Raw genomic sequence first — 288,358 nt, 5'->3', positions numbered from 1 at the left:
TGGGTTCGATCCTCAGCACCACATACAAACAAAGATGTTGTGTCTGCTGAGAACTAAAAAATAAATATTAAAATTTCTCTCTCTCTTTCTCTCTCCTCTATCTCTCTCTCTCTCTTTAAAAAAAAGAAAGAAAAGAAAAGACAGCAGTTTTTAAAATGATTATTGAATATAGGCTTGAGACAAGAAACACTCTGCATTGATAGAAGGAAGAAATCCTTGAGGTTCAGGAAATGCTTCATGAATCTAAGGCTTAAATTACTTCTTGAAAGATGAATAGATTCTGAAAAGTCACAATTGCAGAAAGAGTCTAGACAAGACTTGCACTTTTTCTGTCTTACATATTCCCTGACATGATGCACTTAGAAGAGCACCAGGAACAGGTTGTAGTAAGAAAGTTAGCCCTACTCTCTTGGGCAATGATGCATTATATTCATAACAGTAGAGACCCTTCCTCAGTCTTTACTCTCCTCACCCCAAAAGCATCTTAAGAATTTCCAGTTACCCCATTCACCAATTCAGCTAATGAGCCTGTCCGCAGATCTGTCCTCCACAAACGTCTCTTATTCCCCCACCCCATTTTTTGACATGTGTAAGGGTACCGGGGATTGAACTCAGGGGCAATTGACCACTGAGCCTCATCCCCAGCCCTATTTTGTATTTTTTATTTCTAGACAGGGTCTCACTGAGTTGCTTAGCACTTTGCTGAGGCTGGCTTTAAACTCCTAATCCTCCTACTTCAGCCTCCCAAGCCGCTGGGATCACAGGTATGTGCCATTGCACCTGGTTTTCCCAGCCTTTTATTTTGAAAGATGGTTTTGTTAAATTTCTCAAGCTGGCCTCCAATTTTCTAGCCTCCTGCATCAGCCTCCAAATAGCTGGGATTATAGATGTTGTGATTATAGTTGTATGTGACCATTCTTGAATTCTTAGTGAAAAAAGAGAGAAAGAGAGTACTGAGGCTTGTACCCAGGGATGTGCTATCATAAACTTCATCCCCAGCCCTTTATATTATATTATAAAAATAATATTCAAAACTACTTACATTATTTTCCATAAGAGATGATATATGAAAGAATATAGTATACATATAAAAAGACTAACATGATTTCACACCGATAAATTAACAGAGATTATATCTAGAATGGCCTTATTAGATGTTTCCTTTTTTTTTCTTTTGTATAATGAACTATTTCTTCTGCATTAAAGAAAAACAGTGTCTTTTTGAGCTTGTATAAAATGTTACATTAAGGGAAATAATGTAAAAAATTACGGGAGGATGCAACGGATGATGGCTGGAGTTGCCATATCTATTTTTCTGTAACATCTCTTAATATAAGAAAATAGTGAAAGATTAGTTCCCTTTTCTAACAAAGTTATGCATTCTCACCTTGTTTATTTTTATATTCATAAGTGCTCAATCAATATTTAGGAGGGAAAATACTTTAAAGTACTTTAGGAGGGAAAATAAAACACACGCAGACCCTATGGAACAGAGGCAGAATTGGGCCTGTTTTCAACTGGATTACAAAGGGACTGATATTGAAGAAATTTCAAAGACTCTGTCTTTGAAAACCATGTTTCTGCTGAGAATGGTGGCACACATCTGTAATCCCAGCAATTTGGGAAGCTGAGGCAGGAGGATCACAAGTTCAAGGCCAGCCTCAGCAATTTAGCAAGACCCTAAGCCACTTAATGAGACCCTATCTCAAAATAAATAATAATAATAATAATAATAATAATAATAATAATAATAATAACAACAACAACAACAGAGGCTGGGGGTGTCTCTCAGTGGTTAAGTACCCCTGGGTTCAATCCTGGTACTTTAAAAAAAAAGGAAAAGAAAGACTAGAAATCCATATTTCTTCAATCTGGGCAAAGGTAGACACAAATACAAGGAAATCTTTTTTCTTTCCAGGTCTCAGAGTAGTTATTTTAATAACTAATAAATATGTTGAATTTAAAAACTCATAGTAAAAACTTAGAACCAAAAAACATAAAGGAAAAGTTAAAACAAAGCAAAACAAAACAAAACTCTATCTCTCTCTGGTAGGTCACTCAGTCATTTCCCAAAGGCAACTTTATGTTCTTTCTCCTTTCTCCCTCTCTTCTTTTTATTTGTTCTTCTTAGTTTTACGTAACATTAGGATTCATTCTAACATGATTATAAAAGCATGGAATATGATTTGTTCTAATCCAGTCCCCTATTCCCTTCCTCTACTCATCTTTCTGCTACTATAGTTTTTTGTGTTTGTTTTTGATTTTGTTTAGTGTCTTGTGGATGGACATGAGGATGAGAGTCACTGTGATATATTCATATATGTACATAGGACAGTTAGGTCAGATTCATTCCACTGTCTCTCTCTATCCCACCTTCCTCCCTCCCCTTCAATCCCCTTTGTCTACTCTAAAATCTTAGAACCAGAAAGTTGATATTTCCACTGATATTTCTTTTGGTTTTTAACTGTATGTTTTTGTTTTGTTTTGGTTTGTTTTTCGGTACTGAATTGAACCCAGGGCCGCTTAACCACTGAGCCACATCCCTTTTTTATATTTTATTTAGAGACAAGGTCTTGCTTAGTTACTTATGGCTTCAATAAGTCGCTATGGCTGGCTTTGAACTCTTGATCCTCCTGCCTCAGCATCCCGAGCCAAAAACAGGTGCGCCACTGTGCCTGGCTAACTTTATGTTTCTTTAAAATAAACTTTTTTTCAACTCAACTTATGTCACATGATCTAGTCAACTCTATTATTTACCGTCTTGGTATATTTAAATATCACTATATATGAAGTTTACTCACTTTTTAGTTTCATATATACATACATAATTTTATGGGCATTTTAATACTTGAGAAGTCAATATTCCATCCAATTAAACAACAAAATCAACCCTAACGTTACAATTTGGTGAATATCATTCTTCGCTCTATGCCTATCATCCCAGCTGAAGGAAAACAATCACTTCTTCCGACTGAACACTACATATGCACTATTCTGGTTTAGATCTGGAATATCCTCCAAAGGCTTCTGTATGAAGGCTCACTCATCAGCGCAGCCATGTACAGAGGTGGCACTCTGAGGGAGTCATCAGGGCTCTGACCTTATGAATGGATTAACTCATCAATGGATTGAAAACTTGATGACATCATTGGGAGATGGTAGAAACTGCACACAGTGAGGCCTACCTGGAGGAAGCTGGTCACTGGGGTGTGCTCTGAAAGGATATATCTTGCCTCTTGCCCCTTCATCCCTCTCTTTCTCACTCCCCTCTCTCTCTTCCCTACCCAACTGCCATAACATTCACCACAGGCCCAGAAACAACAGGACCAGTGACCAGGGACTGAAACCAAGAGCCAAAATAAATCTTTCCTTCCCTAAGTTGACCCTCTCAGGTATTTTGCACCAGTGACAAAAAACTGGCTGACACATGCCCTAAATATTCTGCAAACATTACTTAACATCTCAGGACTAAGATGTAAATACTATCATCCAATTTTAGTATTTGGGAAACCAAAGTTCAGAGAGACAAGAGACTTGTCCAGAGATGACACAAGGCTCACAGACAATGTGTTATTTTTTTCTTAAAAATTACAGTCTTTTTTTTTTTTTTTTGGTACCAAGGATTGAACCCAGAGGCCTTAACCACTGAGTCACATCTCCAACCCTTTTTATTTTGAGACAGGATCTTGCTAAGTTACTGAGGGTCTTGCTAAGTTTCTTCTCCTGTCAGCCTCCTGAGCTGCTGGGATTACAGCGTATGTGCCATCAAGCACACATGTGACTATATAAATTTTAATCAAATAAAATTAAAAACTGAGTTCTTCAGTTGTACTAGTCACATTTTAAATACTAAATTGCCACATAGGGCTGGTGGTGATCCTATTGGATAGTGCAAATAAAAACATTTTCATCATCACAGAATGCTCTATTGGATAGTGCTGACATGGAGTACTCACAATATAAAATATTATATTGTTTTGAGGGGATCTGAAATATCTTTATATATTGAAATGGAAGGCTACAAGTTCCTTTGTGCAGATTTTTTTATTTGTTTTGGTTTTGGTTTGTTTGGATCTTTTCTTTCTTTCTTTCTTTCTTTCTTTCTTTCTTTTTTTTTAAGAGAGAGAGAGAGAGAGAATTTTTTTTTAATATTCATTTCTTAGTTTTTGGCGGACGCAACATCTCTGTTTGTATGTGGTGCTGAGGATCGAACCCTGGCCGCACACATGCCAGGCAAGCACGCTACCGCTTGAGCCACATCCCCAGCCCCATTTTTTCTTTTTTTGTACAAGAGATTGAACACAGGGGCACATAACCACTGAGCCACATCCCCAGCCCTTTTTCTTTTTTCTTTTTTTTTTTAACTTTGAGACAAGTTCTCACTAAGTTATTTAGAACCTTGCTAAATTGCTGAGGATGGCCTCAAACTTGTGATCCTCCTTCTTTAGCCTCCCAAGTCACTGGGATTACAGGTATGCACCATGATGCCCAGGGAAGGTACAAGTTTTTAAACCTTTTTCTAACTTTTTAGTTTGGAGTATTTATTGACTCATAAGGCTAAACTATTTTTAAATAATTTGATAAGAGTTTGCTATGTGAATTTTTACATAGAGCAAGATTTTGTTTCCAGTGAAAATTTTATTTATAGAGTAGTGATGAGGTCACCTAATTTGTTGGAAAAGGCTTTATGGAAGAGGTGACTTTCAGCTAATTCTCTAAAGATAAGCAAGTAAAGGGATTAAAGAAAGAAGTAAAAGGAAACTTATAAGAGTGGAAGGAAGGGTAGAGCCACAGATGAGACTTTCAAAGCCTGGAGTACTTTGACCAGTTTCACGTTTGAGGAGTATTATGAAAATTAAGCAACATCAGATACCTGAAAGCACTTCATAAACTATAAAATACTGTTCTGTACAATTAAAAGGAATGTTGTGGGAATCAAGCAGCAGATTGTATATGCCTTAAAAATTTATATACTTTGGAAACAAAATTTGTGTAAGAGTATTCTTTTATATTAAAAAAAACTAAATCATTGATAAATGCGATTATATGAATAACAAATGCATATATAGCATTACATATGCCTCAGGACTGAATTAATAGCACATTGACTTGTTTCGTACCTCTGAGGAGCCACTATTATAAACTGTATTCTCGTATTGTGTTCAAGAAAAAGGAGAGCACAGAAAAGCTAGTCAGAAATATCATTCTACCTCACGATGATTTTCGTTTTTCTTTTGCATAAGCCTGTGTCTTTCAAATAATCCACAAGCAAATAGCTCTATTCTGTAGATGAGAAATTATAAAAGACCATGTAATCAGCTGACAAAGGAACTGAAAACAAGCCCAGAGGAAATGCATGGCTGTTCTTACAAAGTCACAATGTACTGTTCTGTTTGCCTCCCACTCTCAAAGTGTATATTCCTGACATTTCTTGTCTTATAATTGGACTTTGTGAATGAGAGCTGTAGGCTGCTGTCTGGTGAATGATCTGAAAAGGATCTGCTCAAACAGTGGAGGTGCTGCAAACGCTGAATCCCAGGCTTTGTGTGGGAACTCAAATCAGAGGCATAAATTAGAAATTCAGAACCTCAAATTTTATTCTATATAAAATAAGAACTTTTTTTTTTAAGTCCCTCATGGAGACTCTGCATAGAATTTGATAACATATAGTGCAGAAACCAAGTGCCTAAGCTTCGATTTTAGAAGTTTGGGGTCCTGTGGCTTCCCAGAGTTTATCTGTTACAAGTGTTTGAGCCAGAAAGAGAAGTGCTACCAGTAACTTTCACCTCCTTGGCTTCCTCATCCCAGCTGTTCAACAACTGTGAAAAGCTGTACTTATTAGCATTTCCTTATCATGGTGGACTTTCTGCAGTGTGTTTAATTCCATATCTCATTTGATCTAGCTGAGGAATGGCGCCAGTTAGGCAAGAACGAGATCACAGAATCCCTGGAAATTATCAGCCGTATTTAGTAAATAAATCTTCTTGTGTGCCTACTATGTGTCACATGAGAACCAACATCTGGACAGTTTTATTCACATTCAAATGGGGCCACAACAAGGATTCTCTTTTGTTGGCAAAAGTACTAAAGGAAAAAAGAAAAAAAAGAAAGAAAGAAAAAGCATTTCCTAAGCAGAATTTATTAAAAAATAGGCTTGGAAAAAAATCCATCATGTTAATGGTGTCTGTATGTCTCTGGGTGTTAACATTGTGGGGTTTTCCTCTTCATTCTAACTTTTTTTTTTTAACAGCAGGTTTATTTAACTTTGGTGAACAGAAAATGAAAAAGTAAAAAATCTTAAAGAAAAAAGATTCTCCACAGTTTGTACAAAATACTAAAGAGATTCAAATATAAACAAGTCTATTGATTGGTAGAGTTGACTGCCAATCATATTGATAGACAGCATGACTCCAACTATTTGTTTTGTTTTATTAATCAGAGGTTTTAACTTAGTTTAGTAAGAAGAAAATATACCTTGCATCTTGTGAAGGCATTAACTCTTCCTAGACTCTAGGACTTTATTGAAAGAATTAATAAAATCTTACTCTCCAACCCCAAAAACTCTAAAATAATTTGAATTATTTTTCATGGTGCTGGGGATCAAAACCAGGGCCTCACACATGCTAAGCGAGTGTTCTACCACTGAGCCACAACCCCAGTCCTAATTTGAATTTTTAATCTGCGATTTTCAAAGGTAATCTTCAAATCCTGAAAGAGAGGAATATTATGTTTTCCATTAATATATGACATTTAAGGATTAAAAACCGCCACCACCATCACCACCACAAAAACAACACAGAAAATTCACCCAGGTCCTTCTGTTATAGTTGTGCGACCTTTGTGCTGTCACAGACTCCTGTTCCCAACTAAGGTCAGTTAGTCAGAAAGTCAGAGAGAGCCACAGTATCTGAAAGGGTCATTCATGGAGGCTGAGCGTGAAGGTCCTCTGTCCACAGTGAGTTACCCTGTGCACATATCCTCAAAGCACAGATGGTTCCTCGGGGCAGGAATTAAAGATGAAGGGAGAACTGATTCTCAAACAAAATACAGTACATTAATTCACTTGGAAGGCACCAGGGTGTGTCTGCTGTACTGACTTTTCTGAAGACACAGAATCTGGCCCTATGTCTAGTTGTCGTAAATATGTTTACTCCTTATAACATGCCCATAAATTTCCCCTAAAGAGGACTAGGGCTTATCACCAAATTCTAAATGAACTGTTTGCTGGTTTGAAAACTCTGGAGGTTATTTGAATCTCAGAGGCCCTATAGGTCCCTATGTTACCTTAGTCTTCAACCTCCTCCAGAAGGTCCCAAGAGTAGGCAAAACCTTTCATTCCCTAGTTCTGGCAGTCACTAAGGTGTCCCCAAGGAGAAAAGAAAAGGGAGGACTGTGCTGGGTGAGGCTGGCCTCTCCTAGCTCTTATTAATAGAGAACATGTGGGCTGAGGCGAGGGCGGGGGCTGGGCTTGCTAAGTAAACAGGATGGATGAGAAAGAGAATAATGCTTTTATATTCTTGTCTATTATGGATCCTGGGAGGCTTTTTAATGGAGATGAAAGGCAGAGACAGATTTCAAGGAAGTCGTTTCCAAAGCTAAATGTGCAGGTCACTGATATCTATTTCTCCTTTTCCCATGGAAGTGGGCTATGTGGTCAACTGCCATTGCCAACCAGATTTCACCAATGTCTTCTGAATCTACGGCTCAGCTACGACTCTGTCTTCTGGGAATTCTTTTTTTTTAGACCTTTCATTTATTCATTCATTCCACTAATATTAACAGGGTGTCACTATTAGCCAGGCACTTTGGGAGCACTAGGAATATAGCATATATATAATGACTTCATCAACCTGAGTCGTTCATTCCCAAAGGCAGATGCAGACCAGGATCCACTGCACCCAGGTGCTAAGGAGCCTGGAGACAGGACTAATTCAGACTCTGCCTTGGGAAGTGTGGTCAGGGAAGGCTCCCCTGAAAAGGGGTCCAGGACACCTAAATTGAGCCTGGAATGAGTCAGCAAGAAAAGGAGGGGGAGAGATTTCTAGGGAGCTGATTCCATACCTGCAAAAGCTATGAGTCTTGAGAATGTTGCTAAATGGGGGCAAACGGCATCCTTCCTTAGAAAATGCACACTCCTCGCAGGGAGGAGAAAGAAGACAAAGGTATTCTCACAGATATTTAAGGAAAGATGCCGTAGAAACTACACAAAAATTATGCAGTTGTTTCAGAAACTATACAGATGTGATTTGTCACCTGGAGCAGGAATGAGAAGGAGTGCTATTTGCATGTGAAACTTTCTTCCACATGCTGAACCATTTTCAGCACAAGCTGCAATGTTGGTTTTTTTCTTTTTCTTTTCTTTTTTTTTTTTTCCTGTGTATTTGCTTGCTTGCTTTTTTTTCTATTTGGTACCAGGAATTGAACCCAGGGACGCTTTACCACCAAGTCCCATCCCCAGTCCATTTCTACTTTTTGTTGTGATACAGGGTCTTGCTGAGTTGCTTAGGGCTTGATAAATTGCTGAGACTGGCTTTAAACTTTCGATCCTCCCACTTCAGCCTCCCAAGTCACTGGGATTACAGTCATGTCATATGGCACCAGTCTCCAAAATAGCTTTTTAAGAAAAAAAACTGTGAGGCAGTTTTCCCTTTCTTTATTAAATGGGAAAGAAGTTTCCTCTTTCCTTATTAAAAATGTTAATATTCTTACATATATACATGTGTACTTATATATGGGGACTTTTTTGAGGGGAGGGGTGCTAAGGATTGAACCTCAACTTTATACACACTCTACCACTGAGCCACCGGCCCCCACCACCAGCCCTTAAGAGACTTCTTAAGACTTTGCTTCCAGAGCCTTAGAAGAAGCATGGCTAAGACAAACTACGATGTTTCTTACATTTTAAATTTTGTATTGACATCAGCATGTTAGAAAATTTTCTTATCAATGAAATTTTAATACAATATTTACATATATCACAAATATTGAGTATTTGGAAGATTGCTATAAATATCTTATATCTACCTATAAATATAAAAACATATGTATGAACATATCTATGACAGGTTTTTTGTTTGTTTGTTTGTTTGTTTTGTTTTGTGGTGCTGGGGATCAAATCCAGGGCCTTGTGCATGTGAGGCAAGCACTCTACCCACTGAGCTCCATCCCCAGTGCTATGACAAGGTTTTAATGACATAAATAACTTGGATAGTATTGGAGAAACAAACTGTTACAGATTTTTTTTCATTTATCAATTTTATATAAAAATAAATGAGAAGTTTGTCAGCGTTAAAAAAAAAAGTACTTTATTTCATGCCATTATTTCTTTTCAATCTGCTAGCTAAAAACATGTCCATATCAAGCTTTTGTTTCCTGATCCTTATTATAGTCTCCATAAAAATCATTAGAAATATACTGTCTCAAAAAGAGAAGCTGATTCCTCTTCTGTCCAAATTGTTAGTTTTCTGATTGACTTTGAAAACCAAAACTTTACAGTCTTTGAGGGAAAATAATCTATTTTTCCAGAGAATTTCAATCTGTCAGTCACTCTGATAGACGCACAGCTCCTACTGTATTATTTTTTTTGCTTCAGCTAACATATGTTAAAACAAAATCATTTTTAAAGCTCAAGACAATTCAACATTCTGATTAGTTCCAAAAGTTCTCTTTCAGTCAACAGTGTCTGCCAAGTTTCCCAATGTAAGACATTTTCTTCAATTATCAAACAAGTGTGGGATCAGCCCCAGAAATAAGAACTGCATCCAAACATTATGTCTTAGCTGAGGAGAGGTTACAGCGGCTAAATTTGTAGCTCATATATTTTTAGTTTTAAATCTCACAGAAAGGAATTGTAGCTCCGAGACATGAAATGATTAAAAGAGGGGGAAAAAAAGTTTAGGAAGTCTTCACTGTTCATCATTTTAATCAATGATCCATTTGTATGTTGGCCAAAAGTATTGTTACAATGAATTACTGTAAGTAGACAGAGGCTACAATTTTCACTGATATTTTCTCTTGGGGTCTAGAGAATTCTGTGTCTTTGGTTCAAAATACAGATTGAGTATGAATTATTGGGGGGTATTTTTTAACAATGCTTTTTCAAAGAAATACTTCGATGAAAAATTGTTTTAGTTGATGCTGAAGTAACAAGTTACTGTGCACACTAACTGCAAGTTTTATTCAAGTCTGTCATCCAGAAGAGTCTAGACATCTGGAAATGAAGCCATATTTGCTCAATTGCTATTCTGAAGAAAGCAAAGTATTACACAAACCAGTGGGCTAAGTCCAGGGAGCTGATTGTCTGCCTTCTTTCTTTCCTTCTTTCTCTTCTTCTCTTCCTTCCTCCTCCCTCCTGCCTGCCCTCTGGCTCTGTCTGGCTCTGATTCTTGCTCTCCTTCTCTCTTGGCCCTTCTCTCTCTCTCTCTCTCCCCTAATCTAGAGATCCTTAGCCTGAAGCCTGTTTGCCACATGTTTTTACAACTCGTCTTCATTAAACCACATTTCTGTCAGCCAGAATTGTCACAGCCGTTCCAATTCTTTAATCGTCACAACCCCTCAGGTGAAAATGTTTCAGGTGCCAAAGAACAGTGAGTCTCACAACTGGGCTTCCCTCTGAACTGCAGGGACAGACATGTGGATTTCAAGTTGGAATCTTTTTCTGTGCTCTAGAAAGAGACATTCTGAAGGATGGAACTGCCATCAGCTTCAAGTCCCTGGAGAGGAGCCAGTGTTGCAAGGAGGCCGAGGAGAAGATAGACAGGTCAGATCTCTGGTCCTCAGAATGGGCTGTTCCTTGGGGTCACCTGGGGGCTTTAATTTGAAAAATTGTCCAGATACCTGGCTCCCACCTGCAGAGATTCTCATATTGGCCTGCAATAGGAAGCGAGTCTCAGTATTTTAAAAAAGTAACAAAACTTGAGAACCATTGTTTTAAACTATGCTGTTTTCCCATTTAGGCCTTAGTTAAATTATGGTCAAAGAAACTCTTTCGTTCAATCTGGAAAATTATTCCAAAAGGAGGAAAAACTTCTTTCTCTCTGTGTTCCTCATAATTATTTTTTTGTCACTTACTACAGTCAACTTGCCATCTACTAATCTATGATGATTTTTAATCAATTTATGTGGCCTATCTTTAGATGCTTGATGTTGGAAACATTACAGCCAAGCAAGTCCAAACAGCTGTAGGTACAAACACCAGTTTGTTTCTTTGCTCCTTAGGCCCCCTTCAAAATATTGGTGAAAAACTCAGTTGCCTGCTGAGTTGAGAGGCTAAGACGGGAGGATTGCAAGCTCCAGGTCAGCCTCAGCAACTTAATAAGACCCTGTCTCAAAATAAAATAAAAAAGACTGGGAATGTATATCAGGGTAGAGTGCCCCTTAGTTTCAATCCCTATCGCTAGGGGGGAAAAACAAAACAACAAAACAAAAAACTTTAGGTGTCTAGTGTGATACTAGTAAGCTATTCTATTCAAAGGGGGCAACCCGTATAGGCTCAGGGTCTAGGCAAGTGCTCTACCACTGAACTACATCCCCAACCTTTTTATTTTGAGACAGGGTCACACTATGTTGCACAGGCTGGCTTCAAACTTGTGATCCTCCTGCCTCAGTCTCCCAAGTAGATGGTATGAAAGGCGTGTGCCACTATGTCTAACAGATCCTTCAATATTTCAACAGAAGCCAAAAACGATCCAATTCATATGAGACCTCCCAATTTGTACATGTTGGCAAGTAATTAAACTGTGAATAATCAAAATATATCTGATGCTGAGTGAGGAGTTACACACTTATAATCCCAGCAACTGGGGTGACTGAAAGCTAAGGCCAGCCTGGGCGATTTAGCAAAACCATGTCTCAAAATAAAATAACAAGTGCTGGGATTTAGCTCAGAGGTAGAGCACTTGCCTAGAGTGTGGGAGGCCCTGAGTTCAATCTCCAGCACCAAAAGAAAAAGAAAAACAAACAACAAGAACAAAAAGAATGTATCTGCAGACCAAAAGCAAGCTGCTAGCACGCAACATCTGGCCTGGAAGGCTCTTCCTCTGGTTTTTGCTCTAACTCCCTCTCAACTTTTAGTACTCAGCTCTGCAGACAGATACTTTGAGGAGGCTCCCCCAGCTACTCCTCCCCCCATCCCGGGGCTTCACATGGCACTCGGGCCCGTCTCCCTTGCAGACTGCCCACTACTGCAGGGCTGGCATGGGGACTTAGGGCCCTTATTTTGGGAATGTATGTTAATCTCAAATTGGATACTCAGAAAACAAGTATTTATCAAGTATATATGTGTGTACACACACACACACACACACATGCACAAATTCAACAAATTCAAATTATGACCACCCAGAAATACAAATTAAGACAATAGACACTAGGAAAAAAAACTCTCTCTCCAAATAGATCCATTTACCTTTACTCCTCCCAGGATAATTCACTTTGTGAGAACCCTCAGAACACCTCCATGGGAGCACTTTCATCCTTAGAGGCTCTGCTATGTGGTGGTTAGAAGCCTGGCCTTTGCAGACAGCTTGGGTTCAAGTTTGCTCTTGGGTTCACCTGTGTGAACTGGGGCAAATTGCTTGACCTTCTTATCCTTGGTTTTCTTTCTTTTTTTTTAAATAATTTTTATTGTTGGTTGTTCAAAACATTACATAGTTCTTTTTTTTTCCCCCTAGGGAGAGAGAGAGAGAGAGAGAGAGAGAGAGAGAGAAAATTTATTTATTTAGTTTTCGGCAGACACAACATCTTTGTTTGTATATGGTGCTGAGGATCGAACCCGGGCCACAGGCATACCAGGCGAGCGCGCTACCGCTTGAGCCACATCCCCAGCCCCCATTACATAGTTCTTGATATATCATATTTCACATTTTGATTCAAGTGGGTCTTGGTTTTCTTATAAACTGGGGATAATGATAGAACCTTCCTTAAAAGGGTGTTAGGATTCATGATGCCAAGGATCATATACTGTGCTAGGCTGTTATTGTTAACCATGATTTAACACAGTGCCTCTCAAGAAAGCTATGAGTTCCCATCTTTCAGATGAAGCTCCAAGGTCACTCTGATGTTGCGTTATAGAGCTAGTGTTTAAATGAAGATCTGCTAAGTACATCACTTTCCAATCAAAACAGAGAAGAATCAGCCCAGTCCTTCCAAATGTTTGCCAGACTGCCAATGCTTAAAACCTACTCCCATGTATTAAGCTGTCCCTAGTTTCAGATGAGGCCCCAGGACACGAAAGTAGCATTTAAGCCTCAACTCTGACTTTAAAGCCAATAAAGGTTGCTTTTCTTTGGGGGTGGCAGGAGTTGTTTGTTTTGTTTTGGTTTGGTTTGTGGGGGATTGAACCCAGAGGTGCTTTACCACTGACCGACATCCCCAGCCCTTTTTTATTTTTTATTTTAAGACGGGGTCTCACTGCTAAGCATGGCTTTGAACTTGTGATTCTCCTGCCTCAGCCTCCTGAGCCACTGGGATTACAGGCATGTACTATGATGCCCAGCTTCCTGAGACACTTTTTTGCTAAATTGCTGAGGCTGGCCTTGGTCTTGCAATCCTCCTGCCTCAGCCTCCCAAATTGCTGTGATTACAAGCGTGCACCACTGCTGCTGGGCTCCAGTAAGAGTTCTTAACCTCTCTACCAGAAGCTGGGATTTCCCAGACCTATTAAAAATAATGATAATAAACTTACAAACCAACTTACCCACTCTTTATTTCATTTCCATCAGCTCATAAAAGAAAGAACATGCTAACACAAGTGCTTTTGAGAGGACACAATCTCAGAAAAACATAATTAAACGCTTTTAACTTTCTGACAAGCTCCAGACATGGCTTTTTTAACTTTCCTTGTGACCTGGTGGAAGCGCTTTCTTCACCACCGCCTGTCTGCTACTGGTCTTTCCTTGTCCCTCCCTATTTGGTCCCCTTTGTTGTCTTTCTTTTCTTTGACTGTTCCTCCTGTTTAGTCTTTCCTTGAGAGCTGAGATAATTGCCCACAGTTTGCACTGGAATCATGCAAACCAGAGGAGGAAAGCCGCTGGATCCACCCCAGGCACCAGGGAAACGCTGTAGCCACAGCCCGGAACTGGGTGGCTGTCCAGGTGGGAGTGGGAGTAGTCACTAGGGGAGGTGCCAGGGCACAGGATGCAGAGTTCAGGAAAATAAAGAGGAAAAAGGACAGGAAGAGCATCAGAGCTTTTAACTCTACCTTCTTAACACCCAAAGAGAGAGAGCTGACCAGTGGCAAGAAGTTATGTTGACAAAGCAGGGAAATGTCACCTTTTGTACTGACAACTGCCCACGTGTACCGCTTTTTAAATTTTGATGGATTGATCGATGCAGTGCTGGGGATGGAACCCAGGGCCTTGTGTGTGCCAGGCAAGCCCTCTAACCCCAGAACTGCACCCAGCCCTGTGGTACCACCTTACAAGCGAGTCCCTTCAACAGCTTTCCTTTGGGGTTAACATTGAATTTGGTTCTCCTAGACTTAATCTAAAAAATGGAAGTCATATTCAATTTCATTCATTCATTTGGCATTTTTGGTCTTGTCTTGTGTTTATTTTTCTGTAGTGGTAGAGATTGAACCCAGACCCTTGCACACCAGGGCTCCAGCTCTGAGCTGTACTCTCAGCACTTCATCTAACATTTATTTGGACCCTGCTTGGTGGTCTGCACTAGGGAAATAGTAGATTAATAAAATTTATCCCAGCCAGCCTTTCAGAGCCAACAGGGGTAGGAAAGACAGCTCAGATAATTTAAGAAATTTGTTCATTTTCTGTCTAGATTTGTATTGATAATTACAGTACAAGCAGTTTCTCTCTGATAGCACTGTTTGCTAATGGGGACTGGGCACTTCTGAAACTCCAGGCACTAAACATTGTATGTGAATTATCATTGTATGTATCATTGTATCATTGTATGTGCTAAACATTGTATGTGAATTATCTCATGGAATAAAAAAAAGACTGGAAAGTATTACATGCTCAATAATTGATGGATGGATGGACAAATGATCTGTCACTACTGTCCTATAAAGCAGTTTCTATGATGACCCCAATATTATAGATGAAGAAACTTAGACATAGAAGAGTTAAGTAACTGGCTTAACATTGCACAGATTCTGACTTCATGACTTGGTGACAGAAAAGTGACAAAGAATAAGAAGTCCTCTCCAACTAATGGAGACATCCCAGGATGTTTTGGCACTGACAAAAATTACAAAGCAGGCAAATCTGAAACATATTTCCTTGTCATCTTGGAGACCATAGGCAGGGAGTTAGACCCCTGAATCAGAAAGATTCAGTGGGGGAAGGCAATTCTGAACTCTAAGAGAAGGACCACGGGATGGGAGTGACATGGCTCACTTGGCCTGGGAGAAACACATCCTAGAAGTGCTAAGTCCAGGTGTGGTCTAACAAATTCAATTATCTGTAAGAAGAATGCGGAACACAATTACTTAAAGAATAAATAACTCTTTAGGAGAAAGCAGAAGCAAAGCAGGAGGAGAAACAGGTCCTGGTCACCCAGGATTAGAAGGCACAGTTTTCCAAAATCCCTGAAGTGGATAGCCATGCTTCCTGCAACCAATGCACACAGGGCTCCTTCACCTGAAATGCCTGTTTCATTGATTTTTTTCTCCTGGCACATTAGTAAGATAGGTGTTTAGGGTTTATTTGGAGATGGTGGGTGAATGTAGGCAGAAGAATTCTCCAAGACAAAAGAAAGAAGTCAAACTCTGCCTCCCATCCCAAGAAATGTGCCTGTCTTCCATGCCAATTTTTGCAGACCCTGCAGGGCTCTCTGTCCATGGAAATGGCATCTGAGCCAGGCACAGGGGTACAAGCCTGTATTCCCAGTGGCTTGGAAGGTTCAGGCAGGAAGATCTCAAGTTCAAAGCCAGCCTCAGAGAAAGCAAGCCACTCAGTGCATACAAATAAAATACAAAATAGGGCTGGGAATGTGGCTCAGTGGTCAAGTGCCCCTGAGTTCAATCCCTGGTACAAAAAAAAAAAAAAAAAAAAAAAAGGCATCTGACCAACTATGCAGTTGGTTTAGCAAGGTCTCCACCTACTACCTTTGATAGAAAATTAATTATTTCTCTCTTTTGCAGTGAGTCTGCAACACTTTCAACTACCAGTATTGCTAGTGAAAAAGAATAGATTAAAAATGTGACCAAGTGCATTTCCTGAAACTCTTTGGTGGGGTTAAGGGCATTTTCTTTTTACCAAACATTTCCTTTTCCCTACTAACTTAAAAGGACACAATATGATGTGGGGACATGGGTAGGATTTGACCTCTAAATTCAAGGCCTTGGTTTGCTAATTCAGTCAGGCTTGTTATTAGATTTCAAGAGACATTTACCAACAAAAAGCTGAGAACAGTCATAAAAACCTTTCGTGAAAAATCTCCTATATTGGTCAGTAGAAAATAATTAAGAAACAAAAAATAATAAATAAAAGAAAGAAAGAAAGAAAATAATTAAGAAACAGTATTCATTGTATCACCATAATTTTGTTTGCAGAAATAAAACATACACAAACACATAAACATACACGCAGGTAAAAAGATTAGAAGAAATAACAAAAAATTACAGATAGCTCTCCCTGGATAGTGAGAATATGAGTAGTTCTTATTTTCTTCTTTTTACTCTTTAATTATTTTATTTATTTATTTATTCATTCATTCATTCATTCATTTTGAGATGGGGATCTTGCTACATTGCCCAGGTTGGTCTTGAATTCCTGAAACTCAGACCCTGGAATAGCTAGGATTATAGATGTATGCCACAGCTCCTGGCATTCAGACTTTTTTGGTGTGTGTGTGTGTGTGTATGTGTGTGTGTGTGATGCTGGGGATTGAACCCAGGGATGCTGTTCCACTGAGTTATATGCCCAACTCCAGCTCCATCTCTACCCCTTTTTAAAAAAATTTTCTTTTGAAATAGGGTCTCACTAAGTTGTTCAGGTTGGCCTCAAACTTGCCCGACTCAGACTTCTTAATCATAATACTGGAAGCTAGAAACCAATGGAATAATACCCTCAAAATTCTAAAGAAAAATAATTACTAGTGTGGAACTGTATACCTAACCAAAGTTACATCATGTATTATGGTCAAAGGGGGAAAAAAGACATTCTCACAATTACCAGTTTTCAAAGCATTTACTCCTCCTCCAAACATAGTCAGTAAATCAGATAGAAGCAGCCATGGACATAGGAAGCAGATTTTCACATGGGGGGTGGTGATGGGAGCCCCCAGGGGGATGACAACGGGAATCTGAGAACAGCCGGTCTAAGGTGGTACAAGCCACAAGCCCCGGAGGGGAGCTTCAAGGAGATAAAATTGGGGGAACTTATGATGTGTCTGAACATCTTAAGAGAGGACAAAATACCACAGAGTACAGACTGAACGGATGAGTGCAAGAAAATGAAACAAAATACATACAGAAAGAAAAAACAAAGCGCATGGGGAAAATAAGATAATTATCAGGGAAAACAAAAAAGTTGGGTGGGGGAAGGGAAAGCAATGTCATGTTCTGCAATATGACTCATCTGTGAAGAGCCACTGTAAACCCTGCTGCTGACCAAACAAAAATTATGAGGTCATTATATTGGGAGGAGAGAGGATGGGCAGGGTGGCATGTGGAGAGGGGTGTGGCAGGGGCCAAACTTGCTGATCTGCAGTGGGAAGTCATGTAGGAGCACTTAAAGCTGGAACATCCAGAGGTGAGCAATCCAAGCATGTTCTCTAGAAACACGGAGGCCCTAGAAAAGGCAGTATCTGATAAAAGAAGGTGATTGCCTCTGGGGAGGGGGACATGGGGATAGGAAGGAGGAGGACCACTGCCTTTCCTTACAAACCGCACAAAACCATTTTATGCTTTAAACTCCAGTCATATATATTTTTGATATAAGAATAAAGCAAAAAACTAAAAATTAAAAAAAGGCATGGGGGAGCTGGCTGTGCATGTTTGGGTTAGAATCCCCTTGTAGCACTAACCTACATCTGACCTTGCCGGCTTCCTTAACCTCTCAGAGCCTGTTCATTTCCGTCTGTTAAATTGGGACAATGGTGGCTGTGAGGATTAAATGAGGTTTAATGTGCAAGGCCTTTTGCTCATATTGGACAATTAATGTCAGCTTTCATTTCAAATGGCCAAGGCATCCACCCTCTCAATTGGCCTGGGGAAGGAGACTGGCAGCCAATGTTTTTCTGCCATTGGAGCAGAGTTGTACTTGCACCCAACACTCAACTGTTAGAGGAGGGAGAGTTAGGATCAGTGTTTCTCAATCCTGAACAAGGTACAGACTCCTTTCAAAGGAGAAACAAAACAAAACAGCAGACTCTCACAGGTGACTTTCTCGATTATAATGTTATTTAAATGTGTTAACTTCTTATATACACAGAGCTTATATACACAGGCAAAGTTTGAATAAATTTAATAAATAAAAGTGAAAGTAAATTTAAATGCAAGCCAAATCACAAAACCAGTGGAATTCAAATGAGCATTAATTGAATGTGACAGATGGTGACATTCTGCTGACATGAAATCATGACTCCTCAAGGATACATGTACAGCAGGTTCTAATAGGTTCTCCATGTCCAGTCCAATGACCCCAATTTCTCATTGCTTTTCTGTGAATCTTCCTTCCACAAGGGTAACATGATAATTCTTGGGTTTTTGCATGGTGCTAGCCTGCTCTCTTCTGTAAGTTTTATTTTATTTTATTGGACAATTGAAAATTGTACACATTTCTGGGATACAATATAACAGCAAAGATAAACATAGGGAGTTAAATACAGCATGATCTTGCTTATAGGTGGAATCTAAAACAGACTCATGCTGTAGCATACACCTGTAATATCAGGGGCTCAGGAGGTTGAGGCAGGAAGATCGGGAGTTCAAAGCCAGCCTCAGCAAAAGCGAGGCACTAAGCAACCCAGTGAGACCCTGTCTCTAAATAAAATACAGAATAGGGCTGGGGATGTGGCTCAGTGGTTGAGCCCCCGCTGAATTTGATCCCTGGTACCAAAAAGGAGGAGGAGGAGGAGGAGGAGGAGGAGGAGGAGGAGGAGGAGGAGGAGAAGGATAGTAGTAGTAGTAGAATGTCAGTTGAAGAGGCTGAAGAGGGTGGTGGTGGAAGGAATGGGGGGACACCAACGGGTACCCAGTTGCAGTTAGCAGGAGGAACGAGTTTTCACGTTCTGTTGCATAGCACAGTGACTATAGTTAATAATGTACTGTATATTTCAAAACAGCAAAAAGAGAGGATTTAAAATATTCTCACCACAGAGAAATGAAAACTATTTGAAGTGATTAATATGCTAATTGGCTAGCATGTCTCTTTCCTGTCAGGTCTACCGATGATCTTTTCTTATTTGCCCAGTAACACAACTTGGCACCAACTCATAAACAGAAACAGAAATTCAGGCTCAAGAGTTGAGAAAAGCCTCAAATTAAAAATCAACGTGGAAAACCAGAGAATTCCTGAACAGAACTCCTTGGAGGTTAATGAAGCCCTCCTGGGGAGCCTAACCCAGTCAAGAATGAGGCCTCTGCAGCCAGCAGGCGCCAGCCCTCCTCTGCCCTTCCTCCCCATCTCCTCCCCAGAAGTGTGTCCAGTCAAAACTGCTGGTTCCATTCTGCCTTTGACCATACCCATGGGGCATCTATTAGGCTCCAGTGAAGAGTTCTACTTTCTTTACCCAATTGTTCCTCATTCTATTGTACTGGTTGAGATGGGTCCTTGGATTGCTTTCTTTTTAAAAAAAAAACAAGTCTTCTTTTTTAAAACACATATGAAGATATTTATCTCATACAAGGACAAAAACTAAGTTCTCTGACTTTTCAAAGCATACTATTTCTCCTTATCATAGAAAATGTTTGCTGACTTCTTTGATGCTCAAAATCGATGTATTTTAATATTTTGGGTTTGGTTTTTTTTTTTTTTTTTTGGTATTGGGGATTGAAGCCAGAGTGCTTTAACACTTCGCTACAGCCCCAGCCCCTTTTTAAATTTTGACAGAGTCTCACTAAGTTGCCAAGGCTGGCCTTGCACTTGCAATCCTCCTGCCTGAGCCTCCCAAGTTGCTGGTGCTATAGGCATACGTCATCATGACCGGCAATTTGTATTCTTTTTTTTTTTGTGTGTGTGTGTGTGTGTGGTACCAGAGATTGAACCCAGGAGCACCTAACCACTGAGCCACATCCCAGCCCTGTTTTGTATTGTATTTAGAGACAAGATCTCACTGAGTTGCTTAGGGCCGTGCTAAGTTACTGAAGCTGCTTTGAACTTGTGGTACTCCTGCCTCAGCCTTCTAAGCCGCTGGGATTACAAGTGTGTGCCACCACACCTGGCTTGTATATGTTCTTGATGTATTAAAAATAAATTAGGTCTAGGGATGTAGAACAGTGGTAAGCACTTGCCCATTGTGCACAAGGTCCTGGGTTCACTCCCCACGACTGCAAAAAAAAAAAAAACAGGAGACAGAGAAAGACACATAAATGTCCTTTTGTGGCATGACTTGTTTTCCAAGGGTTTTGAGTCTTTCTTAGAAAGAGGCAATGTTGTTAAAAGATATACTGAAACTAGGGATCGAACCCAGAGCTTTGTTCATGGCCGGCAAAGGCTCTACTGTCCTAGCCCATGGTTCCACACACATTCTTTTCTTTTCTTTTTTTTTTTTTTTGATACCAGGGATTGAATCCCAAGGTGCTTAACTACTGAGCCCCATCCCCAGCCCTTTTTACTTTTGTTTTGAGACAGAGTCTTGCTAAGTTGCTTGAGGCCTCACTAAGTTGCTGAGGCTGGCTTTGAACTTGCAATCCTCCTGCCTCAGCCTCCAGGCCCACTGGGATTACAGGCATGTGTCACTGCACTCAGCTAGGTTTCACATTTTCTATTAGGTGATTTTCTATTTGTAGAAGGAAGAAGACATATGCCCTGCATTAGAGAAGTGCTTCATTCATGCAGGGAAGTCAGTAGGTCTGGGTCTACCTGATGTATAGCAGATAAAAATAAACTAGAAAAGTCATGTTGGGTAGATGGTTAGGTTTGAATTTTCCCCTACAGTTTCAATGTGATGTATGTGTGAGTAGCTATCTATACATATATATGATAATACTTATGTAAGGAAAGCACTGTCCTAGATATGGGGAATCTAGAGATATTTTTTACAGTGCTTCTCAGAAGGAAGACTTGGACATGACACACAAATCAAATAATAACTATGGAAAGCAATTTTATAGAGAGTCACAATAATAGTGACCAAGTATTTCTTGTAGATTTTTTAATGAGTTAAATCTAGATTAACTAGAAAACTGGATGGTCTGTATGTCCTTCAAACAATTTTTGGTAGATAGCATTTCTATCAAACAGGGCTTGGGTGAACTGGGCAAAAGGGGGTTGGGTTTACTTTCTTTGCAAATACTTGCCTAAATTTGATTCTTATAATAATTGGTAGGCACTGAAAGTTGAAATCAATGAGCTGATATCATTATATATAATTGATATGTGTAAATTTTAGGGGGCAGTGACAGGAAGAGCAGAGAGATCCAGAAGGAGTTTATTACATTGTATAAGATGAAAAAAAAAAAAGAATTGAATTAGATGGTAGTGGGAGACATGTAGGAGTATTTAGATACTAAAGTGGTGACATTGCTAAATCTTGTGATCAAATACTGCAGGGGAGTGAGAAGTGAAAGAAATCTTAGAAGCCTCTCAGATTCTAGTCTTGAGTTTCTGGGTAAGCTTTAGTTCCCTTAAATAGATTAGCAAAGAACATATCAGGAAAGACAGGCATGGTGGTGCAAGCCTATAATACCAGTGACTCGGGAGACTGAGGCAGGAGAATCACAAGTTCCAGGCCACCACGTATCCAGGCCCTAAGCAACTTTGTGAGACTCTATCTCAAAGTAAAAAATTTTTAAAATGGCTGGAAATGTGGCTTAGGGGTCAAGCACCCCTGAGTTTACTCCCCAGTACCAACAACAACAACAACAAAAAACATAGAAGAGGTAGAATGTAGGATGGTATTAAAATTTCTGGTAAAATATGATGATAGAATGAGGTAATGGTTGGATGAAACTTCTCTCTTTAATATAGAAAGTATAAATATTGATGGGACTTTACATTGCTTTGGTTACCTTAGGAGGCAGTTTGGTAATATCTAATATAACACTAAAATACACACACCACATGACCCATCAATTACATTTCTCAGTATCAATCTCAGAAAAAATATATATGTGCACGGAGAAAGATATACTAAGGTGTGCCCTGCAGCATTTGTGATTAAAAGAAAAAATACTGTTGAAATGACCTTTGATATGGAAATGATTAAGTAAACTTTGATAGTGTTTTCACACTTTGCTGAATTATAAAAATCCCCTGAGACATTGGTTGAAAATAACTTCTCCAATCCCCTCTTCAGTCCTATAGAATCAGATTCTCATGGGGGCTGGGAATGAATGTTTCTAGTTGATTCTTGTCATTAGGAAAGTTCCAGAAAGAGCTATGAAAAATGTTTCTAAAACTATCTCTACAAACAAATAGGAGGCAGAAATTAAAAAGAATGAGGATAGATCTGCATGGAGCAACTCCAATGAGATCCTAGATATATTGAGCCACTAACACAGACTATAAAATGAACACACAATATGATATTACATAACCACAGACCCACACAGAGAACAATGTATTTCTAGAACAAATAGGGACTTAGGGGTGGTGATCTCAAAGGGAACTTCTGTTGTAGCTATAATGCTTGATTTTTTTTTTTTTTTTTGGCAGTACTGGGGATAAAACCCAAGGCCTCACACATTCCAAGCTAGCATACTGCCACCGAGCCACATTCTCCCCTTGAATTTTTTTTTCTTACAACCAAAGTAAATTCTGTAATTAGAAGAAAATATTTGTTTATAGCCAGTTTAGCTGAAGTGTTGAAGATAATCAATGCAAAATATGCAATTACTTCCAGACACCATTCACCCTAAGACCTGCCCTGGTTAAATTTTATCTGTGTGATACTCATTCATCAAATATTTGACACTGTTTTCCATGTACAATGAAGCAGATTCATAGCTTTTGGAAAGCCAGGAAAAGTAGGTGGTAGGGATGGGAAACAGGTGCCATGAAAACCTCATCAGAGTGATGGAATTCATGTCTACCCATGTTTATTTATTTATTTTTCCTTTGTACAAGGGATTGAACCCATGGGCACTTAACCAGTGAGCCATATTCCAGCCCTGTTTAATTTTTTTTTTTTTGACAGGGTCTTACTAAGTTGCTTAGGGTCTCACTAAGTTGCTGAGGCTGGTTTTGAACTCACAATCTTCCTGCGTCAGCCTCCTGAGCTGCTAGGATTACATGTATGCTCCATGTGGCCAGCATGTCTACCCATCTCTTTTTCTTTTTTTCTTTTTTTTTTTTTTTTGGTATCAGGGATTGAACTCAGGGAGACTCAACCACTGAGCCACATCCTCAGCCCTATTTTATATTTTGTTTACAAACAGGGTCTCACTTGCCATTGCTGAGGTTGACTATGAACTCAAGATTCTCCTGCCTCAGCCTCCCAAACCATTGGGATTACAGGCATGCCTCACCACATCGGGCTCCCAACTCTAAGACAATCCAAATACTGTTTCAAAGGCCCAGTTCTTGCAACATTATCTCATCTCTCTGTCTTGTAAACTGCCATATCACTTCCTTCATCTACTAACATATTTCAAGTCACACCTCTGCCCACACTGTCTGCCTCCACAACACTTTGTAGAGGCTAAAGCCCAGCAGTGCCCTGCATACCCAGCTCTCAATGCTAAATGATTATTGAAGGAGATGCTTCTGGCTCTGCCTGCAATGTCTGAGAATGCTCATCTACTCTCCAGTGTAATTACTGCTCTGTACAAGTCACTTAGTCCTCTCTCCCTCACATCCTCACCCCATCTCTCCCTCCTCCTCACTGTTGTTTAAAACTCCTGAAACAGGAAACATGTTTTTATTACATAATTAAAGCTAAGTTTCAAAATTCAACCTCCCTGGAGAAAGCTAGGCTTCCCAGACCACAGAATGATCAGAAGTGAGAAGAGGAGAGAGAGAGAATATCCAGTTCCATTGTACCTGGGGTAAGGTAAAGGGTAGAGATGGAGAATAGAAACTTGGTTGGTTCCTGGAAAAGCAAAAACAGACATGGAAAAAGAAAATTTTCTTTGTATATACACTGCAGCTGTCACCCACAGCCATATTGAGCTCTTTTCTATTCTCTACAACCATCTGAACAGGAACTATCCTGAGGTGAGGGCAGTAGCTCAGTGGTACAGTGCTTGAGTGTCATGCATGAGACCTTGGGTTCAAATTCCAGCACTGTTAAAAAAGAAAAAGAAAAAAAGAAAGAATGATCCTATTGTGATAGAGCTTATTGCAAGGCCTTCCTCTTGAGTTCAATCTACCCAGAGATGAGGGGCAATGTTTTCTGGGAATGCTCTTCAATCATGAGCGACTATGCTCAGAGACGAAGCTGAGAAGCATGCGGTGTCTCCAGCTGATTCCAGACTAGCAGCACTAGGGACTGGACAAACCATTGTTCTTTATATAGACCATAAGTCCTGGAACTTCATATCTTATAGTGTTAGTGCCTATTCTTTCCCCTAGCCCTCCACCAAAATCACATTGCTTTTATTATTTATTGAAGTTAAATATTGGTAGCTTGCAGAAAACATTTGGTCCCCCCCACAGGATCACTGGAGATGGCTTCTAAAAGAACCTCATTGGTGTTAGTATCAATAAGGCTCACTTATCACCTCTCTTTTGGAAGCCTCAAGGAGAGGGAGTGCTCCCCTGTCCCAAGGATTCAGAGCTGTGATTCAGAAGAACTGCCGTAATCTTCTGCAGAGTTAATAAATGCCCTGATCTCAGTGTTCTTCCTTTTGATGTCTTCCCTGTGTCCCCATGGGCAGCTGAAGGCAAGGAAGCTCACTGATGTTGTCTGAGACAGGTCAGTCCCTGGGTCCACATTGGTGGGGGCCAGTGAAGGATGCACAGGAATTCGTTGTGGTCTCTTGCTCAGGAAACCAAGACTGTGCTGGGGATGTAGCTCAGTGCTGAGCATCTGCTTAGTATATGTGAAGCCCTGAGTTCCATTCCCAGCGTACACACACACACACACACACACACACACACACACCAGTGGTAGCCAGATCCAGTGGCAGAAGGATTGCCAAGTTTGAGGCCAGTCTCAGCAACTTCATGAAACCCTATTTCAAAATGTCTCAAAATAAAAATTGAAAAAGACTGGGGACATAGGTTGATGGTAAAGAGCCCCTGGGTTCAATCCCCAGTGCAATTGGAAGGAAGGAAGAGAACAGTCGAATTTGGGTGCACAAAGCCATTCAGTCCTATCACCTCATCTCCTCCCATTCCCCCCATACCAGCTGACAGTGCCATGCTCAAGACAGGACAAGTCCCTGCCCAGGCTGCACCCTTTCATAACTAAATGTCTGACTCATGCTTCCTCCTGTGCTGAACCTCATTCTCACCATCCCTCTAGGATAATTTTCAGTCATTTTTCAAGGTGAGCCTGAAACATTTTTTATTTGGAGTCTCTCCTGGTCTCACTCGCTTCATGTTGGCTTTGTCAACTCTTCCTATGTGACACCAAAGCCCACTGAGGACTTTATTCCTGTACATTTTCCTCTGCTGCTATGCTGAGCACTCTTAGAAGATGAAGACGTCATCTCATCCTTACTAGTAAGAGACCCAATTACCATCTTCTGAGCACTATTGTATTCTAGACTCAGGCCCTTCAGTTCATTTTCTCAGTTCTTCTATCAAGCACTTGGTTTACACCAATCACAAATGTGAAAATTGATCATCAGGGAGGTATAGCAGCTTGCTATAGGTCACTCAGCCAGTGAACAGTGTCACTAGGGTTCCAATTTATATACCACTATCCTTTAGCTTCTTGTGACTTCAGGACTGGGCAATGCATAATTAGTGACCAACTTCTGGTTGCTAAGAAAAACAACCAGAAGTATAATATGCTGACAGAAATCTTTTGACTGTGTGCATATTTCCTCTGGTCGGGTTTGGCACACAGCCTTTATTTTCCGCAGCCTTATCACCAGGCTGACAGTTTATAGAAGTCCCACTTTACTGGTAAAACTCAATTTTATCTTGACTTGTGTTTGTTAAGTACCTTTTCAAAACGAATCATCAGCTAACAGAATCTCTTAGAAGACAATGGTATTGGCCTTGTTCCTAGAGTACAAAATGAGAAAGTTTTACCAAGGACCGGAAGAACAGTGTGTAGGAGCTTCCAGGCAACATGTCCTTGAAGTTTTAAAATTGCTTTAGGTTTTAATTTTGGAGATAGGGTCTTCTATGTGTCCCAGGCTGGCCTCAAACTCATGGCCTCAAGTGATCCTCCTTCCTCAGCCTCCTGAGTATTTGGGACTGTAGACTCATGCCACTGTGTCCAGCTTCCTTGTATTTTATATACATGAACTGGGGAACTGAGCAAAAACAGAAAAGATTTGATTTTTAAACTTGATGATGTTTAACAATAACAGCCTCCTTAAGACTGAGTGCTAGCTGGGCTTGGTGATGCATGCCTATAATCCCAGTGGCTCAGGAGGCTGAGGTAGGAGGATCGAGAGTTCAAACCCAGCCTCAGCAAAAAGCTAGGCACTAAGTAACTCAGTGAGACCCTATCTCTAAATAAAATACAAAATAGGGCTGGGGATGTGGCTTAGTGGTTGAGTGTCCCTGAGTTCAATCCCTGGTATCCTACACACACACACACACACACACAAAAAAAAAAAGACTGAGTGCTTATTTTGTGGCTAACTCTGTGCTTGGTGATTTATAGACATTATTCCTAATTGTTATGTCTTATCATCACCAATTTACAGAACAGGAAATTGAGGCTTCTTAAGCCTAATTGTCCACATCCTCTCAGATACTCTAATATCTGCCTCAAAAGTTTGTGCCCAAATTTCCATGGCTTGAACCTGACTCTCTGAAAGCAACTTAAGTACTATCAACTATAACAGAACCAACTTTACCTTGAGCAAATCCCCTAAACACCTTTTCAAGTTCTATAGTTAATCAAGGTGATTCTGATTGTTAAACAGTTGTGAAACACAAATTCTTAGAATCCCCAAATAGCGTTGTCTGCATAATTGCCTCACTTGACACTTCCTTTTACATCCATAAAATTAATTAGGTAAGAGCAGTATTTTTTTTTTTTTAGCACCGGGGATTGAATTCAGGGGCACTTGACCATTGAGTCACATCCCCAGTCCTATTTTGTATTATTATTTAAAGACAGGGTCTCACTGAGTTGCTTAGCACCTCACCATTACTGAGGCTGGCTTTGAACCCTCGACCCTCACACCTCAGCCTCCCTAGCCACTGGGATTATAGGCATGCGCCACGGGGCCCAGCTGTAAGGGCAGTATTATGATCCCATTTAGATGAGGAGACTGGGGCTCAGGAAAACAAAGACACAGGAAATAATGGGATTGGAACCCAGGTCTTTCCCGGAATCCAGAAAACTTCAATGCAAAAGCATATTGTTCTGAGGTTTTTGTGGTGGAGGTGTTTAGTGGTGCTGTAGATCAAAAGCAGGACCTCCTTTATGCTATGTAAAGCTCCCTACCACTGAGATACACCCCCAGATCCTGTGGTGAGTATTTTGAACTTAAGAAGCTGGAAGCCTATCATACACAGAACTGCTTGTTCTTAAATCGTTGGCACGTGCCCATTCCTTCCTCATCCACCCCTCCCACTGATACCTTTTTTCCTTACTATTTTCATTTATTGCAGTATATTATAGCAAGAATAAAGGAAATAATTATAAGAAATTTCATTCATCGTTTGAGCAATCCAAATTAAAATTTTAGGTTTCCATTATTCCTCTCTAGCTCTTAGCCATATACCAGGAAAAAGAGACATTTGCACAGATGCACACACAAATAAACATTTAAACTGCTCTAGGAAATCATCTGAAACTTGGTATAGATGAACAGCTCTGGTCACAGGCACCCGATTCACAGAATCCAAAGAGACCCTTGTAGGTGGTTTTCTCTGTGACAGTACAAATTTAATACCATGAAGCAGGAAAAGAATGAGAAGGAATGGCATCAAGGGAGACCCACACAAATCTATAAATATTTTTAAAAGTTTCGTCCCCATTACCACATCCCAAATTCTGAAAGTGATAATTATTCCTTAATAGGAAGCAATTGCCTGTTTCTCTAAGGCAAAACGTTACTGATCCTTTGAATGTTATCTTAATAAGAGGGACGTTAGCCAAAATATTTACTGTAGTTATCTCTGGGTAGAGAGATTCCAAGTGGTACTTAAGTTACTCTTGATTTTCTTTGCACTTGCTGAGTTTTCTATAATGAACGTGTAATATGTTTGTAATAAGTTTAAACTTATGAGTGATAGTGGTGTCAAATACAATGTGAAGTTGATCTAAAGAAAAGAATCTACAAAAATTAGACCACAGAGGCAGATCACATGGTCCCTACCTTACAAGGATAATCAGGCTGTCCCTTAGACCATCGAGCCTAGAACCTGGGAGATGCAAGTTCTAGCCCAATTCTCCTTCTCATATAATATCTGCTGAAAGCCTTCTGCTTTTTTTTTTTTTAACTTGGAAAGATCATTCCTAAACCATTTGTCAACAGAGAAGATGTGATTCTAAGAACATGTTATGGATTTCCTGCAGAAAGGGTCCAATATCATTTAGTAGAGAATAACACCCATAGAAATGTGTGGGAGCATTGCTGTCAAGTCCTGTAGTGCTTTAATAAAGGAACGTGTCATTTTTCTTCAGCTCAATTTCAGCTAAAAATATTAGACTAGTTTTCGTTGCCGTTCATTCCATAGTTTTTCTGCAATTTGGACACCTTAATGATTTCATGCAAAATTCACTGCCTAAAGAATCTTGGTGGCTTCTGTCTGATCTTGGTTTCTCCCTTTGATGTGGATTACTTATGTGCATCCATCATGGTAAAAAACAGCAGAGTTTGGGCAAACACTGCTCTCTCAGACCCCCGCTCCCTTTCAGGCCTGGAGATCCTTCATCTAACCCAGTTCCATTCTTGTGCCTCTTCCCGCTGGCTTTCCCAGTGCCATTTTTATTAAAGCCCCGGCTCATCCCACATTCAGCTGCATGACTTCTTACAGGCTTCAGAATAAATCACCACATTGCTCCGATCTTGGCTTCTCTGCCCTCGGCTTTCAATTAAATTTAGAATTGACTTTAAAGGTACAACCTCAATGTACATGGTTGAAAATGACCTTGTTTCCCCTTTCCCACCACCTGCGACTTCCTGCGCGGGGCTCTTATACTCCAGCTCCTGGTTCAAAAAGTAGAAACAGGAATTTGCTACATGCTCCTGTGGCAAACTATAAGTCTCAAGCTGTTTAAAGTCTTTAAAGTCCCATCCAAAAGGTAAAGTACACTCTGCAGAGAGAAATCTAGGGGCCTGAATCTCTCTGGCTGCCTGTGTTCAGGAAGAGACACAGAAGGAGAGGAAGAAGAAGAAGAAGAGAAGGGAGAAGGGAAAAAAAAAAAAACCTTTGAGTGAAGCACTTTTAATTTGTTTAATTTCTACAATTTGCACTCAGGTGATTAGTCCGTTTATAATTTGCATCCCCTATTAAGGTAATTGTATCGAATTAATTTAAATGATTGGTGACAAGATTAAGAGGACATCAAGGCAGATTTTAACATCAAAACGGACTTTTATCTTTTGTCTTGTCATTTGGCTTTTCACTCTTAGCAAGGAATATGGCATAGTAAGAAGCGGCATTGGGTGATTTAGAATTGGGCCTGCTCCTGCCAATTTCTCCCTCCTGCCTTTGGAAGGCTTTAGCAGTCATGAGCTGGTAAACACTTCTTCCCCTGTTCGCAAACCATTAATATTTTAAGGCACGTAGTTCTATCTAACTAAGGGCAATAAGGTCCCTTCCAGTTTGGAAGAGAAGATGGAAAGAATGATTTGCTTGTCTGAAGGAAGGATCAAACAAGATGCGGTCTGTGAAAAGATGTGCAAATTGAAAGTGATTTACAAATGCAGCAGACCGATTCATTCATTCAGTCCTCAATCAGGTATTGAGTATTTACCATGCGTCAGGCTCCAAGGAGGCTGCACAGTGTTGAAGAGCTCGAGCCTTAGCTTTCTCCCCTCTAAAATGGGAATAGAGGTCCTTCCCTTTAGGCTGTTTGAGAACTAAGTCAAAGTATCAATGTGAGTCATTTAAAACTAGTTGTTGGCACATTATTATGTGCCAAATGAATAGTTTTATATAAGTACTTGAAAGAAGTATTCCCAAATGTAAGGGGTTTATAAGCTAATGAACATTCGTTCTGAAACTTCTACCTTTGGCCTTTGATCCTGAAATGGGAGAAGTTTCAAAGATTTAGCTCTGCAAACCTGAAATGAAAATGCTTTCCTATTGGTTGCTCTTTAGAAAAATTGACTAAAAGCATGTGGAGGCTGTAGTAAATAAGGAGTGAAAGAAAAGGCATTAACAATGATTAACTCACTAAATGTGTTCTCTCCATGATCTTGCATCTTTGATTCCCATTGGAATCTCACTCAGTCCCAATTAATAGGCATTAATATTCTTACATCCTACATAGAGATACTGAGGCTCAAGGAGAATCAGTAACTTCCCCAGCGCCAGAGAGCCAGGAAGTAGAAGGGATGGAATTGGAGCCAGGGCAGGTGATTTCAGAGCCAAGCCGCTCCCTGCATCACCAGCTGCCCATTCAGCCTGTCAGATCTCACAGGAGGGAGCTTGAATCTTCATTGGAAACCATGAGAGATTTGGGGGTCTTCTTAAAAATAGAGAGGGATGTTTTTAAGAAGACAAATGTTCAATAATTATTTTCTCACTTGGTCTTGTGAATAGTCATAATACTACTTATTATGCATAGTGAGTCTCCGTCCTTTCTATTTAAACTTTTCTAAGGTGGAGTCTTCCTTTTTTAGTTCTAAAAGATGACTGTTAACCGGGACATTTCAGATGATTTTGATTCTTTTTTTTCCTTTCTTTCCATAACGCTTATGCTTTTCTTGGGAAGGAAACCATGCCAGAGTTTAAAACTGTGAATTGAAGACTTAGGTTGGAAGGTGACACTGACCCTGTTTGGAAGGCTACAGCCTCCCACTAGGTTAAATGATCTTTTACCACTAATCCTACATTTCACAGCCTCCTCCAAAGGCAACTCTTTTTAAGTAGACTTTTCCTGCTCTCAGTTTAGCCTCCCTCCCATGGCAGGAAAAATGATGACCAGGAGCCCAGATGCCTCCAGAAGGTCAAGATCTCTTTAATGGACAGACCTAAAAAGACAGCTCCTGAGCTGGGGAGGAACCACTCTGGTAGAGTGCTTGCAGAGGTTGCAAGAGCCCTGGGTTCAATCCCCAGTACCTGAGGGGGGAGAAAAAGGCAGTTCCTCAGAATTTATAGGATGTTAAAGAGAGCCAGGGGCTGTGGCTCATGCCTGTAATATCAGTGGCTTGGGAGGCTGAGGCAAGAGGATCGCAAGTTCAAAGCCAGCCTCAGCAAAAGTGAGGCACTAAGCAACTCAGTGAGACCCTGTCTCTAAATAAAATACAAAATAGGACTGGGGATGTGGCTCAGAGGGCAAGTGCCCCTGAGTTCAAGCCATGGTACCCAAACAAACAAAAAGGATGTTAGTAGGATCCCACTACCCCCAAAATGTCCTCCCAGAGATTCTGCCACTCAGAATCTAGTTGACTTCTCTTATATAACGCCTTGCCCCAACACTATAGTTTAGTTAGACCACAAATGAGCTAAACTAACTAATTGAAACTACACCACTCCAAAGGAGGCATCCGTAAAAACAAAGTTTCTCCTTATCTTTTTCTCTATTCCTCCTCCTTCCTTTCCTTCTGTCTCTTTTTATAATTTCCAGAAATAAGTGTTTTGTTTGTTTGTTTGTTTTTGGTGATTAAAAAGAAGGTACTATAGTAGTTCGTCTTAGTTGACAGTAGCTAGACAGTTCCTCATTGTCTCATGATAGGCTTTAAAGTTCAAGGATGAAAAAGATTGAAGAGTGAAAATATCTTTTTTAACAGAAGTTTACGGTTATTTATCACTACAATAGTTGTTTGTGTTTTAAGATTCCAAGCCTCAGAAATGGAGCCCATCATGGATCAGGGCATTTTATCACTGGCCATATATATTTATAAAAAAGTTCTGGGAAATAAATATTTTTTCTCATGTGTATATTATCTTTATATATATATATATATATATATATATATACACACACACACACACACACATATAGTTTGCACTGCTGGTAATTGAACCCAGGGCTTCCTGTATATTATTTTACATTTTTTTCTTTTTTTGTTGGGGGAAGGGGTGCCAGTATTGAACCTAGGGGGCAGTTAACCACTGTGCCACATTCTCAGCCTTTTATTTTTTATTTTGAGACAGGACCTCACTAAGTTGCATAGGGCCTGGCCAATTTGCTAAGATTGGCTTTGAACCTGTGACCCTCAGCCTCCTGAGTCACTGGGATTACAAGCATGTGCCACCATGCCCAGCTATCTGGCATTTTTCAAAGCACTTTCACCTATATGTGATGAACCCTACATGATAACGCTGCAAATAAAGCAACTCATCCAGTGGTCATGAGACTATTTAGAACCCATGATTAGGCAGAACATACTGCAAACATACCCTACTTAATGTGACATAAGGCAATAAAGACATTTTGTGATGAAAAAACACCTGAACTGTGCAGGGTGGCCAGTATTCCTAGTGCCTTGGGAGACTGAGGCAGCAGGATCATAAGTTCAAAGCCAGCCTCAGCAACTGAACAAGGCACTTTGCAACTCAGTGAGACCCTGTCTCCAAACAAAACATAAAATATGGCTGGGGATGTAGCTCATTGGCCAAGTGCTCCTGAGTTCAATCCCTGGTACCAAAAACAAAACAAAAAAATTCTCTACCTTCCTTGAATCTGTTTCCTCACCTGAAAAATGGTGACAATATTACCAATCTCATGGGAATAATATAAGACAATAACTATTTGGAAGGCACTCTACCAACAGGTTGTGCGTGCTCAATAAAGAATGAATTGTTATGTAAATGAAATGATGTCATTCCAGAACTAGTTATTAGCACTGGTAATAAAAAAGAAGGTAACTAAAAAGAAGGTACTAGAGTTTGTCTTAGCTGACAGTAGCTAAACAGTTCCTCATGATAGGCTTTAAAGTTCATTGATGAAAAAGATTGAAAAGTGAAAATACCTTGTTTAACAGGAGTTTATGGTTATTTATCACCACAATAGTTGTTTGTATTTTAGTATTCCTCAGACCGCTGCCTTTACTTCTGTCTGATTTTAATTGCTAAGAGTATTTTCAGCATTGCATTTAGGATCCTTAATAAGATTAAAGCTAAATGACATATTCAAAGAAGTTATAGAAAAATGAACCATTCTGTAAAACTGGCACATCTCAACTGGAAAGAATAGTGTTCTAGAGTCAAGAATAACAGGAAGAACTTTAAGACACAGATCAGATCCTATCACCCATCTGCCCCAGGGACACTCCTCAAATCTCACCCTCCTGAAGGACCCTCAGGATCTCCAAGGGTGCTCACAGGCCACTCCCTTCCCTGTTCTTAACAAACACTCTCTTTCCCTCTCAAAAGTGTCCTGTTGGGGAAATGAAGCTGTGGTCACCTACCTGCACACCTACCTATCCCTTCCCTCGGCCTTCATCTGTGCAGACTGTGTCTCCTGACAGGAGCAACTCTCCCTTCCCTGTCACAGAGCAGTTTCCCCTCAGCCTGAGGTACCCTTCATTCATTCAACTCTAACATCAACTCTTCTGCAGTCTTTCCCAGAACTTTCCTCTGGTTTGATTTGATTGAACAAACGCCTTAAGCCTAGGTGTAGATTGAAGAGTGTCTTTTTTCTTTTTTTGAGGAGTTTTTTGAAAAATAGATCCCCAGTGATTGGGAGGCCGGAAATCAAAGTCCATGGAGTCTGTCTGTCCCTTCTAATTGATCCAGCATTATCTTTTGCATACTCCTTTTACAGACATATGTATCTCTATTAGGACCAATTTACCTATGGGTTTCCTTTAGGTGACAACAAACTCCTTAAGGATAGGACCCATAATCCTCACCTTCAGTGTGCTTCCAGTGATAAGAATGGTGCTCTATAAGATACAAAATCAAATGAATAATAGTCTCTCCGCATCCACAGGAGACTTGTTCCAGGATTCCCTCCGATAACAGAATCTACAGATGCTCAAAACCCTTATATAAAATGGCATAGTATTTGTGTTATGGTTTGGATATGAGATGTCCCTCAAAAGCTTATGTGTGAGACATTACAAGAATATTCAGAGGTGAAGCCAGGCACAATGGCGCCTGCCTGTAATCCCAGTGGCGTGGTGTTAAGCAACTCAGTGAGATCCTGTCTCTAAATAAAATATAAAATAGGGCTGGGGATGTGGGCCAGTGGTTGAATGCCCCTGAGTTCAATCCCTGGTAATGCCCCCCCACACTAAAAAAAAAGAATGTTCAGAGGTGAAATGATTGAGTAAGAAAGCCTTAAGCCAATCAGTGCATTGAGCCTGATTTGGATTAACTGGGTGGTACCTGAAGGTAGGTAGGGTGTGACTAGGAGGCATTGGGTGACTGGGAGCCTGCCTTTGGGGACTTCTATATTTTGTCCCTGGTAAACAGACCACAGACCACACTCTTCCTCACTGTCATGTCCTGAGTCCCTTTCCTCCTCCATACTCTTCCACCTTAAGGCTAGAGCAATGAAACTGGCCATCTATGGACGGAGATCTCTGAAACCATAAGCCCCAATAAACTTTTCCTCCTCTATATTGTTCTTGTCAGGTCTTTTAGTCACAGGAAAAAAAAAAAAAAAAGCTGACTAAAACAATTTGCTACTCACATTCTCCCATGTACTTTCAGTCGTCTCTAGATTACTTCTAATACTTAAATGCAGTGTACATGCCATGTAAACATTGGTTGCGCTGTACTGTTAAGGGTATATAATAATCAAGGGGAAATGGCTGTATGTTTTTGATATAGGCCCAATTGCTCTGGGTGCTTTACCACAGAACTACACCCTCAGCCTCAGCCCCAACCTGTTCCCCGCTTCCCCCCATTTTAAGGAGGATCTGGTAAAATTTGCTGAGGGTCTTACTAAGTTGTTGAGGCTGGACTGGAACTTGCATCCTCCTGCCTCAGCCTCCCAAGTATCTGGGTGTTTGCTACTGTGCCTGGCTCCACAGTTGATCCACAGTTGGTGAAGTCTGCAGATGCAGAACCCACAGGTAAGGCTAACTGTAAATGTAGATGTTTGCAGAGCACATATTATGTGCCAGATAATGCTTTATTCTGTACACTTTTGGTGTGTAAACCCCTTATTTTAGAAAAGTTTGTAACCCCCAGGAGTATAAAAGCCTGAAAAGATAAAGGATATCAGGGACATTAAGGTACTAATAATTAGCTCTGAAAAGTACAAAGTGTGACAGTGAAGTTTACTTTTAACAAACAAACATTCATCTGAAGAAAGGATGCCTCTTAAAACTCTTCTACAGTTCTCAGCACACTGGGTATCATGGAGTTGTTTCATGGCTAGGCACCCAGTGAGTCTCACGAGGGAACTTTGTAAGGGTGACTGGCAACCCTTAGGGTTCCACTCCTACTTCCCACCCTTCCTGGCTGCCTTGTGCTCCATTATCATATTGTACCCTTCAAATGTTTTATTTTCCATCTCAGACCTCTTTAACAACACAGCTCCTGCAATGCCTCGGAAAGAGAACAAGAGCAGATCCTCGGCAGGGTGCAGCAGCACACATGTATAATCCCAGTAACTCAGGAGACTGAGGCAGGAGGATTGCAAGTTCAAGGCCAGCCTCAGCAATTTATCGGGGATTGGGGGTGTAGCTCAGTGGTAAAGCAGCCCTAGGTTCAATCTCCAGTACAAAAAAAAAAAAAAAAAAAGAAAGAGAGTTGGGTTGGAGCTGGGAATGTAGCTCAGTGGTAAGCTCCCCTGGGTTACATTCTCAGTAACTAACACACACACACACACACACACACACACACACACACACACACACGGCGGCGGGGGGGGGGGGGGTCCTCTTTACTCCTTTAACCCTTCAAGTCCAAAATTTAGTGCTCTCTGCAGACATCCTAGGATATTAAGGAGAAATTATGTAAGGTCTTGTGACCTACACAGAAGTTAATGCATTTTAAATGTACAATTCTGGTAACAGTGTCAAGTTATGGATTTCTAAAAGGCAGCCGCAATCATGATTTAAAACAGATGGTCAAACCGTAGGCAACAGAGTCAACAGAATTTTCTGCCATCCCAAGAGGCTAACAGAATCCAAGAGAAGTATCTGACATCACCTAAATTGGTAAACAGCTCAAAACAATCTTAATTAACAGTTTGCTGGAGCACTTAATGACAGAAAGCATGCCTCTGTGGAACCTGGTATTCTCTGGCAGCTCTTATATTACTATCCGGATGAGAAGATGGTTTAATGCCCTGGTAAAGGAGTTCAAAATTAAAAATTAGGAAATCTTGTGTTTTGTCCAAAATCTGATGACCTTGGGCAATCATTTGAACTCTGGGTCTGTTTCCTAGTCTCTAAAATGAAGTCTAAATTTCTTCTTTTATCTTTCAATATACAGCAAAGGCAATGAGGGGTGAGTGGGGGACCTTAGTCAGATGAGCAGAGGTTTTTTTACACTGAAGTAAAATTAATCTACCAATATATGACAAGAAGCTCGGTAGGTGAAAGTTAACTACTTTTATTTCTTTTGTTACCAGAGTTACTATGACAGGTAATTTTTTTTTTAAAACTGGAAATATTGATGCTTATAACACAGTAAACCACAACATCTACAGGGAAGAGATCGTTCTTAAATTAACGAGAACATGTAACATTGTGAATTAAGAAATGTTGAATGATTTTTTTTTTTACAAGGCCATCTTTAGTCCCCAGTGTTGTCATTCTTCTGGAACCGCCTTTGAAAAGAATGGATAATCTTTTCAACATTTCTTGTCACCCAGTACAAGAATCTCCAATAAGGAAAGACTCCACAACAGAGCCTCAGAAAGCAAAGCTAAATTGCAGTCCCCAAAGTTTCAACCTGAAATAACCCAGAACTATTTAGGTCTAGATGCCAACAGGCAAGTAAGTCTATTCTGTGTTTCTTTTTCTTTTTCTTTCTTTCCTTCTTCTTTTTTTTTTTTTTTCAGGCTCCCCATGTTTCTTTTATAAAGAATTCCTCAAGGACTATGTTCAACTTTCTAAGAGAAGCAAGCGAGCATGTGTGCGTGCTTGTGAGATGGGGAGGCCCTGGAAGAAGAGATGGGAGAAGTGGAAGAGGAGACAGGGTGCAGGAGAAGGGGTCCAGAATTAAGCTCCCGGGAAGGAGGCCCACTGCTTCTCAAGTTACCATTTGTAAACCCTTTACCCGGTTCTGTTTGGCCTATTGTCCTGAGTAAATCATCCATTGAAAATCAAGCTCTTCAGCTCATTATATATTCTTCATTTGAGGTGACCAGAACTATTTCCTGAAACCTGGTTTGGGTGCTAATTACCTACTCAAATACCTAGTAAATACCTCCATGGATTTGTCATAGGAAAAAATTCACTTTCTTTTTATTTTTCTTAAATTGAGCACACTTATTGCAAGTTCCTCTTTCCGCTTTCTAGTCATGACAAGAAAAAAGCCAGAGAAGTAGAAGAGTCCTCGGCTGTGAAGTGACTTTTACTTCCCCTCAGCTACCAGAACACCATCAAATCTTTCCTACCTCTGGTTCAGTTGCCCAGAAATGATTGCCAAAGCAAGCCTCATATTTTTATACAGAGAAGTAAGCTAAGTAAGCTGCTCCTCTCCCCCTTCCTCCCCCTCCCTCCCCACCCCCTGCAGACAAGCACCTCTTTTTACAAATACCCTAAGAAACTTTTCTAAGGAGAACCTGCCCTCATAAGCATTTCTCTCTGTTAGATTTTTAAATAACTTTTTGTTAGCTTCCCTTCTTAATCCTCTCATGAAAAAAAAAACCCTCAAACTCATAACACATATCTTGCCGTAGTGATATGATATTTCTATCAGTTTTGTAACTGAAAAAAAAATCTTTTAACTGTAGAAGAATGCTCATGCATTTATGCATCCGAAATTGATTCAAATACAACTTTTGTTGCTTTTTCTTTCCATCTCACATCTACATAATATAAGTCCAAAAGGATGAGTGTAGGTGTCATCTTTAAAGGAAAAAAAAATCAAATGAAGCTAGAGAAACAGAACAAAACCACATGGATAGAACTAATGGGAGTCATTACTTAAAATGCACCAGACTTCAATCTTGTATCCCTGGAAAAGAAACTGGAAGACTGGAAATGCATCGATTTCATTCTCTGCCTATTGCATCTTGACCAGGCAGGATTTTCCCTCCTTTCCTTAAGAAAGCTGAAGGTGAAGACTGTCTCTATGTGGCACTGTGGTATAAGTGACCACTGTTGTGGAGGAGAAAAGCCCATGAAGCTTAAAAATTTTGCAAAGAGAAAACAATCCTCCTGCAGACCACAGTAAATAAAATAACAGCAGTGGGGTGATTTGCAACCATGTAACGGGGCTTTTGTCTGGGTCCATTTCTCTGTGCCTTGAGGGTTTCTGTGTTCCTTCTCCGCAGGATCTCAGTGTTTCTCCCCTCCATTACAAAAGCCCAGGGCTTGAGCCCCTCCTCCAGCTGTTCACCCCCAATCTTGCCCATGCTGAGGCTTACTTACAGCAGACTGAAGAGTTTCAGTGGGGTGCAGGGCAGTGCAATTTAGGATTTCTGCAGTTCAGGGTGAATTTTCAAGAGTGTATCAGAGAGGGGAGCCAGACTTAAAAATAGCCTTTACTCATCCTATTAACCATTTCCTTGCTGAATTGGTTTGTAAGGCAGGGCCAGCAAGCGGTTTTTTGCTCCAGCAGACTCCAAATCTGCTACAGCTGCCTCTGAACAGCATGTAGAAGATGCACACTTCACCGGGTCTTGGATAAGAGCTTGAATAAATGTTATGATTCACTACTAAAAGAAGTATTTAAGGAATTGTCATATTCCTTCATAAGCCAGGTTCATGGGTGGAAAGAAGGGGAGGGATTAGAGAAGCAGAGAGACAGAGGGAGGAAAAGAGAGAAGGAAAAAGCAATCTTGGCGAATAGAGGAGTGAAGACACCTCTTGTTCTGGTTTGTATTGATCTTATTTAAGCATGGGGAGAACTGATGAGTCTGTGATTATTTTAATGACCATGAAACCTATGCATTCAGAGAAATAAATGAAGCTATGTAATCACCTTGGAAGTCAAATCAAAGGATGATGAAAGGGACTAGGGGGAGGCGCGTCATTATATAATAGCATTTACATCACATAGGGCTCCACAGGCGAAGGTAAACCAGGGTTGAAGCATTTGGAGGGGGAGAAGAGCCTAAAATTCAGCACTTTATGTGCTGTGACCTAGTTAAGGCAATGAAGGGTAAGGTATCGGAGCAGTAATTGTCTCTATTTAGGCATTTGGGTAAGGGATCCACTGATGTTTCAGATTTGAGTTGTTTAGATAGCAAGTTAAATTTTAGAAGTGCAGCAACATGAAAAAGAGAGTGAGCAATACATTCAGAGATTGTGTGTGTATATAGATACGTATGTAAATGTATTTATTTTGTTGGGGAGGATACTGGGGATTGAATCCAGGGGTGCTCTACCACGGAGCTACATCCTCAGCCCTTCTAATTTTGAGATAGGGTCTTGCCAAGTTGCTGAGGCTGGCCTAGGACTTGCAATCTTCCTGCCTCATCCTCCTGAGTTGCTGGATTTACAGGCATGTTCCACCCCGCCCAGCTTGATTTTTAAGTAATAATGAAAACACCCTTTTTTCAAGTGGCAAATTTCTGATTATCTTAGGGTGACTTTATTTTAAATTTTTCTTCTTTTCTTTTTTTCTTCTTGTTAATGTAACATTGTAAAATAACGTGACTATTTGCCTAAGGGGGAGATACTAAGAAAACATGAGGAACTGAAGCTTCCTTTGAGACTAGCAAGAAAGAGAGGACAGGTAGAGATGGAGATGACTGGCAGATTGATGCTTCGAAAGATGAGCTCTAATCAACTTATTACAAACATTTGTGATTTTAACAAACTCTCAGGTTTAATAGCCTATTTGTTACTGAGCAGAAAGAGCCCAGCTCTGGAATCTGACAGAGCTGGTTTCCAATCCTAGTTCTACTTGTTAGTTGTCTGACTCAATGTAAAGCATTTAATGCGTTTGTGTCTCAGTTTTCTCATCTGTAAAATGGGGGTAAATCATTTGCCTCCTTGGAGGATTAAATAAGGTAATAAGTGGAAAACACCTGGGTATATGTGGCTAAGTACTCCATCACAATGGCTTTTATCATTAATCCTATTACTTTAATTAGGTAGCAGAAATTCTTAATGAAAACCCTTAAGAGTCCCAGAAATATAAAACCTAATAAAAAATATAAATCCATCAAACATTAAGGCTTCTGATGATGAGTTTGTTATTTTTCAAACTCTGCTACAAATAAGGTTGTCAAATAAAAAAACAGAACACCCTGATGAATTTGAATTTCACATGAAGAAAAATTATTTTCCAATATAAAAATGTCCCATGCACCACTATATTAAAAAAAAAAAGTTGTTTATCCAAAATTCAAATTTCACTTGTCAGCCTATTTTCTGTTTGTCACCTGGCAACCTAACTACCAGCAGTGAAGACCTAAATGAATTTAATAACTACTTCTTTACCTCAAGTCTTTACTGAGGGACCAGGAAAGAAATCCTTATTTCAGAGAATTTTTAAAAGAATACATAAAATTAAAAAATTTCACATATCCAGAAATAATCCATCAAGAGGGGGAAACAACTACCATTTTTTTTCATCCTACAATTTAAAAGATGATTTTTTTTTTTTAATAATCTCTCACCCAAACCACAGCAATTTGCTGTTTTTAGGTTCACTCGGCCAGTTCTGAATCTGAAATGAGTTTTGTTTTGTTTTCTCTTCCCTTACTCTAGCTCAGGGTTCCATGGAAACTTGATTGCACATAGACTTATGGTGCGATGGCACACCAACAAGACAGACTGAAATTCTTTGTCCAGAGGAAGGATCCTTTCCAGAAAAGTGGTATCATGTAGGTAAAGGGAAATGTGTACCCAGGAAATGTTTAGGTCGATGGAATAAATGCACTAAGACAGGATTAGGAACATGCCTATGACATTTTGTATTTGCTGAACTCTTGGTTTCCCTCTGTCATTCTGTTTTCCAGATAGGGCCATAGGGTGAGGAATTCAATACCAAGAGTGGAGAAAATGCACTTGGGCAAAATTCAAACATTTACATCCACTATAAGGTTAATACTTGAAGCATGAGCTCTGAATCTTTAATTCCATGAGCTACTGCCTAAGTAAGGGGAATGTTAATAAGGATTTCTGACTTAACTTTATCAACAAAAGACACTGTACTAAAGTTTGCTTTCACACATATTTACTGAGCTTTGTGGTAACATGGTTGATAATACACATGCTTATATATAAATTCATTAATATCATTAACTGACAAGAAAAAGGAAATGGACTTCAGAATGGAAATTTTAGTTTAGTTTCTTTAATCTTAAAAAGTTCTAACGTTGTAATTTTTTTTTGCCCCTGCTAAGTTCCCTTATTCATCACTGTCACAGATGTGTTCTCTTAATTTTTAAATTGTATCAGGTCCTAATAATTGCTTAAATGCCACAAATCTATTTAAGCATTTCTCAATAAATTTAAAGGACTGGTTGGTTTTGAAAACTTCTTTTAGATAGCATTATCTTATTGTCTTTGTTGCATCTTAACTTAGAATTTAAAACAACATAACACACACACACACACACACAAATGAAAGTAAACAAAAAGCCGGAAGAACATAAGAACAATGCATTTGCCTTTGAAGGGCAGAGAAAAAATCATGGGTAATTCAGGCCAGTTGATTTCTAGAGAACTCCAGCTATCAGAATGACTTTGTTGGGAGCAGCCGCTCAACGGTCCTGGCCATTACATGTCAATCTGTCAAACCCACAAACAAAAACACCGCAGGCCTTAGCACACATGGCATATGACAAATGCAGATGTGGCTCTGAAAGAATCCTTTGCTTTTTAAACACCTGCAAGAATTCCAAAACAACTGGCATGCCTTCCACCCGGCCATAGCCACTCTTCTGACCCTGAGTTTGGAGTAGTAAAGGAAAAAATGCCTAGAATGTACAGTATTCCATTCCCATTTGGAAAAGCGGTATGGGACTGATGAGGAACAACTCCCGTGTTGATATCGCAATTCCATGCACCTGCTTTGGATGGAAAAAGAAAGAGTTTATTATAGGAACAGCAGCATTTTTCAGTTTCTCAATAAGAAATTGTGAGCAAATTCAAGGGTGTTTTTATTTATTTATTTTTTAAGATGGTAACCCATCCCAAATTAAAAGGCCCATGGAAAGGTTTATGCCAACACCACCTCCCCTGCATCCTGCCCCAAACAGGTACATTGTCTTCCTTTTACAATTAAATTGCCTCCCACATTTTAATTTAGGCAGGTGAGAAATTTGCAGTACCTTTGCAGAGTTGTATTTGCTAGATACTGAATAACGAAAAAAATAAAATAAAATAAAATTTAGTTTAAACTTTTATAGACTTTTTTTCTTTTATAAAAGGTAAGCAAGGGGCTGGGGATACAACGCAGTTGGTAGAGTGCCTGCCTTGCATGCACAAGGCCCTGGGATCAATCTTCAGCATCACACACACACACACACAAAAGGTAAACAATCCCAAAATAACTTTCTCCTTCATGAACACTTTCTGTCTAAAAAATGTACTACCAAATAAAATGTAATTCATTTCTGGGGGCTGTTTACCCACTGGGTGCATCTTAGCTGGTATCTTTTGAAGAGTCTGGCTCATAAAATCAGTATTGTGAAACAATGGTTCACATAAGTTTTTCTTTTTTTTAAGGCTATCAGTTGGTGAAGGACAATGCCCCTTTAACCCAGTAATTTTGGTCGCCAGGGTAAGTTATTTGATAGTATTTTTCATGTCATCCATAATAGCATTCTATCACAATATATATACATAGTAACAAAATAGAATCTCTTGGGTTACTAGTTAAACTGTAAATATAGATAGGACCCTAATATGTTATCAGACAGAATGTCAGAGAGAGCAGGCTGCTCAGGAGCAAATTACAAAGTTTTGGCTCCCAAGAATGAGATGTGTTGTTTATTCTCGCACACTGCAGCTGCCTCCCCGCCCCCCCCCCCCTTTTTGGTGGTTTATTACACACAAGCTACTAATGAATGGGAGCCGCTGTTTTACAGTACACCACACTTACAGGACTTATCTCTAGGCCTACCACAGATTTGACTGATCAACAGCAGGGCACCGCCATCATAATTCTTCCTAGAAACAGGAGTATAAAAAGGGGTTTGTTGGAGGTTGGCTGGGTCTGCAGAGAATCCTGCCCGCAGGGCTTGCCGATGCCATCACTAGCTGTTATGGTCTTTGGCCTAATAAGGTACAGAAACAAAGATTGTTCACTTATTCAAGAAGACTAAAGCACCAGAATGATGGAAAGTAGAGGCAGTAGGGCACACATCCAAGCAGGATTAAGGCCACAAGTGCAACTTTATAGGGCTGTCTGGGTGGCAGAAGAAGGATCTGCAGCTGAAAATGCAGTTCAAACATAATTTATTATATGTCATTCATAGTAAGAGGTGGCTGTCATGAGGAGTTAAATTGTTGCATTGTGTCCCAACTGATTTTGATAAGCATTTTCACAAGCTTCTTACATAATATCATAACTCAAAAGCAGAAACAGAAGAAACAAAGGTGATCAGTTAAATGATTCAATAATAGCTTGGAAATATCTTTTTTTTTTTTTGGTGGTAGTGGTCCTGGAGATTAGAACCCAGGGCCTTGTACATGCCAGGCAATCACTCTACCAGCTGAGCTATATCCCCAGCCCAAGAAATATCTTTTTAAAACACTGTGATGCTTCATTTTTTCCATCCTTCACTTTAAAGCTACAATATATTCTTCACATTTCTAAGTGTTAGCATTTCCCTCATTGCAGTAAAAAATTACAACTTGCATCTTCTAGGCATTTTCAATTTTTCAGGTAAACATCAACCGGCAGGCGGACGAGCATCATTTATTTCCCAACTGAACGCTAACATTTTATTCAAGAGGAAATTTCAACCTGGAGAAGTCATTTAGCTCAGTCCTAAAGTTAGTGAATAGGATTGGGGATGTAACACAGTGGTGGAGAGCTTATCTAGCATTCATGAGGCCCTGAGGTCAATCCTCAGGAGCCTGGAAGGAAAAAAAGTCCCTAAGGACATTGAGTGATCTAGCTGAGAATAAAATCTAAAGTTCAGCTTTCTAGTTTTTTCATTATACTTTCCCCATGATGAAAGTATAGCAAGACCAGCAATATAAATATTGGTATGCACATATTATGGAACATAATATGCATATAATAAATATATCATATACAGAATATATATATATATTTTTAATATAATGGATTTTTAAAGGAATATTCCCACAGTGAATCCTGTGCATTTTGAAGTCATTTTCTCAAGATCATATTTGACTAAGGTTTTATTATATTATAAATGGATAATATGGCCAGAGAAGGTGGCTCACCCCTGTAATCCCAGTGAATCCGGAGGCTGAGGCAGGAAAGTTGCAAGTTTGAGGCCAGCCTCAGCAACTTAACAAGACCTTCAGCAACTTAGCATGTCTCAAAATAAAAATAAAGGGGCTGGGGATGTGGCTCAAGCGGTAGCGCGCTCGCCTGGCATGTGTGCGGCTCGGGTTCGATCCTCAGCACCACATACAAACAAAGATGTTGTGTCCGACGAGAACCAAAAAATAAATATTAAAAATTCTCTCTTTCTCTCTCTCTCACTCTCTCATTAAAAAAAAATAAAAAAAAAATAATAAAAAGGCCTGGGGAACTGAGTGTGATGGTGCATGCCTGTAATCCCAGAGGCTCAGGAGGCTGAGGCAGGAGGATTGTGAGTTCAAAGCCAGCCTCAGCAATTTAGTAAGGTCCTAAGCGACTCAGCAAGACATAAAATATTTTTAAAAAGGGTTGGGGATGTGGCTCAGTAGTTGAGTGCCCCTAGGTTCAATCCCCAGTACTAAAAACAAATCCAACATATATGAACTTATGTTCTATGAGTACAATACCTTAAAGCCAATATTATTGACTTCTATGTACATTCTTAGTTCATGAAAATCTTATTATCTTAACATTATTGAATAGAGTGTGATAGAGATACAAAGTCTGGGTATAAGGTATAGATTATTAGACTTGTTTTGTTCTGTTTTTAGAGATGAGGTCTTTCTATGTTACCCATACTGGCCTCAAACTTCTGAGCTTAAGTGATCCTCTTGACTCAGTCCCCAAGAAGCTGGGACCGCAGGTACCTGTCACCCAACTTGGCTGAGGTCAGTCATAATGGTTCTCATTATTGAGGATGTAGCACAGTGATAGAGAGCTTGTCTAGCATGCACGAGACCCTGGGGTCAACCCTCAGGAGTTTATCACCTGTAATGACCCAACATCAATGTGGCCGTTTTTCAAATAACATTCTCCCCCAAAATAATCAAACAGCAAGTTTTTTTCTTCTCTCTGATACCATCATATTTTATTTATCCTGATTGCAAACCATGTAAGCTCTTCATATGGTGTCTTCATTTTATCGTTAGCAACTTAGGACACTGCCAGGCATGCTGTTTCAGTCCATCTTTGAACATGTCCCTTCCTATCTCCACTCACGCCTCGTTTGCCAGCAATCAACTTGGAGTTGCTTGGTGCCTATTTCAGGATGCAGAAGAATGTCTTTTTTGTAACATAAGGACCACTGTATTTGTGAAGCTATTCTGCACCAAAGGGAAAATCTGAGGTGAGAAACTGTGGCACTGTGTTAAACTAATTCTCTTCGGAACGCTGATACTATGTGATCTCAGGCAATTTACTAAACTTTCCTGAGCCTCAGTTTATAAAATGGGGATATATTACAACCTGCCCTTTCTGCATCCTTTATTTTACATTCAAGGATAAGATATTAGCAGTTGGGCTAGGGTTGTGGCTCAGTGATATAGTGCTTGCCTAGCATGTATGAAGGACCAGGTTTGATCCTCAGCACCATATTAAAAAAACCCTAAATAAACAAAATAAAGGTATTGACATGCACAAAGCCCTGGGTTCAATACCCAGCACACACACAAAAAAAATATTGTGTCCATCTACATATAAAAATATGTTTTAAAAAAGTTATTAGCAGTTATTTTGAAATGGAAACATTTAGAAACAACCTAAGTGACCATTAACAGGAGAATGGTGAAATGAATTGATTCAATCCTACTGAGATATTATGTAGCAGTTAAAAATGAATGAAACAGATCTCTCTGTATTATCACTACATTCTCCCTGAAATGCTGTGAAGTGAGAAAGTACATATAGTAAAATACTATTTGTCTTAAAAAAAAAAAGTTCCTGCATGTATTTATATAACAATTAATAATTCTTAGCCATGGTCAAAAGTAGTTCACTTATAAACTCACTTAATCCTTAGAATAGCCCAACAGAGTCATACTGTCGTCAGCCCCACTTCCAGATATGAGAAAACTGAGCTTATACAAAAAGTCACTGAGTTGGAACTCAAGTGGTCTAGATCCAGAGTCTATGCCCTTTACTGCGTATCTATAATCTATCCATTTATCCACCTGTCAATCTTTCCATTCATATATTCATCTTATCTGAGATCTGGAAAGATACCCACTTTGAGGCAGTGACAACAGACACTCTTATTTTGTGCATTGCTTTCGCTTCTGTTTCTATAAACCTCTGTATTGTTGGACATGCCACAGTGGAATTTAGAATTACGGTACTGGGACAGATGATGTACAACTGTAGTAATGACAAAGGAAAAGCTTTACAAACACATTGTCCTTAAGTGGGTACTGAGGCCTATGTCAATAATCTGCTTTGGGTGGAGCCTTAAATGTTTCAATTATTGCCAGTGCAACGGTGCCCACCTGCGATCCCAGCTCTTCAGAAGGCTAAGGCACAGGGATTGCCAAATTCCTGGAAAACCTGAGCAATTTAGCCAGACCTTGTCTCAAAATAAATTTATAAAGAAAGGACTGGGATGTAGCTGAGAGGTAGAAGATTTAATCCCCTATACTGGGGGTGGTGGGGGGATTTGTCATTGTTAGCATCTTTGAGGACAGGAGGTGCGGCCCATTTTCCTTCTCATCAATACACTCTCCGCGTAGAACCCAGATAACATCTTGCTCCCTGAGAGTACTCAAAAATTTTGTCTTCTGATTGAAAGGAGCCTCTATGTGAGACTTCTGATAGGACAGAGCTATAATTTGGTGCTAGGCAGTCCAACTGAGCTCAATTGAAATTAGGTATATGATTCTGGACAATTAGCAGGCTTTTCCCAACTTGATTAAACAACCACAGACAAAAATGGGTGTTATTTTACCATTCCAAGCCCTTGGATCCTTCCTCATTATTTACCTCATATTTCACTCCAATTTGGTGTTCAGTTACCTCTTTCAACCCATTTTCCCTGTAAGTATATGTGGGGCAGAATCTCCAATCTTTAGGCCTGGGATTTAGTTGGCATTTGACTTAAAATTTCATTTTACGATTTCTTTTCTCTTGGTGGTGCTGGGGATTGAACTCAGGGCCTCCTACATGCTAGGCAAGTGCTCTACCACTGAGCTACACCCCTATTCCTTTGAGTGGGAGTCTCCCTAAGGTGCACAGGCAAGCCTCTAATTTGTGATTCTTCTACCTCAGCATCCTAAGTAGCTGGAATTACAGGCCACTCCTCCCAGTTTCATATTAAGAAGATTGACACTTATAAAAATACATTCGTTTCCTGAACATCACCAAAAACATTTGTATTCATTTACTAAGTTGATTATTGCAGGATGATTCTGATATTGCCAGAATGTGTTGTATGTACTTTTATTCCCTGTTTTTTTTTTTTGTTTTTGCCTTCCAGTATATTTTTATCAAAGATCCTAAGCGTGGCTGAGCATGGTGGCACGTGCCTATGATCCCAGCAACTCAGAAGGCTGAGTCAAGTTTGAGATCAGCCTCAGCAACTTGGTGAGGCCTTAAGTAACTCAGCAAGAGCCTGTATCAAAAAAAAAAAAAGAAAAGAAAGAAATTAAAAGGGCTGGGGATGTGGCTCAGTGGTTAAGCAACCATGGGTTCAATCCCTTGTACAAAAAAAAAAAAAAAATTTCTGCCCGTGTTTGTACAATTGGCTGTTAGTTTCTAATTGCAAGATGTCTCTGTGGTCTTTAAACATATATAAATGTATTTCTGAACTTTTCATTCATGTATATAAATATGAATGTAGGGCTTCAGAATAAATGACAATAAAAAAAAGATTTTTTCTGTCTTTGGTCTGAAGATTTATTCTCATATCTTTATATCCTTTGCCTGTAAGGGACAAAAAGTATATTTGTAAGTCAAAGTGCTTATCTGTGACTCTTTAAGGAGACTCTGGGAACCTACAGCAGAAAAGAAGTGACTCATGACAACTTTGAAAAAGAATGATTGCTTTTCCATGAGTCTTCATTTTCATATTTAAAATGTTATTTCTCAAATAAGAGAAATCAATATACAAATGAGGATATGGGGGCACACAGAGGCACTTAGATCCCGGAATAAAATACTGATAGTCTAACATGCCTTACCACTGAATTTTAACTCTTGAAAATAAATGTTTTTATTACTTTCATGACACTTATGGTGATATATCCTAAATGAGTAAAGATATAAAATGACCTATAAAAATAGATAATATTCAAACTCATTTTGTGCTATCCTAGAACTTTATTTTAAATCCATTAAATAATTTTCTGTGGGACACCATGCAATCCAATCCCTTCTTCCTCCTAGAACAGAGTACAAAATTCCACATGGCAGGGGCTTGATCTCATCATCTTTGAATAATGAGGAATTCCCTATATGTTTTATGGAAGGCATCAATTATGCTTATTCAATGAATAGTAGACAACAATACTTATAAACAGCACAAGTCCAGGTTTTGCTGGTAAATTAAATCCCATAACCACAAATGTTATCTATCAGCAATCATGTGCTCCTTACTTACCATCCGGTTGTGTCCCAGTAAAATCAATCAATTGAACCCAGGGGTGCTTAACCACTGAGCCATATCCCCAGCCCTTTTTACTTTTGATTTTTGGGACAGGGTCTTGGTAAGTTGCTTAGGACCTCATAAAGTTGCTGAGCTGACTTTGAACTTAAGACCTTCCTGCTCAGCCTCTTGAGCTGCTAGGAATACAGCAATAAAATCTTTAACTGAAAAATATCATGAAGTAAAAAATGCATTTAACATACCTAACTAACTGAATATCATGGCTTAGCCCAGCCTGCCTTAAACATGCTTAGAACACTCAACTGGGCCTGTAGTCGAGCAAAATCAACTAACAGAAAATCTGTTTCATAATAGGGTGTTGAATATCTCATATAACTTTTTTTCTTTTTTTGTACCAGGAATTGAACTCAGGGGTACTTAAACACCGAGCCACATCCGTAGCCCCTTTCTATTTTTTGAGATAAGGTCTCCCTAAATTGCTTAGGGCCTCACTAAGTTCCCAAGACTGGTCTTGAACTTATAATCTTCCTGCCTCAGTCTCCCAAACTGCTGGGATTACGGGTATAAGCCGCTGTCCCCATCTATCTCATGAAATTTATCAAACACTGTAATTAAAGTGAAAAACAGAATGGCTGTATGAATATACCTTCCCACAAGTATAAAGTTGAAAAAAAAAACATTGTCAAACTATCACAAAATGGGGAACTGTAGGTACTAAAATATTCACGATATCACCAGGAATGTGGCTCAGTGGTACAGCACTTGCCTGGCATGTGTGAGGCCCTGGGCTCAACCCCCAGCACGAGGAGGGGAAAAACACAATACCAAGAGGTAGAGAAAAAGGTATAACAGAAACTAAAACCCAAATAATTGGCTTTTTTTTTTTTTAACCTTTTGCCTTGATTTTCCAAGTAGACGTGGAAATATACTTTTCCTTTCAGAAGAATATGGAACATTTTTATGCCTGAATGACTTGCTTAAAACTTTACTAGCAGCCAGGTGCAATGGTGCACATCTGTAATTCAGTGACTCAGGAGACTGAAACAGGAGGATCACAATTTAGAGGCCAGACTAAGCAACTTAGAGAGACTCTAAGCAACTTAGTGAGCCCCTATCTGAAAATAAAATTAAAAGGGGATGTAACTCAGTGGTCAAGGGCTTCTAGGTTCAATCTCTAGTACCAAAGGGGCAGGATGAACTTCACTTAGAAAAATTTGCCATTATTAAATAAATTCTAGCTGAGTGTGGTGGTGCACACCTATAATTCCAGTGGCTGGAGAGGCTGAGGCAGGAGAATCACAAGTTCAAAGGCAGTCTCAGCAACTAAGCAATTTAGTTGCTAATTTAACAATTTAGTGAGACATTGTCTCGGACAAAAAATAAAAAGGGCTAGGGCTGTAACTCAGTGGTAAAGCGCCCTGGGTTTAATCACAGGTACCAAATAAATAAATAAATAAATTCTAATTTGCCCAAGTTTTATTAATCTGTGCAGATTGACAACAGCCTCAGGAGGAATGGAGGAGGAGATAGGGAAGTGGGGAGGAAGAGGAGGAGATGAAGAAGAGAAGGAAAGAGGAGGAGGAGGAAGAGAGAGAACAGATCTTTGAAACCACAGTATACTGAACAAGGGTAACAAAAGAAAAGTGAGAAATCTCTGCTATTTATTTAACTTTCCAGTGCCAGCTAGCATGACACTTGGATGTACTTATTTGCAAATTATATGTAGCAATTTGACAAACTTCTTTTCAGATGAAATCCTAAAAGTGCTCTTCTTCTTCCTCCTCCTCTCCCTCTTTGCCCTTTCTCTTTTCCAACATGAAAGGCTAACCAATGGCTTAGCTGGTTAGACTTTAAAGATATCAAAAAGGAGGGCTGGGGATGTGGCTCAAGCAGTACCGTGCTCGCCTGGCATGTGTTCGGCCCAGGTTCGATCCTCAGCACCACATACAAACAAAGATGTTGTGTCTGCCGAAAACTAAAAACTAAATATTAAAAATTCTCTCTCTCTCTTAAAAGAAAAAAAAGATATCAAAAAGGAAATTGCCAGAATCTATGACATTGAAAACTGATCCCTCTGCCAGGCGATATGGTACATTCCTGTAATTCCAGTGGTTTGGGAGACTGAGGCAGGAGATTGAGGCAGGAGGATCACAAGTTCAAAGTCAGCCTCAGCAATGGTGAGGCACTAAGCAACTCAGTAAGACCCTGTCTCTAAATAAAATACAAATAGGGCTGGGGATGTGGCTCAGCGGCCGAGTGTCCCTGAGTTCAATCCCCAGTACCAAAAAAAAAAAAAAAAAAAAAGAAAAGAAAAAGAAAATTGATCCCTCAGGATCAGATTTTGGGAAGAAGAAGAAAAAGGAGAAGGCGGCTGAGGGGAGTCTTTTTGAGGATTCTCCAACTTATTACATAAGTTTAAACTGAAAGGAGGGTTTTGTTGTGCAGTATATCAGTACAGCATAATATATTGAATTAATTAAACCCTGTAACCCTAACTGCCCTATATTTAATTAATTAATTTACTTTGTCTTTTTCTTTTTTGTGGTGCTATGGATGAACCCAGAGGCTTTTGCATGCTAGGCAAGCATTCTACCCCTGAGCTACATCCCTGCCCTGTGATTTAAAACAAGAATATCTAACAACTCCCCCCGCCCCGTCCCTGGGGGGAACTGGGTGCTTTACTACTGAGCTACTCTCTAGTTCCTTTTGATTTTTTTCTTTTGAGAATGAGTCTTGAACTTGTGATCCTCCTGCCTCAGCCTCCTGAGTCGCTAGATTGCAGGCGTGTGCCATCATGCCTGGCTCTAAAATCTTTTGAGTAACACAGGAAGGAGAAAAGGAGGACAAGAGGAGGAACAAAGGAGAGGTAATGAGAGAGTGAAAAAAAAGGAGAAGAAAGAGGGAAAGTAGGGCAGAGAGAATTGGAAAGATGCAGTGAGAAAGGGGATGGAAAGAGAGAAGGAAGGAAGGATAGAGAATGGACAGACGGACGGACAGGAAAGAAGACCTTGTTTAGGTCAGGGGCAGCTGTTAAAGACACATGAAACAAATGAAATGAGATTAATAATAAAATAAGAAACTTAAAATTTTCAAAGAGCATCTATACAAACTTTTCTGTTAATGTGAGAATCTTTTTGCAACATTGAGGATAGAATCCTGTCTTTCTCTATTCCCTCTTCCACTGAGCTACACTCAGTAGCTGAGAATTCTTACTTGTGCATTTCCTAGTTCCATATAGTGGAGACACCAGAAGTTTGGATTTGGGGGGTTGATCACCTACCTTCATATCAAAAATGAATGCTCTCAGTGATGTCATATTTTTATAGAAAAACCTTAGTTTATGTTATTACTGATACAGTCTCTTGATTGCAACATCCAAACAGTGTAGTTGCTTTTATTTTCTTTTTCTATATACGTTTTTATTTTGCCTAAAGATAGAAAGCTTGACTGAATTTTCTGGTTCCCAGCACACATCGGGGGAAAAAGCCTTAATTTAAGTACATATGAAATAACTAACTCAATTGTATGTAATTTAAGAAATAAAAATAAGAATTTTCATATTAACATGCATACTGCCCACATTACACGTTTTAAACAAATGTAATTAAAAACCTAAGAGCCTAGTGTGGTGGTGCACTCCTATAATCCCAGGAACTCCTGGGGGATAAGGCAGGAAGATCACAAGTTCAAGGCCAGCTTCAACAACTTAATGAGACCCTGTTTCAAAATAAAAAAGGCTGGATAGTGGCTCAGTGGTTGAATGCCACTGGGTTCAAGCCCCAGTAGAGTACCAAAAACAAAACAAACAAACAGAACTAAGGAGAATCAAACGATGATGTCATCCTTTTGTAATTCTCAATTTCTGTATGTTCAGAAAGGTTACATTGATATAAATGAACTAAACCTTTTATTTGTTATTCTTACAGCATTTTGTGAACTTTATATATATATGAGTAAAAACCCAAGAGAGGTCTAGGGATGTAATTCAGTTGGTAGAGTGCCTGCTTCACATGTATAAGGCCCTGAGTCAAATCCCCAGCACCACAAACAAACAAACAACACACACACACACAAAAAAAAGGAAGAAAGAAAGAAAGAAAAAAGAAAAAAAGAAAGAAAACAAGATAAAGAAAAGCAGTTTTATACAACTCTGTTTATCCATACTTGCTAAGATGTTGAAAGATACCAGTTCATGAAAATCAAAGGGATCAGTGGTATATGCACTTGGCAAGCATGTGAAAGGCCCTGGGTTCAGTCCCTAGCACAGAAAGAATTGGGGGAGGGGGGGAAGGAGGATGGCAAGGGGACAAGGGAAACCTCAATTTTAATACTTAAGTTAGAGCTTTCTCAACGGTATACTCTCAAATAATTACTTACCATAGTTAGTATGCACAAGCTGCTTTTAAAGGCTAATTCTTTGTTGTTTTTTATTTTGAGACATGAAGATTGAACTCAAAAGTGCTCCACCTCTGAGCTACAGCCTCAGCTCTTTATTTTTTATTTTAAGACAGGGTCTCACTAAGTTGTCCAGCCTGGCCCCAAACTTGCGGTCTTCCAGCCTTAGCTTCATAAGTAGCTGGGATTACAGATGTGTATTACCTCTCCTGACAAAACTTGGCTCTTTAATATAAAATGTAAAATAATTAAAAGCCTATTTCTGTGGGTTAATCACTTGAAACAGAAACTGTGAAGTCTAAGTTGGCACCCCAGCTGTTGCATTGATTAGGTCAATCACAGTGTGCAAGAAAAGGCATCAATATTAGTTATTTTATAAGATCCTTCTAAAAATCAAACAAAATCTATGAAGTAAAAGTATTTTGTAAGCTATAGGGCACTATTATTTATTTATTTATTTTTGGTGCTGGGGATTGAACCCAGGACCTAGTTCATGTGAGGCAAGCACCTACCAACTGAGCTATATCTCCAGCCTTAGATTAAAATTTTAAAATAACAATTTATCTAAACTATAGTTTATGCAAGATATCATTCCTATCACTTCACATCCAAGCAAAGGTATCACTTTGGAGCCATAGTTTTAACTGAAAGGAAGTAGAGTGGTCACCTCTGACAGATTAACAACCGGGAAGAAAATAATCTACAGTTAGCCATGCTGCATTAGGGGGACAGTGTAATCGCTAGGACAATCCTTAATACAAAGAAATAGAAGTCTGAAGAGGGGCAATATCAAAGGTACTCTTTATTAAGGGTGAAACTTTGAAATCCATCTATTTAAGATTAATCACTATTCTTTTAGTTAAGCTGTTGTCATCTCTAACTTTCTTTGAGTAGAAAATAATCTACACTTCCAACTAAGTTATTCATGGTCCAATTTGTTCTCAGAATACTATAATAGGCTTTGTGAAGATAAATTTTATAATAGGGATTTAACGTAGTGAGAAGCCAGGACACAGAGGCCTTCCAACACAAAGAGTGTATATGTGTGTCAACTGCTCAATCCCCTCCCCCTCTCCTGCCACCCTCCCTGTTCCCTCTCCCAAAAGGATATTCACCCCTACTTAAAATCTAATTTTCACAAAGGATCCAGATGAAATGGCATCTCCACAGTTTCAGAGCACGATTGGTTTAGCCACTGCAGTGTTTTTGGGGAGATTTTCAACGGAGCTGGGAAAAGGGTGAAACTTGGAGTAAATTCCACTGGAAGAAGGAATGCTGGGGAGAAAGGGAAATATTCACAATCTATCCTGGTGGCAGTTTTGTCTTGCTGGATGTTCACATGTGCGCATTGAGTTTGCCGGCTAGAACTCTCAAAGAGAACTCTGCTTTCCTTGGGGGGAAAAAAGAAAACTTGCAGGATGGAATCCTGGGGAAAAAGAAAAGGAAAAGGAATCATTGACTATTTATATGCATAAGTTTTATTTTAATAGCGTTTGATATCTCAAGTACATAGTTGAAAATAATAGTTATTCAAAGACACTATTGATTTTTTTCTTGCTCTTTAGCTGTAGATGATGTCAATTTCCATATTTATAATTTCTCTGTTATTTGTATCCAAATGAAGTATATTGGTTATTTGTTTTACAAAGTAGCAAAGTACTGAGAGTACAACTTTATCTCATTCCAGATTCTTTTTTTTTTTAAGGGGGGGGGATGTAAGAGTTCCTTATTTTCCTATTTTGATCATTTCAAGACATGCAAAATATTAGTATTTAAAATACTAGAGGGGCTGGGGTTGTGGCTCAGAGGTAGAGTGCTCACCAAGCATGCGTGAGGCACTGGGTTCGATCCTCAGCCCCACAAGAAAAGTAAAGTAAAGACATTGTGTCCACCTGTAACTAAAAAATAAATATTTTTTTAAAAAATAAAATACTAGAAACACTTCACCTATCAATGTATTTTAATAGCTTCTCTTTTCTGTACTATTACACCCTGCTGAACCTATTTTGTTGCAAATCTGCCCATCTTATTTGCATATTTGTGACAAAGTATAAAAGGATACAGACTCATTCTTCCTATAAAAACTTTGGTTTAATAATTCTATAAATCACATGGGAATTCTCAAGTGGATACACATTTTGAACTATTTTTTTTTTTAAGATTTCTTGAATTGTTTTTTAATGTGCTTTTAATGATGTCTAGCACTCACACCTCCTCACTTGCTTTCCAAACTGTTTATACTGTCCCCAATAACACTCAGTGGAAAGCTGTCATTCCTGGCTAAATCCTTACTTAGGGTGGATGCTATGCCTCCGTCAGACAGGGTCAGGGGGTCAAAATCGATTTTGGAGGCCACCTGGAGAGTCCAGGCCATGAACTGACTCAAAAAATTTATATCAGAGCTGGAATGGTCCACCTCCCAGGGTCAGATCTAGCCTGACACTCCAACCACAGGATGGGGCATGCTAGGCCAGCTCAGAGAGAGGGCAGAGTTGTTGACCCTGCTAGCTGACCTCTTCAAACTTCAGGAGAATTTTTTTGGCAGTTACCACGGTGACTGGGTACTCTAAAAGCTTATCCTGCTTACTGAATGGAAGGAAAAAAATTAGGAAACTATATGTTAAAACCTACCTTGCAGAGATGCCTACTATGGTGAAAGTTTAAAACAAAAAACAAACAAAGGAAAAGCAGGAAAGGGGGATGGATTTAAATTGCCTATGCCTTTTATATAAATTTCCACTACAATCCTTAAAAAATGGAATGTGCAAGGTTTTTCAAACTACAAAATTCAAAATTTGGAGCTGATACTACTGTTTTTACTGCTTCTCTCTCTCCTCCTCCCCCCTTCTTTTTTTTTTTGGCTCACTACTGACAACCATATGAATAATGCATTAACATACTTTTTAAACAATGTATTTTATTTGGAAATTCTAATATCTCTTTGCTTTTCTTTGAGAATAATCAGCTTTGAAATAAGATCCATCATATATGCTATTCTATCAGGGAAAAAAACACTGTAAATAATCATTTCTGCTTCAAAACTATGCTCACTTTTTTTTTCTTTTTATCTTGAGAGAAAGGTGTCAGTTTTGCTTGACTTTAAATAATAAAATTAGGAGAAAAGCAAGAGGCTATTATTGTTATGTAATTTATCTTGTACCAAATGGCTTAATAAAAATAGTGTCTGTACTAAAAACAACAACCTAAAAATGTTCTCTATATAACAAAACACCCAAAGGAAAAAGATACAACATATTCCCTTTATTTTAGAGCAATGAACATTAAAACTAAAAAAAAAAAACCCCAAAACAGAATGTTCTTCCTTTTTAGTACCAAATGCTAAAATCGTAAAAATCCCACAACAACAGAAACACTTACAAATTAAAACTTAATTCACAGGGAGTAAGTGTATTCACAATATAAAATCCTACTAGTTGATTTTTGGTGACAGGTTGTAACACAAAATTCTTTAAAATGCTTTTTATGGATTGCTGGAAATTGGGTAAGAATCATAATAATTTAGGAGTCTAACACTCTAATCATAATAATAGTTCCTCTAAAAATACCAATGTACTGTACAATGACTTTTGTAAAATGAAATCATTGACTTTATTGGTGTTATTTCTCTGGACTTCCCTTAATTTTCCCAACTACTTTTAACAAGATTCAGGTCCTAGATGGCCCAGAGTGTACAAGGAGCTCCAATAACATTCTGTTTGTGTGTGTGTGTGTGTGTGCACGTGCCCACACAAATGATCAAGTATTTGTAATGGTGAAGGGATGGTTTGTTTGCATCTTAAAAAGCAACAGGGGTCTTATTTTAAAAGATGAATTATAGAAGTGTAGAAACTGTCACTCCAAAAAAGAATGTAGGAAATTATAGACATTTTTAAACTAATCTTGAATGTCCATTTTGCTGTGACATATTTTTATTGTTTTGTTATCACCAATCAGTTCCTGAAATGGGATAGACATAAAATTTAAGTATTTATTAATCTTAATTTTTAAATAAACCAAAATACAATTCAGGAATAATTATTTTTTCCCCTTGTCTTCAGCTTAATACAACCACTGACGAGAGAGGTTGGAGAAATAATTTGAGACGATCTCACCATATCATTCAATTATACATAGGTCTTTCAATTAGTGTGTTCTTCGTGTTTCAAAGTGGGCATCCAGTTCTGTGAGTCCCTGAGACTGTGGTGCTGACTCATTGTGATGATAGGACTGTCCTTCCCAGGCACTGAGCTCTTGACAAGTTTCCTTAAGGACCAGGGGCTGGCAAAGTGTGAGGAACTACCAAAGGACAAAGAAGTCCTCTTTGGGTTTTGAAAACAGATGACAGAAGTCTGAGAATGAGGCAAGTTGGGCCAGAATCTCCTAAACCACGAGCCTTATCTTGAGTGAAACGATATTTCTAAGTTGGATCTGAAAGGAAAAAAAAAAATTAAAGAATAAGGTCATGGTTCATTTGTACACAAGAAAGCAGTGCCAAATTTCTTAGCTTGGTTTCCTCTACTCAAATTCAGATCTACCACACTCCAAAAAAACAGCAAAAGTCATTTTTCAGTTTTCCATATAAATGCTTACTAAAAGGACTAGGAAATAAATAGGTGTTTTATTCAGCAAGTCAGACTTGGATCTCCCCTTATATTAAATAGTCACAACTATATTACAGAACCACAGAGTTTAGGAGTTAAAGGGACCTAGAGATTATCTAATACAAAAATTTTACTTTACATATGCAAAGTCTGAAGCCCAGAGGCAGGAACTGCCTTACACACACATTACTTAGAAGCCTCAGCTAGAACCTAGATCCTACTTGGCATTTCTTGCCTATGGAGCCTCTTCACTAGGGTAGAGAATATTAAAAACCCACTCCAATAGACATATTCAAAGCCTTGAAAACAAAGTCAGAATAACCCTGACCATAATTCAAATTGATTTAAAAATTCATTCAATTTCTCCAGGATACAACTTGAGATGCCACGCAAGCAGAAACACCATAAAACCAGGTAGTAAAATGATAATATCATAGCTGCAATCAGAAGCTTCCAAATGAAGAGGAACTTATTTATTTTTAATTGTTTTTATTAGTCATTATAGTTAGACATGATAGTGTGGTTCATTTTGACATGTTCATATATGTGCAGAATATAATGTTTCAGGAACTTATATCTTATGCTAACAAAGAAATGTTGTTAATATTATTTCTTCAGCTAATTGTTTTTATTTATTTGTTACGGCTACTAAATATTGATTGATTGATTGATTTTCTTTTAGCAGACAGAGTGTCTCTGTTGTGCCAGGTTGGTAATTTAATACCAAGAAACATGTATCTTCATGTTACTTTATCTCTGCTACTAGTGCTATGGAAGAGTCTGTCCAAATAACCATGACCTACATAAGATCACCAGTCGTAATCTTAATGCTTAACATTGTCTAATTTACTCCTATTTAACTTGTTTCTTCAGGATTAGTGGATCCTGAAAATAAAGTAAAAAAGAAGGCTATAGAGCCAGGCATGGTAGCACATGCCTATAATCCCAGTGACCCAGAGGCTGAGGCAAGAGGATTGCAAGTTCTAGGCCATCCCTGGTAATTTAGTGAGGCCCTGAGCAACTGAGGGAGACCCTGTCTCAAAATAAAAAAATTAAAAAAGACAGGGGCCTGGCATGGTGGCACACACCAGTAATCCCAGCAGCTCTGGGAGCTGAAGCAGGAGGATTTGGAGTTCAAAGCCAGCCTCAGCAATGGCAAGGCACTCAACAACTCAGTGAGACCCTGTCTCTAAATAAAATACAAAATAGGGCTGGGGGTGTGGCTCAGTAGTTGAGTGCCCCTGAGTTCAATCCTTGGTACAAAAAAATAGAAAAAGGAAAAAAAAACAAAACAAAAAACTGGAGATATAGCTCAGTGGTACAGTGCCCTGGGTTCAGTCCCCAGTAGAATGGGGGAAGTAGCCTGTAGAAAATGTGCAACTAATTGCTGATACCCACTTGTCAATCACATTCAGAAGTAATATTTACTGTCTGTATAGTGTATTTTTAATGCTGTTCTAAATTTCCCCTTCTAACTTGTTATGGCAAATTGGAAAAGAGCACGATTTAATTCTACAAATTTGCCTCTGGACCCCAGGGGAGAAGTAGGTCATGGATAAGAATTTAAAAGGAGGAAAGAACAGATAAGTATGCTGAGGGGCCAATGGCTTTCTAGGGAAGGAGACTAGTATTTAAAAAGGCAGTTATATATGATTAAGAGGTGAAGGCAATAATAAGTTATCCTTAACTCCCATCTAAATTTCAAAGCAATGCTACCTCCCTTGCATAGATTCAAGTGGGTATTAGTTGACAAAGGCATTTAAGGGCTTTAACCACATGTTAAATTTTCAGAGCAGGGAATGAAACACCACTCCGAGGTCAGGTCTGAAGAACATTGCTGGGCAGCATTCAGTCAGGGCTTAGCGACCTATGTGGCACATGTATGTGGGTTTTCCATTTCTCAAAGCACTCTGATAGTTTCTGGACCAATGGCAGACTTCACCCACAGGAAAAAGATGTTCAGGGAAGTTTCTTGGTACAGGCGAACTCTCAGATATACACACACTTTTTTTTTTTTTTTTTTTAGAATCAAGGATAAAAAAAAAACAGTGAGCTGAACGGAGAGGAGGAAGTGTATGAGGAACTGTGAGATTAAAGAATGAGAATTTTAGACAGGCACAGTGGCACATGCCTGTAATCCCAGAGACTCAGAGGGCCAGCCTCAGCAACAGCAAGTGCTAAGCAACTCAGTGAGACCCTGTCTCTAAATAAAATACAACATAGGGCTGGGGATGTGGCTCAGTGGCTAAGTGCCCCTGAGTTCAATCCCTGGTACCAAAAAAAAAAAAAAAATAGAATGATAATTTTCTCCTTGGAAGTGCCCTTGAGCTCTACCCTAGGATTCAGCCAGGCTGTGCTCCAGGAAGAGTGCCAACGAAGGAAGAGCTGGGGGCCTTGCCCACTTCTTGGCCTTTTTCTTTTTCTTTCTTTCTTTTTTTTTTCCCCAAGACTTTTTTCAGAGCTGTTTTCTCAATCTGGTGGATACAGAACTCCATTCTAGGTACCATCCACAGGACTCCTGTTTGAAGGGTCCAGCCTGGGGCCACCTGACTGGTGTTTGCCTGCTGCCACTTGAAAAGAGGCCCACCTTTTGAGCATCCTCCACAGGCTCTTAGAAAACTATTCAAGCCTGAAATTTTGATATTGAATTTTAACGATTATCAGAAAAGAAGGGCAAGGCACAGCAGCTGCCCCAGCTGCCCAATCTAAGGGACAGCCCTGACTCTTGACCACCACAACCTACCCAACAAGAAGAGGGAAAGAGGAAGTACAAAAAGGCAAAGGTATTATTCTGAGGGCTCTGGCCCTGGGCCTTTGAGAGTCATTCCTGTCTACATCCACAAATAGGAAACAGAAAGCAAACCAAACCTAACACTTACTTAATGGCTTTAGAGCCTCAGGGTCCACCTGGCCTGTGTATTGGGGTGGCTGAAGTGGGATTAAAGGGTCTTTTCCTTCTTCTGCCTGCTTGGGTCATTCCTAAATAAAAAGCAGGTCACAGGACCATGCTGTCCCAACTACCAGTTTCCTAATCCCCCAACTCTAGCACCTGAGAGTGAAACTTCATGAAAAGTTATTGCCAGTGATAAACGCATGCTGACAAAATTGTCAATATTCATGCCTTCGACATGCTGGATGGCTTTCAGGCAAAAAAATAAGAAATTCAAGAACTGCCATGGGGTGAGCAGGGTGCAGGCCACAGCCCAGGCTGCAGTTATCCTGTGTTGCCCCACCCCTCTGACTAGGGAGTGTGTTCTACACAGGACTGCAGGCACTGTTTGACCTCTCTGGTCCTTGCTCTGGCTCTCTTTTTCCCTGTTCCTCACAAAACCTGCAGGGAAACTTCTGTCCCTGGTCTCAAACACTCTGGATTTACAGTGATATTACATAGGTTTTCTTTTTCTTTTTTTTTTTTGGTCTGAAACTCTGGGTCCTTAGAATATGTTGGACTTCTGATTACTTCTGCATGACTGACTGTATCCTATGATAGAGAAAATTACTAGGAATTAATATACAAGATAAAAATGATGTTTTTATCTATAGATACATTGGAAGAATGTATGAATATTACATTAAGAACTTTTAAAGTATTTTGGAGTTAGTGCTTCTATAAATAGTCCCCTCTAACAAACAATCCCCCTCCCCTTCACCCCCCAGGACAGTGCCCCTTGATTTGTCTTTCATGTTTTCGATTCAGTCTGTGTTCTAAATTTAGGAGTAATTTTAAACACATACATTGACCTCAATAGGCATTTATCATATAAGGTATGATTTCTAACAACAAATCCAGTTACCAATCAAAAGGCTTGAAATTAAATGACCTGTGACAGTCCTCCTGGGATTTTGATTTTACTACAAATGTTTGGGTTCAGATTTTAATTCATCTCCCTTCTCTCCAGCTTGAATGTTGATTCCTGCATTTAAATACAACACGGCACTTGAAATAAGGATCTTGTTAAACTGGAGGCTTTTCTCATTTCTCAGAACTCTATAAATGAACTGCATTGTCACATAATCGATAGGAAAAACTCAGCTGTCACAGATCCTAAGCAACCCCTGGCCACAGAAATAACACGATCTGGCATTTCTGAGTTTGAAAATGTGCTGTTTGTATGACATGAGACTAAAACAACTCAGACAGCCTCAAATTTTGCAGCCTCTATGAATCGCTGAGACTATCCTGCTGAGGACAGGGATAGGGAATCAGCTTTTCTCTGTTAGAGGTCAGGTGTTCCCTTTCTTCTTTCATATACAAGTGCAAGAGCCAACGTGTTGGGATCTGAGATCCAAAGCTATTTGTAAGCTCATCTAACTTTGTTTGCTGTCATAGAGTTTTTATAACAGAATTTCAAATTGGTGTTTTCTTCCCCAAACCAATGAGCAATTCAGGTCTGGATTTTGAAGTCCCAACTTGAAGTCCCAACAATTTCAAAGCCTGTCCTTAGAAGCTCTAGATCATCTCCATTATCATGATCAGAATAGCTGTGGTATATAAATCCTTCAGTTCAAAAAATACTCAAACATATCTAATAATAAATAATACAACTCAGCCAGGCCTGGTGGCACACATCTGTAATCCCAGTGGCTCAGGAGGCTGAGAGGAGGATCATGAGTTCAAAGTCAGCCTCAGCAATGGTGAGGTGCTTAGCAACTCAGTGAGACCCTGTCTCTAAATAAAATACAAAATAGGGCCGGGGATGTGGCTCAGAGGTTGAGTGCCCCTGAGGTTCAATCCCTGGTACCAAATAAAGAAATAAATGACACAACCCATAAAACTACAGCAAGTCATTTCTCTGCCTCAATGTCCCTGTTTTGGGTTATTCTCTCAGCCTTGTCTTTATAGTCTGCTATGCACAAATGCTACCATATCATGCAGGAGCAAGAAAATATCAGTGTCCCCATCCTTTCCATTTTATTTATGACACATTATTCTCTACTCAACTCAATAACTTGTTTACTAAAGAGATTTATTTATTTATTTATTTATTTATTTATTTATTTATTTATTTATATTTGGGCTGGGGATTGAACCCAGGGGTACCTAACTACTAAGCCACATCCCCAACACTTTTCATTATTTATTTTGAGACAGGGTCTCACTAAGTTGCTTCGGGCTTCGCTGAGTTGCTGAGGCTGGCCCTGAACTTGGAATTTTCCTGCCTTAGTCTCTGGAGCTGCTGGGATTACAGGTGTTTGCCCCCATGCCCTACAATAGAGGGCATTAAAAAAAAAAAAAAAGTGTTACCAGTTAGAACTACTCTGGAATCTATGGCACTTGACAGACTGGATTATGTAATAAACATGTTAATTTGTCTTAGAAGAACCTTGCTGAGAAAGCCCCTAGCCTTGGCATTTACATACCAAGGGTAAAACATTCTGTTTCAAGATTTTACCCTGACAGAGTCAGTGTAGCAAATGTTAGTTACCCTGAACCTACATGGATCTATGTGAAGAAAATACATTAGGTGGGGAATCATATAGGGTGCCATACCGTTTATAACTTCAAAGCATGGATGTGTGAAAGGTGTCTTTTCTAAAAACTAAGGCTGTTGGAGCCTGTATCTTCCACATCTCCATCACTAAGATCCTTGGACTAACAGTCTCCTATAATTAATTTAGTTGTCCTTACTGAACCATTGTATCTTTAAGCCAGGTATTTTGCTCTTATTTAACTCTGGAAGAAAATGGGACAATTTTAGCTGTTATTAAAATCCAACATTCCAAGTCAGCATCATTTCATAAGATCTTAGAAGCCCCCAACTCATTTAGGCTATTTTGTGGCAATTTTGCTTTAGCCGTAAACAGGACTGTTTGCACAGCAGAGTTTATCCTTTATCATAGTTCACAGGCTTCTCCACAGCTGCAAGTTGACATTTAGAACCTGTATCATACAGGAGGGGCCAAGGCCCATACAGGAACCCAGTCACTTGTTTCAGAAACAACTATCATTCGTGGAGGGAGCTGGGGAGAGGAAAGAAATAGGCACACAATATCCAGGCTGGGAGTAATTGAGCACTGATGTTCATCAAGGACAGACAACTGATGAAAGGAGTTTTCTTGGATATTTGATCGGTGTATGAATTTGCCTTGCTTACAATTATGAGAAATAACTGAATCCCATCTCAGTCTAAGAAAAGGTAGAAGTTGCAAGAGCATCTTAACCCTTGCAACATTTACCTTCTCACCCAGTCCCCTGAGCTCATTTTCAGCTTAATTTTTTCAAACACATCTAGGTCTCCATTTATGGGTTTCAATGGCCCACAGTGTTTACCAGGAGTGTTGTACCACCAATCCCGGAGCATTTATCTCTTCTATAATGTCTGTCATTACCCAAGACACTATAAAAAGCTCATTTCCAACCCTGAAAATATGCCCTTACTTACAGAAGTCATTAGCATAACAAGCACAAAGTTCCAAGGTGGTAATTTGGTTATAGATCTGAAATCCTTCTGGTTCCATCAGATCAGTGTGGTGCTGCCCTGCTGCAACCAGGATCTGGGTCAGTGGATCCCCTACAGGAAGGAAGTTGTACTGGGGTAAATAGTTAGTCTTTGAGGACTCAAGACAGGCAAAAGTTTCAAGTTTCACTTGCCTGAGTTAGGACATTTCTTAAAAAAATAAAGATCCATCTTTTTTCTTCCTTCTCTCCTTAGCCAACAAGAAAATACTTCTTAAAAGGAATTCTTCCACAGGTGTCTCTTTAGACATGGACATGTGTCAGGACTTTTCTCAGAGGCAACACAAGCCTTTTTACTAGCTGGTGAGGCTTGGGAAATTCGACCTCTGTCTGCCCTGCCAGTTCTTGGAGGGGCAGATTAGCTTCAACTGGGCTGAGGCAGGGGTGGTGGTGATGGTAGGGGTCAGTAAGGTTGAGATGTATTCAGATGGTAATTTACACCTGAAAAGACAGAATGTAGTCACTCTTGGGGGTGGGGGGAGGTGACTTGAGTTTCTTATGAATACCAGCCAGGAGTATTTCCTTGAGAAAGATAAATTGAAATGGAGGGGGGACTAGAGTATAAAAGTTTGAGAAACAGAAAGAAAAGAGGGAGCAGAGACAGCTTTGATGAGTAAAAAGAAATGAATTTTTAGCCAACAGTTGTGAATCTATTTTCAACTTTTCCTTTTCAGTCCAGTTTTCAGATGTAATAGAGAGGTGGTAATTTCTACTTTACTAAACATTTGGAGATTGTGTATGGAAGTTTGAAAAAATGGATGTAGAAATAAGGATAAAGAAGTAGCCTAATTTTTCTGCCATTTGGAACGATCTCCTTGTTTCACATAGTCTTTCTGCTTAATGATTGCTATCTACCTTGCTTAGTAGAATACCAAAGTACCCTATGAGTAACTAACTAAAAAAAAAAAAAAAGAAAGAAACTATACATTCCAACACTGCCTTTAACCTCAAATGACAGTAAAAGGTTCATTCAGACCCTAGGACCACACTGAGGCATTAATTAGGCTGATGAAATCCATCGAAATGTATGGATTCAGCATAATCAAGTTTCTACCGCAGACTATCGTTAAGGAATACGTGAGCAGCTGGGAGAATAGAAAGTACTGTTAGAGTTAAGTCATGCATGTAATTGAGTATATTTAACATAACCATTTTAATGATCAGTGATTAAAAGTGCATCTTACTTAAATGGTATATCCTCTGCAATTTGTTCATATCAACTCGATAATGTTCTCAAAAGGAAAAAGTAGGGATACAAATTTCTAAACAAGATCTTTTTTGAATTTGGAGGGGAAAAAAGGCAGAAATGTGAACTGGAAAGAAAAATACGGCTTTTGCAGGCAAACAGCTACACAAGTATGATGTGAATTAATGACTGTTTGGGGTACCGTCTGTGTTCACCTCATATACAGTATTAGGAATATATAAGTGATTTTTTTTCATCCCTCAGGACAAAATGCATTTTTCCTTCAAGATGCTTTCTCTCACAAGATTTTTTTTTTTAAAGGTGAGGTGGGGATGGGGTGGGGGGGGCGCTGTCCCAATGTTGCTCATTTTAAGAGCTTCACTTAAGAACCTGGCAAGTATACATTTCCGGTTTTTCCAACCTGTTGGACTGACTTTATCTTAGTAGAACTCACCTCCATGAAGATAACACGGGGAAGAAAGGAGGGAATCTCAAAGGGAGACATGTACCCAGATCTGATGGTCCAGAAGCACAAACAGTTCAGAAACCTGCAAAGGGGAAATTAGCTGTTCAAATCAGTGAGGGCCTGAACCAAAAGCCCACGCGCTTGGAGGGAGACTCTGCTCCGCTCTATTCACTCCGACCTGGCCAGATAAATGGAGTCATTGTGGAGCCATGCACAAGCCAACCCCACTGCTTTTGTTGTGTTTTCTCAGCTTTTGTGCTCAAAACACGCAAATCACCAATTACTTTGCCCAGGAAAGAATGGAGAAAAGAGAGGTGGATCTAGATCTACAGCTAGAAGTGTAGAAATCGTAGGATATCCGCCCATCTATGCAAGCACTATTAAAAACTAGAGTTCCGAAGGGATGCCCAGCTCCCCAAAGTTACTTCACAGATCTCTTTTTATTTGTTCACCCCTGCCCCCATCCCCATAGAGAGACAAATCTATTCTCCCACTGAAAATAGGGTTGAGCAGTGGAACATATTGAATGTCTGGGAGTTGCACTGAGAATTTTACAAACTTAAGAGGATGGCACAAGCATGGAAAGGTCTGTTGGCACATATGTTCTGCCTGCTGCAAATAAAACAAAAATGTTTTCAGGGGAAATTCATTTGAAGGCTTTCTTCCACCTAGTGACATGCCTTCTTTGGCTTGGAGGGACAGATCTTGGGAAATCAGGTCTTTCAAGGAGCACTCCCACCCCCAATGTATAATCTATAAATATAGTGGAAAAGCCATGCCAGGGGTAGTCAGTGCAAGAGAATCTGGAGCCTTGAAAGCATCTTTTTCTTCTGGCTATGGTGGCACTTAAATGATAATGCAGGCAATGGAGCTGGGAGATTTATATCTTTTGGAAAGTAGGGCGAGCCAGATGGTAATAGCGTCATTAACACACAAACTTGGGATGTGCAAGTGAAGCTTGAAATTGGGAAAGAGATCAGGAGAACAAAGGGGGCTGCTGTTGAAAGGCTACCCCTCTTCTGCTGGCCAAAGCTAAGAGCCCCTTGGTACTGAGGTCTGCTCCTGCCCAGAGCTGGATAATAAACGACAGCTTTCCCCCTCCCCTGTTGTGACTTAGAAAGCACGGAAGAAAACTTTTGCAATAGGCAAATTCGGCACTTATTTATGTGTAACCCTTTGTAGTCTGAAGTGGCAGGAATGGGCCTTAATTCAAATGCATTCCACCCCCACCCCCACCCTAGTTTGATAAGCCCTTGCAATTGTTGACATTTATTTTATGCAATCAAAGTGCCGCTTGTTTTACGTTTCAGACAAAAGTTCATTTTCCTCCCCTTGTATAAATACTCTAAGTAAATATTAAAGGTTGAACAGCACTACCTTTTTCATTTTGGTGATGGAGGTTGGTGTAAGGGTGTTGAGGTGTAAAACTCCAGGGTTTTACTTTGGAAAACTTTAACATTTAAGTTAAATTCTCACTGAATGTATAGAAAACAGTATTACAACAAGATTAAGGACAGTATTAATAATAATAATAATAATAATGTGTGTTTATACTAAACTCCCATCCAATCATGCATAAATGAAATAGTTTGGAACAAAAAAACCAAGGATATTATAACTTTTGTTCTTTGTTCTTTTTATTAATGCAATGCACATATATACATTACAATATTAAAAAGAATAAAGTTATTAACACACGTAGATATCTGGGGTGTGTGTGTGTGTGTGTGTGCGCGCGCGAGCATATTTGGCTTCTGAGACGACCGTAAAGGCAAAGGTAAGTCATTAAGTATTGACTGGCTTGAGTGAAGCCTGTTAGCGACTAAAAGTTGACGAGGTCTAAACTAAAATCGAACGTTTTTCTTTTTCTTCTGGAAAAAAAAAAAAAAAACTGGAGCTCTTTAAAAGCCCAGAGGACTTACCCTCAAGGCATTATTCAGAGAAAAACTGAGACTGGCCGTTCGTCACAGGCAATTGTAAAGGGTTTCAAAGGGCCGATCAAACGATCGCCAGAGTAATCTACATTCAAGTCCGGATGATGGTGTTACGGCACACACCTGCGGGGTGTTTGCTGTCCGTGCCCCTCGCCGAGCTACAAATCATCATTAAAGCGAGCTGCTTAAGCTTCTTCCCAGCTTCTAGACAAGAGTTACTTGGGACAGTTCACTTTGATATTGCTTCAGCTCGCAATTGACAAGCAAGCTATTTTGGAGCTCAAACTGGAGCCCACATCCTAATATGCGCCGCGAGGTAACCTGGGTGGCGAGCGCAGGGGACGGTGAGCAATTGTGAAGGTCTGTTTCTTTCGCCAATTTCCTGAGCAGAATCGCCACACACACACACACACACACACACACACACACACAAACAAAGGTGTGGGAAACCTGGTTAGAAGCAGCTGAAACCCGCCTTTAGTTTCCTACTGAGGGCTCGCCCAAAACTTCTTTACTGTCTTTGACAATTTTGACGCGCCCAGTCTTTAGACGCAACCTCACAACCTCAATTCACCTCCTTCACTCTCCTATGTGCCCACGGTCGGGCCAGTACCCACCTTTGGGCCAGCACCCTCCCTCCAGTTCAAGACTGCACTCGTCTCCAGGGCCGGTATCAAGTTTGAAACTTTCACTTTTGATTCTTTCGTTTGAGATCATTCCTCCCCTAGAAAGAGGTTGACCCTGCCCTCACTGCTTTCACCTTGGGGGTGGGGTAAGGGGTCCAGAATTAGGTAGTAAGAAAGCAAAGTGAGGGGTCGGACAGCTGGAAGCGAGGAAGGGCGCGGGTGTGTGTGTGGGGGGGGGGGGGCAACGTCAGTTGCTGTCTGCTGTCTGCCTTGAGTGTCGGCAAACCCTCCGCAATCCGTGTGCGACCCATTTTGGGGGGTGGGGATTAACCGGCTGCCGGTGATGCCAAGATCAACCCTGGGAGCGAATGTATCAATAGACCAATTTTCTGCTCTTACCGCGAGGTTTTTTGTTTCAATCCAAAGTAGAGGTGTCTGCGCTGCGCAAGACGCAGCAGTACGGTAGCTTCTGGAAAAAGGGGGGCGCTAGATGCCGGATACGCAAGTATGGAAATTAACTCATTAGGAAGGGGTGTGGTTACTGCGAAGCCCCCTCCTCCATCTCTTCCTTTCTCCCTAGCTGCCACGGTCCTGGCTTGCTAAATATGAGATTACAAACAAACAAATAAAGCAGAAGCTGACTACGCAGCCCCCAGATCAAACACGCTCCAGATAATTCGCTTCACTCAGCGCTGTGGCCAGATCTGCTCAGCGCCGGCTCCTATCGCCCGCCGGTGGTTTCAGCGCCCCCTCCACGCCAGCCCTGGCTGCCGCAGCTCTGAAAGCCAGGGCCCGCGGCGGCTTTTCGAAGGCACAGCACGTGGCCCCAACACCCGGTTTGGTATACGTTTTTAAACCTCAGACAAATGCTTCCACCACTGTGGTAACTATCTGAGGGGTTCCGCTGACCTCAGAGTGCTCTCCTAGACGGTGAGGGTGCTGATGCTCTCTTGGGGAGAAAAACACTCCCAACAAGAAAGTGACGTCCTAGGGGTGTAGGGCTGGAGGTGTAGCTCTGTGGAAAGGGCTTGTCTAGCAAGCGTAAGGACTTAGGTTCGATCCCCACCACTGTAAGGAAAAGAAAAGTGATGCTTTAAGAGCAGTTTTCTCCCCCTGTGGGGCCACACCCGGAGCGGGAGTGGGAAAAGGCGGGGGTCGGTTTGAGCATTATTTTATTAACCAAAGACCAGGTCCTCAAGAGTGAGGGCAGGGGTTTGGAAAACCTAGGGTGTATAATTCTGTGCCGAAAAAAAAAAAATGGGGGGGGGGGGTGATGGTGTGTGAAAAGGAACAAAACGCACACCCTCTCACCGCCCCCTTGTCCCCTTACCCCCTCCCCAGCAGCCGTGCCCTTAGGTCCTCAAAGCCTGCCTCTGTGCAGGACTTGGGGGAAAATGGTACTTTTATGGCTTTCCTTCCTGCGTGGCCCGCCTCCCCGCCCCTGCTCCCTGCCTGGCGCTTCCCCAGCTGCGGGCCCCTAGGAGGAAGGCTGCCCAGTCCCCTCGTCTCCCGCTGCCTGCAGGCCACCGAGCCTCAAAGCCTGCATTGTCCAGCGGGGGCGGGGAGGCCACCAGACCCATGCAGAAGAATAACACTGCGCCCAACTCTTGTTAGGGAAAGTTTTCCAAATGCACTCCTTGTGGTAAAATACTTTCAAAAGGGGTGCGGTGTATGGGGGGTACATTTTGAAAACCCACTGCCTTCTCCCAATTCCTCAACCTTTCACTTTTGAGGCTCTCAGTAAGGCGGGGGGAGCAGACCGGGAACAAATTGGCTAGTGGCAAAGAGGGCTGAAAATGTGAACATGGCTGTAGAATAGTCAATGTGGTGGTTTTGAAATGCGGGTGGGAAGAGAGAAGGGGTATGTTCCACCAGGTCTGGTTCGGGGACAGCTGCACGGTTGGGGGGGGGGGCAGTGTGTGAAGGGAGAGGAGGCCCCTAGGGCGCGTGTGCAGGCAAAGCATTTCTCACCTCCTGTTTATCTTAGAAGCGGGGCGGAGGGGGGTGGGTGGGGAGCGAATTGTTCTGCTTCCCGACAGGCAAGAGAAGTTGAATAAAATGGAGAGGCGGGCACACGCAAAAACAAAAACTGCTGTAGGTTCTGAGTCTCTCTCCTTGACCCAAATTCTCAATGGTGGGGGCTTTCCATTTGCAAAAAAAGACTACAAAGTCTGAAGACCCCGAGACAGCGGTCCTCCGACCGCAAAAGCCCGGATGGATACCGTTAGAAATGGGGGCTTTGGGGACAAATCTGATTATTTTTTCTTTCAAACAGTGAGACCCTTCCTTCCAAGTATTGTCGTTTTCATTTGAGGGGTCTTTGGGTTTCTTCTGCTCTTCCATGCACTTGCAAAATTATGGCTTGTATCCCTTGCAAAACTCTCCCTGAAAAAAAAAAGTATATTCCAAGTGATTCTATCCAAAAAAGCCAAATCAAAACCAAGCAAGACTAAATAAATAAATAGATAGATAAAATAAAACAAAGCAAAATACAGGACCTTGTCCTTGGCGTCCAACAACAACAACAAAAAAAAAACAACAAAAAAAAAAAAAAAAAAAAAACTGACCTAAAGGGCGCATAAGTGGTTGTGGCTATTTGGAAGTCACTCTAATTTGGTGTGTGGACTTAATGCCTTAATGCTAAATCGGCAATATAAAGGGCTGAAGAGCAAGCCCGATAAAAGCTCTAATTACTACTGGAAACTTTAGGTGGTTGCTAGGATCTGAGGACCACCACTACCACCACACACACACACACACACACAAAAAAAAAAAAAAAAAAAAAAAAAAAAAAAAACCTCCAATAGAATGTTTGGACTGTGTATGTTGGGGGTGGGGATAGAGTTTCTACAGCAAATAGTGCCCACATCTGCTGGAACTTCCATATCTAAGCTGTTCATTTACGGGAGCCAACTTATGAAATCTCCACAATTAGATCTTCATTGTTCTTCCTCCACAACACTGTCTAGAAAGAAAAGGTCTTCTCGGTCGGGGCCAATCCAACGAAGCGTTTGACGTTATTAAATAATAAAGCGATTGTGATTTACATTGTTGTTCAGAAAAAAGGCCAATTATCCACTGTTATGTTGCCATAAAGATCATATTAACTCGAATTAGTAATCAAACAATATGCGAGCGTTTAAAAAAGTACAGCCGAACTGGGTGACAGCTACCGCGACGTCTTCACTTTCACCAGCAAACCCACCCGCGTCGGCAGCGGGAGCGAAAGAGGCAGACGCCGCAGACCCGAAAGGAGGCAGAGAGCAGCAGCAAAGTGGTGATTAACGGTCTCCAGTGTTAATTATTCTCAATTAATCCCAAACAGTGCAAACCTTCCTTGGTTCTCTACGAGGTCCCTGATTTGGGATACTCTAAGAATCCCGCGTTTCTGAGGGGCTTTTGGGAGATCCGAAGAGGCATCTTCATGGAAACTACCTGTGAGCGAAAAGGGTCGGGTGTAGGTGTGTGTACAGATGTGTGTGAGTTGTGCCCGTGAGGTTCGCTGCCTTTCCCAGAGCCTGCTGTGCACCTTGAGGTAGATGCACCGGGTGGGCAAGGCCCACAGCATCCTTACACCCCTAGCGAATCCTTCGTCTTCTCTACTCAAATCTCAATCTCTCTCGCGCGCCCTCTGTTATTAGGTTTATAACTCTTTGCCCACTTAAATTTGTGCAGCCAACCAAGGAAATCTAAATAGGTTTGAGTCGCCCCTTGGGTACAGAATGGAGGCTTTAATAAGAAAGATTAATTGTGGGTGTGTACCGGCCGGAAGACACGTTAGCTATCAAGTAGCTGCGGGCTGTGGGTCTAGGGGCAGGAAGCGTCTCTCGCCCTAGGCCTAGACTTTAGTAGGCGCCATAGGCATACCTACAATGGGCCACCCGGGGACCCGTAGTAGTCACAGTAAGGGGCTTCTCAGCACTCTTACCCATCTCTTCCGGTGCTATTTGAGGTTTAAAAGAATTTGACCTTAACTCTCCCTGTGCATCAAATTCCCCTGCCCCACCCTGCCAGACCCCGGGCTCCTTGTCTCCACGCAGAGGGATAGGTGGAGGGTCTTGTGACCGCTGCCCTGAGATGTCTGCCTATTCCTGCTCCCACCCACTGAACAATGTTTAGGAGAAAGATAAACACGTTTTGCTCAGGGGGAGTGGAAAGTTGATGTTTTTGTTGCGGCATGAAAAATGTATAGGGCTACGTGGTTTTTTTAAAAATAAGTAAGCAAGGAGCAATTTTCCACAGCGCGATGCTATAGCAAGTCACCACACAGTGAGAAATCAGATAGTGGCAGGGCCACGGGGATCTTGCAGCGCGACGGTGGTGCTGAGGGAACTGTCCTGGCCTGCAGTCCTTTATTTCCCCCTCCCTCATTCTGCTAAAGGGTTCAGATCCCGGACTAAAGTGCAAAGGGGTGGGGGTAAAGGGGAGTAGGGACTGGGTGAGGGAGGGGGCAAGAAGAAGGGATTGATAGTTTCTCCAATAATGAGCGTCCCCTTCTTGAATAATTCCGTTTAAAACTTGAGGCCCCAAGGCCTGGGCGTGTAAAAGTGTGAAATGAAATCTTGCAAGGTACAGTCCTTTTAACAGTGGGGCAGTCTAGTGGTGGTCACATCTTTGTCCAGAGTTTTAAAATAGTTACTGCCTTTCCTAACCCCTATCTTTTCCTCCCCAGTATAAGTGATTCAAAAGGGGACAGGACTCCACTCCACAAGATTAATGTCTGTTCATTTGCAGGATTAGCTCTCTCACATAGTATAATAAAATACTAGAAGTCCTTTTACATTTAAATAAATACATGAAATTCATGCCTTCTCTCTTTTCCTGTTTGATCTCTCAGGACATGGAAGACAGGGTGTTGGAACCTAAGTAGCCTTAGAGAAACTTTTAACTTGGAGTTTTTGGATTATAGCTCATCTGGGACTGTCATGAACATTGATATTGGGAGAGAGTGGAGAGACCAGCTGATTTTTAATATCTATAGCTATACATTTTGGTTTGGAACTCACGATTAAAAATCTATTTGTTCCTCTGAGGGCTCAGCACATTTCAATGTTGGCCACAGGAGCCACAAAATGTTCATTAAAGGAACCTAACTAAGGCTAGTGTATGGCCACTTTGTGAACTCAGAACTATGGATAGGGGAAAAAGTATGAAAGTGTGAGTTGATGTCACGCTGGCTGTCAGTGTGTGGTCTATTGTGGAGAATGGTGCTTTTTGACTGAACAGAGGGAGCCCCCCTCCCCCCTTCCCCAGCTCTACTGCACCTGCACTGGATGAGGGAGTCCCTGCCATTCAGCCCATCGCAGATTGTTCAAACAGAAGACATCTCTGACAGCACTCAATTCATTACATTTCTTCCTGCTTTTCAAACCAACACACACACACAAAATGAGTATTGCCAGCCAGTGACAGCCAAAAAAAAAAACCTTAAAATACTTTATATGCAGCTAATTTGGAAGCTCATACAACTAACCATGAAATATTTTGTATCCTTAACTTGTAAGGCTTCCTGGGGGAAAAATTACCTGATTTTTTCCTACTGAGAACATACCACTATAGTTTATATGGGGAGAGTAAGTTTGTAGAAAGACACTGCTTGTGGGGTAGGGAGAAGTTTCCATGGGAATAAAAGCAGAAATGTGCAAAAGAGAATAGCCTCTGATTTATCTTATCAGAAGGGCCTGCTTGATATGCATTCATAATTTATGCTGGGGGAACCAGCTTGCTAATAGAGGTAGGGTACCCAAGAACTGGGAGCAGGCAGTGAGGGAAGAAAGAACAGTTAGTAAGGGAAGCATTGAGGCTGAAGTGTGAGTTAAACATTTAAATCAATTTCCTAACAATGAAGTCTTCCCCATATGCCCAGGTTTATTTTGCCATCTTGGATTCCAAGATGTTTTTACACCATTTCACAAAGCTGATGAGAGAGTGTTTAGAAAGCTGATGAGAGAGTGTTGGTCTAGTTTAACAGAAGTTGGGGGTAAATAAACCTTCATGGGAAACTTGATTTTGAGATATTTTCCTTGGAGATGGAGGGAAGGGGAAGTAGAAAGGGAGGAGGACTTTGAGGAGAACACAGGTTTGCCAGTTAGTATTTCATTCTGATTGAATTGTAATGTTATTTAATAACCTAGATTTGAGCTGTTAAGTGTGATAGTCAAATCAGCCAGGATGTGAGTTGAGAGTAAACTAGCTGCATGCAAAATATTGGCTAATTCTTGTAAAGGTATTCTCTGTGAGGTTCTGGTCCAATACGAGAACATAAGGCCCAATTTCCAGAATGCTTCTCATTGGAGGGGCACTAATTTAATGATTTAAGTGGATTTGAAAGTTGGAAAGAAAACTTTAGAAGTTCATCTTCCCAAAATGCTAAGGTACAAGGTGCTTTTCCACCAACAAATAGTTTTATAAATCTTATATGAATTCCACCCCACCCCCCAAATGGTTTTTATCTACAATTTAAGAAATGGTTCCTAGAAGTTCTCTTATCAATACTTGATTCTAAAAAGATTATTAAAAGCTATACAAATTACTAGGAGCGAAAAAGAGAAAATCGATAGGGCACAGTAATTATAATACCATTGCAATAGCAATGGTATGTCAGACAACTGTCCTAATCATGGTGATATCAGAAGCAAAAAACTCTTCCAAGTCCAAATCTTAAATCACTGCTTAAACTTGGGTGGGCTTAAATAAAATAAAGCTATGGTGCAAAGTGTAAAGAGTTTTTTTTTTTTTTCCCTGTAATTTTGTCTAGCATCTGACAACAAAACAAACATAAGCACGACAAAACCACAACAGATCCCACAACAAATTCTAGCTAGCAAATCAGATAACTTTGAACGTTTACATGTAAGAGAAAAGGGTGCTCCTCTGGCTGATGAGTGTAATGTATGTGAGGCTCTGGCTACTTGTGTATTTGGTTATGCTCTAGAGGGCGAGGACTCTCCGGAGCCTCCAGAGCTGAGCTGGGTAGTGGTGATGGAGACCGGCTCCACTGACCTGGTCCTGCCAGCGTTTGGATTACCCTTTCTGGAACCCTCAACGGAATCATTTCATCCTTGAGGCCCTGAAGGCCCTGACGTCACTGGGTGGGGGTGGAGGTGGGGGTGGGGGTGGGGGCGCAGTCCGGCTTCTGGCCTGGCCGCCAGCGATAAGAACCCTCGGGAAGAATTCACTGCTCCTTTTAATACAGTAATTATTTTTCTGCCTTCTGCGGGTGGGGGCGGCTGCTAACCGAAATGCCAGGATCCTGCCCTTCAGGAAGATACCTAGGGATGGCAAGTTTGCAAGATAACTTCTTAGACCAACCCTAAGTCAAAAAGAGCACTTGGAAAAGTAAGAAGGGTAGTCTGACAAGTCTTATTTCACTACCCAGGACCAACAAGGAGAGACAGGATCACAATTTCTGTATCTATCTCTGGAGTCTAACACAAGAATTGCTTCCCTTCCCCATCATCTAATTCTGCAGGACAGTAAGAAAATCGTAGCTATGAATTAAGCTTATTTTTTGTCAGGTTCTTTACATTCATCTTCTGTAAAATAAATATGTAGTAGCTATTTTATAAATGAGAAAGTGAAGGTTCTGTGTCTTCCCATTCCTACCTGCTCTGACCCTAGAAGGGCATAATATTCTGGAGAGCCCAGAATGCTTCCATCCCTTCTCACACCCCTGCCAATCCACCACCTCTGATCTGGCAGGAAAGAGATTACTAATTCTGAGATATGGTCACAAACAGGGGCAAACAACCCTTCAAGAAAAGGGTTGTGGTAAGCGGCAAGAAGGCAGGATTTGATTTGGAAAGCTTGGGGCCTAAACCATCTCAGGGGTCAGGAGGTCTCAGAAGGCAGAAGGCTCTGGAGCGGTGAGAATCCCAACAGCTCCGGAGATTTTCTACATTTGCCAGACCTGGGACCATACAGGGTTATGGGAGAGGAGATGCAACCGTTTTGGCAAAGCCTCGGCAGAGAGAACTCGAGCCCCATACAGCACCTTCCTGGGGAGACCCTGGGGGCAGTGGTGACGTCAAGTCCCAAGTCCCGACCGGTGCTAGTCGGCCTAGGCCCGCATCTTCCCGCGCGCCTCAGCTGGGCACTGAGCGCTCCCCTAGGCAGCCAGCGGGAGGCCCGCGCAGTCACAGGCCAGAGCCGCACCCGCACCAAAGCCGAGAGAGAAGGAAGCAAATGATACTTCAAAGAGCCGAAATCTTTGTAAAGCAGTGCACACTTTATCCTGAACACGCAGGCAGACGATGGTAATGAAACGATGGGCTTCTCTGAGCTATTAAAACACCTGGTGCTTCTTTGCAAAGTCGAAAAACCATCTCTAGTCCAAATGCCTAGAAGCAGCAACTATTTTTACTCTCAAATAAAGGGATGTTCTTTTTGTTTTGCGAGAAAAACTGAGGACAGCGCTCCAGGAATCAGAAACATCACATTAAACAAAAATATAATATAAAATCCATCTGCACACAGAGAGCTCTCTGTCATGAGAAATCTTAGACTTATCTTAATAATCCACCTTTCCAAAGAGAGGTCTCCTTAGTCAAAACAAAAAACTCAAGTCCATTCTTTTCTAAAGGCCACAGAAGAAAAATATACGAACTGAAAACAAGAATCGTAAAACTGGACAGCATCATCAGAAGAAAGAGAGGAGGTACCAAGCCTCCCGTGATGGGTATTACACATTAGGCTTCCAGGAAAGTTTTTAATAGAAGATAACTATGAAAAACACAAAATCAATTTCTCTGGTTTGGGCAATTTCCCTGTCTTTGGAAAGCTCCTTCCACAGCTTTTTACTCCAGACCCTCGGAGGTGATGTCCCTTTGGACTTTATCCAGATTTTCATAGTAAGGATCACAGTATTTCCCCCTTCTCCCTTCTTTAAGGTATTCACCTCACAGACAAAGTCCCTAGGGAGATCCACCCAGATAGCTTCTAACTTGGGTCAAAAGAGAAAGCAAAGAATATTAAGTCATACTCCATCCTCAACCACTGTTGCAGCCTGAAAAGCTTGAGCTCTGAGAGCAAGGAAATGCAGCAGAAAAAAAGAAAAAGAAGGAGGAGGAGGAGAAGGAGGAAAGAAAGAAGAAAGAAAAAAATAGAGATGCAAATTATTTTAAAGCAATTATGGGGGGGGGGAATGTGAGCTCAAGTCTTCACAAAATGAGCTCATGACAAAGGAAACTCCTTCCACAAGGAAAAATATGAGGACCTGTTTTTTAAAATTCTCCAAGAAATGAAAGGGGGCGGGGGTCGTAGTGGGTAGAAAGCTCTTTCAGTTACAACAGATAAATAAATAAATAAGCAGTGCCAACTCACAGGCGATCAAACCATAGTCAAACTTCAATCTCAGAGCAGTTAGCTATAAACTGTTAGCAGTTGAAAAGTAAACCTCGTGCACACAAAGGCACTGTTTAATTTTCTTCTTGTAATGGTGCTAAATGAAGACCCCATCACTATGCAGTTAAGCGGTATTCCTTGTCCCCCTGAGGCGCTGATCAGTTCCTTTTAATGTGAGAAAACTGGCAGCTCAAAACCCGTCAATGGAACTCCCATAACAAAAGTTCTGAAAAGCTGAATGAATTGGGTTTGTAATTACTGCTTCCACCGCCCCCCCACCAGCTTATCTCTTATTCATTCAATTTATATTATTGTCAAGGAATCTTACTCCCAAAATCATTCCCCTACCAGCTTACCTAGGGCCATGGAAGAACTTATGACATGGCAAAAATGCAACCCTGCCCCTCCTCATGCACCTTGCAGTGTTCTGACCAATAGGTGGGAGGGAAGGAAGAACTACACCTTGCACCCCAATTTACTCTGCCACTATTAGAACTCAGGGCACTCAGTCTATGGAGCTTTCCATTTAAAACCTCAGATTTTTCCTGGCAAACAGGAATGTGGATCCTGTCTAAATTCAGGGCCTGCCTGGGTCTCTGAAATCCTGTGACACTGCTACTTAGAAAAGGCAAAGGTTATAAATAAACACCCTCTCTTCTCTCCTCACATCGCAAATCCCTAAAAGACCTTGCCAGACATGATGTGGAAATTAAGATAAATGGTTATGTCCTCCCCCCTCCCGTTTTAAACTCAAAATAGTCTATGATGTAGAAAAAGAGACCATAATTCCTTCCCCCAGCCCAGGATAAGGTTTAATAAAAAAGTCAGTTTTTAGAATGCCAGGGGTCCATGTGTTTTTCAATCTAAGGGGTTGCTGATGGAGAAGATTCTCCAGAGATTTTTCCTACTGTAAGAATGTGTCGGTTTCTAGAAATAAGTACAGCTATTACAACCAAATCTACTAGCAGTCTAAATAATTAATTGAAGCGTTGCTCTTTGACCCCTGAAAAGTCCAGTAGGGACACGTTTATAGTAATAATACCTCCGAATGAGCCCTTGTCAAATATTCATTTAGTGGTTAATGTGAGCCATTTTCCCCTGGGACAGTCTGTAATACCAGCTTTCCAGCATTGGCAAAGAAACCTTGCTAATCTACTACAGCTCAGCAAAAATATTTTAACGTTCTTTATTTAAAGTATGGGGGTGGGGGTCAGGGCAGGAAGAGAAAAAAAAACGCAGAGAACTGACTATAATCTCATCCTTTTGCACATTTCTAGTCTGTTTATAAGGTTAACAAAACATTTAAATTCACCCCCTTTGACTGAAAAGTGGTTTCCTTGAGCTGAATAATATCCCAAGGAAAGAACTAAATACTCAGTAGCTATCTTCAGAATATTTTTTGTTAAAATCACATTTGTTGTTAAAATACTGTATTGTTAATATTAATCTAACTATGAAATGATATAACTTGGAGAACTATTTTACTCGATCAAATGAATGATGCAATGAAATTTGTATGGTTTTCTTCAGATGCAGTTTATCAAATGAATTTATATTTGTAAACAAAATATTTTGGCTTCTATTTTTCAAGTACTTGGTTTGCAGATATGGTTGGATGGGAGGGGAAATGGCAAGTTATCCTGTCTAATACAAATACAGTGACAACCACTGCAAAAACTATATCAACTTCTAAAATATTGTGCTCCCTTTCTGCTTGCAAAATATTTGAACGTGAACATTTTGCCAAAACTTTGCTTTTCAGTCTGATCCTGCAGGTCTTTTTTTTTTTTTCTTTCCTAGCATATATTTATTTTTCAAATATATACATTCTATATCAAATTGATTGGCTAAAATTCCGGGGATATCCACCCCACACCCCCAGCACGTTCATTTGGATCTTTATTCAAAGTTTCTTTTATTCCTATGTGTGAGCAAGAACTGGCGAATGTGCTCATTACCACGTGAATAATCCGTATATGCATTACAATGGCTGGCCAGGCCGGGGGAAATTCTTTTAGAGTCTCTGCATTAATTAGGGGGGAAAATGCCTCGCTTAGAATTGGGAACTGGAATAACTGTCCCTTCCCAGTACAACATTACCCTTAAAATGAGGATAAAGTAAATAAAACCCCCAAATCACAAAATAAAGCAATTCCGAATAAGCTAAAATACAGAAAATGAGACATTCCTAGTTCAACCTAGACCCAACATTTAGCAACACCTCAAGAAATACTTTCTTGGAAATGAGAAGATGCAAACCAATAGGATGAGCTAACTTAGTGGCTGCTGCGGGTACTTTACTCAAGGGTGGAAAGCGCTGCCGGATTCCAACTTCTCCAAAGTTGCAGCAAGTTGACACGACAAGCTCTTGAAATTGTGGAAAGCAATCCTGCACTCTTAAGAATGCCCGGCTCTTGGTTCCTGGTCCCCTTGGGTGGGGGAAGATGAGCGAAGCAAGTAGTAAATAAAAAAGTCCCTGACTAGGTCATAGTTTCTCCGGCGGCGCCAAAGCGCGAATTGGTTGTGATACTGGAGCATCGCTAATTCAAAGACCATGTCGATTTTCCCAACTTTTCCGCTCCCACTGAGGACAACTAAAGCCTTTCTTTACCTTTCCTAGGGCAAAAGAAAACAACAAATCCAATCTTGTTTCTCCACCCTTTCCCCTCCCCCCACTTCTCTACTACTGTAGTAAAACAGTTAACAGATCAAAAGCATAATCATTTCCAAATGTGATTAGACCGGACAAAGTAAAATATCTACCTCGGAGTTGATTGTTTTCTTCTGTAATATGGCTGTTGCCTGGCTTCTCTTTTGCTTGTTATCAGCTGCAGAGATTATCCGATTTGGGGCTACAGGCTTGGACCCACGCTGCCAATTTAAGAAATGGAATTCGGGGAGGGAGAGAAAGGAAAAAAAAAAAAAAGAAAATAAATAATAAAAAAAACTACATCCATGGCAAGTCGGGGAATTTTGCAAGACGTTCTTTGCTTTCCCTTGCTCTAAACAGGAAAATGTAGAGGAGAAAGTTTATGAAGTCAAGGAACAAAGAAAGCAAACCACTTGTTTCCTCTCAGACAATAGCAGGGCCAGAGTAATCCAAACACCCACCCAGCAGATGAACACTTTGCATGTCTAGTTTGCAATTATTCCGATACAAGAAGCATCATTTCCCCCTATAACCAGGTTTCAAAGGGCCATTGTGCTGTGAAGAAAATGAAGACAAAACCAGCCAACCTGGTTCTGATTTGGCTCAATACCCCATCTGCTAAGCTACATGAAAAATTTCAGAATTGACTCCTTTCTGGCAACAAGTGGCACAAATCAGTTTAAGTGTAAGTCCCCATCATGCTTATTCATGCTGCTTAGAAAAGGAGGGGGTGGATTTACAATATATGTCTCTAGTTTCTATTTTAGAAATGACATAAGCATTTCAATTTTTCCAGGGTACTTATTAATCAACCAGCCATCTCTCTCTCTCTCTTTTCAGTTAACATTAGCACATGTTGCTGGACTATTAATACCAAGGTTTTTGGCATTTTGCTTTCGTGGCTGAATATAGTATTACAATTCCCGAGAAGTTATGTATAATCAGTGTTATCCAAATAAATGAAAGACTCAAACATAATTTCAGTGTCCATATTTCAAAAATTTATTTATCTCAAACTGTGCATAATGGAGTAAAAACTTAAGTTGAAAATGTACCTGTTATAAGGATGGTATTAGTTCAAATATATACATGGATTCTCGGCAGACTGATTCAAATAATACAGAGCCGAATCTTTTAAAATACAACTACGGAAAATAAAGAGGGGAGGAACCTTAAAATATCACAATAAATTTACAGAAATATTACAAACCATAAGAAAATATTTCAAACACAGTAATTTCATTTTTTTATCTGAACAAAATGGAAAGGTGGGATTGAACAAAAGCTATTATAAATTACCAACGATGTCAACCTGCATGGCCATTTTTTTTTTTTTTTTTTTGCTTTTAACAGTAAGTTAAAAAATTTAGTACAATCTAAAACTTTTGCCCTTTCAACAAGACCACAGGGATGGTTTTGCCAGTACTTGTTCTATTTTTTTCCTTTTGTACAATTTTAAACTATTAAAATGTCCAAATCTGAATAATTTTCTTCATTCCACGTTTGCAACTGTCCTAAATTTCAGCTGCAGAATCAAAATTCACCAAGAAGCCTCTCCTTGAAAAATATTGGCAAATTCTCAGCTTATAAACAATGGACATTTTGATTGCCATGTTTATCTCGATAAATACTGTACAAAAGTTGCTTGCAAATATTAAAACTTTTTTTTCGTCGCTTGGAGACTAGCTCTAAATATTATTGGTAAAGACTTTTGCAAACTTCCTGCAAAGCTCCTACCGTACCACTAGAACTTTTAAAAAGTTTTGCGTAGTTTTCTTTCCTCCAGATCTATACAAGGTCCAATCCCCCACCCTCCCCACCCACCCCCCCGGTTTTCTCTGTACAAAAATAGTCCCCCAAAAAGAAGTCCAGGATCTCTCATAAAAGTTTTCTTGTCGGCATCGCGGTTTTTGCGTGAGTTTGGATGGGATTGGTGTTCTCTTTTGCAGCTGTCATTTGCTGTGGGTGAAGAGATTTTTTTTCTTTTGAGCGTACCAGGTTATTCTCCATACTGTTTCTAACTCTCCTTTTTTGCACCCCTCCCATTTCCCTTGTTTTTCTTTGAAAGTTTCTCCCCTTTCCAGTTTGCTGTCCAGCCCTCACATGTGCGAGAGGGGCAGTGTGCCGTTAATGGCTGTGCCGGGCACCGGGCCGCTCTGGTAGTGCTGGGACATGTGAAGTCTGCTGGGGGCGGCGGGCTCCGGCACCTCGGCGCCGGGGAGGTACATGCTGATCATGTCCCGGAGGTCCCCGGCCTGGCAGGGCGCCCTGGAGTGGGAGGAAGAGGTAACCACAGGGGGGCTAGAACTGGCCTCGGACTTGACCACCGAGCCCATGGAGCCAAGCGCCATGCCAGGGGTGCCCTGCTGCGAGTAGGACATACTGTAGGTGGGCGAGCCGTTCATGTAGGTCTGCGAGCTGGTCATGGAGTTGTACTGCAGAGCGCTCACGTCGTAGCGGTGCATGGGCTGCATCTGCGCGGCGCCGTGCGCGTTGAGGCCCGGGTGCTGCGGATAGCCCAGCTGGTCCTGCATCATGCTGTAGCTGCCGTTGCTCCAGCCGTTCATGTGCGCGTAACTGTCCATGCGCTGATTCACGCCCGCGCCCAGGCCGGCGCCCACCCCAACCCCGCTCGCCATGCTGTTGCCGCCGGGGGCCAACAGCCCGCCAGGCAGCGTGTACTTATCCTTCTTCATGAGCGTCTTGGTTTTCCGCCGGGGCCGGTATTTATAATCCGGGTGCTCCTTCATGTGCAGCGCTCGCAGTCGCTTGGCCTCGTCGATGAACGGCCGCTTCTCCGTCTCCGACAAAAGTTTCCACTCCGCGCCCAGGCGCTTGCTGATCTCCGAGTTGTGCATCTTGGGGTTCTCCTGGGCCATCTTGCGCCGCTGCCCGCGGGACCACACCATGAAGGCGTTCATGGGCCGCTTAACGCGGTCCGGGCTGTTCTTCTGGTTGCCGCCCGCCGCCGCCGCGGTGGAGTTGCCGCCGCCGCCGCCGCCCCCCGAAGTTTGCTGCGGGCCCGGCGGCTTCAGCTCCGTCTCCATCATGTTGTACATGCGGGCGCTGTGCGCGGGCCCGGCCCGCCGGCGGCCGCCGACCCTCGGCCCGGCCGGGACTTTGGGGGGCCCGCGGGCGGGGGGAGAGGAGGAGGGGAGGCGGGCGGGGGTGTCGGGAGCGCAGGGCTCCGCGAGAAAATCAGACGAAGAATAATTTGGGGGAAAAAAAGAGAGAGAAGCAAACTGGAATCACGATTTAAAAAAAAAAAAAGAAATCGCTTCCCTCCTCCTCTGGCCGATCTTGCCGCTGCCGATGATTGTTATTATTATTTTTTGGAAAGGCTTAAGCCTGGGGCTCAAACTTCTCTCCCTTTCTTTCTCTCTCCTCTTCTTTCTCTCAGTCCTAGTCTTAAAGAGGCAGCAAACTACTTTCCCCCTTTTGCAAACACTCTCTTCTCTGCCTTGACAACTCCTGATACTTTTTTGAACAAGTTAATAGACAACCATCCATGTGACGGGGGCTGTCAGGGAATAAATGGGTTTCTAGCGACCAATCAGCGCGCGGCGGCTCCTCCACTCGAGCCCAGCCTCGCCGCTGGGTTTTGCATGAAAGGGGGCGGGGCCTGCCGCGCCGCCGGCCGCGCGGGGGAGGCGGGGGGAGGGGGGGAGGAGAGGAGGGGGAGGCGGCTCCCACAGCCAGCCTGCCAGCCACTGAGAAACCTTTGTATCCCCTCTCGCAGCAACAGGTCACACCACACGCCTTTTCGAAGGAAGTGGGTAAACAGCACTAAGACTATGTGGGTTTTTTTTTTTTTTTCCCCATCTTCAAACTTAATATAGATTTACTTTTTAGTGCAAGATCCTGAAATGAGGAAGGGGCACGGGAAGCAGCTAAGGTGTGGGGGTGGGGCAGGGCAGAGTGGGTGGCTCAGGGCGACTGTTGAACTAGTATTCCAGGAAACAGGCCTTGCAGGAGTTGGTGTGTCCTGGTTCTCCCGCTCATCCCACAGCAGTGCTCCTGACTCCAGCCCCCTAAGGTTTCTCACTAACCAGGCTCTTCCCTGGTCCCTCTTCCTTTGCTGGTGCCAGCACCCAGTCACCCACTTCTTACACTGTCCTGACAAGAAGTTAGGAGGTCAAAACCTCTGTCCTCAAAACCCTTCTTGCTTCCACATTACTTGTTCTGTTTTTTAAAATGAATCTTGCTCGCTCTGACCACATACTCGACTCTGGAGTTAAGGGCAGGCAGGGCCTTGGTAAGCAGTTGTTTCCCTGCCCAGTCCAGCTCTTTGGCCCAGGAAACTACAACCTGTTCTGTTATTCCCAGCCACATCTCCCACCAGTCTGTCACCGTTCACTTCCTGCAAAGGCGATGAGGGTACTCTTCCCTTCTCCCTACTTTTCTAAAGTCTCTCCCAGATAAGGATTTTGGGGGATGCTGCTTACAAATGCGGGCTGGGGGAAGACAAGAGAAGGACATTCAAAAGTGCAGGCAGTGGGGGAGGGTCATTTCAACTTCCTGGCATCCCACGACATTGTACAGAGGTGGCTTTTGGGCCGCACTCACAAACTCCCTCCCACGCAGAGTTCCCAGGACTCCAGCAGAACCAGCCCTGGCATTTCCCCGGCTGACTTCTACGGTGTTGGCAGCAAAGAGCTGGCCGCTAGGGTCAGGGGCTGCGCCACCAAGGGGCTCCAGGCCTGGGAGGCGGGGGGCGGTGCTCAGCAGGCACAGGTGCTGGTAGCACACGCAGGGGAAGGAGGCCCAGACTGAGGAAGCTGCAAGCCCAGCTAGGCTCAAGCTGGAGGAGGATGGGATGGGGGCGGGGGTACAGGCTCAGGAATCTTGCCCGCCCAGGACCCAAGAGGGTAATTTTAGCCGCTCTCCCATTGTCCCGACGTAAAGATTTCAATAGGTAGGCGCTCAAAGCGGAGAGCAATGGCACCACGTCCGTTACAAATAGGTAGTTTTGTTTCTCTTGTTGTCGCTACACGGAGTCAAACAAAGCCCCGTCTAAGTTTCCTTCCACTCTCTTGTTGGGATCTTTGTGGCTAAAATGCACTTGACTACAAAGGGGGGGGGGGGGAGGAAAAAAAAAAACCTGATGCCATTTCTTTTTTTATAAAGAGCTTAAACCATCGGGGTTACTTATTTTCTTTCTTCTCTTACACTCTCTCCGCCCCCTCCTCCCCTGATCTACCCTTACTCACCCAAAGAAAATGTAGTGAATAGTATATACCAGCCACGTTCCATTTATTATCTTTACAAACTGTGCATTGTTTTGTTCCTTACTAACCTTCTTCCCATAATTACCCTCCAACTTCTCCAATTCTGCCCTCCCAGGGTTATCTATTACTGTCAAATTCAAGCTAAGTATACCCACTGGAGACCCAGAAAAGTTGTGAAAAAGAATTTTGCAGACTTTTCTTAAATTATTTCCAACCAACCTTCCTTCTCCCCCCCACCCCACCCCAGGCTCTCCTTTTTTCTCCTTAAATTATGGGATTTTTTTTTTAGTTCTTGGGAGTCCAAAAAGGATGAGACTGGTGTTCTCAAAATGCGTCAGGATTCTCTAGTCTTCAAAATAAAGCAATGTTTTCGATTTAGTCGAGGTGTAATATTAAGCTAAACACGGATCTTTGGAGATTAGAAAAGAAAAAAGGTTGACAGAGAATCTGAAGACAGCCACCGATTTTTCAGCGCAGTTGGTTTCAGGGATGTGGCTGGTGCGCCCCCTGCTGGTATGTTCGCTTTTCCGAGACTATCACTTTTACCTTTAAAAGAAGGTGTTTGGAAATAATTAAAGTAAAAAAAAAAAAAAAATGAGGGGGATGGAAGATCAAACTAATTACACATAATCCAAACAAAAGAAAAGTTAACATATCATATAAACTGTGGCTCCAAATCATAAGAATCAAATTTAATTTGCTTAACTTAGAAATGTACATACAACCTCAAGATAAGTGGGAGGTTAAACCACTGAAAAAAATAGGTACAAATTATGAGATTCAACATATGAATGAATTATGATTGTCCAGGCGCCACGAAGGGCATAACAAGCTCCACTTTATGATTGTGTATGTATTGGTCTGCGCTTAATAGCATTATTCAGAAAACTTAAAAAAAGCTTATGGATAATTAAGTTTGAAGGAAAAAACCCTATGAGGTTGGTGTGAATAATGGTGGTGTATATTTATTAAAATAAATATTAATAACAAATGGTTATAAAAGCAAATATTTTAAATCTCTCTTTCTCTCGAGGGGCAATAGTAAAAGGCACAAAATTTTTCTTGGGATGATATATAAAAGCATTTACATGTTCTGAGATGTATGTGCCTGTGTCTGAACTCTATAATAATGCATTTAAAAGGTTAAAGGGGCTGTCTAAGTTTTTGTTAATTGCTTTTATCATTAAATAAGCTGTGGAAATACATTACAATTGTGTTATCATTGGTTGCATTTATTTACAGCTTTATTTTAATTAAGCTTGCTGTACTTATTGAGGCAATAAACTAACTGTGGCTGGCATTTATGCACAATAATGTGCTATGAAAATAAGATTAAAGAAGATGGTGATAGCAGAAACAATTTTCTCTTTAGAATTTTTTCTAAGACATATGCATTCAAAAAAATCAGATCACCGGACATTCGATTTCAATCTAGCACCATCACTGCCCCTAAATATACTAATAACTCTAACAATCCCAATAGATAACAGAAGTAACCCTGTTTTAGGTTTATAAAAGGTCAGCTAACAGTACTGACAATAATACACCACTGACTACTAGACAATCCCAGAAAGACTTGGAACAGGGTACTTCAACCTCAGATAACTTAAAATATTGCATTGGCAGGATATGAAAATTGAAAGTGCTTAATCTAAAGACAATGTAACACTTTCCTTCCATGGGCAGCGAAAAGCTACATACTTCTAGGGCAATATTGTTAATTAGGAACACAAATGCAGAATTCTTGGAATATTCTGATTTGATTCTGTTCTACTCCCAGTCTTAGCCAAAAAGCCTTAACTGCTAAGTGTGTCTCAATTTTACTGGAGAATCTTTTACATTGACTTTTCTCTCCTAACCTCTCCCTCTACGTCCTCAAGTGTTATATCTGAAGCCAGCTAACAATTTTGTGGAGATAGGGGACTGTAGACTTATTTTTTCTTCTTAGTGGCAAATAGAGGTTTAACTTGCAGTAATTAGGTGAGAACTAGCCAAGCATCTTACTATTATGATGCTTGTTAAAAAACGCTTCTTTTCTGCATCTGCATTTGAGTGTGTTCCCCTCCTCTCTTAATCTTCTTATGGAAATGAAGGCAAACGGCAGGGAACCTGCAGAGTCTTGGAGAATGTCCTTGTTAACTGGAATTTCTCAGCATTGCTAATTAGCCGAGTTTGACGACCACCAGTATTGGGGGAAAGCTCTGTTTAACCACTCACAAACGATTCCGAGGAAGAGCAGACTAATTTTATTTTGTAATTAAAATCTGAAAAGGGCCCTATTTGACAGTTAGGGCTATGAGAGTTTTATCTCCCCGTGAAATAATTACTGCCTTGATAACTCAATTTTCTGAAAAATGTCAACTGTGGGCTCCAAAAGTTTTAATTTCATTACGTAAGGAAAAAAAGCTGGAAAAATAGGAGAAAATGTACAGAAAGGCTTTCTAATTCTGGAACTGGTTAAATATATTAGGAGCCAGATTTGGCCAAATGAAGGTTTTTTTTCCTTCCTTCCTTTTTTTTTTTTTTTTTTTGTTTCCTGTGAATCCTGACCTTCCAACCATATTCTATGAAACTGACCATAGCAGTAATCATACTACAGTGAAGCAGTGATACCAGTTGTCTGGTATGGAAGAGGCACATACAATTAAAAAGTGAAGTAGGGCAACTACGGAAAAGTTCTTGATTTTAAAAGCCAAAGATAAAGGGAAAATAAAATGGATAGCACAACACTGGAAAATTTGATGATTTGAATTTTATTTAGATCTATCCCCAAATACAAGCAAACTGAGAGTTACAGAGTAAGGACACAGGCATAAGTCAATTTTTCCAATGTTCCCTTCTCCCCTCTAAGTTACAAAAATCCTCAGTCACTCCAAATTGAAGCAAGCCACAAGACTTCCAGAACGACCAAAACTTGATCCTTCAGGATTTAAGAAACAAACACAAACAAATGAAGGTAAAGAAGTACATTAGGGGATTTCTTTTCTCTAAAAATGTATCGCATACTTTCCAAAAACAAACAACAAGAAATAAGCTGGGGAAAGTTAGGATATATATAGAAAATAAAAGCACGAATTAGAAACTGATTATTGTACCATTGTCAAACTTCCTTTCCTTGAGACTGAAGGATCCCTTACCAGAAATCTTACAGGAGACACCTTTATTTTTATAGCACAATTTTCAAAATGATAGAAATTCTTTCATCTACATTTCTCCCCATTCTCTTTCTATACCAAATATGTCAGGTTTTGGAAGTGTGAAGGATTATTGACAGGAACCATAATAAATGTTTCTTGATAACACAAAGAACAAACATATACTTCTATCCCTTTCTGTTTACTGACATTAGTTATGCATATGGATTCATGGTAGATTGGCAATTTAAAATTGCTTAATCATATTTTTTTCTTTTTTGTGAGTCTCTTCAGCACCTTGCCTATAGTTCTCAGAAGTGGCATTACACATAACAAATGAACAAGGGATAACAAATGCTGTTTCAGTCCAGACCCAATTTCACCAAATAATTTCACTGAAGAGCTGTAAGGACCCTTGAAACCTAAGGAATGCAGAGCTGCTTTGAATTCAATTCCCTTTTTTACTCATTCTCTTTCATCTAATTCACATTGATGAAATAAATGCATTTTTTAAAAGAATTCAGTAGTTAGAAAACTAAATTTCTCCCTTACTTCAAATTATAGCAACAAAAATAATATATAATCACTTGTATATGCCTTCTGGACTATATATAATAATCATCACATTACTTACAGTATCATATATTTGCACATATATTTCATATATTCCAGCTCACATATTTTTGGGAAATATTTTCATATTTTACAATTTCATTTCTATTTCTGAATTATCAAGTAATTTTAACGTAAGATTCTGTCCCTGCACTGCAGCTGTTGTCCAGGGGAAAATGCAATTTGCCCATTAAAATGATCTAATTTTCTTTAAAATAGAAATTCCCTTTTAAAAAGACAAGCTAAAAACTTAAAGAGCTTCCACCAGTGGTTTTCAGTTGCGTGGAATCTATGGTTTTGTTTTTAAAAATTAGAAGAGAATTAAAAAAATAAAAAGAGGCTACCAGGAATTCAAGGTGACTCCCCAAATCCCTGAATCTTTTTGTATCTCTAAATCATAGCTTGGAAGCCTAAGTACATATCTCTCTGATTGAACACACCATCTTGGTACAGTTAATCATATCAAAGGAATAGGAATGGGGCTTCCTTAGAATCCTAATTTTTCTGTAGCTAGGATTGTTACTCTAATTTCACGAAAGACTATTACTTTAAATTTTCCAACTATGATTACTACATTTAGTTGTGACCACAACTTTTGTGGGAAAAACAAACCTACACCTTCCTCAAAGTTTATCTGGCCCGCATTAAGTGACATACCAGTGCGGACTGGGCTACATGTGCACTGCATGAAGGAAGAACTTCTTTGCGTCAGTCTAGGCCATTCCAAGATTCTTGCTACTGGTGATCTCATGGTATACACTACTCCTGTGTCACTCATAAGCTCCCTTCCGGAAGTATGATCAGGTGTAATCAAAACTGCAAAAGTGACAAAATCTCAGAGGGCCTAGGTGTTTGGCATCCCAAAAAGCAAGTTGGGGAAAAAAAATGAGATCTGTTTAACATGTGAGGCACAGGATTATCAAAAGAAAAGGAGGGAAACCTTTTACCTGTGGCATGAAAAGAAGTTAAAGCAAGCCACTGGAAAAAAACAAAACAAAACAAAACAAATCACCCTACAATCACCATCTGCCCTAAATGAAACTATTACCACTTTTTTCACAAAGATCTGCAGCTGTGGCTCGCCCTGGAAAGTGCTCTAAATCAAAGTGTACACCCATCCTGGGCGGGCTGGCATCCTCCAGGCCTCCCATTGACATCTGGAGCCCTCTTCCAAAAGCTCTTCTAGCCTCAAAAGAAATGGCTGAGAAGTCATCCTTCCCAGAGGCCTACTTCTGCTTGCCCCCTAGCGCCCCCCTTCCAATCCCAGCTCAGATGGAGTTGGGCTTCCAAGCTCATCCCAATGGAATTCTCAGATCGCTGGCCTGATAATCTTTAAAGGCTCCTTCGGAGCTGGGGCTCTGACTTTTATCTCCCCTCCCACTCTTCTTCCCTTTTTGTTGGCTCTCCCCACTCCTTTTCCCTCTTACCCCACACCCCCCTCCTTAATTTGGAGATCATTGACACGATAGGCTGTAATGAGTCCTTCAGAAACTGTTATGATCTACAGTGACAATCTCTGCACCTAATTCACAGATTATTGACAAGCACTGTGGGCTCAATGGTGTCAAGTTGTACTTGTGGTTTCAACACCCTTCAGCAACCCACGTAGCTGCTGGGCCCTGGATTAGGACTCACAGTCTGGCAGGGTTTGTCTGCCTGGCTGAGTGGTGGAGAGATGACTATCTGTCTCTACCTCAGCTCCTCCAAATCAATCAGGGCTTTCTCTCTGTCGCCTTTGTCTCGTGGTTGGATCAAGGAATCTAAAGGTTCTTGATTTTAAAAACAAAGCAAAAGAGTAAATTTAATACACGAGTGCTCCTTCTTGAATCTTGGTCTTAATAATGTCAATTTTCTCCACTTCCCTATAGCCCTATCAAGCTCCAAAACACATCTGCTGGTTTTCAGAATGCGGTTTTTTTTTTTTCTTTCCCCCTGGGTTCATCAGGAAAGGTGTGAGGGATCAAAGTAAGAACGGGCTGAGGAGTTGGCACGGGCTCAGTGGGTTTAAGCTAGGGTGGCCTATTCTTCTGCATCGCCCACAGAATCAGGCAAGCCTGGCTACTTACAGAGCAGGGCGCCCAGCCAACCCCGCTGGGGCTCAGGCCTGGACGCTGGGACGTGAGACCCAAGGCGACCGCCCCGCCCCTAAAGGGCGCTTTGCCGCTGCGGAAAAACACGGCCGGTTGCCAGCCGCTGCTGCTAAGGAGTCAGTCCCTCGCCGCCCGCCTCTGCAGCCCCCAAAGGTGGAAGGGCTGCCTTCCTGCTGGCCGCCTTGGGGCGTAGGATTCCGGCAGGGGCAGAGTTACCTGGGACCACAGAAATAACACTCCTGCACCAGGAGTGTTAGATGACTTGCTCAGGCCTGGGCCACCCACTTGTTTAGCTGTTTTTGCTCAACTAGGGGCTAAGCTTTCTCCTTGGACGCTTGGAAAGTTGGGGACTTGCATGCAGCCTGCACACCCGTCCGCAGCCAGGTGCGGCTCCTCCCTCTTGTCGTCGCCCAAGTGTTCACCGCACAAATGGGAGAGCTGAACCGGGTCGCAATCCCCGGGGCTTTGCTACTGCAGATTCTAAATCAATTCCAAATAGCAGGCATATACCCTTTTTCTGAGGTCGCCACCACGATTTTACAGGCTTTGGCCTCCCTATCATGCTGCGTTGCGGGAGCCACCGTGTAGCCTTCGAACCTCCGCTGTCAGTGCACGGTTTCTTAACCTACGCGGTTGCGGTTGGCGCGGGTTCACAAAGCTAATCCTGACTTCATATTTCCGTAATGGGGGCTTTTCGCAGAGCACAGGGTTGGGGGTGCTATGGCAGGGAATCCTGCTTGCCTGTCATTTCGATCGAATTCCGGGCGGAGATTTATCAAAAGCTTGATTCTTTTCTTACCACTGCCTCTGAACCTATTTAGTGAAAAACCTAAGCCGAGATCCGATTCTGGAATCAGAGGGAGTAAGTATCTCATCGCACCGAACAGCAATTCCCCTTGAAACACAATCTCGGATCCGCTAATTTGGGGAGGTGAGAGTAATAAACATAAGGGCAACATAAAGCTTGCGCAGCCACAGTATTAACTATGTTTTAAAACCCATTCTGTTATGAAAATTAAGCTAGTTTCCGCCACTAGGCAAATTTAAGAGAGAAAAGCAAGCCCTAAAGTTCTTAAGGTTGAAAGCTAAAATTTTAAGTGCATCACTGAAGACGGAGATCATTAAGCACAAAAATTGTTTAATTTTAAGCAACTAAACAAACCCAGATTTCCCCATTGTTTCAAATTCAGAGAATGTGTCATTTTTATAGTTTATCTTTCTGAAATGATTCAAAGGCTACTTTTGTCCTCCCTTGCTAACCAAAGAAAGTTAAAGCTCTTTCTTATGTAGACAGATAGTTTTTGGAAGTGCAAAAATACTCCTTTCTCTAGGATAATTTGGATTCCTGGTCAATTACATGCTGAATTTCAAAGAAAATACGCTTTACCACTGACACACCTTCCCTGAAATCCCATGGCTAAGATAAAAGACAAAGATGCCAGGCACCTGTCTCAGACACAGTATCTAGAATCTAACTGCTTGCCAGGAAAGGAAAAGTTTGGCCAAGATTGATTTGGGGGATGGGAAACACTCCAAGAAGAAGCTGGACTTTTAATTACACTCGGGAAATAAATAAGTAGGAATAAGTTATTTCGTTTACTCAGAGACTCTGTTAACAGTACTTTTAGAGCCTGTGAGGGCTGCTGACAACGTCAAAACAGCAAGCAGCTTATCTCCCGTTTAATTGTTTGAAATGCGGACAAAACGGGAGAAGGAGCCTTTGCTTAACTCTTCATAGCTACAGAAAAAAATTCTTTGTTTTTCATCCTGTTTCTCTAACTCTTTTACTATGGAATAGTCTTTAAAAGGAGTCCCCAAACCAAACCCGGGTGGGAGATGGCTGGGATGTGAGGAGGAGGAAAGTTAGTCTTTGTATTTTTTTTTTTTATTGAATTAAGACTGTATCATCTCCTCTTTAGTTTTTATTGAATTAAAATATTATCACTTAAGAATATAAAAACTTGTTTCTGCATTCCATTTCCTTTTTGGAGGGTAATAAAGAGTTTTCTCTAACCCCAGAGCAAGGTTCTAGCGATTTCCAGGACTGGCGCTGCGCAGCTCCTACTGTGTCCAACAGGGGGCGCTGGGCACGAACCTGCGCGGCGGCTCAGCGCCGCTTCACATCTGAGCCGGGTTCCAGCCCCGGAAGGCGAGAGCCGCTAGCGGGGTCGAGTACAGAGCTTTAGTCTTCGTGGATAAAAAGAGATTAAAGGCTAAATTCTTTTTTTTTTCTTTTTTCTTTTTTTTTTTTTTGTGTGTGTGTATACACACGCGTACGCGCGCACGCGCGCGTGCACAGGGGGTTATCAATTTTAACCAACTACGAAAATGTAGAGCTTTTTATCCTTTGATGTTCTCATAAAGAAACTCCTATCGGTTGAGAAATTACAAGGTTTTTGAGCCAATACTGCAGCTACAGTGTGGGGGAAATTATTTAATTAAAAATATATTTTTCCATCTGTTCACATGATCTTTTTAGAAGTACTTAAAAGCTGACACTGATCCATTTGGCCTGCTAACCTTGCCCCAAGTTTCAAATACTTTCAGCTCTATCGAAGCCCCTACTATTAATATGAAGGGGGGGGAGACCCTAATATTTAAATCCCCCTAAATAGTTCCTCCTCTGCATCATTTTCCTCTACTTTCTTTAGAGGGCTTTTATGTGATTGACTCATTTCATACTGTCGATTCTGCAAAGCCAGGTATAAATGACAAGAAGCAGCTCTAAATAATAACAACATTAAAATCTGATGTTGGACTACATAACACCCAAGTTAGTATATGAAAAAATCTAAATAAAATTGTAATCCACCCGCCCCCACCCCAACTTAAAAAAAAAAAAAAAAAAAAAAAAAAAAAACCCTTCACCTGTATTTAAATAGCGTGTCTTTAATTACAGCAGTTGGGGATGCATGAGGCTGAAATGAAATTAGCAGTCATTACCAGTCCTTTAACTCTGTGGTGCTTTTGATCAGCACTAAATTAGCTTTCCAGTCCTAACAAAGACTCTACAGCAAGCAGTGGGCTGTAAATAAGACAGCGCGACCTGCCCTCAACACCTTTTCTCTTGTCAATCATAGCTCTATCATTCAGCCCAAGATTAACCTTTATCTACCAAAAATTAAAAAAAAAAAAGGAAAAAAAAAGAAGAATGAAAAAATGAAGAGAAAGAAAAAAGAAAAAGGAGGCAGGAAGGAAAGCCCCCTGACCACCACATGTCGCAGTAACAGAGGTTCCTAAGAGCCCCCTTTAAATTGTATTATAATGAGCCAGTGTCAGAATCTGCAATTTCCAAATCATCCCTTCCCACTCCACCTCCTTACACCTCTCGAGTATATTAGAAGAGTCAGAATGCTGTTCAGGTAGGAAATGAATATCTTTCCCCGAATTACTAATTGGGAGTGGGCCACCCTCCATAAATCAATTTGCCTTTAGTCTCTCCTCCTCTATTAGTCTAACAAGATTTCGGGAGAGGAGGGGATGATCGAGGATAAAACATGGATGACTTTAAGGCATACGTAAGTTTCTGGGCTGAAAACAATCAATTTCTTTTACTAATAATCTCTAGTTTTTAAGTCTTCTGAGGAAAAAAAAAAAAAACCCAAAAACAAAACCCAGTATTGACAACAAAAACCCAGCTGCTTTTCCCAGTACTGAATTACAAAAGTAAAACATTGTTCTAGTTGCCATTAGAGGGCACCAGAGAGCAAGCCCCATCACCCCTCGCACAACTTCCAGCAGAAAGCCCTCCCAGCTTCCAGCTTCGCCATGCTCTGTAATTCCTTCTCTCAGGTAATATTTCCTGCTTATCCTGCCCCCTTGCGTTTCTATCTCCCTCTGTGTCAGTCTCTCAAAGAACGAGGTCTCGCCTTGTCCCCATCCTCTCTTTTTGCAAGCTCCCTCCCATCCTCAATCACCACCAAAACAGTAAGACGCTGGTTGAAGTAGTAGCAACCTTTTAATGATATGTACCTTTTGAATCAAATCAGTCTTTCCATTCTAAGTAACACTGGTCTGGAGAAGGTTCTTTGTAGGAATGAAATGCCAGAGTTTAACATTTTAAAGATGGAAGCCTGAATTTTTCACTACTGGGGTTATTTTTGGAGGCTCACGAATCTATTTCTTCATTTTCATAGAAAAAGAAACACACACACCCTTGCAAGGAACTTATTATGTTCAGTACTAAAACTGTTCAGAAGAGAATAAATAATGTCATTTCAATTCTGCATTTGTTAAGGAAATCTCAATTAGCATTTAATTCCAAAAGTTAACGCTTTCGGACTTAAAATCTGCCTGTGTTAAATGACTGCCACATAGGGTGTATTTCCAGATCTAGTAAAGGTCAAAAGGGGGAAAAAAACCAGAATGAGAGAGGAAGAAAGTGTGTGTGTGTGTATGTGTGTGTGTGTGTGTGGGGGGGGAGGAGTGAGCTAGCAGTGAATGTCAAAGTTGGGTTGCAAGCTACTTACATGTCCATGCCAGATCAGGGTGTTGTCTTGTAGCAGTTTGATTGGCAGGTAAAAAAGCAAAGAACGTGAGGGCTCCCTGAGCCTCTTGTCAGCCCAAGCTTGATCACTTCTCACCGGACAGAACGAGTTGAAGGAGCTTGCAGTTCCCCTCTCATCCTCCATCCAAGGCACCGTGAATCCATTTCGGCTTTTCTTCCCCCCAGTCTCTCCATCAGCCTCCTGCCTTCCCGCATCGCCTTACACCAGCCTCCAAGACCTAGCCTAGCTTTGCCACTGCAATCCCCTGCAACAAGAAAAATCGTTTATGGCTTAAAACCCCAAATGGCTGATTTTTTAAAAGAGAGAGAGAGGGAGAGGGAGAGAGAGAGAGAGGAGAGAGGGTGAGGGGGAGAGAGGGGGAGCGAGAAGAATGCACCCAGAGAACAACAAAAAAGTCAGTTATCCTAACACTGCTCTGTCCCCCCACCGTACAGAAGAAGAATAAAAAAAAAAGCTTTATGTTTTTTCAGTGGGTATTCAAAGATAATTTGATGCCATTGTTTCTGCTACAGATGGTTCTTTTAAATACAATAACACGGCTCTTTGTGCAGGCTACCCACAATAAAAATCGAAAGCGTTCCCCTGAATAACCATTTTGTTCTCTCTTGTATGGGGCCAACAAAAGATGCCGTGAGGTAATGGGTTCTGTTTATTGAAGCCATAGAATAGGGGTTTGATAAAGATTTTTTTTTTTTTAAAGCAGAAGACCTTGCAAGGTCGGGCTGATCTCTTCATATTTTTTATTAAAATATTTGCCCAATAGATTATTCCTTGGTGTAGCTGCAGGTCTCCTCCTCAATTCTTAATCAGCCCAAACATCTGTCTCTTGGAGGAGGCTTTAAAAATCAGCAATTGTATCAGTGGTGCAGTAACCTTATCAAATCCTTAGTTTTGAGGCTCAGTACAGGCAAAGGCAATGGAGTTTCGATTCTATTTGGTCCTGATGGGGTGAGACAGAGGGTTGAGGGAGAGGAGACAGGCAACCCCAGCTAGAGCAACTGAAGAAAAGGGGGCTTTTTTCCCCTCCTCTGCTCCCTGGTTGGCCATGCACACAACTGGAAGAGCCAGACAAACAGATCACTGAAGACTTCTTTCATCCCGAGGCGTGTCTCCTCATCTCTACAAGCTCCCACCAGTGTGTGCATGCTGGACAGGGGAAGGGCATGTATTCTTGCCAAGTTTACCCTCCCCTCTTCTGAGGTCTCCAATTCTGGAAAACCTAGGATGGGAACCCAAGAGGAGTGGAGCAAGTTAAAGATCAGTCTCTAGCACCAAAGGGTCCTACTCTTGTCGCTCTTTGATTTGATCCTAGCTAGCTTTGATGCATTGATTGCACCTGTGCAGGGAGTGGGGGTACACTGGTGACTACAGACCCCCTGTTACAGCATCCCTTCCACTCAGGCTTGCTCTTAGAGCCACTGAACTTCCTCCCTGACAGTTCCACATAGAGCATCTGCTTCCCCCCACCCCCTCCGGGAAGCCCTACCACCTAGACCTAGCTGAGGTCTATATCAACTTTGAGCAAGCCCCCAACACCTAGGCAATGGGGGGACACTGCAGGAGGAAGTCCTTAGTTTCTGATTAGGTCTGTCTACCTTTCTAAAGGAATTAGTGCCAGGCCTCCAATAGCCCAGAGTGACAGTAATCCACTTTCGTGACTTCTGCTCTCTGTGTTGTTATTTGTGGCTAGACAATAGTCTGGAAAAATGCCTTTCATCTTAAAAATAAGTTTTCAGTGGGTTCTCTATCTCTGTCCCCCCACCCCACTGCTCAAATGATCCCTCCCTTTCTTCCCACAAACTGTTCAAAATAAAAGAAAGATAAATGCTCAAATGATTTAATCACTTAACAAAACTGATCTCAACTTTTACTTTCCCTTTTGGAAACAATTATGTTATTACTTTACAACTGGTCATCTAATAAGGGATTTGGGGAGACTATGACCTAAATATCAATTAAAGCCTTTTCCATGAAACTTGAAAAACAAAAACAACAAAATAGAAAATTAAACATTTTTTCACAATAATCCATTTATATTTCAAGATAAACAGCCTAATATCAGTGTGAAAAGAATAAAAGTCAGAGCAATACTAAAAAAAAGTTACACACTTCTAAACACTCTGGATCAAGAAAAATGCCCCTGTATAAGTGTGTTGGAGGTGAGAGGGAATAGTCTAAATCAAGAGTGACCTTTAAGAGAACAGGAGGAGGAGTTCACATTTGTTACTTATCCTTGCCATCCTGAAAGGGGGTGGAGGCATTATGTAAAATTAAGAGTCAATTGTGGAAACATTTTCCCTAACTAAAGATGGAACAGGGCAAAGTGAATGTAAAATGTGTTCTCTATGTTTTCATTTAAAAAGTAACCATCTAACCAACAGAATGATTCTTTCTTGCTTCCCTTGTCCAATTATTTCATGAATATCAAGAATTAGAAAGGATTCCCCAACATGATTAAAAGCTGTTTTCCATTTTACAATGTACTGAAAAAACAATCTGAACTACTCTCTCCCCACTGAGGGGTTTGGGGCTGGACCTCCTCAGACTGAAAGACAGGAAGGCCTCAGGGAGTAGCCTAAGGTGACTCAAGGTGAGCAAGGTGATAATCTTATCAATTGAATCTCCTTCATTCCATCCATAAGGCCAGGGTCTTCTGAGACAGGACAAGAAGATAGGTTTTTGTTAGTTTGTTTTTTAATGTGAGTCACTCAAGTTGCTATCAAAAGCTGTAATGCAATGACATTCCACCTGACATGGCAGAAGACTTCAGCATTTAACTAAAAAATGTAAATTGTGTCCTGCCAGGTGAAGGGTCAAAGTGACAAACTACTTTGGTAGATAGGAGAATGGAGAACCATTTATTCACAACTGGGAAGCTACCTACCTACACACATACACACACACACACACACACACACTCACACACTTTCTGTATCCAGGGGGGAGAAACTGTATCCAGAGAACACGACTTGGAGCAAACACAGTACCAAAACCGTGCTAGGTTATAGAAAGGGATTTCTGAAGGGATTGGGAAAACCGTGAGAGCCGATTTATGGACATTTATAGGTGGCTCTGAATTGGAAACTTCACTAATTCAAAAGCGCTTTGGGCAAAGCTGAACTCCCCAGTTCTGCAAACGCAAGCCTTCTGGGGAGAGAGGAGGAGTTTCTCCCTCACCCTCGGAATGGGACGGCGGTGAGTGACTGATTTGCAGCGTGAACGACCCAGATTAAGGAAGGAAAGGGGAACAGGAAAGATAGAAGGAAGGGAGGGAGGGAAAAAAGATAGGTAGAGAGGGGATTTTTCAAAAACAGGATTCAAGACGAAGGGATTAGCAAGAGGGGCACTAAGGACCTAGTTTTAAATTGACAATGCTGCAAGCAAACACGATACGCACGATCAGGGTCTGGATGTTCCAGCAAATCAAATACCATACAAACCACGAGTTGCACAGAGATGGCATCGTGTCATGCTAAAGCCATCGGCTACTGTGAAAGCTGTAACTTCTCTCTTCTTGAGTAATCAATCATTCACTAACTGGCCACCTTCTACCCTCTCCACGTGGAGATAATTGGGGCTCGGCTGACTGGGGCCGGGGACCCTCGGCCTCCAGGTGCGGGCTCTCGGGGTCCTCGGACCTGCGGCGGACTCGCGCGCTTCTCACCCTCCGCAGCCGCCCGGCTCCCACTGGAGCATCCGCACTAGGTCGGGGTGGGGAGGCGACTGCTTCCCCTGGTCTGCGGGAGGATTCCAGATGCAGGTGTTTTTATATACGCCACGGGATGATGAACATGTAACTGGCTCAACACGGTCCAGTTACTCACTTAGACCAAAACAAAACCACGCAACACCCCCCTTGACGCGCACTTGGAAATCACTGGGAAGCGCGATCCGGCCGACGCCCCCGCGAGGCAAGACCCGAATAAGGACTTGGTTTAACCCAAACTCTATAGATTCTAACTCAAGATCACGCGCGCGTGCGTGTGAAGAAACCTGGAAACCTCATTTTTCAAACCCTTTTAGAATAAACTTCGAGGCAGAGCCTTAGCTTCCTCTCTGGAGCCTCGATCCTTTCCGTGATCGGTGCAAACCCGAGGGCAAGTGGGCGGAGGCCGGGCCTCCTAGGGGAGGTCCGCTCTATCCTCGTGGAGGCTCGGGCTGGCAGGACTGGGTTCCCTCTGGCCCCCGACCAGCTGCGCCCTCACCCGGCCGCGCCCTCCGACCCTCTTTCCCACGCTCGGGGCCGGCAAGTCCCAGCACGGCTTGGCCCGGGCCCACGAGGCCTGCTCCTCCCAGCGCTGCCGGCCTCGGAGAGGGAGGCCCCTCCACTGAGTGACCAGACCGCCCGAGAGACTGGAAGCCTGAGTTCTCCAGCGGCCTGCAGGCCCGGGCTTCCCAGGTCACCCTTACCCACGCGCCTTCGCAGATCCTAGGGCTGCTTTAAGGCACAGGCTGGAGGGTAAGAGTTCCCAGACTCGAGGCTCAGATGTCCAAGTAACCTTGGAACCGTTTATTCCTTTGAGCACACAGTGTGGCCAGTGTGGTTTGTTCTCCCATATCCGATGTGTGGAAACTGGAGCCGGAGCCCGGGAGATCCTTCCAGGAGGCCTGGGTCCTGGTCACCTGGGGTGGGGGCTGGGGGACCTGGGGATAGAAAGTGAGGAAGAAGGTCCAGCTAACTAGGGACAGAGGACCTCCCTGAGGAAGGCAGTTCTTGGGACAGGAGCTGAGCCACTGATGTGGAAACCCTCAGGTGTCCGAGGCTGAGTTCAGGCTGCTGGAGACCTGCCTAAGTGGCCACAGACTCATCATGGTCTCCCTTCCCACTCATGCTCATATTTCTAGAACTCTCTGGCACTCCCTCAGTCTATTTTATTCTAAAACTGACAGTAAGAATTTACAGAAACGTGTACTTTATAGCTAATTGAAATTTGGAGGCAAAAGCGAGGGCGATGGGGAGCATTCATCAAGGACTTCTTTAAACTTCCTTTTAAAAAGTTATATTACAACCAGGTTTTATCTTAATGAATAAAAATATTAATTTTAAAGTTATTGAATATTTAAAATATGCCACAAATTTTGGGATCCTGTTTTTCAGTTTCTTCATTTATTAATATAGTCAGATTTCCATAAATAGAAATGTCTCCTGTCTTTTAATCTCTGAGCAACAGGGTACTGAATGGAGGGAAAGTGACCACGGGATATTTGTCTTCTGTCTTTCTTGTATATTCTTACTAGCACCACACTTTGGAAAATGCTTCTTGCATCCATCTAAGATTAAACTTTTTTAGTGCGAGTGAAACATTAATGTCATCTGTTGAACTTCAAGAATGATCTAAACCGAGAACATCTGCCAACTCAACATCTTTTGTGCTTTTGTAATTTACCAGAACATAGTTGGATCTGCTGTGTTGTAATTCTGTGAACCAAAATTCACCATATGTAACCCCACAAACACAGTTGCAGTCTCAGTGCAATATCTGTATTAAAAACTTTGAAATGACATCCCAAAGTGTGGTGATTATTTTTGATTTCTCTTTCCTAGGCCTAAGGATACTCAATTGGTTTGAGTGGCTTACAGATACATTCTTAAAGAGCAGGTATTATGATAAATTTTGAAGAAAATGGGATTTGTCTAGAAAGGAGTTAATGACCCAGTAAAAGTGATTCCAGGGAGAATTTCTATTTAAATCTCTCCTTCCCCATCCTTCCTTCATTCTTCTTTATCCTTGAAGAAAGACCAACATTTATTTGCTTGAGAGTGAAAGAGAAAGGAACTAACCTTTAATGAGTATCTATTATGTACCAGATACTTTGTCTTATTTACTTCTCATAATAATCCTATAGAATTGGAATTATAACACTCCCCCTCTCCCCTTAAACAGAATAAAGGGAGATGCAGCTGGATTAAATGTCAATGGTTTTTCACACCTGGAAAATAGTAGATTTGGGTTTTAAATCTAGCCAATTCTACAACCCAGTCAGGTCTTTAGAATCTGACAAACTAAGTCCAACAGGACCAAGCAAGCCTTCTTGGTTCCTGACTGCTGTGGGTACAGGAAGAAGCTGGTCACATATAATGTAAACGGTCTTGTCTTTTTCTTTTTTCTGGAAGACAGCCTCTTAATTCTTATTCTGCTTAGGATCTTTTGGCTACAGAAAGATTGACTGGAAGCAGGGATATCATAGTCATGTCTTTTTCCAAACCAAAATTGGGCCTAGAGTTTAAATTCAATTTTCCAAATATAGAACTCAATCGGCCTCAGGTCTAAGGCTGCCCATACAGCGGGCTGACCCAGGTTATAATTTCATGAGTTCAGGCTCCCATAGGTCAAACTAAGTATCATTCTTAAAACCCCAGCTTCAGAAATGAAAAGGGTAGGAGGGAAATATAGTAATAACAGAACACATGATGCTAATTAACCTTATTAACAACCACAAACCAGTGAGTATTTATATTTTTATTTTCTCAGAAAAGCAATTAAATTTTTTTTGCTTTCTATTAACTATCTCCCCCCCACCACCAGATAATCACCTGTATCAAAACCGCCCTTTAAAAGGTCAGTAGAAATTATTTTAAGACATTTAAATATAAAAAAAACCATTGTTATTTTAATAGACACTATGGATAGTTTAATTTGTATCTTGTATTAAATTAAACATATGGTGAACAGGGTATAATAGATTTTCTATAATTTAGCTGCCAATGTGGCAACAGCAGCCAGTTACTCTCACCAGCAGACTTGTCAGTGGTTTGTTTACTAGCTTATTTGAATTAAAATAAAGCTTCGCTTCTGCTGACTGCACATCATTATCTATGAGACCATAATCCTGCTAGCAAATCCTATATCTTCCAGAACTGGCTCTTTTGTTTGGGATTACTGAGAGCTTAGCCTATAACAAAGAGGAATAAGGCATCCCTCTCATCCTCATAATTAAGTGTGGGGACTAATTTAGAAACAAACCTAAAAAGATGTACTATTTGGAGTTATATTTCTATACAGAATGGAGAAGAAACAGGATAGGCCAAACACCTGATTGTTAACAGAATGTTTAAACTATTAAGCAAGTGTACTACAGGAATCCAGCTTGTTAAAATTAAGAGCAACAGCAAATAAGGCATTGATGGCCTTTGCACGGGGCAGTAATTCTGTATGAAGGATCTGAAGGTATGTTTGGAAAGAGGAAGTATTAGGGTGTCAAGCTGGAGAAGATGGGCTGTATACTTTCTGAATGCCATTTCCACTTCCAAAATTATTATTCTAATGGGCTACCCAATTAATTGTGATTGTTATGAGAAGAGTTATTAAAATGCTGAATAAAAATAACAAAACATTTTATTTACTAGAAAAAAAAATACAACTTTTGAAAATGATCAATGGAGATTGTTAACATCTTACGTTCAAGGTGTACAAAATTGAATAAAAAGAATGGGTGATTTTCTGGCCTTTTCCTTGGCTCAAACCAAGGAAATGTATACTGATCACCCAAATTTATTTGTGTTTAAGGAAAGAATTTTACAAATGGGATGTATATAAACAGCTGTCACAATCCACAATTCGTGTATAAACTGATGTCTATTTGTTAAAGAAATAGAAAAATACAAGGGTTGATTTATCAATGTCTTCACCATTAATTGTCACAGATGGGAATTCTGAGGACCTCTGTGAAACCAAACCAGACCCTGGTGAATTATAAAGCAGGTCCTTAGACTTTAAAAACATTTAGGCAAAGTGACAGTTCAGAACATCTGTTAGCCTTCTGTCTGAGTATAAACTAGATGTCATGGAGTGCACAGCTGTAGGCATTTTAGGCTTTTTTGCCAACATCTGTCACAGCAGTACAATAATATAGGTAATTATCAACACCTTATATAAACTGTTTGCTATTTTAATTTTTAGAAAGAGTAAAATTAGTGTTATAATCCTTGGCAAAAAATAATTGAGATGAATATAATCATTTTTATCTAAAAGATGAATAAATGATGGGATTGTTCTTTGAAAAGTGTACATTTTAAATATTTTCTGCAGCCAATTTGGGTATATTTCATTTTTAAAAGCAGAAATTGTAAGTAGTCTTGTTTTTGAAAAACAAAGACAAGCCACAAGCAAAAGCAAAATATAGGAAAAAGAAGAAAGAACCCAGTAATTTGTGATTGAGAGCAACTAAAGGTGATATGATTTGGGATTAAACAACAACAACAACAAAAACCAGCATTTCATAACACTGCACAATTGTGGCATTAATTGATTTTATTTTTATAAAAATTAAAAATTTATTTTATAATGTCACTATAGAACAATCTGTGTGGTGAATTCTTAAGATTGTCTCTCTCCTGTGTCTTCTTGGCCCCAGGATTTTGCTGAGAAATGGCAAATAAAACTATAATTCATATCCTGCCACCTTAGCAGCTAAAGTTAATTTGAAAGTGGCTCAGACCTCATGTAAATCCAAGGACCTTTCATTCTTTTAGTGCCATCTGCATATGGATCATCTAAAATGCTCATCCTAAGATACTGGGCATTGTTGTCTCATATCTGATTCTCTTGACCTGTACTATAGTTGTTTTTCAGCCTAAAGAACTCAAAGCAGCAAGACTATATTCCAAAGTACTTGTTCTGGGAAAGATGCCAGTCAATAATGTCTTATTGAAAGACCAGGTCCAGCTAGAGAAAATAAAGGAATTGAGCTGCAGCTGGATTTCATCATCTAAACATGCAATGTAATCTTAACCAATTCATTACACACTCCTTTGTTTCCACCACAAAAGGGATGTTACCTTTGTCAGAGGTTGTAATTCTAGTATGTTCAAGCAAAGACAAGGGAGAAATTGAAAATGTGCTATCAATTCTACCCACAGCCAGGAAGAACTGTAGGGTCAGAAGGTTATTATCTCTGTCCCATGTGCAGTTCAGCCTAGACCATAGATAAACAAAGTTTCCATGTCCTATCAGAAAGGTGTAATAAAGAAGAGTCACAGAAAATACTGAATGAGAGTAGGAAATGGTGCTATTGGACACATTTGATTGAACACATGTGCTTTCTTAGGACGATCTCGTGGAGGAGGGAAATTTTATGAATGGGGGGGTCACTATGGTAAAAGAAATGAGTCATAAATGTTGGCATCTGTAATCTAAAGATCTAGAAATGGTTAAATGAGAAAGAGAAGGAGAAAGTTAATATGGATGTAAGAGGCAGGCAGCTTGGCCCAAAAGGAAGCATTAAGAATGAAGAAGGTAATGAAAGCAAATGAAAATTGAGATGGACACTGATGGAGAAAAAGGAGGTAGGGAGGAGGAAAACAGGATATTGATTACCAAATGGAATATTAGGGACCAAATGCAAATTTGGGGCCTGTGAGTATTGGCGTTTTCTAAAGAGAGTGATCAGTTAGTTATAGGAAATGACTCTTGGAAAGATAAATACTTTAAGTGGACACAATATATTTATTTTATTTTTATGTGGTGCTGAGGATCCAACCCAGTGCCTCATGTATGCTAGGCATGAGCCACAACTCCAGCTCCTGGAAAGATACATATTTTAAAATAACAGGCTCATGGTTTGAGTTTGAAATCTGCTGAAGTGGGTTCATTTGATACTTCTCCGTGTCATTTCATTCACTTTTTATATTATATCTTGCGACAGGGTTTTGCTAAATTGTACAGGCTGACCTTTAACTCCTTTTGCCCTAGTCACCCAAGTCACTGGTATGATAGGTGTGTGCCACTGTACCTGGCTCAATGTCATCTTTCCTTACTGGTGAGGAAAAACATTCATGTATTTTGAGGTTTGGAAAAAGAGAAAGAAGAGAAAACAAACCACTTCCCAAACAACTTGGGAAATATTTTTGGCGGGCATTACTTTTTCCATCAGGTTTTAAATGTTTGAAACAGAATAATGGAATAAAGATATCTGTGACCTCCAATATTAGAGTGAACCCCCAAAATGATCGGATTGAAACCACCTTTCTAAAGTGGGGCTTGCAAGGAGATGCGTGTCTTGTCAGGGTTTACATTGTGAATACGAGGACACATTTGTCTACCAATATCCCTCTTGATATTTGTAAAAATCCTTCCTTGAGTTATAAGAATAATACTTTGTTATGGCCCACTTGATATTTTGAAAATTATTTGCTAGAAGATAGAGCTAGCTCAGATCAAGTCTCTGAAATGCAGTTTGCTGCTCTCATCTTCCTCCCTCCTTTGTGTTATCGCCTGTCCCTGCTTGTGCCCACTGCCCTCATCTCCCTTCATTAAGTGTCTTAATCCAGACTGATCTTTCCTAGGTAGTGTCCTGGGCTTCCCCCGTCCTTCTGCTTTTCAAAATCTGAAACAAATGGCTAATAAATAGATTCACTGAAATGTACTGATGACTGATAATGACAACCTGCTCTTGCTTCAAAGTCACTAGCTTTCTGCCATGTGCTCTTTGAAGAAGGGGCACAGATCTTGGTCATTTTTGTGTCTTCTGTGTCACCCTACAAAGTGCCTTCCCCTTAATACTCATTAACTTGTGAGCAAATTGTTTTCTGAGTTGTATGGCTTTCTCCCTAAATCTAGTTATAAAATATCGAGGATTCTTTTATTTTTAATGTTTTGTTCATTTATTTTTAGGTTCGACTAGGTGGAGAGATACAGTGGTCAAGTACAATTGGAATCTTTAGAAGTGATCTTAATTTTTTCCCAACTGATATTTATTACAAGCACATAAAGGAAAATTTTAAAGAAAAATGTAATCTGTCATTTAAGATCTACCACCTTAAACCATAAATAACTTATATTCTCTGTATTCCCTTCTGATCTTTGGCCCACAAGTACTTGAAAATTTATTTATGGTTTACATATATCTTTACATTTTCCTGTTTATTTAATTTTAAAGTGTTTTGAAATGGAGTTTGTCAGTAAGAAACAGAGCTATTCTAAACATTATTATTATTATTATTATTATTGTTAATATCATTTGCTTTGTTTTGTTTTGAGACAGGGGTCTTGCCATGCTGCCCAGGCTGACCTTGAACTCCCTCCTCAGCTTCCTGAATAGCTGGGATTACTGGCATGTACCACTGTTCCCAGCTTCAAATATGAAAATTCCCATTGATGGAATTTCAGGTCCCTACGGAAAACATGAGGGTAGGCATTTTTTTTTTTTTTTTTTTAAATTGGGAGGTCTTTTCAGAGCTCTCTAAAACAAACTAATCTAAGGCCAGTGTTTCTGAAAGTATCTAGTCTTTTATAGTAGAAATCACAGGCTCTTCAGTTTTTAGATGGGGGAATTAGAAGCATAGAATTTTAGGGATTTAAGGTAGTCCTGAAAGAAAGAGAAGATTTTTAAGTAGGATTTAATAGTAGGTACTAGCTCCTACTTTAACCATTGCTAACTGAAGATGTTTATCTGTCCTTCCCAGAATTTATCTAGGGGGAAAAAAAAAACAAAACTTCATACTCTCCTAGTTTTTCTACCTTTATTATAAATATGTACTTCCAGACAGAATTTGGTCAAAAGGCTTTGGATGCACAGTTCAATTCACCTGTGTAAAATAAATCAATTTCCCTACTAGCAATCCAGTCAGCCACGCTCACTATCTTACTTGCGGGCAACCTTTACAGAAGAAACAGAAGAAACACTGGAATGTTTTGTTAACCAGGGATTGATCATATCAAACATTTTCAAGTGTTATATGATTAATATTTTTGCTACTATAGAGACAAAAAGATTTGGAAGAAGTGCCACAGTGGGAAGGGTGGACCTGAATGTCCATCACCAGCAAATCGGCTGATTAGAAGAATTCCACAAACTAGTTGGTAAGAAATATGCACTTGAGCGAGGCCCATCTCTCTCCTCTCCCGATTGTGTTATGACCTTGCTATTTGCCACAGTACTTATATTTTCAAAACAAGTCGTGGTCCCTTTTCTCTCACATTTATACACAGACACATATGCACACATGCCTGAATACCCAGTTACCGGATGCTGATTTATTATACTGTGAAGTTTAATACACCATTTCTTATTTATATATCTGGAGTATTTTTCTTTCCTAACATGAAACCAAAATCTTACAAGGCCACCACTGATATGTGATGATTATCAGTCTCAATATAGAAGGGGATTGCATCCTTTTGTAAGGTGACAGTTCCTAAGATTATAGAAGGAGACCTCTGGAATTCTCTCTGACAGAACTCAGTTTATCCTCAAGGGGCCAGGAAATCAGGCCACAGGCCAGACAGAGAGAACTGTGCTACCCAGAAAATACAGAGCTGATTCCCATCTTGCACCTGCACAATCTGCTGTCAGCTGTTCAATTCTAAGTTCTGTAGCTTTTCTCGATTCCTGCCTGTTGGCTGGCTAATTTATTAACTCCTTAATATCTGCAGCAAAGATGGCACAGGCAAATATTTACGGGATGGTGAAAAACACAAGAATGAAAGGGTGATTGAGCAGCCTGGCTGAATTTTGTGTTTACTTCACTAAAATCATTGCTGAGAGTTGTCTCAACAGCTGCATATGGTCCAGAGTGGCATCTCAAAATTCAGCCTTGACTTCCTCACCCAGCTCCCATTCATTCCATCTTCTTCTACAGCCAGCTAGCCATTCAATACACCATCCTCATTTTATGTTGCAGGCAAAAAGCCAACAAAAATATGGTCACATTTAAAAGCCTTTTAAACAGTGAGCACCTCCTTCCTTTCCCGATTGTTCCCTGCTTTTTCACATTCCTAGTTAATAGGTTTTTAAAGCAGTTTCCCCAACTCTTTTCCTGCCACATACTGTCATGTCTGGCATCTATGCAGCAAAAGGCTGTTCTTCAAGAGGCTTTTATAATCCATTGTGCTTCTTATGCCTTTCAACTGCTAACTCTTCAGGTACGGGCTGTGTTTCTTGTTTAGCATATTTTGCATGTTCCAAGCCATTTACAGCAACTACAGCAAAAGTGAGGATAAACTAAATAAATACAATCATTTGAAATGAAGTTTAGGACCATTTATGCATTTTTTTTTATTTGCTAAGGCATCTCACAGATACACAACACGAGGAACATTTTCAAGAAGTGTCCAATTTGGAGTTTAAATGTGAAGAGGTTTCTTTTTCCTTTTTTTGAGAATTGAAGTTCCCTGATGAGTCTTGGGGCTTTTATTTGTTGAAACCCCGATACACTATTTATGAGGCTATTCAGAAATCCTTCTCCCCCATTTGTTCTTACCAAGAGAAGGAGAGCAAGAAAAAGAGGCAAATGATGGACATTAAAATAATCAAATATCGAAGAGCTGGCAAGGATGTAAAGATCTGTATTTACATTTTTCTTTGAGCAGGTATTTATTGTCTGCTGTGTGCCAGGAATTGTGCTCAGGCATTAGATATAAAAGTGAATAAGAAATAGTCTCTGTCCTAGGAGAAGCAGCCAGTCTTGTGAGGAGAAGGCCCAGTAAATAAGCAACTGATTAAATATGACTTTTGAGAAATAATACTCTGTAGGTGTGCTTGAAATGAAAATGGCTTGTTTAGCTCAGAGAAAAGAAATATAAGGTAGATAAATATGTTATTGGAATCTGAAATAAACAAGTATTTTCCTCCTGACCACGGAAACCAATAATTATTACACTTTTTATTTGGTGGTTCTGGGGTTCAAGCCCAGGGCCCCATGCATGCTAGGCAAGCATTCCCCAAGCATGCCCCGCCCCCACCCTGTGCCTTGGAACTCCCTTTTAAATAATTGTAATTGTATGTCATCTTTTAGGCTCTGCAATGTCATATGTTCCATCTTCAGCTCTAAGACCAGTGATCATATCGTGTTGCCAAAATGAATTGAAGTTTTCTAAGCAATGAAATAATTATCAAGTATCCAAATATTAAAGTCTTATGATATGTTCTTTTTTTTCTTCTTTCTGGTTTTGTCCAGTAGGTAATATTTTAGACTAAGTAACAGAAAGGCAGATTAGCAAGGCTCTAAGGGTGAAACTGTAACAATCATTTTTTTCCCCTTCTTCTGTGATACTGCTGCACCTGGCACAAACTTTACATTTAAATTATTTCCCCACCATTTAAAAAAATATTTCTCTCTCTCCTTTAAAGAAAAATTACGTTTCCATCCTTTATATCTCTAGTGCCTGACATAGTTTTTTGGAACATAGTATAGGTTTTTGAATAAAAGAATACAAGAAGGAATAAATATAGTTAATCTTTGCTTCATTGAGGTAGTAAACAGATCTCCTCAGCCACCTCTGTCACTCCATTGTTGAAACACAGTTGCTTTTTTATTTTACACTAATGCTTCATAATTTAGCATCTAAGATTAGCTCGTCACTCAACAATTAAACTTCTAAAAGCCAAAAGCACCATGTTTGTTTGTTTGTGTGTGTGTGTGTGTTTGTTTATACTGGGAATTGCACCCAGAGGTACTTTACCACTGAGCTACATTTCCAGCCCTTTTTAATTTATTTTGAGACAAGGTCTTGCTAAATTGCTGAAAGTTTTGCTAAATTGACAAGGTTGGCCTTGAACTTTCGAACCTCTTGCCTCAGCTTCCCAAATTCCTGGGATTACAGGTATGTGTCTCTGTGCCTGGATCCATGTTTGGTTTTTATTTGCACTAACTGTCTATAAAAATACAGTGAGGACAATTCCATTAAATTAGATTTGCATAGCAGTATCTCTAAAGAGAAAGTAACCACAAAGAGTGTTTCATTAAACGACCCAACAGAGTAAGAATTTTTATTCTACTGTTTCTTTTGCTTGTGCCAAAGTCACACTTACTCTCAATTAACACAACAATTATGCGTCATATTGTGATCAATCTCATACTTCATATTGGACTGCATCCCTGTATACAATTTGAGGAATCTATAACTTTTTTCCCCCTAGTACTATAAGGGACTGAACACAGGGACATATGCATGCTAGGCAGCATTCTACCCCTGAACTATACCCACAACCCCTATAACCTTTTAAAAGTTTAAAATAAACAGCTGCTATGTGTGAATGTAAAAAGAAACGAGCTGTTTGGAGTAAAAAGGAAATTGTTTCCAAGTCTTTATTAAAGAAAATTTAGTTTTTCCTGATGATTTGTTTTTTCCTAATTAATAAATTAATTCAATGCAAATTTACTGACTCCTGGATATGTGAAAAGGGTTGTGGAGGTGTTATAAGAAAAACAGAAAGAAATATGAAGCAGTCCCTGCCCTCTAGGAACTTTGAATCTCGTGAAGTTGACAGCACACAAATAATATAATATAAAGCAGAGTGTGAGAATGTCTCAAGAAAGGCTCAGTAGGGAGGTAAGACCTGAGCTGCACCTAGAAGAAATCAAGTTGGCAGAGGTGTTTGGAAGATTTGATAAGAAGAGAAGATGGCATGTGTTCAGGCTGTGTGATAAAAGCATGGTGGAAATATTGGGATAATATAAGGGCTTGTGTAGGTTAAAGTCATATAGTAGAGACATTTGGTTATGAACCACGAAGTTTAGACTAAAATTTAGGGGACACTGGGTGGTTTGTTCCTTCCTCCCTTCCTTCCTTCCTTCCTTCCTTCCTTCCTTCCTTCCTTCCTTCCTTCCTTCCTTCCCTCCTTCCTTCCTTCCTTCCACCCAGGGGCCCTTAACCACTAAGTCGCATTCCCAGCCCTTTTTATTTTTTTTTACTTTGAGATAGGGTTTTGCTAAGTTACTGAGGATATCCTCAAACTTGAGATCCTCCTGTCTCAGCCTCCCAAGTCACTGGGATTACAGGTGTGTGCCACTGTGTCCAGTTGGGTAAATTGTTTCTTAAATCAGATAATAGGATTTTTTTGTGTGGAGGTGTGCTGGAGATTTAACCCAGCCCCCCCCCCCACCCCCTACACACACACACACACACACACACACACCACACATTGCAAGTGCTCTACTACTGTATTCCCAGTCCTAAGATACTGTGTTTTTAAGGAATATTAGGCTATCATTCTGTCGGATGGCTAGGAATGAGGGGAGGAGAAATAGTTGTGGGAAGATGAGTTGGGAGGGTGCTATGAGGTGCCAGAACAGGAATATCATGTTGAATGTTGGTTGTAGTGACTGAAAGGAGATGAATACTGAATGAATATGTAGCTGTAGGGGCTGCTAAAGTGTGTCCTAAATAGGAGTGATGGAAAACAACAGAAGGGGGTCAAGTCTGGCACCAACATTTTGAACAGGGGAATAAGATTGGTGGAGTTAAGAATAGAAAGAAAATCAAATGGAAGACTGGTTTAGTGAGAAAAGATTTTTTGTTTTTCTTTTTTGTGGCAAGTGCTCTACCACTGAACTAGATCCCCAGCCCTGTTTTATTTTACTTTACAGAGTCTTCATAAGTTGTCCATGTTGGCCTCCAACTTGTGATCCTCCTGCCTGAGCCTCCCAAATAGCTAGGATTACAGACATGTGCCATGGAACCCAGTATGAGTTTGGTTGGGATCCTGTTGTATTTGAATTGCTGTTAGTATGTTCAGGTTGGACCTAGTCACCAGAAAGTAATAAAAATGGATGAACATGGGATAGAAGCCAAGGCTGGAGACAAGGATTTTCGAATCATTTGTAAAATAATGATAATTGAAGCTATGCAAAGAGAGAGAGAGAGAGAGAGAGAGAGAGAGAGAGAGAGAGAAAGAGCGCCTGAATAGCAGTCAGAACCTGGACATCTACATTTAAGAAAATAAGTCCATGTGAAGAGGTACAGGTCCTCAAAAAGATTAAGTGAGTACAGAATTATAAAGAGTTTTAAGGATCAAAAAAAAATTTGAAAAATGAGGCATGGTTAGTAACAACTAGAAATCTCTAAAAAATTGTTTTAAAAGGTCTCATTTTAAAATTATTGTTTGGGTTTCAAATACACCACACAGCTTTTATGTTATATATCACACAAGTCTGTGTTTGCAAAAATGTACACCAAAACTATTTGTAATGGCTAACCCGAGTGAGTGTGTGTATGTGTGTGTGCAGTGGGTGGTGGTGGCAGATTGTTTCTATAAATAAATTAAGGTGTAGTAGTCAGGGTCCCAGGAGGAAAGATGGCATTCAAATTAGGATAATTTAAAAGGCTTAGTAAAGGAACTGTTTACAAACACGTGGATGTGAAGTAGGGAAATTACAAAAAATAGGGTAGCATGCAGCACAGGTGACAGTGGGGGTTGTGAACATCCCAGGGTCCAAGAAGATGAGCAGAGGGAACAGTTTCTGGGACTCAGAGAGAAAGAGTAGTGGAGGAAAGACCAGCTGTAGAAGGCTTGCCACTTTGGTAGAGGAAATAAGCCAGAGAGAACCTTCTTGGGGGCCGGGGTTGTGGCTCAGTGGTAGAGCGCTTGCCTAGCATGCGTGAAGCACTGGGTTGGATCCCTGGCACCACGTAAAAATAAACAAATAAAATAAATAAAATAATTGTGTCCATTTAAAAAAGGAAACAAACTTCAAGAAGGCAAGTACAGGGATAAATACCCTAATCATAGTCCCTTCCCTCCAGGATTTCTTGTTGGGCAAGAAGCTAGATCTCAGGGGAACTTGTATATACAGGGCAGCCTCCTGAGGCACAGCGGGGCAGGCAAGGGTCTGAGCTGGCAAATGGAAGACAACTTGGATTGTACTAACCTAAAAATAATTGTGCATTATATCTCTGTTTTTTTTTTTTTTAATATTTTTAGTTATAGATAGACACAGTACCTAAATGTGATGCTAAGAATTGAACCCAGTACCTCACAAGTGCTAGGCAAGTGCTTAACCATGGAGCCACAACCCCAGCCACATCTCTGGTTTTTTTAAAGAAGTGTGTGTATATGCATGTGCGTGTGTGTGTTTGTGCATAATTTTATGCATATCTTAGATATTCACATAATACAATGTATAAAATAATGATTAAAGAAAAAACAAGCAAAAACTTACTACCAGAAAAAAAAAAAAACCTCCCAGCTTAGACAGTTTTCTTTTTTTTTTAAAAAAATATTTATTTTTTAGTTTTTTAGGTGGACACAATATCTTTATTTTATTTTTATATGGTGCTGAGAATTGATCCCAGGACCTCACGCTTGCTAGGCGAGCGTGCTACCACTTGAGCCACATCCCCAGCCCCGCTTAGACAGTTTTCTAGTGAGATTTTATAAAACTTTCAAGGGCTAAAATATCTTTTATTTTTTCTTTGATTTTTAGTTGAAAAATAAAAAAATCATATATTTATCCTGAACAACACGTTGTTCTGAAATATGTACACACTGTGGAATGGTTAAAATGAGCTAATGAATATGCATTTATGTACTTATCATTATTTTGTGGGATGATACCTATTTTATATAAGTTACTCCAGAAAATGGAAAAAGCAAAAAAAACATACAAAGTAAAGCTGCCCAGTTGCCCAGCTAATTTTATGAAGTTTGTATAGTTTTGTTCTGGTTTGGATCCTCAATGTCACCCAAAAGCTTATGTGGAGAATGTTTGATCCCAATGCAGTAGTGTTCAGAGGTGGGGGCATTGACATGTGATTGGACCTCAAGAGTTCTGATCTTGTGACTGGATTAAAACATTTATGGATTCATAGCTTAATGGCTATTGGAAAGTGGTGGAAATTTAGAAGGCAGGGCCTCATGGAAAGAAGTAGGTCACGGGGGTGTGCACTTGAAGCATATGTTTTTGTTTTCAGCCCTTTATTTTCTTTCTTTCTGCTTTTGGTGACCAGGTGGTGAGCATCTTTGCTTTACCACGTTACCATGATGTTCTGCCTCACCACAAGCCCAGGGACAATGAAGTCAGGTGACCCTGGACTGAAACCTCTGAAGATGAGCCCAATAGATCTTTCCTCCTTTTAATTTTTTTTTTTCAGGCATCTTATCACAGTGACTGAAATCTAATACAGTTTTGAATTTCAGAGTAGATAAGGGAGATTCAAGACAAGAAAAGCATAAATGCATTTCACTTATGGGTGTAAGTATAAGAGCCTTTGGGCTGGGGGCATGGCTCAGTGGAAGAGAGCTTACCTAGCAGGCAGGAGGCCCTGGGTTCCATCCCCAGCAACTGTCCCCCCTAAAATATTAGCTATTCAAGTTCAATAGTTTACGCAGTATAAACTATTATACGAGTAGTATTTATTCCAAGAGTAAAAGGTTAATAAAACATAAAAAAGTATCAATGCATTTCATTTTAATACTAGACCATAAGATTTCATAAGACATGGAAAAAATACCTTATTTATAATAAGAGTTTCAGAATAAACACCTCTGGGTCCATGGGTTCTATATCCAGCATCAAAAGCAAAAAATTAATCCTTTTTTAGGATAAAATTTGCAGAGTACTAAGAGTATTAAAAGCTTTTTGAGCCAGATATAATAGTTTGCATCTGTAATCCTGGCTACTTGGGAGGCTGAGGCAGGAGGATCATAAATCAAGGCCCACCTGGTCAACTTAGCAAGACCCACTCTCCAAAAATTAAATAAATAAATAGAGTTGGGATGTAGCTCAGAGGTAGCAATTTCCTGGATTCAATACTCAGTACTTCCAAAAATCCCCAAACCAAAACCTAAAAAAAAAAAAAAAAAAAAAAGCCACTCAACCCTAAAACAACAAAAACACCTAATGAGAAAATAAACTTACTACAATAACTTTAGTAGAATTTCCATTGAAAGAGAAGGAAATTTCCACTACCATCTAAGCAAATATTGGATGTCTTACGTGACTTTTAAGATAAGATAATGTCATAAATAATGTTAGGGTTAGATATAAAGAAATAAAAGTTATTATTGGCAGATAATATGATATCTATATATATTAAGAAATCTGATACAATCAGCATACTATGAATTCTAACAAAAGTTCAAGGTTGATAGAAATATGCAAGTTGCTAAAAAAACCACTTTTTTTTTGCAACAAACCAATTTTGTTATATAATAGAAATAAGATATTATTTTAAGAACCATAAATCCATGTTTGAAGCAGTCTTCAGATTCAATAGAACCACTATCAAAATCTGAAAGTAATGGGCTGGGATTGTAGCTCAGTGGCAGAGTTCTTGCCTACCATGTGTGAGTCACTGGGTTCGATTCTCAGCACCACATATAAACCAATAAAATAAAGGTCCATCAACAACTAAAACTATATTTGAAAAAAATCTGAAAGTGAAATTTTACAGAAATAGAAAAAAATTGTAAAATTTATACAAGACTGCAAAAGACTAGGAATAACTAAATCAGTTTTAGAAAGAAGAACAAAGCAGGAGGCATCACACTTTCTGATTTCAAAATACACTGCAGAACTATAATAATCAAAACAGTAGGGCATTGGTATAAAGATAGACACATAGAGAAATGGAATAGAACAGAAAGCCCAGAAACAAATCCATGCATGTACATTCAACTGATCTTTGATGAGTGTGCCCCAAGAATACACCATGGGGAAAGAGCTGTTTCTTTAATAAATGGTGCTAGAAAACTGGACATCTGTGTCTAAAAGAATAAAATTGGACCCTTATCCAAAAAAGAAAAAAAAAACCTAAAAATGAATAAGCACTTAAATGTTAGATCCTGAACCATGAAAATCCTAAAAACAAACAAACAAACAAACAAACAAAAACCTTAAAAGAAATGTTTCAAGCCAGGTGCCATGGCATACACCTGTAATCCCAGCAGCAGTTCAGGAGGCTGAGGCAGAAGGATCATGAGTTTAAAGCCAGCCTCCGTGACTTAGGCCATAAGCAACTTAGAGAGAACCTAAATTTTTTAAAAAGGGCTGGGGATGTGGCTGAGGTTAAGCACCTCTGGGTTCTATGGGTTCCATCCCCAGCACAAAAAGTTAAAAATAAAAAAAAAAAAAGAAAAGAAAAGAAAAAAAAAAAAAAGAAATGTTTCTTGACATTGATTTTGGCAATGAATGCTTTTATGGATGCTCACTAATGCACAGGCAACAAGGACAAAAAAATCCAACCAACTCATCAAACAAATAAACAAAACAAATGGGGCTACATTAAATCAATAAATGAAAAAGTTTCTACACAGCACAGGAAACTATCAAGAGAGTGAAAACACAACCTGAGAAATGAGAGAAAATATTTGCAAGCCATTCATCTGACAAGAGGTTAATGTTAATTTCCAAGACTTGTAATTCCTACAACTAAATAGTAGAACCTCCTAAAACCCTGTAAATGGGCAAAGAGCTTGAATAGACATTTCTTCAAAGAAAACATACAGATGGGCAACTGGTATATGAAAAAAAAATTTGCTCAATTTTACTAAATATTAGGAAAATGCAAATTAAAACCATGATGAGACATCACTTCGAACCTGTTAGGATGACTATTACCAAGAAAACAAAGGACAATAAGTGTTGGTAAAGATGTAAAGAAATTGGAGCCCTTTGTACTTTTGGGGAATGCATATGGTATAGCTACTATGGAGAACAGCAGTGAGGTTCCTCAAAATGTAAAAATAGACCTAACATATAACCTAGCAATCCCACTGCCTGATGAAAGAATTGAAATCAGGATCTTGAAGAGATATTAGCACTCCTGTGACCATTGCAATTCTACTCATAAATACCAAGATGTGAAAACAATCTAAGTGTCCATCAACAGATAGATGGGTAGAGACTCTTTGGTATCCTGCATATACTACAATGAAATACTATTGTACACATATATGTTCAGTCTTAAAAAAAGAAAAAAAAGAAGGAAATTTTGCAATATGTAGCAACACAGATGAACCTTGAGGGCATTGTACTCAGTGAAATAATCTAGTCATGGAAAGACAAATACTGCTTGAATCCATTTACATGGTCTCTCTGTTATGGTCTGGATATGCAGTGTCCCTCCAAAGCTCCTGCTAATGCAGCAATATTCAGAGGTGAAATGATTAGATTGTGAGAGTTGTACCTATTCAGACCATGCTTGTTTGAATGGACTGCTGGGGTGGTAACTGTAGGCAGGTGGGGCATGGCTAGAAGAGGTAGGTCACTGGGGGTGTGCCCTGGAAGGGTGCATCTTTTGTGTGGCTCCTTTCCCCCTCCCTCTGTCTCTGCTTTCTGACCCCACCACGAGCTGAGCACCTTTCCTCTGCTGGGTCCTTCCTCCACAGTGTGCTGCCTCACTTTGAGCTCACAGCAAGGGAGTTGGCCATCTATGGACTGAGACTGCTGAAACCATAGGCTGCAAATAAACTTTTCCTCCTGTAAGCTTTTTTTTTTTTTTAATTTTTTGTCACAGAGACAAAAAAAATAAAAAAAACTAAATAAAATAATATCTAAAATAGTGAAATTCATAGAATCCAGGAATGGGTAGAATGGTGGTTTCCAAGGACTAAGGATAGGGGAAAATGGGGAATTAGTAATTGATGGGCATAAAAATTCAGCTAGGCAAGATGGATATATTCTAGTGTCTACTATAAAATATTATATTATAGTCAATAATTATGTATGATACATTTAAAATTTATTAATATTAAACTTCATGTTCAATATTTGTACCACACACACACACACACATATTTAAAAAAAAACATGTGTAAGTACCTTTCAGGGCAAATCAAGAAGGACCAGTTGTCATTTCTTTATATTTCTTTCTTTATCCACACAATGACCACTAAATGCCTCCCACTGGCTTACCAGCTGATTTTTGTGTTCTTTCTGTGGCTTCTTCTGAGAGACATCTTTTCTTACATACATAAAACATAGGAGCTCAGAAGGCAAAACCATAAGTAAACCACACTGCCAGAGCAAGTGCTGGGGATGCTTGTTCTCTTCCTGTATGTTAATTGGCTCCTTCCTGTGGTTTAACAATGTAATAGATATGTTTCCCCATCTCTTTTTTAAGTGCCTGTTATGGTTTGGATGTGAGGTTGTCCCCCAAAAGTTCACATGTGAGACAATGCAAGAAGGTTCAGAGGAGAAATGATTGGGTTGTGAGAATCTTAACTCAATCAGTGATTGAATCCTGGGATAGGGATTAACTGAGTGGTAACTGAAGTGGTAGGGTGTGGCTGGAGGAGGTGGGAATTGGGGGCGTGGTTATGGAGTATATTTTGTATCCTGAGAGTGGTGTTTCTCTCCCTGATTTCTGATCATCACGTGAGTTGCTTCCCTCTGCCACACTCTTCCACCATCATGTCCTGCCTCACCTTGAGCCCCATGGAATGGAGCTGGAATTCTATGGACCAAGACCTCTGAAACTGTGCCCCCCCCCCCCCCCCAATAAACCTTTTTTCCCCATACAATGTGCTGGTTGGGTCCTTTAGTAACAGCAGGGAAAAAAATTGACTAACACAGTGTCCAAATGCCCCATTCATATGATAATCTGTATTGGGGAATATGTTATGAATTTTATGGAAAGAAAAAAGCACTGCTTGAAGGTGAAATTGGTGTAACTAGATTTGCTGTCTATTGAGCCTCTTTTATTATTTATTCATTTGTTTATTTTGCAGATTGAACCCAGGGACTCTCACATACTTGGTAAGTACCCTACCAGTGAAGTACATCCCAAGTCTTTTTATTTTATTTGGAATAGAGTCTGAGTTGCCCAGGCTGGCTTTGAATTTGCAGTCCTCTTGCCTCAGCCTCCCGAGAAGCTGAGCCTACAAGATGTGGCCACTGTACCCAGCTAGAGCCTCTTTTAAATAAAAATGGCATTAAATTTATAAGAAGGAAATGTAAGTCCTTTTTCTTTTGTTTCTATTGGTATAAGAATAGAAATTACATAACTAAGATTTGAATAAATGGAGAGAAATACCAAATCTGTGGTTGGTATGGCTTAACTTCATGAATTCTTTCCAAGTACACATTTGATGTGCACAAAATTCCAATACAGATTCTAACTAGATTTTTGAGGAATACAATTGTAAAATATATATGGATGGATGAAAGCTCAAAATATCATAAGTATAGGAAAAGATGTGGCAAAAGATGTGATTATCACTTACATATCAGATATTGACATACTATAAATGGCAATGACATGAAAATGTTTCAGCAAAATATAAATAAATCAATGCATTAAAATTGAGAGTTCAGCAACTGAACTATGTATATGTGAAGACTTGCTATATGATAAACATTTGTATCACAAAACATTTGAAAAAAGAAAATGGTTTAGTAGATGATGTTAGGATACTGCTCATTATATGGAGAAAATACAAATGTCTTACTTTCACAAAGGTTGGCTCCAGATGGATTAAAGATCTAAATATTAGAGATAACTTTATAAAAATAATAGAAGAAAATGTTGACGTTTTTGAGACCAACGAGTAGGGAAAATATTCTTAAAAAAATTTCAAGCACTAACTTTAAGTCAAAAAGTGTGTTAGGATTGCCTACACCATAATTCAAGCTTTTATTTAATGTACTGTAATGTTTAAATAACATTAACAAACAGATATCAATTAGAAAAGGATATTTGTAATATTTAAAGCAAACAAGGAATGTTATCCAAGATATATAAGAACTCCTTAGGGCTGGGGATGTAGCTCAGTGGTAAAATGTTTGCCCAGAATGTGTGAGAACCTGGGTTCAATCCCCAGAACTGCAAAAAACAAACAAACAAATGAACAAAACACAAACTCCCTTAAATCAATAAGAAAAAATGGAAAACCCAAGAGAAGAATTGAGAATACGGTAAATAAAATAAATAGCTCACAGAAGAGACTCAGATGAATCACAAATAGATAAAGAATTACTAAAATTCATTATAAAGAGCTGAAATGTAAATTAAAACAACAATGAGATATCACTTCACATATATTTGAATGGCATGATTAGAAAGGTGGATAATATCAAGTATTGGAAATGATACGGGCAGTGGAGATTCTGCATTGCAGGTAGGGGTATAAATGTACAACCACTCTAAAAGTAAGTTGGGAATTTTTAGATAAGTAAAATGTGCATCCCAATCCCACTTATGGACATGTCTTTCAGAAAAATAGCAAAAGTTTGGGTGGAGACAAATTTATGGATGTTATGATATTATCACAAATAGAAGTAGGGAGTGAGATTCATCTGAGAAGACCATCAATAGGTGAGTCAATAAGTAAAATATGGTGGATACATACTGTGGAATGCCACACAGCAGTAAGAAGTAATGAATTAAATGATCATGAAGAAATCAACATGATGAGAGTTACAATACCAACACTGTTTACTCACATGGAAACATATGATTCTTTACAAAATAACCATACCTACTTTATAATACTAAACCCATTGAAAAATACATATCCATTAAAAAAAATGGGTGACTGTTCACAGGAGGAAAATGAGAGTGAGAACTGAAGAAAGAGCAAAATAAAACGGAGAGAGCTCTTGCGTGGGCCAATGATGATAATACCCCAAGAAAATAAGGCCACTAATTAAATCAACCTACTGCCCCTTTGCACCTTTGGATCAAAATCTAACAAAAACAACAACAAACCAACCAAGATTTAAGCTATATTTCAGTGTTTTGTTATTTCAAATTATGCTATATTGGCCATTTTTCTCTAATTGAAAAATAAATCATTGTTCTTGTATTATGTATTTTGGGGGCATCCTCTCTGCTTGTAATCTTATCCTAAGAGACACACATAGCATTCCATCCAGAAGCAAAATTATAGTTATGTACTTTACAAATATACAGTGTGTTCATGTGGTCAAGACTGATCTGAAGTTTTAGTTATTCAAGGGACAAATTCTATTTCAGCAGCTTTCAAACAGCTTTGCCTCCAGACTATATTCTTAAAAATCATTGAATATCCCAGTGTTTTTATTATTTACCATATTGGAAATCAAGATGGAAAAAAGTTAAATTTTTAATAATTTCAAAATAACAATCATAATACCATTAAGTGTTAATGTAATAACATTTTAAAATGAAAAATAAAGGTTTGGCAAGAAAAACATTTAGTGAAAAAAGTGGTATCATATTATGTGTACAAATCTCTTTGATACTTGACTTAATAGAAGACAGCTGGATTCTCTGATTTACTTCTGCATTCAATTTCTTGTGAAATATTGTTTTGATTGAAGTATATCTAGAAAATCCAACTTCACACAGACATGTAGTTGGGAAAGTGAGGAGTATTTTAACAGACTTTTCAGATAACTGTGAATATTTTTCTTTGATATTGCACCAAAGCTCAACAAGTGGTAGTATCTTAAAGATTATTTGCAATGTGGAATCTAAACCTATTATCAATGGACTCTTTGAAGTCTGTTATATTAAAATCCATGGGCATGACTTGTATTTTGACAACTCTTTCTCATGCATGACTTTGTAATTTCATGCACTGGTCATTTGGAAAATATTGTTTTACTGAATTGTGCATATCATGTATAATATTAAAAAATCAGAATTGTGTTAAGTATTGGGAAGCTATGAAGCTCACACCAAGAAGACACAAGTTTTTCCAAATTCTAATTTTTATATGAAAGCTTAAGTTATACCATTGGCAACAAATTTTAATTTTACCTCCTTAAAGTTACAGACTCACTGTAATTTTTGAGACAAAAAAAAAATCGTGGGCTGGGGATGTGGCTCAAGCGGTAGCGCGCTCGCCTGGCATGCGTGCGGCCCGGGTTCGATACTCAGCACCACATACCAACAAAGATGTTGTGTCCGCCGAGAACTAAAAATAAATAAATTTAACAAAAAAAAAAAAAAAAAAAGAAAAATCGTCTGATCTGAACAACTCTAGCTTGCTTGTCAATTGTTCTTTCTAATGAAAATGGCATTTGGTGAAAAAGACTCCAATGTTTCCACTTGCAGCTCACTTGCAACTGAAATATGATGAAGTATAGTCCTTTGTTCAGTACGCAGCACGAGTGATTTATGCATAGTTCCTGTGTTATCAAACAGAATATTAAATAGACTACGTAGGTGGACGGGGTGGATTGCAAGTTGAAGGCCAACCTCAGTAACTTAGTGAAACCCTATCTCAAAATAATAAAAAAGACTGGGGATGTAGCTCACTAGTAGAGCACCCCAGGTTCAATCCTTAGTCCTCAAAGAAGAAAAAGACTTATATTCAAGGGTGAGATTTAATAAAATTGATAATCTCTATATTTTGACTATATTGAAGACATTTCTACATTCTACATTGAAGACAATTTAAAGTATACCTGTTTCCCCACCTTGGCACAGTGGTGAACAATAATATTAGGACAGTTTAGTGCCACTGTCCTGATAGGTACTAAGGTGCCTACTGTTTTGAGAATTGGTACTGGATTTCACACATCCTAGGCCTCTGTCTCTTCCCATTTCATAAATTTGAAGGTTTATGAATTGAATACCTTACCTTCTCCTCCAAGGGCTCAAAACAACAGTTAGGAGGAGGTCCATGAAGTTACTTGAGAAAGAGAGGGAGAAGTCAGTAATGAGAAAGAGAGAGAAAGAGAGAGATTGATTTACTTTGGATTATATTCTCCCAGTATGATTGCATCATAGCTTTAGAAATTTTCATATATCAACTTAAAAAAAATAAGTAAATGCCCTTGGAATGCTAGGTGGAGACAATTTTATTTTTGTTTGGTTTGTTTTTGTTTTTGGGTACTGGAGATTGAATCCGTAAGTGCTCTATTACTGAGCTACATCCCAGGTCCTTTTATTTTATTTTTATTTATTTACTTTTTGGGGGGTACCAGGGATTAAACTCAAGGGCACTCGACCCCTGAGCCACCTCCCCAGCCCTATTTTGTATTTTATTTTAGAGACAGGATCTCACTGAGTTTCTTTGGGCCTTGCTTTTGCTGAGTCTGGCTTTGAATTCACCATCCTCCTGCTTCAGCCTCCTGAGCTGCTGGGATTACAGGTGTATGCCACTGTGCCTGGTGTCAGCCCTTTTTATTTTATTATATTATACACTAAATTTCCCAGGCTGCCCTTGAACTTGCAATCCTCCTGTCACACCCTCCCCAAATTACTGAGATTATAGGTGCATGCCACCATGCCTAGCTAGGAAAAGTATATCTTACAATGACTTCAGAAATTACACAAGAAAAGAATACATTGCAACTTTTGTAAAGAAGCATTTCTTCATGACATGAAAACATGCCATAAAGTCAAGAGACAAATAAATGACTAAACTCTTTAATATATAAAGAACCCTTCAATATAAGAGAATAATGGAAACATACAAAATTTTGGCATTAAAGGAAGTGTGAATGGCTCTTTAACACATGAAAGATGCCCCACCCTATTCTTCATAAGTGCAAATTACAACTACAACAAAATATCATTCACCACTTATCAACTGACAAAATTCTTACATTTGGCAATATATTGGCAACACTGTAAGAAAAAATATAATCTTGTACACTGCTTCTAGAAGTACAACTTGGTATATCTTTTGTGGAAGGCAATTTAGAAAGACATTTAATATGAAAATATTGCCCTTTGCCCCAGAAATTCTACTTCTAGGAATTTTTCCTACAGATGGACTTGTACATGATATATATGAAATGATACTTAAACAAAGTTACCATTTTTTGTATTGGTTTTATTTGCAAAAGTTCAGAAACAATTAACTGTCCATCAGTACAGGAATAATAACATGGGTTACATCTTGTTAGTGATAACGGGCATATTGTGAGCAGCAATAAGAGGGAGACTTTTCACCGTATATCTTACTAAATATATTTTATTTTGCAATTTTTTGAATATATGATCCACTAAATAGTTTTAAGAGATTAAAAAAATTATATATTCCTGGGCTGAGGCTGTGGCTTAGCTGTAGCGCACTTGCCTGGAATGTGTGAGGCACTGGGTTTGATCCTCAGCACCACATATAAGTAAATAAAAAGATAAAGGTCCATTGACAACTAAAAAATATATATATATATACTCCTGATAAGTACTAGATTTTTTTTTTAATGGCTACTAAGAAAAAGAGATGAAGCCAGACGTGGTGATGCCGATCACTGATCCTAGCGAGTTGGGAAGCTGAGGCTCTAGTATGGCAAGTTTAATCACCTCAACAATTTAGTGAGGCCCTCAGCAACTTAGTCAGATCTTGTCTCAAAATAAAAAATAAAAAGGAAATAATAAATAAATAAATAAATAAAAGTAAAAATGATGAGGTTAAGTGGTCAAGCACTTAACAACTGAAGAAAATGAGATGGAAGAGCTAGAGATGCTGTATCTCCATGGTATAGCACTGCCCCCCATGCATGAGACCCTGGGTTCAACCCCTAGTAATGTAATAAATGAATGAATAGTCCACCAAAAAACTTAAAAAAAAATATTAAAAAATTCTCTCTCTTAAAATAAATAAATAAATAAATAAATGAATAAACAAACAGACAAAAAGAATCTGTCTTTTGCCAAAGTGAAAAAATGAAATTTGTGTGTAATTTTGCCTTACATTCAGTAATTACTTAATATATCTACAAAATGAAAGAAACAAATGCACAATGACATTGCATTGCCATAGGTAGATTTTATGATAATGGTACACATGAGAGGTAGAATTCATTTTCGTTTCCACTGTTTTTCCTTTTGAGGTCACTATCTTTCTATTTTTTCTCTTCCTTCCTCCCTCATCCTTTCTTCTTTTTATTTTCATAAACTTGAGCTTCCATCATGTTCCCTTGCTCAGACCTGAATAAAAATATCTTTGAAGGAAGAACGACTCCATGTGAGTAAACATATTGTCTGATATCCCAGCAGTTCAGAATTCTGGTCATCATCTTTTACCAACAATAAAGTGGTATCTATATTACACTAAAGAAATGGAATCCTGAAAATTTTGATCAAACCTTTTTGTGTACATGTAAACAGAGCTGGGCTGCTGAACTCTGGGTTTGAGGTTTTATAATTGCTCTATTGATTTCTGAACATTTTTACTCATACAAGTCAATTGCTTGATTCTAAGTTCCCATGTGAACTTAGAATCTGGTAAATCAACATATATTTTGCGTAATATAATATACTGTAAAATATATTTAACATATGTGGCTAATAACAAAATCAAATGCCTCACTGTTCTTAAACTCTCATGAATTGTCATGCACATATAAAGTATAAACTCCTTTTATTACACATTGTAATTATAATAATTTCCCTCTTGGGTTTATTTATTTTTGCTGTACTGGGGATTGAACCCAGAGGGGCTCTACCACTGAACTACATCCCTACCCTTTTTTTATTTTGTATTTTGAGACAGGGCCTAACTAAGTTGCTGAGGCTGACCTTGAACTTTCGATACATCTGCCTTAGCCTCCTCTGTCAGTGGAATTACAGTTGTGTGCCACCACACAAGGTTAATACTTTAGCATTGATTTAATACTTTTCCCCCAGTGCTTGGAATTGAATCAGGGCCTTGATCATGCTAGACATGAGCTTTAGCACTGACTTATGTCCCCAGCCTTCCCCATTTAAAAAAAACTGTCAACAACAGATGTTCAGAACACATTACATGGTGTCAAATTACTGACATATAATGGCAAAACAGCAAAGATGCAATTTAGTTTGTTGGATAAAGCCTCTTACAGTTTTGCATATGTGTTTATGGGACATATACATATGTTGACACAAATAATTCATTTACCATAGGGTCTCACTAAGTTTCCCAGGTTGGTCTTGGACTAGGTGATTCACTTGCCTCAGCCTCCTGAGTTCCTGGTAGTGCCATGGCAGCCAGCTAGTAGTTTTTCGTTTTTCTTTTTTCTTTTTTTGTACCTAGGACGCTTAACCACTGAGCCACATCCCCAGCCCTTTTTTACATTTTATTTAGAGACAGGGTCTTGCTAAGTTGCTTAGGGTCTTGCTAAGTTGCTGGGTCTAGCTTTGAATTCTCCATTCTCCTGCCTCAGCCTCCTGAGCCTCTAGGTAGTGATCTTTTTTGGTATAGCACCTTCATTATTAAATTATTATTTACTTTTCTAACCAATTATTATCCTATGGTCTCTTTAATAACTAGTAAAATCAAGGTCAACATTCTCCAAAATTTACCCCACATGATGAACTCAAACTGCTTCATGTTTATTTCAAATTACATTTTGTGTTATGAAAAGCAAGTGATAAAGCTTTACATCTAGAGGGAAAAAAATCAAATAATCCAGCCAGTGCAGAATCCATTTTTGTCTTTACACAGAAGTTTCTGGGAATGGCGTCATTTCAACCTTGGAGGCAGTGCTGCCCTCTTTTCACATATGGTTGGAATGAGGATTCCTTTGCAGTGACTGCTTCCCATTCAAACGTGGGAGGAACAGGAACACAGCCTTGGAGTAGTCCCTGGAAGGTTTTTCTCATTATTAACAGAAAAGTTATACAGTCTGTCTATCTGAGAATGTTTATGGAAAGCTTGTGATTTCTTCATCTGGAATTCATTTTTGAGAGGGCACATAAATCCAACTATTGAATAGGTAGCAGATATTTTTACTCACAGACCCAACTTGAGGTCTTATATACAAAGGTATCACATCTTCAAAGTTCTTGAGAAGTGTTGAAAGCTTTTTTAAAAGAACAGGATAGATTCCCTAATTTCTAAAATAACTGTAATAAAGTGTCACCTGGTATGGGCTTGGTGGCACCTGCTTGTAATCTCATTAATCTCCAGGCTGAGGCAGGAGGCTGGGAAAATTTAGCAAGACCCTGTCTCAAAAATATAATTAAATAAATAAATGAATAAATAAAAATTGAAAAAGGGGTAAGTGTGTATGTTGGGAACATAGCTCAGCGGTAGATAACTTGCCTAGCCTATATGAGGCCCAGGGTTCAATTCCCAGTGTCACAACAAAACAAAACAAAACAAACTAAACAAAACACTTCCCTTAAAAGCAGACGTAGGTTTTTGTTTGCTAGTTTGTTTTTTTAATATTGCACATTGAACTCAAGGGTGCTTTGTCACTGAGCTGTATCTCCAAGCCCTTTTCGAATTTTTTGTCTGAAACAGGGTCTCCTAAATTGCTTACGGCCTACGTAAATTGACTAGGCTGGCCTGGAACTTGGGAATCTCCTGCCTCAGCCTCCTGAATCACTGGGATTACAGTCTGCTCTACAGAGGCCAGCAGAGGTAGGGTTTTCTGTTTGTTTATTAAATTTATGGTTTAGTCAGAAAAGCCTAATTTTAATCATTTTTCTCTAAAATTTAAAATAAAGCAGCAAAATTTTAACAAATATTTTCAAATGCTATTCCCCAAAGTGACAGGATTTCTAGACAGGGCGTCATCTGAGTATAGCAGTAGTTCCTACATAGTGATTAGTGGTTGAGTTTTCACCCATCTGAAGTTCAATAGGAATATCAAGAAACTAGAGGAAGAGAGTGACTTCTTCATCACCAAGCCAAACCAGTTCACATAAGGACTGCCTTTATCTGAGTTTATGTCATTTCTACTCTTCAATGTTCATTCTTTTATGACATAATAACAAGGAGAGATAATAGTGTGTTTTAAACATCTTTTTAATAGAAACATTTTTTTTTTAATTTTGGTACTGGAGATTGAACCCAGGGGCTTTCTACCACTGAGCTACATCCCAGCCCTTTTTATTTTTTATTTTGAGACACAGTTTAGCTACGTTGCTGAAGGTCTCCCTAAGTTGCTGAGGCTAGCCTCAAATTTGCTGTTCTCCAGATCACCCTTCTGAATTGATGGATTACAGGCATGCACCACTCCACCTGGCCTTTGATAGCAGCTTTCTGTAGATTTCTTTAGTTTAAAAAGTTTTATTCGCTTTCAAATCTACAAGTGTGGGAACCCTATTTCATATAATATTAAAACATCTCCATAAAAAGTGAAAACTCAGAAATTACCTAATGTCGAATTTACCTAAATTTCACTTTTTCTTCAGGTCAGTGAGACATAAATTGTTGTAAATTAACATTTAAATATAGTCTATTATATATCCACAAACTAATGAATAAATTTGTTCAAAGTGGTCATCAAAATTGATGGGGTGACTTCAGAAGGATATTAAGAAAAGCACTCCTAGCTGGGTTTGGTGGCACACGCCTGTAATCCCAGTGGCTTTGGAGGCTGAGGCAGAAGAATCTTGAGTTCAATGTCAGCCTCAGCAAAATCGAGATGCTAAGCAACTCAGTGAGACCCTGTCTCTACCGAGTGCTCCTGAGTTCAATCCCCTGTATCTACCCCAACCCCGCCCCCCTCCCCCACCCCCCAGAAAAGAAAAGAAAAGCGCTCCTGACCTGAAGAATGTGCTAAGGAAGCAGCTGAAATGTTATGATTTGGAAATTTTCTGCCTTTGGATTTAAGAAATGGGGTTTTTACATTTAGTCAAACAAATCTAGGATTGAAGAGGGGAGAAGGGCCACTTTTGCAACCTTGATAGGTCAGAAATGGCAGGAGCACCTGAGATTAATGAAGTCCCCGAGGCAATTAAATGCACACTACAAAGTTTTTGTTTTGTTTGCAGCTCTGGTGCTAGAGTACAGCAGGTGCACCATAACATTTGGTAAATAAAGAATATGAAAGAGGAGAAAGAAGGAATCTGCAGGAGCAGCAGCCTTGGAGAACTGTGTGGAAGCCAAGGAAGGTGAATTTAGGAACAGCTAATAAATTCAAAGGTTTTTGAAGGTCTTTTAAAATCCAGGCAACATAATCTTACTTGCTAGCAATTGCTCTACCAATTATGATATGACGGTGATACTCAAAAGCATTCATTTGAAAAAATTTTGTATTGCCAATTACCTGCTCCTACTGTAATTTATATCATAACTAGAAGACCATAGAATTTGTAGTTTAGATAGTCCTAAATCCTTAAAATTCTAAAACATCAGTGAGCTTTTTCTTCATGCAAAGAATTTCACTAACAGTAACAGATTTATAGACCTCAAGTCATCATTAACTCCTTAAAATTATCAATAATAAAATTGGAATGCGTCTCCGAGCATGACCTTTCTTGTTTATGTGGACTAATTTTCAAAGATCTTATTGACACACTGGGCTATATTGCATCAGGCCTAATTTAAGATTGCTTACACTCATCAAAAACAAGCTGCTTTTTATAATTTTGTAGGTTATTTGGCAAGTCAAACTTTGTTAAGGAATAAATGTAACTAAGATTCATAAAAATCAGCCATTTTTTCAGAGATAGCCTTTTAAAGTCTGATCAAATATAGACCTAGTTGGGTGTGGTAACACAGAACTGTAATCCCAACAGCTTGGGAGGCTGAGGCAGGAGGATAGCAAGTTCAAAGCAAGCCTCAGCAATTTGGCAAGGCCCTAAGTACATGATAAACAGCAGTTTAGTAAGGTCCTAAACAACTTAGCAAGACCTTATCTCAAAGAAAGAAAGAAAGAAAGAAAATCAAAAGGGCTGGGGATATGGCTCAGAGGTTAAGTACCACTGGGTTCAATCCCTAGTACCAAAAAAAAAAATATATATATATATATATATACACACACACACACACATACATACATACATATACATATATATGGCTGATATATATGATATACGTAAAATTTAACTTTCAGTTCAGTTTACAGGACTTCATTTCCATATATATATATATATATATATATATATATATATATATATATATATCACTTCCTGGGTTATTGCCATCAAAGAATTGCATTGATATGTTGATGATTTAATCCTTAAATGTACAAAAGTCCATATGGGTCTGGGGTTGTGGCTCAGCAGTAGAGCGCTCACCTAGCACATGCAAGGCCCTGGGTTCAATTCTCAGCACTACATAACAATAAATAAATAAAATAAAGGTATTGTTTTCAACTATAACCCAAAACATAAAACATAAAAAAATTTTTAAAATGTCCATAAGATTCTAGTAGATACATTTTTCGTGTTCAATATACATGTGATAACAGACAACATTGGACTATTTATGTGGGACACTGCAACTTTCAACAGTAAATTTGCTCTTACCAGTTTATTTCATATTAATATATTTGTGTTTTCTTCCCTTCATCTCAATGCATGAGGTATAGTACTCACTAATTATTTCCATTGTGTGTGCTAGACTTTTGAAAATGTGTGGTCTTGCAAACTGTGAGGCAGATTAGAATTCTTTACAGTATAAAGTTAGTGACATACAATTGTTTCAAATCATATCCACTATTCTGGTAACCAAAAGAAATGCAATGATAGAATAGAAATAAGGCTGTTTTTCTCCCCTAGGTACAATGAAAAGTTCCTGAAAAACAAAAGCAAAAAAAAAAAAAAAAAAGATCTCTCTGGTTCAGCAGATGAGCTTGGATTTTTGAAGTGTTTCTAGTTCTCCTGAAGGTTTATCACTGGTAAAAGCTGTTTATACCTTCATAAGTGTGAATGTCCAATGGTTGTTAAAATATCATAAAGGCAAAGATGGAACTTTATCATATTGTCAGTGGTGAGACCAGTCTAGCCATTCAATATGTCCCTGATGCTGTTGCTCCACCTTTGTAGCCAGGGTATTCCTCAAAAAAATGGGCTCCACCCATGTTTCCTTCCTGTAATTTACTCAGACTTTAATGGAATAAGCATCAATTAGCCATTCAGGCCTCCTGTCCATTCTCTCATCTGCCGAATACTCTCTTTCCATGACTCTGGTTGTCTCGTTTGAAGAGCATCTTATTTCTAAAGCAAAAAAATCTCTCTTGTGCAAAGATGGCACTTGAGACTGAAGTTACTCACATCACACGTTAACTATTTTTTCTTCACTCCCATTGCTTTAAAAAAAAAAAATCCCCCATGCCACTTTTCTCCAAAGTATGCTTTGCTAATTTGGGGAGATTTACAATTGTATGTCTACACTCAAATAAATGGAGCAAGTATGCTAATGAGATCTTGGTAGGGCCCATGCAATCATTTTCTCATGAGCGTTAAGCAACATGTTTCAAAACTCTCTAAAAATAGAGCACATATCCCACGAACCACTTAAAACCAGCAAATTATCATTTAATCCAATCACAAATTATGGAATCTTATTAAAAGCACTCCGCCCATGTTTTCCTGTTTCTGGGCCGAGGAAGGTGTGCAGATAGAGAAAGAGGAGAGGACGAAGAGAGGAGACTTCACATTTTCCTCTTATACATGGAGCATCTGACTCAGAACAGAAGTTCCTCATGTGTGTGGAGAGAATAAATAATCTATGCCTGAGGACTTTTTTATGTAAAGTTAAATTGTATCCAGCTGCCCCAGCTGTTTTCATTTCACATTTGAATGTTTACTATTTTACTGAGCTGGGAAAGCAGCTATTGAGCGTGGCATGTATCATTCTAAGAAAAAGGAGCTTTTTCTGTCTTTAATGGTTGAAGTATCAGAACTATCTAGGAGGTCAGAGACTATGTCTGTCTTATTTAATGTTGAATTTTCAAATCCAGTCCAGTACTTGGTACCTTATGCGTGCTCAAAAATTATTTAAGATAATAAAACATGGATCATTGCCCTCCTAATCAACCAAATAAATAATAGTACCTAATACCATGGTATGGTATGTGAAAGGCAAAAAATTAAATTGCCATTTGTTATATGTGTGTGTGTGTGTGTGTGTTGAGCTTGGCAGCAGCATTCTTCCACTGTGCTACACCCACAGCCCTTTTTATTTTTAAAAAACAGTGTCTCACTATGTTGCTCAGTTTGGCCTTGAGTGTGAGATCCTCCTGCCTCAGCCCTCATCCTCCCCAATAACCAGGATTACAGGTGTGTGTCACCTCACCTGGCTTTTAAACTTTTTAATTTTAAAAAATTTTTTACTAAACTTGTTATCTTTATTTCAGAAATCATTTGTAAGAGGAATATTTATAGCAGTGTTTCTGTTGCAAAGCAGTTTGAAAGACACATGGATCGATGGATTGTAACTATTTGAGGCTGTATCTACATTAGTCCTCCCTCCCTCCCTCCCTCCCTCCCTCCCTCCCTCCCTCCCTCCCTCCCTTCCTTCCTTCCTTCCTTCCTTCCTTCCTTCCTTCCTTCCTATATAGCTATATCACAGCTATTTCCTAAGTCCTTTTTATTGAGACAGGTTCTCACTAAAGTAGTTAAGAGGCTTGAATTTGCAATCCTCTTGCCTCAGCCTCCTAAGTAGCTGACTTTACAGGCATGAGCCATCACACTCAGCTATAGTAGTTATTTTGACCTAATTGACCAGACTACTTACTGTAGTTCAAAATTCAAAACATAGAAGGTTTTCTCTCCATTCCTCAACTCAGCCCTCGAGTTCCCCTCCTCACAGATTGTATCATTGCAATTTTGTGCAATATTCCAGGGGTAATTTGTCTTTTTTCCCCCCTTCTTTTCTTTTCTCTAGTACTCAGGAAGGAACCCAGGGTCTGGCACATGGTAGGCAGGCACTCTACCACTGAATTATACCCATGACCCCAATCTGTGCCTTTTAAATTTAACATTGTGTTTTGTAGCGATTTCTAAATCAATTTATATAGAGCTTCCTTTTAGTTTTTTAATGGCTTCCTACTCTGGGGAATAGACCTACTATTATCTAAAAATGTCTTATTAATGAACATTTAAGTTATTTCTAATATTTTGATATTACAAAGATACTATGAATAATTTTGTATATATGTCATTATTTCATTAGACTAAATTCTTAGATGTAGAATTGGTATATTAAAGGATCATGCATTTATAATTTTTATAGATATTTTCTAAATTATCTATGGATAGATTTCAGTTATTTTTTCCTTAAAAAATTCTTGATATAAGTTATTCTATAAGTTAATTATTTACATTCTATAGTCATGCCTTCAAAAATTGAATCTTATATTCCATAGTAAGTAATCTTCTCTGTAATGATTTAATAAGCATTAAGAGTCCTACCAGTCCAAATATTCAGGAATCACAAGCCTGTCATAAGTCATTAGCAGCAATCCTTAGGGGATTTCAACATGACAATCTTACCCAATCCTTTATTTTTTGGTTACAATAGTTACGAGTGTGTATACATATATGCATTTATTATTATTATTATTATTATTATTATTATTATTATTTTGGTGGTGCTAGGGATTGAACTCAGGGCCTTGTGTCTGCTATGCAAGGACCCTATTAGCTGAGCTATATCCTCAGCTCTAGTATTCATACCTTGAAAACTGCAAAATGTTTCATGAATATTTTCCTTTTTATTGTGTACTTTTCTTTCTTATTTACTGAAAGTTGAAAGTGACTGATTTCCCATAGCCATTTTACTGTTATAAACCATGGCATGATCAAGACTCACAAAATATGAGAGAGAGAGAGAGAGAGAGAGAGAGAGAGAGAGAGAGAGAGAGAGAGAGGGGAAAGGAAAGAGAAACTTAACTCTTTAGATTTGTTTTGTTTGTAAATGCTCTGGAAAGATTCTAGATTTTAAAGGAGATTTCATTGTGAATCTGCACGGACACTGTTTTGTGAACTTGTTTCTCTTGTTTCTGCTGATGGAGTTAATTTTGTCTAGGCAGATGAATGTCCCTCTGGGGGGGGGGAAAAGAGTACTATGCTCTTTGGGTATATGTTGACTCTCCAGAAAAACACTGGGGAACTGTGGCACCTCTTTAAAGTAGAAAATTCACTTAACATCAGTCATTTCAGGTGCAGTGGCGGATGCCTGAGATCCTAGCAAACTCAGGAGGCTGAGGTACAAGGCCAGCCTTAGCAACTTAGAGAGACCCTGTCTCAAAATGATAAATAAAAAGAGGACTGGGGATATAGCTTAGTAGTAAAGTACCTGGATCTAATCCTCAGTGGCAAATAATAATAATAATAATAATAATAATAATAATAATAATTTCTGTTTAGACTATGTGGTAGGGTGGTCAACTGTGTTCATATAGAAAAGGAGGTTTTTCCTCTAAAGTTTACAGTGTTTGCTGGCTCTTTTTTTCCTTCCCTTGTAGATTGGTAATACATTAGGAAAGCCACATACTGTCTCAGAGATAAGTGTAGAATGGGAGGAAGTATAAGGAAAGCAAGCAGGTGAAGCAGAAAGGGGCCTCTGTATGAAGGGAACAGAGAAGTGGGATGGAAGTATACACCCACTTAATGTGCAATATACTAAAAATTTTAGGGGCTTCCAACATCAATGGCTTACAGGAGGCGCCTGCAGCCTCGCTGCATTAGTGTTCTAGAAGTTGAACTGAACAATCACCACAGAGTCATCTTTCAGGGCTGGTTGGCCCAGGGAACCATGTTCACAGCAGCTGGTTTCTTCTCAATCCTAGAATTTTGCTATTGTGCTTGGTGCACTGCTAGGTGCTCCAGGTGCACATGAATGCTTTTGTAACACTTTATACCAAAGTCCTCAATAAATATGGTTTTCTATGTCCTAGAGTCATAAGGGTGTTTTGTTTTTTGCAGTACTGGGGATTGAACCCAGGGCTTCCTGCATGCTAAGCAAGTCTTCTTGTTTTAACCCCAGCACAAAAGTTTTAATAATTCTTGAGTTACAAATTTAAAAATAAAAAATAAAACATTATACAAACCTCAAGGTACTGAGCAAATAAAAATATGAGATTTGGGGCAGAATAAGATTATGAACACAATTTCAGTTTTTCACTGATAATTTCTACCACTAAATTCTGATGATGCTTCCCATGAAAAAAACATTTTCCTGGCTGGGAGCAGTGGCACATGCCTCCTGTAATCCCAACTCCTTGGGAGGATGTAGCTCAGTGGTAAAGAGACCTTGGGTTCAATCCCAACTAAGAAAAGAAAAGTAAAGAAAAACATTTCCCCCTCTTTTCTGTATAATATAAGTTTGTTGTAAATATGAAAAAAATTAATTTTCATAGAAGATGAAAGAAAACTTTTTGAGATCTCTGATTCTGTTTATTTAAAGCAAGTCTACAAGCAATTTCTTTTTTTCTTTCTTTTCCTTTTTTGGTTCTAAGGTTTTAACCCAGGGGCGCTTAACCACTGAACCACATACCGGCCCATTTTTTATTTGGAGACAGGATCTCACTGAATTTTTTAGGGTCTCGATAAATTGCTGAGGCTGGATTTGAACTCGTAGTCCTCCTGCTTCAGCCTCCCAAACTGCTGGGATTACAGGCATGTGCCACTGCTCCTGGTGGTAATTTCTTATTGGGTTAACAACTCTGTGTTTTACCATGGAACTGAGCACTAATAGCTAATCCATTCAGAAAGACTCTTTCAGGGATGTTGAGATATGTGGGCAATAAACTGATGGCAAGAGAGGAAAGTGGAATTTTAGGGAAACTATATTATCCATTAAGAAAAGCTGTGAAACTAAAATAGAAGGGAGACCAGTGGAGTAGAGGAAGGGAATCGAGAGGGAGTGGGGAGGGGAGGGCATGGGGAAGCACTGGGAACAAAATCCACAAATTATGTTATATCCATGTACAAATATACCACAATGAATTTCAGTTATAGATATAATCATAATGCAGTGATTAAAATAATAATAGTAGAAGGGAGATCAGAAGAGTAGAGGAACTAGATCATGAGGAGGAGTGGGTAGGGAAGAGGCAGGTCCTGGGGAATGAGTCGTATACATCCCGGTTCTCTTTTTGTTTGTTTTAATTTTGACACAGGGCCTCCCTAAGTTGCTGAGGGTCTTGCTAAGTTGCCCAGGCTGGCCTCAAAGTTGTGATCTTCCTGCTTCATCCTCCAGAATCGCTGAGATTACAGGCATGGCCCATCAGGGTAGTCTTATTTTTGTTTCTAATGAAAGGCATTTTGAGGCTAATGATGTTTCCTTTCTTCCATTCTATGCATTACATTTGACAACCTTTGAAATCAATGGTCTGAAAACATATGGGCAAACTGTATGATCGTGAAGGTATTAAATGTCCCCTGTAGTAAATTTTATGCATAATGTTAGCAATTTAGAACCGAAGAAGAAAACAATAGAAATACATATTACTCTTTAAAAAAAGATTGGTAAGACTAGTGGTTCCAGAGAAATGAACTCTGTTTAGCTATTGCTTTATAAGCTAAAACAAACAGCTAAAACAAATTAAAAATAAATAAATGTTTGGAGAGTTTGGGTTGTGGAAAATATTACAATCTAGAAAGATGTTTATCACATAATTATTTGTAATAGTGAGAAATTGAGCCAGGTGTGGTGGTGCATGCCTATAATCCCAGTGGCTCAGGAGGCAGGAGGATCACAAGTTCAAAGCCAGCCTCAGCAATTTAGCAAGGCCATGAGTAATTTAGCAAGGTAATTGTCTCAAAATAAAAAAAATGAAAAGGGCTGGGGATGTGGCTCAGTGGTTAAGCACCCTTGGGTTGAATCCCCAGTACCCCCCCACCCCCCCCAAAAAAGATATTGAAAGTGATCTAAATGGCTCAATCTTAGGAAATGAATGGCAACAATTATTAAGATTTATTGACCATCTACTATGTACCAGACATTCTTGTAACTATTTTATATGCATCAACTCAATCCTCATACTAAAACTGAAGTAAGTAGTACTATCATTCAAATTTACAGCTGAGGAAACAGGCACAGAGATGTTAGTCAATTGCCCAAATTCACACAGCTAGTAAATGGCACAGCAGAATTTCCATCTAAGCAGATGGTTTTGGAGGCTGAATTTGAGGTACTGAGATGATCATTACCACTTCAAGCAAGCCTTAACAGCTGCTGCCATAACCTGGGCCAGTGAGCACCTCAGAGGGGGGATTCCCAATAGTGACAGTCTTGCCATTCAATATAACATTCTTCTTACATAGAACATACAGAACTTTTTATTATTATGAATAATAGCTTCCATTGACTGAGTAGCACCTGTGTGCCAGGCACAGAGCTGGACCCTTTAAAAACCCGGTCACACTGCAACATTCTCATCAGCCTCTAGTAGGGATTCTTCCCATTTTTGTAGAGGATGCAACCAAACGTGGGACTCAGCCCCTCTAAATGAGGGGTTAAGTAATTGGCCCAGGGTCACAAAGCTGGTGAACAGTGGAGTTAGGACCGCAATCCGGCCTTGGTCAGTGCTCTTTCAGTGTCACCACACTGCTTAAATCACACCGCTTCTCTGGATGACTGGATGATAATGACGAGCATGAGTTAGCTGCTGTACAGAGACAAGTGGCGGCTTCAGAGGCTCTGGGTGTATAGGGCACGGAGATGGTGCTTTGGGGTTCTTCTGTCTCTCTATCTTGTCCTAATGAGGCGATGAGGTGTCCCTCTGCTACTTTTGAGTGTGCCAGGCTCATTATATTTTTCTGATATGCAACTTCTTCTTTCGAGGACTATGGGCTGGAATTCACTAACTAAACGTGTTAACGAGCTGCGTTTCAAGGAGGGTTCAGTCAGCTCGGAGGGAAGGTTCGGGGGGCTTCTCTTCTGTGATCTCTCAGGCTGTGAATATTAATGGGTGTGCTTTACCACTCCGATGCTTCCTTCTAAGCTCTGTTCCATATAGCCAAGACTGCTTCATAAATAAGATGAGGTATGGGTTTTTTTTTAAAAAAAATTTAAAGTATTTTTTTTTTTAGTTGTCATTAGACCTTTATTTTATTTATTTATATGCAGTGCTGAGAATTGAACCCAGGGCCTCACACATGCCAGGCCAGCGCTCTACCACGGAACCACAACCCCAGCCAGTTCTGGGGTATGTTTTTAAGCAGTTAACAAAGTCCCATGGAGCTGTAGCCCAGCAGATCTTAGAAACATGCTTCCCATGTCAAACAATGTGAAATGTAGAAAAATAATATTTGTCTACCTTTTATTATCTACCATTACTTCTGCTCCAAATAGTATTCCTACCATTGCCTATCTCTAGGTGGGCTAGCTATACATCCTTGGGACCATCCTGGATAATAATGCAATTAATAGTCATTAATAAAAATTATTCATTTATTTTTCGAGATGGAATCTTGCTCTATTGCCCAGACTACTCCCAAAATCCTGACTCAAGTGATCCTTCTGCCCCAGCCTCTTGAGTTGGTGGGACTATAGGCATGTGCCACTACACCTGGCTAATGGCACCCCTTTAATTGTCAAAAGAGTTAGAGGTGAGAAAGTATGATGACCGCCCAACTTTTTGGAGATGCAGCTCTGCGGGTCTCCCTCTGCCTGGGTCAGTCCATTAGAGAGTCTTTTTGAACTTTAAGCCTTTGGTATTCAAGAGGAAGCACCAAGATTTTTTGTTTGTTTGTTTGTTTTTTCTTGTCTTCTTGTCTCTTAGGACCCGTCAGGCTATGGAACTCTCTTTCTTTCTTTTTCTCGAGAGAGATTGAAGAGAAAAACTACTATTTTCTGAGTCTTTACCATTTAAAAGAGATTTTCAGGTATCCCTTATAGATTCTGAAGATCTCTAAAGGGCTAAGAGATAGGTGCTAGGCAGTCACTGTTTGGGGCCCAAGTTTTGACTACCTGTTATTTGCACAAGATATCAATCTGATCTAATTGTTTACTTAGCAGCATAGGGCTAGAATGAGGCCCAGTTCCTAAGGAACATGAGTGAAAAATTTAGTAGTTTTGGGGGTGGGGGGAAGAGGGAGAGAGAGAAGCAGAGAAGAAGGAGGCGGGGCTGGGGGGGAGGGGAGAGAAGAGAGCAAATGCGAGATTCATTTCAAGTCTTAGCACCTGGTGGCTTCTGACATCATCAGACGTGAATCAATCTAGATGGAGAAGAGTGGAGCCCACATGTATGCAATACCAATTATTCAAATATAAACTCACTTTTTATTCAGTCCAAATAAAAAATAACCAGATCTATACCTTTGTGTAAACAGAAATGTTTTGTGCTGTCTGTCACAGAAAAGCACATGGTTTTCAGGTTTTGTGGGCCACTTGGGGCTGAACTATGAAGAAGGTGCTACAAGTCAGAACGATGACTAGGAATTGGTGGCTGGAACCTTGTCAGGCCAAGTGTGACCACATTCAGTCAGCTCCTGCCATGTTCCCGAGATGAAGAGAGACAGGGACAAGTCACAGGGAATGTCAGGAGCAACAGAAGCAGTAATAGCACTCATTGAGCTCCTGCTGTTTGCTAGACACAGTTCTAGGAGCTGCACATGCGTCCCGGCTAATCCTCTTAAGCACAGGTTGTTATTATAAGCTTTTTCCCTTGTAGATGAGGAAGTTAGCTTCAGAGTCTAAGTAAGATTCTCAAGATCACTTGGCTGGATTTGGACTCAGGCCTCTCTGTTTTTAAAGGGGATGCTCTTTCCATCATATTCCACTCTCTTAGAAGAGGACCTCCTAAGTTTGCTAACTTAATGACTTCACTATCCTCCTCTGAATGTAAGGACAGTCATTGTCATCACTCTGTGAGGAAATGTCCTCTGCCCTCTCTAAATGCCAAGACCTGAGATGACTCAGAAGACTCTTACCATGTCCTGTCAGGCATTGTGGCTGTCAATGGGCACGGCCTATCTGTCCCCCCAGCTCTACATCCCTCAAGGAGCACAAGATCATGTCTTCAACTTTGTGTTCTATACTACACATCCTTGCATATAGTAGGTGCTCAAGAAACACTTGTTGAGGGGGCTGGGGATATAGCTCAGTTGGCAAAGTGCCTGCCTTGCAGGCACAAGGCCCTGGGTTCAATTCCCAGCACCACAAAACAAACAAACAAACAAACAAAAAACCACTTGTTGAATAAATGTCCCTTAGTGTAATTCTGAAATTTACTTTTTACGAAACTCACTGGAGCAAGAATTGGAGTGAGAAAGTACATCATAGATCACTGCTTCTTAAATATGACTGTGTAGATGCATCACCTGGGGATTGTGCTAAAGTGCAGGCTCTGATTCAGTAGGTCTGGGAGTCTACATTTCTTTTCTATTTGGGGTATTGGGGATTGAACCCAAGGGTGCTTTACCACTGAGCTACATCCCCAGTCCTCTTAATTTATTTTTTTTTTTGAAATTTGAGACAGGTTTTCCAAATTGCTAAGGGTCTCACTAATTTCTCTCTTTTTAAAAAATATTTTTTTTTTAGTTGTTGATGGACCTTTTTTGAAAAATTTATTTATATGTAGTGCTGAGAATCGAACCCCATGCCTCATATGCTAGGCAAGCACTCTACCACTGAGCCACAGGTCACTGAGACCTAGCCTGGGTCTCACTAATTTCTGAGGCTGGACTTGAACTTGAAATTCTCCTGCCTCAGCCTGGTATCATAGGTACTGCACCACTGCACGGAGCTGATTCTCCACTTCTAACAAGTGGCCAGGTGACGCACAGGCTGCTGGTGTGCTATTCACACTCTGAATAGTGAAGCTCTAGAATGAGGAAAATTAACAAGAAAACTTAGGAGAGCTTATTATTTTTTTAGTAGGGATCAAAGGGAATACTAGAGGAAATAAACAAAATGTTCAGTTTAACCCATTTTGTCCCATTGCCTCAGATGTGGAACATCTTAAATGTTGGTTAAATTCTTAAATATAGTACATATCATATAATTATATAATAAGAATGTAATTATATTAACTAATATGAGCTAACATTAGCTAATGTTAATTAACATAATATGTAAGCTCTAGATTATGATTTACAAAAAAAAATCCCTGTTTCAATTTTGTTGAAATATTTGCAGAATTGAATTGGTGCAACCACTATGGAAAGCAGTATGGAGATTCCTCAGAGAACTTGGAAGGGGCCCACCATTTGACCCAGTTATCCCACTCCTCTGTATATATCCAAAGGATTTAAAATCAGCATACTACAGGAACTCAGCCACATCAATAGCAGCTCAATTCACATTAATAAATAAATGCCCACAGTTTATAGCAGCTCAATTCACATAAATAAATAAATGCCCATAGTTTATAGCAGTTCAATGGAACCAACCTAGGTGCCCTTCAACAGATGAATGGATAAAGAAAATGTGGTACGTATTCACAATAGAATATTACTCAGCCATAAAGAAAAATGACTGACTTTTCCAGTAAACACTTGTTGAGGGGGCTGAACTGGAGACTATCATGCTAAGTGAAATAAGCCAGTACGAAAAAACCAAAGGCAGAATGTTCTCTCTGATAAGCAGAAGCTAACAGGGGGAGAGAAGAATAGAATTTTAGTGGAGTGGACAAAGGAGAATGAATGGATGGGAAGGGGGATGAGAATAGGAAAGTCAGTGAAATGAATTGGACATAATTTTCCTATGTTCACATATGAATACATGACTAGTGAAACTCCACATCATATACAATAACAAGAATGGCATCCTAATTAGAATAAGTTATCCTCCAGGTATGTATAATACACTCTATTGTCATGGGTATCTAAAAAGAATAAATAAATAAATAAATAAATATTTAAAGAATTAAAAACTTGAGGGCTGGGGATGTGGCTCAAGAGGTAGCGCGCTCGCCTGGCATGCGTGCGGCCCGGGTTCGGTCCTCAGCACCACACACAAAGATGTTGTGTCCGCCGAAAACTAAAAAAATAAATATTAAAAAAAAAATTCTCTCTCTCTCTCTCTCTCTCTCTCTCTTAAAAAAAAAAACTTGAGGCTTAATGTATTACAGGCAAATTTAGGTGCTATTTGTTCAAAAAAGTGTGGGAAAAGGTTAGTAATTTGGGGGAACTTCAGAGAAAGTTCTTTCAGTGGACATTTATTTATTAAGCACCTACTCTGTGCAAGTCACTATGTGAGTCCTAGGAGAGAGCACTACAGGTTTTGCTGTGGATTTTGACTATTACTAGTTCACTGTGTCTTCTCTGGCATTGGTTCTTGGCTTGACTTGCCCAGGAATGGCCAGGAGAGCTTAAACACTCCCTTGTGGTCCCTGTTCCTAGAGATTCATATGCAGCAAGTCAGAGTAGGGCGCAAGATTTTCATTCTAGCCAGCTCACAGGGGAAGCCAAAGCTGCTGTTCTGAAGTCTACACTTTGGGAATCACTATTTTAAGGCAATGAATTTAATCCCTGAGGTTCATTTAATCCCAAAACATGAAATCTGTGTTGCCCTGAACACAAACACAAGACTTTAGGTTGGCAGGCCAGAAACTCAGGTCAGTTAATAAGAGTTCTGAGTTTTTGCATCTACAAATAAATAGCAAGGTGAGGCTTTTTTTTTTTTGGTATTAGGGATTGAAACCAGGGGCACTTAATCACATATTTTATTTAGAGACTGGGTCTTGCTAAATTGCTTAGGCCTCACTAAGTTGCTGAGGCCATCTTTGACCTCATAATCCTCCTGCTCAGCCTCCTGAGCAGCTGGGATTACAGATGTGTGCTACTACATATGGTGCAAGGTTAGTTTTAATGAGATAACTGGTTAGAATACACACAATTAAAACAAACTCTTTAAGCCAAGGTCCGGGATGTCTGCTGTGTCCTTCACACCCACGTTTTCCATACCAAATGACCTTCAGCCAGCATGGTGGCACATGCTTATAATTCTAGTGACTCAGAAGATTGAGACAGGAGGATTGCAAGTTCGAGGCCAACCTCAGCCACTTAGCAAGGCCCCACGCAGCTTAGTTGGATCCTGTCTCAAAATAAAAAATAAAAAGGCCTGTGCATGTGGCTCAGGGGCTAAGCACCACTGGGTCCAATCCCGGGTACCAAAACAAAAAACAAACCAAAAAAAAAAAAAAACCTTCCACTAAATGACACATGAAATAAAAGCATCTTTATTTTTGTTTTCCTTTCTTCTTTTCCTCAAGCTTCTTCACCAAAGGAAGGATCTCTTGCATTTTTTTTTAAAGCAATAAAGTCTTTGAAAGACATCTCTGCTAAAATACAAACATGCTGCAATCAAGTGATCTAGAGCTAGACTTTCATCTAAGGGCCGTCTGTGTACCCTTCTAAGGTCACAGCAGGCAGTCGGCGTATAACATGTATGTGTGTAGGAGTGTGTGTGCGTAGGTGTTGGCTGTGCGCATTTGATGGACTCAGTAGGACAGACTCTGTACTGTGAGCTGATCGAATTGGCCTCAGAGTTCTCATTGGTCTCTACTCACCATTTACACCCTCAAGTGGCACCTTGGCCAGGAGGCTCCCTTTTCTCTCAGTCTCCACCCCAGCATGCGTATGCACACACACACACACACACACACACACACATGCACACTCGCTCCTCTGTGGTGAACCACCCGTCCAACAAGGCTTCTTCCTATTCCTCTCAGACCTAGTTCTCTAGTGTCTTTGTCAATAGAGAACGACACAGGTCCTTTCTATGTATTTGTCCTACTCACATTAAGAGCAGGGCCCTGGCTTGGCTTGGATAATGTTTTATAGCTACATGTCACTTGCTTTGGTTGATTTTCAACATGACCTCACGCACACCAAGAAGACCCTGGCCCTGCTGTCCCCTCAGAAGGTCTGCCCTCCCCCTCTCCAGGAGGGTGCTTCATTCTTCTCTGGAGCACACCTTCCCCCAGCCTCTACTGCTCTGAAATCTTGATCGGGCAGGTTCAGGTTCACACACGGCACTTTCTATGTCGTGTGTTTGCCAGGGTTTGACTTCCTTAATAGATCACAAATTCCAACAAGATTTTATAGCTCTGGGGTTTCCAACCCCCATGTCTTAGAACATGAATATGATTCTGAGATAATCTCCTGGGTGCCTCCCTGTAACTAGTGTTGTCTGGAACAAATTCTTTATCCATGTTAATGCTGCTGAGGAATTGATACGTTTTCTCTATTATGATATAAAACATAAGTATGACACATTCACCTGTCACCATCCTGCCTGTCCTTACCTGCCCACTGTCCTCCACCAGCGTGAACCCCTTTCATGGCTGCCCTCCTCCTCCTCCTTGGGCCAGAAGGGGCTCTTCATGCCCAGCCTGTGTTTACTCTCTGGCTTCATCTCTTACCACTTCTTTCCATTTCTGGGGTCCACCGTACCTATGCACATGGCTTGGCGTATCTCACCTTCCCTTTCTCTTGAGTGACAGACATTCCTACCCTGTGCCACACTTCTCACGTTTTATTTCAGTTGTCTTGTTTCTTTTCTGATTCCTGTTTAAACTTTACCTCTAGGAGTGATACTGTTTATTATTCATCATTCCTTTTTTAGGGGGGTACAGAACAAAGAACAGTGTTTGGCACATGAGTTCTTAATAAATATTTCTTCAATACTCACTATGTAGATTGTGGTCTCAAAGGAATGACTTTGTAATGTGGGCATATTGTGCACATCAGTAAGTAACTGAAGGTTATAATTTAGAGTTAGGAAGGCTATTTTCCTCAAATTTTACCTGTAAGTGGTTATTTATGTGTATTAGATAGCCCTCCCCACTCTAATTACAGATGAGAGGAAGAAGGTAAAGTTCTAGTACTTTCTTTCCCAGTCCTTAGCTCTTCATGAATGGCTATGAACCTTCCTTAGGGCTTAAGGTATGGCATTTTGGAATCTATAATATTGGAACTGTTGGCTCATCGTCCTCAGGGAAATGTGCTTAAGGGAAAAGAAAGTGGCTCTGGGTGCTGGTGTTAAAGCTTACTTGTTTACAATCAGCTGACACCCCTGATTCTTCAGGGCACCCTCACCGCCACCCTCCACCATACTCAAGGCAAAACCCCTGTGTTATTGTGTACATAAGCCCCCCGCCAAATGAATATTGCTAAGTGGTACCCGGTCAAAGAACTCTGTGCCAGGAGTCAGGAGACTTTAGCTTTGATTCCAACTGTAGGATTATGAGGGTCATTTGATCCTCCAGGTACCATTTAACACTCTGTCAATGAGAGTAAAGAACTACTTATTTTGCTTCAGTGCCCTCAAGTTTTCCTCATACCCCTTTAAAATGATTTTACTGAGAGAGAGAGAGAGAGAGAGAGAGAGAGAGAGAGAGAGAGAGAGAGAAAGAGAGAGAAAAGAATAATAAATAGAAGAGCAATAATGGTAGGGTTTTTGACAGGATCATGGTTTGGTTGGAATTGGTGCTTAATAATGATTTTGCCTTGGAAACCACAGTCCTGTGAATGTCAAGGACAAATTTCATTGTCTTGATCTATCAGGTTCAGCCCCGTGGAGCCCTGTGGAGTCCCGTGGAGCCCCAGGCAGCCCCAGAGCAGCACATTGCCTGGAAGAAAAAGTGTGTCTCATCTGGAAGGTTGAGTTTTGAAAAATGGAGATGATAGCTTTATGGTAACTTCTTTGCTCATTCTTTTTTTTTTTTAATACAGAATACAACAGACACTAGTATGGCAATATGTAAAACAGTGGATGTGTAACTGATGTGATTCTGCAATCTGTATATGGGGTAAAAATGGGAGTTCATAACCCACTTGAATCAAAGTGTGAAATATGATATGTCAAGAACTATGTAATGTTTGGAACAACCAACAATAAAAATTTAAAAAAAATACTAAATGCTTAGATGGGGTGTAAATTTTATGTAAAGACAAAATAAAAAACTTGAAAAAAAAATAACCCATAATTCAGGTTAGACTGCACATGAACTGTAATTCCAAATACTTTAAAACAAACTGTGGGGCTGGTAATATGGCTTAGGGGTAGAGTACTTGCCTAGCATGCTCAAGGCCCTGGATGCGAACCCTGGTATTGACAAAAATAAATAAATAAATAAATAAATAAATAAAATAAAGCTATAATTCCTAATCCTTCTAGGTAATTAGAACACAAAGATTATTTTTATATTTCAATTGCTAGGCCAATTTTGGATCATTAAATAAGATTATTGTCTTTTCATATCCTCACTTATATACCAATGAGAATGTATTGTCCAGGCAAAACTCTAAGAAGTCTCAAAATTCATCATTTTAAATATCTACCTTTGCTACCTTAATGAAAATATTCATTGCTCTATGTTTAAAAATTATTGGTTTTTATCCTGGAATTATTTAGTTTATTTGTAAAAGTGTACAATGAATTCCTTACTGAAAAAAATCAGAAAATACAGTTAAGTAAAATGAGGAAGAAAACATCCATAAATTAATCCATATAGAGAAAGGCACATTAACATAGTTTTCTTTACCCACCAGACTTGCATTTACTTGCTTAAGTGTGATATGACACTATATATGCTATTCCTTTATTTCCTTTTCTTTTCTTTTCAAAATATTTTTAGTTGTAGATGGACACAATACCTCACTTTTTAATTTATTTTTATGTGGTGTGGAGGATCGAATCCAGTGCCTCACACGTGCTAGGCAGGTGCTCTACCACTGAGCCACAACCCAGCTCTTACTTCCTTTTCTATGTCAGTATATACAGGTCCAAGGGTTTTGACTTTGGGGTGAGACACTTGTATGTTTTGGGGACATTGAACTTCTCTAACTCTCAGTATTACCATCTTTAAAATGAAAATCTTTATCATATCCATCTCTAAACACTGCTGAAAATACTAAAAGAAATAGTATATTTAACTCAGAGTTTTGTTGGAGGAATTTAATAAAGTTGAATACTAACATTAGTCATCTCAATTGCTGTATAGTACTCCAGTATCAAGAAGCACCATCAACTCAACCACTCTGGAAAGCAGTAGATTCCTAAAAAAACTAGGAATGGAACTATCATTTGACCCAACTATCCTACTCCTAGGTTTATATCCAAAGGACTTAAAACCAGGCAGAAAAAGCATTTGACAAAATATAGCACCCTTTCATGTTCAAAACATTTGAAAAACTAGGTATAGTAGGAACAAACCTTAACATTGTAAAAACCATCTGTGCTAAACTCAAGGCTAACATCATTCTAAATTGAGAAAAATTGAAAGCATTTCCTCTAAAAACTGGAACAAGACAAGAATGTCCTCTTTCCCCACTTTTATTTAACATCGCCCTTGAAACTCTAGCTGGAGCAATTAGACGGAAGAAAGAAATTAAAGGGATATGAATAGGAAAAAAAAGAACTCAAAACTATCACTATTTGCTGAGGATATGATTCTATATTTAGAATATAAAAAAATCCATCCCCAAACTTCTAGAACTAAAATAAATGAATTCAGCAAAGTAGCAGGATATGAAATTAACACCCATAAATCAAATGCATTCCTATACATCAATGATGAATCCATTGAAAGAGAAATTAGAAAAACTATCCCATTCACAATATCCTCAAAAAAATTGGGAAATCAATCTAACAAAAAAGGTGAAAGATCTCTACAATGAAAACCATAGAACACTAAAGAAAAAAATTGAAGAAGACCTTAGAAGATGAAAAGATCACCTATGCTCTTGGACAGGCAGAATTAACATTTACTTAACATTAAATGGTCATACTTCCAAAAGCATTATACAGATTTAATGCAATTCCTATTAAAATACTAATGACATTCTTTATAGAAATAGGAAAAGCAATCATGAAATTTGTTTGAAAAAATAAGAGACCCAGAATAGCCAAGACAATCCTTAGCAAGAGGAGTGAAGCAGGAAGCATCACAATACCAGAACTTAAACTATACTACAAAGCAATAGTAATAAAAACAGCATGGTCTTGGCACCAAATAGACATGTAGACCAATGGTACAGAATAGAAGACCCAGAGACAAACTCACATAAATACAGTTATCTCATACTAGATAAGGATTTAAAATCATCATACTACAGTGACACAGCCACATCAATGATTATAGTAGCTCAATTCACAATAGCTAAGGTATGGAACCAACAGAGGTGCCCTTTGATGGGATGAATGGATAAAGAAAATGTGACACACACACACACACACACACACACACACACACACACTGGAATATTAGTCATAAAGAATGACTTTATGACATTTGCCAGTAAATGGATGGAACTGGATACTTTCATGCTAAGTGAAATAATCCAGTCCCCCAAACCAAAAGCTGAATGTTCTCTCTGATACATGGATGCTAACACATAACAAGGGGGATGGGGAGAATGGAAGTTCATTGGATTAGACAAAGGGGAATGCAGGGAAGGGAAGGGGGATTGGACTAGGAATGACAATGGAACACACTGGGCATACCTTTCCTATGAGCATGTATAAATACACCAGTGAATCTCAACATCATGTACACCCACAAGTCTAGAATCCTAATTAGCATAAGATATACTCCATGTTTGTATAAATATGTCAAAACAGATCTACTGTTATGTATAACAAAAAAGAACAAATAAAAATAAAAACTAAAGTCTCAAAAAAAATAAATAAAAAAAGGGCACCATCATCTACTCAACCACTTTCTTATTGGTGGACATTTAGCATCACCTTTTATGTGCAATTATAAAGGTCAAATACTGAACCATGGTACAGAATAGAGGACACAGAAACCAATCCACAAAACTACAACTACCTTATATTTGATAAAGGGGCTAAAAGCATGCAATGGAGGAAGGATAGCATCTTCAACAAATGGTGCTGGGAAAACTGGAAATCCATATGCAACAAAATGAAACTGAATCCCTTTCTCTCGCCATGCACAAAAGTGAATTCAAAATGGATCAAGGAGCTTGATATCAAATCAGAGACACGCCGTCTGATAGAAGAAAAAGTTGGCTACGATCTATAGTCGGTGGGGTCGGGCTCCAAATTCCTCAATAGGACACCCATAGCACAAAAGTTAATAACTAGAATCAACAAATGGGACTTACTCAAACTAAAAAGTTTTTTCTCAGCTAAAGAAACAATAAGAGAGGTAAATAGAGAGCCTACATCCTGGGAACAAATCTTTACTCCTCACACTTCAGACAGAGCCCTAATATCCAGAGTATACAAAGAACTCAAAAAATTAGACAATAAGAGAACAAACAACCCAATCAACAAATGGGCCAAGGACCTGAACAGACACTTCTCAGAGGAGGACATACAATCAATCAACAAGTACATGAAAAAATGCTCACCATCTCTAGCAGTCAGAGAAATGCAAATCAAAACCACCCTAAGATACCATCTCACTCCAGTTAGATTGGCAGCCATTATGTAGTCAAACAACAATAAGTGCTGGCGAGGATGTGGGGAAAAGGGTACACTTGTACATTGCTGGTGGGACTGCAAATTGGTGCAGCCAATTTGGAAAGCAGTATGGAGATTTCTTGGAAAGCTGGGAATGGAGCCACCATTTGACCCAGCTATTCCCCTTCTTGGTCTATTCCCTAAAGACCTAAAAAGAGCATGCTACAGGGACACTGCTACATCGATGTTCATAGCAGCACAATTCACAATAGCAAGACTGTGGAACCAACCTAGATGCCCTTCAATAGATGAATGGATAAAAAAAATGTGGCATTTATACACAATGGAGTATTACTCTGCATTAAAAAATGACAAAATCATAGAATTTACAGGGAAATGGATGGCACTAGAGCAGATTATGCTAAGTGAAGCTAGCCAATCCCTAAAAAACAAATGCCAAATGTCTTCTTTGATATAAGGAGAGTAACTAAGAACAGAGTAGGATCGAAGAGCGCGAGAAGAAGATTAACATTAAACAGGGATGAGAGGTGGGAGGGAAAGGGAGAGAGAAGGGAAATTGCATGGAAATGGAAGGAGACCCTCAGAGTTATACAAAAGTACATACAAGAGGAAGTGAGGGGAAAGGGAAAAATAATACAAGGGGGACAAATGAATGTCAGTAGAGGGGGCAGAGAGAGAAGAGGGGAGGGGAGGGGAGGTGAGGGGGGATAGTAGAGGATAGGAAAGGCAGCAGAACACAACAGACACTAGTATGGCAATATGTAAATCAATGGATGTGTAACTGATGTAATTCTGCAATCTGTATATGGGGTAAAAATGGGAGCTCATAACCCACTTGAATCAAAGTGTGAAATATGATATATCAAGAACTATGTAATGTTTTGAACAGCCAACAATAAAAAATTAAAAAAAAATACTGAACCAAACATCCTTTTCACATATATTTGGCAGTAGGAATGATTACTTCCTTGGCACAAACACAGGTGGGATTACTGGGATGCAGGGTAAATGCATTTTAAATGTAATTGATGGATTTTTTTCCCTTAAGAACACTGTAGCTATTTAAACTCCTTCAACAGTTTTCTTTTAATTTTTTTATGGTGTTGTTTGCTAATTATAACTTTATTACTGTCATTTTGTCATAAAGGATTAAAGCTGCCAAAGATTTTCTTTATGGTCTCTGGTCTTTGTGCTATGCTAAGATTAATTAAATAAATGTTCTTGAACATTTTCTTTTAGTAATTAAAAGAAAATGCCCCCATTTAACTTGTTAATCCGTTAGAAATATATTTTTGTGGATAGTTGGAAGTAAGAGTTGATGAAAACTTACTTGATCTTTCTTTCATGGTATCAGTGTGGTTTTATGCATGTGTGTGTGAGATCATGTATGTCAGCATGCAATTCCTTGTGTAGGAATATTCTGAAGCTTGCTTTTTTTTTCCACTTGGCAATATTTTTGGAGATTTTTAAAAAAGTTTTATTAGTATTTTTATTTTTGGAGATCTTTTTGTACCTGAATGAAGCAGTCTATTTCACCTGTTCCTCTTGTGCAGTTTATTTACTCTGTTGACAGTCATTTCGGGTTTTCAGTTTTTCACTATGCCAACCACTGCTGTACCCTCCTGCTTTCCTTGCTGTGGACTTGTGCGTATGTGTCCCAGGTGGCTATGGAGAAGTAAAATCATTGGGTCCATGGGCTGTGTACATCTTTTTTTTTTAAGTAGAATCATTTGGTCCATGGGCTGTGCACATCTTTTTTTTTTTTAACAAATACTCCAAAATTGGCTTCTAAATTGGCTCACGAGTTTTATTTTCTTTATTTCTAAATTAAATTTATTTCAATTAATATATAAAAACCTAAAGATTATCTATATTAATGAGGTAAGAGATGATGTCTTGAAACATGTATACATTGTTTATCAGTTAACGTTAACAATTCAGGTTAATCCTTTCTAGCTCCTCAAACACTAATCATTTCTTTATGGTAAAAACTTCCGAAATCTTTTCTTCTGGCTTTTTAAAATGTGTAGTGCAGTATTTTCTAGAGTTACCCCACAGTGCAATGTGTGCCAGAAATTCTCATTCCGGTTCAATTTTACTTTTACACCAGCCGTATAAAAGAGCAATCCAACTTACTTAAAGTCTCACTTTAATCAATAACCAAATTCCCAGAGTCTGTTTCCAGACTATTTGTTTCTACTGCTTTATCTATTTTACTAACACCTCTCTGTTTTGGTAGGATTTGAGTAACACATGAACTAGGCCTAAATGTCATGTGATAATTTCAACTTTTCATCTCATATAAGACAATTCTTCCTCTACAGTGTGTTTCAGAAATGCTCGAGTGAATTTCATATAATGTGCTCTTTAGCCACCTTCTCTTCTACAAAAGGGCTAGAATTCCTACTATTTGGGGGGAAATTTTGAACTCTATTAAAAGGCACAATTACTGTCACTGACTAATGCGGTACAGACAGGAGTAAGAATAAAAAAATTCTCTACCTGTGCTTTTGAAATGAATCCTAGCAGTCCTCTAAGATGGGACAATAGAGAGGATATTAAGAAGCTGTCTTGGTTCTTTCTGTGTCCCATGGTGGCTGTCATTTCCCCTTTGGTCTTTTGCTGGAGAAAATCTGAGCAGGAATAAAAGTTGGCTCTCATCACTAATGCTATGGCTTTGCCTATTTTCTTCCCCTTGAGGTTTGGAAAGTGCCTTAGGCTATAGGACACTACAATTAAAGAGTGAGCACCACCAGAATGGGGAGCCTGGAGCTCAAATTCCTGGAACAGAAACTGTTTATATACTGAAGCTTTAAAACTTACTTTGGTACCTGGTAGAAAAAAAAAATCCTTTCTCATTTATCTTCTTTTTAAATCTTTTTTTTTGAAGGGATCATGAACACATATTTTTTTCCTCTAAATAAACTTTAGACTTTGTCTACAAATAATAGTATTAGAATTTTTATTTTGTTTGTATTACATCTATACACTTACTTGGGAAGAATTAATGTTTATTTTATTGCATCATCTTGATCAGAGAAAAGAGTAGGCCTCCAATTTCTCAAATCTTTTGTGTTCTTTAGTAGAGTTCTAGAGTTGACTTCATTCATCTTCCTACATTTTTTTAATATTTATTTTTTTTTAGTTGTAGTTGAACACAACATCTTTATTTATTTACTTTTATATGGTACTGGGGATCAAACCCAGGGCCTCACCTGTGCTAGGTGAGAGCTCTACGGTTGAACCACAACCCCGCCCATCTTCCTACTTTCTTAATTTTATTCTCCGCCCTTTTAAAAAAAGGTTTGATTGAAAATATTTATTTACTATAATAAATGTTCCCAAAGTCAAATAGATTTACACACACACGGTTGTGCTAAAAGTGCTAGCAGAAGTGATTACTTCATCTTACAGTCTTTAGGACAAAGCTGTTTGTGGATCTTTCCAACATTTGGAAAGTAGACCTCAACATTTTCTATCTCCTAGGAATAGATATTATTTAACATCTTGGAGTTAATTTATATGAAAAAAATTTTGGTTCTAAGTCACTCCTAAATAACAGACCCTCTCGATGATGATTCTGCTTAAATCAGAGGAAGTTTGGCATACTTTCAGTGCTGGGGATCAAAGCCAGGGCCTTGCTCATACCAGGCAAGTGTTCTGCCACTGAGCTACATCCCTGGTCCCCTGAAATATAATTATTAATGTGGAACTAGCACATTAAAATATTTCCATGAAACCAATTGATTAATGCACCTCTCAATATTACATCACAGCACATAGTTTACATTGTAAAAAAGCAACAAATGTGACTTGTGGGTGACGCCATTAGGAATGATTTCATTTTATTTATAGTATTCTATATTTTAAAAACTTTTCCAAAAAATAGTTTCAAAATGCCACTGGAACATGAATCTTTTGGTCTTCATCCTTCTCCCCAAGGCATTTCTGGATGAGAGGAGTTCCCAGTGGAACCAAATGTCAAGATGGTTCCTTATACACTAGAAGTGGCTATTCTTTTTCACCATCCTGGGCAAAATTACAAAAGTCCATACTATTCTTGGGGACCCAGTCTGAAACTGCTATTGCAGAATCAATAAATTCTTATCCTAAAGGAATATCAGAGCCCAATCCCTGCATACAGACTTAGCTGGAACAACCTCATAGCCTCTTTTTTGAGTGGAGGTTAAATAGCTTCTCCAGATACTAGGGCTGTTTGGAGGCTCATAGTGTTGTGCTGGGAGTAGCTGTCCTTGGGATAATCAAGGACAGACCCTTATGGTGGCTTCAGATACTTTATTTAAATGTATCAGAATTCATGGCAGCTTAAAAATCATGGCAAATGAGCTCAAACTGGAGCCAACTGGAAAGCCAAAAGAATGATCAACAGGAAGGCCACTGGAACTTCCAGAGATGCTCCAGGTTCAGTTTGCTCTCATTGGCTGGTTAGAGGGTCCTCGGGGAAGTCTTTTAGAATTAACATCTTTGCAAAGAGATGGAGAAGTTAAGCTAAAATATAAAGGAAAAAAAAAAGACAAACAAAAAATTGAAAGTGAGGAACCATTAGGAAGCAAACTTGATTTTTTTTTTCTTTTTTCTTCCACCATAATTCAAAACTGGGATCTACCACTTAGTTAATTTCAAGAATAGTTCAGGTATTAGGAATTTGAGGGAGATAACTCGCTCTTCTTGCTTTATTGTGGAGTTCCATTCAAGTTCTGTTAAATCTATAAAAATCAATATGAAGTATATGTATTATGTGACAGTTCCATCTAAAGTATCTTGTGTAGAATATAGGGCAGACACAAAGGAGCGGCCAAGCACATGTAATTTACCCAACAAACCTACAGCACTTCCACATTGATTTTTGCAGTTTTCTAGCCCCCAGTCACTGAACAGAGAAAAAAAAAATGGCTTACTCTCAAAGCACGGGACACTTAAGGGTACAAAAATGTTCATCTTGGTGTTAATTTGGAACTGTCTTTCTGGATGGGCTTTTTAGGTCATTTAAAAAATACTTGTCTTCTCTAAAATGTTATGACAGGAAAATAAAAAGGTTTTTAAAATGTTCTGATTTGTTGATCAATTTTGCCCCTAAAATTATATTATACTAGTGTTGTTTCTTAATGTTTTAACTATTTCCAAATGCAATTATCTTGAAATAGCTATGAATAGAAAATTGTATATAACAGAAAAGACAGGCTTTTATAGCATATTAAAGTACCTAATTTAGTAACTAAAATAAAAGGGACACACAGAAACTATGTTTGAGACTGTAATTATAAGTTAAGTCACTATTAAAATGACATGCATATATATTTCCAGTTTAAAATAATTAAAGCTTTTCCCCCTACTAAATGCTTTCACTCACAAGATGAGACAGTTGTGAACTTACAAGTTCATACATACACAAAAATATTGCACAGGATTTGCCTACCATCTGGGACAAAAAAAAGGATCTGTCTATATTGTGCAGGGCAGTGTAAACAAGTGACATTTGATTTCTACATCACATCAGCTTCACCAACTGCAGACCGGTTTGCATTTTAACCAGGGTAGCCGACTGTGAAATATGGTCAGATTAATATTTGAAAATCCAAATAATAGTAGAGTGACAATCCTTACACATAACCAAGCAAGCCTTAGAGATGCGGTATGGCTCTAGCTGTGGCTGCCCCCTCCTATTTTATTTACTCATAAGTATCATTAATACCAAAGATATATAACCTTTGGTGCCAATATGTCACTTTCTCTCTTCAGGTCTTTAGTAGTTGCATGCTTATCTATTTCAGTCAAATGTATTTCTTATCAAAAAAAAAAAAAGAGTGAGAGACCTGACAATACAGTGTTATCGAATTTTTTCAGCTGAGACCCACATGTCATTCAGCATTCAGACATGCTTGCGCTTGATTGATGGATGGGTTTGTGACAAATAAAACTAGGATCAACAGCTTTGCACCTTTTCCCCCATCAGAGACCAGAGTAAAGCATAACTCTGTAACAATAGTGGGATTAGGGATGCATTAGCCCTCCATCGACCAAAACCATCCATTCCCATCAATACTTTGCACGTAATAACCTGAAGCTATGATAAGGAAACAAAAGAAGGAGAAAAGGGACAGGAGAAAACAAATCAATAAAAGAAGGGAATGTCTGAAAGATGCACTGTCCAAATGAAGAATTTTTTTCCCTTTGCCTTGCTGGGCTAATGTCCCTGAAGGTGGAAACAAAACCTCACCGAGACTTTTGAAGGTGGAAGCAGATGGACACATTATTTAAACACAGGTTTAGAAATCTACAGATTGGTATTTAGACCAGGTTTATTTTATTTTATTTTTAATTTTTTTTGCAGGCCAAAAATACATGGTGTCGTGTCTACTGTTAACCTGTGTTCCTAAATTTGTTCTTAAAGAAAAAAGAATTGTTTCACCTGAGTGATTCAAATTCTGGAGGGTCAATTCTGAGATAATTAAAACAATCCCTTATGTCGACATGGTTTTAATGTCCAGATCCTCGGCACAGACATTATGTTAAATATGGGTTAGTGTGAAGAATCGTGATTGACTAGTTGACTAAGATTCACACAGAGCATATTTTGACTTCTTGTCAGAAAGATGCCGATATCCCTTTTATGAAAACTAATACCAGTCTTAGAAGAGTCTTTCGTACTTTACTAGGTTGACTTTTTTTTTGGTAAACTCTCCATAAAAATTTATCTGCATTCTCAATTCATAGAATATTTTGATGATAATTTCATCATTTTCCCCACAAACAATGGACCGTTAAGCTTATTTATTCAGGTTTTTTGTTCCTTTTCTTCAGAGAGCTTTTGATTTTTGTATTACCTATCATATTTGTTCTAATTTACAATTTATTCTAATTGGCCATTGAATGGGCTAGCATGGCTTTCTCCTGGGGAGGATGGACATTAGTGATATTTGTTCTTCTCTGAAGAAGAGCCGGAAAGAGAGGAAAAGCCCAAGTTCTAATTGTGCAGCCACTGATCTTGGGAAAGGCACTTCATCATTTTGCTTCAGTTTTCGTACTTAGAATAAGGAGGGAATTATGCTGTCTAATTCGTCGTTATTGTCATCATCACCATCATTATTAATATTACCATTATTCTTTATTGACACACTGTAGTGCTTCATTTCCTACTTGAAGTTTGCAAAGTGTTGGGAAGAAAGAAGTAATTTAATGCCATCCTGCTTTTTAGTTCGGAGGGAAGACAGAAGTCCTTCCCTTTATTTAAGTAAACATAGAAAGAAATGAGATAGATTGCTGTGTCTCCAAATAAGAGTGTAGGCAATTCTTAGGATAGGACAGTGGCCCTACATGTCAGACTAGGGAGTGTAAGAGATTAAAAGAGTTTCCAGAATCAAAATAATGTGAGGGTGGTTTATTGTTTTATTTGTGGTTTAAATTCTAGTTTTATTGCCTGCACTTAAATCTTACTTCAGGCAATGTAAAGTCAACTAAAGGTAAATTATGGAATCAAAAGGTAGATTTGGGCATATCTTGTTGAAGGTCATTGGTATATTAATCAGGAAATACAGTATGTTTCTATAATTACAAAGAGAACAAATCACATTTTAATTATAATTCTTTGGACCTAAAATGGGTTAAAATTATTAAAGCCACATTCATTTGACATTTCAGGTCAGATAGCATTTCATATATTTCAGTGAAGCTGGTACTTGCTCTGAAAAATCTCCGTCTCAACTAAAAACCTGTAAGGTAACAAGCCTGATTAAAGGCACATGATTTACTTTTTTGGCCCTGAATTTGACCTATTTTATAATTGGTAAAATCCAGTGGATATTTTCTTTCAGATTCTAAGTACAAGGCCAGTCTCGGGGCATTCCAAGTAAGTGATCTCGTGGAGCACCTCTGCTGAAGCGGAAGGAGCCCCCCAACATCCAATTCTGATACCTGCGAGTGGGTTCGCTTCATCCTTGATGAAACTATTCACTACTACTTGTATATGTTCCCTTAAAATTAAAAGCTGATACTGGCAGCTGACTCTGGCTCCCTTTATCATCGCATGGAAGAAAAGTTCCAGGTTTCCAGAGGCCTACTGTCTTAATATTAAAGGATATTAGGAAGTGGATCAATGTTTTAGTATCAATGGGAGCATGACCTCTGCTACTACTGCAAAACATCCAGTGTGTGCTGGATTGAGATCTTTTCTTCATAGCATTGTCAATCTTTGGCTTTCCATGAAAGCTTTTTGAAGTGCTTTTACATCTACGACCCTGTATAGAACCCTCCCATGTGGTTCCACTTAAGGTCACAGGAATGAAAAACAGGATTGAAATACACACATGCATCTGGGCTCAATGAGAATGACACAGTTCCCCCACATGGCAGATGTAAGTGTAGATCTTTGGATACTGCCTGAATATGTGTTACACGTATATCCTTTAGGAGACAGGACATTCTGAAGATAATGTTTGTGTCTTGACCAAGACTCATTATATGCAACCTAACACAGTGCCTTTAGACACTCCTAAATATTAATTACATGGAAAAGAATGTGTGCGTGTGTGTGTATGTTTGTGTTCACGAGAAAAAATATACATACATTTCTAAAGAAATAAAAAATCAAAACATGAATGTTTTGAACACATTTATTCTAAATATTAAAGCATGTTGGCATAATGTTAAATGAAAATGTCTGCTTTTCTGTTTCTATAAAACTCAGTAACAGCCCAAAGATAAGTGTATGATGATTACTGGAGTCATTATTATAAAGTTGATATTATATTATAAACTTATAAAGTTTATATAAAGTTAATTATTATAAAGTTGCTCAGCTAGGTGCAGTGGCACACACCTGTAATCCCAGTGGCTCGGGAGGCTGAGGCAGGAGGATTGCAAGTTCAAATCCAGCCTCAGCAATAGTGAGGCACTAAGCAACTCAGTGAGACCCTGTCTCTAAATAAAATACAAAATAGGGCTGGGGATGTGGCTCAGTGGTTGAGTGTCCCTGAGTTCAATCCCCAGTAACTTCCACCCCCCCGACCCCCCAAAAAAGTTTGCTTAATTGAAACTGTGTTCCTTTACTCAGTTCTATCTGTGTATAAAGGTAAGACCCTCAAAGTAAAGGTAAAAACATCATAGCTGGAATACAAAATAGGAAATAGGAATTCCTAAGACTGGCATAGTTTTTTTCTCTTCTTCCATGCTGAGTGCTAAACCTCCTCATGTTTTCTTTCCTGTTCACAATGGATCAGGGGTGTAGTACTCAAAGGCAGAGGCCTGTAGGTGCTGCCCATTTCTGTCAGTAAAGCTTCACTGTAACACAGCCATGCCCGTGGGTTTGTGTATTTCCCATGGCTTCTTTCACACCTCAAGGGCAGCTTGAGTAGCTGGGACACATACTAAATGACACAGGATGAACCATGTTCTCTCCCAACCTCCAAATTCATGTTGAAGTCCTAATCCCCGGTACTGCAGATTGTGACCTTATTTTGAACTACATCATTGATGATGAGTTCAGGTAGGAGGAGGTCACAGTAGAGCAGGTGAACCTCTAATCTGGTATGACTGGTAACCTTCCAAAAAGGGGAATTTGGAAACAGATATGCACCTAGGGAGCGGGTCTTGGGAAGGCAGAGTTTGGGGTGATGCAGCCCAGGAAAGCCAGAGATGGTTTGCAAACCACCAGAAGCCAGGGGAGAGTCCTGGAATTAGTTTGTGCCAACTTAGATGGAACCAAGCTTGTGAACACCTAGATCTCAGATATACAGCCTCCAGAACCTAGAAATGATGAATTTCTGTTGTTTAAACCACCCAGCATATGGTACTTTGTTATGGCTATTCTGGCAAACTCATAGGCCATAAGACCCGCAAAGCTTATATTTACTACCAGTCACTTAGAGAAAAAGTCTGCCAACTCCTAGTGTAAGACTTAGGTTTGTGAGCGTTAGTCACAAGAAATTTGAGGTAGGATACAAAAATAAATAAATAAACAAACAAATAAATATTATAAAATAATAAAGAGTAGACATGATCCTGATTTTGATTGCTGATTTTGCTAATGTGCGTATTTTAAAACACACACACACACATACACACATACTTCAAATATCTGTATATTTTGACTTCCTAGGAAGAAGTATCTGTGAAAGATACTGAGGAAATTGACTAACAAATTAAAAATTGATTTAGCCTGAATCTGTGAAATCACAAGATCAAACTGTCATTGACTGATTTTAGACTTTCCAAATCTGAATGCCATTAAACTTAGCTGATCCGTAGGACCCACCTTTGGTCATAGCAAAACACTCCCTGCAAGTTTGAAGCTCCTTAAAAATAAAAAAAAATCTTTTTATGAGAAATTTCAATGATTACTGTGTCAGTGGAACACAAACATCTGGTTTACATTTCTCTTGAAATGTGAATGAGGTTATAAATAAAGGATGGGTTGTTTGGGGAAGGTCATCGTTTGGCAAAAGGATGCCTGGTTTTGCTGATTCTATTACCCAGCAGATGGAGAATTTTGCTTTCCTCAAGAAACATCTCAATCCTTTATTTTGTAGGTAATGATCAGAAAGGAGAAGCCAATATTGAATTCTAAGGAGAGTAATTATCAAATGCTTAAGGATTAAAAGTATTTCATGCAATTAAAGATAGAATATCTGTGTATTTTTCCTCTGAAGATATATTACTGATTGATTGATTGCAATACAGGGGATTGAACCAGGGGGCGCTGTGCCACTGATCTACATCCCCAGACCTTTTAATTTTGAGACAGTGTCTTGTTAAGTTGCTGAGGCCGGCCTGGAACTTGTAATCCACCTGCCTCAGCCTCCTGAGTTGCTGAAATTATAGGTGTGTGCCACTGGGCCAGGTGTGATACTTATTTTTAAACATTTTCTTGACCTATGACCCATGACCAAAATGATAAAAGAGGCTGGGTAAATGGAAAGACTTCTGGAGAGATTTCTCCACATTGAAAAAGAGTCCAGGTGGCACTCAGGAGCTAGGTGTTCTCTAAACCCTGACTCCTCAAACTGGCGTTGAGTCTAGCAGCATCACAGGACAGTTTGTTAGAAATGCAGAATCTCCAGCTACACCTTGGAACTAACGGATAAAAATCCACATTTTAACAAGGTCTTAGGTGATTCATAAAAACATTAAAGTTTGAGGCGCACTGTTCTGTGTTTGAGCACTGGCCAATTGTTGAGACGTGGATTAGTGAGAAAAATTTCAGCCACTCCCTGTTAGTTCTCGTCCATCTCTCTGCATGGTGACTGGCTATAAGATTGGCTCTTCTCTCCCTCTTCTTCTTTCTCTGATTCTTGAGATCTTTCCTGGAGAGTGGAGCTCTGACCATGTATTAGTCACTCAAGTGCTTTGCATATATTAAATGCTCTATTCCTTGAAATAAGTTTATGAGGTAGCACCATTAGCCTCCCCATGTGAACAGATAAGGAATAACTTGTTCTGAGTTAGGTAGGCAGCTTGTACATGACAAAGCCCATATTCAAAGCCCATGCTCTTAGCCAATCACCTCTCCATCCTACTGCCTTTCATTCTCATGCTGATTATAAAAACCGTATTCTAAGTAAACTTAGAAAAGTTAATGATAAGGAAGGCATCATTTCATGAACCTAACACAGTAGTTCCAAATATGTCAAATATCTTGAAAGCAAGAGAGACATACTCAGTTACGAGCTATATCTTATACCTACCCAGATCATTAGTTAGAAATAGAGGCAGAGACTGGAACTTAAACTGGAGTTTAAGCTGCTCACAATTCCAAATAAATGTATTTTGACAGATTGGAAAAATCTCATCTTATATCCATGTCAGTTCTGCTGCTGCAGACATAGTTCTGTTTTAATACTGTTCCTGTAAAATGCTAAGCTCCAAATCCCTTGGTTTGTTTGGATATACTTGGACACCCTGAGGGCACTTTATGGCCTGGTACTCAGAACTCATTTCATGGGATGGTTCCATGGGACCAGTTCCCACCATATTCCAAGCCTGCATGTCTACAGAGGACTTGAGACATCATCTGGGCCATTTTTTGGTACACAGGGGAAGGCAGCTGTCAGATCGTGAAGTCAGGGAGCTGTGGCCTTGGTTAGATCAGCTTTCTCAATTCAAATTTTTGCCTTAATAATTAAAATCATTCCATCTGCCACAGGCCCCAAATGAGATGTATGTTCTTACATGTGTTGATGGAAATCCATCCTCATGCTTATAATGTCTCTTGGTACAATGAATTTGAAACATTAACAAACACATAGTGGTATAGTTCTGTGTGTTTGGGAGAGGTTTACTAAAAATACATTGTACCCTAGGCTTACCCTGAATTAAACTTTTGGTCACACAGGAAGTGTGTGTGTGTGTGTGTGTCTGTGTGTGTATGTGGTGGTGAGGATTTCTTAAGGAGCTACATGGATCTACTTCTCATTTTCCTGAGGAAGAGAAACTTCCTGCCTATTCCCTGACAGCTACTGGTCCTTACTACAAATCGAAATCTCTAAGAAAGATGTGACATGCTTACATAGAAAAAAAGAACACTACCCTTATATTCCAAAGACTCAATCCTAACTGTTGCTTGTTAGCTCTGTAAGCTTGAGTGAGTTAATTGGGGTAATGATTCTTACCTGAAGATCATTATGAGCACTAAATGGGGTCACTTTAGTGAAAGCCACAGCATGATGTCTGTTAGATTCAAAATCTTAAAATGTCTTTCTTCCCCCCTTTTATTTGCAAGCTGCTCTCTTGGAATTTGGGGTCTCTTTTAAGCACAATTTCACACAACTGGAGATTCTCCCCTCTGTCCTCTACTACTTTAATGCATATCCCTCCATGACTCTTGGAGGACCTGGAAGCCATTATCAACATCTATCACAGTCTTGGTTTCCCTCAGCCCAGCTCCTGTAGAATTACACTGTGGTCAGGTCTCATGGCCATGAATCTTGCATGCCTAAACTCCTACACTTTGCCAAGGCTGGGCATGAGCTACAGGGTCAGGAAAGGGTGGGCTGGTGGGGACCAGAGAACTCAGTTGCTAATGACTAAGATCCCATGTATTCGGGTATTTTAGGGAGAAAGTATTTGATTGTTAGTAAGACATAAGAAGTTCATGAAGTTCTTACAGTACACTGTACACTAAGTGCTTCCATTCCTTCCCTCATTTAATCTTCACAGAAGCTCTGCAAGATGGTTGTTGATATTTTTATCTTGCAAACGAGAAAACTGAAGCTCAGGGAAGTGGTTGTGGTAGAGAAAATGTTATTCACCAGATTGTTTTTCATTTCTTGGGCACTTAAGAAGATGACATTTTCCAGCCTCCTTTGTAATTTGGTTGGGGCTTTAGAATTGGGTGTTAGCCAATAGAACCAGAGGGAAATTTCAGAAGCCCTTTCCAGGACTGGTTCCAAAGAGGGCCCCTTCAGGTCTTGCTTTGCCTACCAAATAATCTTGGAAGACACACATTAGATGACAGAGCTACAGGATAAAGGAAGCACATATGACCCAATTAAAAAAATATTTGGGGGTTAGCTGAATGACAACTGGGTTTGGAGCCAAGTTCTTTAGACGTCACTGATTCAACACTTGGTGCGTAGTCTATGATGATATTAATGATAGATATAGGAAAGTGAATAAAATGCAAAGAGAAAAAGCTAAAACTGTGCTTTGGTTTTGAAAAATAATATTGATTATAGCTGTTCAAGTGAATTATCACACAATTACTGCTTCAAAAACAATGAGCCAGGCACAATGGCCATACCTGTGATCTCAGTGGTTCCCAGGAGGATCCTGAGTTCAAAGCCAGCTTCAGCAAAGGCGAGGTACTAAGCAACTCAGCGTGACCCTGTCTCTAAATAAAATACAAAATAGGGCTGAGGATGTGATTCAGTGGCCAAGTGCCCCTGGGTTCAGGCTGGGGATGTGGTTCAGTGGCCAAGTGCTCCTGGGTTCAAGCTCGGTATCCATCACCCAACCCCTGCAAAATAATGATTAACTATTGGTAAACTTGATATCATTTTGGAGCTGACTTGATGAGTAAAAAGTATGATTCATAAGTTAAAAGGCACACCCAACTCCAGTGCTTAGCAGTACAGGCTTGATGGCCATGATTATTCTAGCACAATAGTTAAGTTTACAACCTTTAAAAATTAGAACAATATAGGTCAGAAGTGAACAAATGTTAGAAGAAGGCCCTTCCCAAATTCCTAGTCCTAATGACTCTTTCTTGGGTGCACTTATATTGTACTGAATTTTAAGGCATAACAAGATAATATTATACAGACACAACAGCAGTGGCTGGAAGCAACCTCAGAATTAATCTAATATTTTGTTTTCAGGCACATGTTTAGTGCTAGACTAGTTTTATCAGCTATATCACATTATCACAAGTCTCTCAAAAGTACTATTCATATGTTACATGTTATATATGGTATAAGTCTCTTACCATCAGAATTATTATAATCTGCTTGAGAAGAACATTTATTGAAATATTCCCTTTATCAGAAGAGAATTTTCCAGTATCAGAAAACTCAGACCATTCAAAGGAACTTAAACACAATAAGGGTGTATTTCCTCTAATAATGGCAAACTTATAAAGTAGCATTAAGTGTATCAACTCATTTAATTCTTACAACAGCCCTATGAGGAAATAAATGGAGGCCACAGAGAGGTTAAGTGATTTGTCTAAGATTATACACCTTTTGAGGGGAAAAGCCAAGATCAGAACTCAGCCAGTTTGGTTCCAGAATCCATGTCCTTTAACCAACTCCTGAGGCGCTCAACAGCAACTCCCTCCCCACCCCGCCTCCCGTGCCTACAACAGGCCTTATTCTTCAAGTTATCTATATACAACTCAAGCGACAAATCAGTGTGGAGTTTCTCAAAACCATTATTTTGATCACATATTATATTTAGGTCCTTAGGGTTAACATCTTGCTGCCAAAGACATTAGAGGAAATCTGATGAACATCTCAGGGGGCAGACTATTCCAACACAAGGATTTTGCAAACAAATTAACTTATAATTTTTTGGCAAAACAGAAATTATGACTAGCAGCAAGACAGGCAAATGGCAAAAAAACCATACTGTACAACATTAATGAGTCTTCTTCCTGAGGGTCTTCTGGGGTCTAAGTTTAGGGGAAAAGATTTTCTTTATATTGCAAAACAACTCTAAGAAATATGTCACTTATTTATTTGAATTTCCAATGCCATAGGTTATAAATTGTACAATTAACTGAAGTACCAATAAGAAAGTAAAAAGTGTTGCCAATTAAACTAAGACAGTTGCAAGATGTATTCTAGAATCCAGAGATGTTAAAATGAAGAAAGAATGCATCTTAATTCTGATGAGCTCCCTGTAATCCCCTATTACAGAAGAGGAAATAGATTTCATGAAGTTAAACTGCCCAAGATCACTTGGATGGTGAGTGACAGACCAAAGCTCACATCCAGGTGGGTCTAACTTAAAACCAATACTTTAACCACTTCAGAAGTTTGAGTCTCAGCGTTTGTTTACATTACATAAAGCAAAATTAAATATCTCTCCTTTATAGACTGGTAACTTAAATCCCAAGGTACCTCTTTTAAGATCTGAACATTCAATCAGATGGTTTATATTGGCCAAATAGGCCAAGAAAGGGAAATCAATCTCAACTTCATTTTTAGCTCTGTGGATAGCTTCAACATTATAGCTTTCAAGTGACTGTTTCTCTTTGTCCTGAAATCATTCCTCCTCCCAGCTTATAATGAGAAAGAGCATTTTTTCCCCTTATAAAATGAGATCTTTGTTTCTGAAGACATTATTTGGCGTGCTATTCAGTTCATGAACAAAATACAATTTCTTCTACTTTTAATAACTCAAGATGTTCCATAACTATGTCATGGTTTGAGATTTGAGAATGAGCAAACAAGACCACACGAAGCTTAAAGAAGCACAGAACAATTTCATAAAAATATTTTCAGCAATAAAGACCCACAAGACAGAAAAACAGAAAATGCATACATACTCGACTCAGAATTCCAGTTTTTTTTTTTTCAGGAGGAGACAGCAGATTTAAACATTGCCTTCCTCTTGCGCGAGACTATACATGCACAGTACACAACTTCATGCCTGTTCTAAAAGCACTATGAGCCATTGTTATATGATGGTCCCTTGAGGCTAAGGAAAAATGTTATTGGTAGTCTGAAAGAATAGGTTTTAATATAGGCACTTAATTTTCTTTACATATACTCCATGATTAAAACAAGGTTTGCCCCATTTTCTATTTTTCTTTTAAAAACCCTTTTTACCCACATCGGCGAAACAATATACTATGTTGTGATTTTGCCTCTGAGTATCCAGAGTTTAGATGCAACTTGGGTCCATCTCATCTACTGTGTCCTGGCAAACAGTTAACTTTAGTGTCTTTGGAAACATTTAATTTCTAGTTTTTTAAAAAATTAACCCCATAGGTAAAAGTAAATAGTGATATAATTTACTAAATATAGTATATGTGTGTGTGCCTGGGATTATAACTAATGGCCTTCTACATGCTAAGCATGTACTCTGGACCTGAGCTACACTCCAGACCTAGAGTTACCTTTAAAACTAGTTCATAAGATTTTTAAAAAATGTATAGCTCTTTAGCAATTGCTGAAATAAAACATTTAAGTTCTTAACATTTAAATGTACATAAATTTGACTAATAAAAGTAGGGATATTTGGGACACTTATAGTTACTTCTCTTACCCATGATATTATAACATTGGCAATGGTTTTGGGCTACAGAAATAATATGTCATTTATTTCTATAAATATGTCTCGTCTCTATGTTTTTCTCTAATTACTTTTAAAAATCCAAAGAAGAAAGAAAAAAAAATCCAACCTCTGAGATTATTATAGTTGGAAAGGTTAAGGAAACTACTATAGACTGGCAATTTGGATTCAAATCCAGGTTTAACTATAAACTTATGCTTTTTTTTAACATAACATTTTTGTTTTTTCACTATCATTTTATACTAATTGAAGCTAGGTGAACAAATGTGCTTTGATTTCAAAAGGAATGAATATGGAATATTCTGACTTAACACGGACATACACATAACCAGAAAAAAGTGTTAAAATAATCACACAAATTGAAAGTCTGGGCTTGGGTCCAGTTGTTAACAAAACTAGAATGAATGTCTGAGTTGTGTTGGGATTAGACAGTCAGTTCTAATCCATTCAATTTCACTGACATAAGCCCTTCCTATGTGCGTATCCTCCACATGAGGTATTTTTTTACATAAAATTTCTTCCCAGTATCTTTAAGTTAGGTATTATGGGCACCCACATCAAAGAGGAGAAGAGTGTTCAGATGGGTTAGATTCATCCGAGGCAACCATGCTGACATATGGTAGAGCTAAGCATGCTCAGCTCTGTGGGCCCAAAGCTGTGCTCTTAACCACTATGCTATTGGAACAATACCTGGACCCCCATCCTCATGAAACACAGACTCTAGATGAAACTGACACAGTTATAGAAATAACTAGAACACAGGAATATTAAAGAAACTATTCAGTGTTCAAAGACCAGAGCCACCACCTAAATACACAGGAGAGATTGTTGGGTGTGAAAATGGATGGATAGCAGGAAAAATTCTTTCTTCCAATCAGGGCCTGGATGGCAAAGGGGCTTTAAAGGAAGGATAGGATTTCTATAAATATGATAGAGGGCTGGGTGGGACAAAGGAGAATCAGGAAGAGGGACAGAAGAGGAACCCTAGCATGGGAGTTATATGCACTATATAAGAAGAATGCAGGGAGACATCAAGCTAGAAAGGTGACTTGTGGCTATTACATTGAAGGTCTGGGGCTCAAGGGGAGGAGTCTATTTGCCTGGGTGAGGCTCAATGGAAAGTTCTGAGTGGAGGAGGCTTAGGAAGAGTAACCAGGTAGTGTGGAGTGGAAGCAGGCTGACCTGCCAGAAGTCAATTCTCTACAGGCCAGTTAGGCTTTCAGTAGGATGCATATCATATGCTCATGTGACGGATGAAGAAGCTAAGGCTCAGAGGGGCTAAGTAGCTTGCCCAAGGTCACAGTCAGTAAGCAGAAGAGCAAGGTCTTTGAATCAGATATCTCCAGCTCTAATGCTCCACTCTGCACTGGACCTACCTACTCCAAGTGGAGTTAATGAATGAACAACCATGACCATCCAGGTCACCTGGGAGCTCATGAGAACAGCACACCTGCTGAATAGGACACATTCTCACAGCATCCTAGATAAACATAAGAGTTTGAGAAGCATTGTTCTAGGCCCTGTGCTCTTTCTTTTTAATGACCTATATAATCCCTGGAAAAATCCTTCAGTGGCTACCAATCCAGCTATTTAGACAATATAATTAGGTAGCTTCCTTCCATAAAAGGTGATAGTTAACTTGGAAAAGGAGCCCTTTTGGATTTCATTCTCACAGGGAGGCAAACAAGTTAAAAAAATTAAAAACCGAAATTGTAAGCTAATTGTGTGGACTTGGGCAAGTCATATAACCTTTCTGAATTTTAGTTTCCTCAACTGCATGATATTTTGCTTTTCAGAATGAAATAAGATGGTATCTGTGAAAAAAGAGCCTGTATAAAGGAACTCATAACGTATTAAAGCACTGCTATTAAGAGACATGGCTATAAATATCTTTTTTTTTTTTTCAGAAAAAAGAGAGAGAGAGAAAGAGAAAGGAAGGAAGGAAAAGGAGAAGAGAGGGAGAGAGGGAAAATCTAAGAACAAAGATAGACAGGGACAATATACACAGGTTGGCTGAAGGAAAAGCAGCCTCATTGAAGCAGGGGCATGAAGAACTAATGAATAAAAGTCCCAGCGAGTAAAGGATTTCGGGGAAGCTAATTTCGGGGAAGTTAATTTCGGATTCACATAGGTGTTTCTGAAAATACAGACACTGCACCACACACAGAAGTGGGAAGAGTAGCAAGGGCCTGTGTGGTCTTGACCCAAACCAACAAATCGAGGTTGGGAAAACCATAAAAATTTTAAATGGTCATATAGTCATTTAATGAAAACCAGTTCATTTGATGAAAAATTAGTAGAGATTTTTAATCCTGGAGCCGAGAAGGCTACAGATAGAATTAATAATGGAACAGTTGTTACCAATTTATTGCACTTACCACAGCAAATTAAGATACATGAACTGATTTCAAGCAAGTGATTCTTCAGCCAGCTGTCAGGGAGGGAAGGTAGACAATGAAGAAATGAAGGAGAGATCAGGACCCCACAGTTCCTCATCCCTAATTCTCTTGACACATATTTACTGAGAAATTACTATTTGCCAGACATTGTGCTAAAGTTCTGGGGCCACACTGTGCATAAAACATAGTTATTGTCCTGGCTTAGTTAATAATTCAGAAGAGAAGAAGGCATAAGTTCTTATAATGCAGGGTAGAAGGTGAAAAGTCACATAAAATAGTTATAAATACAAAAGTATAGAAATTTGGCAGCAAGAAAATGTTTCCTGCAGATGTAAGTGGTATCAAAAGAAGCTTTCTGGGTTAAGTAGACTACATCATCTTATTAAACTTTTTTCTTTGAAATTCCAAAAATCAAGGACTGGGTCATCTGCTGAGATTTGTTTCTTACTCTATAATCCTTTGATTGTCATTATTATGCTATAAAATAATTGATTAAATTTTAATATACTTGGAACTGATGAGAAACTAAAAAGTTAGGCAGAAGTAACCATATTATTTTGGTGTCACTTAAACACTTATGACAACCCATGTCTAGATAATATTCAAAAAGTGAAAGGAAAGAAAGAAAACTCCCAGAACTCAAATTGGTTTTCGTTCCAACAACTAGTGGATTTATTGAGACATTAGTGTCAATCATCTCTTTGCTGATTTGTTGGCATCATGCTGACATAAAAATATGAAGAGAATACAGATGTACAGAAAACTGATCAATCATTCATCCCCTTCTCTCCTAACCCCTGTGAAATTAACAAAATACTGCTAAGGCAGGGAAGAGGAGGAAATTGATGTACTATGTGTTGTGCAGTTAGTTTGTATGGTTGAAACAGTTAAAAAATGTTATGGGTCTCTTGAAAAAAACATCAGGAAAATACTGCTTTTCCACAGGTTGCAATGCTCTGGTATATTCAATAAAAATCGAGTGAAATGTATTTCAAAGGGTGAGAGTGTATGAGATTTGCCAATCAATTATCTCATTTCAAGAATTAAAAATTTAATAGCTTGTGCAAGAGGAGAATAATGAAAATCAGAAAATACATCAAATTTCTTTTATTTTTTTGCAATTGTTCTAAGGCTAACCAATATTCCTTGGGAGGACTTTAGGGAAATTAATAATATGAGACATATGAAAGATATCTAGATGGGGAAAACTCTTTAAAATTTATTAAAGACAGGATGGAAAGGAATGTCAGCTACCAATTGTTTTAAAAGCAATTTCACATCTCTGATACATAAACTGGGTTTTCTGGAGAGGTGTCAATAAATGCATAAGCTCTGGGTTTCCTGAACTTCTGAAGGACATGTGCCTGTAATTGGCCTTTCTCATTTCTGTCTTGTTAACAAGTATATAAATAAGAGAAGGCTTCAGTAATTGGCTCAGAGTTACTAATGAATTAATTAACTTCAGTCTATTTTACCTAACCTTTAATAATAAGGTTTTTTTTTTTTTTTTTGGTCTAGCAATAGGTCTGACAGACTGAAGAAATAGACATGCAGCAAAGCTCTTGAAAATTAATGAGAAACTAGGAAAGAATCAATGTACATTCTGCTTGCAGAGAACTGACACAAAAAAGACACAATAAACCATGAACAAACACAGTCAGTTTAAAAAATAGGTTAGAAAAAGTGGGCAAATTCAATTATAGAAGTAATTAGAAGATATAGGGCAAGGCTGCCTTTTGGGACTGTGCCAGAAAACATGAATTAATATGAGTGAATAGAAAGAGCCCATGTAGTAATTAAGAAGCAATCACCTATGGCAATGAGTACCTGAAAACAGGCTGCAAACTATTAATTCAGTGATCAAAAATATTTTTAGATGATTAATATGGCAAATTTATTTTAAAAGACTAATTTCTGGAAAGATATCAAGACAATAGCACACTATTTGTTCCTCTGGCATTTATATAGCTAATTAAATTTTATAATTTGCAACAACAGTCATTATTATCTGAAAACAGCAAAAGCAATATTTTGCCTCTTTTTTTTTTAAACAGTGGCTCTAAAATCAATAAGTTAAATCCAGCTCCTGCTGTCCTCCTGTAAATGCCTAAGCCTTGATTATTACATTCTTCCAATGTGTATTTTTTTCTTCTACATCTGTGTTTCGATAATATTAAGCATTTGAATTCATGTACATATTTCTCAGAGGTTTTATATGTTCCCATACCTGGGCAGGGATTCCACACGCTGTTTAATTTCAACACTATCAAATAAAAGCAGTTTAATATACTATTTGTGCATCAAAGACTTTCTTACTTGGTCAACAGAGGTCTGTTACTTCAGTACACACCATTCCTCCCCTCGGAATACAAAGGCAGGACGCGCTGTAGCCAAGAGTGCTTTACAGCACACAGAAGGCTAATGGCCTCTGAAATAGGTGATTATCAGAGCCCCGTAGAGCAAGATGAGGGTCTGGCTGGTAATAAATAACCTCGCAATATGAATTATTCTATTTCCACAGCTTTAAGAAAACCTACATTTCATTGTGGATCAGAAAAGTCTGGAAAATGCTGTCTTTCTGGAAATAACAGGGAGCTACTAAAACTAATCAGGCTATCAGCAGGGTACCCTGGAGCACCTACTAAGGGCTTCAGGCGCAAAGGGAAATCCTGAAATGCTAACCTCGTAACACATCATTTTTGTACGTGTGATTTCCTTTTGGAAGCCAATCACCAGCCACTCCTGTCCACCATGCATTAGTGAGGCTAGAGTTTTAATGACTACCTTTGCTCATGGATTATTACTATTTGGGAGGGGAAGGTGCCATCTGATGAGCTTCAAAACAAGATGGAACTGGAAAGCATCCGGAGTCAGTATTGCAGGTAAAAGGTGTACAGGTGTTCGGGAAAACATGTTAATTGAAGGATTGTAGCAAGACACTAAACGGAGTCGATTTTAGACCTGCCTGGCTCGTTCATTGTGTGTATTTCCCTTTTTCTTAGAAACACACTGGGTGCTTTTGAAGTGAACACACTTTGGAGGTCTCTCTTCTCTGAGTTTGCTTCACGTTGCTGCTCATCCCAGCTCAGGTATAGCAACAGCAAGAAGCTGTTGCTTCTTGCCGATGATGATGACAGTGTGGCTCCCGGGGAGGCAGGCCATTGGGAACTAGTGGAGTGAGGACAGCTTAGAGGTGAGGGGGCTGAGAGGGCTGCCAGCTGAACAGGACCCACTCACCATGAAATGTTAATGTGTCAATAAGGGGAAAAGCATGAATGAACCTCAAAGAAGCTGCGAATGACTCAGCTGGTTGGAGATGGAGTGTGGGCTCTTTGCCAAGGTAAGGTGTTCAAGGGCACGCCCCCTGACACCCAGGGGGGAAATAAAAGGTTGCCCCAGGTTTTAGAAAGAGAAACTATTTGGAAGAAAGAAGATAAATGGTCTATTTTTTTTCCTTTTTTTCTTTCTGGTACTAGGTGCTGTACCACTGAGACACATCCCCAGCCCTTCTTATTTTCTATTTTGAGACAGTCACACTAAATTGCTGAGACTAGCCTCCAACTTGCGATCCTCCTGCCTCAGCCTCCGGGAATTACAGGCATGTGCCACTTCACTGGGCTCTTACTCCCACCACAAAATTAAAACCCCCACCCCTTTTCTTTTTTTCTTTTCTTCCACCCAACAAATATTTTCTGAATTCCTACTTTTGTTTTTTTTTTTTTTTTTTTTTTTTGCCAGGCACTAGTTTAGGAGAAAGGACAGAGGGAGAGTGGAACCTAAGAATAATGGAGACACAGAACCTCCTTCAAGGTTCCTATTCTAGAGGAAGGTCAGATGTAGCAAACTGAGTGTAATAAAAGAGAGCGATATAAGTGCAAAATAGGTAAAGAGGTAGGCCATAGCAGGGCTGCAGAGAGAGAGGGCAATTAGCTGGGAGCTCCTAATGGACCAAAGATGACTTTCAAACAGGAGGTAGCATCTCTTGAAGAATGAAAAGCAGAGATGGAAGGAGGAAGTTCAATTGGAGGGAATTTTCTCTCACTCTGCCACCCTCTCTTACACTTTTTCAAATCAGAGTTTTTTTGTTTTGTTTTCAGGAAAAGCTAGCCACAAGACAACCAAGACTTTGTATGTCACACTAGTGACTGTGTGTGTGTGTGGGGGGGAGGGTTGCAAGAGTAGGAACTGAGCGAGAAGAGGGTTTCTCTGGAATTTCTAGTACATTCTCTTCATATCATTTCTCATAAATGTCTTCCTCCTTAATACTTAATTACTAATTACTTTTAAATACATTAAGTACTTTAAAAACACATTATATACGTTTTGGAATCAAAATTCTTCTATTTTTAATCAACTATTTGATGTCTGGATTCTGTGTGGTTAGAAAATAAATTTTTTCAGTAACTTTTACTTTTTTTTTTTTTTTGGTACTGAGGCTTGAACCCAGGGATGCTGAACCATGGAGCCACATCTTTAGCCCTTTTTATGTTTTATTTAGAGACAGTCTTATTAAGTCGTTTAGGGCCTCACTAAGTTGCTGAGGCTGGCTTTGAACTTGCTATCCTCCTGCCTCAGCCTCCCAATCCCCCGGGAATACAGGCTTGTGCCACCACACCTAACTATAACTTTTATTTTTTACGTTTGATAGCTTTGCCATTTTTTGCCAATAAGAAGTCCCTGTTTGAACTTATGACTTGGTGGGTTTTGTGAATTGTACTATTTTTATCCATGTATTCATGGACAAAAATATTCTTTCATCAATGTATTGTTTCCTTTTCTTCATTACATAAATATATATATGAACTTACTAATTGAAAAATATTCTAGTAGACACAGTTTATTCCTCTTTTGCTTCTGGTTTGGGAATTATGCCATTTTTAACATAAAACATTGAAATTATTTTAAACACGCTGACTAAAAGATCAGACATGAGCAATTTTGTTATGACTCATGTATTGGTCAGTGAGACCAGGGGGACTGGTCTAGTTGGTTCTTTAAAGGTTTTCAAAGGAAGACTACAGAACAAAAGCCTAGTTAAGGTAACTGCAACAGGCTTATCTATAAATGGAGAAGAATTTCAGACTGGCATGGGTCAAAAATTTCCTACATACAAAACCAGCCTTATTTGCTGGGTATACAAAACCCAAGTTTTCATGTCCCCCCAGAGGCTAAGAAAAGAAAAATAACTATCCTGCATGAACATTAATTCATCAATGGATTCTTTCTTAAGTACTGTGTTAGGGGTGAGGGATACAAAATGATTAAAACATGAGCCTTGCCCTTAAGGAACTTCCTCCCTCAAGAAGTAGACAAGTCAGATAAGTAAATCAATTATTATTATATAGTTGTGATAAGATACAGAAGGGTAACAAGCTATGAGAACACAGAGGAGGTGTGTCTAAATTAGATTGGGAAAGGGGGTAAGAGATACCAGAACTGAGTTTTTAGGAACAAGAATTTAATTAGCTGAAGAAAAAGGCCAAGGGACTGCAATGCATAGAAAAGCCAGATGAGCCGGGAAGCATCTTTCTGAACTTATAAAGTGCTGGCTCAATACCAAAAAGGAGTGGGGTGGGGGTGCTCAAAGTATGCTTTGTTCAGAGCAGGCTGTCTCTTGGTATTTGCACTTCCTTGACTCATTTCCTTTTTCCTAACACCATTCTTTCACCCAAGGTTTTTGGAAAGAGCCAAACAGAAAGTCTAGACTATGGACATTTCCAAATTTGAAACTGTTTGGCCCAGCATGTGCTGAAGGGGTGGGTCCGGTGGGTATTCATGCCAACTGGGCATCATGATACCAACCTAGGTGAGAGCGTGGAATGGTAACAGATGAGATCATCATATACTTGTGTGTGTGTGTGTGTGTGTGTGTGTGTGTATTTCATGGAGATGTTGACATTTATGGAAATGATTTCTTCTTCTATGCCAATGTTTTATTTGAATTTACAGTGTTGAGTAGGCAGCTTGTCACAAAGACCTCAAAATGTTTCTTACATAAACAATGTCAAGAAAGAAAACCAAGATCATTCTGAGCAAAAAGATCGATCTGTGGATTAGCTCTACTGCATCACAATGTTAAAGGTGCTTATTAGAAATATCCTTTCCTTTTGTAAATTCTCTGCCTCGCTGACTCCCTCCCATCCTCTGGTGTTTGCTCAAATTTTTGTTGTTGTTGTTTGTCTCCCTCAGAGGCTTTGACTGTTATTCTATATTAGATCATGTCTCTCTCTTATATGCTTCCTTAGTACCCTGCATTTTTCCTTTATAACATTTAATATGATTCCAACTAAATGCTGAATTTTATCATTAATGTTTTCCCATCAGTTCTTTTAAGTAGAATGTGAGTTTCATGAGGGCAGGAACTGGGTTTGAAAGTGCTAGATGCACAATGCCCAGCAACCCTCCTGGTACATAGTAGGTCCTCAATAAATACTTCTTGAATGATTCATTGACCTCTTATCCCCATTACTGCAACTCACATGTAATAAACTGAAATGGGCCAGAACTAGGAAGCAAAACCGGATCTAGAACTGCCAGAAGTCTCTCACAACTGATACCCGCTTCTAGAAGAATTCAAATGATTCCTCTCAATGCTTTTACCTGCTCTCTGCAGGCCAGCTTGCCTCTAAACAAATCCAACATCTTCCCATTCATCTGTGTCGGGGCATCTTGAACACTGCAGCTTGTTTTCCTCAGGCCAGAGCTTTCTTCATTACTGAGTTCGCACTGTGCTTGTCACTGTGCCAGACACTTGGGGTAAACACTTGAAAAGGCATGGACATGACTGCAGGAGAGGGGCAGGCTGCCACCTGGGCAGCGAGACCAGAGAAGCTTCATCCATCTCCAGGAACCACTGCCTCTAATTACACCACAAGAGCATCACTTTTTCAGCTTAAAGGATTTGGTCCCTGTTATAATGCATGGCACCCTGGGAATCATCACTATTTTTTTTTTACTTGTTATTAACTAACCAGTTTTACCTTCATAGGAATGAAATATCTGAGAGCAGGTTTTAATCCAGAGGAGAGGGGTAGGGAATAAAGCTGTTGGGAGCACGACAGGACCAGGGACAAGGAGGGCCTAGAGGTTTGTAAAGGATTGAAAACGAGAGAGCTAGAACAGTGCGTGGTGCAGGCCGTGCTGGGTGAGTGAACACGAGATCAACTGCTGTCTTCCAAGTGGTAGAGAGTTACTCCACCTTCAGCTGCTTCCTTAGTAACTAGTAATTGCTGGTTGAGAAAAAGTTTACAAAACATGAAACAGATGGCTTCAGTGTTTGGGGTCAGTGCCAAATCCCAACTGTACTATCACACTCTCGGATGGTAGAGAGAGAGAATATATTTAAAAATTTTCTTTTTTCTATTATAACTAACTCAAGCAGATTTCCATTTGGAGAAATGTTACAAGAAGGGTTCATACCCTGTTTTCAAAGGTTCCACGTGCATCTAATCGATGCATATGTTAGGTTCTCGGAGCTATTCTGACTTTTTTTTTTTTAATCGAAAAAACTCCAATAGACTCCAATTGGTCATGAGAACTAGTGGTGATGTTTCAATAGAGGACAAATACCACCATGATGTCTGAATACTGAAGTCCTTTGCTATGTCTGAGAGTATAATGCTTGCTTACACATACTAGCAAAGAACACAATTAGCATACTAATTTGATTCTCTATCTAAAGAATGGAAGATTCTTTTGACACAGACAGCTGTCCATGAATAGCCAGAGTGACCTGTGGTCAGTTTTCCATCTGTCTTCGAGTAAAATGTCCAGACTTAGGCACACTTTAGCTCTGTAACCTTGGGTGGTTTGTTCGGTCATTGGTTTCTCAATGTCATCACCTGTAAGATGGGGGCATCTAGAATACTTGCCTCAAGGCATTGTGGTAAGGATTAAGTTAAGAAAACCAATTTGTTCACAAAAGACACTGTAATATTTCAAAACTCTTGTCTGAATCCATTTGTGATAGGCCTAGAATGCTACTTCTGCCTGCTTCTACAGAGAGAGGGGCAGAAAGTGGTTTTCCTGAATCAGTTTGTTGCATCCCCATGATTGCTGGACTTGAGTTTGCCCTCACTTTTTAAGACAGCTAAGAATTGTACAGCTATGTAACTTCCATTTGGCCTTTGGTTCATGGGGGTCAAGTCTCCAAAGACAGAAGCACAGAAGTATAAAGAGATAGCTGTCTGGAAATGTCTTAGGCTCAGTTCTAGCCATAGTTAGAAGCTCTTGGAATGTCAAGTTGACAAGTCAAAATAGCACCAACTACAATAGTATGCTACAATTTCCTAATTTCTCTGCAAACTGGCTCCCCCCACCCCTCGGCTCTCACTCTTTTCTTTTCCTTAGACCTGTGGTTTCCAACCTTGGCTGCATTTTGAAGTCCCTGTAGAGCATTAAAACATACTGATATTTCCGTTCCATCTTGAGAAATTCTGATTTAACTTGTCTGTGGTGTATTCTCAGTATTGGACTTTTAAAAAAGCTCCCGAGAGAATCATGACATTTGGAACATAAGACTTTCAAAATTAATTAATTTTGTTTTCAACATAAAGTTCAAGTTAACGCATGCAAACAATTCAATTAGTAAAAAGAAACCTTTTCATAGCACATGCAATTGATTTCACATCATTAACAATATTTTGGCATATTGTTATTACTTAACTCCTAGTTTAATGCAAGCATCTTGTATCCTGCCCTGGCCTATAAGCACAAGGCTCCCTGGAGTCGTCAGACAGGATGGGGAGAGCAGTGGGATGTGTCCCTATCATTTGTGGAAATATTCCTAAGAGCCAGAGGTTGCTCAGTGGGTCCTCTCAGGTCTCAGATTCGCTCCAGAGATCTAAGGAACTCTTTCGATTCCATAGCTCAGCCATTTTGCCAAGTTTGTATTTTTCAACTGCAACTTCATAAGATGGGTAATGCCATGGTCCACAGTGACTGAGGTATATTAAAGAAATGTGGAATAATATTTAATTTCTAGGTGTTCAGGCAACACATTTAATAATTAATTACAAGAAATTCCAGGTCATCCTTGTAATAGTATTGCTTTTACTTGCTCCCCACCTCCTCCCATGTACTGCTTTGAATGGGAGAACATGGTTGAGTTACAGTAACTCTCGGGGACTGCCGTTTGACATGAGTGGCCCCCAAGGAACAAAGCTTGGGCTTTTGCAAAAACCAACCTCCCAAGTCAAAGAAGTTCCTCACTGAGCATCAAGTTTGCAGCAGTGCATACTAATGGGGTTAGAAAGGAGAGCCCGACAAAAGGGCCTCTCTGTGTTCTGGCATTCAGTTTCTTTTGGGGAGCGGGGGACAGAAAAGATCTTGTTTTCTTACACTGGAGAAAGACTCTTGTTTACAAAGTCACACCTTAAGCTATCCCTGAATTCAAAATGAAAAAAAAAAGTCTTAAATAACTCCATCAATCTTTTTTCATTACTAAAAAATCAGTTCATAAACCTACCAAACTGTACATACCAAATTTTTAAGGAAAAATAGGGCCAAAGTCTGATAGATAATAGTTAGATAAGGGGGTTTCTCCTTATACCTGGGGTCCTGGTGATCTAACCAGTAATTTTGATATCTTCCAATGAAAATAAAGAAATAGGTACTTCATTTAGCTTCTTGGTTTGCTAACTGAATTTGCTAGTTGCTTGAAGAGAGAAGTTTCTAATTAGGTTGTTTTGTTCGACATCAGTTTTTTTCCTTCTCTTGGAATTCCTGAGCAGAAGGAAAAATGAGGCTCGAATTTGAGATTTGAAGAAGGGCATAGGGCTGGGGAGCCCTTAATGAATGGTTATTAGTAGGTAGTTGTCTGGTAGGTGGTGATGATGATATTGATAAAGTTCCCTGAGAAATAGTTTCAAAGAAGGGATGTGCAGGAGGCAATATACTGTTTTGTTTTTGAGGAATACTGAACTATCTTGAATATAACTAATGATGTTTTCTACTTAAAGTCTTTTTTCCTTTAAAGATATTTTGAGTGTAAAATAAAGGAGAAGAAAGTTATGAATAACTTAGTATATTCCATTGGAATCATCTGGACTCTTCTTAATTCTGCTACCAATTTTCTTTGTTTAAAACAAACTAATTATTCTATACCTTAGTGGCCTAATATTAATTTCAATATTTTGACTTATTGGTAAGTAATAGACACGGAGTCCTTTGAGTTAAATAAGATCTCATTTTGTATTTTACAATACAATGGGTTGAGTTGAGCATATATACTCAAAATGTGTATTTTGTTGATTAAATTTCTCATTGTCATATGGCCAGTGAAATGAAAGGCCACATTCAGAGTTCAAGTGCAATAGATTCCTATTACTATCTATACTACTAACAGTATTAGTAACAATGAGTCTCAGAAAATTCATGGGTGATAGTCCAGGAATGAATTGCTTATTAAAAGAAAGTCAGGAATGTTTTGGGGTACTTCCCAACCATTCAAGGCAGACAACAATCTTGACTTCCCACAATACCTCCCACTGGGTCACTTCCTGAGACACAATTCCAAAAGGGCTGGTCTGACACAGATGGAATCTGTTACATGATTTACGCCTGATATTTCTCCTATCCCTCCCTCTGGCTCCTTGCTCTACACTGCTTCTTATTTTACCTTGCATTTTATTTTACACTGTAGCCTACAGTACATGAAATCTCAGTTTTTCACCCTGTAGATAATTTCTGGCACTGTAATTTTAGATCCATTACTTTTTACTGAGCTTTTTATGTCACCAGAGGCAGCTTTACATTTTAATAAAGTTTCAATCCTCCAGGGCCCTCTCCCCTGAAACAGCTCCAGCTCCCCAGGGCTGCTGGAGTTGAGCAGACAGAGTAGAAGCTTTTGTGGACAGTGATGCCGATGGCAGATGACTCCAGCTGTCATTACAAGATCATCCAGATAAGGGGGAACAATCAAGTAGGGGCTTACGGTCCACTTGAGTTTTTCTGATTGTAAAACCAGCCATTTTTCAATTTAAATAATTTAAGGATTCCAGCTTCCCTATACTCTAAGGCTCATTTAGCCTCTTATTAGCTAATAGTTTCTCCAGTTCAAGAGGAAGAAGGGAAGAGTGCAGATTTTTTGTTATTGTTAATTCACAGCAGTGGGTAGTGGTGTGTAAATAAAAAATAAGCCAAACGAATCTGATGAAAAAGAGAATAGGAATCCATACAAATGATCATAATTGATTTTTAAAAGTTAATTAAAAGGAATAAAAACAGACAAGCACGGCATGGCCTGGCATATATCAGTAGGCAGATGACAGAGAGGAGGAAGGAGTTAGAAAACAGATTCCCAGCTAACTAGCAGGAGGAAACAGCTCTTCATTTGAACTCCAGGATCCCACATTGTTTCTAAGTCTTCTTTTTTCACAGTATAATGACAATGCTCTTTTTTGCACCCTGCTCCCATGCCAGAATATGCTGGGAGGAGCCAGAGGGACAGAGCAAAGCCAAGTTGCAATATCCCGGAGGAGCTGGGGCTGAATTACAAAACTCTCCTATGACAATCCATGATGGCAGACATAGTTGAGAAACCACAGCTGGCCTAGAGGTCCTCCTTCCTTCTCTCTTAGTTACAAGCCTCTTTCCTCCTCCTTTTCAATTTTGCTAGCTTTCCTACTTCTCAAAGCCAAAGACCAGTCACATATAGTAGTTATAGTCAAGAGGCACATACATGGGAGTGAGCATCCAGACTCTTATTGCAACTCAAGGGAGTGGGCCCCAGAGATTTGTCCAACAAGAAGACAAGGCTCTTCGCCACATTTCCGAGCTTCCTTTAACAGGACTGTGCCTTATATTTTCATGCAGGTGATCTAGGGATGAGCAGATTGTTCAAGAACCTGGTACTAACTTTGCCCATGGGCCTGATTTCCCTTTGCTTGGGAGGCATATGGCACTCCTATGAAGCCACAGATTTCCCCAACATGAAGGCCAGAGCCCGAGAGAGAAGGTGGACAGCTAGTGAGAGAAAACATCACAAAGCTAGGACCCATGGTTACCACCAGCAGTCAGATCTGACTGGGTGATGTCTTTGAGTTGGGAGAAAGACAGGGGACCACGTGTAGACTCTTCACCAAATGAGGTCTTCCACCAACACCGGAAAGGAATTTTCTTATCCAAAAGATAATACCAACAGTTAAGAAAGGAGTCACAATAGAAAAAGAGACCAAGTCATGTGTTTTATTTTCTCTTTTCCTTCCCCTTTTCCTCCCAAACAATACAAGTCCATCTTTGGATTGCTAGAGAACTATTACAGACCTAATTACTGGTGCATAAAAAGATCTCAGGAAAAAATGACAGAGTACCTCTTATTCAAAGACCAGATTGTAAACTTATGGACTAGTGGTCACCTGGTTTTCTTTTTTCCCTTTCCATCTCCTCTCATTTTAGAAATAGGAACAATACAAACAAACAATCAAATTAAACAAACATTGTGTTCATGTCCGCCCTCCCTCCCTCCCTCCCTCCCTTCCTTCCTTCCTCCCTCCCTCCCTTCCTTCCTTCCTTCTCTCTCTCATTTCCTCCTTCCTTCTCTTGTCTCCTTCTCCTCTTCTGTCTTCTCTTCTTCCTCCTCTCTTTCTCTCCTAAAACATATTCAGTGACATCTTCCTGGGCTGTAAGTTCTGCAACATCAAGGGTTCTGATTGATTTATTCAGTACTACACTTCCAGCACTGGGCCCAAATATTTGTTAATTGATTGAATTAATGGGATTTTCTACCCACAAGATGAAGATAAGGGAGGGTAAACACAGAGCCATACAGCTGACATAAATAACAAAAAGGGTTTTTTTTGTTGTTGTTGTTTGTTTGTTTGTTTTTGGCTAAAAAGGTGGAGAGAATCTATAGAAAAATAGTTTGGGGTACTCTGTATTATTCAAAGAGATCTCTACAGTTTCCTAGTGTTTTTAAAGTACATATTCTCATTTTGAACTTCCTTGGGAAGGACACAGTAGTCTCATTTTTCAAAAGTATTTGACCATGTTACTGTTTTATCTGGCACAACTTATGGGAATACTATTCCATAAAATGTGTGTTGGGAAAATTAGCCCCTTAATTCAGCTTTATTTCTTATTTTGGGATTTAAGTCCTAATTAAAATTTTCCATTGTGGAAAAAAAAAAAACAAGTTAACTCTACTAGCTGTATGCTTAAAAGTAGGTAAGCTGGTAAGTTTAACGTTATGTGGATTTCTTAGAAACCACAATTGAAAATTTAAAAATACCTCTTTCTCGACTAAGAAATAAGATGAATCAACATTATACTTTAATGACCCGCAATAACACACCCAGAATTAATGGCACTGCCAAAATAAGTGGCTTGATTTTGGTATTCAGTGTTGTTCAACTGCAACACTAGATACTAGATCCACCTAGATACTAGATCCTCAGTGAATGTCCTAATTTTGAACACAAGACTATGGATCTCCTAGTGTATACTTGTAGTGATAGGGTTCAGGAGGCCTGCATGTGATGACACATGGCTGTGTAGGGCAAATCTATTGCTTAGCAGATTAAGCCTGGGACTAAGAAACAGAATTAATATTGCCACTGGTTCAGAGTGCTATGTTAGGTAAGTTGTGCCTTCCTTATCTGTAAGATAGCCTCAGTGATTCTTCATCTCTCCCCCTCCAGCATGGGATTCTCATAAGTAAATCTTACATAGAACCCTAATAAAATAGCAGAGTACAGCAGAGATCCTGTGGTCTCGAGACAGGTAGAAAGCCAATGACCTCCCTTTCCCCTCACCCCTGGGTGTCTCCAATCTTAGTTTGAAAACCATGAGGCTTAGTTTGAAATTTTAGTTTGAAAACCACGAGGCTTGACAATCTTTAAGGTCCTTCCCAAGTTTTGCTCCTGCTTCTAGGAATAAGACTGAAATAGAAAAGAGTGTTTGAGTTCATATTAAAGCCTGTGAACCCCTGTAATTTTATACAGACCCACAAAGGCATTAAAGAATATAAAACACTACCATTCTACATGTGGCGACCTTTTGAATTTCAACATATATTTTAGGTTAAAAAATAAAATGAGGAAAATATTACCAGAATGTGCTCTTCCCTCTGTCACTTTATGGATACATTTCAACATGTAAATCTGATGGCAAGTTTAAATTGAACGCAAATATTATCCCTGAAAAGTTGCCTATTTATATAGTTTTCTAAGACCCTCTTAGTTTTTGATGGGCCAGGTTTTGCTAAAAACAAAAAGCGTTAATTACATAAATATGCGTACTCTTTTCAAAGCATCATATTATATTATGGTTAATAAACAATAGAGAAATGAATACAGAACTATTTCAACAGAAATCCTGCTTCTTGAACAGCCTTTAAAATTATGACATGCTTACTGGGAAGATGCATGACTCACGACAGGGTTATAAAAGGAATATCAAACCTTCTTGAAACTTAATAGTAAACTCAGATGTATGAAAATCAGTATGTTGCCAGACATGGCAACATAAATAGTTTTGCTAATATTGTACATAAGATAAAGCAGATATTTAAAGCTACCTTAAGAAATGGGCAAATAAAGAGGCCTTTACAAGACTCACAACACACATGCCTCCCAAATAGATCATGATGGAGATTGTCCTAAAGACAGAATTCACTCTTGGAAATTAAAAATCTTGTGCTTTCTATTGCTTCTCTTGATTTGAACATTGTTCCTTTTGTAATTCTGTACAGTATTAGACATTAAATTTGTCCTCAGACACCTATATCTAGCTTTTGCGGGGGGTAAGCATTTGTTACACTGATAAGTTGCCAAACCCTTTCACCGTATCTGGTATGTGACCGGGCCATTGTAATCTATAATCAAAGGGGATGTTTACTCATGCAAAAAACCAAAAAATAATAATTTATCCAAAAAAATAGCATGGATAATAAACTCCAAGGGAGTGGTTAAAAATGTATGATGAAATGTACACTTTAAAAATGAATTTAGCAGCAAATGTAAGTTTGATTTATAAAATAATTTTTATGAAATTAATTTTGTTGCTTTTTTTTATTATAGGACCTATTGTTTACCTATTCATGCTTACCTATGAATGCTTAAAGGGGATTCACATTTGAAAATATTTTATTGTTTTCACAACCCTAAGATATTTCATTAAAATCTCTTATGGGGATTTTTTTTTCTTAGTTTAGAGACTGCCAGCTTGAGAGATACTAAAAAAATAAAGGTCAAAAGTCAGAAAGGATAATAGCTGATGGTTGTGATAATGCTAATTATATATTACCGAGAATAAAAGTAGAAAGGGAAATATGAATACTAAAGAAAAATAAACATCCGAATGCTGGATTTAAAAAAAATAATAAAAAAACCCTTAAAATGTCTTTGTACTTCACTGTCATAACTCAAAGACATAATGAAGCCTGAATTAAAAATGTCAGTTTCTGTGAGTGTTGATAACTTGGTTCTTTGTTGGGCAAGTCAAAATGTGTCTGTTTGATAGGCAAAAATGACAGACTAAAAATGGGAGAAGTTGGATCTAAAAAAAGAAACACACACACACACACACACACTCATACATGCACACACACGCGCCACTTTAAAAAAAGGCCCATAATGTACTTGAAGGAGAAGACCTGTAGGGTAGGAGGCAATATCTTTAGGAAGTCACCAAGCAGCACTAAAAGGCAATGTCCATGGCCAATCAAAACGATTTCTGTGACTGCTGGGGCTCTTGCATCTCTGTCTTTACACTAGACTGGAAACCCTTTGTACTAATTACCAGACTGTACCAGATTTTCTGGTTCAGTTCAATCCTATAATTGACTGACAGTGATGGGCAAGGAAGGGGAAAAATTCAAGCTCACCACTGCAAGCAGAGGGTCAGAAATGGTTTCACAGAGAGCTAGTCACTGCCTGGCACTCAAAGCAGGGTTAAGCAAGCCTCATCAGCATGTTCTTCTAATTCCCAGGTTTAAAAAAAAAAAAGTTAGGAAGAGAAAAACAACAATCCTTAGCTGCTCTCATCTTATAGACCAATTCATAGTAGGCAATCGCTTTACATGAAATGAACGGAAAAATAGCTTCAAGTATAAATGATGACTCTGAATGTTATTCATTTTTAGTTTGCTTTTGGAAAGTAAACACAGATTTGTCTCCAAACTCAAAAGGGGCATCTTATTAAAGGTAAATAGACCTTTGTTCTGTTTGCAGAAAGAAATTAGAAAAAAAAACAACAATGCTGCCATTTCATTCCAGAGCTCAAAATCATTAAAGGGCAAGGCGTACTTAATCTAGGAGATGTTGCCTAATCAAAGTTAAGCATTTGAAAGCACTTGACAGCCAAATTCTCACATCCTTTACTTGTTTGTAACTCACTGGTTTGGACTTACTTTGTATCCCCAGCACTTAATAAAATTGTCCATAAATCCATACTTTAAAAACTGTACACGAATAATAATGTACATGACAGTCCAGCTAACGCATTAAAAAAAGAACCCACTGAGACCGTATCAAAGACTCAGTCGGCTGACCACCGTTTGTTATTTACTTTGAACTGTTCTCCACCCACTTTATTTCTAAACCAAAAGAGCAATGCTGGCTTTAGCGACGCCAAACATTAAAAAACACAGGTGCCAGAATCAGGGTCAAATGAGAACTCGGGCCATTCGGTAGGCAAGTGAGAATTATGTACTATCATGTTGAGGTCAATTGACTTGAAATTTAATCACAGGTTAAGCCCCTTTTTCTTTCCAGGCTAAAGAGTAAGCAACACCTGTGCAAGCAGCATCTCACATTGCAGTTGACACAGCAGCCAGTTCAATTTTTAGTTACAAGTCAATTACTTACTGGAATAGAAAGAGAACATTTCATTCATTCCATGGATGGTCACTTTTCCGGAGAAACCTGTCAGGCTTTCTTTCTCCAAAAGAAGAAAAGAGAGAGAGAGAGAGAGAGAGAGAAGAAAAAAAAGTGAAAGTTAAAAATAAGTGATATGCTGCAAAGTTTTAGAGCTAGGCCAGCATACTAAAGCAGAGAAGTTTTGTGCAGAGAGCTTACCTTCCAAATACTGAACTGGGCTGTCTTGTAAGTGGGCCTGTCCCAGCTGCATCCTGGGACTCTCCTCAGTAGAGTATCAAAATAGGTGAAATGATAATAGGTGATCTACACCTGAGAAGAGGGACCAGCTGACGGTAGGAAGGGAGAGAGCAAATGAGTAAAATGCCTTCTCCCAGCTACAGTGAGCCCTTGTGCAAGGGGAGTTTCAAATGTACTGGCTACAGACTTTTGTCCAAAGCTGGGGTTCTTTTTTTTTTCTCCTTTTTTTCTTCTTTCTTTCTTTTCTTTTCTTTTTCTCTCTCTCTTTCTTTTTTTCTTCTTTCTTTCTTTTTTTTTTTAAGTGAAGCTAGATTAGTTCATACAAAACTCAACAATACAGCACTGAAACCCATTGTTGATATTCAACATTTTTCACATAGCGGAACAGAATAGACAATACGGTATCTAGGAAACCATGGGCTGGATTACAAACTGATGATATCTCATCCTTCTGGGGGCCTGTAATCCTTTTTATTACCTACCACAGTAAAAAAAAAATCACTGTGTGTGGGGGGAACTCTCTCTCTCGGAATAAATCCATAATATTGCCATTCTTAGGAAAAGGATAAATTAAAATGAAATCTTGCTTACAGCACTAAGTCCCAAAGTGCCATTTGCCTTTTATGCAAGTTAATGATTTTTAAACTTATTCTTATCTGAACTTTTATGTGAGCTTTCATAGGCTTTTAAAAATTAAATCATTTGTAGATGTTTGTTTAAAATAATGTTCAAAATTAGACTTTCTATTCTTTGTGATGAATACTTAGAAAGTTTTTTTTTTATTATTTCAAAGTGCCCAAGATTGGAACTAAGGCTTGAGTACAAGTAATTATCATTAATTTGTTCTAAGAGACACATGTTAGGTTATTAGTAAGCTATATTTATTCCTCCATTAAGATCACATTGAAATTCAGGGTTGGTGGGGGGCTTATATACCTGGTATCTAGCTTAATTAATATTTTTCACTTTTTAAGCCCATGTCTTTAAATTTTTTTCATTTGTAAAATTCATTCCTGATTATGCATAATTGCAAAACCATTCTTTTCAAGAAAGTTATGGTTGTTAACCTTTTTGGCAATCTGGTCCAATCCCCTTTTAAAATGTAATCCAGTTCCCATACTTTTTCTAAGCCTTCAAATGGTCTAGGTAGCCACAGAAGTGATTGTTCCTACCAGTTTCTTTTCATCACTTCTGCAATTGACCAATTGACAACTGATTGATGGTTATCTTTTCACTTCAACAATGAAAGAAATTACCATCACTATAGCTATGTACAGTAAATGCCTCCAGAGTAAATTACATGATTCTAAAATTCTCCTTAGCTCACTTAGTAAAACATCAACACAAAAAAGTTTCTTTTTGCGCCTCCTTTCCTGTACCACAGATTTGGCCTTTCCTGTCAGCTGCGAAAAAAGAACTTGACAGCTTCTTTAAAAAAAGGAGTATAAAGGAACTTGAATAAAGGATGGCACTGGGCCTGTCTCAAGCAAGTGGCCATTCTTTGCACTTGGAAAAAAAAAATTAGGCATGTGAGCACAGATAAGCCCTGCAAGAATACTCTAAAGACTATTCCCCATGACCTTGGGATCCTCTTTCCTTCCTTAACCATTCCTGAATCTTAGAGGAGCAATATAGATTCTGAATGTGGAGTTTCTAACTTATTTTGAGTAGGTGTTGTTTCTCACTGAAAAGAAAACAACCTTAAAATTTTAAACTTCTTTTAGCACTGCAAAGACTCCCCTGCTCTTTCTAAATGTGCTCAAACAAATGCTATTATGTAAGTGTCACATTCATCCATTATATGTTGATGGACCAGAGCTTTAAATTCTACCCACAAATCTAAACTTACTGTAAATGTGTATTTTGTTCTCACACGAAAGCCCTAGATCTTGTCAAGGAAGGGTATTCAAACATTTTTTTTTTAATCCTTGTGCAATTAAAAAGTCATTTTTTTTCCTGGTGAAGTAAATATGCTGAGATAAAATATTGGACGGATTTATATACTTATCTTCCCAATCCCTACTTTAAGATCACACTTTTAAAGTAAAAAGACAAAAAAAAAAAAAATTAAAACCATCCCCCCCCCACACACACCTAAGTAGACAGGAAATATTTCTTACTGTATCCTTTGATGTTTTGGGTCCATAAAATTTGTTCTACTGCATATCAAAAGATAAGCTAAACCTTACAGTTTTATTGTTTAGAATAACTTGGCACTGTGGAATATATTCAGATATGTATAATTTAAAATATTCCAGATGACATTCATAAAATGTCATATTTGTATCTTTAGAGTTGTCCTCTAAAGATATTCTAGTCACACCTGTCTGCCACCTTTACCCAGGGCATCCCTACTGGAGTATTTCCTGCACTTTGCTTTCATAGGCTTACATAGACCTCGGTTCTAGAACCTATAATGCACACCCTGCCCCTTGCCCACCCCTTTTTGTTGTTATTGCATGAGTCTAGACTTCCAATTTAGTTCCCAGGATTCTTCAAAGTATAATTCCACAGTAGCACCTATCCAACTTTAATTACCATATTTTCCTGTAAGCTTACTATTTCTTACTATTATATACATTATCCATGCCTAGGTGAATACCATGGCATTTCACCTTTTATCCTCAACATTTGCATTCAAGGTCCATATAAACTATAGTCTACTTTTGAGTATTTCCTTGCAGTTCATGTAGATATCCTGATTGACATTGTTCTCATTTCTATTGACTTTGATGCACATTTGGTTCAGTTAAAATGTCACCCCCTTTACCAAGATTTTCTTATCATCTAGGATAAAATGAATCTCCCACTACACTCCATAATTCCTGGCACATATTTATTATCATAGACATTATTTTGGATTGAATTTGCATATCATTTTCTCCAGACAGAAGTTAAGCCTCATGAGGAGAGGAACTATATTACACATATTGTTTATGGAAAGGAATTCTCACTTAGTCCTAAGGAGTTCTCATTTCTGGGAGGAGTTTATATTAGTTGAGTGATTAAGGTGGCAGCTGAAGAGCTAAATAAAAAAGTTGGCAGATGGAAAGATCAGCACTTCCTTTAAAAAGTAAGTTGGATTTTTAAAGAAAGTATTTAAATGTTTGCATAATGAAGACTATCTCAAAGCCAATCACTTTGGAACATGGAAATTTCTCCTGGAAACAAACATAGCTGCATCTTTAGGCTAGTTAAAAAAAAAATGCTTGTTTGATTTGTAAGAGTCAAGCTGTGGGTAACATAGCTGTTTATTGAATCTTGGGAAAGTTTGAAGCATTGTAATAATTACTTTACATAAATTATTTCATTTAGTTCTCAAGGTAACCTTATGAGGTAGATATTATTGCCATTTTAGATATAGGAAACTTGGACTTTCAGAGATTAACTGAGTTGTTCAAGGTCACCTGGTCAGCAAATGGCAAAGCTATTTTGGAACCCACTTATGTCTGACTCTAAGACTCCTATGCTTTTATATATATATATATATATATATATATATATATATATATATATATATATATATATATGTGTGTGTGTGTGTGTGTGTGTGTGTGTGTGTGTGTGTGTGATCTCACAGGTAGAGATCATATTAGTTCTCAATTGATGATTTTGGGGAGTTTGTATATGATAAATGTTGAGGAGGGAAAGTGGGAAGAGAGCTTTCTCTTTCTTTATTATATTGCAGACCATACTTCATTACTGTACTAGACTTAAAATTATTTTGAATGTTCTGATTTCTCTTTCTTCACACATATCCTGCTGACTAAGATGACTTCCTTTATCTTTCAGGTTCCCAGTGAACAATTTTAAAAAATTTCTATGTGGTCCTCTATCTAGACCAAAGTTCTTTGTACTCATCTCCCTGCCCATTCAACATAGCCATTACTTTAGGATACATAGGAGTATAAAGCTAACTTAGTTGAAGTAATTCTTGCTAACAAGTCTTGATTCTCCTTTTTGCATTTACATTTTGAAAAAAAAATGCTGAGTGAATCTTCAAGGATAAAAATGTCAGGGCTTGAAGCTATGTAAGGTAAAACAAATATTTCCACAGATGCCTCAATGTGTGAACAGAGGGAATTTTGAAACACAGAGAATGGTGATATGTGTGAGAGGTAAGAAATTGTGTGAACGGGCCAGGTCTGCCTAAGAATCAGCAGTGTTAATGATTTTTAATTCCGGAGTAGTCATGGATTCTCTGGAGAGTATGTTAATAGCTATGGGTTTCCACCAATTACACACAACTTTTCTGTATGTTATTTCATGGAATTCATGGACCTTTCAGGAAATCATTGGCAGATAAATCCCCTGAAAGCTCCTGCTTATTTGAAGGGAGGTGCTGTGGTTTGATTCTGGAACGTCTTCCCAGGGCTAGGGATATAGCTAGTTGGTAGAGTGCTTGCCTAGCATGCACAAGACCCTGTGTTCAATTCCCAGCACCACATAAATAAATAAATAAAGTAGAATGTCTTCCCATGTGTTAAAAGCATGATTCCCAAGGAAGCAAGGTTCAGAGGTGAGGCTTTTGGACAGTGAGTGTATTATGAGAGCTCTTGTCAGCAAATTAATTTATTTGATGGGTTAATAATTTGAATGGACTTCTGAGTGGTAATTGTAAGCAGCTAGGCTTGATTGGAGGAAGGAAGTCACTGGAGGCTTGGTCTTGGTGACTTTATCTATTCTGACTCCCTCCACCCCTCTTTCGGCTTCCTGGCCCCCATGGGAAAGGCAGGTTTCCTCTGTCTTTCCACCATCACCTCAGTCCCAGAGCTATGGAGTGGGCCATTCATGGACTGAACCTCTGAAACTGCAAACCAAAGTAAAGTTTTCCTCCTCTAAATCTTTATTGTCAGGTATTGGTCACAGCTATGAGAAACTGATAACACAGGAGGGATATTTCCTTCCCCCACTTTTAAACGTATGGATCTTAACTATGCTTGCATATTAGAACTAACTGGGAAGTCCACCAACAAATATTCTGATTTAATAGGTCTGTAGTGGGTCCCAAGTAGCAGTAGTTTTCAAAAAGATGTCCTAGCCAGGCATAGCAGCATATGCCTGTAATCTCAGTGACTTGGGAGGCTGAGGCAGGAGGATGGCAAGTTTTAGGTTAGCCTGGGCAGCTTAGTGAGACTCTGTCTGAAAAATAAAAAAGTAAAAATAAAAAGGGCTGGGAATGTTACTGAGTGATACAGCATCCTGATTCAATCCCTAGTACAGAAAAAAAAGAAAGAAAGAAAGAAATAACAAGGTGTCGTAGTAATTCTGATGTACATTTAAGTTTAAGAAGCATTTTCCATGTCAGTAGTTCTCCTAGTATTGTCCTTGAACCAGCAACTTTAGCATTACTCGGAAACCTGCTAGAAATACAAATTCTTGGACCCACGTAGAATTACCAAATTAGAACTCTGGGGTGGAATCAAGCATCTTGTGTTTCAACTAGCCCTGGGGGTAAATTCTGTTGCTAACACATGAGAACTGTTATTGTAAGCTGTTGTGAGACCCTTAAACTTTGGACAACAACTCAATGGTCATGAGTTCTGATTGGCCTGAATTCTGATCGTAGTCACCCATGAATGGTCAGTTGTTTTAATTCCAAGATGGCTTGAGAGGGATGGAACTAGAGAGGTAATCAATCATTCTGTAAGGAAAGGAGATGCAGACTTGAGAGACACTGTAATAGGAAGGGAAGTTTAAGGTAGCAAAGCAGTTGGATTGCTTGAAAATTTAGGATATGTGGGAGTATAAAGCTAACCTAGTTGAAGTGATTCTTGTTAACAATTCTTGATTCTCCTTTTGTATTTATATTTTGGGAAAAAATTACAAATGCTTATTAACCTGAGTGAATCTTTAAGGATAAAAAAATTCAGACTTTGAAAAAACTAAATTTTCTCACTGAAAGCACAAACAGTGAGAAAAAAATGCCTGAGGACAACAACTCAAGGAACACATATAGCTGAAGTCAAGGTGAGGAAGACACACCAGCAAAAGGGAAAGAGATGGCTGGCAGAGAGAGAGAGGAAAAGAACCCGGATGGTGCAGTGGCCCAGGGACCTGAAAATAGGCTACTTGACCTGCAATCGAAAATGAGGCATGAAATTCACTGGCTTTACCTTAAAAATGGAAAAGGGCTAGAAAGAAGTCATTGATTGATAACCTTTGATGCAGAGATTTAATAGAAGGGCTGGGGTAAAGACAGACTGCAGGGATTGAGAAGAGAGTGGAAGAGGGATGGGATTTTGAGGTATAAACAAGGTTTTGCAAGGATTTGGGTGGGAAAGCGGGAGAAAGGACAGTGATTGGGAGCCTCAGGCTCAAGGAAGCCAGTGTAAGGAGGGGAGATACATATTTTCAGGACTACAGGAAGAAGCCTTCAGGAGACTATTTGTAAAAGAAGAAGGAATAGGAGCTATCATGAGAACTAAGGAGTAGAGAAGAGAAAGGACTCAGGGTTGCTTTAGGTGTGGAAAAAGAAGAGAGAGCTGGAAGGACTCATGGACAGCATCTTGAAGGCATTGTAAATGATGGCATTTATAGCATTAAACTTCTTTGTGCAGTGGGAGTAAAATCATTTACCAAGGTTTAAAATTTGTTTTGGATAGCAATGGAAGAAGTAGAGGTGCAGAGAGTTTCATAAGAGGAAAGAACTAAAAGGGTAGCCTGGCACTGGCTACCCATCTTCCAAGTTTCCCTTCTGCACCGACTGGTAATGTTAACTTTGCTCCTTGACTTTGCTTCCCTGACTTCTAAAGTGACTCTTTTCCTACATGCTTCATAGCAGTTATGGCCTCTGGGGCTTGCCCCTGGCGTAGCTTTTTTTTGTTTTGTTTTTTTGTTATTTTAAGTTTCTGCTTTCTTCCTGGCCACCATTCCTGGGGCTTCATCACTTTGGTTATTTTTCAAAGCCAACCGTGATCTTTCTCTTGAGTTCTAGATCTGTGTCTAAGTGTCCACCTAACATTGGGTGACTTGGCTTCACTAAGTATCAAGTCAAACTCTTTATCATTTCCCCGTAAACCAACCCAAACATGCTCCTGGGTCTTCAGCATGTTTGCCCAGCCTCAACAGCTTCACCATTAATACTTTCGTCTCCAAAGCAAGACATCATCAATGATCTCTCATTTATCAACTCTGATGACTAACAATTATCTAGTTTTTAAAATCAGTTTTGCTTTTCAAATATTGCATTTCTCTTTTCTGATTCATATGCTGAAGTTCAATCCTCCTCCATCATCTCTTATAATAACCTCCTCGCAAATCTATTCCTTTCTAATTTTCCAGTTCTTTAACCTATTCTCCGTTTCATGAGAGGAGATGTCATTCTAAAATGTAGGTGTGATTATGTTTTTCACTTCTCATGAATACTCATCTCCTGCAGTTATGGTTCTCATACAGTGTTCTGAGTAACCCAGGGTACTCTAGAGTTTTGTTTGTTTTTTATCTCTCCTTTTATTTTTATTTATTTATTTATTTTATTAGAGATTTGTAATTATACATAGTAGTTGGGTTGATGCCAACAAACTCACACATGCACGGAAATTGATTTCAGCTCATGATCCCCCCTTCTCCCTCCTGTCCTCCCTTCCCTCTTCCATTCTTCTTCCTCTGCTCTTTTAGACTTCCTTTCACTCATCTATTTATTTACATTTGATTGGTTCTATTTACTTACGTATAAAGGTGAAATTCCATTGTATTTACATATATACAATAACATGATTTTTAAAGAATTCATTCTGCATTACCTCCCCTAACTCATCACTCCACTCTGCCTTCCACAGTTGTTTTATTTTAAAAGAGTAAGTCATTTATAATCAAGTATTATATACTGTACATAATTGTAATTGCCATATTTTTATGCAACAGACAATGTAGTAAGTTTGTTTACACTACATCATCTAGAGGTGTTTTGGTACTTTAAATTAAATTATAAGACTGATCATGAAAATGCACTTACTTTGCTGGTCAAAATCCATTAGTTCATTACACATGAGAGTAATGCACCCACCAGTAGAGGGAAGTGTACTAAGTCACTAGATAAAGATAGTGCCACTGTCTCATAAAACATCCAGAGAACAATCCAAAAATATGCATCCATGATGCTGGGAAAATAAGCATGAAAGTTTAATGCTGCATGAAAATTTTTTAAGCTAACAGTAAAATCTTATCAATTCCTTAATTTTGCATGAAACAAGAGTTGTATTACAAATAAAATATATGACATATACATAATACGAGAAAGTGCCTAGAATGGCTTTTGGATTCATGTGGAAATATTGCTGGCTTAAAACAATGATAGGGAAAACAATAGGAGTGAGTGATTTTCCTTCCTTCCTTCCTTCCTTCCTTCCTTCCTTCCTTCCTTCCTTCCTTCCTTCCTTCCTTCCTGTAACTGTGGATTGAAACCAGGGCCTTATGCGTACCAGACAAGTACTCTACCACTGAGCTATGTCTTCAACCCTTTCATTTTCATTTTTAGTTTTAAGACAGGGTCTCACTAGGTTGGTGTCGAACATTCCATCCTCCTGCCTCAACCTCCCAAGTAGCTGGAGTTACAGGCTTGTGACATTGCCTGGCAGGAGTCATGATTTTTATAAAAGTTATTTCTGAAAACGTTTGAGGAATCACTTGATTTGTACAGATACGCATTGACCCTTAAGAAAATACTATTTTTTTCCCCAAGACACTTTTTGTTTATTCTATGCAGGTCAACAATTGTATTAAGGCATATTGTATAAATAAAAGATGGTTCGTTACTTTTCACACATTTATTTTTAGACATTTATCGACTGCCTCCTATGTGTACTGAATAATATAATTCCATAGTTGACTTTTTTTGGAACTGAAATTTGCTGGCCCTCTCCCAACAAAGGTGTTGATACGAATATTCCAAATGAGCAAGAATCCACAGTTACTGACAACCTTTGCAACTGGACATTAATTGTGCCAGCTTCCATATCTTTCTGATGAATTTTCATCAGCTGAAAAAACCCAGTTTGCTAATATTTACAATGACAGATGAAATGCTAGAGAGGAAACAGAACAATGCTGAGACTCAGTGCATAAAACAAAATAGACGAGAATCTGAATAGTTAACTATCTGGCCCTGTTAGACCACATTAGTCCTAATATCTCTGATGACATTTCCCTTTCCTCATCTTGTCTTCTAGCCCTTTCTTTTACTTTAAGAAGCTGTATACTTCTATATGCTTATACACTCTATGACCACTCTCGCTCCTGCTGTGCAAGGGTGTACATCTGCCTGAATGTATGTGTTTTCTAACTCATGATTAAAAGTCTGAATTTTGGAATTAGGCTGGGGTTTGAATAAAAACTCTGCCACTTACCAAATGTATAACTCCCAGGTTAAACTCTGGATGATTTAGTTTTCACATGCATGAAAAAGAATAATAATAGTAGCTGCTTCACTTGGTTGTTAGGGGTAAAAATGAGAATCTGAAATAGTCCAGCATCCAATAGACTGTAAGGTTCAATTAATTATTGGTCCTACCTATTTTTACTTTAAGATTCAGCTCAGATAATCACCTTCCTCTTTTAAATGATCAGAGCAGAGTGGAATTAGGATTTGACTCCTGTGGGATACATGACTCAGATTGCATATGGTAGCATGTGCATTGAAGAGAGAGAGAAGGATGGAGAAGAGGCATTCTTTTGGCTTTAGGTCATTTAGTTGATCACTTTAAATCTGGTTTCATCATTGATACAGTGAGGTTCAGAGCATATTTACATGGCTATTTTCCAAAAAGGATAAGGAAGCCTACATATGGGCAAATAACCCAGAGCTGGCACCTAGTAGCGACGCCAGTTTCCTCTCCAGCTATCAGCCAAACCACCTTCTCTCTTCCTTCTTCTTCTTCTTCTTCTTCTTCTTCTTCTTCTTTTTTTTTTTTTTTTTTGCTTGAATGCTGGTTGAGGCTCCTTCCTTTGACTATGCCCCTGTACAGTCTCCGTGCAAAGCTGCCAGGAACTCACTGTCCCTGAGTTGCTTTCCTCTCATTAGGGTGGACACTTTCACTAAAGACTAACTCTTTCTTAGTAGAATGGAAAAGAAACTGGCACTACCATCATTATCTTCTATTGAAGCACCTATTTAATTATTTTTTCTTCCATGCTGGATGGAACTCAGGGCCTGAAGCAGGCTAGGCAAATGCTGTATCCCTAAGTTACACCCCCAGCCCTGAATGTCCATTATAAACATCCTTTAACTCCTTAAAAAAGACACCTTCTTTTTACTTTATCATTTTCATTATTTCTCCCCTCAAGCAATTAAAAAAATTGGATTTCAGCTTCGTCAATATTTTGATTAAGATTTTATGTTCGCTAATCATTGCTATGTAATTTTGGAAGTATGATTCTAATTTTAATTAATTTGCTTAGGTGTGCTAATTAAAAAAATTAAGAAGTAGTGCTTACTCATTAGAATAATAATTGGAGTAGCTCTTGTGAACACTGTCCTGGAGGTTTCACATGAGCATGAAATGGTGTAAATTTGTTTTAAAAATAGCTAGGAGTAGGAAAGAAGAAATTGTAACATCAAACTAAAGTTGTGTTGGCATTTATCCTTTGTAAAAATGGGAGACAAAAATTTCTTTGAGCTTCTGGAAGCTGCTTCTGCCTGCCTCTGTGTCCCCTCCTTAGGAAGAACACTAGAAGAGTTTTGTCCCTAACAGTGTGAGAGTTACACTTCAAACTTTGGACATAATCTTGACAAGACAAAATGATAAGAGATGAGCAAATGGAGGAACCAAACATTGAGAAAGCTCAAGACAGTGGTAGGAGAAATATCCAGAAGATTCTAGCTACTCCAGTGCCAACAGGATGCAGCCCTTGAAATATAAGGATTTCCAAATTCCAAAGTCATAGAACATTTAAAGTCCAAACTTACTTCTTAGAAATTTAACAGAAGACATAATCCTTAAGAGCGGTAGAATCACAGGGTGAATATGAAAAGAAAAAGGAACACCACATAGGAATAGCAGCAGTTATGCGCTGGGTGAAATGCCTGAACTCAGGAGTCACACTGACTAGGTTTTAATCCTTATTCGCTGCTAAAATTGGGATAACAGGACCTATCCCAAAGGACTGTTGTGAGGATTCAGTTAATATATGTAAATCACTTCGAACAAAATAAAGGTTAGTTATTTTTATATGTATCCTCATTTGCATTTAAAATATGAAAAAATTTTACTGATTTCCTTGAGACAGCCCCAAGCAATCTCCACTGTTTACCCAAATGATGTTATGCAACCCTGGAAGCCAAGAGTTTGGGGAACAGTTTGTTAAAACCTCTACCTTTATCAGAGGCTTAACAATGTTGATATGTTTTCATTCTGGAAACTTTAAGGAATTTAGCCTAAGAAAAAGCTAAAAAATGCAAATAATTATATACAAGATATTCACTATGATATTATTTGTGAAAAATGTAGAATATGTAAATGCCAGAGGAATAAATAGGAAGTTATTTAAATAGAAGATAGATGTGTGTGTGTGTGTGTGTGTGTGTGTGTGTGAATGAGAGAGAGAGAGAGAAAGAGAGAGAGAGAGAGAGAGAGAGAGATTGGGGATGGAACTTAGGGCCTCACACATGCTAGACAAGTGCTCCTCTACTGAGCTATGTCCTCTGCCCAGATGATAGTATTTCTATAAGATGTTAAAAGTATTGGCCTCTGGCTATGTTTCATAATGAATGTTAATTATATGCAAAATGTTTACCAAGAACAGTGGTAAGTGAAGTTGGCAAATATATAATTATTTAGAGTATGGTCTTGACTATTTAAAATATATCTAGAACATACCTTTTAAAAAGTGTATAAATAAATCAACAGATTATTTCAGAGGGTTAGAAAAAGGGCTAGCAAACTTTCTTTGTAAAGGGTCAGGCGGTAAACATTTCAGGCTCCATAGACCATATGGTCTCTGTTACAATCACTCAACTCTGCCCTTGTGGAGGAGTCATGGGTGTGGCTGTGTGGCAGAACATTTTTCTTAAAAACAAACAAACAAACAAACAAACAAAAAACAACAGGTGATTGACCTGTGGGCTGTAATTTGCCAACTTCTGGGTTAGATGTATAGGTGTATTTATTTTCTTGTTAATATTTTTCTTCAGTAAGAAAAGCATAATTGAACATGAAAACAATAAGTGAACATGAAAAATAAAATACCTTTTACTATAAAGAATAGGAAACACTATGGGTAGTTAGAAAATTGCTACAGTAGACATCTCTAACTTAAAAATGTGTTTCAGGTGTTACAGTCTGAATGTTTGCATCTATCCCAAAGGTAATGGTATTGGAGGCAGCCCCCCCGCCCAACACTTTAAATGCTTTTATCAATGCATAGAATTATACATAAGAGTTGGTTTCATTTTGAAATAATCCTACATGCATGAGTTAAATTTGTTCCATTTCAGTCCATGATGCCTCTTTTTCCCTTTCCTGTCGTCCCCAGTGCCCCCCTTACTGGTCTTCCTTCTACTTATTCATTTTTAAAATTTGTTCTTATTAATTTTTAATTGGTACTTTATAGATATACATAAAGTGCAATTACTGTGGTATATTTATTCATGCACATAGCATAATCTCATCAAATTCATTTTTCATTTCCTCCTCTTTCTGGTCCCTCCACCTCCCCTTCAATTCCTTCCATTCTACTGATTTCCCTTTATCACTATGGTATCCCCCATTTCCCACCTTACTTTGCTCTAGCTTCTGCGTATGAGAGGAAACATTGGACCCTTGATTTTCTGAGTCTGGCTTGTTTCACTTAGCACGATGTTCTTCAGTTCTATCCGTTTACCAGCAAATACCATAATCCCATTCTTCTTTTTTATGGTTGAGTCAAACTCCATTGTGTATAAATGCCACTTTGTCTTAATCCATTCATCTATTGACAAGCACCTGGGCTGGTTCCATAATGCTGCTATAAACATTGATGTGGCTGTATTTCCACAGTCTGCTGATTTTCGTTCTTGGGATAAATACCAAGGAATGGGATAGCTGGGTCAAATGGTTCCATTCCTAGTTTTCTGAGGAATCTCTATACTGCTTTCCAGAGTGATTGCACTAATTTGCAGTCCCACCAATGATGTTTGAATGCACCTTTTTCCCTACATTCTTGGGAGGCAGGGACTTTTGGTGGTGAGTGGGGCTCTGCCCTCATGACTGGGATTAGTGCCCTTATATAAAATGACTCCAGAGGCAGCTTTGTTCTTTGCCACCATCCACAACACAAATGGTACTGTCTATGAAGCAACAAATGGGGTTTCACCAGACATTGAATCTGCTGATACTTTGATCTTGAAGTTCCAACCTCCAGAACTGTGAAAATCAAGTTTCTGAAATTTATAAGCCAACCAATTTATGATATTTTGTCATAGTAGCCTGAATGAATTAAGAAGTGAGGTCATGTCAAAATGATATGCTCAAAAATAAAAGCCTCACTGGGTATGGTGGCGCACGCCTGTAATCCCAGCAACTTTGGAGGCCAAGGTAGGAGGATCACAAGTCTGAGGTCAGCCTTGGCAGCTTAGTGACTCTTTCAGCAACTTAGTGAGACAGTGTCTTAAGATAAAAAATTAAAGGATAGGGATGTGAATCAGTGGTTGAGCACCCCTAGATTCAATCCCCAATGCCAAAAACAAACAAACAAACAAACAAACACCTCTGAAGTCTAAGCTATTTTATCTAAACTGTGAGGCCTAAAAGATCTGGCTTCTGGTTATATCTCAGAGCTCTTTTTCTATCGCTATCCCTTAATCCCTTTCTCCATTCATACTTGCATTGATTGGTGTGAACACTGGGATTAAAGTCCCAATCAGACCTGCACAAACAAATAGTAGTATTGATGCTCCTCCTTGTCTTCTCATCCAAAGGCTCTGCCTATAAATTCAAAGTTCTTGGAAGTAACTTTTAGAAGATTATTAAATTCTCAGAATCCTTTGTAAAAGTAGGCAATTGCATTACATACATAAAATACTCTAGCATTTTATATTTTTTTTTGTATTTTGTACTTTTTATCTAGATTATTATTAGACAAGTATCACCCATGGCAACAGGGTGCACATTCATATTGTACCAGAAGTTTTTTTTTTTGGGGGGGGGTTTACTCAGGATTGAACCCCGAGGTGCTTAGCCACTGAGCCACATCCCCAGCCTTTTAAAAAAATTTGTTGTTTTGGATATACATGATAGTGCAGTGTACTATGACATATTATACATGCATGGAGTTTAACTTTTTCTAATTAGGCTCCCATTCTTGTGGTTGTACATGCTGTGGAGTTTCATTGGTCGTGTATTCACATACGAACATAGGAAAGTTATGTCCAGTTCATTCTGTCTCTCATATTCTGATCCCCCCACTCCTTTTCCTTCATTTCCCTTGTCCAAGCCATTGAACTTCTATTCTTCCCTCCCCTCATCCCTTATTATGTGTCATCATCAACCTATAAGAAGAACATTCGGTTTGGGGGATTAGCTTATTTCATTCAGCATGGTAGTCTCCAGTTCAATCCATTTATGGGCAAATGCAATGATTTCACTCTTCTTTATTGCTGAGTAATATTCCATTGTGTATATGTACCACATTTTCTTAATCCACTTATCTGTTGAAGGCCATCTAAGTTGGTTTCATAGCTTAGCTATTGGAAATTGACCTAGCCCTTTTTTAATATTTTATTTTGGAAGTAAGTTTTATTTTATTTTATTTTGGAAGTTACTTCTTGGAAGTAACTTTTAGAAGATTATTAAATTCTCAGAATCCTTTGTAAAAGTAGGCAATTGCATTACATACATAAAATACTCTAGCATTTTGTATTTTTTTTTTATTTTGTACTTTTTATCTAGATTATTATTAGACAAGTATCACAAGTATTATTATTAGACAAGGGTCTCACTGAGTTGATTAGGGCCTTGTTAATTTGCTTAGGCTGGCTTTGAACTTTCAATCCTCCTGCCTCAGCTTCCCAAGTCATTGGGATTACAGGTATATGCCTCCATACCCATCCCAGAAGAATCTGTTTTTTTTTTGGGGGGGGTGGGGGTACTGGGAATTGAACTCAGGGGCACTCTACCACTGAGCCAAATCCCCAGCCTTAATTTTGTATTTTATTTAGAGACAGGGTATTACTAAGTTGCTTAGGGCCTCACTAATTTACTGAGGCTGGCTTTGAACTAGTGATCCTCCTGCCTCAGCCTCCAGAGCCAATGGGATTATAAGCGTGAGCCACTGCTCCCGGCCCAGAAGATTCTTGATAGGGAAACAGTCTAAGCAACTTCAAGGAACCAACAAAATTACTGAATAACCTCAGATTTTAGTTTTGAATTTAGAAAGGCTAAGATTTTAGAAAGTGCAACATATAATTTATTTTCTTTTTCTCCCTCTCTTTGCATATCATACTTCACACATCTACTATTGATCTTGGAATCACAGCACACAATATATTATTCAGTATATTTATCAGACAATCTATCTTTTGCCAAGCAGGTCAAAAAGTTATATCTTCATGGTTTTAATTTCAGCTTCTTTCATTATGAGAGTTTAAGCATATTTTTATATGTTTAAAAGGCATTTGTTTCCTCGTCTGTGAACTCTGTTCATAATTTTCATTTTTCTACTGTCCTTTAGTTAAATTTGCTTTTTTGTTTTTGGTATTTGTAGGGATTTACTATGTTATGGAAGAAATTGGCTTTTGCCTATTATATGTGCTGCAAATAACTTCAGGTTTGTCTTTTAATGATATTGGTGTATTATTTACTTACTTTTATTATGCAGTAATTAAATTTTTTTTCTGGCCAAATTGATGTTTGTTTGTTTGTTTTTAAATATTTATCTTTCTATCTATTTATTTATTTAGGTTTTTGATGATCTTGAAATTTATGTCATGCTTTCAAAGGCCTTCCCAACTTACTAAAAGATTATAAACAAACTAATAAAAAGATTATAAAACAAACTAATAAAAAGAAGCTTTTTCAAGTAGTTTCTACAAATATATATATTTTTTCTCCTTACATCTTCTTTGCCTCTGAGGTTTATTTTAGAGTATGGGATGATAGTGGGAAGTGGCATTCCACATTCCTCTGACAGTTTTAGTGAGACATGACTCTATAACTACAGAACAAGGCAACCAGTTTTCTTTAAGACATCAGGTACTCAGCACTCAAAATGTTGTGAAATCATCCAACAAAATCACTCTTATGTCAAAAAGGTAAACATTTGGCAAAACATTTTCAATTAATCATCTAGATCAGGATTTACTGAATTTGAATCATTGGAATATAATTTAATAATTTTTTCTTTCTTCACATTTACTCCTATACTATCATTCTCTTAATATGTTAATTGTTCCCAATATATAAATAAATTTTAAAGGAAACTTTGCATCACAATTTAACATTACAACTAAGTTTCCTGAAGGAATACTAAGGTAAGTATTGAAATAATTCACCTGTATACCACTAATACAATCTCATTTACCACTGTGGAAAACAGTGATCTAGTTAGAGCTAAATATATGGAACAAAAAGTTGGGATGACTGACAGAAATTCTGAGTTTACATACTTGAAGGTTGGTGATGCTTCTTTTCTTTTTTCTGTGCAATTACCTCATAGGTTGTATTTAATATTTTATTTATCAACTTCTGTTACATCATTTAATGTTTTAAGGCATGACAACAAAATCTGAATTTTAATTGGTTTGGTAAATACTACCCCGCCATATGCTCTTTTTTTGAAAACAAAAGTAAATAGAAAATAGAAAAGCTCATTTTGCCTCTATGGGTAGAAACTTCTCTAAATTTTAAAGATACACATTCAAGATTAGTTTTCTTCTTTGCAAATTAAAACACCTGCCATCATATCAAAAATAACAAAATAGAATGACAGAATAGGAATTATAAAGTGTTCCATTTTACCTAATCTTAAAAAATGGGCAGCTACAACAGCAATTCCAGGTAGCACAGTTCTTTTGAGAACAATGATAGGCTAGGCATGGTGGCATACGCCTGTAATCCCAGGGAGGCTTAGGCAGGAGGATTATAAATTCAAGGCCAGCCTCAACAATTAGCAAGGTCCTAAGCAACTTACTTAGCAACACCCTGTTCCAAAATTAAAATAAATAAATAAAAATGGCTCATTGATAAAGCACCCCTGGGTTCAATCCCCAGTAACAAAAAGAAAAAAAGAAAGAGAACAATAGCAATCCTACTTGGGTCTAGCCAGATTCCTAGACTTAGAGAACAGAATGTCTCCAAAGATAAGTTCTTTTGACCATATATTTACACTGTATATTACTTTTAAAAAATATTTTTAGTTGTAGATGGATACAATACCTTTATTTATTTATTTATTTTTACATGGTGTTGAGGATTGAACCCAGTGACTCAGATGTGCTAGGTAAGTGCTCTACCTCTGAGCCACAACCCCAGCCCTGTATATTACCCTTAATATCTAGAAGTAGATGATTTTACAACTCCATATTCAAAGAACAGGATTTCAGTAATTAGTGAGACAACGTGTGTTGTCTCTGTGTACCACAGAGTCTCAGAGAATAACACAGCAGCAGAAGAAACACAGAAGTATGTAGATTCTCGTTCAATGATGTGGGTGGCCACTATATGAGAAAGGAATGCTATTGGGTTAGTTTTGGTATATAGTGTAGAAGAAGATGGTCTTCATTTTAGCGGCAACTAAGGATGCAAAATCTCTCAGACATTATAAAGTGTGTATTCAGGACATAATGCTGTTTTAGCATTTTGCATCATTAAGAATGAAACAATAATAGCTAAGTTTAGTAAATGTTATGCTTGCGATGGATCAGGTGTTTTAGAAATACCATCTCATTTACTCCCCACGGTATTATTTCTTCCATATAAGAGATAAACAAATGGAATGTCTGACAGGTAAAATAATTTTACCCAAGTCACTCAGGTACAGAGACAAAGAGCTGCAATCAAAATGCAGGCCCTACAAAGATCAAGCTCTTCCCATGAACTCATGTTTTCCCATCAGTCCAGCTCCCTCTGCCTCCTGAGGCTGTCCCTTCTCTTCTGCCCTGGAAGGGAAGCCGAGCAGAAGAAAACACCTGCCCCTTCACAAGTGGTCTCTCTTCCTGGCCACAGGGAGAAGAGTTGAACCATCCAGTCTGGCTTTCATTTAAGAAGGAAGGGAGCATGATGGTACCCTGGTAGTCCCAACACTCAGGTGGCTGAGGCAATGTAGTAAGACTTCCATCTCAAAACAGAAAACAAACAACAACAACAACAATAACGAAAAATCTGATAACTAGGATTGGGATAACTATACAAAAAAAAACTGTAAGAGTCACATAGAACTAATATTTCAAAACAAAAATGTCATAGACTTTGGCAATACATTAGTAGCTGTCACTCAGAATTACTTATGCAGCATCAGTGGGGTTGTGGAGTTCTGAATTACCTTCCTGTAACCTTTTTTTCTATCCCTCCTCATTCAGTTGAAATAATTCATGCAGTTTGGGCTGAAAAGAAACAAATAACATTTGCAGGACTCCATTTCATAAATCCCCCTGCAGGGCTTTGATTGACAGCTCACTGCCTTTCTTATAGCACATTTCACATCCCTGGGGTGTGCAAAACACTTGCATTAATGCAAAACATGAGAATATCAAATGAAATGTTTATGGAGATTTTCTACAGCTGCTAAGAACCCCTCCTCTGTAAAAATGTTGCCAGGATTCTCCCAAATTATACAGAAATGTCCTTCTAATTAATCATCGGGTAAGAAAACATATTTAACATTTACCATTAAGTTGTGTTGTCATATTCTAAAGACGATTCTCAGATAATTTGGGGAATTATGTGAGTAGGTACTATATAACAGAAGTTAGTCCAAAGTTGTTTCTCAAAATAAACACAAAATTTGGAGAATAGGCTTGACAGACACATTATCTCAGGTTCTAGATTCTGATCCACTCCTTAGCCAATGAATCCTATCAAATAAAGAACCCTCTGAGAAACAGTTTCCTCAGGGATTGAATCTCAGGCAGGCCCTAGCTAGTTTTCTGGTGTTTAGAAGATATTCAATGAATATTAGTTGTTTTTCTTTGTTTTATTTTTTTGCATCCCAAATAATTGCAATAGGCTGATTGCAAGTAAATCAAGTAAAAAAGTAATTGACAAACAAAAGCTAGTGGGGAAAATATAATTATAAAGAAAGCAAAGTGTTTAGGTATTTCTTAGCACAAAGTATTTTGCATTGTAGGTACACTTGATCTAGTTTCTTTGCAGAACACACTTAGGATGGCATGTCATCTAATCTGAAGAAAAGCTAAGACATTTCAATAGGTATATGCGACTTCTAATTTCATTATGTTTATAATATTTCATATTTCATGGAGGTATCCAAAATGTTATGTCAATGTATTGTTGAAAGTATTATAAGGCACTGTCAAATAATAATCAAAAGATAATGCTACCTAAAGTATAGCCCTTCTCACATTCCAGGGATATGATGTGTGCATTGCAGCTGTTTTACCTCATTGAATGTACCCAACAGTTAAAACAGAAGAGCATTATTATTATTAGTCTGTTTGAGGGATGAAGAAACCGAGGCAGGAGAAGTTAATGATGTGAAATCCAGAGGAGATCTGTCAAGTAAAATACTGAAAGGGAGGGGAAAGGAAGATAAGCCATATGTTGCTCCTTATAAAATTTTAGCCTTTCTAAATTCAAAACTAAAACCTGAAACTATTTGGTATTTTGTTGCTTCCTTGAAGATGCCCAGGCTGTTGCTCTATCAAGAAGCTTCTGTCTGTAATAGTCTGGATTTGCCTGCTGTTGCTACAGGCTGTACTTTTCTAGAATAAGCATCTGGATGAAAAATACAGAAAACAATTGAATATTGAGTTATTTTATACACAATACAAATACTTACACTTCAAAAATTCAGAGGATTGAATCATTTTCTAAAAGTTATTTCCAAGACCCCTATATTTTTAGGCAGAGTCTTTGTATGGGAAGCTCATGTTACCACCATCTATAGCATATGGGGTTCTAAGGTTGTGATCTATAAAGGTGAACAGGACATAATCCTTCCTGGAATGAATAAGGTGCCTCTACTGGCACGATCAGCTAGTTGATTTCCTGAAATACTCTGCTAGATGAATATAGCTACATCTGTACTATTTGGAAAATGACCCATTCACAGGTTCCAAGTGTTCCCTAACAGCAACTGCCAGTCAGTGTCAAATCTGGCTTGAACACACTGTAATTTCAATTAAGTGGCACACCATTTAAATATGTGCATAAATAAATTGCATAGAAAAATTATGGAGGGAGAGAAGAATGATCTGACAATAGTACATGTCAAACTCACAGTAAACACCTATCATGACAGATTTCCCTGACATTCTTCCTTCTGGTGAAAATATATACAGTAATATTTCTATTAAGGATGTTTTAACAATAAACTTTGATGTCAGAAGGCTGTTTTAAGAGGAAGGAGGAATTGAGAGAGCTTTTGGAGGGTTTTTTGGCTCATCACACTGCAACGGGGCACTGAACTTCTTAGGTGTTAGGTATGTGGCTGTGGATTTTGGTCTTCTGGGCCACATGGGGAAATTGTTCTCACTCTCAATAGGATCTTAAGGGACTAAATGATAAGAAGCATTATTGTTGGTCGGGGGCCACTCAGTCTAGAGAATAAGTCTGCCCTTTGTGAGTCTCCTTAGCTAGTTTGCCTTGGGAAAGTTTGTGTATGGGCTGGTGTCCTTTCTTCTACTCTAGTGTTTGCTATCAACTCAAGTCAAAGGAAGCAAGATTTCATTCAATCTCCCACTCCATCTCTTACAGCACAAGCCAAGTGTGTGACTGTAGACAAGTGGCACGTCTCAGTTTCCTTGTCTGTAAGATTAGGATGACAATAGAATCAACCCCACAAGGCCACAGTGAGGATGGGTGTTGTCTACTATTAGTTAGTTGGTTGCACAGTTGAAAGAAAAGCATGCTTTGGAATGGAACAGACTTGAACTCAAATTCCTGTGAACTTAGGATAAATCTTGAATTGCTCTGAACCTGTTCCTGCACTCGAAAGTAGGAAAAATTCACTTACCTTTTAAAGTGGATGTGAGGATAAAAATTAATGTATGGAAATGATCAAGACCATGTTAAATAGCTAATTATTTTAAAATAGGTAATTATTTTTAATTAAACCTTTAGTATTGTGTCTACTATGTTTAAGGGCCTGTGATATGTGCTAAGGGAACTTGTCAATTTAAAGTGTGGCTGGCAAATATCTTGAATTAGAAAGAAGGATATTATTATATTACAGTATTTTATCTTGAGGTACTAACAGTTCTCACATAGGTAATAACCTAAAAGAGCTTGGGGATAAAGTGCTTATTCACCTCTAAGCATTAACTAATTTAACCAGTTGTCAAATGGCTTGTTGTGATATTGATCCCATCAGTTATGTATGAACATGAAAATTATTTTCTTTCAAATTGCCTTGCATTTGATTGATATGTAAAATATATTTTGGGCTTTTCCACTAGTAAGCACAGTACCTATAAATCATATGCAGGTTGCCTGTTTGTAATAATGTTTTTAACATGAACTCTCTTATTTTATACATAAAATGTATGCAAAAACAAAAATACATATTTTATATGACTAATATATGCATTTTATGTACACTTGTAATGTAAAGAATACTAAAACAAGAAACCATTCTACTTGGGACATAGAAGTGTGTTTCACTGCCGTATTCCCCTCTTACCTTATAAAAGAGTAATTGACTTTTGTGTTTCTCATTTCTTTTTTTTTTTTTTTGCCATGGTTTTGTTACATTTGTATAGATGTTTATATATGCCTCACTAACTTGGAAATTATTTGATAAAATAATTTCTATCTATCTCTGTATTCCTTTACAGCTCTTAGAGTACATAATTCCCAGCACCAAAAAAAAAAAAATGTAATCAAAAGAAAAAATCCTCTGCACATTCTAGCCATATTAGCTTAAGACAATCTCTCTAGGTTCAGTTTTTCATCTGTGAAATGGGAATAGATGGTCCATTTCCAACATCCCCACCACACTTTTGAGGTGACCAGTTGTTACTATGATGGCATCCTGCTATTTCTGGTGGGTACAATTAATATCAACATAACTTTCTAACTTGTTGCTTCCACAGTATTCTCAGGAAAAGTGCTCATTGCATGGCATAGGGGTTATGAATGAGCTTGCGATGAGATAGGTTCGGTTCTCTCAATCTCTTAATGGCCAAACTATCCTTATTCTTTCTTTTATCATTGTATAGTCCTTGAATGAAAATACAATCATTGAATAAATGTACTTTGCATGTGTCTTATGTTCAAAAATGCACCTCATGGTGACTTTTAATTGGAGATAATCCTAATAAGGATGGGTAGGATTTGGAGACTATTTTTAGACACAGACTTTCTCTTACTGTGAAAATGGCCCTATCTTTATTGTCACATGTAGAATGTGCCTAATGCAATCTTAAATATCCTTGATCCAAGATTACTTGATGTTCCATGTCTTAGAGAAAGAAACCATAACTCATGTATGTCAATGAATCTATTAATGTGTGTATACCGAGTGATGCTGACAGTTCTTTAAAATGGTCATTAAGGACAATTTTGAGAAAACTTAATGCCAGGTAGCTAGGTGTGTGCCCATTTTGCAGAGAGAAAGTAGAGGTAAAATGCTTGTTCTAATCTAGTAGGGATATGTGTATTGGAGGAATATTAGCCATTCGGAGTGCTGCTATTTCATTCTAGATTTTCTTTTAAAAAGAAGAATTAAGTGCTTATGAATTTTTGGCACAAGAATAAATCAGTTTCTGTAAACTATTTCTGTATTCAATTTTCTTGGATTATACAAGCTAAATTACTTTAAAAATAAATTATACAACATAGTTCTGGAAATCCTAGCCAGAGCAACCAAGCAAGAGAAAGTAAGGAGCATTCAAATTGGGAAAGAAGTCAAATTGTCACTGTCATCAGTGACATGGTCTTATATATAGAAATTCCCAAACTCCACCAAAAACTATTAGAATAAAATAATTCAGCAAAGTTTTAGGACACAAAATCAGTAATAATACAGTATGCTAAAGGAAAATTATCTGAAATAGCAATCAAGAAAACAATCCCATACAGGGTAAAAATGGGAGTTCATAATCTGCTTGAATCAAATGTATGAAATATGATATGTCAAGAACTTTGTAATGTTATGAACAACTAATAATAAAAAAAAAGAATCAAAAAAAAAAAAAAAAGAAAAAGAAAACAATCCCATTTACAACAGCTACCAAAAAACAAACAAATAAGCCACATACACAACACCTAGAAATAAATTTAACTAAAGAGGTAAAAGAGTGTTAGGGTCTGTAACACAAACTAAATGTATTTTTATATGTTTATATATATTTATATATAGTTTATGTAACATAAACTAGATACAGCAGTCAACCAATAAGGAATCTCCACACTTAATGGCTCGCTGGCGTTACTTCACAAACCACTCCCTCTGGCAAAATGCCAGGCGCCATCTTGACTTGTTTACAGACCTTAACATTCTACAACGAAAATTATAAAATACTAATGAAAGAAATCAAAGAGGATATAAGACAGTGGAAAGATATTCTGTATTCATAGATTGGAAGGATCAATATTGTATAAATGTTTGTACTACCAAAGAATTTTACAGATTGAGTAAAATCCCTATCAAAATATCAATGACATTCTTCACAGAATTAGAAAAGCAACCCTGAAATTTATGTGGAGCCACAAAAGGCTCATATATCCAATGATGTCTTGAGCAAAAATAATAAAGCAGGAGGCGTTATATAACATGACTTTAAAACATACCACAAAGCTATAGTAAGCAAAACAGCATGCCACTGACATAAAAACAAGCACACAGGCCAATGGAACATAGAGGACATAGAAGTAGTTCTATACATCTACAGCTAACTGATTTTTTTTTTTTTTTGTACTAAGGATTTCACCCAGGGGCGCTTAACAGCTGACCCACATCGCTAGCCCTTTTTTATATTTTATTAGAGACAGGGTCTCTGCTGAGTTGCTTAGGGCCTCGTTAAGTTGTTGAGGCTGGGTTTGAACTCAAAATCCTCCTGCCTCAACCTCCTGAGTCACTGGGATTACAAGCATGCACCATTGCAACTGATTTTAGCCAACTGATTTTTGATGAAGATGCAAAGAACATGTATTGGAGAAAGGACAGTCTTTTCAATATAAGTTCAGGGAAACATGGATATCCATCTGTAGAAGAATGAAACTACATACTATCTCTTACCAGTTACAAAAATCAACTCAAAGTGAATTAAAAACAACACCTAAAACTATGAAACTACTAGAAGAAAGCATAGAGAAAATACTTCAAGACTTTGGAATGGGCAAGGTTATTTTGGAAAAGACCCCAAAACACAGAAGGAAAAAAGAAAGTAAAAATAGACAAATGGGATTACATTAAGCTAAAAGCTTTCTGCACAGTAGAGGAAATAATGTAGAGAGTGCAGAGACAACCTACTGACTGAGAGAAAATATTTGCATACTAACATCTGACAAGGCTCATACCCAGAGTGTATAAGGAACTCCAAAACTTCAATAGCAAAACCAAAACCCAAACAAAATGATAACCTGATTAAAACATAGGCAATAGATCTAAATTGATACATCTTGAAAGGAAAAATACACATGTCCAAAAGGCATTAAAAATGCTCCACATAACTTCCATCATTAGGGAAATGCAAATCAAAACCATAATGAGGTATCACCTAACCCCAGTAAGGATGACTATGTTAAAAAGATAGCAACTGCTGGCATGGATGTGGAGAAAATGAAACCCTTGCACACTGCTGGTGGGAATGCAAAATAGCATGTCCATTATGAAAAAGCAGTATAAAGTTGCCTCGAAAAATTAGAAAAACAAATACTGTGTGATCCAGTAATCCCACTGCATAGCTCTCCAAAGAAAACATCATCAGTACATTGAAGAGACAATTGAACTCTCATGCTAATTACAGCACTATTGACAATAGCCAAAAAATGGTAGCAATCCAAGTGATGAATGGGTTAAAGAAAATGTGGTACATTTACACTACAGAATACTATTTAACCACCAAGATAATGAAATCCTGTCATGTACAGCAATATGATGTAGCTGTAGACCATCAAGTAAAACAAGCCAGGCTCAGAAAGACAAGGACCACGTGCTCCCACTCAAATGTGGAGTCTCAAAAGGCTGATTTTATAGAAGTTGAGAGTTGGATCATGGCTACCAGAGGACAAGGAGAGTGGGTGAGGCAGGAATGCAGAGAGGTTGATGGATGGGTGCTAATGTACAGTTAGGAGCAAGAAGTTCCAGTATGCTACTGCATGATAGTATGATTCCAGGGAGCAATAATGTACTGTGCATTTTAAAAAGTCAGAAGAAAGGATTTTGAAAGTTTTCACTGTAAAGAAATGATAAGTGGGGCTATATACATCTCCATTTATATATATATATATATATATATATATATATATATATATATATATAAAACATGATTTTACATTATCCAATGTATACACGGTACCCTATTAATATGTATAAGTTATGTTTTTATTATCAGCTAAAATTAAAGGTTAAAAATATTTACTTATTCCTTGCTTCATTTTCAAAATACAATGTGTAAACACAAACTTATCTCATTATAACAAAAAACTACAAATACTTAAATCATTTTATTTGATCTGTCTAGCATGGCCTTTGGGGAGGAAGAAATGTCAGAATCAGCAACCATGCAAATAACCAAAACCTAGAAGACTCTTCATGAGTGGTAATCTAAGTTGACTGAAGCTCTGGCATGATTCCTGAGGTCCTTGCAGGCCATTCGTGAAAGTACAGTATCACACAGACTTCTATTGGAAATACTTAACAAGACAGATAATGTCTATCAGAAAAGACCTCCGCAAGATAATAATGAAAGGCTTTGGTCTCATCAAGAAAAGACTAAACTATGTATACATATATATGGGCACCTCCAAGACCATCTTTCCATCCATCCATCCATCCATCCATCCATCCATCCATCCATATCTGTCAACTGACAATCTGTCAAGATATTATCAGCTTTTAATAGAGCATTCTAGGGCCTAAAGTATTCAGTAAAATAGGTTATAAAAAAACAAGTGCCCCCTACAAGACTTGCTGGTGCATACTGTTAGTTCTTTTTCCATAAATGCTCTTGTAAAGTCAAAGTAATATGTGAGTATCTGCAGGGAATTATGTCAGATTCAGATTTACTGAACAGTCACAGGTTCATGAAACTGGAAGGGACCTTGTACAATCACTCAGGAATGGAATCTTTACTTAAATGGGAAAAATATGATTATATAGAAGATTTAACGTTGCTAATATAATAGGAAACAGACATTAAAAAATAAACACAATCTATAGAGCACTAGAGAAAGCACTTGAAGCCCAATTGAATAACCTGCCCAGAAATGATAGGGAGACCTGTGTCATAAATAGTAAAATGTCACACAGATATTGCTTAGTATTTGCTAATGTTGCCTCTGAACTTTCAGATCAATAATAAAAAATTATACTAAGATTTCCTGAAGGTACAAAATTTTATGAAAATATCATAAAATTAGATCATGTTAAAAAAACAACAACAAATAGCAGACTGAGGAAAAGAGCAACATTTAAATAAAATACCATCAATTTTCCATGAACTCAAGTAATAGCTTCTATTTTATCACATTTTTATAGGATCCATGGTAGAAAAGTGAGATCGGGAGAAAGAGCTTTATTTTAGAACACGTGGCCACTGGACAGTATTTTTCTCTTGAAATAAGGTTATCTCCTGACTTCTGAAAGATTATTTTCACCATCATTTTGCTGTTCTTATATAAATCTACTCTCATCTTGAAAGGAGACCTATTCCAGTATGGAGTCCTCAGATACAAATTATCCATGACCAAAATCATTATACTGGGAAAATGACGTTCAAACTAGCATGTTTAAATTATGGCATGCAGAAAATTATTGAAAATCTCTGTTCCTCAGGTTTGTATTATGTTTAAGTCTTGTTTTATCCAGCTGCTCCATTCATAGAAATCACAATATGATCCTAAAGCTAAAGGAACAAACCTGGGTTCAGCTTTAAATTGTTCTTATCTTTTTTTTAAAGGAAAACATGGCCCAAGAAATACTGTACATGTTACAGGTAAAAAGATGGGTCAAAATATATGTTTTTTAGAGGGAAAAAACCCATATCTTTAAAAAAGTAAATGTAGTCAACTATTTTTTTTGACAGTGAATAGCTAAATGAATGAATAAGTGAATGAACAAATTTGTCAACCAACTAGCTACCAGGAAATTGTGTTGCACACTTACAGAAACAAAGATGCATATCTTGCAAAAACCATTTCTGATATGACAGAAACAAAGATGCATATCTTGCAAAAACCATTGGGAATTAGAATCTAATAGACTATGGTGAGTGAATGAATAATATTTAGAATCTTTCTTTTGCAAAATTTCAGAGTTCCTATAGTTACTTTTTCCTTTTAGTTTTTTTCTTATAATAAACACACTTTATGTACATAGTGACCATCTTAATTAATTATTTTCTAAATCTTTACTTTATATTCACTCCTTTTTGTTAAATAATCCTTCCCTTTCTCACTGATTAATTATGTCTTACATTATTTATTATATATTAAATTGTTACATATAATATATACATACATATATACATATTTATGTTATCCTATCCTATTTATTAATTATTATCCTGATAGTAACTTTTAAATTATCATAGTTTAAACATGTTTTAAAAATTGCTACGGTTGTTCCCTCCATGAACCTCTCCTCCTTCTTTCTTTTTATGATATTAGGGATCAAACACAGGTTCTTGTGATAGGCATGTGCTCTATCACTGAGCTACCACTGGCCTTGATTACTCTATTTTAATTTCCTTCCCTTCCTTCCTTCCTTCCTTCCTTCCTTCCTTCCTTCCTTCCTTCCTTCCGTTGAACCCATGGAAGCTCTACCACTAAGGTACATCCCCAGTCCTTTTTATTTTGAGACAGGTTCTTGTTAAAGTCCTGTGGTCTCACTAAGTTCCTGAGGCTGGCCTCAAACTTGGGATCCTTCTGTCTTAGCCTCCCAAATTACAGACATATACTACTGGGCTCGACACAATACATTTCTTTTTTAAAAGTATTTTTATATTTTTCCTTACTTAGTTTTCCAATGCACTTTAGGGTCCCACCCCTTCATTTAAGATATTCATTGTAATAACATCACATATACAAATTACTTGTCAAAAATTAATGTCTTTATAATATCCATTTTCCTAATCTTGAATATGTCATACTTTTAGAGTTTTCAAACATATCTTTTAATAATACTTTAGTTTTCTTCATATAAGTTATTCACTTTTCTGGTGAAGGTTTTCATAGAACTACTTAGAAATTTAAAAGTCCATTTTTTGTTCCTTTTGCATTTGGGACTTCTTTATAATTCCTCTTTCCAACTAGTTAGTTGTCCCTGATATACAGGCATGACTTTCATTTTCTGTATCTAAAGTACATTTAAATTTTTATTTTTCTGGCCTAAGTTTCTAGTCATATCATCTATAAAATGGAAACTGTGTCTCCTTTCAATATGTGTAATTCTTATTTCTGTTTAAACTCTCATCACGCAGTTGATGAAGTGCTAACAGTTAGGGCAGCCATCAGAGCTCCGCATGTCAACAGAAATAGATGCTCTTAATCCTTGTCATCACGTGAGTACAAATTCCCCTTTCCATCTCAAGCATGGAGAACTGGACTGAGCTGAGTTGGAATTTTTCTGTCTCCTGTTAGACTTGCTTTATTCCTCTAAATAGAGGGTCTTTTGAGAACGCCAAGTGGATGACTTTTTTTTTTCTTTTTTCCTCTCTACTTTCTCTTTCTCGTACCTATCTTATAGTTACTATTTTACTCTTTCTTTTATAAACAAATAATAAATATCTATTACTCAAAAGTATTCAGCACTTAGAATGTAAAACGATTGCTATTCCACAGGGAAACAGTTTTTTCTAAAGTTTTCATTGTTTCCATCTCTAATGTTCTGTTGATTTCCCCAAAATCACAATGTCGGAAGTTGGTTGTGAAAAATCATCATTCTAATGAACTTTCATTTGTTTGTTTCCTAACAATTTATTTTTGATCATAACAATTTTCCTTGAGTACCCATTAACAACCGAGCTCCATGCTCCAGAGCCAGAGAAAATGCTGAACAAGAAATGCTGTTAGGTCATAAATTGGTGAGGAGTATGGAACGGAAGTGACCAGACTTTATTGAGCTGTCAAGGAGGCAGATGCAGTGTTGAGGAGTTTTGTGATGCTGGAGAAGAGGGAGATCTGAAAGTTCTCGGTAGATACTGCTTAGCTAAACTCTCAATGAGAGCATATTCCCAATCATCTCACTCCCATGAGGAACATTTCAGTTTCATTTTTCCTTCAAAAAAAGATTATTCAAAATTTTACGAAGGAAGCAAATTAGGTAAAACTCCTCAATTGTCTCTTACCAGTAGGTTACAACCAGAAAAAAAGAGGAAAATGATAAATGAGTGACATAATAAAACTCTGAAATGACTCTAAAATAAAGGGTTCATGGATCACAAGATGTCTTATATTTCAACACCATCCTTCTTGTTCAAGAACGTTTATGAGCTGATTTTTACAGTAGAGTAAAACAAATATGCAATTGGTTAGACACTGTTAAATATGCAATTTGTTAGACAGATTTATAAAATCATAGGATTAAGTCCTTAACCTTTATTCATGAAAGATTAGTTAGGATAACTTTTTAAATTTTATTTTGAGGAGATATTTTCAGAATTAAATAGTTTACAATGGCCCATACTAAAAATAATTCACCTCAGGTTCGATTAGAGCCAGATTCTGTCATTTATTTATGACAACTGACTTCAAAACAACATGTATTATTTCATCCCTGAATTAGTTCAGGAAAAGATGTAATAGGCATAGTCTATGTATATTTAATTGCATCCTAATATATTCATAATCTACTCAAATTAGGAAATACAAGCTGCATCTGAATAGAGTTCTTACTTTGGGAGGCACAGAGAAATTAGTCAATTAATGTAGAGGTTGATTAGTGGAAGATACCCTATCGACCTGAATGGCTTCACCTGCTGAGCAGTTTACATACAGTAACTAATTTACAAACTGTGGGAAATCTTATCATTTATTCTTTTTCCTAATATAGTCTCAAAAAAACTTTCAAAACCAAGTAATAACTTGTAGGCATAGACATGTGACCCTAATAATCCAGAAAGGCAATTTAAAAAATGAACTCAGAGTTTTTCATGTGAAAAATGCAATTTTGCTTAACTTTTATAGGATACCAAGGAGAATCAGGAATCAAAGGAGCCAAAACTTTTTTTTTTTTACCATGCAAATCTTCTATAACATTTTAACTCCTTTTCTAGAATTTCCTAGGGAACGTTTTATTGGCAGAAGATGAGTATAACTTTAAATCAATAGTTCTGGAAGTGTTCTCTGCAGATCTCTGAAGTTCCTGACTCCCATGGTGGGGGGATGTCTATGAAGTCAAATACATCTTTATGAAAACACTAAGAAGTGACTGTGTTATAACCATATTTGCACTTTGCACTGATGGTGCACAAGCAAGCAGTGGTGGCTAGAATGATAGAGACACTGAACAAACTCCACCAGTCATCATTGTACGCTTCCCTTCCACACACACTGAATAGCCAGTTTCATTTAAGAATATATATGACAAAACAATAAATGTCCTTAACTTTATTAACTCATGACCCTTGAGGACATGTCTTCTTAAACATTCTGTGTAAAATGTGGGGAATTTCCATGAGCACTTCTGAGGGTGGAAGTTAAGATGGCCGCCTTAAGCAGAGGCTGGTGCAGTTGAGTGGCAGCTGGCTTTGCCATGAGGCTGGTGGTTGTGTTCATCAATGCAGTTTGATTTTCAAATATTGCATAATGAAATGTATCACTATTTGAAACAGTTGAAGCAAACTAATATTTTTTCCAAATGACAAACATGTGATACTTCAAAACCATGAATGTGTAAAAAGATCCACTCAAAGAACCAAATAAATCTATGGAGTTTAATGTAACAGCATATGAAAAGTTCATTGCTATTGTTCCAAATTCCATATTACAATTAACTTTTTAAAAAAGTATATTTGTCAAATTTGGGTGTAGTGTCAAAGAATAATACCCCTAATTATCTGAAAAGGCTATTAAAATTTCCTTCCTTTTGTATACGTTTGTGTGAGGTCAGATTTTCTTAGAAAATCTTATCGTTTATTCTCTCTTTTTCCTAATATATTCTCAAAAAAACTTTCAAAACCATGTAATAACTTATACGCATAGACATGTAGCCCTAATAATCCAGAAAGGCAATTTAAAAAATGAACTCAGAGTTTTTCGTGTGAAAAATGCAAATTGGTGTACTTCAAAATAATATATCACTACAGATAGATTATAGTAGCAGATCTGAGCATTTGGCTGACTTCTATTAACAAATACATAATAGATATTTTTAAAAATGCAAAGTAATGCCATTTTCTCATGTAATATGTCATTATTACCGGAAATTATATTAATATTAATTAATGTTCTCATAAGTAATTATTTTTCCAAATATATTAGTTATGTTAACATGGAATGGGGTCTCATTATCACTTTAAAAAAGATTTCTAAATGTTTTAAAAGTTTCTCAGTTTTAATTTCTAATATAGACAAAAGCTCTTTGAGATTTTCAATCATTTTAAAGAACATAAAGTGCTCTGAGGCCAAGAAAATTGAGAACCACTTGTCTAAATAAATGCTTTAAATATTTAAAATTAGATTTAAATTTTAATTAATAGAATTTTATATGTATATGGCATATAACATGATGTTTTGATATATGCATACAATGCAAAATGGCTAAATGTGGCTGATGAAGAAATGGATTACCTCATATATCTTTTTTTTGTGGTGAGAAATAACACTTAAAGTGTTGCTCTCCACATTTCTCAAGTATATAATACATTGTGACAAACTAGTCATCAAGTTGTTCAACAGATGCTCTGAACTTATTCCTCCTATCTAATTGAAATTTTATGTATCATTCTTTTTCAGATATATTTTTCTTTAAGAAAAAAAGTATTTTTAAAAAAGCCTATTGTCAAGAGGGGAGGGGAAGGGGGGAAGGGAAGGACAGCAGAATAAAATAGACATTACTATTGCTGTATATATATATGTGACTGCACGACCAATATGATTCTGCAACCTGTACACTCAGAAAAATGAGAAATTATACCCCATCTGATTCAAACGTATGATATGTCAAGATCATTGTACTGTTATGTGTAACTAATTAAAACAAACAAATAAATAAATAAATCAAGAGCCTATTGTCAAAATAAGTGTAATTGGCTTTCTACAGATCATTTAGAATTAAAGTCCAAAAGTCACTGAGAATGAAACCTTGGCCAGGCTGCTTACCTTATCTATGACTAAGTTTCTCCTCTACAAGTGAGAATATAATAATAATAATACCACCTACCTCAATAGGGTTGTGAGGATTAAATGACATAAACCACACCTAGTACGTGAGCACCTGACACTGATATGTCTGTATAAACATGTTGGATAACATAAGACAAATATTTGTCCTCTGTTAACAATAAGGCTAGAAGAAAAATAGTAAGTTTAAAGTGTTTGTTTGAATGTTAAAACACTGTGGCTGAGCCTATAACATTCCAAAACAATGGCCAGTAAAGTAAATTCAGTGGGAAAAGTCAAACTATTTATTCAGTTGATATAGTATAGACAAAATAACCACTGGGTTCAGCAATAATTTTACCTTTCAATTGGGTTTTCCTATGTGTGTGTGTGTGGGGGGGTGGGTGGGTGGGTATGGGGATTGAAACCAGGGTGTCATGCATGACAAGCAAGTGCTCCACCACTGAGCTACATTCCCAGCCCTTAAGACAGATCTTGACAAATAGCTGAGGCTGGCCTCAAAATCGCCATCCTCCTGCCTCATCATCCCCAGTAGCTAGAATTATATGCATGTGCCACTGTGTGCAGCCCAATTTGGGTTTTCTTTTTTCCACAGTTACAGCCTAGGAAAAAACCTATTAGTATAGGTTGAATTCCAAAAATTAGTTTAAATCTAACTTCATTTATTTGCCTTTTATATTCTTCAAAAGAATAATTTCTGGAATGAATTAGATGAAGTGAATGTTGAAACATGCAATATATTATTTTTGATAATTCTGATTATTTAACATTTGTGAAGTTCAGAAACTGTATCATTAGTCTTTGAATAATTATAAATCAGAACTCTGAGAAGTTGGATAAAAAGCAAGAATCCAGTTTCTATATTCAAGACATGGTCATAAAATTTAAGCATGAAATTTAAATAATTTAATAGCAAATGTTTAAGATAATGAGCTATGTTGCCATAGTCTCTTATTTTTCTCCAATAAAAAGTTTTATTAATGAAAAGCCCAAATCAAATCTTTTTATATGGAAAAACATTTGTAAAAGTCATAATAACTGGGTAAGCTTTGGTACAATTCTCTGATGTGGTTATGTTCTAACATTAAGAAAATTAGATAGGTTTTCTAAATACACTTTAAATGTAAATTAGTATATATATTATTGCCCTGAAAAACTTCCAGTTTGCTAGAAAGGTACTGAATAAATATGATGAGTTCAGAGGATTTGGAAATCTTAAACCCATTTTCTAACTATGCAAGCTACCTGTTTTTTAATTATTAACAATAATTAAATGAAAAAAGGATACAGCCACATCAATGTTTATAGCAGCACAATTCACAATAGCTAAACTGTGGAACCAACCTAGATGCCCTTCAATAAATGAATGGATAAAAAAATATGGCATATATATACAATGGAATATTACTCAGCAATAAAAGAGAACAAAATCATGGCATTTGCAGGTAAATGGATGGAGTTAGAGAAGATAATGCTAAGTGAAGTTAGCCAATTCCAAAAAACCAAATGCCAAGTGTTTTTTTTTTTATATAAGGAGGCTGATTCATAGTGGGATATGGAGAGGGAACATGGGAGGAAGAGAAGAACTCTAGATAGGGCAGACGGGTGGGAAGGAAAGGGATGGGGCATGGGGTTAGAAATGATGGTGGAATGTGATGGACATTCTTATCCAAAGTACATGTATGAAGACATGAATTGGTGTTAATATACTTTGTATACAACCAGAGATATGAAAAATTGTGCTCTATATGTGTAATTAGAATTGTAATGCATTCCACTGTCATATATAAATAAAAAATAATTTAAAAAAGAATTTAGAGACAGGGGCACAGAAAGAGAGATTTTTAATGGTATGGTACTTCATTTTTATTTTGTTCAGCCCAGTATCCCCAGTATAATCTTTGTTAGGGCATAAAGTCTGCTTTTGGCTAGAAATTCTTTGTTTTTTGTGTGTTTTTTTTCCTTGAAAATAAAAAGAACAGAATAGAAAAAAATAATAATAAATGAAAAAAAATTATAAAAATTTTAAATGTGTAAGGAATTTATAAAGAAAAGTTTTTTGGGGGTGTTTGGGGGTACCAATACCTGGCAAATTTGGAGAGACATAGTCAGAAGAACAAGGGAACATGAATATAGAATTTTCCACATTTGAGGCATAGCACTCACTGTTCATGCCTCAACAGAATAAAGAACTAACACAAATAATTCTAACACTAAAATTTAGGTCACAAGGGCACACATTCTCTGTGTCTCACAAGAGAGTTCCCTGTTGTCTCATAATGGAAAAATCCAAAAAGTGGAACTTCTTCCATCCCTTGAGCCAAAGATCAATTTTATATTCTCTATGTAAGCATGTAATTCATGATTCATGTCATCTACATTAGCCAATAATATGACTTTGGTATTCTTCAAAATGCTGCTTCATAGTCCTGCTGATGTTATATACTTTATATAATTTGTAAAGAGAAAGTTCATGTTATTTTCTAAGATATATGTTCTTACACTTAATTTATACTCTTTCTGTTGTTTGTTGCTTTTTGTGGAATTTTTAGCCTGAAATTTTATTTCTGTGAAAAATTTGAGACTCACTGAAATTCAATACTAGTATTTATTCTGTTTCTAGAGCACAAATGTTGGTGTTACTATAAAATACCTTATAAGACTTTTGGTACTAGCTTTATATTTAGCCTATTTAGTTGGCTTAGTGGCTACATTAGTTGTTAACAATGAAACTTAATTCATATCAGGTGGCCCGGGAACTACATCTGGGATCTCTTACAACTTGAAGCCGAGTGAGTTTATTTCAACAAGGAAAAGAAAAGCAATTTTTAACCACAGCTCTGATTCAGAAATGAATTTTGAATTCAGTTGTTCTGTAGCATCTTGGACCTTGTCCATGTATCAATTATTATAAATCTTCCTCCCACATCTTGCCCTCCCATTTTGAAATAAGTACAATGTGTTTTTATTGCTCTCCAAGCATTTAAATTTGCATGTGCTACTCAAACACATCTTGCTTTGCATTTTCGAACTTTACATTCATATTTTTTTCCAAATAATGTGTCTTCTTGCGAAGAATTACATGTACAATACTTTGCTGTTAATAGTTATTTAAATCATTTACTGATTTTTTTTCCAGTTTCCTGGAAAACACTAAGGGTGTTCTACAATTTGTCTGGCTTGTCTGGCTTTGGCACAAGTAGATTTGGAAAATCATGTTGGAATGTGAATCCAAAACATCAAAATTTATGAAAGCAGAGTGTTATCCCAAAAGTGTCAAATGGCCAAATGGTACCAATTTCAGTAATGATCCTAGAGAGTATTTTTGCAGAATACAGTTTCAGTTTTAAATCGCTGCTTTGTTGTCCAGCATCTATGGTAGATGTGTTTGTCCCAGAGCAAGACAAAGAGTCTGCAGCATCCAAAGCTTTTATCTTTTATTTCACTTGACATTTCAGCTGCAATTTCTTTATTTTATTATTCATCTTATTAGATTACTTATAGATAAGATATAGTTTTGGGAAGTTTAAATTTTTATAAACTATTACATATGTAGAGATGACACTACAATTTATGTTTGTTTTGTTTTGTTTTGGTACCAGGAATTGAACCCAGGGGTGCTCGACCACTGAGTCACATCCCCAGCCCTTTTTATATTTTATTTACAAACAGGGTCTCACTGAGTTCCTTAGGCCCTAGCTAAGTTGCTGAGGCTGGCTTTGAACTCATGATACTCCTACCTCAGCCTCCTGAGCCACTGGGACTACAGGCATGTACCACCATGCCTGGTGACAGTACAATTTATATTTATGTATAAACACAAATCTAAAAGAACAAATGCTAGGTTTAGTTAAATATTATTCATCATCCATTCAGCCCTTCATAAAATCTAACCTCATTTTTCCCTATTAAAATTATTGAAAATAATATATATATTATATATATGTATTTAGACACACACGTATAAATGGGGAGGAGAGAGAATAGGAATGAGAAAAACAAATGTGTCAAAATGTTAACAATTGGTAAGTTTAGGGTGAAATGTATAAAGGAGTTCTTTGTATTGAATTTTCTGTTTGTTAGATATCATTTTAATATAAGTGTTTGAGTTTTGCTTTGGAAAAAAGTAGTTTATATATCTAATGAACTGACAAATTTATAATATCTAGGGTTTTACTCAATCATGGAGCTATACCTCAATTCTCTTTTTTGACTTCCTTACTATTTCTGGAGTCATTTTTTTAAACTTGCAAGAAGAGACATGTGATAAATCTAAAAACATTAAATCCTTAATTTTTTCCCTCTGAAATCCCAATTTCCAGGTAGTCTTTCTTCAGGTTAGACCATAAATGTACAGTTAACTGCATATACAATTTACAAGAGAAAACATGTGACTTTGAAAGTGACTCTGTGCAAGCCTTATCCACTAGAAGGCAGTGGATTTAGACTGATCTCCTTGTCATCAACCCTCCTTTAAAATTCTGCCCAGCCTCACTCTCAAACTGAGAGCAAGTTGAAATCTAAGCTTTTATCTTTCTCATCTTTGTATGTTCAGCAGAGACCCCTGTGTGTAATAAGTACTCAATTCATGTTTGTTGGCTGTGTTGTGAATGAATGAATAACTATGGATTCAAATGTTTTTATGCCAAATATCTTCCAATCCATTTCTTTTACTTTGTTTCTCACACTAAGGTGACACTTTTCTTCTTTATGAGGCTAAGTTAGCCTGGAGTGTAACATTTGATCTATATGATTCTTTGTGATAGGCCTTTTCATTAGAACTTCAGTGTACAAACTACACTTGGGAAATGGTGCACAAGGAGTTTGTCAAAAAGAAAGCAGATTTGAAATCTGGAGAATATTAGTGGTCAGCTAATATATTTAGCATGTGGTTAAATACTTAATGAGTCTGATTGTGTCTCTGTAAAATCACAAGCCCTATATTATGTATATATTTTTCAAATGGCATTTGAATGAAAATGTAAAAGGCATCTAAAGAGTCGAAGGGCATTTCTGGACTTGGAAAACCTCTCAGGTTCGATAACACCATTTTAAGTCATCTAAATTCATACCTATTATCATTTAAGTGAATATTGATGCTGCCACTGGATGGTATACAAATATTCAGATTTTTGTTTTTCTCATCACTCTGAAGGTTATCTCTCTGGTCGCTCTGAAAATCAGGTGACAACCATTTCCCATGATGCTTTAAGGGCTGTCAAACTGTCCATCAAGCTGTCACCTGACCAATCGTTCCCATGGTTCTTTTAGACTTCAGTATGATAAATTGAAAGGCACTATTATCTGTCTGTTGTGAAAGGGAACTGTTCCGGCTTTGATAAGATATCACTACTCCCAGGTGAGAGGCGGCTGACAGCACATCAAGGCAAAACAACCGCAGGAACACTGAACAGGGGAGCACAGGTTTACAAACATCTGTTGTCATTATTTATTACTTTTCTTTGGGTTTAAGTTTATGACTCATCCTTAGATAATTCAGGAACAGATATTTTGCTTTCTAGCTTGCAAATAACAATTGCTGCTCTTTTCATCTTGTGGAAAGAATTTTAAAATTGAAAATCCATCTGCATACCTTTTGGATTCATGGCACACAGGCTTTCTTCCTTGTAGCCAACAAGTTCTGTTTCCCCACTGATGCCCTCGCTGACTTTTTTAAAGAAAAGTGTCTGAGAATAAATACTTCTCACTGTAGCAAATAAATGAATTTTGATGGTTTCATATAATACAATTGATTACTTATATCTGATAGGTCATTGTTAATGTACCAATGAAGAAGAAATATGAACCGGTTTTACTGTTGGCACGTATTGGTTTATACTTTAGTTTTGATGGTAAGGTTAGGGAGTCACAACTCCCTATATTCATAACTCCTATATTCAAAGCCTCATTTCTGAATTGCTCTGAATTACATTTAAATTTAAAAACTTGAATTTCCACCCAAGGAACACAGATTGGGGAAAGACATTGTCCTCAATGGACCCAGGTTGTAGTCAGGATTGGGATAGGAATTCAGGGAGAGTTGTGAGGCACAAACTTTCTGAAAGAAATCTGTCTGGAAAGTGGGTATATTTTAGTAGAGCTGCAGAAACAACCTTACATTTAGGATTTAACTCTTCGGACTTGCATATTGAAATAGAAGTCAAACTGAGGTTTTAAAGGTCAAATTCTTAAATTTTTACTACATGTAAATGTAATTCTTATTCATCTTTCTCTTGAGGGGCTACTCTCTCTTTTTTTGTTTGTGTGATTTGTCCTTTTTCTCTTCTTTTCCTAGTACTCTAATGAGATGTGCTGACAGGTATTTTTAAAACTGTGTTTCTAATTGTTATCATTATACAAAAAACTCAATGTGCCCTTTGGAGATCACTCAGGGAAAATAATCTGTTGTTGTTTATTGTGGTTTTTAGTGAAATAAAAGTACTATAGTTAGTTGCTAACATCACCACCTTGTGTACAAATATTTTTTTGCATGCAGTTTCCTAATGTCATTAAGCAGTATTGTAATTTCATTACGTGGTAATGTAGCACTTCGATTACAGACAACATTTAAATAATTTTGTAATTCAGAATCTGAAAAAATAAACCATGGTTTATTTTGAGTCCTTTATAATTAGTTAACTCTCCTCTTTTCTCACATAAGACACAAAAATGCCCCAGAGCCCTTGCAAACTGGGAATTTTGTCAAACTACTTTCTAAAACAATAACTCAGGAATTTAAAGAAAAAAAAAGAATTAAATTTCTGAAGCCAGTACTTAGAGTATTTGATTGGTGAATCCTTAACTCCTAACAAATTTATTCACTATGGTATTTTTATTTGCCCTATAAACTGATGTTGGAAATTATTATTTACTTGAAAGTATCATTTTAGTTTCAGAAATGAAGAGAACCTCTTGAGGTTCTGAAGGACAATTTTTTCTTTTTCTAGTGGCTTCTAGCATATCAGAGATCCACAAATTCTTGGAGATCAATGACGTTAAACTGGTCTCCATCACTTTTCCAAAAAGAGACACCTTGTGGTCCAATGAAAGAGGTAGTGGCTAGAGGGCAGAATGTCCAATTAATTCAGCACAGATGCCAGAGGACACAAACAAACGTGTTCCTTTCACTCACAACAAAAATTTCAGCCCATTTATAGAAAAAAAAATTATAGAAAAAAACAATTTCATATTTGGATTTTTGTGTTACTCTTTTATGGTCTATCTCTCTTGGTAAGTGAATTTATTTCAAAATTCATGAACTCAAGTAGCAGCAAAATAAGAACTTATCACAACCCTTTGACAGTGGCATCCAATGCTTCTTGTACTTCGAGTGTTTATGTAAAGTCTGAATATATGGTACAAACTTAGAAGTGTTGCTAAAGATATAAGGCAAAGAATGGCAATACAATATAATATTGGGTGTGTGTGTGTGTGTGTGTGTGTGAGAGAGAGAGAGAGAGAGAGAGAGAGAGAGAGAGAGAGAGAGAGAGAGAGAGTTCTTGTCTGTGAGAAACTTGAATACTTTCAAGTGGAAGTTCACTCAATAAGCCTAATAGGTCTTGTGATATTGACTAATGATTAGTTTTCTTGTCTGAATTCTTTAATAGATTCTTCTAATAGGAGAGTAAGAAAATATTGAAAGGCAGATAGCTTTGACCAAATAACTTTGGAGGTATCCCCCCTTCTCCTTCTTCTTTTCCTCCTCCTCCTTCCCCTCCCCTTCCCCTCCCCCTCCCCTTTCTCCTCCTCCTCCTCCTCTTCCCCTTCCTCCACCTCTTCCTCCTCCTCCTCCTTCTTTCATTTTTCTCTTTTCATGGTACTGGGGATCAAAGCCAGGGGCACTCTATCACTGAGCTACATCCACTGCTCTTTTTTATTTTGAGATGGGGTCCCTAGGTGGCCAAGGCTGGTCTCTAACTTGGGATCCTCCTGCCTCAGTCTCCAGAGTGGCTGGAATTACAGGCATATACCACTGTACCCAGCTCTGGGGTAATCTTTATAATAGTAATTTTTTCTGACAAATAGACCAGTAAAATTACAAAGTAAGTGTAGATTTCAGCTCCTCATACAGAAACTTCCAGTCTTTTAGTTCTGGCTTCTTACTAGTCATACTTAGAAGGTTATTAAAGGAGTTGGATGTTCTCAAGATTGTTTCTCATGATTTTTCTATTCTATAATAATATCAACAGTATATTTATAGAATATTTCATGATTTCCAAAGCAGAACTACTTCTTTTGTGTCACCAATAATCCTATGAGATTGGCAGGGTAAGATACCCAATTTTATAGAAGAGCAAATCAAATTTCAGAGACAAAACAGTGCAATACAACCATATAGATGTTAGTAGTCACTGAAGAACTTGTATTCTGTTTAGTGTTATGTCCTCCATGCTCACATGGCTCTGTCTTTTGGGACTAGGATGGTACTTTACTAGTATAGATATTAGGAATTAAGTCTGTTTTTTAGAAGTTTGACCCATTTTGTGGAAGTCTATTCATATAGGATTTTATGCTGAACAGTCCTTTGTGAAAACAATTACCGTTATTCCTACAATTTCAGTAGCTTTTGAGAACAAAGTTTGAGGAAATAAGACCATTTTATTTGTACAACATGCTTAAAGGATGATCTTTGTGTAGATTGCAATTTCCTACATGCTTGTATGATTATAAAACAATAGCAGTGACATCAAAGTTTTATGAAAAATGATGGCAAATAAGAGTCAAAAATTCCCTGGCACATGCATATATCAAAATATTATGTTGTACCTAGTATGCAATTTTTGATTTAATAAACAACAAACAAACAAATAAATAAATAATTACTATTATTCCTGTCAAATATGGAAGAAAGGATTCATCACCTACGCCTTAAAATTTTAACTTAGAATCAAACGCTATCTTGTAGAAATAGAGAAAGCAATCATGAAATTCATATGGAAAAATAAAAGACCCAGAATAGCAAAAACAATGCTAAGCAAGAAGTGTGAATCAGGCGGTAAAGCGATACCAGACTTCAAAGTATACTACAGAGCAATAGTAACAAAAACAGCATGGTACTGGTACCAAAACAGGCGGGTGGACCAATGGTACAGAATAGAGGACATAGAAACCAAACTACAAAACTACAACTATCTTATATTTGATAAAGGGGCTAAAAGCATGCAATGGAGGAAGGATAGCATCTTCAACAAATGGTGCTGGGAAAACTGGAAATCCATATGCAACAAAATGAAACTGAATCCCTTTCTCTCGCCATGCACAAAAGTTAATTCAAAATGGATCAAGGAGCTTGATATCAAATCAGAGACACGCCGTCTGATAGAAGAAAAAGTTGGCTACGATCTACATACTGTGGGGTCGGGCTCCAAATTCCTCAATAGGACACCCATAGCACAAAAGTTAATAACTAGAATCAACAAATGGGACTTACTCAAACTAAAAAGTTTTTTCTCAGCTAAAGAACCAATAAGAGAGGTAAATAGGGAGCCTACATCCTGGGAACAAATCTTTACTCCTCACACTTCAGATAGAGCCCTAATATCCAGAGTATACAAAGAACTCCAAAAATTAGACAATAAGAGAACAAACAACCCAATCAACAAATGGGCCAAGGACCTGAACAGACACTTCTCAGAGGAGGACATACAATCAATCAACAAGTACATGAAAAAATGCTTACCGTCTCTAGCAGTCAGAGAAATGCAAATCAAAACCACCCTAAGATACCATCTCACTCCAGTAAGATTGGCAGCCATCATGAAGTCAAACAACAACAAGTGCTGGCGAGGATGTGGGGAAAAGGGTACACTTGTACATTGCTGGTGGGACTGCAAATTGGTGCAGCCAATTTGGAAAGCAGTATGGAGATTTCTTGGAAAGCTGGGAATGGAACCACCATTTGACCCAGCTATTCCCCTTCTTGGTCTATTCCCTAAAGACCTAAAAAGAGCATGCTACAGGGACACTGCTACATTGATGTTCATAGCAGCTCAATTCACAATAGCAAGACTGTGGAACCAACCCAGATGCCCTTCAATAGACGAATGGATTAAAAAAATGTGGCATTTATACACAATGGATTATTACTCTGCATTAAAAAATGACAAAATCATAGAAATTGCAGGGAAATGGATGGTACTAGAGCAGATTATGCTAAGTGAAGCTAGCCAATCCCTAAAAAACAAATGCCAAATGTCTTCTTTGATATAAGGAGAGTAACTAAGAACAGAGTAGGGACGAAGAGCAGGAGAAGAAGATTAACATTAAACAGAGATGAGAGGTGGGAGGGAAAGGGAGAGAAAAGGGAAATTGCATGGAAATGGAAGGAGACCCTCAGGGTTATACAAAAGAACATACAAGAGGAAATGAGGGGAAAGGGAAAAATAATACAAGGGGGAGAAATGAAGGTCAATAGAGGGGGTAGAGAGAGAAGAGGGGAGGGGAGGGGAGGGGAGGGGGGATAGTAGAGGATAGGAAAGGTAGCAGAACACGACAGTCACTAGTATGGCAATATGTAAATCAATGGATGTGTAACTGATGTGATTCTGCAATATGTATATGGGCTAAAAATGGGAGTTCATAACCCACTTGAAGCAAAGTGTGAAAGATGATATATCAAGAACTATGTAATGTTTTGAACAACCAACAATAAACAAAAAATAAAAATAAAAATAAAATCAAAGGCAGAGTCATTATGAAAAGTTGTTTCATTTAACTCTGACAACAAATTAATATGGGCACACTTATATTCATGATAGCTAAGTAAAATTTTTGAGCTATCTAAGGATTTGTAACCCATGAAATGAAGTTTTTGAAATGTACCTAAAAGGAATAATCTGTAGACACTTTCTTATGGGTATTATTTTACAAGACTTCAAACTTTCATCCAGGTGTCATTTACTTAAAATTAAACAGTGTTTCAAGTGTTTGATGCTTAGATGTCAACTATTTATGGCCTTTGTGGGGGGCGGAATATGAACTTGTAAAATCTTCAGAACCACTGGTGTATGGCTTCCATTTATGTAGTATCTACTTATGTCAAACAGTTCATCAAACTGAACACTAATATTAATGTAAAACTTCGATTCATTGAACTATTCACCTTTTAGATCTAAAATGCTGCAATAGAAATGAAAAATGATACTGATACATTTTCACGAAAATGACCTCTAAGATTATTAAAAACAATAAAATAATAAACTTTTAAAATAATCCCATTTTATTTTCTTATTTTACACAGGAGAACGAAAAATACTACTTGGTAGAAATTACTTAGCACTTTCCAACTTTTTTCAAAAGATCCAGAGAATGGAATAGATTTCTGTGGGACAAAAATGCAGCCAAGTGTTCTCCTTTGCAAATACTAGAACTCCGTTTCTATGCCTGCAGTCTAAGAAAATGTCACTTGAATAGAGACAACCTTGAACACACCCATCACTACTTACAACAAAGAAGTAAACAGTGGGATTTGAGCTAAGCTAACTTTGTTTCTCAAACTCAAAAACCCTAACAATAAAGTTCTTCACTCGAACAACTTTGTGAACTGCAAGAGGCTAATTTCTTTCCTTGCATCCAGCCAAAGAAATGGAGGGAGGAAATTATTCTTCTCTGTTGGTCTCCTGTGTAAAATTTCTCTTCTTATCATCCCATCTAGTCATATCTTTCTGCAGTTTGAATTACCCTCTTTTCCTCAGACTGGTAAGGCAGTGAAAGGATGTTTGTTCTGCTAATTAACTTTATTACCCTGATAACTCCCTGCAGCCTTTGACGAAAACAATTACCGTTACTCCTTTTTTCCCCCCACTGGCAAAAAAAAAAAAAAAAAAAAAAAGGGAAGGGAGAAAAAAAAAAGACTATTAATTAGAAACGAGGCCCAGGTCCCTGCCATGTTATCCTGCCACGTTCCCAGGCCCTCGAGCAGGATAGCATTACATTGTCAGTAGTAATTTAGCTCTCATCTGTCTCTGCTAATTATTGTCACATTCATCAAATTCATCAACAAAAGTGCTCTCAGAAGGATTGCATATTTGCAGTTAATACAGCATAAACTGGTATTACCCATCACCACATTTGTGATGATGAGAGGGACGCAACTTATTCATCCCTAATTAGAGCAAGCTGGGTAATTAATTATGCATTCCGCCTTATTACTTCTGAGTTCCCAGATATTGTTTGTCTAAAAAGGGGGAGAAAGCAGGAGAGAGAAGCCTGAAAATGCAAAAAAAAAAAAAAGAAAGAAAAAAAAAGAAAAAAAAAAGGGTGATGTGTTTTGTCACATGCGCTATGCCATAATTCCCACCTGACAAACTAGCTGAATCAGTGGAAAATTGCGAGTTGTCAGCAGCAGAATAAACTGCTGTAATAGCTGATTAATGATCAGCACCTGTGACAGGTGCTGTACGGGACTGTAAACTTGGTTTGATTAACAGTCACTGGACGAATAAATATTAGTGACAGTCAGCGGAGAGCAAGTTTGCTTGTTTTCTTCCCTGTTAACAAATCGCACGCATTAAAGTTATTGATATTTCTGTCTGAGACACTCCATTTTTTTTCTTTTTTGTAGTTATCTGGCAACATTGGCAGTGAGTTTTAATGGACTGTGTTTGTTTCTGTTCTGTTATTTTATTTCAAAACTAAAATTGTATTTTGACAAGATGACCTGTAGGGGTTTAAATCCACCAGGTGTGGAAGAAAAGACTACAAAATAACAGGATTCACACTTGGTTTAATTTATGCTCACCTGCTAGTAATCTCTGTGTGTGTATATATACATATACATATACACATACAGGCGTATATTCATTATATCCATTCACATGTATGTACAATAACTATCAAGGACTTTTCATGCTAAAAAACAGACACAAACTTAGAATGTCTATGATGCTCAATTTGTTTTGAATTTTTAATTGATTTTTTTTTCCTCTGGGATGGATATTTTTCCTGCAAATATCGACTGTTTTGAGTTCTTCCATCCCCATGTCTCAATCCAGGATTGAAGGGACCATTTTCCCAAAGCAGTTATTCAACACTGCTGCCAGCTTGATTGCTTCTACTGAATTGACCATTTACAAACAAATTGGTCAGGAGGTGATTAACCTGTTTGAGCTGACTGGCTGTTAACCAAGAGTCATGTTCAGGGAGGCAGGGTGTGTAATGGAAGGAAGCCATTTTGTCTTATTTTATTTTTTAGCCCTTACTGTGGTAGTTTTTAATTTTGGGGTTGTGTATAGAAAGTTTAAGATTACAGGTGCTGGAGTTCCAAAGACCTGGTTTCAAATACTGATCCTATTAAGTACTTGTGAGTTTGGGTGAGTTACTTCATTTGCCTGATTTTTTGGTTTCTTAAGTGTAAATGGGGGCATTTCCAACTTACATTATAGGGTTACAGTGAAGATTAAATGACATTATATCACTATCACAGACAGTGCCTGGCATAGCAGCACTCAATAATCAACAATTTAATAATAATAATGATAATAATAATCGTTTATTAGAGCTTTATGATTAAACATAGTAGTTGAGTTCATCCCAATAAACTCATACATGCATAGAAATCGATGCCTGATCTCCCCTTTTTCCTCTACTAGACTTCCTTTGGATCATCTATTAATTTGTATTTGTTTGTTTCTTTATGTAATCTTATCCTTTCCTTTATTGTACTCTAGCTTTTGCTTATGAGAGAAAACATTCAACCTTTGAGTTTCTGCATTTGGCTAATTTCACTTAGCATGATATTCTCCATTTCTATCCTTTTACCATAATTTCATTCTTTTTGATGGCTAAGTAGAACTCCACTGTGTGTGTGTGTTATATATATATATATATATATATATATATATATATATATATATATATATATATATCCATTTATCTCTTGAGGGGTGTCTGGATTGATTCTCAATTTAATTATTATTTACACAACAATCAAATTACCTTTGGTTTCTATTTCCCATGGCAAACTACTTTAATGGCAATTGTAATTTTTCCTCATCAGACTACAAAATAATGACAAAAATTTAAAAATAGATCAAAACAACTTTATGCTCACTTAAAAGGGTGCAGATATCTCCAGGTGCTACTCTGAGTTCCTCAGATACTTTAAAGAGGTACAAAAGTTGGAAATGGTGGAGAAGGACAGAGGCTAGAAGAGCACCTCCTGTCCTTCCCCCCAAATCACCGTAAGAAGGACTTTGGGGTGATGGTCTAGAGAGTTAATAACCAACAACAAAACCAAAAATTGTTATTTTATCGCTGCTGTTGCAGCAAAGCAAGTTCATTTTGGCAATTTATTATATGTTCATTCTGGTGATGTACTGAGAGAAGCAGGGCAGTGCCTCACAACTTTCAAACACTATTAAACAGAGTACAACCACTATGTTTCCAGGACATTAGGGAATATGTGTCTGTTGGATCATATTTAATTCAAAAGAGGTCAATTTTTAAAACCAATTTTGTATTCAGATAAAATGAAAATAAAAATAAAGGAGACTGCTTTAGACGCTTCAGTTTTATCTGTATCGATTCCAAGAATAGTAGTGTTTTATGAGGAATCACAATGGTTTTAAAATTGTTCTCTCAACTTTCAGGAAAATATAACGATGTTTAATAATAAAATATGGCACCTTTGGTAATCGCCAAAGGAGTGGTTCTTAACCGCTACACATTGGAATAGCTTGGGGGAACTTTTAAATTAATTAATTTTATTAGTTCTTTTTAAATTTATTTTTTAAGTAGAGCTATTAGGACCTACCACCAATTGTCTGATTCTATTGGTTTTAGGGAGCCACTTGCACATTGACATATTTAGAAAGGTCTCTGGTGATTCTGAGATACAGATGTAGGAATCTAGGTCTCTCTCCAAGCTTCAGAACTAGGGCTCAATACATAAAATTAGAACTTTATCTAATTACAATGAAAAAAGGAAAAATTCTTCCAAATTATAGAACTCTGATTAGGAAATGGTTGTATATAGAAATTTCTAATTAGATCACATGTGGAAGCTTTACTCTTATGTGAAGTTGTTAAAGTAGCATGATTGAAATACCTATTTGGGGGGTTACTTAATCCAAAAAGAGAAACAAAGAGGTGATGATTCAAACAGTTAAGAACGATATTCTACATTTGATTCACTTCATGTCACTGTTTAGAATTACAGGGTCAATTGCCTTATCTCACTGGGGAAAATAAACCCAGTGTTGGTAGCCAGAATGCTCTTGTGCTGGTGGGGGACTAGATGGTGGCAGTGCTGATCGGGGATTGTAACTGGCTTCCAAGCAGCTATTTTGCTGCACAAATAGTAACTGGAAGTCAAGAGACCAGAACATATCTGCCATTTGGCATATAAACATGGATTAAAAATCAGGTAATAGGTACTCCATGCCTGCTTCTTTCTGCATTTTAAGTGAGCCTTCATCATCCTTGGTGCATATAAGTGTCAGATCATAGTAGGGTTCATTGATCTATTGCTTCCTTTCTTCTGCTCATGGTCAGACAACGATGCAACTCATAAAATAAACTGGAAATTTTGGAAATTTCCTGTTTAACTAGAACACTGATGTTCCAAATTATTTTATACTCCCATCAGGAAGCCAGTTCACTCTGTCAGCTTCTATATCTATGTTCTAGAATTCTTATAGTCCTGTAGCATCTTAGTTTAATTTTTTAATATTGTAAAAATAATTATATTTTATCATGCTTGCTCAAAACTGAAGGATTTTTTTTTTTGGTGGGGAGCAGGGTACATGGGATTGAACTCAGGGGAACTTGACCACTGAGCCACATCCCCAGCCCTATTTTTTATTTTATTAAGAGATAGGGTCTCATTGAGTTGCTTAATGCCTCGCTTTTGCTGAGGCTGGATTTGAAGTTGCAATCCTCCTGCCTCAGCCTCGCCTCAGCCTCCTGAGCTGGTAAGATTACAGGGGTACACCACTGTGCCTGGCTATCTCTGGAAATTTGAAAAGTATAAGTTTCACTTGGCATATGGAATTTTGAGGCAAGTCAACAAACAATGAGTGGCTTCATAGGATGACTTGACCCTCCCTGAGTTTCCATGGTCTAGAGCAAGGGGGTGCAAACTGTGACCAATGGGATAATATGGACAGCTATTCATGTTTGTAAGACCTTACAAACTAACAATAGTTTTCACATTTTTTTTGGTTGAAAAAAATTTTAAAACGATATTTTGTGACACGTGAAAATAGTATGAATTTGGATTTCAGTATCCATACATAAAGTTGTATTGGGACAGTCATACTAACTTGTTTCCACATCCTCTGTGGTTGCTTTTGTGCTAACATGGTAGAGTTGAATAGTTACAATAAAGAACATATGTCTCACAAAACCTACGATATTTACTATTTGGTCCTTTCCAGAAAAAATTTGTTTGTTGCTACTGGTGAGGAATGTTTTTCAAAGTTTAGAAACTCCTGGGATGTTTAGGCAAATCTCCTAGGATCCTGTCAAGATTAAATTCAGACTCAGTTAGGTCTGTGCTCCTTTCTAACAGGTTACCTGGTGATGCTGAGGTGGGCGGCCTGAGGACCACACTTTGAGAAGCAGGGATCTAGATGGTGACTCTCGATATAAAGATTCAGAAGTCTGATGTCAGCCCAAGCAAAAGCAAACCTTTCAGGAATGGATTCACATTAACTAAGCTCATAATATTCATGTAGAAACCTAGAAGTCTAATTTATTAATCAGTCAATAATAATGTAATAGCATTGATTCAGAACATTCTGTTCCTTTAGACACAGCAACTGGGATGTGGTATTAGAGCAGCTTATTTTATAAGAATGAAAGGAAACCAGGAGATTTTTGTATGTTTAGATTGTTGAAAGACTTCAGGCTGATAGAGATGTGCTAGCTTGCTGCTATGGGGATGAGAACGGTGATGTTTTGAAACATACCCAGGTGACAATAGGTTACAACAATTGATTATGTATTTTACAAACAACTGGAAGAGAGCAATTCAAAACTTTCTAACACAGAGAAATGATAAAATTTGAAGACAGAAATGCTAATTACCCCATTCAGTCATTACTCATTGTATATACATATTGAATTATCACACGGACAATTGTTACATGTCCCTTAAAAACAAATGTGTAAAATTTAAAAAGATTGTTATAAATGTGTACCCAAGATTGAGTTTCATCAGGTGCGGTAAGACATGCAAACACAGAAACGAACGGCATGAAACAAAAAGTGTTTTTTTTTTTTTTTTTTTAATTTACAGATCCCTAGAAATAGGAGGCATGGGAGAGCCCCAGGGTTGGTTGGGAGGCCAAAAGAGCAAAGCAGAAACACTGGCCAGACCCTTGGTTGTGGTTTGCACAGGAAGGAAGGGGAGTGGGAGGGAAAACCAGTTTGAATAACTTTAGCGGGCTTTGGGGTTTAGGGGACACCTCTAGTTGTCAGGATCCTGTCCTCTGAGGTACTTAGGGAGGTGGAGAAAGGGTCTGGAAGGTAAAAACTAGATAAAGAAGAAGGTATTTGGGGGCATGGAGTTTGAATTGGTATACAAACTTTCACAGGTGAGTTGTTTGCTATCTCTAGGAACTGGCTTCCGAAGGGAAGGTCTCTCCAGTGTTGGGAAGACCTGGGCTATCCAAACATACAATGAAAAGTAGGGCCAGCCATGGGCTGGGGTTGTGGCTCAGTAGTAAAGCTCTTGCCTCGCATGTGTGAGGCACTGGGTTCAATTCTCAGCACCACATATAAATTAATAAATAAATAAATGTCCATCAACAACTAAAAAACATTAAAAAAAAAGAATCTGGGCTACCTTTTTTTTTTTTTTTTTTGAGACAAAGTCTCTGTGTGTTGCCCAAGCTGGTCTGATGGGCTCAAGTGACCACCTCCATTTCCCAGCCTTTCAAATACCTGGAACTACAGGCACATACCACCATGCTGTGCTAGATGTGTTGATTCTTTCCTTTCTTTTTCTTTTTTTGTTACCAGAGATTGAACCCAGGAGTGTACAACCACTGAGCCACATCCTCAGACTTTAATTTTTTTTTTTTTTTTTTTTTTTGGTACTAGGGATTGAACCCAGGGGCACTCAGCCATATCCTCAGCCTTTTTTGTATTTTATTTAGAGACAGGGTCTCACTGAGTTGCTTAGTGCCTTACTTTTTTGCTGAGGCTTTCTTTGAATTCATGATCCTCCTTCCTCAGCCTTCCAAGCTGCTGGGATTACAGTGTGTGTCACCGTGCCTAGCCTTAAACATTTTTTTAAAATTTTGAGACAGTTTCTCACTAAGTTGCTTACAGCTTTGCTAAGTTGCTGAGGCTGGCCTTCAACTTGGGATCCTCCTGCCTCAGCCTCCTGAGCTGCTGAGATTCCAGGTATGTGTCAACACACCCAGCTTACATCTGTTTATTCTTTTAGGTCCCAGAAGTTCTGGTCTGAGGATTCTTGGACTTCTTTCAGTTGATTTTGGGTATTGATTATCAAGTTCAACATGGCTCCTATTGTTCATGTTGATTACCTTGTTTAACTTAGAAAACAATCTTATTTTGCTCACTACCAAGAGGGAGAGGGGTTTTTTTCCTCTCTCTCTGTGGTACCCAGTAGAGTCAACACCATATTCAGCATATGTCACTTAATCCTGTTGTCACTGTTTGAACAATTGTAACATCCTACTTTAGAATCATGGCATCCTCAATCTTTCCCAGAAGGTCACAGATTGCTGATGGTGACAGTAAGTGGGGTGGATCTGAGTGGGAGCCACTCTTGATGACTCTGTTGTTACACAGAAGATGAAGGTGACATTGTGGTCATATATAAAGTTTCATGCCTCCTTTTTAAAAATTGATTTTATTTTTTTAACTACATGACAGCAGAATGCATTACAATTCTTATTACACACATAGAGCACATTTTTCATATCTCTGTATATAAAGTATATTCACACCAATTCATGTCTTTATGTGTGTACTTTGAATTATGATGTACATCACATTCCACCATCATTGCTAACCCCCTGTCCCTTTCCTTCCCCTCCCGCCCCTCTGCCCTATCTATTCCTCCTGTGCTCCCCCTCCCTATCCCACTATGAGTCAGATTCCTTATATCAGAGAAAACATTCAGCATTTGTTTTTTGGAGATTAGCTAACTTCACTTAGCATTATCTTCTCTAACTCCATCCATTTTACCTGCAAATGCCATGATTTTATTCTCTTTTATTGCTGAGTAATATTCCATTGTGTATATATGCCACATTTTTAAAATCCATTCATCTACTAAAGGGCATGCCTCTTTTTATCACAGAGATTTTTACAAGCCATAGGGAGATACAAAAGTAGTGGCAGATGTCCTTCGTTCAATCTACTGCAACATGTATAGGACTATATTTCTGGGAGTCCTGCCCTAGCTACTCTAGCCACAGAGAATTCTCTGTAATCGCAGCACCTTCATTCCACTCTGCTCACATTATATAGTGAACCTAGTCTTGGTTCGCTGTTCATTATTGTGGCATGAAATTATGCCATGGAATTTCAAAAGATTTCTCTGCACATTTCATTTTAAGAATGTCATAAGTCTAAGCTCATGAGAAATAAGGTCGAGGGAGAACTGGTGTTCTAGTCCTAGTTACTGTGTGACCATGAACAAAATCAGTTTCCCTATCAGTTAAAATAATGGCCTCTTCCACTTTAATAAACAACACTGAGCTCAATTGAAAGGTTTCTGTAACACACATACAAATGAGCTTCATTTCTTCATTGGCACATTTCTCATTTCATATGGCACATGCCACATGATACTTTGGTCTTCCGTTTGACTTTTCTTTTAGTTGTTGATGGACCTTTATTTTATTTATTTGGATGTAGTGCTGAGAATTGAACCCAGTGCCTCACACATACTAGGCAAGCGCTCTACCACTGTGCCACAACTCCAGCCCCTCCATTTGACTTTTAATTTCTATTCCTGGTGTTCTTTTTACTATTTACAACTCAATTCTGAATTTCCTTCATCAAAAGAAAAGAAAAAGAAAACTCTTTGAGGCAGATATCTAATTCAATTTGGCATCTCTGAGCATTTTATGTAAATGTATCATCCCACAAATGTTGACTGAAAGTTGAAGGGGTATCAGAGTACCCTCAAACAAGTAACTTCTAAATAGCCGGACCTTAAAAGGTTAAGAGGATGTCACCTTGCTCAATAAGGTAGGGTTTTGAAAAACTAGTTGCCTAGATGTGTGGCAATTTCTCTTGTGTCATAGTGTAGTAACTACATTCTATAAAGTTATAAAATAAGTTTTTTTCCTCTGAAGTCCTTGAAAGAGCAACTCAACTTTAATTTTTTTTCAACATTTTTTAGTTGTCAGTGGACCTTTATTTCATTTATTTTATGTGGTGCTGAGAATTGAACCCACTGTCCCACACATTGCTAGCAAGTACTCTTCCATTGAGCCACAACCCCAGCCCATTTTTTTAAACGTCTCATTTTATTTCTTCTTCTTCTTTTTTTTTAAATGAGGTTCCAAAGTTTAATTTGATCAAGTTCTAAATTTTTTTTATTTATACATGACAGCAGAATGCATTACAATTCTTATTACACATATAGAGCACAATTTTCTCTGGTTGTATACAAAGTATATTCACACCAATTTGTGTCTTCATTATACTTTGGATAATAATGATCATCACATTCCAGAGGGCTCAGAGGGAAAGGAGGGGGCATGGGGTTATAAATGATGGTGGAATGTGATGATCATTTTATTTCTAATAGTTCTAAAATTAGTTTCTCCTTAAACGCTTAAGATTTTTTTTTTTTGCATTGAGATTGAAATTTCCATATTATTTATAGTTTGTGGAAAGGAAGATGGTCCATCTAGAATAATGTCAATGTCACACCTATGTATGCTTTGTTGGTTTTAAGGAAAACCTTTAGACATGTATTTTCTTCCTTTGATACATTTCCATGTATGTGCAATGTTTTTGATCAGAGAACTGAAAAGTAACAGCGGGTAGGAATGGGGGGGAGCCAAATGTAGAACTGGCGCCAACAGATGCAGCAATGCCATGGAAATCTTTGGCCCAGAAATAATAGCTTACTAAAACACACACACACACAGTTGTTGGACTCCGGAACAGATACACAGCCGTCTGTACAGACAACAGTACTGTTGGCCAAGAGTCCCGGAGGCAGGCCAACCTCTCATCCAGATGCCACCGCCAATGAGGAACCATTTGGCATGTGGTCCTCTGGCTGCCAACCTTCTCTCCTACTTTCTGGCATGAATTTTTACAGGGGCTGCTCAAGTAAATTAAGACTCGGAAGAGTTCTGTATGAATATGCTGCAACAATGCAGAAAACAGTGCCCCAGGAGTCCTTTGTGCTATTTGAATGTTTTTATCCCTTTATTTTTTTTTGAAGTGTCCAAGAACTCTGACTTCTATGTATTTGTCCACAGATAAATGCAATTGTTTTGGAAATTAGGAGTGTTATATTTTGATTTCTACATGGAGTCAACTTTCCTCAACCCAGAAACATCCTGTTTTTTTTGTTTTTTTTTTTAAGAACAAGTGACTGAAAACACATATGCGAATAAATGAATAAATAAGAAGAAAGAAAAGAGAAGAATAAAACAGATAAGAAAAGGAAAAGACCAAGAAATAAAATATACTAATCTTTTTTTGGAGAGTGAAAGATATGATTCATATCTCTTGAGCACTAGCAAAGGTGCATGTTGGAAAATCCTGTTACTAATCAGAAGATTGCAATAAGAAGATGTTTTCAGTGACAATTAGGTATCGGTATACATCTATGAGAGTTTGCAATCTGCATGAACTTCCCAGGGAAAAAAGTCAACAGGAGCACTGTCTCCTTACCCTGTCATCTCATGAAATCCAATTTCCACCTCTGCAACATTGTGCCTCTCACCAGTGCCATTTCCTACTCCCCAGCCCCTCCCACAGGAGCGCCTTCGGTCTGTCCATCCCTTCCTCCCCTCACATCACCTGAGACCCAAGCAGCCAGACAGAGCCTGCTGATGGATCTGACTTCATTTCTGCTGCTACTTTGCAAGAGCAAAGTTTTGAGATTCATCTGATGAAAGGAAGAATTATCAGAGGATGGCATGATCTCTGATGATTTTGATGAATTCAGGAAATGCTACAGTTAAACTGACATACTTCAATTTGCATAATCAGTAGTGATTTTTGATTTAAATTTCTATAATATCAGCATAAGACCTTAAACTGCTATTAATTGAAAGAGAAATGAATAAGCAAAGTAGTCAGGCTTACATTGCTTTTCTAGGTTCTTTGAGCTAATTTTGCACAACTGTAACATGTGAACTGGAATAAAGATTTCTGTGTATTCCAAACTTTTTCTCAAATTTGTACACAAAATTACCATGAATTCTTGAGGTTGACTTGTTAGAGATTCAGTCACAAAGTAAGTGATGTTACCATACAAGAAGCAATTTTTTTCCCCTGGATACCTTTAGTGTGTTGCCATATTAATGTAACTTGAAGCAACATTATTTGCTCTCAGATATCTAAGTATCATTGACATTGATAAATCATCCTCAGAAAGAGAGGAACAAATGAATCAAGTACTCATCATCATACTCAGGAAAGACAAACTTTTTTTTTTCCTTTTTACATCAAGGAATAATACATCAGGCAGCCTATTTATTCAACTCTGTAGCATGAAGATTTCTCTTTTTTTTCTTTCTTTTTTTTATTTTTAATTTTTTATTGTGGGTTGTTCAAAACATTACAAATTTCTTGACGTATCATATTCCACACTTTGATTCAAGTGGGTTATGAACTCCCACCTTCACCCCATACACAGATTGCAGAATCACATCAGTTACACATCCATTGATTTACATATTGCCATACTAGTGTCTGTTGTGCTCCGCTGCCTTTCCCATCCTCCACCCTTCCCCCTCCCCACCTCTCCCCTCCCATCCCCTCCTCTCTCTCTACCCCCGCCACTATATAACCCTGAGGGTCTCCTTCCATTACCATGCAATTTCCCTTCTCTCTCCCTTTCCCTCCCATCTCTCATCCCTGTTAAATGTTAATCTTCTTCTCCTGCTCTTTGTCCCTACTCTGATCTTAGTTACTCTCCTTATATCAAAGAAGACATTTGGCATTTGTTTTTTAGGGATTGGCTAGCTTCACTTAGCATAATCTCCTCTAATGCCATCCATTTCCCTGTAAATTCTATGATTTTGTCATTTTTTAATGCAGAGTAATACTCCATTGTGTATAAATGCCACATTTTTTTTATCCATTCGTCTATTGAAGGGCATCTAGGTTGGTTCCACAGTCTTGCTATTGTGAACTGTGCTGCTATGAACATCGAAGTAGCAGTGTCCCTGTAGCATGCTCTTTTTAGGTCTTTAGGGAATAGACCAAGAAGGGGAATAGCTGGGTCAAATGGTGGCTCCATTCCCAGCTTTCCAAGAAATCTCCATACTGCTTTCCAAATTGGCTGCACCAATCTGCAGTCCCACCAGCAATGTACAAGTGTACCCTTTTCCCCACATCCTCGCCAGCACTTGTTGTTGTTTGACTTCCTAATGGCTGCCAATCTTACTGGAGTGAGATGGTATCTTAGGGTGGTTTTGATTTGCATTTCTCTGACTGCTAGAGATGGTGAGCATTTTTTCATGTACTTGTTGATTGACTGTATGTCCTCCTCTGAGAAGTGTCTGTTCAGGTCCTTGGCCCATTTGTTGATTGGGTTGTTTGTTCTCTCACTGTCTAACTTTTTGAGTTCTTTGTATACTCTGGATATTAGGGCTCTATCTGAAGTGTGAGGAGTAAAGATTTGTTCCCAGGGTGTAGGCTCCCTATTTACCTCTCTTATTGTTTCTTTAGCTGAGAAAAAACTTTTTAGTTTGAGTAAGTCCCATTTGTTGATTCTAGTTATTAACTTTTGTGCTATGGGTGTCCTATTGAGGAATTTGGAGCCCGACCCCACAGTATGTAGATCGTAGCCAACTTTTTCTTCTATCAGACGGCGTGTCTCTGATTTGATATCAAGCTCCTTGATCCATTTTGAATTAACTTTTGTGCATGGCAAGAGAAAGGGATTCAGTTTCATTTTGTTGCATATGGATTTCCAGTTTTCCCAGCACCATTTGTTGAAGATGCTATCCTTCCTCCATTGCATGCTTTTAGCCCCTTTATCAAATATAAGATAGTTGTAGTTTTGTGGATTGGTTTCTGTGACCTCTATTCTGTACTATTGGTCCACCCGCCTGTTTTGGTACCAATATCATGCTGTTTTTGTTACTATTGCTCTGTAGTATAGTTTGAAGTCTGGTATCGCTATACCTGAATTCTTTATCTGACATTCCATCTGCTGCAGCTGTTACCTCTTCTAAAGTTGAGCTGACCTGCATTGCTTGTAGTCCTTTCTTTCCTTGTCTTTTCATACTGCTTGCGTTTCTTTCTTCTTGGTGAAACTGTTGTGTTTTTGAAATTTTTTCCCCCCCTATATATTTATATTGCTCTTGTATAGTTGAAAAGTCTCCCTTGCAGGTGCAGGCGGGGGCTCTGCTCTGCCCCTTCTGCAATTGGTGTGAGGTGTCTACCATGCCCGCGGACCCCTGGGCCTGATCCGCCATTCTGTCGCAGGTCTGCCTACCTTGCAGGTGGGGGCGAAGTCTCTGCCCTGCCCCTCCTACCACACCCGGGGACCGCTAGGCCTGATCTGCAGGTTGGTCGCAGGTCTGCCCACCTTGCGGGCACGGGTGTCAGTTCCGCTCCGCCCCCACTCCAATTGGGGTCACTTGACCACCACACAGGCGGGCCGCTGGGCCTGATCTGGGCGCGGGCGAAGGCTCTGCTCTGCCCCTACTCCAATTGGGGTGAAGTGTATACCACGCTGGCAGGCCGCTGGGCCTGATCCGCCGGTCTGTCGCAGGTCTGCTTACCTTGCCGGCGAGGGCGGTGGCTCTGCCCTGCCCCTCCTACCACGCCTGCAGACCGCTGGGCCTGATCTGCAGGTTGGTCGCAGGTCTGCCTACCTTGCGGGCGCGGGCGGCGGCCCCGCTCCTCCCCTCTGGCTCGACGACAAAGCGAGAGAGACTCGGGTATCTGTGACTCACCCTCCCTACCAGGGGACCAACTGTTTCCGTCGCCGCTGGCACCGATGAAGTTTTTCTGTTTGTTTGTTTTTTATAACCTCTATCTCCCTGTATAGTTGATCCTTTGCTTCCTGGATTTGTTTGCGTAATTCATTGTCAAAGTGATCTTTCATTGTCTGATTTTGCTGTTTAATGTCTTTATTGATACTCCAGATCATCTGAAGCATGTATATCCTGAATTCTTTATCTGACATTCCATCTGCTGCAGCTGTTACCTCTTCTAAAGTTGCGTTGACCTGCATTGCTTGTGGTCCTTTCTTTCCTTGACTTTTCATACTGCTTGCGTATCTTTCTTGCAGGCGCGGGCAGCGGCTCTGCTCTCTCCTTATTCCAACTGGGGTGTCGTGGCTACCACGCCGGCAGGTCACTGGGCCTGTTCTGGGTGCTGGCGGCGGCTCTGTTCTGCCCCTACTCCAATTGGGGTTACGAGTGTACCACGCCGGCAGGCCACCGGGCCTGATCCGCCGGTCGCTTGCAGGTTTGCCTACCCTGCAGGTGGGGGCGGCGGCTCTACTCTGCCCCTACTCCAAATGGGGTGACGTGTCTGTCGTACCGGCAGGCCACTGGGCCTGTCCCGCTGGTCGGTCGCAGATCTGCCCACCTTTTGGGCACAGGTGGAGGCTCTGCTCTGCCCCTACTCCAATTGGGGTGTCGTGACTACCCCGCCTGCAGGACGCTGGGCCTGTTCCTGGCACGGGCGGCGACTCTGGTGGCTGCCCCTACTCCAATTAGGGTGGTGTGTGTACCACGCCGGCAGGCTCCTGGGCCTGATCCGCCGGTCTGTTGCAGGTCTGCCTACCTTGGAGGCGTGGGTGGCGGATCTGCCCTGCCCCTCCTACCACGCCTGCGGACCCCTGGGCCTGATCTTCAGGTTGGTCACAGGTCTGCTCACCCTGCGCGCACGGGTGGCAGTTCCGCTCCGCCCTCACTCCAATTGGGGTCACGTGGCCACCACACCGGCAGGGCCTGATCCGGGCATGGGAGAAGGATCTGCTCTGCCCCTACTCCAGTTGGGGTGACGTGTGTACCACACTGGCAGGCCACTGGGCCTGACCTGCCAGGCTGTCACAGGTCTGTTTACCTTGCAAGCGCGAACGGCGGCTCTGCCCTGCCCCTCCTACCATGCCTATGTACCACTGGGTCGCGGATCTGCCCACCTTGCATGAAGATTTCTTGATAAACCATACAATCCTATCAAGGTATAAATTGTGTGACTAGCACATCAGAGAGACAACTTAATCACAGGAAAGCATGTGGCCAAGGTACATTGTAGAACATGTAATACTTCATTTCTTTTTAGACAAAAAAATATCTATCGGGTCATTAGAGTCAAACGTAACCATTTGTTTTCCAACTATTAGTATTGACAAAATCTTCCATTTTTCTATTGTGTAAATGTGATAAAATTGTTAGTAATGACATCAAAGTGATGTTTCTATGATTAAAGTTCCTCAGTAACATAAAATTTTTGCTGTCTAAAAAAGCAATAGCTTTACAAATAAATGGACGACAATATTGTCTAATATATCTTTAGGAATTTCCTAATTCACCAATCAAAATGAAGCCTATAGTATTTACACTGTATGTATGATCTTATGCAATTTTACCTAACCCCACATTTTAGAAGAAAACCAACTGGTGTATTTCCCACATAATTTTCTACTTTCTCTTTTAAAGAACGAGAACCTGATTTCTCTTTCTTTGGGATCAAACAGTATCTTTTAAGGAGAACATTTTTTTCTCCCTGTGAGCTGAAGAAAGGGGATCAATGAAAAGAAAGATGTCCTCCTTCCACTGACTGGAGTAAGAGGAGCAGTCCCAGCCTGCATTCTCTTCTCCCTCTGCACATCTTTCATCTATCTGTCTGTAAGCCCTGTATCCTTCTGTGGCCCATATGTGTGCATACAAACATCTGGACATCAACAGATCCCAGCAATGTCCATACAGCTGCCTGGTCCTTCCTAAGGAAATGAAAGTTCCAAACTCCAAGACTAAATCATCTCCTTCCTCTTAGACGTGCTACCTGAAGGCTTACAACCAATCTTGTGTTTCTGATGGCCCTTCATGAGGAAGATCTCTGGGCCTTCAGCAGTTACTTATGTTGTGCATTTTTATGCATTCATCTGATTACTTATGATGACATGTTCACATTTATCCTATAAATACTAATTTTGAGGAATGTTAACAATTTTAGCTAAATTTGTTGAGTGCTTAGTGTTGTTGTTTTGTTTTTAAATAAATGTTTACAAGTCTTTGAAGTTTGATCAGGGTTGTTTTCATTTTATAGATAAGGGAAATGAGGATTGGAGAAGGTAAGGGACATGGCTAAGCAGCTGAACTGAGCAGAATTTGAAACTGACAATCTGAAACCAGAGGCCACACTCTGAGACAGTACAAACAGCACAACTGTCAGGAGAAATGGATTTGGGAGTCCGTGGATTTGGAGATACAGAGTGAAACCAGACTGAACAAACGTTTTGTGGTGGAGACAGGGTTTCTCAGAATTTTTAACATGTCTGTGACTACTGACTCTTTAAGGTGGGATTCCCCAAAGTTATTGATCCTCACTGATCTCTCATGTAACCAATGTTCCCTAAATAACACCGTGGGAATTATGGACCTTGGTGTGTATTTTTAGAAGCAGAATTTCTGAGTCAACCCAATTACACTTTTTACTGGTTGCTTTTGAAATTCTGAATGAGTCACTATTCTTTAGCAAATGAGATAGATTAATGATGGCTTCCAGGGTTAAAGCAACCATGACTCAGAAAATACTGCAGGGGAAATATGTGTGAATAACCATGACATAGGGTAGATAGGGTCATATAATTTGAATCTCTGGTTTATTATCATTTTACATTTTAAACTCCACATCTCAGAGAAAGAGCCAAATGATAAAAAGAAATTTGATATTAATGCTTTGTATTTACAGTGTATAGAAAACTAATACATTCTCTCATTTGACTCTAACAACAAACCATTTTATAGGAAAGGTAAAGAGATTAGAAAGGCTTAAAAGGCAGGAAGTGGTAGATCTGGGTCTCAGACCTAAAGCTCTGACTTCTAATTATTTTTTCCACAATCTCACCGGTACTCTAAAAAATACTGATTTCCAGGGGATGTCCTTTAATCAGGTAATAGTCAAGCCAATGTTTAATACCTCCACCTCCTGTGGTTCTGAAATAACTGCTGATTAGACCAAAGAGCCTGATGCTAATGAGAAAGACTCAGTATTCAAGTGTGTGGTCCTGGATGCCAAATGCTGGTTTTGCCACTCACTATGGTTTGAGCCCTGAGCAAAATATTAAACTTCTTTTTATATTGTTACTTAGTCACCAAGAGAAAATTAAATTTATTTAGGTATTGTACCTACCAAGACCAACAAATAGCCAACATATTTTTTAAGTTTTCAGAAAAACGATTAAGACTTTTTTTTTCATTCATATTCAGTTAATGAAAAATATTTAACCAGAGTGTCTTGTTTGTTTAAACCATTTTATTAGTCGGTGTTTGACTTTCTCCTAAGACTTTCCTGATTTTTATCTGGTATGGCTAAATGTTTGTGTATCCTGCAAAATTCATAGTTTGAAATTTAATTGCCAATACGATAGTGTTAAGAGGAAAGGCCTTTCGGGAGTAATTGAGTCATGAGAGCAGAGACATCATCAATGAGAATTAGCACTCTTATAAAAGAGGTGAGGCAGCTGTTTGCCTTCTTTTGCCATTTCTTCTTCCACCAAATGAGGAAACAGTGTTTCTTCCCTCTGGAAGATGCATCAACAAGGTGCCATCTTGGAAATAGAGACCAAGCCCTCACCAGACTGAGGGGGTCTGAGGCTGCTTCCTTGATCTGGGACCCCCCAACTTCCTGAACTGTGAGAAATAAATTTATATTATTTACAAATTACCCAGTCTTATGTATTTTGATATAACAGTACAAATGGAGTAAGACAACATCCTTTAAAGGCTTTTAGTACATACGTTGAAAAGGAGGTAACATTACTTATGATACTGTCCTCATTAATGCTTTTCACAATGATTTTACTGGATGTTAATATTACTTACTCTAGTTACCTTTTCATAATGGTAGATCCTCCCCGCCAACAAATATATACAAAAGAATAGGGCCAGAGTTCTCCAAATTTTCTTGGCATTTTTTTATAATACCCCTAGACCAAAGGAAATACTTAGTAGTTTCAATTATTAAGTAGTAAGGTCCAAAGAAGTAAATAAGTATTTATATCTTAACAAATTATTAACCTTTTAAAAATACATCATTGTTGGAAGAAAAGTATTTTAATTTTATTACTAAATAAATAAAATTACTAACAGGATGTATGCAACTGTTGTCCACTGTAAAACTTTTTTTGTTTTTATTTTTCCACAGAGCTGGGGATTGAACCTAGGTGATGCAAGTGTTCTTCCACTGAGTCACATCCCTAGCCAACCAAAACTTCTAAATCCTTGAAATTAGATTGGTTCCTACTATTCTTATTTGCTGTTGCACTTTAAATATTTTTTTATTCAAAGCAACCATAGAAAACTCAGTTTTGCAAAGATATGAAATCATCAGAAAGAATGTACTATGATCTAATGTTAAAACTATGAAAACACCTAGCATTAGTAATTCCAGTGTCTGTTTTCCTAAAATATGAAAATATTCCATGGCACCTCAGAGAGTTCACCATGGTGCCCTGGGGCAACTCTGCACATAGTTTGAGAACTATGGGATTAGGTTATTACTTATGATATTTCATTTTTTAGCATACAATATTTAAATATTCAAATTGTGTAGAGAAACTATTATTTAAAAACTCAGGTTGACTGTACCCTTTTCTCTCTTCAAAGAAGGAAAGTAGCCACATTTATATGAGGGGGACAAACCTTCTATTTTATTATTTTCTACACCCAGAGAAACAGGGAAGAAAAAAGGGTAAGACACAGCACCCAGAGTGAATCTGTTGTAACAGGACACCAGAACCTACTTTAGAAGAGATTTAGAAGAGCTGAGCTTCTATGGATAATGAAGTGAACAGTGAAGTGGAAGAGAGGGGCAATAAGCAGCATGGCAGGAGATTGGACTCTCAACTGGTGCAAATGATTGAGGGCAGTTTTTTAAGACAGTGATGTCTGATATTCTATGTTGTTACTGGTTATGAACACAAACCACCTCCCCAAACCTTCAAATTGAAACAGATGACAGAATGGGGGTTTTTGGTAAAATTTAGAGAGGGCTGGGGTCTATACTTGGGTCAGTCCAGAAGACAGAGTGTGAAATGGTGATGCACAAATGACATTGAGAATTCTGTAGGGTAAGCTGTCAAAGCCAGAGTAACCATAGCAACCAAGTCACCAGGAATGCTCAGAAAACTTGGGATAGAGGGGATGGGGGGCTTGAAAAGAGAGAACAAAAGGCTAAGTTAGGGCTTGGTAGATCATGAAGGATTGCTCAATGGGCTACAATTGTGGTGATAGGAAGGAGTCACTTAATGTAGAAACTGGGGCTCTGCAGAAAATATTAATCTAATTGGAAGAATTGAGATGAGAGACTAGACAATTTTTTTCCATATCAGGGGCACTTAACCATCCAACCATATCCCCAGTCCCCCAATTTTAAAAATTAATTATTTTTATTTTGAGATAGGTCTGACTGAGTTGCTTAGGACCTTGCTAAATTGCTGAGGCTGTCCTTGAACTTGCAATCCTCCTGCCTCAGCTTCCTGAGTTGCTGGGATTACAGATGTGCACCAGCACACCTGGCTAGAGACTCAACTGTTTTTGATCAGTCAAAAGATCCTGTCCCAAGTGAAGGTGTGTAGTCTGGATCCAAAGGCAAAAGTTCAGAAATTACAGTCTAAGGAAGCAAAACTGTCTAATAAAGATTATCTACTAACTTCAGAATCAGTAGTTATTCAATCCTTTAGCCAGAATTGATTTTTGTTTCTGTTAGCTGAGCAATAACACTGAAATTTCAGTAATGTAAGAGAGTTAGAAACCAAGCAGAGAATTATTTTCTACTTAAGACATTATGATATCTAAAAGAATAAAAAACTAAGGAATTAATTTAACCAAGGAAGTGAAAATTGAAAGAAATTTGAAAAGACCTAAATAAATGAAAAGATATACCATGTTCATAGAAAATCAAGATAATTAAGATTTTTTTTTAAGTTTATTTTTTTTTAAATTTTTTTATTGTTGGTTGTTCAAAACATTACATAGTTCTTGATATATCATCTTTCACACTTTGCTTCAAGTGGGTTATGAACTCCCATTTTTAGCCCATATACAGATTGCAGAATCACATCAATTACACATCCATTGATTTACATATTGCCATACTAGTGACTGTCGTGTTCTGCTACCTTTCCTATCCTCTACTATCCCCCCTCCCCTCACCTCTCCACCCCTCTTCTCTCTCTACCCCCTCTACTGACATTCATTTCTCCCCCTTGTATTATTTTTCCCTTTCCCCTCATTTCCTCTTGTATGTTCTTTTGTATAACCCTGAGGGTCTCCTTCCATTTCCATGCAATTTCCCTTTTCTCTCCCTTTCCCTCCCACCTCTCATCTCTGTTTAATGTTAATCTTCTTCTCATGCTCTTCGTCCCTATTCTGTTCTTAGTTACTCTCCTTATATCAAAGAAGACATTTGGCATTTGTTTTTTAGGGATTGGCTAGCTTCACTTAGCATAATCTGCTCTAGTGCCATCCATTTCCCTGCAAATTCTATGATTTTGTCATTTTTTTAATGCAGAGTAATACTCCATTGTGTATAAATGCCACATTTTTTTTATCCATTAATCTATTGAAGGGCATCTGGGTTGGTTCCACAGTCTTGCTATTGTGAATTGAGCTGCTATGAACATCAATGTAGCAGTGTCCCTGTAGCATGCTCTTTTTAGGTCTTTGGGAATAGACCAAGAAGGGGAATAGCTGGGTCAAATGGTGGTTCCATTCCCAGCTTTCCAAGAAATCTCCATACTGCTTTCCAAATTGGCTGCACCAATTTGCAGTCCCACCAGCAATGTACAAGTGTACCCTTTTCCCCACATCCTCGCCAGCACTTGTTGTTGTTTGACTTCATGATGGCTGCCAATCTTACTGGAGTGAGATGGTATCTTAGGGTGGTTTTGATTTGCATTTCTCTGACTGCTAGAGATGGTGAGCATTTTTTCATGTACTTGTTGATGGATTGTATGTCCTCCTCTGAGGAGTGTCTGTTCAGGTCCTTGGCCCATTTGTTGATTGGGTTGTTTGTTATCTTATTGTCTAATTTTTGGAGTTCTTTGTATACTCTGGATATTAGGGCTCTATTTGAAGTGTGAGGAGTAAAGATTTGTTCCCAGAATGTAGGCTCTCTATTTACCTCTCTTATTGTTTCTTTAGCTGAGAAAAATCTTTTTAGTTTGAGTAAGTCCCATTTGTTGATTCTATTTATTAACTTTTGTGCTATGGGTGTCCTATTGAGGAATTTGGAGCCTGACCCCACCGACTGTAGATCGTAGCCAACTTTTTCTTCTATAAGACGGCATGTCTCTGATTTGATATCAAGCTCCTTGATTCATTTTGAATTAACTTTTGTGCATGGCAAGAGAAAGGGATTCAGTTTCATTTTGTTGCATATGGATTTCCAGTTTTCCCAGCACCATTTGTTGAAGATGCTATCCTTCCTCCATTGCATGCTTTTAGCCCCTTTATCAAATATAAGGTAGTTGTAGTTTTGTGGATTGGTTTCTGTGTCCTCTATTCTGTACCATTGGTCCACCCGCCTGTTTTGGTACCAGTACCATGCTGTTTTTGTTACTATTGCTCTGTAGTATAGTTTGAAGTCTGGTATCGCTATACCGCCTGATTCACACTTCCTGCTTAGCATTGTTTTTGCTATTCTGGGTCTTTTATTTTTCCATATGAATTTCATGATTGCTTTCTCTATTTCTACAAGAAATGCCGTTGGGATTTTGATTGGCATTGCATTAAACCTATAGAGAAATTTTGGTAATATCACCATTTTGATGATGTTAGTTCTGCCTATCCATGAACAGGGTATATTTTTCCATCTTCTAAGATCTTCTTCTATTTCTCTCTTTAGGGTTCTGTAGTTTTCATTGTATAAGTCTTTCACCTATTTTGTTAGGTTGATTCCCAAGTATTTTATTTTTTTTGAAGATATTTTGAATGGAGTGGTTGTCCTCATTTCCATTTCAGAGGATTTGTTGCTGATATACAGGAATGCCTTTGATTTATGCGTGTTGATTTTATATCCTGCCACTTTGCTGAATTCATTTATTAGCTCTAATAGTTTCTTTGTAGAGCCTTTTGGGTCTGCTAGGTATAGAATCATATCATCTGCAAATAGTGATAATTTAAGTTCTTCTTTTCCTATTTTGATGCCTTTAATTTCTTTCGTCTGTCTAATTGCTCTGGCCAGTGTTTCGAGAACTATATTGAACAGAAGTGGTGAGAGAGGGCATCCCTGTCTTGTTCCAGATTTTAGAGGGAATGCCTTCAGTTTTTCTCCATTCAGAATGATGATAGCCTGAGGCTTAGCATAGATTGCTTTTACAATATTGAGGTATGTTCCTGTTATCCCTAGTTTTTCTAGAGTTTTGAACATAAAGGGATGCTGTACTTTGTCGAATGCTTTTTCCGCATCTATCGAGATGATCATATGGTTCTTATTTTTAAGTCTATTGATGTGGTGAATAACATTTATTGATTTCCGTATATTGAACCAGCCTTGCATCCCAGGGATGAATCCTACTTGATCATGGTGCACAATTTTTTGGATATGTTTTTGTATCCGATTCGCCAGAATTTTATTGAGGATTTTTGCATCTAGGTTCATTAGAGATATTGGTCTGTAGTTTTCTTTCTTTGAAGTGTCTTTGTCTGGTTTAGGTATCAGGGTGATGTTGGCCTCGTAGAATGAATTTGGAAGTTCTCCCTCTTTTTCTATTTCCTGAAGTAGCTTGAAAAGTATTGGTATTAGTTCTTCTTTAAAGGTTTTGTAAAATTCTGCTGTATACCCATCCGGACCTGGGCTTTTCTTAGTTGGTAGTCTTTTTATGGTTTCTTCTATTTCCTCAATTGATATTGGTCTGTTTAGGTTTTCTATATCCTCCTGACTCAATCTGGGCAGATCATATGACTTAAGAAATTTATCTATGCCTTCACTATCTTCTAATTTATTGGAGTATAAGGATTCAAAATAGTTTTTGATTATCTTCTGTATTTCTGAAGTGTCTGTTGTGATATTGCCTTTTTCATCCCGTATGCTAGTAATTTGAGTTCTCTCTCTTCTTCTCTTCGCTAGCATGGCTAAGGGTCTGTCGATTTTGTTTATTTTTTCAAAGAACCAACTTTTAGTTTTGTCAATTTTTTCAATTGTTTCTTTTGTTTTGATTTCATTAATTTCAGCTCTGATTTTAATTATTTCTTGCCTTCTACTTCTTTTGCTGTTGTTTTGCTCTTCTTTTTCAAGGATTTTGAGATGAAGTATGAGATCATTTATTTGTTGGTTTTTTCTTTTTTTAAGGAATGAACTCCAAGCAATGAATTTTCCTCTTAGAACTGCTTTCAATGTGTCCCATAGATTCCGATATGTTGTGTCTGTGTTTTCATTTATCTCTAAGAATTTTTTAATTTCCTCCTTGATGTCTTCTATAACCCATTGATCATTCAGTAACCTATTGTTCATTCTCCAAGTGATGTATGCTTTTTCCTTCCTTCTTTTATCGTTGATTTTCAGTTTCATTCCATTATGATCAGATAGGATGCATGGTATTATCTCTACTCCTTTATATTGTCTAAGAGTTGCCCTGTGACATAATATATGATCTATTTTTGAGAAGGATCCATGTGCTGCTGAGAAAAAAGTGTAACTGCTTGATGTTGGGTGGTATATTCTATATATGTCAATTAAGTCTAGGTTATTAATTGTGTTATTGAGTTCTATAGTTTCCTTATTCAACTTTTGTTTGGAAGATCGGTCCAGTGGCGAGAGAGGTGTGTTGAAGTCTCCCATGATTATTGTATGGTGGTCTATTAGACTCTTGAACTTGAGAAGAGTTTGTTTGATGAACATAGCTGCACCATTGTTTGGGGCATATATATTTATGATTGTTATGTCTTGTTGGTGTATGGTTCCCTTAAGCAGTATGTAGTGTCCCTCTTTATCCCTTTTGATTAACTTTGGCTTGAAATCTATTTTATTTGATATGAGTATGGACACTCCTGCTTGTTTCCGAAGTCCATATGAGTGATATGATTTTTCCCAACCTTTCACCTTCAGCCTATGTATGTCTTTTCCTATCAAATGCATCTCCTGTAGGCAGCATATTGTTGGGTCTTGTTTTGTGATCCATTCTACTAGCCTGTGTCTCTTAATTGGTGAGTTTAAGCCATTAACATTTAGGGTTATTATTGAGATATGGGTTGTTGTTCCAGCCATATTTGTTTATTTATGTTACTAAACATGGTTTGTTTTCCTCTTTGAATATCCCCCCCCCCTTTACTGTCCTACCTCCCACTGTTGGTTTTCATTGTTATTTTCCATTTCCTCTTCCTGTAATGTTTTGCCGAGGATGTTTTGAAGAGATGGTTTTCTAGCTGCATATTCTTTTAACTTTTGTTTGTCATGGAAGGTTTTAATTTCATCTTCTATCCTGAAGCTTAATTTCGCTGGATACACAATTCTTGGTTGGAACCCATTTTCTTTCAGTGTTCGAAATATGTTATTCCAGGATCTTCTAGCTTTCAGAGTCTGTGTTGAAAGATCAGCTGTTATCCTGATTGGCTTGCCCCTAAATGTAATCTGCTTCCTTTCTTTTGTAGCTTTTAAAATTCTCTCCTTATTCTGTATGTTGGGCATCTTCATTATAATGTGTCTAGGTGTGGATCTCTTATAATTTTGCACATTCGGTGTCCTGTAGGCTTCTAGAATTTGGGATTCTGTCTCATTCTTCAAGTCTGGGAAGTTTTCTCGTATTATTTCATTGAATAAATTGCTCATTCCTTTGGTATGGAGTTCTATACCTTTCTGTATCCCAATGACTCTTAAGTTTGGTCTCTTAATGTTATCCCATATATTTTGGATGTTCTGCTCATGGTTTCTTAACAGTCTTGCTGAGCTGTCTATGTTCTTTTCCAATTGAAATACTTTGTCTTCATTGTCTGATGTTCTATCTTCTAAGTGTTCTACTCTGCTGGTAGTACTCTCAATTGAGTTTTTAAGTTGGTTTATTGCTTCCTGCATTTCTAGGATTTCTGTTTGTTTGTTTTTTATAACCTCTATCTCCCTGTATAGTTGATCCTTTGCTTCCTGGATTTGTTTGTGTAATTCCTTGTCAAAGTGATCTTTCATTGTCTGATTTTGCTGTCTAATTTCTTCCTTGATACTCCAGATCATCTGAAGCATATATATCCTGAATTCTTTATCTGACATTCCATCTGCTGCAGCTGTTACCTCTTCTAAAGTTGAGCTGAACTGCATTGCTTGTAGTCCTTTCTTTCCTTGTCTTTTCATACTGCTTGCGTTTCTTTCTTCTTGGTGAAACTGTTGTGTTTTTGAAATTTTTTCCCCCCCTATATATTTATATTGCTCTTGTATAGTTGAAAAGTCTCCCTTGCAGGTGCAGGCGGGGGCTCTGCTCTGCCCCTTCTGCAATTGGTGTGAGGTGTCTACCATGCCCGCGGAACCCTGGGCCTGATCCGCCATTCTGTCGCAGGTCTGCCTACCTTGCAGGTGGGGGCGAAGTCTCTGCCCTGCCCCTCCTACCACACCCGGGGACCGCTAGGCCTGATCTGCAGGTTGGTCGCAGGTCTGCCCACCTTGCGGGCACGGGTGTCAGTTCCGCTCCGCCCCCCACTCCAATTGGGGTCACTTGACCACCACACAGGCGGGCCGCTGGGCCTGATCTGGGCGCGGGTGAAGGCTCTGCTCTGCCCCTACTCCAGTTGGGGTGAAGTGTATACCACGCTGGCAGGCCGCTGGGCCTGATCCGCCGGTCTGTCGCACGTCTGCTTACCTTGCCGGCGAGGGCGGTGGCTCTGCCCTGCCCCTCCTACCACGCCTGCAGACCGCTGGGCCTGATCTGCAGGTTGGTCGCAGGTCTGCCTACCTTGCGGGCGCGGGCGGCGGCCCCGCTCCTCCCCTCTGGCTCGACGACAAAGCGAGAGAGACTCGGGTATCTGTGACTCACACTCCCTACCAGGGGACCAACTGTTTCCGTCTCCGCTGGCACCGATGAAGTTTTCTCCTCGGCCGCTCTCTGATGACATCAGATCTCTGCCATGCTGGCATCCCCTGTTCAATGGCTGAATCCCATTTTCTTCTCTTCCAATAGGCGGAGCTGTGCCCTCTGAGCTGAGCTTCTGCCCTCTATGTGCTGACAGAAATCCCTGTACGGTGGCTCCTGGGAGTCTCTTAATCCTGTTAGTCCAGAGCCCTTTCACTTATCCGGCCCCTCCCCCTGTTCCTCCTCCCAGCCAGCCAGCCAGGTCCTGTTCACCAGAGGCGGTTCCCCAAGGATCTGATTACACTTGCAGCCCCACCGCGTGTCCTATATCCCGAATGATGAACACCCTCTCTGTCATTCATCTAAGCCCCAGTGCTGTGGTGGGGTGATCTGGGAACCAACAGTTTAATTTTTCCGGACCCCTTTGGTGGGCACACCCCCAGAAACTGGCGGCTAAGATCTTGGGTGTCGCCGCTGGTGTTAAGGGGAGGTGGGGATCTGGAATCCCCTCTGCTTCCCTACAGACACGCCCCCGGTGGTTTCTTGGCTGCTTGTATCTGGAGGGGGTGGGAGTCACACACCTGCTAATGTGGATTCCGCTGGGAAGGAATTCTGTCATTGGAACTCTGGTGATGTCACCACTCTGCTATGGCGGGCCCCAGGCTCCTTGCAGGAGTGTCCGAAGGGAGGGGTGGGACTGGTCTGTCTCTGGTTGGTTTCAGCTCCCGGTTTGCTATTTCATGAAGGCTTGGCGAGAGACCTCTTCCTAGAGTCCCTGCACCGCTCCTGCTGCGCTGCGCCTCGGAGGCTATCCGCCCTGATGCGGGGGCCGCGTGCAGGCAGCCGACAGTCGCCGAGTCGCGCGGGCAGCGGCTGGCGGGTCTGGACCTCTGCGCTGCGTGGCGGAGATTCACTTGTCTAGGGCAGACTGTCACCTCCAAAAATCCTACCGATTCCCGGCCGATCTCTCTTTAGTGGAATTTTGCTAGGAGTTTCTCAGCAGGCGAATCTAAGCGTATCCATGCGTCTCTCTGACTCCGTTGTTGAGGAGGTACTGAAAGCGCTGCCTCCCCTCTCGCCGCCATGTTGGATCCTATCTAAGATTTTAATACTGCTCAATAGTATTTGCAGATTCAATGCAATTCCTTACAGCATTTTAATATCCTTTTTTATATCAGAAATGGGAAAATAAATCTTGAGATTCATATGGAATTGCTTGGGGCCCTGAATAGACAAAACAATTTCACAAAAGAAGAACCAAGTTGGAATATTTGCATATTCTAATTTAAAAACTTAATTTAAAGTTTAAATTTCTGATTTAAAACTATGGAACTCAAAATAGTGAGACTGGCATAAAGACAGACATATACACTCATGGGATAGAACTGAGAATCTAGAAATAAACTCAAGCATCTATGGCCAATTTACTCTTGAAGATGGTATCAAGTCAGGTGGGGCTGGACACCTGGATTTCTTCAGGCATAAAAGTGAAGCTGAACTCTTATACCATATACAAAAAAAAATTAACCAAAAATGGATCAAAAATTTAAATATCAGACCTAAAACTGTAAAACTTTAGAATAAAAACATAAGAATAAATCATCATGACCTTGGATTCACAATGGCTTTTTAGATATGATACAAAACACATGAGCAACAAAAGAGAAAATAGATTGGACTTCAAACTTGAATACTTTTATAACTGAAAGAATTTTATCAATAAAGTGGAAAAAAGCTATAGAATGTCAGATATCTGATCATATCCCTCACCATATGTCTGATGATAGTTTAATATGCAGAATATAAAAAGGACACTTACAACTCAACAACAAAAAGACAAACAACCCAATTTAAAAATGGACAAAGAACATAAATAAACATTTCTCCCAAGAAGATGTACAAATGACCAATAAACATAAAAAGATGCCCAACATCATTAGCCGTTAGGAAAGTTCAAGTAAAAACCACAAGGTATCACTTCATACCTACTAGAATGGTTACAACACACACACACACCTCAGAGAATAAATTGGCAAAGATGTAGAGAAATGGAACTCTTATACACCACTGGTGGAAATATAAATTTGTACAGCTTCTGTGAAAACCATCTGGAGTTTCCTCAAAGAGCTTAACACTGAACTACCATTTGATCCAATGATTTCACTCATAGTTCCTAGGTGTATACCACCAAAGAACTGAAAATGGGAACTAAAACAGATACTTGTGGATAAAAATGTCTGGCACGAATACTCACAATAGCCAAAAGCTATAGAATGCAAGTATCTATCAATGAATGGAAAACCAAAATGGGGTGTGCACACATGCGCGTGTGCACACACACACACACACACATACACACATACACACATACACACTCGGCCATAACAAGGAATAAATTTCTCATACGTGCTACCATACATATGAAGCTTGAAAACAAGCTAAGTGAAATAAGAAAAACACAGAGGAACAACTTTGCATGTTTTCATGTTTATGAAATATCTAGACTAGGCAAATATAAAGAGACAAAAAGTAGCAAGGAGGCTACCAGGGGCTGAGGAGAAAGGGAATGAGGAGCTAATTACTGCTTAATGAGCAGGGTTTCTGCTTTGAGAAATGACAAAAGTTGGAAAACAGACAGTGAGAATAGATATATAACATTGCAAATATAATTAGTGCTAATAAGTTGTACACTTAAAAATGGCAAAAAATGAAAATTAATGTTACATATATTTTACCACAATAAAAATATACACAAGAATTGGCCAATTTTATTTAGGGAAACTGAAGGAGCTAATAAGTATTAGAAAATTTAATCTGTGTGGGCTATTGTTAAACTACTCCATTGTATTTGACTATATAGTTAAGAAGTTTTTCCAGAAGGCTGTTGTGCCTTGCAAAAGGGAAGCCTGGCAGATATTCTCTGTCAATAAATCTTTGCTTGAACTCAAAAAAAAAAAAAAAAGAAAATTTAATCTGTGTTTTAGAGTCCATGCTTAAAATGGGAAATCTGGCTGGGTGTGATAGTGCACACCTGTTATCCCAGTAGCTTGGGAGGCTGAGGGAGGAGGATTGCAAGTTCAAAGCCAGATTCAGCAATTTAGGGACACTCTATGCAACTTAGCAAGACCTTATCACAAAAATAAAAAAATATAAAACATTGAGGATGTGGTTCAGTAGTTGAGCAACCCTGGATTCAATCCCTGGTAGCAAAAAATGGAAAAAGGGAAAATCTGAATAAACCACTCAGTCAAAAGCCAACCAAACATGTCCATATATCCAGATATTGCCACATTAGTTTCAGATCCCCGCTTTTTTTCCATTTCGTAAGTAAACATATGTACATGCTCTAGATTCTAAGTTCTCTGGTCTTCAAAGGCAAAGGAGGCACTCTGGCCATTTTTGATCTACAGTATAGCATTAGTGGGAGTTAGAATTACTTCAATAGTGGGATTTAATGAACAGGTTCTACTTAGTCCTTTGGTTACAACAGTAAACAGAAATCTGGGAAACTTTTGAATAAATATTTCCCGCAAGGAATCTGTAAGCATTATACTTACCATGAATTCAATAATGTGAAATTTTTCTTTCAAAAGAGAACATGATACTTGGTCTGATTTCCTTGAGAATATTGACCACCCTTTGTTGTCTTCTTTATTTTTTTCCCTAAAAAGTTTACAGTTTGATCAAGTCTTCCTTAAAATAGATTGTGACATAGGAAGTCTGGTTATCTGGGACCCAGGGGCTGAGCTTCTTTGGGGACAAGGGGGCAGAACCCAGGCAGCTGGCTCTGGGCAGGGTGCCAGCTTTGTAGGCAAGATGTTGATTCTCCCTCAATGTCTGTTGTTCTGTATGATGTCCTTCTGAAGCAAAGAAACAGGTCAAAGTAAAACCAGTAATAAGTAATGAAAGCTTCCTGTTTAGGGTTGAAGATAAATACGATTGAACCTACAGGTGAGGACAAGGAGACACAGCCTGTGCTTTAAAAAAAAAAAAGTATAAGAGGAAGTGCAAGTTCTCTTAGGTTTGTGAAAACAAAATAAATCAGTGATAAGGCACTAATAAAACCTCAGTGCTCTGGTTGATCATGCCTGAGGAATTTAAGGGCTAGTCCTCAGTGGAAGGGTCTGGTCATCTTAAAAACCCTACTGGCAAAAAAAAAAAAAAAGATGAAAACAACCTCTTTAATCACCATATTACATTAACATGGTTAAAAACTGAGGTCCTAGGAAGCAAAATAAATGTTCAAATGGTGTATTTTTAAGCCAGGAGGAGGGGTGAAAATGTCCCTGGTTTTATTGCAAATTTTAGGTTTTCAGAAAATAGATTTATCATTTGTGGTCTCAGAGGAAAAAAAATACACATAAAATAAAGATATCCTGTGTCATTTAGGCCAAACAGACTTGGAATTTTTCGAGTACAGAAGGATGTTTATTGCATATACCTGCTTACTTGCTTTAGTAGCCAAAAGCATTAATATTGAAAACTTATCATATGTTAGGAAATGTTCTAGGTGCTTTAAATAGTATATCAAGTTATCTGATGATCACTCTAAGCTAGGCTGTTTAAAAATTAACCAGACTAGAATTCTCTCTCTCCCTCTCTCTCTCTCTCTTTCCCACGTTTAGAGATCTCTTTTTCTATCTTCTTTGATTTTATTTTGCTTCTATTATATTCTTCTGGTCTTGTGCTAATATATATTAGTTTTGTCCACTTTTTGGTTGCAGGGCATTTTACTATTTATAGATAATTCTTGGACTTTGCTAATGTAATCTTTCAAAATTCACTTAAAGGAACATATCTTCGTCAACGTTTTCATGAAAAAAACTTTTTTTTTCTGGAATGCAGAAAATACAAGAATTGACTTTTCTGTTAATGTGTGTGTTCTCTGACAGGCTACAGTGATGGAGCGTGGAAGTGGTGGTCAGACTCTTCTGTTTTTGTGAAAACAAAAAGTTCTGAATTAGTTGCTGAATTGAAAAAGAATTTCCCCGAATGATCAGAAACACAAGACCTGTGAAATATTCCATCCTCTGCTCTAATCCTTCACCTGCCAATCTCCTATACTCATTTCCTTAGGTTCTGATCCATTTAAACCACTTATTCTTTATTTACTATCTTTATATTGCTTTCTGCATGACTGATATTATTATTAGGCAAACATGAAAGTTTCTTCTCAAAATTATGTGATAATATTCCCAATCTGCTGTTTTTCTGTCAACTTTATAAATTTTAAAATATTTCTTGAAAGAAATGAATTTAAGAGACACAAGTTCTATGAATGACCATAAAATGACAACTGACCATATAAGTCAATGGAAATATTCCAGTATCTCTTATTTTACTGCTATAGATCAAGTGCTTTTTCAAGTTTCAGATGGTAAAAGCTTTTGGACCATGAATGCCTCCATGTTTATTTCAATTATTATGTTGACCTTCATGGACATGGTCCTTGTTTGACCTGAGAACTAACAGTAGATTGTTTGTCCTGCCATAGTCAAATTTTGAATTTTCTGTAAGCCTGTTATAGGCTGAGTTTGTGTGTATGCACACTGTATGTATTTGTAAAATGGAAAACTTTTTAAAGATGAATCAGTGAAAATTATTGGCCATAAATCCACCACCATAACAGATGTTTTGCTCACTTTCCTTACAATGCTTTTTTTTTTTTCTACCATGTCCTTGCTAGCATTAGGTAAACCATTTAATTTCAAGGTAAAACCTTTCCCCTTAAGTTTCATTGAAGTTCTTTAATTGTTATCAAGCCTGAATATTTCTTTTTTTTTTGAATACCAAATATTTTTATTTAACACAGACAAGACAGTTGAGGAGTAACAGTTGATGAAAAAAAAGACATAAACCATACAGAAAATAAACAACAAAATGATATGTATAATATAAGCCTATAGTAAATGTATTAAGTTGAAATTGTATTAAATGTGAATACTCTAAATGAACAGGCAGAGACTGACAAACCTAATTAGAAAAAAAATTAAGATCCAACTATATACTATCTATAAAAACACCTTTCAAAGATACAATAGGACCAACTTGAAGAGATAGAAGAGATCTTTTGTAACAAGAAAGGGTATTGTATTGACATTAGTGTAAATTTAATACATTAGTATTAGATATTAGTAAAAATACATGTGCACTTGTCAGATCCTCAAAATTTATAAAGCAAAAAATGAGACAACTAAAAAAAGAGATAATTTCACAATTACGGTTGTTTTTATACTTATTTCTCATTAGTTGAAAGATCAAATCAAAGTCAGTAAAAATGTAGATTACCAGCTATTTCACTTTACTGAAATATACAGAATATTTAACCCCCAAATAGAAGAATATCCATACTCTTAGAAAAATGACCAACCATCTATTAGGCCATAATTGAAAGACTTTTGAAGTGAATGTCTTCAGAAACCAATGAATTTAAGTTAGAAATCAAAGAGAGAGAGTATAAATGGGAAATCCCAAAAATATATGGAAAATGAAAAAAAACCCCAATAGGTTAAGAAAATATAAAAAATAAAATTTAAAAATTTTAAATAAATAAAAGTAAAAACACATACCAAATTGACTAGATAGGGTACTTAGAGATTTATAAATTTAAATGCTTTGGTTAGAAAGGAAGCATATCTAAAATTAAAAATCTATTTCTACTTTGAGAAGCTAAAAGACCAAGTTATATACAAAGTGAATAGAAAGCAAAAAAAAAAAAAAAAAAAAAAAAAAAAAAATCAGAGTGAAAACAGTAAAATACAAAATAGAAAAGTAATGGAGAAAATCAGATTAAAAATGGCTCTTTAAGAAGTTCAAAAGAATTTATAAACTTTAACAACAAGGAGAAAAAAAAAGAGAAAGAGAAGACTAAAACTGCCAAAAGAAATAAAGGAAGAATATTTATTGACACCAAAATCCTTTATTAAATATCAGCACACCAAATCCAGGAATACATGAAAAGGAATATACACCTTGACCAAGTAGGGATTTTCCTAGGAATGCAAGGTTTTTGTTTTTGTTTTTTTTTATTGGTTGTTCAAAACATTACAAAGCTCTTGACATATCATATTTCATACATTAGATTCAAGTTGGTTATGAACTCCCAATTTTACCCCAAATACAGATTGCAGAATCACATCGGTTACACATCCACATTTTTACATAATGCCCTATTAGTAACTCTTGTATTCTGCTACCTTTCCTATCCTCTACTATCCCCCCTCCCCTCCCCTCCCATCTTCTCTCTCTACCCCATCTACTGTAATTCATTTCTCTCCTTGTTTATTTTCCCATTCCCCTCACAACCTCTTATATGTAATTTTGTATAACAATGAGGGTCTCCCTCCATTACCATGCAATTTCCCTTTTCTCTCCCTTTCCCTCCCACCTCTCATCTCTGTTTAATGTTAATCTTTTCTTCCTGCTCTTCCTCCCTGCTTTGTTCTTAGTTGCTCTCATTATATTAAAGAAGACATTTGGTATTTGTTTTTTAGGGATTGGCTAGCTTCACTAAGCATAATCTGCTCTAGTGCCATCCATTTCCCTGCAAATTCCATGATTTGTCATTTTTTAGTGCTGCGTAATACTCCATGGTGTATAAATGCCACATTTTTTTATCCATTCATCTATTGAAGGGCATCTGGGTTGGTTCCACAGTCTAGCAATTGTGAATTGTGCTGCTATGAACATCGATGTAGCAGTATCCCTGTAGTACGCTCTTTTAAGGTCTTCAGGGAATAGTCCAAGAAGGGCAATAGCTGGGTCAAATGGTGGTTCCATTCTCAGCTTTCCCAGGAATCTCCATACTGCTTTCCAAATTGGCCGCACCAGTTTGCAGTCCCACCAGCAATGTACAAGAGTACCCTTTTCCCCACATCCTCGCCAGCACTTGTTGTTGTTTGACTTCATAATGGCTGCCAATCTTATTGGAGTGAGATGGTATCTTAGGGTGGTTTTGATTTGCATTTCTCTGACTGCTAGAGATGGTGAGCATTTTTTCATGTACTTGTTGATTGATTGTATGTCCTCCTCTGAGAAGTGTCAAGCCTGAATATTTCTTATAAACAAGTTACTGACTCTACTTTTTCCTTTGTTTCATGCCTTTTGCCCGCCTTTAGATCTCTTTTTACATGTTTCTTTATAAGATTTTGTTTTCCTTATCCACTAATGACAGGTTGTGTTGCAATTTTGGTCTCAAATTCACTAATCTAGCACCTTGGACAGTTAAACTTATTTAAATTTTCTGCATCTCTGGTTTCTCATCTATGAAAAAAGATTCATAGCATCTACCTTACAGGGTTCTTGTGGACATTAAATGCATTCATATATGTACAACACAGTGTCCAAATGTGGCAGACATGACAGTGTGTGTTCACCATTCATTTAATTATTCTTGGCATGGAAACAAACTATTTTTCCTCTCTCTTCAAGGACATATGCAAAGTCATTTGACTCAATCTCACCAATGTAGTGTAAACAGAAGTGCTAGGTCCCTTATAGGCTGGATCAGGTAAAAGATTTCTTTATTCCATCATATGTATTGCTAGAAGTGAACAACTCTGAGAGCAAAAAGATATAGGATAGAAGGAGGATGTTTCCTTGAATCATTACTTAGAGGAAAATCACAAAGAAAAGCCCCTTGATCCATGTTAGATTCTACTGACATCTATCAGATATTTGTACTGAGCTTCTGGAGTTCACACACTAGCTGTCAGTCATTTACCCCACAATGCATTTTGCATCTGGTATACACTTACGGAATAGAAACTACTGTTATCACCATCATCATCATCATCATCAACATCATCGGCCACTATCAAAAGGGAGGGCCGATGTCAGCTTTAGACTTGAATAATAATTAATATTCATTAGCCAGATAGAGTGAAACAATTCCCTTTGGACACTAAATTTTTTCCTTCTTGCTCCACTGTATTCACAAGAGGTGTGAAGAATTATAGTAAGTATTTTATGTTTTTTTTTTATTACAGTAAGTTTCATTTCTTTAAAGCCTCCATCTAACCTGTACTCCTTAAAGCCATAGTTCTTATTCACTGAATTACTGCTTTTATTAAAAAGAAACTAGTACAATAAGTTGGCAGAAGGTAATGATTAGTAAAGTTTGATCTATAATAAAAAAAAACATGTTTGGACATAATTTGGGGTATTTATAGACTAATGAATTTAAGTGCATGGACTGTGATCCTATTGAAGTATTATAATTTATTCACAGACAAATGAATAGGTATAAGGTACCTAAAGTAGTATTAGGTATAGCAATTTAACCTCATTAAAAAACCCCACATATTCCATGTGTATATTTCTGGGAATGAGAAATAATTTCAAAGTATTCTTTTATAAAGTATTCTATTATTTTTTTTAATACAAATCTTTTATAAGAATCCCTTCATCAGCCTGTGTTTGGGGAATCTGACAGTACCCTGCTGAAGTGAATGGAAGGGGCAAAAAGTGCTGGAATGAATCTTCTTGGCCGAGGCAATTGTATTTCTTCACAGTGAGATCTTTTTCCTTCAACCCTAGTTTTTCTCTTCCATCTATTTTTCCTTTTCCTCTTTTTCCAGGATTTCTCACAAAGGCTAAAATGCCCCCAAGAAATTTGCTGTATAATAAGGTATTGGGAGGCTCAAGTCTTTATTGTTCTCTCTCCCAGGATTTATTTGAGTGTGGTGGTGACCGAATAGCTTTGAAAATGGAAGTGAGGAGGACCTCTTGCCAGCAAATGAGGAATGTTTGGAGCCATTGATTTTCCTGTTCACAAAAACATGTGTATCAACCTTAATGTAAGACACCAAGCACAAGTACTAAACTCAACTAGTGAGTAATTGCATATCTCAGATGACCCTCACCATAGACTTTTCTATAAGATGGAAGGAAAATAACATTATCTTTCTTTTCTTGAAGAAAAAAGAAGCTCAGAGATGGTTTTATGACAAAAGCCTGTATGTGTTGCTTAAACACCGTGCTAACATTTAGACTTACCCAAAAGTATGGAAAACCTGTTATATACCACTTTAATTGCTGTGCGATCCTGGGTAAACTATTTAATCTTTCTGTGCTTCAGTTTTCTCATATGTGAAGTGGGGATAATAATATTCACTATATAGGGCTATTAGAGGATTCAATGAGGTAATTTACATAGAGTCCTGAAAATTATGCATGGGACTTCATATGTATTTAATAAGTATTAGCTATTATAATATAATGTGATAACAATAATTATTCTTTTTACTCAGTTATTGGAAGAATTTGGTTTTAAAACAAGGTCTTCTAATGCGCATGCTCTTTAATCTTAGCACAGCTGTCTGATCACCTCACTACTCCCCAAGGTCAATTGGTTGTCATATGGCACTACAGAACAAAGTTACTATACATATATATAAAATCAACATCATTAGTTTAATGCTAAAATGCTGAACAGATACTTAATGTCTCTTAAGCACACACTAAAGTATGTAGCATTTTTATCCCCCTTAAATATTCAAAGTAAAATTGTCATCTTAAATGCATAGCTATATGAGTTTTGGAGTTCTTCTGAATAGAATTTTATGTGAATGTTCTGTAAGGAATTTTTATAACAGAAGTCAATATAAGCATTTTTTTCAGGGACATAAAACATACACTGAAACTTGGGCAATGATTATCACTTTCTTGATTTATTCACTAAAGTATTTACTAAGTTATTCCTATATGTACAAGATACCTATAGGTATAAGGTACCTAAAGTAGTATTAGGTAGAGCAATTTAACCTCATTTAAAAAGCCCTATATGTACAGCAGGATTCTCTATAAAGGTAAGGCAGACTTTTCTCCAAGTTTTCTACCTTTAAAAAGAGAAAATAGAGTCATTTCCCTTTATATTTCCCCTCCCTTCATGCTAACAGATAAGCCAGGAGAGGAAAACAATAGGACTTTTCCTATATTCACTTTTTTCTTTTTCTTGTACATTCTAGCAAGCACTCAACCACTGAGCTACATCCCACACTCCTAAATTCATTTTAAAAAGAGGATGTGAAAAAAATGATGACAGTGTTCTGTTTCTTTATTTCCTTCCTTCCTACTTACCTTCCTTCCTCTTCTCCTTCTCCTTCTCTTTATTTCTTCTTTCTTTCTTTTTTTTTAATACTGGGAATTGAACCCAGGACCTCGCACTTGCTAGGTAAGTGTTCTGCCACTCCTGTTGTGGTTTCTCAAATTAGCATGAATAAACAAATGAACAACAACAAAACAATATGTTCTCCCCTACAAAATGTACAGCTCAGTTCAAGTCTTCAAATATTTGTCTTGGGCAGAGTCTATCACTGAGTGAACACAGTCCCAGCCCCCTGGTTTGCAGTATAGCTAAGCATGAGTATCACAGGGCAGAGGTGATGGAAAGCATTCAATGACGATGACATGCATTCAGAAAGACATAATGTTGAGTGGGGGGATGAGTAAAACCTTTACAAAAGAGGTGGTTTTAATTTTTTTTGTGGTTGTGGGGATTGAACCCAGAGACACTTAATCACTGAACTACCTCCCTAGTTCCTTTTTCTTTTTTATTTTGAGTCAGGATCTTGCTGAGTTGTTTAGGGCCCTAAGTTGCTGAGGCTGGTCTCAAACTTGCAGTCCTCCTGCCTCAGCCTCCCAAGTCAAAAGAGGTGTTTTTTTAAAGAGAGTCTTCAACAGCAGGTAGGAGAAAACTTTGGTATGCTAGAGAGAGGCCGCTCTATCCTGTGTCTATGTAAATTTAAGCTTAAACTAATTAAAACTGAATAAAATAAAAAACTCAGTTTCTCAGCCACCCTAGTCACATTCCAAATGCTTTACAGCCATATGTGGCTATGATATTAGACAGAATAGAACATTTTCATCATAACAGAAAGTTCTATTGGACAATGTTGGTATAGCAGAAGTAGGGATGAAGAAACAGGTCAGGAGGTAGGAACAATGAATTACCCAAATCTCTATTTGAGCCCTTGGACAAAATATCAGAAATAATAATATATCCATGTATTTCCTCCCAAATCTAAATTGGAAATGCATGCCTATGTAAGGATCAATGACTCAATTGTTTCACTTGCTGGTCTGGTTCAATAATCATGCTGAGTTCATACTATAAATCAATAATGAAGACATAAGACTTAACAGGCCTATCTAATTGCTCCATCTATCTGAGCATGCAGATCACAGTGGCTGAAAGCCAGGCCCTAGGGCACAGTCAAGTGTGGGTTCTGCTCTTTCTTCTGGCAGGGACTCGTTAGCTGACAGGGTCCAAGCTGAATGACTTAGAGCTGTCACTGTTGCAGACCCCAAAGAGCACGCTCATCATTAAGTCATTAAATTTCTTTAGAAATAGTGGCATCATCTATAGCAAAATCTAAAAGTGGTTACATATTTGAGGAATCTATAACTCAGAGAAAAAAGTCCGATTATATGAATATGGATGAATGGAGCCATGTGTGACCGCCATCATTGATAAACTTGTGAAGTGCAGACTTCATCAGTGGGATAAGACATGCTTTCTGTTTTGTCACAATGGTTTAGCTCAACCACATACATCTGTTATATTGGTGTTTCACAGAGCCAGCCAGGCGAAGGCTTTACTTCCCTTGGGGTCCAAACAGAGAGAGGTGTGCAGGGTCAGGAAACTGTTACAAGGCTGTCAAAATTGATGAGACTGGGAAATTCATGCCTTCGTTGGTTAATAAACATCTAGAAAATCAGATCATCTGGAAAATTATAGCGAAGCTGGGACATATGGAATCTTTGCCTTTTGGTTGGGTGGTTCCTCTGTTAACTTTAGACCCAATCAATGCTCCCAATTAGACTTTGAGTCTCTAAAAATACTGTTTAATAATAATTTACTTTAAATGCACATTTGGGTTTTTATTTTTATTTTTTTTGGCACCATTATTAAGCATTTTATTATGCTTTCTCATTGGACAACAGATAATTGTCTTCTCTTAAAAGAACTCAAGAATACCAGGAAAAGCTAGTGAAGTCAACAATGAGATACTAGCTTTAATTTTTTACAAAGTAAGGTGTACTATGCAGATAATTTTCATTATATATATATATATATATATATATATATACACACACACACACACACACACACACACACAAAGGTTTATTTTTCCTATGAAGGAAGCTTAAAAATGTATTTTTCCATTCCAAAGATTGGCATTTAGAAGACATCTAAGCGTGTGTGTGTATGTGTGTGTGTATGTGTGTGTCTCACTGGGGATGGAACCCAGGGTCTCACATATGCTAGGCAAGCTCTCTACCACTGAGCTCCATTCCCAGCCTCCATCCAAGCATCTAAACATCTTATGATTTCATAATGCTGTGGACTAGTATATCAAAAAGGAACTGCTATGGCATGAGAAGTATCTTAGCAACCCTAGTAACACACCAACAACTATCTTTATGTAATGTTTATCAATAAAATGTCAAGGGCAAAAATGAGAAAAAAATATCCTCAAATCCAGGAAAACATAGAGGAATGCAGATTACATATTTTCCAGTATATTAACTTTTTTGAGAATGCTTATAATGATATGCATGACTTTCAATTATTTGATGTTTCTTGATTTGCTCGGGACTGTTCCCTCAATGAACTCAGCATTTTCAAAAGACCAAAGGAGAGATTTTTTTCCCCCCAACACAGTCAAAGGAGGGAAAAAGTTAATTTTAGTATTCTTTGTTCTCAGATAGCTCCTGTTTTTCGTAGATGGGGAATCATACTGATGACTCAACCATCCACAGTATTTTTTGCTGGTTCATGCTACTTCAGCAGAAAGCAACGAGTCTAATTCTGTTTCCCTGCATGACACAAATCTACATATTTATTGGGGGAAACTACCAGTCTCTAGGCACTCATTTAGTCCAGAATAATGCAGCCCCCTGAAACAGTATTGATGACATAAATCTTTGATTGCAAGAACAGACTAAACACAAGTCATTCCCCCACCCTCCTATTTCATAATTTTGCCACCCATACATTAGACAAGTTTAGGCTGCCTTCAGCTTGGCCATGATGGACATTTTAGAATATCTCTGACTCATGAATATAAATAGTTGTGTGAAAATAAATTTTATAAAACCAGGGCTGGTAACAAAAATCACCTAGAGATCAACAACTCTGAAAGAATCTAGTGTCACATTCTTTAGAATGTCAGATTAAACTAACATGTGCCAGTCAATATTGCTACACTGCGACCCTTGATGCCTCCTAAGCAAAACTATTAAGTCCAACATTCTCTCCTGTAAGCACTTATCTGTAAGGATGGCTAACATGTCCTCTGAAGCAGATATTGAAACTGATTGGACAATAGGTAGATACCAGACAGGGGCCTGGGGGCCGACCTCTAGAAATAGGGGGAGAAAATCTCAATCTGCAACACAATGCCGTTCTCTTGAAACCCTATCATTTTCACTTCCCATGTGTCTGCTGCCTGACTGTGAATGGATTTGAAAAGGAATGGTTAGTGCTGAAAATTGGATCAGAGCTAACATTCTCTCATTTTTATCAGCAGCTGCCAAAGGTCATCTGACATAATAGCTGATGAATTCAAGCCCAGTGGATTTCATTTGCAATTTTCAATTTACTGAGGCCTCCAAACCCCACGGTGATAAAAGCTTCCCCTATCGTGGCCTGTCACAAACATCAAGAAACTGCACAAACCCACAAGAAAGAAAAAAAAGTGAGAGAGAAAACTGTGCATCATCGCAGCTATAGATAAGGAGAACAGGAAGAAATGGTATCATGCCGGAAGGTGGGGCAGCTTGTGTGGCTAGTTCTCTAAATGCCAATTGAAAGGAAAAGACTATGGAGAACAATCAAGTAACTTCCACAGAGGAACATCATGTTTCTCCCCAGGTTCTGTGTGAAAATTGCTTTCTAATCTCTTACCTGACATGCCCCCAAACAAGAATGTGTGTGTAAGTATGCAAATAAATAAATGAATAAATATTCCTTGCTTCTCTGGTCATGGGAAAGCATACTCTCTGTGCTTTGTGCCACAGTTTGACTTTACAAAATGTGTGTCATGGAAGTATCCATCAGCACTAAGAAATCATTTGATTTTTGGCAGAGGAGATGGTAGACACTCAGTGACTGATTCCCTAGGTCAAAGAACTGACAGAGCAACTACTTGTAAGTGGATATAGATAGAGCACATATCAAAGATGTATTAGCAAGAGGAAGAAAGCCATTTTTTCCTCTTGTCAGTTCTTTGTAGTGAACTTAGGGCATATCAGAGACTGAATCCTGTTTTCAGCAGTTGTTCAAATTGAGGGAACCATCTGCGTGATACTTGAGGAATATCAAGTTTAAAACTGAGCAGGCTATCTTCATCCTATCCTGCTGGACTTGCAACCATAGTCCAGTAAGGGAAAGCAGAGATGATTACTGTGCGAGGTATAACAATTGGGAGAATTTAAAATCAGACATGGCTGCCTGGATCCCATTTCTTTCATATAATTAAGGAAGGCTCATGGAATTGGCCCAATGAGGCAAGAGGACTTGGGTGTCTACCAACCTGCCTAATGCAAAAGTGTCCCATGACTCTTAACAAGAACCTGAGAATGGTATCAGGAGGACCAGGACATTAACTTATTCTGGGCATTCATAACTGTGAGACAATCACAGTTTGGAAAGAAGAAGGGAGTAACTCCCTCCTAAACTGATAGGCTTGTGAGATACTGACTGTTAAAACATTGACTATTTATCATAACTGACACCTTAGATCTTTGAAATTAAACTATTTCTTAAGGTTTTTGATGAGTAAAAATTTAATCATCTTTTAATCCTTCAGCTTCTCAAAATATAAAATGATTTCCTCCGTAGTTGAAGACGGAAGGGATTAACATTTTATAAGAAGCAAAATTTTATTCTAAAGCTGCAGTAAATAGGGAAGGCAACCATATTTTTAACATTAGAATTTTTTGCACATACACAAAATTATTAGTATGCCATTTTTCAAAACTTGCCCCTCTCACTGTTTTTTTCTTTTGAAGATTTATGTTCAAAGAGAATACCTTTTATAATTTGCAGTTTCTGTGGATTTTCTTTGAATTGTTCCCATAATACTGAAATCCCAATGGTGGTAAAATGTTATTGAATGGGATCTTAATTTAATCAGTCTTCTAAAAAATACATAAACTTTGGTGAGCATTTTAATTATCTCTGTTCTTTGATGGCAGTAAGATATACCTATTGGTCTGTGGTTACATAGCAAAAGGTTAATCCCTTTTGCGTTCCCTTTATTAGAAAAGCAGATCTGAATCTTCAGGGCTGAGTCCTAGATTGTTCTTATAGAGGGACTGGCTCACAGTGGCTGTATCCTTCCTGCCCTTTGGCTAATAACATTTGGTGGGGCCAGGGCATTCACTGTAGCTTCAATGGTGCAGGAGAACATTTCCACTTCATGAATTGCTTCTTTCATTCCTTTATGCAGCATTTATTTAACATCTACTAAGTGTAGATATGTTAAGAACTATGAATAAGACTTCCCTACTTTGAAGCAGTTAACAGAAGAGAGGAGTAAAGAATATTTTAAATCTATTCCCTATTCACTAACACCCCACCCTCATTGTCATATAATTGTGAAAACCTCAAAATAATAAAAACTTCATTCTGAGAATTGGGGCAATGAAATTATACTTTGATATCTGGATAGTATCTTATTTTGGGTGAAAACTGTGCCCCCACTTTTGTGATGATGTGCATCATATAATATCTATTTTGCTCAGTCTACATACAATCTATACTTTTTTTAACTAAACTTTTTCTTTGATTGAACTCAGATATTTAAAATTAAATAAATGCAGTTACAAAGCTATCATTATACTATTTTATATTGCCGCAAATGGGAAGTTTGTATCACAAGCTATGAATAAAAATATAATAAATACAAATGTATAACTATTATTGTATTAGTTTTTTACCTACATCATTTCATGTCCCATAAGTGGTGAAAATATCAACCTTTGGAAAATACTGATTCGATGCATGGAGCTGATAAATTTTAGTGATACAGGTTTGACCTTGATAGGAAAGAAGCTTCTTAACAACAGGCACTTGATATTTTGGGGGTTTTGGTGCTGTTTTCTTTTCCCTGTATCTCTGGCCTCTGGAAAAATAACAATGCCTAACATATATTAAGTACCAAAAATACTTGTTAAACAAATAACCAGATAGCTTCTGAAAGATCAGCCTGTATTTCCCTTAAAGTTGGACTCTTCATCCTTCATAATTACTTATTTCATGATTCTCTTAATCACTGGACTCGTTGAAGGCTTTTTCTTGTCTACCCCTGTTATGATCATCAATGAGGAGGACACATCTTGAATATAGTAGGTGTTCAATAAGTATTCACTGAGCAGAGTTCAGTTGGCCAATATTGCCTTAAATCTATTTCGTACCTGGCCTATTAAAAAATATCTTTGTGAAATGAGTGAATAAATGAACATTTTTTGTGACACCACAAAAAAAGAGTCAACCCCAAAGATGATAGACAGAACTCGATAGGAAAGTGGGCAGTCCTTTCTCAATGCTTCAGGGCAGTGCCAGTTTTCAACTCTGTAATAAATCACCTTAACAAGGTTTTCTTACAATTTCACAAATAAGGATTTCACTGGAGTTTAGGTTTATAGAAAAATTAACAAATATTGAGGTCAGCAAATTATACCAAATGGTACCAGCCAGTGATCTGATGGTATATTTTCATTTACATTGTTGTTTTTTTAAATTGTTCTTGTTAGATATACATGACATTGTTTTCATGAATTCCTTGACTCACTTGAGCATCAAACTTACAAATGCAACTAGATGAATGCTATTTACAAAGTCTGAATTCATGGTTTTCAATTACAAAGACATCCATAAGAAGAAATAGTTACTGAAGAATTAGCTGCATTTCTCTGGTCCCCACCTCCAAAGGACTATTGTCAATCACTGCCCCAAACATAAGCTCTTGTAGGTTTTGAATGCTTTGAACTGGAAAATGACTATTTTAGTGGATAATTAAAGGGTGTTAGAACTGATTGAGCTTGTGTAGAATCAGGAAAATTGGTGGGATTGGAATGGACATATAGGTCACACCACTTTTCTTTTGTAATATTTTCTCCTGCAAATGATTCTTTTTTTTTTTTTTTTTGCAAATGATTCTTTAGTTGAAAATCAAGCCTTCAACTAAGGTATAACAAATGGGTTGATAAGATATGACTTGAAAATCAAACACTGGGAGAAATATGTTTATCATTTGAGAAATTAAATGCAGCTTAAACAAAGGATGATTTCTTTAATAGCATAATTTTTGCTTGTCATAAATTTACTGATTGAATTATGTATTTCATAAGCAGTTTCATTTGAGAAAATCAGCACTTCACTAATCTGTGCTACATGGAATGGGTTTCTATAAGCTATCAATGAGTACTCTGTTGAAAAAAAAAATGTATGTGAGAAAAATTTAGGAGATTTTGGATTGAATTGATTTCATACTTATTTCTGTTGTCCTTGAGAATGTGCTGATATATATTATGATCTGTCAAATTATAAACAGAGTACAAACATTTGAATGCACAGTACTTAACTCTCTTCAGTCAACATGCCCATTTTATGCAATCTTTTAAGAAGTAATTTTATATCTAATTATATTTCCCTGTATGTCCCCCTTTTCAATCTTATTCCCTCACTGTTTTTAACATTTTGAATTTGATACATTCCCACATGTGCTATGAAAATTTGTATAGTTTTGCATATTTTAAAAGTTATCACAAATTGTATATTATATTTTACATCTATAATTTTCACTGAAAATTATATTTTGATTTATGTTGATAAATGTAAGATGAGTGCATCTTAACTACATTTTAGTTATATGCATATATCAATTTATCTATTGCACTATTGTTTAAAGTTTGTTTTCAATTCTGAGGTAACAGTGAATTGTGGCAATGACCATTTTCAAACCTCTCTTCTTGGTTCAGGGACACTTTTCTTCTTTCTTGTTCTTGTGCTGCCCAGTAGAGGTAATTGTGTATATCTAGTGCAGTTCAGCCCTAGTGAATTCTAGATGCCCTACCCTCCCCAGATACCTTCTGCTAAAATGGTGGCTTCCAGCAAATGTAGCAGCTGCCCTAGTGAGCAAATTCCTGATGAGGTCCACAGGAACCCAACCAACTTCCAAGATATTTTGTTAGCACATACTATAGGAAGCATCTCAGTAAGGTCCATGAGTGTCCTGCCCTACAAGCTCATGGACAGCCTTGGCTTGCCATCCATGAACCAGCTCTGGCCCAGATCAACCCAGCAATCTTGTCCTCCATCCAGTTCAATGACACTTCTCCAATGGAGAATGGATTCCACTTGTTGAGAAATCCCCTGATGGTACTTTCAAGCATGTTCTTTCTTTGGGTACTCTCTCTGTTATGGTTTAGATATGTGGTGTCCCCCAAAAGCTCTTATGTGACATAATGCAAGAAAGTTTGGAGATGAAATGATTGGATTATGAGAGGATTGACCCAATCAGCGAATTAATCCCTGATAGAGATTAACTGAGTGTTAACTGAAGGCAGGTGGGGAGTGCTTGGTGGAGGTGGGTCATTGGGGGCATGCCTTGGGGGTTTATATTTGTTTTTGTTGAGTAGAGCACTCTCTCTGCTTTTTGGTGGTGATATCCTGAGCTGCTTTCCTCTGCCACACTTTTCCGCCATGATATTCTGCCACACCTGGAGCCAGCCATCTATGGACTCAGACTTCTGAAAGCTCCAAAGTAAATTTTTTCTCCTTAAACTTGTTTTTGTCAGCTCTTCTGGTTACAGCAGCAAAAAAGCTGACTAAACCACTGTTTTTGCCCTAGGGCATTCTTTAGAGTTCTTTTTCATTCTCTCTAATAGCTAATTCCCATAATTTAAGAATCTTTACCTACACCTTTCTATTGCATCATTTCTGCTTCCTGAGGGGATTCCAATTGATACAGGCAGTTTTCTCTCTTTTTCTATTCTTTAAGACAGTTTATATAGAACAGAGACTATTTATTAAAAATTTGCCAAAATTAGCCAGTATAATCCCCCCTTCCCATATCCTTCTCCCTTTCCTCTTCCTGTCTCTTTCCTTTATTTCTCACTCCTTCCTCCTTTGTTCCCCTTGCTTATGATAGAAATAGAGAATTTTCATACATTTCCTTAATAGTTATTAATTTACTACAATTTTCTGTTGCTTCATGAGTCAATTTAGTAATTTATATTTTTTCTGTAAAACTTTTCCACTTCATCTAAGTTTTCAATAAAATATGTCAAAAGTTGTTTATAGTAATTATCATTTAAGTAAAATTGTACCACATCTGTAATTGTGACTCCCTTTACAATGTGTGTCCATGTGATGGATCTCTCTCTCTCTCTCTCATATGTCTTGCTATCAGCCAGCTTTTGGGTTTTATCAATTCCTATTAATGTTTTTTTTAATATTTGTTGATTTGAATTCTTAATACTAATATTTCTTTCCCCCCAGTTTTATTAGGTTATAATTGACAAATAAAAATCATATACATTTAAGGTGTACACATAATGATTTGACATGTCTATCTTATTAACACTTACTGATATTCCTTTTGTTGTAATTTCATTAGATTTACTCTGTGGTATTTTTTGTCTAGCTTCTTGATCTTTTAACTCATAATTTTAAAAATACTAGTTTCAAAATATTTTGATATTTAAGGGTGATTCATGCCTTTAAAACATTAGGCATATTTTGAAGTTTTTCAAAATTTTTTTGAAGTATTTTTTCTTGCTTTCTAGCTTCATTACATGTGGTCAGTCATGTGAAGGATCTGTTTTATTATTTATATCTATTTTATTATTATTAATTTTTTGGGGGTATTTTTTGTGACCTAGTATATAGGCAACTTTTATAAATGTTCAGTGCTCTTTAACATTATTTTATTTACTGATTGCTGTGTCTTCTATGGATCTGTTAGGTCAAATTTATTATTTTTTACATTCAAATCTTTTCTACTGTTAATGTTTTATCTGCTTTGTTCATAAATTTCTGAAAGAAACTTATCAAAATATCATTCTAAGGAGTTGGATTTGTCAACTTTTTCCTTGTAATTTGTGAGCTTTTGCTTCAAATATTGTGAAGCTATGATATTAGGTGCATACAGGTTCATGACTGCTATATTTTTTTTTGAAAGACTGTTTATTATCACATGTGAAGTCACTATTAATGCCTTTTAGTTAAAATTCTATATTGTCTTACCTGTTTTCTTCCGATGATCTATTTCCTTAGAGGTGCCTGCTCATGTCAGGCCTTGCATGTCCTAAAGAGTATGTGTGTGTGACATAGAAGTCGTTAAAAGATTCTGAGCAAAAGAATGGCATGATGTGACAGATGTTTTAAAGGGTCACTCCAACTGTTATGTTACAAATAGAAGTGGGTCAGGGTTGGAAGCAGGAAGAAGTGCTCAGAGGCTTTTGCAATAAAACTGGCAAGTGATCTTGGGAATTTACACTTTTTATAGTAGCCATCTCAGCTGTTCAGGACCAATTTTCCTGCTGAGAACAACTGGTTAAGTAGGACAAATGTATTTTTAGAACCTAGCAAAAAAATGTTAAAAAGCACTCAAAAATGTGAAGATTTGTGGGCTTAATAGCTAGAGAAAGAAGAAACTAGAGAATTGAGCATGTTTGTAGCTTCCATCTCAAGGTATTTGTCAATTCCAGAAACAGTGCAAAGAAGGGGAGAAGCTGGGCAAAGCTTTCAGAGCTCTGAGACCGCCCAGGAGGTGAAGTCTTGGCAAGCACCTGTGTCTTTGGTTCACAATGTAGGTCAATGTTATGGGAGTCAGGTTGACCTAGAACAGATCATCTTTTTCAGAGATTAAGGCTCAGTTTGAAAAAAAATTCATTTCCTAGTTGGACTAAGATAATCTGAGATTGGAAGGGATCCTAATCTTGCTTTTTCTCCAAAACAAAAGTAAATCATCTCTAGAGAAAGATAATATGACACAAAGCTGCAAAACAGCTTAACAATAATGAAGGAAATGAAAAGACATTATATAACAAAAAATAGTAAGAAAGTAAACACTAGAAGCAAATATACAATATATATATGGATAATGAAGTTATCAGATATAAGTTTAAAAATGACTATGTTTTATAAATGCAAGGAATTAAAAGGCAGAGGCAGAATTTTGACACAGAATTGAAAATTATATTGAAGAATCCAATGAAAATTCTGGAAATAAAAAATATAATACATGGGTATAATAGTAGATTGGATGTTGTTTAAGAGTTTATGAAGTAGAAGACAGTTCAAGAAAAATAACCATGGGGAGGCAAAAGAAGGAAAATTGCAGAAAAGGGCATGAAAGACATACTGAATTTCTTTGTAGAAGAGGGAGTGGAAAGGGAATAGAAAACAAGGCAGCATTTGAAGAGATAATGGCTGAGAATTTTCTAAAAGAAGCTGCATTCTAGAGAGGGATGATAAACCCTACACAACCATCCCAAGAACCTAATAATGGAACAACTGAAAACCAAAGTCAAGGAGAAAACCTTAAAAGACAGAAAGAAAAAAAGGAAACAGTACCTTCAAAGAAGCAAAAAACAAGACAGCTCTTTTTCTCAAAAGAAATGATGAAAGCCAGGGCACAAAGTAATTATGTTTTCAAAGTAAAAAATAAAAACATAACTGTCAACATAGAATTCTATACTCAGAATATATTTTAGTGATGGAGCCATTCTCAGACAAACAAAACTAGAAACTAAGACGTCAGACCTATGCATTACATAATGATAAATGTTTCTAACTGTATGCACTTAATGACAGAACTCAAATATATAAAGCAAAACTGACAGAAGTAAAATAAGATATAGGCATAAATATGATACATGGTGTCAAGAATATGGATCAAGACATTATTGTCAGAAACAGTACAGCTACTTATTAAACTTTGAAACGTTAACAGACTGAAGCTTAATACATCATTCTGTGTATAGAAACCAAATATAAGCCAGTCTCTTATGTTGAGGGTTTGGGGATAGAGTACAGGGTAGAGCACTTACTTGGTATGCACGAGACCCTTGATTCAATTCATATCACCAAATACACACACACACACACACACGGAGGAGGAAGAGGAGAAGAGGAAGGTATAGAGAAATTTCGAGTCATGGTAGAAGGTTTTTAAAATATGTGTTTCAATAACTGATAGAACAAGTAGATGAAAAACTGTATGAACATATTACTTTATTTTTAAATGCACATGGAAAAATTGCCCAAATTGATGTATATTAAGCTATAAGGCAAGACATAAGAAATTACAAAAGATTAAAATAATTCAGAACATTTTTCTATGACAATAGTGGAAATATACTGGATATTAATAAAAGCAGTGCTTAAAAATCACAAAGGTTAAGAGTTAAGCAATAAATTTCTAAATATGCAAGGGGTCAAAGAAAAATCACTCTGGAAATGACAATGTATTTTAATTTAATGATAATGGAAATTGTGTATGCCAAAAGTCATAGAACGCAGCTAAAGCTGTTTTGAGGGAAATTTAGAGCCAGGATACATGAATTAGAGAAGAATAAAGATTAAAGATAAAGAACTTAATCATATACCTCAAGAAGCTAGAAAAGGCAAAGAAAATTAAACCTATAAAAAGTAAGATTGTTCAAGGAAAAAAGAATGTACAAATAATAAAACTTAAGAGAATACTAAATATTTTACAAATATAAAAATGATAATTAAAAGATATAATAAATAATATTATGATAATATATAAACAAATTTAGATGAAGCGTACAGAGTCCCAGAAAAATATAACTGTCCAAGAAGAAATTAAACAATTTGAACACTATCATATTTATTAATGAAACTGGATCTGTGATTTTAAACTTTAGGTTCAGATGGCTTCATTGAAGAATAGTATCAAACTTTTAAGAAGGAATAAATCCAAAATTACACAGACCCCTCTAAAGAAAAGAAAAAGAGAAAAACCCTTCTAATTCATTTCATGAATCCTGCATAGCTTGGACATCAAAACTTAGTACAATATGAATATTATTTAAAAATAAAATTATAGAATAATCTCTCCTTCCCATTTTTTAGGAATATAGATATAATAATGATAAACAAAATATTAGCAGATCAAACCCAGCAATGTTTGAAAAGGACAGTATACCATGACCAAGTTGAGTTTACTGTAGTAATGCAAGGTTGGTTTAGCATTTGAAAATCATTTAGGTCATCAGGTCTACAAATAGCAGTTGATAAAATTCAGCACCCATCCATGTTAAAAATTCTTAGCAAACAAAATAAAAGGAGGTATTATGGATCGAATGCTTATGTCTGTTCTCCAGCCCAAATTCATATGTTGAAATCCTAATCCCCAATGTGATGGGGTTCAAGGTGGTAAAGGTTAGATGAGGTCACGGAGATGAGACCTTCCTGATGGGATCATATGAAGAGATACCACAGACCTTGCCCTCTTTCTCCACCTGTGGGCACCATGGGAAGGCCTTGTAAGGAAACAATGAGAACAAGGCTATCTGCATGCCAGGAAGAGGGTTTTCACCAGAACCTGACTGTGCTGGCACCCAAATTTTGAACTTCCAGTTTCCAAAACTATGAGAAATAAATATGTGTTATTTAAGCCACCTAGCCTATGGTAATATTTTTTTGGAGACTAAGAAGACTAAGACAGGAGGGAACTTCCTTAAACACTAATAAGGGGCATCTACAAAAATCCCATAGCAAGTATAAGAATTAATTTTGAAATTTTGAAAGATTTTCCTTTGGAAATATGGAATAAGATATGCATGCCTTTTATTACTACTATTCAGCTCTGTATTTGGGCTCTTAAACAATGCAATAAGAAAAAAAATAGTAATAATGTTTGGAAATAAAAAATAAAATTATTATTTTCAGATGACAAAATTGTGTATGTAGAAAATAAAAAATAATCTACAGATAAATTCTTGGAAATGGTAAATTTTTTAAAAATGCTGGATATAAATTTTATTTCTATATACCAGCAAAAAAGCAACTATAAAATGACTTTTAAAAATTATACTATATGCAGTAGCATCAAAAATCATTAAATGCTTAGGAAAAATGCATAGGATCTCTTACAAAGAGAATTATCATACTTAATTGGACAGACAATATTCAGATGTCATTTGTCTCCAAATTGATCTGCAGATTAAAGCAATCCCAATTCAAAGATCAGCAATGTATTGGGAAGGTATTAGGATTAGTAAAGAATTTGGTCTTATCAAAATAAAATAAGTTGAATAACCTAAATGAACCAACTAGCCCCACTTAAGTCAGCTGAATAAAGAAAAGAAATCAAGAATTGAAAGATCTGGATTTAAAAGTAGGGGGAAAATATTATAATTATTAATCTAAATGAGGAAAAGAACATGAGTATTTCTTTAGTGCTTTATAGTCTGCATTTGTCTTTCATATACATGATTTCCTGGAGTACCCCCAGCAACCTGAGATAGAGGATATCATTCCTGTTCTACCTGTGAAGTCCAGTGAAATTTAAAATTCTTGAATGAGGGTTAAAATATATATGTAGACATCTATCTATAGAGAGATATAGATATATAATTATATATATATATATATATATATATATATATATCTTTAAATAGATAATAGATCTCACAACCATTTCTAGGAAAAGATGTTAAAAATAATCTATGTGCACAACTCAGGGCATGTGTAATAACATAACAAATGTTACTTAAATTTAAGGTATATGCAAATGCAGAAAGGAAAATTTCCACAAATGAGCATTACAAAAGAAAAGAATAAACGCATGCTTGTGAATATATTCTTCTCTTAGTTCAAAATACCTTTCAGCCTTTTATTCCCTAGAAACTCTTGGTTTTCCTTCAAAATTCCACTGTAGCCTTTTGTTTTTTCCCCTCTGAGCAATCATCCATTCTTTCCATATAAGAAGAGTTCTACACTGAGTCATTTGCAGAAATAATATTCTGTAGGGATTAAAAGTGAGGGCTCTAGAGTAAGACTCTGGGTTGCATGCTAATTTTGCCATTTAATAATTCTTTAACTTTAGACAGTTTACTTAGCTTCTCAGTACCTTATTTCCTTATCTGTAAAGGAATCATGATAATAATAGTAACCCACCTTGGAGGATTGTTGCAAAGCTGTAATGATTAATGTGTAAGTACTAGAGTGGTGCTTGGTACGCAGTTGGTTTATTATAGGTAAAAACTGTGGTTAATATTATTCAGAAATATTTACTAAATACTCACAAGATACCTAGGACTATGCTAAACTTAGTTAATAGGTAGAAGTGAAATGCAGGGTTTCCTGGCTTTTTAGAGGGGGAGATAGATAAGAGGTGAATAACTGAACTAGCTAATTTCAGATTTTAACATTTCTAGAGTAGGGAGTGGGTATTGTGTACTTCAAGTAGGATGATCAGGGAAAAGAAATTTGAACAATCAAAGCGGGGGCATAATATACATTGCTAATAATGAGGAAGAGCCATGAGAAGATCTGGGGGAAGAATGTTCTGATGGGAGGAACAGATAGTACAAAGATAGCAAGATTAGAACCAGTGTGATGTATCTGAGAACAGAAATGGGAACAGTACAGCTAGAAAGGAGCAGACAGGGTGAGCTTGGAGGAGGGAGGAGCCTAGATCATGGACGACCTGGTAGGCCATGGGAAGAAGTTTAGATTTTATGAAAAGCTAGAAACCCCTGGAGTTAAGTTGTAAGCTGTAGAAAGAGGTGCTTTTGTCAATGTTCTAGAGAGGTTTCCTTGACTTCTCTGTGTAGCTACAATGGTTGCAGGGACACATGAGTGGAAGCAGAGAGACTCACAGGGAGACTGATAGTTAGGAGATGGTAGTGAGGATGGAAATGGAGAAAAGAAGATGGATTCAGGGTATATTTTGGAAGTTCAGCCGATAAACTGGATGAAGGGGATAAAGCAGTGACAGGACTCCAAAGCGACCGACCTGGTGATTGGTAGGACCATTGCTGAAATGGGGACTGATCACTCCTTTGAGATACTGGTGTATTGAGTATATGCTTCTCTTCTTGAATTTTTCATTTTGACTCACAGTGGATTATCATTTGCTTTCTTATTTCTCATTTATGTTGTTTGCTTCTTGAAGATAGAGTGTGTGTGTGTGTGTGTGTGTGTGTGTGTGTTTGTATTTCTAGAGTGTATCATACATTGTGCATGATAAATCAATACTGGTCATATCAAATTGAAAGAGAATTAACAGGAGGACAAATGAAGCAGCTGAGAACAGGAAGTTTGCCAGACAGGAAAGGATCAACCCAGACTTTTCAGACTAACTGGCACATGAAATGGATTTTGAAGGAGAGTTGTGTGTAGACATCCAACAATGAGAAAGAAGAGGCTTGCAGGGAAAGAGGAGTGTGTGTGAGGAGGGAGGGTGGGGAAACAGTGTGTCCAGTGTGTAATCCTGCCTGTTTGGAGGACAGGGTGTAAAAGTTGGCACTGGGAGGTAAAGATCACAGCTGTGCACTGGGACATTTAATCTGGTATGGTTTGCAAAAGGATCCCATTTTCTCTGGTTCCAGTATCACTTTCTAAAGGTAGCTCCCATGGTCATTGTGGCTGCTATTGTTCTCTAACCTCTCATCTGTGCTATTTCATCTTGCACTGAGTTGACCAATGAGAAACCAGAACTCTTTTCATTAAGGGGAACAGCTTGATCAGCACAGCACATCAAATTTCATGTTTCTGCGTTTCCCACACACTTCTCAAGGTTTGGCTTCATTTACCTTCTACCCCCCGAGCCTACCCCTCTCCACACCCAGGACAGGCTCACAGGGCCCTGGGAAACAGGACCAGTCCAGGGTCTGCTGGCCTCTCTGCACACACTGGCCACACTTCACCTGCTCTTCACACTGCTCAGGAGACTCTGGGATTCACACCCCAGGCATTTCAGAACCTCGGTTCAGCTCTTCAGGTGTCGTTTTTCCATTTGTAGCATGAAAACATGCTATTATAGAACTTTCTAATAGCAAAGCTCCCCCTTCCTTTTTCTCTCCCAAGTAACTTCTTGGTTATTTCTTTAGAAGCTATTTCTCTTCTTGACATGGTTGTACCAGCGTTCAAAGGGCACAGCACAAGCAGAAAATCCCCTTTTATCACTCTTAGACCACAGGCATCTTTCAAATTTACTCCATGTGCATTCCACAAATACACCTGACAAATGTAGCACTGAGACCATCAGACAGAACCAAAAGACCTAAAGATTTATTCTGATTACAGAGCTATAGGAAAATAGAATAATTTCTCAACTACAATTAAACTGTTCATCTTTTTTATGGAGCATAAATGATACCCTTTTTTTTGCTGTTGGAAGTGAATTTCACATAAGTAAAGAATTATATTGTTAAAAAAATTCTTTAGCCACCAATTAGGTTTGATAAATATATTGATGTTTTAAACTTCAAAATAAAAGTCTACTGAAATGCCATTAAAAGGATAAACATTAAGTATTTCTCCTTTATTTAAAAAGCATCATTTTCTAGATGCTTATCTAGAAAATACAAAAGACCTAAACAAGAATATGAAAGTCATCAACATAACTGTTATATTTTTATTAATATTCTTCCATTCTTTTTTCTATGTGTAAGCAAACATTCCTGAATATACCTTTATTTTTATAAAAGTAGGATTCTGCAGTATAGACTATTTTTGGATGTACTTTTTTCTCTTAACCCTATGTTATAAGCATTGTATATTGATATAACATTTCTATTAAGCTGTATAGTATACATTTATTGTATATCATGTAGTTATATCAGAATAACATAAATTTATTTCATCTAGAGGGTCAGATAGATGACCTCTTTTTGTGATTGGAGACAAAATACCCATGCAATAAAATCTTTGACTATATCCATGAAAAAAAAAAGATAAATTCTTGGATAACCGATTCAAAGCATATGGAGAACATTTGATGCTTTCCGTTTAAGACAATTAAAAGAGAATGGGTTGCATTCTTAATTCAGGACTGGCCCAGAGTCATAACGCATACACACACCAAAGATTGTTCTACAGTTATCTTTAGAATCGTCCAGTTTGTAAATAACAAGAATTCTGTTGTAAATTTGATCATAAAGCTCCAGAAAATAAAAGCCTATTTTCTGTTGCTTTGGTCCTCACAAATATAAGTGTGGAAACTGATAATCACTAGGCACCTTTTAAAATTTTTTCATTGTACAGAAATTCTTTTCCTTAGTGCAGGAACTACATTCTTGGTTCAGAAGTTATGATTGATAGGAGAGCATGTGCTTAGCATGCACAAAGCCCTAGATTCAATACCAAGTAACACCCCTTTTTCTTTCTCTTCCCTCCTTCCCTCTCTCTCCTTCCTTTCTTTGTTCTGACAGTGGTTGACTATAGGAACCTAAAAGGAACAAAAAGGCCAACCTGAGCTATAGCATCCCTTGGGTATATATAATTATACATCCCAAATTTGGACATCACACACACACACACACATACACACACACACACACACCTCTCCTTAACACGCACATGTTTCTTAACCAATCCTTCTGTATATTCTCCATATTGTCTCCCAACCTGCTACTTCCTCTCCATTTCCTGGTTGGAGCACCCAGGCCCACCTACTTCCCATCAGCTCATAGCTCCTTTTCCTGCATCTTGTTTTTTCCCCTCTGATATTTTCAACTGCTTAACTTTCTTCAAACACAATTTTCATTATTCTACTTCTCATTTGAGGCCTTTCAGTGGTTCTTTGAATGATATCTTTTCTCATCTCCTTAGTCTGAGACCTCTACTTACTGTCTCAACCAACTCCAGCAACGTTTCTGGGGTATTCTGTTACCCTCTGGCCCACACAAGCCATCAGTAATTCCCTGTGAGATGACATGGACTAGTGAATATGTTCTCATGGAACTTCCCCAACAATCCTTTCCTGATCCCATTCCTTCATCTTATTTCCCACTTCTTAACATCTGAAACCCCTTACCTTTCTGGGTGCATCTCCTGCTGTGCCTTTATTTCCTACAACTTCCTATACCCAAACCATGTCAGACAACTGCCATCCCTGGGAGATTGACACTCCTTCATGTCTCATTACCTTGACCACTATCACTCCTAGAATGCTCAGCCTCCCTGCACCACTTAGAGAAGTGTAGGACCAACGACCTCTGTCATCCTGTGACATTCCCCCGGCCCCCTAATCTGCACCACTGCTTCCTGCCCCACTTGTCCTCTGCACGTGATTTAAAGTGTTCCTCCAAATTGATGAGTTACATATTTCTACATCTAATTACTAAATAAAATCCTCATGGCACAGATCACTTCCTATAGCTATTTCTTCAAAGTCTGGACTTAATAAATATTTGTGATCTAAGTAGAATCAGTTCCTATTAATTCTATGCTGCCTTGGGGCTGCCTATTAACATTTCTGTTGCACCCTTCTCCATTTCTGCCACTTCCTCTTGAGTAACTCTGCTTCTCATGTGTATGTAAATAATCCTCCATGATATTTCATAAAGCCAGAGAGGTATTTAATAAACTTTTTGTTGTTAACAAATGGTAATTTCCTTAACTAAGACTTCAAATAAAATTGAAGAACAAGAGACTCATTCAATTAAAATCAATCATTGTCCAATACTATTGCAGACACAGGTTTCCATTCTAATCTCTGTCAATTTTTGGCTGTGTAGAAGGTATAAGGAGCTACTGACTGACATTATTATCCTCTTCTGTTATTTTTGCATGATTTAGAGAAGGCTCTCTCCAGCAACTCTGGTAACAATGCTGCTTTTTATTGAGCACATACTGTGAGCAGATACAGTGCTCATGGCTTGACTTGCATTAACTCATGTAATCCTTACAATAAACAGCCTTACAAATCCTATTTGAAAACTAGAAGACCGAGGCTCAAAAAGGTACTATAACTTGTCAAAAGTCACATAGTAGAAGGTGAAACTGGTATTTCTGAAAGATGATCATGCAAACCTTGAATTATAACTTGCAGTGATAAGTAAATCATTATGTGATTTGAAAACAAAAGTTTTATTGGGATATTTAAAAATACTAAATGGAAATGTGTAGCTTTTAGCTCATGTGGAAAGGTCTAATTCTTCTTTATGATAGAACTATTAATATTTAAAATCACATTATTAATTTTTCAATTAAGTTTGTTTATTTTTGCTTCATTTTCATTTTTTTTTCTTTTTGGTACCAGGGATTGAACTCAGGGGCTTTTAACCACTCCGCCATATACCCAGTCCTTTTCATAGTTTATTTTTAGACTAAGTTACTTAAGGCCTCACTAAATTGATGAGGCTGGCTTTGAACTTGCAGTCTTCTTGCCTTAGCCTCCCAATCCCCTGGGATTATAGGTGTGTATCACCACACATAGCAAGTTTATTTTTAATTTTTTTTAATAGCCTTATTTTGTTTATTTATGTTTATGTGATGCTGAGAATCGAACCCAGTGCCTCACACATGCTAAGCAAGCGCTCTATCACTGAGCCACAACTCCAGCCCACAAGTTTATTTTTTAAAGAATAAATATCTTCAGCTCTTTCTGCTGTTCCTCATGTTCCTCCATCTCAGATCTCATACTCTTTGGGTTGTTCTCCTTTGGGCAAACTCCAGTTGTGTCAATCAATGTTCCTCTTAAAACTTGAAGCCCAGAGCTGAATACAGTATCCCTGGTGTTTTCTAACTGGCACAGACTGCAATGAGCTAGCACTTGTTTTGTCCAGACATCTTGTTCTGATAATGTAGTCTGAATTTGCATTGGGTTTCTTGGCAACTAAGCACTTGCTAATTTACTTTATACTTGTCAACTAAAACACCAGGTGTTATTTTTTTCTACATAAATTATAAGTATTACTAAATTTATGAATTTGAAATCAATTTATAGGCCATAAACTCCTATACTAATGTGATTTATGAAGAGTAACATATATCGCAGGTTTGTCCCATATTTAAAGAGAAGAAGTTCATAGGATAAATTTTAATTGGTGCATTATCTTACTTCTGTCTAAAAAATTCCTATA

The 288,358-nt window shown here is 38.3% G+C and overlaps 1 protein-coding gene, 1 long non-coding RNA gene and 1 other non-coding gene across 4 annotated transcripts; all 3 read right to left on the bottom strand.

Moving 5' to 3' along the window:
- Nucleotides 1–47,805: 47,805 nt before the first annotated feature.
- On the bottom strand, nt 47,806–47,876 carry Trnaa-agc (transfer RNA alanine (anticodon AGC)). The gene has a single exon. It is a non-coding gene; the product is annotated as a tRNA-Ala (tRNA).
- Nucleotides 47,877–54,763: 6,887 nt separating this feature from the next.
- On the bottom strand, nt 54,764–186,463 carry LOC124108420 (uncharacterized). 2 transcript variants are annotated; one of them, XR_009228820.1, is made up of 9 exons: nt 186,287–186,463; nt 186,077–186,145; nt 96,472–96,754; nt 81,052–81,159; nt 66,375–66,468; nt 64,661–64,789; nt 57,789–58,104; nt 55,498–55,568; nt 54,764–55,102 (listed from the first exon to the last, which is right to left on the bottom strand). It is a non-coding gene; the product is annotated as an uncharacterized LOC124108420 (long non-coding RNA). The 2 variants fall into 2 exon arrangements; XR_009228821.1 differs by lacking the exons at nt 186,077–186,145; nt 186,287–186,463 and adding an exon at nt 97,384–97,516 and having other exon boundaries at nt 54,765–55,102.
- Nucleotides 82,771–84,509, bottom strand: Sox2 (SRY-box transcription factor 2). The gene has a single exon (XM_046466882.2). The coding sequence runs from the start codon at nt 83,995–83,997 to the stop codon at nt 83,038–83,040; it is 960 nt and encodes a 319-aa protein (XP_046322838.1). The 5' UTR covers nt 83,998–84,509; the 3' UTR covers nt 82,771–83,037.
- Nucleotides 186,464–288,358: the final 101,895 nt, after the last annotated feature.

Source organism: Marmota monax, unplaced genomic scaffold (genome assembly GCF_021218885.2).
Source record: "Marmota monax isolate L192 unplaced genomic scaffold, Marmota_monax_Labrador192_F-V1.1 WCK01_AAM20220418_F8-fsc00074, whole genome shotgun sequence".
NCBI classification, from domain to species: Eukaryota; Metazoa; Chordata; class Mammalia; order Rodentia; family Sciuridae; genus Marmota; species Marmota monax.
This window is presented reverse-complemented; position numbering and strand designations above follow the sequence as displayed.

What these genes read in the sequence shown, in the direction of transcription:
- Sox2 (XM_046466882.2), bottom strand. Translation starts at nt 83,997, where the DNA reads ATGTACAACATGATGGAGACGGAGCTGAAGCCGCCGGGCCCGCAGCAA.